The 240,701-nt window shown below is 40.3% G+C and overlaps 20 protein-coding genes, 1 long non-coding RNA gene and 3 pseudogenes across 38 annotated transcripts; 10 read left to right on the top strand and 14 right to left on the bottom strand.

The window, feature by feature from the left end:
* Nucleotides 1–424: 424 nt before the first annotated feature.
* On the bottom strand, nt 425–4,735 carry LOC115730850 (putative laccase-9). 2 transcript variants are annotated; one of them, XM_030661470.2, is made up of 7 exons: nt 4,622–4,735; nt 3,972–4,123; nt 2,400–2,644; nt 2,088–2,219; nt 1,347–1,947; nt 886–1,244; nt 425–804 (listed from the first exon to the last, which is right to left on the bottom strand). In XM_030661470.2, exons 1-7 carry the CDS (start codon nt 4,733–4,735, stop codon nt 611–613), a joined length of 1,797 nt encoding a protein of 598 aa, XP_030517330.2. In that variant the 3' UTR covers nt 425–610. The 2 variants fall into 2 exon arrangements, with proteins under 2 accessions (XP_030517330.2, XP_048131082.1); XM_048275125.1 differs by lacking the exon at nt 3,972–4,123 and having other exon boundaries at nt 4,622–4,721.
* A 12,498-nt stretch (nt 4,736–17,233) lies between these two features.
* LOC115726220 lies at nt 17,234–20,184 on the bottom strand (annotated as a pseudogene).
* A 2,636-nt stretch (nt 20,185–22,820) lies between these two features.
* Nucleotides 22,821–27,176, bottom strand: LOC115737190 (annotated as a pseudogene).
* Nucleotides 27,177–30,265: 3,089 nt separating this feature from the next.
* LOC115726137 (putative laccase-9) lies at nt 30,266–38,860 on the bottom strand. Its single transcript, XM_030655920.2, has 7 exons — nt 38,729–38,860; nt 38,200–38,351; nt 36,310–36,554; nt 31,818–31,946; nt 31,104–31,704; nt 30,554–30,912; nt 30,266–30,459 (listed from the first exon to the last, which is right to left on the bottom strand). Exons 1-7 carry the CDS (start codon nt 38,846–38,848, stop codon nt 30,266–30,268), a joined length of 1,800 nt encoding a protein of 599 aa, XP_030511780.1. The 5' UTR covers nt 38,849–38,860.
* Nucleotides 38,861–65,930: 27,070 nt separating this feature from the next.
* Nucleotides 65,931–69,722, bottom strand: LOC115726377 (laccase-14-like). 2 transcript variants are annotated; one of them, XM_030656255.2, is made up of 7 exons: nt 69,543–69,722; nt 69,277–69,428; nt 68,034–68,278; nt 67,760–67,885; nt 66,858–67,446; nt 66,366–66,718; nt 65,931–66,180 (listed from the first exon to the last, which is right to left on the bottom strand). In XM_030656255.2, exons 1-7 carry the CDS (start codon nt 69,645–69,647, stop codon nt 66,041–66,043), a joined length of 1,710 nt encoding a protein of 569 aa, XP_030512115.1. In that variant the 5' UTR covers nt 69,648–69,722; the 3' UTR covers nt 65,931–66,040. The 2 variants fall into 2 exon arrangements, with proteins under 2 accessions (XP_030512115.1, XP_048130854.1); XM_048274897.1 differs by having other exon boundaries at nt 69,277–69,488; nt 69,528–69,722.
* Nucleotides 69,723–92,787: 23,065 nt separating this feature from the next.
* Nucleotides 92,788–94,180, bottom strand: LOC115737423 (lysine-rich arabinogalactan protein 19-like). The gene is made up of 2 exons (XM_030669549.2): nt 93,789–94,180; nt 92,788–93,117 (listed from the first exon to the last, which is right to left on the bottom strand). The coding sequence occupies exons 1-2, from the start codon at nt 94,050–94,052 to the stop codon at nt 93,037–93,039; spliced, it is 345 nt and encodes a 114-aa protein (XP_030525409.1). The 5' UTR covers nt 94,053–94,180; the 3' UTR covers nt 92,788–93,036.
* A 7,000-nt stretch (nt 94,181–101,180) lies between these two features.
* Nucleotides 101,181–102,196, top strand: LOC125313874 (protein EPIDERMAL PATTERNING FACTOR 2-like). Its single transcript, XM_048274778.1, has 3 exons — nt 101,181–101,341; nt 101,537–101,598; nt 101,844–102,196. Exons 1-3 carry the CDS (start codon nt 101,236–101,238, stop codon nt 102,033–102,035), a joined length of 360 nt encoding a protein of 119 aa, XP_048130735.1. The 5' UTR covers nt 101,181–101,235; the 3' UTR covers nt 102,036–102,196.
* Nucleotides 102,197–112,679: 10,483 nt separating this feature from the next.
* On the top strand, nt 112,680–122,912 carry LOC115738246 (putative 1-phosphatidylinositol-3-phosphate 5-kinase FAB1D). Of its 4 annotated transcripts, XM_030670833.2 has the most exons (14): nt 112,680–112,943; nt 114,785–114,880; nt 114,971–115,079; nt 115,196–115,229; nt 115,306–116,028; nt 116,373–116,517; nt 116,612–116,950; nt 117,507–118,325; nt 118,561–118,895; nt 119,183–119,309; nt 119,519–119,674; nt 120,269–121,738; nt 121,814–122,080; nt 122,298–122,912. In XM_030670833.2, the coding sequence occupies exons 2-14, from the start codon at nt 114,839–114,841 to the stop codon at nt 122,622–122,624; spliced, it is 4,893 nt and encodes a 1,630-aa protein (XP_030526693.1). In that variant the 5' UTR covers nt 112,680–112,943; nt 114,785–114,838; the 3' UTR covers nt 122,625–122,912. The 4 variants fall into 4 exon arrangements, with proteins under 4 accessions (XP_030526693.1, XP_030526685.1, XP_048131207.1 ...); XM_030670825.2 differs by having other exon boundaries at nt 114,785–115,079; XM_048275250.1 differs by lacking the exon at nt 114,785–114,880.
* A 658-nt stretch (nt 122,913–123,570) lies between these two features.
* LOC115738289 (protein DMP2-like) lies at nt 123,571–124,302 on the top strand. The gene has a single exon (XM_030670880.2). It carries the CDS (start codon nt 123,664–123,666, stop codon nt 124,300–124,302), a length of 639 nt encoding a protein of 212 aa, XP_030526740.1. The 5' UTR covers nt 123,571–123,663.
* A 202-nt stretch (nt 124,303–124,504) lies between these two features.
* On the bottom strand, nt 124,505–127,067 carry LOC115738260 (probable arabinosyltransferase ARAD1). Its single transcript, XM_030670847.2, has 3 exons — nt 126,326–127,067; nt 125,656–125,909; nt 124,505–125,205 (listed from the first exon to the last, which is right to left on the bottom strand). The coding sequence occupies exons 1-3, from the start codon at nt 127,005–127,007 to the stop codon at nt 124,654–124,656; spliced, it is 1,488 nt and encodes a 495-aa protein (XP_030526707.1). The 5' UTR covers nt 127,008–127,067; the 3' UTR covers nt 124,505–124,653.
* Nucleotides 127,068–131,801: 4,734 nt separating this feature from the next.
* LOC115738278 (GDSL esterase/lipase At4g16230-like) lies at nt 131,802–134,246 on the top strand. Its single transcript, XM_030670869.2, has 4 exons — nt 131,802–132,283; nt 132,514–132,750; nt 133,260–133,512; nt 133,918–134,246. Exons 1-4 carry the CDS (start codon nt 131,819–131,821, stop codon nt 134,148–134,150), a joined length of 1,188 nt encoding a protein of 395 aa, XP_030526729.1. The 5' UTR covers nt 131,802–131,818; the 3' UTR covers nt 134,151–134,246.
* LOC115738268 (protein WHAT'S THIS FACTOR 9, mitochondrial) lies at nt 133,538–137,365 on the bottom strand. 3 transcript variants are annotated; one of them, XM_048274916.1, is made up of 3 exons: nt 135,694–137,365; nt 135,059–135,206; nt 133,538–133,556 (listed from the first exon to the last, which is right to left on the bottom strand). In XM_048274916.1, exon 1 carries the CDS (start codon nt 137,222–137,224, stop codon nt 135,779–135,781), a length of 1,446 nt encoding a protein of 481 aa, XP_048130873.1. In that variant the 5' UTR covers nt 137,225–137,365; the 3' UTR covers nt 133,538–133,556; nt 135,059–135,206; nt 135,694–135,778. The 3 variants fall into 3 exon arrangements, with proteins under 3 accessions (XP_048130873.1, XP_048130872.1, XP_030526717.1); XM_048274915.1 differs by lacking the exon at nt 133,538–133,556 and adding an exon at nt 134,481–134,857; XM_030670857.2 differs by lacking the exon at nt 133,538–133,556 and having other exon boundaries at nt 134,948–135,206.
* An 8,342-nt stretch (nt 137,366–145,707) lies between these two features.
* On the top strand, nt 145,708–148,932 carry LOC115740156 (protein DETOXIFICATION 54). Its single transcript, XM_030673590.2, has 5 exons — nt 145,708–146,098; nt 146,301–146,400; nt 146,524–146,650; nt 146,811–147,556; nt 148,040–148,932. Exons 2-5 carry the CDS (start codon nt 146,347–146,349, stop codon nt 148,595–148,597), a joined length of 1,485 nt encoding a protein of 494 aa, XP_030529450.1. The 5' UTR covers nt 145,708–146,098; nt 146,301–146,346; the 3' UTR covers nt 148,598–148,932.
* Nucleotides 148,933–152,660: 3,728 nt separating this feature from the next.
* Nucleotides 152,661–158,965, top strand: LOC115751467 (protein PSK SIMULATOR 1). Its single transcript, XM_030689423.2, has 13 exons — nt 152,661–152,856; nt 153,150–153,720; nt 153,935–154,248; nt 154,363–154,455; nt 154,539–154,629; nt 155,055–155,148; nt 155,645–155,742; nt 156,096–156,165; nt 156,281–156,384; nt 157,353–157,469; nt 157,623–157,699; nt 158,027–158,071; nt 158,151–158,965. The coding sequence occupies exons 2-13, from the start codon at nt 153,400–153,402 to the stop codon at nt 158,659–158,661; spliced, it is 1,935 nt and encodes a 644-aa protein (XP_030545283.1). The 5' UTR covers nt 152,661–152,856; nt 153,150–153,399; the 3' UTR covers nt 158,662–158,965.
* Nucleotides 158,966–159,111: 146 nt separating this feature from the next.
* LOC115751573 (embryogenesis-associated protein EMB8) lies at nt 159,112–168,579 on the top strand. The gene is made up of 14 exons (XM_030689529.2): nt 159,112–159,797; nt 160,055–160,144; nt 161,242–161,303; nt 161,596–161,696; nt 162,441–162,530; nt 163,898–164,020; nt 164,398–164,475; nt 165,391–165,476; nt 165,610–165,658; nt 166,796–166,852; nt 166,935–167,065; nt 167,142–167,225; nt 167,671–167,737; nt 167,914–168,579. The coding sequence occupies exons 1-14, from the start codon at nt 159,535–159,537 to the stop codon at nt 168,358–168,360; spliced, it is 1,728 nt and encodes a 575-aa protein (XP_030545389.1). The 5' UTR covers nt 159,112–159,534; the 3' UTR covers nt 168,361–168,579.
* Nucleotides 166,488–166,852, bottom strand: LOC115751654. The gene is made up of 2 exons (XR_004016666.2): nt 166,672–166,852; nt 166,488–166,625 (listed from the first exon to the last, which is right to left on the bottom strand). It is a non-coding gene; the product is annotated as an uncharacterized LOC115751654 (long non-coding RNA).
* A 5,799-nt stretch (nt 168,580–174,378) lies between the features above and the next one.
* Nucleotides 174,379–176,240, top strand: LOC115736205 (GRAS family protein RAM1-like). Its single transcript, XM_030667780.2, has one exon. The coding sequence runs from the start codon at nt 174,688–174,690 to the stop codon at nt 176,107–176,109; it is 1,422 nt and encodes a 473-aa protein (XP_030523640.1). The 5' UTR covers nt 174,379–174,687; the 3' UTR covers nt 176,110–176,240.
* Nucleotides 176,241–177,678: 1,438 nt separating this feature from the next.
* Nucleotides 177,679–182,642, top strand: LOC115737730 (FHA domain-containing protein PS1). 7 transcript variants are annotated; one of them, XM_030670034.2, is made up of 9 exons: nt 177,679–178,172; nt 178,353–178,594; nt 178,711–178,797; nt 178,949–179,152; nt 179,328–179,531; nt 179,744–181,279; nt 181,387–181,522; nt 181,620–181,987; nt 182,153–182,642. In XM_030670034.2, the coding sequence occupies exons 1-9, from the start codon at nt 177,845–177,847 to the stop codon at nt 182,396–182,398; spliced, it is 3,351 nt and encodes a 1,116-aa protein (XP_030525894.1). In that variant the 5' UTR covers nt 177,679–177,844; the 3' UTR covers nt 182,399–182,642. The 7 variants fall into 7 exon arrangements, with proteins under 7 accessions (XP_030525894.1, XP_030525903.1, XP_030525912.1 ...); XM_030670043.2 differs by having other exon boundaries at nt 179,744–181,252; nt 181,375–181,522; XM_030670052.2 differs by having other exon boundaries at nt 179,744–181,252.
* Nucleotides 182,643–183,267: 625 nt separating this feature from the next.
* Nucleotides 183,268–186,156, bottom strand: LOC115751714 (protein SENSITIVE TO PROTON RHIZOTOXICITY 1). Of its 4 annotated transcripts, none has more exons than XM_030689794.2 (2): nt 185,879–186,156; nt 183,268–185,083 (listed from the first exon to the last, which is right to left on the bottom strand). In XM_030689794.2, the coding sequence occupies exon 2, from the start codon at nt 185,051–185,053 to the stop codon at nt 183,461–183,463; it is 1,593 nt and encodes a 530-aa protein (XP_030545654.1). In that variant the 5' UTR covers nt 185,054–185,083; nt 185,879–186,156; the 3' UTR covers nt 183,268–183,460. The 4 variants fall into 4 exon arrangements, with proteins under 4 accessions (XP_030545654.1, XP_030545575.1, XP_048130495.1 ...); XM_030689715.2 differs by having other exon boundaries at nt 183,268–185,101; XM_048274538.1 differs by lacking the exon at nt 185,879–186,156 and adding an exon at nt 185,736–185,869.
* Nucleotides 186,157–187,764: 1,608 nt separating this feature from the next.
* On the bottom strand, nt 187,765–191,643 carry LOC115752023 (tetratricopeptide repeat domain-containing protein PYG7, chloroplastic). Its single transcript, XM_030690086.2, has 5 exons — nt 191,470–191,643; nt 191,027–191,082; nt 189,787–190,079; nt 189,049–189,195; nt 187,765–188,370 (listed from the first exon to the last, which is right to left on the bottom strand). Exons 1-5 carry the CDS (start codon nt 191,601–191,603, stop codon nt 188,089–188,091), a joined length of 912 nt encoding a protein of 303 aa, XP_030545946.2. The 5' UTR covers nt 191,604–191,643; the 3' UTR covers nt 187,765–188,088.
* A 615-nt stretch (nt 191,644–192,258) lies between these two features.
* On the bottom strand, nt 192,259–198,936 carry LOC115737196 (annotated as a pseudogene).
* A 9,822-nt stretch (nt 198,937–208,758) lies between these two features.
* Nucleotides 208,759–210,958, bottom strand: LOC115737208 (monooxygenase 1-like). The gene is made up of 6 exons (XM_048274573.1): nt 210,845–210,958; nt 210,554–210,700; nt 210,128–210,190; nt 209,830–209,998; nt 209,426–209,654; nt 208,759–209,343 (listed from the first exon to the last, which is right to left on the bottom strand). The coding sequence occupies exons 1-6, from the start codon at nt 210,922–210,924 to the stop codon at nt 208,820–208,822; spliced, it is 1,212 nt and encodes a 403-aa protein (XP_048130530.1). The 5' UTR covers nt 210,925–210,958; the 3' UTR covers nt 208,759–208,819.
* Nucleotides 210,959–216,731: 5,773 nt separating this feature from the next.
* On the bottom strand, nt 216,732–219,491 carry LOC115751927 (caffeic acid 3-O-methyltransferase-like). Of its 2 annotated transcripts, none has more exons than XM_048275255.1 (4): nt 219,049–219,491; nt 218,173–218,483; nt 217,321–217,385; nt 216,732–217,201 (listed from the first exon to the last, which is right to left on the bottom strand). In XM_048275255.1, exons 1-4 carry the CDS (start codon nt 219,477–219,479, stop codon nt 216,905–216,907), a joined length of 1,104 nt encoding a protein of 367 aa, XP_048131212.1. In that variant the 5' UTR covers nt 219,480–219,491; the 3' UTR covers nt 216,732–216,904. The 2 variants fall into 2 exon arrangements, with proteins under 2 accessions (XP_048131212.1, XP_048131211.1); XM_048275254.1 differs by having other exon boundaries at nt 218,978–219,491.
* Nucleotides 219,492–237,935: 18,444 nt separating this feature from the next.
* Nucleotides 237,936–239,673, top strand: LOC115744104 (caffeic acid 3-O-methyltransferase-like). Its single transcript, XM_030679240.2, has 4 exons — nt 237,936–238,465; nt 238,581–238,891; nt 239,039–239,103; nt 239,202–239,673. The coding sequence occupies exons 1-4, from the start codon at nt 238,050–238,052 to the stop codon at nt 239,496–239,498; spliced, it is 1,089 nt and encodes a 362-aa protein (XP_030535100.1). The 5' UTR covers nt 237,936–238,049; the 3' UTR covers nt 239,499–239,673.
* Nucleotides 239,674–240,701: the final 1,028 nt, after the last annotated feature.

A 240,701-nucleotide genomic window follows, 5' to 3' on the forward strand; every position in this document is an offset into this window, starting at 1 on the left:
GTCCTATAATCTAGCGGTCTCGCAAACAAAAATGAACACTTTCGACACCAAGATAAAATTTCAAGGCTGAGAAGGGCAACTTTATTCTTGCAGTCTTGCAAATAAGGTTGTGTCCTTCTTGACACCATACTAGAGAGGGACTAGATGATTTTTTCAGGTAATCATTAGCAACATTGTGGGACAAATAATTCCTTAAAGAGAATGTAATCATGCCTCATAATCTGATTCTATTTATATCCATTCGTTCACAATATTTACAAACAGTGTCTACTAAGAAGAAATTGTCTGCTTCCATGATTTAAAAAAAAATTATCATGCAAAACACCTGGAGAAAAGCATTAGAAATATATCTAAGATTAGTGTAATCTGAAAAAAAAAAAAACATGTGCTACAATGAATAAAAACATGGGTTTGATCTGTACGGTAATGTCTCGATTAATAAATTTATTAAATTGAATGTTCATAATTGGTACAAATTATAAGATCGACGAGCCACAAGAAAACTTAAGGGGGGAAAATCATTTTGACAGACGAGGCTACTCATTAAATGGCTACAAATAATTGCCACGCAACCCTCTCCTTCTCAGCTCTGAAATTGCTGCATGTGGTCTCATGTGCTAGAGATTTGACGGGGGAGACGTCGAGATTTCATCCTGGCAATATTGTAGGAATCCTCACAAGGAGGCATGTACGAAGGAGGTCCTCGCATGCTGGTTTCCTCGGTGCCTCCATCTTTTACTATGAAAACTGTGTTCATACCCCAACTCATGTGTCGATCTATGTGGCAATGCCAAAACCATACACCTGCAATAGATCACATCATCAATGTCATATTTAAAACTATGGGGCTTGAACAGGAAATTAGTGTGAATTGGAAGAGCATACCTGGATTGTTTGCCACGAATCTGATGGCGATCCATCCTTCCCTAGGAACTGCAAAAGTATTGACTAGGGGCGGGTCGACCAGGTTGTAGCTCAGGGGATCCGTCTCGTTGTCGTAGTTGCCGAGGCCGTGTCCCACAACATAGAAACTGTATCCGTGCATATGCATCGGATGACTCTCCGCGCCTCGCAAGATGTCGCTCCCTTGGAAGACCACCTCCATGGATTCGTTGTACTCCAACATCTTCACTTTGGTCACCTTGTCCGACACTCCCGATACTTCCGGCATATCGTCTCCCGTCCAGTTATAGAAAACCGGAGGATAATCCGGGAAATCTGCCGTATATACTCCACTGATGTTGCTGCATATACACACAAGACTCTATATAAAACTTGTCCAAGGATAGAGAATTCAAATGGCATAAGTATAAGAAAAAAATCTAAGTATAAGAAAAAAATCTTACTTGTAATATGCCTGGAGCACATCCGTTGATGGGTTCTCCCAACTTTGGTTATTGAGACTAGATCCGATCGTGGTCGGAGCAATGACGCACTTGTGATGCGGACACAATATCTCACTGATCGAAGCCACTATGAACATCCTCCTTGTTATGTTGAGAGGCACATCCGAAGGATGATCTTCACTTGCCAAACTTTTGAGCATGAAATCAAAGCTATCTGCCGCATCATAGTCGAAATAGCTCGGAAGAGAACCGTTTGGGAACATTGGCGATGAGTCCAGACTATAGTTTCCACTGTACTGGATTATGGCAGTGGCGACAGCGTGGTTGAAGTTTGTGACGGTCGTGGCCTCGCTCGAGAAGCGGCGGGCCGCCATGTAATACCTTCCCGGGGTCTTATTGGCAGTGAATAGTACGTCAATAGTTGTCCCGGGGCTCAACACTAAGTACGAGCTCACTAATGGTTTTGTGTATGACGCGTCCATTCCGACGACCGTCAGGTTGTGATCGGCTATGGCAAAGAAGAGCTCAGCGCTGACGGCTGCATTGATTATCCGGAGGTGGTAGGTCTTGCCATAATTGACATACATGTGATATGTCGAATCTGTCATATCAATACCATCATAGCAAATATGTCACATAGTTATCTGTCACCCTAATATGAAAGAAAAACCAAGTATAGAACAGACATGAATACATGAATTGAAACATTTGAAGACATATAAGTCTAGAGTAGAAATGTACCTTTTGAGCAGTTAATAAAATCTCCAAATTCTCCATTTATCATATAACCAACCGAACGAGGTACATCAGTTCCTTCATCTAGTGCCTCGTCCAAGTCGGCATTCGGATCATCTCCTTGCGAATACCAAGAACCTACACATTATGAAAGATAGAGTTCAAGGAATATCTTACGAGATTCAACACACTATAGTGCATGCAGTTTTATTTCTATGAAGGTTTTTCATGAGCTTTCCTAAAAGTTTTTATCTTTTCAATTGTCTCACATGGTTATCATCCTACCTAAAAATTTTAGACTATTATTAAAACACGTACCAAGCACAATGATTTCTTCACCATCTGGCTTAGGAAAAGGGTAAGTTGTTCCTTCTTCTGGTAAAATGACTATTGCGCCATGCACCGTGGCTCTTGTCCAATCGCTATGGGCATGCCATAAAAGGGTTCCTTCCTCCATAGTAAAATTTACCTCATACATGAAACTTGTGCCCGGGGGAATCGGACATTGAGTAATGTATTCCGGGCCATCCGACCACGGGTTGCGAGGTTGCTTTACGCCATGCCTGCAAGAACACAGCTTTTCTCGATCAGAAAACGCCCCTCTTTTTCGATGAAAACAATTGCTTATGTTAAACCAGTACTTTGAAAGTGGTTGCTATCCACAAGCACCATCAATTGTCACATTTGAGTTATTACAAATAATATCTAACAGTACATTAGCTGAAAGTAAGATAAATATTCCACCGGACTGATTGTTTCTACAATAAGGTAGGGATAGTTGGTGTCATCACATTTTGCGTCTTTACTAAGAATATCGCTCGACGAAAATATTGTTTACTATAGCAAACGCAAAACAAAATTAGTTAATCAGTTAATTAAGTGATGGAATGTGTGTTTGCCAATTCCATAAATGTCCAAATTCGACCCTGCTTGTGGGACAATTCTAGACAATCATACTACAAATTGTCCAAACTTGTGGACCGTCCCTACTCCATAATGGCATAATGTCCATGTTAAGGGGAAAGGTCTTTCCCTTTCTTGTACCCTCACGGAAATCTTCCCTGGCTTGTCAATTGCGACCATTTCGGGTGGTCCCACCTTCATCGTAATGGATCGAAATGAGAAGCCGAAGTTCTAGATGAGCGGGGCTATGGCAACGTGAGTAGATGCTACGGACATGTTACATAGATTGTCAGTTGTGGTGAAAAGGACAATGTCAGGACTTCGTATAAAGGTGGTTGAATTATTGCTAGATGATACTGTTTCTAGGGTTTCCTTGTCAGGACTGTTATTCTAACAGTAGATTAAAGATGTCACTTAGGCGTTTCTCTTACTTTTTTTTTTTTTTTTGGCCAAAGCATTTCTCTTGGTTAAATGAAACGGAATTGTAAAAGTCTTTGGGTGACTCTTATGTCAATAGTCTGTTTTGGGCAAAAATTAAATAAATAAAATTAATTAAAAATTATCGTAAAGCCCACTTTTTTTAAAAAAATTTGCGACCTATGATGTACCATAAAGTCCTAAATGAAAAGAGAAGGAGGAAAGAAAGAAAGGGACAGGACGGAGGAGGCCCCTTGAATGCTGTGTTTTGGATTTTAGTTGAGCATACGCCGGACAAAGCTACAGACAGGAAAGTGATAACGCAGCTTAATTTGATTGTTGATCGTACATTTTTGGCCGGCAGATGCTTGGTACACATTATATCTTAAACGACCTTATCTCATGAAAAATAGCAGTGTGTCGCCATTGTTGTTTTCTCTGGTTATTTTTCTTTTCTTCGCGCATATTTAACCTAATTTCGTTAGACCGCTAATAGTTTAGCGCATAGTAAAACGCTCATTAACGCTATAGCAAAGGGAGCAACAGAGACAAAGAGGGGTTGGTAAATACCAGTGAAGTGTGACTCCATAATCTCCTTGATTATGAACGTTCACGAACGCGAGATCGCCTTTGTGAACCTCTATCGTCGGCCCGGGAAAGCTTTCGTTCACTAATAATAGACTCCACGAAGTGCAATTCCTCGTGATATTCGTCTCCCTCAGCTGTAATAAGAGCGGAAAAAGACATTCTCACCGGTAAATATAGCCACATACTCAAGAGTGGACTGCACATGACATGTCTTTTTCCAAACAAGATAGACGTACGTTCATCGCTAACGAGATCTTGACTGTAAATATCACATTCTGTTCTGGCCATAGTTCTCCTCATTGCATTAGGGTTTTTACCTTAGTGGGGACCAAAAAGAGACGGTGCTGTGTGAATGCTTGGACTTTGGGGGGTTTATTTACCTTCTTCCCGAGGTCAGAGATGGAAGAAAGAAAAAGGTTTTTCTATTTGGTCTGTCATTCTGTCTGCCACTAGTAATCTTTCTTTTGTACTTACCGAAATATAAAATGATAACTCCTCGAGATATGCACTCAAAAGTTTCGTAAGCAACTTCTATTCCATTCGAGAAAAAAAAAAAAAAAGTAAATTCCAGTGGTGATTGAAGCTTGGTAAGCGATGAAGCGCCAAGGAGAGACGTGTCTAGTGTAACTTACCACGAAGTCATAGTAGTGGACGGTGGTGGATTGAGCGACGAGAAGAGCGTTCGCGAGAAGAAAGACGAACGCAGGAAGGAAAGAGATGGAGTCGGACGGCGATCGCGTCGCCATCTTTGCGTCTTCTTGACTCGAGGACCAAACATGGGCTGTGTCTCTGCCTTTCTCTCTTATAGTGAGAGAGGGCATTGCCGGATATTCACGGTCACGTGCGCGCACCATACATTCAAACCCCGGGCAATTTTACCTACAGCTGCGCCCAGCTACAGCGTACGAAGCCGAGAACGTCGGATGAGCATCCTCCTTTGAAATTTGAAACGACTTAATAAATACTTCTTCGAGAAACCAGCACCGGACCACATTAAACACATGCCGCTAGCTCCTCAAATCATCCGGTGTTCTCTCGTGAGCGTTTGGGAGACGCGTTGTTTCAAAGTGTTGAAGCGTTGTCTCATGTCGTTTGACAAAGAATTCTATACCTATATGTCAGTTTAAATTTTTGGATTTGATTTTTTAACGCACGTGCATCCTCGAAGATGCTTTAGGGTCTCTAAGTGTTTTGCTTTTTCTCTTTTTTATGGATAATGAAACGCTCACCCAAGCTTGGAATAGTTTCAATCTCGGCCGGACCAGCGCATTTGTCGTTCTCGTCATTGACCCAACGTTGGAGGGATACGTGCGGTGAGCCCTAACGCCACGTAGAAGCCATGAAATGGCCTTAGGACTTAACTTGACCGTCCCGAGAGATTTCCCACGTTGCATGAACATGAATTACAAGTTGAACTAGTAAACGGAAAACAAGAAGAAAGGTCAAAAAAGGTCAACGATTTCCATATTGGTCGGTTGCCGGCATCTAGTTTTGCCTCATGAACGGCGCAAAAATCTCCCCACTCCGAGACATATGGTGGGGGGCTCATGTCAAAAAGAGAACACAAAGGAAAAAGTCTCAAAAAATCGTACGGGACGGGGCCTTTAACACTCAAAAGTTTGATTTCCAGAAACAAAAAGAGGCCTTTCATGAAGCGAGAAAGTTAAAGTGGGGCCACAGTGAAAAGTCGGGACTAAATCGAGAACCCGCCTGCAAAAAGAAAAAAGGCCAAGAACGAGAGTGGCCGTGAAGCTGCCACACGAAGCAGTTCACGAAACCACCCCCACTTGGAGCGTTTAGTTACCTTTCCACCCACCTCCGGAACAGAAGGTGGGACAATAAAACAGTTGCTGACAGTAGAAGTGTGTATGGGTTGGGCCGATCCAGTCCCCGGTCCCGAAAATTTGGGGACCGAGACTAGGTCTCGGTCCCCAAATTTTCGGGACCGGGAACCGGACTGGGACTGGACCGGCCCAGGATCAGCAGTCTAATTCGGTCCCTGTGGGACCGCTAACACTTACTGCTTATAGAAATTTAATCATTTGATCTAAACTAACAACTTTCAATCTCAATCATCTAATCTAATAAAACACAAACATGACCATCATAAAGAAAAAAAGAAAAAGAAAAAGACATAAGTATTACTGACCAAGTTAAAGAGACAGAAAACAGCCTCCATGTTAGAGGTCTCAACTGAAATGTCATACTGATCAATATCTCAATCGGCTTTACAAGAATTAAAAAAAAAATGTAAATATAAGCAAGATTTTTACCCCCAAGATTGGTTGATTTGCCCAACTCAACAACCTTCCACAAGCCAAGAAATACCCATGCGCCCAAAGGCTCATATAACCAACAACTCCGGCCTCTTATTGCTAGAATAATTTTACCTCCTACCTGAGGAAGAACTATCATGGGGACTGACAACCTCTAGCTACGCTTTAATTAATCTAGTACTCTTGAACATGTGAACAAAACAATGGGTTTGCATAATACAATTAACACAAAACATGATTGGAGACTGCATATCAATAAACACGATCGGAGGCAGTATTGCAAAGACGAGACTCGAGCGTCAAGCCAATAGGGGAGGAGTGAGTGTCGAGCGGAAGATGGGAAAATTAGGTTAACTAGTTCTTCAAAAAATTTTAATTTTTTTTTCTATTTTTGTATTATATATATTTTGGGCTGTCCGATTCGAACAATCCGGTTCGCTCTCATCCACATGGAACCGAGGATCGGATTGCTCGATCACCGGTCCCATTTGTTGGGACCGGAGACCGGACCATCCCCCTCAAGGACCGGACCAACCCGGCCAGTATAGTCCAATTTGCTCACCCCTAGCTAATAGGGAGAGAACTTACATTGGACCCCAGCCACAATGCACATACTCATTCGATGTTTGTCCTAAGGATTCCTTATTTTGTGCAAGTGAAATAGGGACCTTGCTTAATGGGGGGAAAAAGTGAGCTGGGTAAACATGAAATTGAACTAAACGACAGGAAAGAATCGAAGGACGAGGAGCCCAATTTGCATTATTTAACTTTCTATAAAGATCAATCGAGAAGGTACCCAGGGCCAAATGAAAGATTATGGTATCCGAGTTGGTGGTGTAGATATCTTATTATAATAGAAAACCATTGGCATTTTTTTATCGCAAAAAGATATGGCTGGTTTCTTGTTTCCCCGTTTGGAAACAAACTTGGAAAACGAGAAACGATATGGTAAAATATAAATCGATGATGGATGCGAGACCCACACCCCAATAATCTTACTTGAGAATGTGAGAAAGAGACTTTATTGCGAGGACTTTCGCGGACAAAAGACGAGATCTTAGCAATGAGGTTCCTTTCGCGTGTGGGGGGGCGAGACCTACATGCCCACGTTTCGGGAATTGGGTGACTTGTTTATTTGTCGGAAATCGGATTTGATTCGATCGTGCAATTCCATTGTGACGTGCGCTTCTCCCCTTGGGCTGTAACGTGCTTAAATAGAGAAAAAGTTGGAGTCCCCTTGTTATGCAAAAAATAAATGACTTAGAAACATTTTCTTAAAAATAATCATTTATATCACTTATGAAAATGAATAAACGAAAAATATTTTCATCATCTAAGAAAATATCTACGAAAATGCTTAAACATAAATTGTTACGCATATGGAAAAAAAATTCATTTAGTGATTAATTCAAATGATATAAGCGATTCTCTTTAAGAAAATGCATTTCAAATTAATTATTTTTCACGAAACAAAATGAGCCTTAATTAAGAAAAGGGCGTGAATTTCTATGGGGGAAGTCTACTAAAGGTATCATCCACCGTGTATACATCTATATGAATTTCATCTATACTGACGGTTTGTATGATCTTTTTTTCCTGTTGTTTGTGTATCTAGACATAACATTCCATTGTCTCATTTATTATTCCTTCCCGAATTGCCCTATAATGACCCGAGTTTTTCACCAGCTTAAATTACGAGCCGACTAACACTCGTCGGGCTTGGCTTAATAGTAATTAAGCCTTTGAAATATTTTTACTATGGTGGATTTATTTTTCTAGGGACACCATATGTTTAATTTAGGTCCTATCGGGTCAAATAGGTATGAAATTAGGACAATCGGAGACAGAAAGCACGACGCGGCTTCTGAAGGGCCACGTGGCGATCACGTGGCAGCTAAAGGGCCACGTGTTCCGGCCACAAGGGACACGTGGCAGCACCAAGTAAGGCGGTGCCACATATCCCCTCTTGGTGACATGTGGCACACGCCGTTCGAGGTGATGGGACCCCCCAAGGGACGCATGGTGGTCCCCGATTGGTTTGTTTTCCACTCTACTTTGCCTATAAATAGTTTTTGATGTCAGTTCATTTCGCCATTCGTTCGTCAGAACAACTCTCTTTTCCTCTTTGAAACTTCTTCGACACGCTGTGCTTCACACTCGACTTTCTGTCTATCCAAGCCGTGCATACCGCTGGCCGTCCACTAGAGCTATCACGCCTAGCTTGTGGTTGCTCAAACTAGCCTGAAGAACGAGGTGTTGCTCGAGTGATTCACGCCCGCGCCAAGGGTGTTCAAAGCCATTCTTCATCGTATTTACTCCGTTTTCTATGAAGCCAAGTAGATCTCTAGTCCTTATTATTAGATTTGCTATGGTTCGTCATTGTGAATGTTAAGCTCTGATCAATCTTGATTGTGATTGATTGAAAATCTATTATGATTATGTTATCTTGATTGTGATTGACTAAGAATTTGTTATAATTATGTTATCTTGATTGGGGTTGATTGCAAATGTGGTAAGATTCTAATACTTTATGTCTTGATTGATTGAATTTGACAATATCGGACTTTTTCTCTAATCTTACAATTCTATAGGAGCTATAGTCGTTTGGCCTAGTGATCATACTTGTTGAGTTATACTCACTCCATTAGTTCGTATATTTTTAGAATGCCGGAAGCACCTACATCAATTCCTGTGGAACGTCATTTTGACGGCGAACCCTTATGGATCATCCAGTCTGTAGAAAGGTATATAATAGCTCGACCTAAGAGTCCCTTACGGGTTTGTTACAAAATAGCCCATTCTCGAGTTTACATAAATGAAGGAGTTCCCACTGGAAGAGTTGCTTTTGAGTTCAAGGCCATATACCATTGAGGATTATCGGGATGAATAGGCCCCATTGCACCTAATCACTTAAATTAAGAAATCGAGCCAATGAATGTGGACGATAGCAGGGAGTTTACACCCAGCACACATATGATATTTGCGTCTGGTACTCGGGAGTAGTTGTTTTTCCTTGTAATTTTCCCAATTTTGGTTTGTGTAAAATAAAGGAATAATGTAACTCATTTGTTTTAAATACGAGTTTGTTGAATGATCTTACTTATTGTTACATATGTTTTATGATTAGAGAAACTTATTAAGGTCGTACGCTTTTATTAGGCATGCTTGCCATCTATTTATTGAAATGCACTTGTAATCTGTATGGCCGTCCTGATAATTTATGATTAAATCTTCCACATGCGCCATAAATATAATCTGTATAAGTAAGAAAAGGTTAAAGAGATGAGAGAGGTTAAGCAAGCATTCCTAAACGGCATGTGGCAAGTCTGAGAAGCTACATGCCCTCAATATAGTAAGCAAAAGGATTAATAATTAAGAGATATTTTATATCAAAAATCCTAAAATTTATCTCGAAAATACAATTGAATTCTAAAACTTGTCATGTTAATGTAATTGAGTCCCCTAGTCGGCTATGTTTCTATTTGGCTCACAAAAAAAGCTGGCGTGATTTTTTTTATATTTTATCGAAGAGAAATGTGCTGATGTGATTGCCCCGTCATCTATTTTTTAAACAAAAACGAAAGTGCAATCCACTTGCTTCGCTCAAAGAATAACTTCCCCCTCTCATTTCCTCTACTCAATAAATATAACTACTCTTTTTCTTTTTTGGACAGCTTTCAATATATGTGTATTACATTTCCCAATATATAAAACTGCCCGCTACTAAGTTGAGCAAATAATCAAATAAATTAAAACTTAAATCCACTTTCCTGTTCATCCTAAATATCTTTCTTCTCTTGACAAATTGTCGTCTTCCTTCGTTTTTCTTTTTCTTTTGGTTTTTTCACCGAGTCAACAATAATCTGTGACTTATTTTTCATCTCTTAACATTTACCTCGTATTGATTCTAAAATTGGAAGGAATATTTCAAAGAAAAACGTTTTAAAAAAAATTCCAGACAATATGTCTTGTTTGTAGAATAACTTACAATAACGAAATCCATAATTATACTTAATTGAAAAATAAATTAAAACTTAAAATAAAATAAAATAAAATAAAATAAGAGATCTAATTCATAAGTAAGTTATCTGTAATTTTATGTTCTTGCAGGAGTATACCTTGCTTCCTAACATGAATAAGCTCCACATGTGTTTGACGGTAATCCTAAAATAATCTACAAACTAAGGCTCTATTTGTTTCACGAAAAATTTATTATTTGAAAAATATTTTCCTAAAATGATCGCTTATAACGCACAAAATAATTAATGAATTAAAAATATTCATTATCTACGAAAATATTTGGACATAAATTGTTATCTATAACGAAAATTATTTTGATATTTTAAGTGATACAAATGATCATTTATAGGGAAATCTTTTCCTGAAAAAATGGAGCTTAAATGCATCTAAATATATGGATGACGGGGACAACAATATGGAGGTGCGGACGTAGCGAATCACTTTTGTATATTCAAAGTAGGAAAAGACACGATATACGCATGTTTTCCCCAAGAACGTCACATATGCACGCTAATTGAACATATTGACATTGTCATTATTGATAGAATAATTAAATATAAGCCTCGTTTTCATCTAACACCTTAAGCTTTTAGAATAGTTGTAAACGGTTCTATAAAATCTCACATGGTATAAGAGTAAAAGATATTGAGTTCAAATTCTTTCATGCCCCTATTTACCTCCCCAATTACATATTTCGACCCTTAGTACTTAGCAAAAATAGTTTACTAAGCGTGAGGGGGAGTGATAGAGTAATCGAATATTAAATCGCGTCTTCATGTAACAGCTTAAACTTTTAAAACAGTTGATACTAGTCCCACAAAATTTCATAATTATAACCTTTTCCTTCTTTTATATTTATCTCGCACGCACAACACAAGTTATATATGTAAAAAGTAATTTCACATGTGGTGTACGATTGATAAATATATATGTGCGAATTCATGACATTTCAGAAAATACTTATATGTCTCGACCAACTACTGGTATTTTGGGATTATAGTAAGAGATATTTAGGTGAAATTACCAAAAATGTTTTAAACATATGCATTTGTGTCAATTCAGTCCTAAACCTTTCAATTTGGTTAATTTAGTCCTAAATATTGCCAATGTAGTCCTTCTAGTCAATTTTGGTTGAAAATTGCTAAAAATGAATGTTGGCGATCTTGACGTAGGATGTCCGGTCTTGACGATGGAAATTTTTCATAGTATTTTTTAAAACTTTATGATTTTTTTTTTTTTATTTTTTCTTTCTTTTTTTGAAAGCCTAGCGAGGGTCGTCGATCGACCCTCCCCGGTCACGAGCGAGTGTCGGCTGACCCTCGTTAGTCAAGGGTGAGGGTCGCGGCCCTCGCTCAGATATGGCGAGGGCTTTGTGGCCCTCATCTAGTAGCCGACAAGGGTCGACCGGGCACCCTTGCCTAAATTTATAGAAGAGAAATGAAAATCTGGCGGGACCGGTGCAATTGCGGTTCTGAACATTGACCCAACGTTGGTGCGGTGAACCCTAACGCCGGCCATGATGTAGCCTGAGACTCAAATTCAACTGTCGCGAGAGACTTCTAGGTTGCATTAATCTGATTAGAAAGAAGTCAATAATGTCTGTATGGTTGGAATGTTGTCATCTGGTTTACTGCAATAACCACGCGAAATTCTGTCCGAGTTATATTTGGTTGGTGTCATGTCATAGTCTTTCTAGCAATGGAAGCCGGCCTCGCCCGCTGGAGGAAGTAGAAATTAAAAAAATAAAATAAAATATTATTAAAAATTGATCACTTTTATAATAGATTTAAAAAAAATTTGGTAATTTTTTTCAACGTATTCCAATTTTTTTTCAACGTACTTGTATGCACATATAATCATCCTCTCGTTTTGATGAGACGGAAAAAATTGAAATCTTAAAAAGAAAACATCGCGCGGAGAGGCACCAACTAAACACTTCAATATTTTTAAGTCGATTCCAATAACAAAGGCCATGTAAGAAGAATACAAAAGATGATTGTTAAAAAAATTCTAAACCCTAAACATATTGTATAGATGTCATTCAGTCCTAAACCTTTTAATTTTTCATATTGAATTTTAAACCTTTTGATGATTTGTCAGTATAGTCATTCCGATCAATTTTAATCGAAAATCGCTGATATAAATATTGTTTCTTCTGTTTTTTTTTTTTAAATTATGGCCGAATAGGCCCTCGCCACGATCGGCAAGGACTTGCAGGCCTTGGCCAACCACAATGTAAAAAATAAAAGAATATAATAAATCTATGATTTAAACGAAAATTATAAAAATTGTCTAACGTGAGAGCGAGCTAGACCGTGGCGATTTTCGTCTACAACAAATTGAGCATTCAAGGATAAAGAAAGCAGTAAAAGTTTTACTTTGTCTGCGAAAAGAAAATGATAAGTGGGGCTACACGTGAAAAGGCTCAAATAAAATTCGGGACCGGCTCTGCAAAAAAGGGAAAGTGGCTGAGAAGCTGCTCACGAAGCTGGGGAAAATGGTGAGTGGCAGGGAGGGAGTAGTTCATGAAGCGAACCCCCACTTCGAATGATTATTTACTATTTTACCCACCCCAAGAACAGAAGGTTGGACACTGAACAGTAGTCGAAAGAGCTACAATTAGGGATCAGGCTACGAGGATATAGACATCGTCCTGAAGTTTCTAAAATCAGCTTAACGTCTTAAATTGATTAAATTAGTGATATTTATAAAATAAATATTAAAACATTTTTTTAGTAATTTTCCTCAAGAGAGGCCAAACTCAACTATAAATCATTACTAATCAAATGGAAGACCACACCGTAATAATCTACTTTGAGAATGTGTAAGAAGAGGTTTTCTTGCAGACAAGTGTCACGAGCTCAGGGATTCCTTGGCTGCGAAACAGCCCGTGGGGCCCCTAGCGAGCAGTTCAAGCCAGGTCAACCCTTTTTCTCTAGTTGTCCATGGAACATTTAGGCAAATGTTTTTCTCGTATTAGATCATACCATGCCCAACTTGGCTCGAACATCCTTTGTATCGAGCGATAGCAAACTACATTAGGCATCATAACCGGTTTCAGTTTGCCATGATCTCATCGGGATAGCGGCATCGCCTCCAAACCATTTTGTACATGGGAGACCAAATATGCCTTCAAAGCTCCTAAGGGATGTATTCTATCTAATCCTAAAATTCCTAACACAAACCGTCCTGACACCACTCCTAGGGACCCAGTTGACTCTCATCCTCTGCATTGCTCATCCATTATGTTTGACACTAACAAGCATCACTTCAAGGTTTACGAGTGTGGCAGGGCCAGACGACACCAGTTGTTCAATCCCCCGCATTGTTCAAGGGACATGAAACTCCTGGCCCATGTCATTCTCCCCCACTCATTTTCACAACGCCCACGTTGCGGGTTCTGTCGCTTCCTTGCGCCTTTTCCTACCATCAACTCTAATGGAGGCGCGCGCTCACCCAACAGAACTATTTTTGTTCAACGTCTATAGCTTCTTTTCTTTTCTTTTTGTTTTGATGGTGGTTCAGGTTTTGTGGGTCACTCCTGCGAATCAGTGTGGCACTTATGGCCGACTGACTTTTTTGTTCAACAGCACCATTTTGTAGTCACTATCGCTTTCATAGTATGGCGCCTTGGCCAATTGCCTTTTTTGTTTAGCAGCACCATTTTTCACCCTCATAGGCATTTTCTTTTCTCTCTTTTGTGTTAACTAACCAATGGAGGGTTTTTCCTTATTTAAACATGGTAGATGACCTATCTTGAGATTCGCCGAATTCAATCCAGGAACGTTTCCCATTTCAGTGAAGAGCCGGTTTCTTCCCGTGCCTCCATTGGCATCCTAGAAGCAAGTAGAGAGTCGCACATTGTCCGAGCCTTTTTTTTTTTTTTTTTTGTGTTGGCTTCGGCGATTCACTCTCCATACTCGTAGGACCGGGAAGACCACAAGTTTCATCCGATTCATAGACTTACTGGAGGGATTCCCGCTTTGATACCATTTGTCACGGGCTTAGGGATTCCTTGGCCGTGGAACAGCCCGTGGGGCACCCAGAGAGCCGCTCGGGCCAGCTAGCTCTTTTTCTCTAGTCGTCCATGGAACACTCATGCGAATATCTTTATCGTATCGGGTCATACCATGCCCAACTTGGCTCGGACATCCTTTGTATAGAGCGATAACATATTACATTAAGCATTATAACTGGTTTCGGCCTACCATGACCTCATTAAGAGAGCAGTATCAGCTCCCGACCGGTTTGTACACGAAAGGCCAAATCTACCTTCAGAGCTTTTAAGGGATGCATTCTATATAATCATAGAACTCCCAGCACCAATCGTCCTGACATCACTTTTAGGGACCAGGTTGACTCTTATCCTCTACATCGCTCATTCACTACGTTTGACACCAACAAGCATCATTTCAAAATTTACGAGTGTAAAAAAGCTCGACGACACCAATCGTTCGATCTCTCATATCGTTCGAGGGACACAAAACGCCCGCCCGCGTGACAAGCCCGCACGATCCGAGCATGCTTGTACACACAAAAGAATTTAGTACGAGATTCCTTTGCTTGTGATATGAGGGCAAGACCCAAATGCATGCCGACAAATTACCTGACATGCACGTTCGGAAACGTGTCGTTTTCTTTTGTCTTAAAAGGGGCGCGGCCCCGGGGGGGAAGGGGGAGGGCGAGGGCGAGGGGGAGGGGGGCGGGGTTGGGGGAAGCCATTCGACCATAAAAATAAAATAAAATAAACGCCAGAATCGGTTTGAGTTTAGTGGACCAGATCGATGCAATGATTCAGTGTGGGGGACGGTGTCTGTCACGTGACGACGTCAGGTCAGCATTAATTGATTTTATCGTGTAATTTGATGCATAACTTATTCGATTAAAAGAATAAGCTGCACTTAATAAGAACGTATTTCATGGAAATATTTAGTAACAATGAAAACTAAAACTACTAATATCACATATCTAAGTTCATTATTTAAACAAATAATGAACTTAGGCTGTCATAGTATCAATATTAATTGCAGCTTATTATTTATTTTTGACAGCTTTTGTTGAATTAAAATGAAAGTAGTTTTCTGAAAAAATAAAATGACCCGCTACATTGAGGAAAATTGCGTGCCCACCGTACATTCAACCTGAAAGTAGCCGAGGATATCATATAGACACCTTAGGAAAAAAAAAATAGTTGTAATGAATAACTAAATGTAATTTAAAAAATAATTAGTTATAATACGGGCTGGCTTAATGTAGGCCGAAAAGGCGTAACTTATGATGAGAGGGTCCGTGCCCCGAAACTCTATATAAAGGCTCAAGTCCCTTATCTAACCCTCTAACGCATAAATTATAATGTGCCTTTTCGTTCTGACGATGGTTTCTCATTTGGCTAGCGTTGCAAGAGGGAATAGAGGGGAAGAAATTGGGTTTCCGATTCATCGCCGTTCCGCGTTTAATTTCGACGGATTCTATTCAAGGTGCACGCATTCTTCTCCTTTATGTGTATAGCGTTTCTGATTCTGGTTAAACGATTATTGGGCGTATAACGTTTGTGGCCTTACACGGTGCTCATTTGAGTATCATTTTTTTTTTTCGAGTATTTAAGTGACATAAATTCTAAAAAAATGTTCACTTGTAGTGGAAGCAAATAAGACAAAAGAGGAGAACCCAAGCATTTTTCAGCCTTTACTTAACGTTTTCCACCCAGGTATCGCATTAATTTTTGTGCCCGGTGATCTTATCCCAACCAAGGCGACCAATAATCCTAAGGAGCGAACATCGCCAGATATGTGGGGAAAAATCAAACCGAGAGCCGATGATCCATTTCGAGCCTTAAAAGAGAATTACTGAAATTCTTTATAAGGTTGAATTGCCTGGTGATTATGGTGTTTCGACAACATTGAATGTCTCCTTCTATGATCAGAATGAGCCTGACTTGAGGACAAGTGTTTTTCAATTGGGAGAGGAATAATGAAGGACTATTTCAAGAGGACTAAGTCTTGTCCAGTACTTAATGTAGAATTGCTAGGGTGATGAATTTAACTCTCCCGGCAGAATTTTAAGATTCACTCTCGTCCCTACTTTGTTGAGGATTTCGAATTCCAATCTGGTCTCATAATATATGCTTAGAAAGTTATATGTGTTTAGCTTCTAATGCATCAAATTTCTTGCTATTTGGAGTCTTTGGGAGAAAGTTATGCTTAATTTATACGAGAACCGAGTCTTTGAGTCTTTGCATTATTGGTCGAGACAGTTTTCTTAAATTCTTCTTTCTTCTTGCTCCTACAAACATCGGATTTCGATTTTTTCTTTTCGTTTTCTGCGCACAGTTGTTGGTTCCGAAGGAAGAAAACAAAGTCTCTCGGTGGAGAGACCAACAGAGCCGTTCGAGTTAGCACAATTGTTTTATGTCAAAAAGATCATTAGGGTTATCTCTAGAATTATCTCCTATGTTAGAAATATTTCATAATTCTGTTGGTTCTCTTTATATCACTCAAAATTGCGCATATATCTAGATTGATTTGTTATCTCAGATAGCCATCTAATAAAGTCTATAGATAGGCCCATGTTTTATAGATATCAGAATATACAAAAATTCTCTAATTTTGTTTTCCGCTTTATTCTTACTTATGCACTTTTTTTAGGCCTTTCATCCTTATTTCTCCTTCAATTATTAAGCAATTCACTCTGACAAACTCATTAGACGCACTTAGCTGATTATGATCATCTAAAATCAATCGAGGAATTTCAGAACAATAGAGGAATTTCAGAACAATATCCAAATTCTAACTAATTTTGCACATGGAAGATCCACATTTATAACACAATAATTTATTCAATGCCATGGCGCTGATGAAAGCAAAAATTCATGTGAAGCACGAACATTTGACTAATTATCTTGTGCCTAATGACTTCCCATGGCTAAGTGATTCCATCTAATCTTAGTAATCAGATGTCGCTTTTTAAAGTCTGATCTATTTGACCATATGATTTGTCCTTGGAGGCAATGCAAGGAGGCATATAGGGAGGAGGTGGCCTCATACTCGTCTCTTCCGTATCCCCATTTGTCACGATAAAAGCGGTGTTCATTCCCCAACTCATATGTCGGTCTATATGACAATGCCAATACCACACCCCTGCCATATTCGAAGTTAAAAAGTTAGTCGTGGAATTCTTTTTCCGATACAATAAAAAAAAAATGGTATTTTGATCCAGATACATTAAATTGCACAAAAAAAAGAAAGAACATGGCATGAGAAATACCTGTATTATTTGCCCTGAATCTAATTGCAACCCATCCTCTTTTAGGAACTCCAAATGTATTGACTTTCGGCGGGTCGACCAAATTGTACACTCGAGGATCAGCCTCGTTGTTGAAATTTCCTAAGCCGACCCCAACGACGTAGAAGCTATAGCCATGCATGTGCATCGGATGATATTCCGATCCGGACAACAGATTAGTCCCTTGAAAAACTATCTCTACCGTCTCGTTGTAATTCAGAACTTTCACGGCTGTCCCTTCAGCAGCCTCCTCAAGACTGGTCGGCAAATCGTCTCCCGTGAAGTTGTACATAACTGGAGGAAAATCTGGAAAATCAGTGGTGTATCCTCCGCTGATGTTTCTGCATATTAATGGCAAAAGGATGTGCTTCTCATGATCGTCACGTAATCTCAACGTGAAAATATCGAATCAGTAAGGGAGAGAGCGATGAACCTGTAATAAGCTTGCAGCACATCCACAGATGGGTCCACCCAACTTATGTTGTTCAGGGTCGTGGCAATCTTGGAATCCCCGAAATAACACGAATCATCTGGGCATGGCACGTCGTTCATGGAAGCCGTGATGAACATCCTCGTCGTCACGTTGCGAGGGACGTCCACGGGATGTTCTTCAGATGCTAAACTTCTCAGTTGATGGGCGAAACTCGCTGCAGCACTATAGTCATGATAAAATGGGAGGGTTTCATTGGGGTAACTTGGTGGGGACGTCAGGCTGAAGTTCCCTTTATACTTGATGATAGCAGTGGCTACAACGTGGGGAAATTTGGTGAAAACCATGTCTTCACTCGAGAACCTTTGAGCGGCTATGTAATACCTTCCCGGAGATTGATTCGCCGTAACTAATACGTCCATTGTCTATCCAGGTTCTATCATTAGATATGAAACAACAATTGGTTTCGTGTATGCTCCGTCCATCCCGACTAGTGTCATGTTGTGATTGGCGATGTAGACAAACATTTCTGAACCGATCACTGCATTGACTATACGAAAGAGATAGGTCTTGCCATAATCAACATAAAAGTGAGGAGTGGTTTCTGTAAAATTGATAGCATGAAAAAACAATATATTAGACCTCGCATATGACAAATATGTGGAAAAGCCATAATCCATTAACCTAGACAATTCAATGCTTAATCATACACATCTATGTAATTCAAAGTACTCGAAGTGTAAACATTTCAAAGGATGTTACCTTCACCTCATGGTCTGCATTCCTATGCAATGTCCAAAGAGAAAGAAAAAGTAAAAAAAAAAAGAAGATTATGAGAGTATAAATGTACCGTTGGAGCATGGAACAAAATCTCCAAACTGTCCGTTGATCATGTAGCCACTTGCACGAGGTACATTAGGACTGCCTATAGACAATTCCATCTCCAAGGCTTTATTTAGAGAAGCTCCTTCGTTATACTAAGAACCTGCAAATGACGAAAGGGAGAATGGGAAAACAAAATTACTTTAATCATTCTAGTAATTTGGTCTTCACTATACTATAATAATGACTTGAAAGACATAACAGCACTGCATCCCTAGCCTCTGAAAGAGCCCTATGAAAGAAATCTTTAGAGTACGTACCGAGCGTGATTATATGCTCTCCATCTGGTGCCGGGAATGGGAATATTGATCCTTCACGTGGTCGAACAACAATAGCACCATGCACGGTAGATCTTGTCCACTCATTGTGGGCATGCCACCAGACAGTTCCTTCTTCGTCGGTTAAACTCACTTCATAAGTAAAATTTGTTCCCGGTGGAATAGCGCATTAAGTAATATACTCCGGGCCATCCGACCATGGATTTCGCGGTTGCTTCACCCCGTGCCTGCAAATCAGTTAAATTCATCACATATAAGTGAGCCCTGCAAGCTAGACAATTTTCGGTTGCACTTCAATCAATCTTTTTTTAAGGAAAACTTTAGAAAACCGAACTAAATTAAACCCACTAATGAGCACCACCACAGATGTCTAGAAGTACCTCAGCATATAACTTGCTGATAAGGTTACATTTTAGTATAAGTTGAGATAACAGTTTCACTTCGTTTTAGAAAGTTAGAAGAAGAAGAAGAAGATGGACGGATCAAAGTACCAGTGAAGAGTGACCCCGTATAGCCCTTGATTATGAACATTCACGTACATAAGATCGCCTCTTTGAGCGCGAATGGTCGGCCCGGGAAGGCTGTCATTCACCACTAAAATTGTCGTGGTTGTACAATTCCTCGTGACGTTGATTTCTCTCAGCTGCGGAGAAGAAAAATAAAAAAAGACGAACTTCACGCCATCACTATATAATGCACCACCCGTATAAAAAGGAAGCAGACATTGTGAGGCATAATATATTTGGGAGCTGTCCGCGGCCAGCTCCTCCATTTAGTCACCGGCGGATTGGCCAACACTGCGTCAAAGTTGATCACTGCTGCGCAACCTAAACGACAAGAAGTGCTCAACCTAGAACCACAGACATAAATTTTGAGGTACTACTTACCACGAAGTCGTAGTAGCGGACGCTGTTAGCTTGAGCTCCGAGGACCACACCTCCAAGAAAAAGTAAGATCGCAGCAGCGAGGTAAATGTTGGAGGGTGATTTGGCCATGCTCATCATCATCACTACTTTCTTTCCGTCTGTCTCTCTTTCCGTTCGCTCTCTTCTTATTAACGAAAGATCAATTGGAGTTAGCTAACAGTCAACAAGAAAATGCTACTGACAGATATTCAACAAGATCTGAAAGTCGGACGAGCATTAAAAATTGATTCCTCCATTCCTCGGATGGTTATGGTGTCAGTACAATACTTCAATAATTCTTTTCTGGAAGTGGAAGTGAAGCTATTCAGTAAATCGACAAACGTGCACGGCGATTTTATTTTCGCGTGAGACCCATCATTTTTGTTAAATATGTCTTGAATTTTATGTACTCGGTTTGGTTCATCACCTGACCCGACATATTTTTTTAGCGGCCCAAAAGTGGAGAAAAAATTGAGATATAGTTCGTGACGCAGAAAGTTGGGCTGATAGGCCTAACTCGGAGCAAGCAAACAAATCTCTATAGCGGTATGAATAGATCTTTATGGGAGTTCGGGGGCAATGCCCACGAGAATTTTTTTTTTTTGGCTCTATTTATACTGTGGCTAGGGTGTTTTTCGTTTAGATAGAGGGTTTTCCTTACATGAGAGACTTGTGAGTCGTGTGCTTTTGTTCGATCAATAAGACCGAACACTTCTGTAATCTGTACTCTCTTTGATTATATTGAAATCTTGTTTTGCCTCGTCCGTGAGCATAGATCACCTTGATAGAACCACGTAAATCCTTGTGTTCTGTGTTTGCTTTTCGCATTTGTGACAACAATTTTCATTCGTAAATACGTCTGGAATATTTCTCTCCTGGAAATATGCATTGTTTTCTTATCTCGCTTCAGCATTGTTGTAAATTTTATTGGGGTTTTATTATCTCTAAGCTCAGCCACCAAAGACCGCCCCTCGCCACCACGACCGCCTGAACGCTTGGCCCACCGCAACCGACAACTCATGGAGGAACACGACCACCGTCGCGAATGGCCGTGAAGATCCCACTAAGAAAGCTCGGCCCCTTTTCTATCACTCTCCTACCCTAATCTCTCTCTCAGTAGCACCGCCACCTAAATGGCCTCGCTCCGAGGTTGTCCTGGCATCAATTGTGACCACGGCTCAACGGTCCCCTTCCCCCAATCGCACCCCCTCCCCCCTTCCCCGGACGAGGTCTATGGTGGTCCTCACAGAGGCTGCCGAGGTCGCGACGGCCGCTGTCACGGAGAGCAAGAGAGAGAGAGAGAGTTTGCGGTTGGAAGCAGGGAGGACCGAGGGAGGGAGAGAGGGAGTGAGCACGACCTTCAGGGGGAGAGTGGACAGTGTTGCTGGAGCAATCCGAGGTGGCGAGAGTGGCTTGGGCGGAGCGATGAGAGGCTGACGGCAAGAATGGTTGGTGCCAGTCGTGTAAATTGAGGAGACGTACTTGGATGGATGGGTGAATAGGGTTTTTTTATGTGAGTTTTTAATATGGAGAGTATTTTGATCCATTTAGTGAGACTGAAAAATGAAACTTACAATTTCCTAAACAGAGGTATGTATTTGGAAGGGAACAGTATATAAAAAAAATCCTAAACCTATTGTATCGATGCCAATTAATTCGTAAATCTTTTAATTATTAAAAAAAACTAAAATATCAAAATATTATTAAAAAATTATCTAATTTAGCATTGGTCATGCCTCGTAGAAAGACCGGTGTCCACGTCGGTGATTTTCGGATAAAATTAATCGGATGGACTCAATTGGAACAAATGTAAAAGATTTAAAATTAAATTGGTACAATTGAAAGATTTAGCACTAACTTGGCACTATACATTTTTCGTATTTGGAATCAAGGTGAAAAGGGTATTAATTTTCCGAATACTTATCCTCTCACCCCTTGGCATTCAAGGTGAAAGCAAAAAATTCAATTATCATGCTTGATTCGGAAGGCTTCTTGTATCGGCGCTTGATGTGACTATCTTTTAAATTTTCTCTGTAACTTTAAACAAAGGAAAACAGAAGAAAAGAAAAAAAAGAAAAAGAATTAATAAAAATGTTATTAAAAATTATCCACGTCAATGCCGGTCATGCCACGTAGGATGGTCGACTTCCAAGCCGGTAATTTCCTGTCAAAATCGGCCGGACTTAATTGTTTAGGACACAGTTGTCAAAATTAAAATGTGTATAACCAAATTGGCAAAACTACAATAGATTTAGCACTTTTTGGACAATTTTTCCTACTACTTCAAGAATTTTCGGTCCACTAAATCTTGTTACTCTCAGAGTCATCCAAAAACTGTTATACTAGCAAAGCCCTTCAAAGATAAGCTCATTTTTCCATATCCTTTTAGTAATAATGATCATCGGTGTAAAAACCTTAACCAAGCCAATGCACGCAGAAGGGCGTTTTACATGCATCCATACATAAGCTAGAACATTTCCGTTCTAAACTACAATTTTCACTTTCGTTTCTACATTATGTATTTTAGTTTAATAAATTCATTGGGCACATTTTGCTATTTGTGATCGTCTTAATCAATCAAGGAATTCCTGAACAATATCCAATTTTGCTATTTGTGCGTGGGAGATCCACATGTTATAAGGCAGTAATTTAGTCAATTCGATGGCGCCGACCAAAGCGAAACGTCATGGGAACACTTACTTAGTACCCGGTGCCTAATGACTTCAAATGGGTAAGTGATTTGTACCTAATCTTAGTAATTATATGCCACTATTTAAATTCTGATGTATTTCACCAAATAGTTTGTCCTTTGGAGGCAATGCAACGTGGTGGCCTCATACTTGTCCCTTCCGTATCCCCGTTCTTCACTGCAAAAGCCGCGCTCATTCCCCAACTCATATGTCGGTCTATATCGCAATGCCAATACCACATGCCTGCCCCATTCGAAGTTAAAATGTTAATCGCGGAATTCTTTTTCTGATACAAAAGAGGTATTTTGGTCCGAGATAAGTTAAATTACACCAAAAAGAAAGAAAAGCGAAGGAGAAATACCTGGATTATTTGCCCTGAATCTAATTGCGACCCACCCTCTTTTAGGAACTCCAAATGTGTTGACTTGAGGCGGGTCGACCAGGTTGTACACTTGGGGATCGGTCTCGTTGTCGAAATTCCCCAAGCTGAGCCCGACGACGTAAAAGCTATATCCATGCAGATGCATCGGATGATATTCCGATCCGGCCAACAAATTTGTCCCTTGAAAAACTATCTCTGCCGTCTCATTGTAATTCACAACTTTCACGGCTGTCCCTTCGGTAGCCTCCGAGAGACTGCTCGGCAAATCATGTCCCGTGAAGATAAACATAAGCGGAGGAAAATCTGGAAAATCACTGGCGTATGCTCCATTGATGTTTCTGCATGTCAATGGGCAAAGATGCGTTACTCATAATCCTCATGTAGTCCTAACTTGAAAATAGTTGTTTGTGGCATGTTGTGATAAAAAGTCGGGGGAAGGCAAAAAAAAACCAAATTACTAGTAGGCCTGTCAAACGGATGGATCGGGTTGGGTTGAGTTTGGGTTATATCAAGAATTATCCGACCCATATTATCCATTTAACCCGTTTTGACCCATTTCCGTGCAATACTACTTATAATCGACCCAACCTTAGATAAAAATAATAATAATAAATAACTCATACCCCACCCGACCCAACCCATACCTAGCTCATACCCGACCCATATTACTAAAACACTTTAATATCAATGTCAATTTAGAAAAAAAAATATTTCTTAAAAAATTTAAAAGATATATATTGCTAAAACGCTGTGGATAATTTTTAAAAAAAAATTACAATTCTCTTCGACATTTTTATATATTCTCTTTTTTTTCCTTTTGTTTTTTTTTTCTTCTACATCCGGCGAGCGTCGCTGGAGATCAGCGGCGACTGGTGGCGATTCCTTTTTTTTTTTCTTCTACGTCCGGCGAGGGTCGCCGGAGATCGATGGCGACTGGCGGTGATCGGCGATGATTGTCGATAGGCGGCAAATTCACTCGGAAGAGAGATGAACCTGTAATAAGCTTGCAGCACATCCACAGATGAGTCCACCCAACTTATGTTATTTAGACTTGTGGCGATTTTGGAATCGCCCAAATAACACGAATCGTCCGGGCATGGCAATTCATTCATGGAAGCTGTGATGAACATCCTCGTCGTCACGTTGCGAGGGACGTCCACGGGATGTTCTGCAGATGCTAAACTTCTCAGTTGTCATGAGAAACTCCCTGCAGCATTATAGTCGTGATAAAATGGCAGTGTATGATTGGGGTAACTTGGCGGAGATGTCAGGTTGAAATTCCCTTTGTACGGGATGATAGCAGTAGCGACAACGTGGGCAAATTTGGAGAATTCCTTGTATTCACTTGCAAATCTTTGAGCAGCCATGTAGTACCTTCCCGGGGATTGATTTGCCCTAACCAATACGTCCATCGTTTGTCTGAGTTCTATCATTAGATACGAAATGACTATTGGTTTCGTGCATGCTCCATCTATGCCGACTACGGTTATGTTGTGATGGGCGATGGAGACGAATATTTCTGAACCGACCACTGCATTGACTATACAGAGGAGATATGTCTCGCCATAATCAACATAAAAGTGATGAGTGGTTTCTGTAAATTGAATAGCATGAATAAACAGCATTAGTCGTTGTATATGACAAATTTGTGGTAATACCATAATCCATTTAATCGAGACAATTCAGTGCTTAATCTCCAAATTGTACCATTGGAGCATGGAACAAAATCTCCAGATTGTCCATTGATCATGTAACCAGTTGCACGCGGTACATTATGACTGCCTATAGACAATTCCATCTTTAAGGTTTTATTTAGAGAAGTTCCTTCGTTATACCAGGAACCTGCAAATGATTGGAAAAAAATGGGAAAATCAAGTTACATTAATCATTCTAGTTAGGGAACTTGATCTTCACTATGATATAAGCAGGTGTATGACTTCGAAGACCTAACAGCACTCCCTAGCTTCTAGGTTTATGTCCAAATAAGTCCTATAAGAAATCCTCAGAGCACGTACCGATCACGATTAGATGTTCTCCGTCTGGTGGGAATGGGAAAATTGATCCTTCACGTGGTCGAAAAACAATAGCACCATGCACAATAGATCTTGTCCACTCACTGTGCGCATGCCACCATACTGTTCCTTCTTCATCAATTAAAGTCATTTCATAAGTAAAATTTGTTCCCGTTGAAATAGCGCATTGAGTGATATACTCTGAGCCATCTGGCCATGGATTTCCCGATTGCTTTACCCCGTGCTTGCAAATCAATTAAATTCATCATGTATAAGTGAACTTCACGAACTAGACAATTTTTGGTTGCATTAATAGACAAACTTTAATGTCTTTCTCGGACATTTTCAAGATGAAACATTGTTTCGTCATCAAGTACATAATTATTCGATTTTCAGCGTGTTTTGTCGGCCAAGTTGTGCAAATATATCAATCAATCTTTTTCCAAGCGAAACTCAAAAAACTGAGCTGAATTAAACCCACTAATGATCACCACCACAGATAGAGATGGCAAAATGGGTCAAGAACTCATATTCTAACCATATTTAAGAGTGTTGATCATAAATAGATTGCTTAACAAACTTAAATGGTCATAAACGGGTCACTAACAATTTAATGGGTCTTAAATGAGTTTTAAGTGGGTCATAAATTGGTTAACTAACTATCTTAAAAATTGATATTCTTATTTTTTTTATTTCAATTTTTTTAATAATAAAATTGTCCACAATGCTTTAGTAGTATTTTTTTTTTTTTACTAATTCACAATTTTTGTTAAATGAGATTAAACGTGGAATTATTTTAATAATACGGATCGGGTCGGGTATGGGTTGGGTTAGGTATGAATCATTAAATTTGTACTATATAAAAATGAGTCAAAACAGCTTAAATGAGTCAATATGGATCGACCCAAACCCGATCTAACCCACCTGTTTAACACCTTTAGCCACAGATAACTATAAGTACATTAGCATATAACTTGCTGATACGGTTATTGTTTTGCATAATTTGAAATACAGCATCACAAGCTAACAATGAGAGAGCAGAAAAGAGTTGGAAGGAGAAGATGGACAGATCAAAGTACCAGCAAAGAGTGACCCCCGTATAATCCTTGATTATACACATTCACATACACAAGGTCGCCTTTTTTTCGCATGAATGGTTGGCCAGGGAAGGCTGTCATTCACCACTAAAATTGTTGTGGTTGTACAATTCCTCGTGACATTGATTTCTCCTAGCTGCGGAGAAGAAGAAAAGGACGATTGACGTCATACCATTACTACAAAATGCACCACCCGTATAAAAGAAAATGACATCGTAAGGTACAGGACTGTCCAAAAAAAAAAAAAAAAAAACATAGTTACTGGCATGTGCTCAACATTGATGGTGATGCGAGATTTGATGATTGGTTGTTGTATAAGCTTTGATGCTACAACAGATCCATTTTTGGAAAATGGGCCAGTCTTTGCAAAAAGTATCAAGTTGATTTACATTTCAGATTTTCTTGTTTTATTTGCTCTGTCGGATTTGCATATTTATCTTGAAATTATGTGCTTATTTTGCCCTATGAAATGAAAATTTTCATACCGATAAAAAAAAAAAAAAGAAGGTATAGGGCTATCCAAATAGGTGCGATTTCAATCTCGATGATTGTGTACGCACATGTTACCAACCAATCAAATTTCTATATGGTCCCCAAATTTCAGATTGTTTTGGGTATACAACATTCATGATCGACCTAGTGATGGTCCACAACCAAACCTTGAAAAAGAAGGAAGAAAACAACTCGCTATCATAGAAATTGCATAAGCACTAGACTGGGTTCCACATGCTCTGGAAACAGACAGTCGTATTTGCATATCAAGCATTCTAGCACGAAAAAAAAAAACTCAACCTAAACAACAGGAACTGCACGACCATAGACATAAACTTTGAGTTACCACGAAGTCGTAATAGTGGACGCTGTTCGCTTGAGCTCCAAGGACGACATTTCCAAGGAAAAATAAGATCGCAGCGAGGTCGATGTTGGAGGATGATTAGCCATGCTAATGATCTGTACTTCTTCTCTCTCTGTCTCTCTTTCCTTTCGCTCTCTTCTTTTTAACGAACGATCATCAATTGGAGTTAGCTAACAGTCAACAACTAAATGCTACGTACAGGTATGCAACAGCATCAGAACGTCGGACGAGCATTTCAATTTGATTCCCACCATTCCACTTATGAAGGACCTCCCTCGGACGGTTATGGTGTCATTACTTTGTTTTGCCGGAATTTCTCTCACGATGAAATATCTTTCATTGAAAGTCGTTCTTCGACTTTTAATTAAAAAGGGGACAGGGTCTTGCGCCAACTCCGGTCAGGAAGTATCACAGGCAGATAAACAATAACCAATTCGACTAGAATAAGAGAATGTACAAACGCATATCATATCGTGCCATAATTTAATCGACAATAAGATTTGGTAGTACAGACTAGATAAGTTAACCGAATGTTAACAAAATATGTTGAAATTTAATCGACGATACGGCCCGAGAACACAAAGGCTTATGTCGGAATTTAATGAAAACGACACAGCATCATACACGTCGGAATTTAATCGACGATACAAATCTGAAAGCTGCAGTACGAAAGATAAAGTGCGATGTAGAAAAGTAAAGATAAATTTGTTTCATTGTTGTGGGGGGTTTCTCTAGTTGACGACTGATGGTATTTATAATGGTTTCGAGGAATTTCTTCAAACGGTTGCTATAGTTTGTCGTTGGAAGCAGGGAGGGCCGAGAGAGAGTGAGTGAGCACGACCCTTAGGAAGGAGAGAGGACAGTGTTGCTGGAGCAATCCCAGGCGGCGAGAGCGGCGCTGATGCAGCGATGGGAGGCGATGGGGGAATGGAGGCTGACGTCAAGAATGGTTGGTGTCAGTCGTGTGAATTGAGGAGATGGACTTGGATGGGTGGGTGAACAGGGTTTTTCTATGTGGGCTTTTGACATGGGAGAGTATTGTGGTCACTCTAGCGAGAACCGAAATATGAAAATTACAAAAGAGCTGCTACCATGATAGTAATAATTTCTAATCTTATGATTTTTCAATTAACGAGTATTTCATACAAAACACGCAGTGATGGTGTATGGATCTATGGTCGAAATAACCGACAGATCTTGTCAAACCGTCATGAAAGCGTTTCCCAAATTACAATTTTCAAAATTGAGGTATATATTCGGAATTAAGGTAGATTCAATTATATTAGATCCAATTTATTATTTTTTCGCCTTCTCGACTCCCATTAAGTGCCCTTCTCTTCATTTTAAAGCTAACTAACTTCAGCTTTCTGCGGCTCTCTTCATATCAATGCTTATGCGTTTCAAAGGTCTATCTTGATTGCGAACGGTGACGACGTGACCGGAAAGGGAAGGAACGTCTTTCCTATGACACATTAATTGTAGGCTGAATTCGGCTATTGGAAGGGAATTGTGAATAATTTTCCTTCTATTACATACCTAAAGGTCTAACAAGAGATTGGCTACAGTTAGGTGAGAGGCCTTGTGTTCTCTGAAGCTTCCCACTTGGTGTCCTTGTATTACTTGTTGTTGAAGGAGGCTTAGACCATAAGTTGTCTTCTCCCTCTTCGGATTCAACTCAAAGCCAACATTAGTCGTATAATCGCGCATTTGTAAAAGACGCACCCTTTTCGTACATTACTTTGGTAAAAAGGTATTATGAAATTATATTGCAAACGAAAAAAAAATCATGTTTCGACATTTGACTTTTAAGCATCTCTATTGTATTTATTGGTTAAGGTATTTAGTCTTTTGTAATGAATAAGATATAGAGCCCTCCGTCACCATCAAATATTGGTAATCGGAAAATTGTCCAAAAAAGTCTTAGACCTATTATACTTTTGTCAATTTAGTCCTAGACCTTTTAATTTTGTCAATTAAATCGTAAACTTTTTCACCTTTTGCCAATTGAGTTTATCTAGCCAATTTGGTAAAAAATCGCTGAAGGCACGATCGACGCCGACGTGTATAATTTTTAGTAATGTTTCAATATTTTCCTTTTTCCTTTTTTTTCTTTTTCGTTGTTTTTTTTTTAATCAACTGATGATGAGTGTCACCTGGCCCTCGCCGACCACCGGGCGAGGGTCGCCTAGCCATCGCCGGCCACTAGCAAGGGCCGCAATGCCTTGCCGGCCGCAGCGACGATTACTCAGATACGTGGATGTGATTACCCATTCACTCATAAACCATCAAATCAAGAATTATTAACATCGCTTGTGAAATAGGCTATAATTGCTCTAATTTTTAATTCTTTTTCTTTCTTAGGAAATGCACTGTTTTGCTAAGAGGATCAATCTGTTCTTAACATTGGTGTCTTCTAGCCCATTCAATTGATCAATAAAAGCAGCCCAAGAACACATACTTTGAGATGTCCCCAGAAGATTTTAGCTTGTACAGTGCTCCAAAATCGCTATTTCAAGAAAATTATACGATGCATAGGCCGTGAAAAAATTTATTTTGGCTTTTTGACCCCATATTGTAGGGTGGATCTCGAAAGTTACGAAAGAAAGATCTCCCTCCAAGCCATACATACGACTTTCATCAAATACGGCTTTCCACATAATTCAATATGTATCCATGAGATTGAGTATGGAATTATGCTTGCTCACTTGAAATCGATTCATTTGCTAATGGAGAATAAATCGACCCAAATTAAACAGAGGCTCTTGATCCTGGGAAGGACGTTTTTTATTTTGATTGAAAATATGACGTAGCAGAAAGAAACACGGTGCTAATGCACAGGGCTATATAAGAGCATAACCAATATAGCACCGAAGCAAACAAGAAAAAGAAAGCACAGCTCGAAGGAACAGTGGGAAGAACTCTGGTTTAAATCCCCTATTTACCTCCTTTGCATTTTCTGAAAATGCTGGCTTGTTCACCTAATTTGGAACGCAAAGCCATTACAAATTAACCAGGAGCTTATTAGCACATTTAACAATTTCACTCTTGTAAATGACTTTACCTGCTGATCAGCTCAAAAAGAAATCATGTTGGCTTTGATTACTGCACGCTAATGACTAACTTGACGGCTTTCTATTACCACGTACGTAATTTACTACGATCTGCTATCAAATTTGGTTTGTGTCACCGACGAAACCGGCGGTTTCTTTCAGGGCGATGTTTGATGTATCCGTGCAGGGAGGCAGGTAGGAAGGGGGCGGCCGCATACTTGTCTCCTCAGTATCGCCGTTTAGTACTATGAAAGTGGTGCTCATACCCCAACTCATATGTCGATCTATATGGCAATGCCAATACCATACGCCTGTGATCGATTAATCCCACGAATTACATTAGGTAAGGATATCAAATTGTTAGATAATGAGGTAGGGAACGAGCATGAGAAGGTGCGTTTATACCTGGGTTATTTGCTGTGAATCTGATCGTAATCCATCCCTTTTTGGGCACCGCAAACGTGTTGACTTTAGGCGGGTCGATCAGGTTGTACCCTTGAGGATCGGTCTCGTTGTCGAAGTTTCCAAAGCCAGATCCGACGACATAGAAACTGTACCCGTGCAAATGCATAGGATGGGTTTCCGAACCTTTCAGCAGATTTGTCCCTTGAAATATTATCTCCACGGTCTCGTTGAAATTCAAGACTTTCACCTTTGTCCCTTCAGCAGCCACCGCAAGACTGGTCGATAAATCGTCCCCCGTGAAGTTGTACAAACTCGGAGGCAAATTAGGAAAGTCTGGGGTGTATACACCACTGATGTTTCTGCATGTGTACGTCTGAGATGTTATTCATTACTTTTTATGTAGTTTATCTTCATTTCTAATGAAACAACTACCTGTAAATCAAGTGTCAGCAAAACAAAACATCTTAATCTAGGACATGGAAATTCTTGAGATGTATGAACTGAGAATGTAATTTCATATGTAGATGCAAATCTGAGAAATTTAGGGTACCTGTAGTAGGCAAGTAGCACATCAGTAGAAGGATTCACCCAACTTATGTTACTCAAACTCGTGGCGATTTTGCTGTCACCCGCTGCACACGAATCGTTTGCACATAATAGCTCGTTCAAGGAAGCTGTTATGAACATCCTTGTGCTTATGTTCTGAGGCACACTTATGGGATACTCTTCATTTGCTAAACTTTTGAGTTGGGCTATGAAATTTGCTGCCGCAAAATAGTCATAAAAACTTGGAAGGGTGTCGCTTGGGAATATCGGTGGTGATGTGAGACTGTAGTTTCCCCTGTATTGGAGAATGGCGGTGACATTGATGTGCGAAAATGCGGTGACTTCTGTGTCCTCGCTCGAATACCGTCGAGCGGCCATGTAATACCTTCTGAGGGACTGATCGGTCGTTAGCAAGACGTCCATCGTTTGTCCAGGACTAATTGTTATGTATGAAGTTACCACCGGCTTTGTGTATGCTCCGTCCATTCCGACAACAGTCATGTTGTGCTTGGCGATGGAGAAAAAGTGATCCGCGCTGACTGCCGCATTCACTATTCGAAGGAGATAGGTCTTGCCATAGTCGACGAACAAATGGTATGTTGATTCTATGAAACCGATACTATCTTAATCAAGTCGGTATATACCATTGGAGTCACCGGACAAAAGCGATATGAAAATTTTCTTACTAGAATCCATGAAGGAACCAGAAATAACATACCTTTGGAGCATGGAACGAAATCTCCAAACTGTCCATTAATCGTGTAGCCAGTTGCTCGTGGTACATCGCTACCCGCCGCTAAATCCTCGTTCAATACTTCGTTAAGCTTTTCTTCGTCGTACCAAGAACCTACGAACCATCACAAAGATCGATGGCTTAAGTAATACAACTTAATTGTAATTTAACCCTTTGTAATTAGCGCAATCTCACTTGAAAATGGTACATTGGTCCTCTTTTGAGTTACAACAAATGCGTTACGGTTAAGGTGGAAGCTTGAAGTAACGATCCCAATAAGAAATGAATGCATAAATTAGATCTGAATACGAAGGATTCACGTGATTAGTTTTGGTAACGACGCTTGTGCTTGGAAAGTTCCACGCAACAAGCGGGCCCACGCCTGATTGAAAGTTTAATACCACCTGTTGATCGTGAAGAATTCCACCAGTTTATATGTAGGATGATTTTGACCAAAAAAAATATGTATGATGATTCTACTATTTCAGGCCGAGAGAATCGGATTTTTGCCGATAGTGAAAGATTTTTGAAAGAGTTGGTATATATAAAAAAAAATTGTGGGTTGAAAATTAATAGTCACGCTCAATTTCTCGATAACTTGTTGACAACTAACCGACACTTTTAAAAGATTACTAACTCATTTGTCAATTTGCAAATTACCAACTTTTTTTATCTTTTACTAACTTTGAATCGTTTTTCTTGCCAATACCGTAGATTTATTAAGTCTTGTATGTATTTATCAATTTTTATTTGAGTGACTTATCAACTCTTTTTCCATTTAAATTATCAACCTTTTTTTTTGTTACCAACTCTCCTTTTAGTTACTTGCCAATGTTTTACTAGTTTTTTGTTTTTTTTGTATCAACTATTGTTATCGTTTACCACTTATGTTGGTCTTTGCAAATGACTTAAGTTTACTAACTCATAAATGAATTTACCAATGTTAATTTGTGTACCTTACCGGCTTTTTAATGATTAGGTTACCAATAATTTTTTTTTATTAACACTTATTTGAGTTACCAGCCAGCTATATATTTTTTTGTTTGCTTAAATTTACCAAATTCCATATTGAGTTACAAATCTTTATTTGCCGTACATACAATTCGTTAAATTTATTAACTCTTTTAATAATTTATCAACCTTAATTAAAGTGATAACAAATAGGAAAAGTATAAAAAAAGTCCTAAACCTATTGCATTTTAGTCCTAAACATTTTAATGGGACCAATTTTGTCCTAAACCTTCTTAGTATTGATACTAATTGAGTACATCTAGCAAATTTTGATCAAATATTGCTGACGTGGACGACAACCATTCTACATAGCATCGTCGGCGCTAACGTGAACACTTTGAATAATATTTTCATAATTTTTTGAATTTTTGTTTATAACTTTTTTGGTTTTTTCTATTTCTTTATTTTCTGTTCTTTAGATTTTTTTTTTTGGGCTGAGGGCCAATGAGGACTTCGCAGCCCTCACCCATAGCCGGCGACCCTTGTCAACCAAAAAAGAGAAATTAAAATTAAAATACTATGCCAATCGTATCTCGTATGACAGTCAACGTCCACATTAGCGATTTTCGGTCAAAATTAGCCGGATAGACTCAATTACTACCGATACAATAGGTTTAGGACTTTTTTGGTGCTTTTCCCCGACTACAAACCTTTTTTTTTCTTTTGGTTGGGTAAAAAAAACTGTTCTTATATTAACTAACAAGCTAGTTGTATAACTCTTCCTTTTGAGTAAGTGACTGGCAATTAATTCATTTTATTTTCAAATTACCAACTTCTCTTATCTCTGAGAAAATAAAAAAACTTATCTTATCTTTTACAACACAAATTTACCAATTATTATACCACCCCGTTTATTTGATTGACTTACCAATTTTTCTCCAAACAAGTTATCAACTCTCACTTGAGTTGTTTACTGGCGTTTATTTGTCTTCTTTATATTACCAATTAATTTTGGGTTACCAATGCTTATTTGAGTTAGTTAGCAATGCCTATTCATTTTTTTACCACTTCACTCCTGCCAAAAATATCAATGTTTTCTAGAACTTATCAGCTATTACCTACTTTTCTCAAGTAATTAAGGTATTAATTAATCTTGCATTACGAACTTTTATTGAACATAGTTACCAACATATACTTGTTCTATTTGATTATCAACTTCTTTTATCCAAAAAACTTCTTCTATCTTCTTTACCAACTTCCATTTGCTATTCTTACCAGCTAGTTTTAGGATTTAGTAACCTTAATTAGAGCGACTTAACAACTGCTTTCCATATATGTTAGTAATTATTTTTGGTTATTAAATATTACATGAGTTGCTTACATTTGTTTTTCTTTCTAAATTTTACGACTTTTCTATTGAGTCTCCACTTTTATTTACCATACTTACACACTGTTTTTACAATTAAGTTAGTAACTCGTTAGGCATTGCTAACTCTTAAGTCAGTTACTAACGTTTATTTCGTTCTTTTTAAATTATCAATTTCTCTTATCACTAATAAAAAAGCTTCTCTTATTATTTAGTTACATTTCTTACCAACGGCTTCAAATATTGACTATAATATGAAATAATCAACAGTTATCTGAGTTGATTTACCAAAATTTTCCTGATTAAGTAACCCATTCTATAAGCTAGTAAAAAGAACCAAATAGACGTTGATAACTAACTCAAATTGGACCTGATAATTCAGAATAGTTAATAAATTGAGATAAGTTCATAAATCATTAAAACTAAAGCTAGTAATTTCATATAAGAGCTAGTAAGATAATGGCATAGTTAAGAAAGGCAATAAAATGCGGTAAAAGATAAGACAATTTGGTAATTAAAAGAAGAATACACTTACTAAGTAACTTGAATAAAAGTTTTCAACTCACAATATGTTGCTAATTTAATTCAAGAAAGGTTAGCAATTTCGGAAAAGGCTTGGTAAGGAGAAATGGAAATAAAAATTTGCAAACGAGATAAAAAGTTGTTAAATTTTTTAAAAAAATGAAATATTAGTGAGTAGTTTAAATAATACATGGTATTCGAATACTAAGTGGTAACTCGATGGTGGAAAAATTGATCAGTCACTCCAATTTGAGTTAGCAATCTCTAAAAAGAGTAAGTTAACAAAGTAACACATTAGCAAACAGAAAAAAGAGCATTCCCCCCTCAGTGGATACCTTTCAACAAGATAGCGGAAAAACATAATTTTCAAAAAGCGTTTCGCGTGATCATGATTACCATAAAGAATAAAATAATTCTCCCTTCTACGTGAAGTGCAAGAATGCTGTGATTGCAGCAAGAATTAATTACAGGAAAGAACCTCTCATTCTATTCGGCAGAAGGACATCAAAAATGCCATAAGTTTGGGTATGGCGCTCACTTTGATTCCAAAATCTTTTTTGGATCACTTAAATATCAATTTTTTTTTAAAAAAATAATTATTTGATGCTGATATTTTTTTATTTAATAACCTAAATCTATGTTCTACCCAAAAAAAAAAAAAACTGATCCTACGTGCCCAGTTAGGCAAAAAAACAGCTAAACATTAAAAATATTTAAAAATTAAGAGATATATAAATACAAGCTAAAACAAAAATAAAAGAAAGTTGAAAAAAGGTTGGACTTGCAGCGGTGAGGGCTATCCTTTTTTTTTTTTAGTTTAATTTAATATTCAAAAATTAATTCACGTGGACTGAATTTTTCAAAGAATTTACCACGTGGAGTCCATGTGGACTGATTTTTTAAACAATTTGCTATGTGAACTCCACGTTGGACTGACTTTTTTAAAAAATTTGCCACGTAAAATTAAAAAAGTGTTAACAAATGACACGCAATCGGTTTGGCGGGAATCTCTCATCGTTGACACTTAAGTGATCGTCTTTCTTTGATTTGGCACTTGAGTAAGCTGGCGAAAAATTTGTATACTAAAATGAGCGCCGTACACAAACTTTGACACTTTGAATGTCCTTTATCCCATTCTATTCAGCACGCGGTCATTTCTTTGCTTTTTTATTTTACATACCTTAATGAGACTCCGAAGCCTAAAAAACTCTAAACCCTAGCCATCCTTTGGAAATTGACAAATTTCTCTCACTCTAAACCGCATTTGCTCTTTTAAAATTTGTACTATCATTTTCGAAAATAAAATTTGACTTATTCAATGTCTCTGACTTTCTTTTCGGTCAACACAGGAAACTTCGAAAAGGAATAAATAGATAAAGAAACCAACATCCCAAAAATTCCACATTTTAATAGCAGCCCAGTACCCGCTAACATTTTATATTGTTTTCTTTTTCTTCATATCTTAGTTTCTCAGCAACTGACTTTTCTATTGGAATTGAAAATCCCCATCTCTAGTCGACTGGTCTTGAAATTGGCGTGTAGGGTACAAATTGGTCGAAGAAGTTAGGCTGTTAAAGAATAATATGGGGAGCACAGTTAGTATCTTAATTAACAAAAATAAATTTCTGAAGCTCATACCAAGCACAATGATGTCTTCTTCATCTGGCTCGGGGAAAGGGAAGCTCGACCCTTCACTCGGTAGGATGACTATCGCACCATGAACTGTAGCTCTCGTCCAATCACTGTGAGCATGCCACCAAAGAGTCCCTTCCTCTTCCGTGAAATTCACTTCATACGTGAAATTTGTTTGTGGTTGGATCGGACATTGAGTAATGTATTCGGGTCCATCAGACCATGGATTTCTTGGTTGTTTCACCCCATGCCTGAAAAGTAAACTAGGTTTATTAATTAATCATGCCCCTCCTGAGTTAAACATGTTTTGCTTCAGAACTAGATATGTATTTGCAAATGGTTGCTTAGCAGCCCAAAGAAAGAACACCACTTGGAGAGAGAAGCAACGTACAAGTCGAGCTGACTAAATGGCTATTGACTAGGAAAAAAAAAACTGACCATTGACCCACCTCTTTGTCTTAATAGTCCATATATATATAGGAATCAACGGAAAAATGAAAAACCTAGAAACTTACTGACACAGACTTATTCAAAAATCACCAATGGTGGTGTAGTTTTTTCTTTACACAAGCAGTTTATAAATTAGACACATAACTATATTTTGTGCAAATAACTATCCTTACATAATCTGAAGACTGCTTTGTAAAATTGGAAAAGGAACTTTCACTTTCGTTAAAGGGAAAAATAGACTCTATTCCCTGTGTATGGTATGAATTCTCGAATTAGTTCATGTAATATCAACTAATTGATTTACTAGGGCGTCGTACAAAAGTAATAATGTTAGTTCCAGTTTATAAGTTAGTCTTGGGCATTGTACGTTAAAAACATGATAATATAATGTTTGTTTGACAGACTATCTTTCTGGGGTTTCGCATCTGTGGCGGTCTGCACTTCCCGCGTATCGCAGAGACAAATAGAATTGAACATTACATTAACAAAGGCTAAAAAACCATTGAAAGTTGATAATAAGAATGGTGGACAGAGGCGTCATACGTAGGAAGCAGTCCGAGGACATACAGGCCGGTAGTTAAATAACCTTGATGAACTAAGAAAGTTCATGCTTGCATTTTTACTGGTAGGTGAGACAAAAACGTCCGACGACTTTGAGAGAAGAAAAGGACTTCTGTCTGGACAAAGAATTCAGCTATTTGGAAGCTTGTGAAATATCCCACAAACCTTATGAATAGTTCAATTCAAGCCATTGACTTATACATGTATTTTTAACCTAGAACAGCTACGCAATTCATAAGCCGGAAATCCACCAACTCTCGGATGAATTGCCACAACTGTGAAGTTGACTATGATCATTAAATATTAATGCAACGTGATCACGTTATTCTGATAGTCTAAATATATCTATTTGTCATTTAGCTGTGTATTATAAATTTATGAACTAAAAAAAAAGGGATTAACTGATCATCCTAGAGATTAGTTGAAGCTCGTGTGGCCTCATCATCTTATTTTTACGTGGGGAATTTCATCCAGAGAAGTTCATCATTAAGATCTGCCTCAAGTGATGTATTTGTGATATCAATAGTTCAATTGAAATATTTCGTCTGTTGTACTTTTAAATGCGACTTGAATGGACCAACATCCAACAACCCAAACACCACGGTTGGATTTGTACTGTTCTTTGTTCTTGATTACTCTTGCCAGATTGATATGTGCAGCATAGTTTTTCATTCCACCCTTTCCCGGGAGTCGATGATTAGGGTACAACGATCTTGTTCCACTTGCCGTTTGTTGTTGTTTGCTCATTCTCGTCGCCATTTCAGTGGAATGACAAGAGAAGAAAATAATCGAGCTAAAACCACCAAGTACGAGTGAGACAAGCGCGCATGCCAGGGGAACACAGAGAGGAAAGAGATGGAAAGACGTTCGATGAAATGAAATTACCAGTGAAGCGTGACGCCGTAGTCTCCTTGATTATGAACATGGACGAAAACGAGGTCGCCTTTGCGAACACGAATCACCGGCCCTGGAAAACTGCCATTAACTGTCAAAAGGGACATGGTGGTGCAATTCCTCGTGATGTTTGTTTCCCTCAGCTGCAAGGAAAATAAAAATCATTCAAGATCAGAAATACTGAGACAAAAAAAAAAAGTAAAAGAAGAAACAAAAGAGCACGATCTAACTTCAGTCGAGAAACCGACCAAAACGATACATATATCCCGAAATAAAATAGACCCGGTGCATGCATGCGTAGTTGTCAAGAAGTCCATAGAATATTTTGAACAATTTATAATGAAAGATGACCTTTCAGGAACTACACAAGGTAGTCCCACAGATACTAATTCTTGTCTTTTTCCCTGAGACACAAGCAACTAGAAAACTCTCCTGCATGCGTTGGTTTTATGATCGTCGACGCAAAACTTCGCACAAAGAGCACGTTTCACCACGGGATTGATGAACGAAAAGTACTTACGACGAAGTCGTGGTGATGAACAGCGGCTCGAGCCAGGAGGAGGACATTGGCAAGAAGAAAGAGAATCGTGGGATGAAGAGAAATGGTGGGGGAGAAAGAGAATACGATCGCCATCTTCATGCGGGTTCGTCGACACACGCTCGTGGGCTCGCGCTTTATAAGGGAACGGTGGAAGGAGGAGAGACGACCGTTCGAGCCGCGGTCGGGTCACGTGCGCAGCGGACAGTCGAGCCCGAGGAACTACAGGTGACTCCGGAACTTCTGGTGGGCATTGGTCTTCGGTCGGCGCAGCCCTAAAAATGGAACGGTGTGGGTCTGGTTTTCAATTTTAGGCATTTGTGTGGGGGCCCAGTGACAGTGAACTTGAAGAATATGATTGGCGTTCATGTCCTTTTCTCTATAGTTAACCAATATGAAATCTCCATTTGCTAGGATCCGAACAATTACGTGATATGAAGAGCTTATACCATGAAAAAATTTCAATTTTAGGTCCAGTCATAATTAAACGTTTAAACATTTTTTTGTCTCATAAAGAAATCTTAACTTTCGATCTAATCCCAATTATACCTTAAACTTTTTTTATCTCATAAAAAAACCACCAGCTTTTACATGAGTCCTAAATATGCCCCCATTAATCCTCTGTCTAAAATTTCTCTTAACAACCAAGAGGTGGAAAACTCCCGAACGTGAGTTGTTTGAGTGTCTCGAGTGGGAGCTCTCCGATCGCAATGGATAAGAGACTACCGACCACAAGTGATTGAAGACCGAGTACAAAATCAAAAATCCTCAATCGAGACGGAAGGAAGACTCTTTTAAGAGTAAGTGCAATTAAAGAAAGCCAACCCCTTAATTGTCCTTATTTTTTCCAAATTTTTTAATTAATAAAATGTCATTTGGGCTGACTTGAAAATTCATCCCCAAAAGACGTCTTTTTCTACATGAAATTAAAAAAAAAAACTAAAGTAACGATGTGAAAATACAACATCAGCAAGGGTAATTTTGAACGGAAGGTTAACAAAAGCAGATATGAGACTCATGTAAAAGTTGGTTCTTTTTTATGAGATTAAAAAAGTTCGGGGTACAATTGAGTCTGAATCTAAGGTTTGTGATTTTTTATGTGACAAAAAAAGTTCAAAGTAAAATTGGAACTAGACCAAAAGTACAGTATTTTTTATGAGACGAAAATAATGAGTTTGTGAAGTTATCTTTACCATTGTTGACACCTAAATTTTGATTTCTATTTAATCATTTATCTTACATAAAAAATCTGGAGTTAAATTTTAATTCCTACAAAAAATAATAGCTCATCATTTTCATTTAATTCATACATTGCATTTTGCATTGGACCACCAATGGCAGAAGATTTGAGCTTAATTTATCAGGTGAATATGGACTTGAATTGAAAAAAAATCGGCAATTCAAGGAAGAATTTGGGGTTATCTTGAGCTTAATTGAGAAAAATGCCTTAATTAAAAATGTCAATTATTATGTGCCAAAAATTTCAGTCAAATTAATGCAATTGGACCCTTTGGGACTTAATTGATCACATATTTTGATCCCGGGTCTGTTTGGCAAGATTAACAAAACTTAAGCCCCAAGCTTGCAAGGCTTTTCTCTATAAATAGAGTTCTTTCTCTAGGGTTAAAGGAGAGCACTCACGCCCAGAATTTTGAGAGTAGAAAAAGAGAGGCTAAAGAGAATTGGGCGGGGACACCTCCATCGAGTACCTTCCTCCCTCACGATCTCGGCTTCGCAGTTCCACTATTTCGATCACTGCCAAAACAAGAAGGGGAAACCACATCAAGAGCTGCAGATCCACGGTTCCAACATAATCAAAAAGCCAAAAGCAAGTCAAAAGGGAAAGGAGGAATTTGTGGCAAGCCTCCACTGTGGCGGTCAACTCTTTTTGGATTTTCCTAGGAGAATTGCGTGCGGCTGCTTCCTCTTCGACACCAAACGGCCACGTCTATGATAAGAAGGCAAGTTTCCAGATTTTTCAAGCTCCACTAAGCAGCCACAATCAGTGCCTTTGTCTCGTTTTGCGACACAACTGGCGCTCGAATTCTTCTGCCGCATCTGTCCAATTACTCCTCATCGCGACTCAACTCGAATCTTGCCCGACGAATCAAGGTGACACTCGTATACTTTTAGGGTTAATTCAAACATGTTTTAGGGTGTTTTTATTTATTCTTTTTGAGCTGTTTAGTGCACTGTATCAACGCTGTTCCTGCACTATCGGCATGCTGTTTGCTCCGAAAAATACCTCGTTTTCGCATGTTCTGTGACGTTTGACCATGCAGATTTTTGCAGGAGCTAGACAGGTGAGTCTTTGACTTTTCTAGTTGCTATTTTGCATGTGTTTGATGCTGATTTAATGCTATCGTTGAGGCAAGAACGCAGTTTTTTTTTGGAAACTCAAGAAGCAATTATTTTTGTATGATTTAAATATCAAAACCTTAATTTTATCACAAATTTCGAAAATTGGGTTTTAATTGGACTCACTAGACATGTTTTCAGAATAAAAAAATCCTAAATCTAAATTAGAGAATTTTATTCCCTAATAGGCAACATCTATGTTAAGTTGGATAAACTTGTCCGTCGCCGTTCGGATACGACCCTCCAACTTAGTAAAAATGGGAATTTAGTTAATCTGATCTATCGCCGTTTAGATCCGATTTGCTATCTTCAAAACACCGAATTTAGATTTATGAATATCCTTTTTTGAAAAAATGCAAGAGGATGGGGTTTGATTCGTTTCGACTTATCTGGATTGCTATCTTGAATTATTTGATTGGATTGATATTCTGCAATTGATTGAGATCTTGTTTGATTTAAATTTCCTGATAAACTTAAAAAAGAATCCTAAAAAATTAGTGAGATATGGTTTCTTATAAATCATGTCTAATTAAATCTTTAGGAAGATAAGGTTCCTTAAAAACTTTATCTCTTTAAGTTTATCTTGAAAATTTAGGTAAAGAGAATCAAATCAGAATACTTTTAATCTGGCCAAAAATTCAAAAGAAAGGGGACAGAAATCAGAGAATTTTGTCATGCATATCTCGCATTATCTCATTGCATATTTAGCATATCCTGAATATCTCACGTCATTTTCGCGCATATTTCGAATTTTATGCATATCTTGCATATCCACTGCATATTTTCGAATATCCTAATTTTGCATTCCATATTTAAAGATATCATGCACCTCATTTATTTCATGCACCTCTCATATTGGGGAAAATTCATGTAAAAATACAAAAGATCGGTTCATGCCATTTTGCATCATTTTATGCATATTTTGAGTATCTCATCACGTTCCTGTCATATCTCATGTCGTCCTATGTGATTTCATGCATATCTTTCTCATATCATATTTTTAGAAAAATCATATCTCGCATATCGCGTGCTATACTTTTACATCCTATGTTGTTCATTGGCGTATTTTGAATATCACCAGCATCATATACCATATTTTTTTCGAAAATTGCATATTCATTCATTTTTTTGTTATGTTGCATGTTCATGTCATTGGCATATCATGTTTGTTTGAGTTCATTATCTTGCATGTTGTTTCATATTACGTAAATGTTGTGCCGTATTGCATGTTTTAATTAAGTAGTTAATTGTTGCATATAGGGAAACATTGACTTAACATTTTCCGTGTTACGGTCTCCATATGTTTATTTTTATTGCATAATTGTCTGCACATTGCCTTGCATTCCACTTTAATTTGATGTCGTTAGCCTTGCTTAATTTAGTCACACAAATTCGGCATGTATTTTAGCCTCCGCATGTTACGCATTGCATTCATTCTAAGAAAGTGAAAACATAAAAAAAAACCTCACTTGAACATGAAAAACTCCTTGTGAATTCAATCAAACTTGAGTTGCCAACCTAGGACATTTCATGAAATTAAGGTACCGAAAGGGCATTAGCTTTAATTAGTTAATGTAATCAAGTCCCCGAATCCACAATCTCCGGTTCGTAGAAATAAGAATAGTCCTCCCGCTATTTTTATTTAGGTTTCTAATCAACCTACCCAAAATTGTTAGTGGCGACTCCGAATCCTAAATCGTTCTAATTAACCAAAGTTGCGATTTGGTAGGGCTTGGGAGAGTCCGTATTAGGCTAGTCATCAAAACTAACCCGATAATCCATTAGCCTGAAAAATTAATTTTTTTAGGTCGCGATAACCATCCCTTTTTACAAGCAAAAAACGGAAGGAGAAAATGCACTCTAAGAACTTATAGGCACGATATTCAGATGATGCACGAGTCAAGTTAGTTTACTTGTAAAAGTAAATATCTTTAACATCCCTTTTTACTAGCAAAAAGGAAAGGAGAAAAGGCACTTGACGAACTCATACACGCCATATCCGTGTGACGCACCGGTTCGAGTTCAATTACTCAGTATTAATTTACTAGTTAAAGTTGTCAATTTGATATATTGCAAAACCTTGGTCCACCTTAAGGAATTTACATTTTGCATAGAACTTATGAATAGTGTATATAGTAGATAAAGGAATTAATGCGTATGAAAAGATTACTATAGATGACTAACGTTCTCCTAAAACTCCTCAAAAGTGAGGATTAGCATCTTGAAAGCTTGAGATGTTATCCTCAAATATCGTGAGTACACAAGGCAAAAATCTAGGAAGTCTCGTGGAAGTCTGTAATAATATATTTACATTAATATTATCATATTTCCCAATCTAATTAGTAACCTTACCGTTAGGAAACTAATTTTTGCCCCCAAAACTCTCCCCAGAGGAGCTATATTCGGCCCCTTCACAACTTGAATATATGAAAATTGGGATTAGGACACTAAAGGTCTCATTGCATCTGAAATTAACGGAAATACTTTGGTATGTGGTTGAAAGTTGACCGTCCCACCGTTAGTACGTAAGGAACGGTCAACTTAGCAGCTTCCTTTATTAGGGAAACTTCTGAGCAGACTGTCCGCCACAGACTGATGGTGAGATGGTCAGCTTTCAGCTACAAATGTGTTATGCAAAACAAGAACAAGTTTATGGCCGAAACAAAATTGTGGCCGAAAGTTGACCGTCCCATCGTCAATATGTGAGGGACGGTCAGCTTAACAACTTCCATTCATTAGCCAATTCCCCATAAGAGTAAAAATTATACCGACTATTTGATCTCGAAAGTTGTGAAATAGTAAGTTACATGCACCTAAGGCACCTAAGATTTCTAAAAACCGTGTTACCATAGATGACATTGTTGCCCCTGAAAAATTTTCCCAAATCATATTGTAATCCCAAAATCACGTTATGACCCTATCTTCACTCAAAATCACATTTTAATATTTCTAAAAATTCATAAACCTATTGCAATTTGGCTAATTCAGTCATAAACCTTTTAATTTTACCAATTGAGTATTAAATATTTTCACGTTTTGCTAATTGAGTTCATCCGATCAATTTTGACCGGAAATTGTTGATGTGAACGCCAACCGTCCTCCATGGCATGGCAGCGCTAGCGTGGATAAAATTTAATAAAATTGTAGTATTTGTGATTTTTATGTTTTATTTTTCTTCTTATGTTTTAACAACCGTTCGAAAAAATCTACTACGGAACTACCGAGCAGGGGCAAAAATACAACAATGAATGTACGAAAATTTGATAGCGAACCCGACAGACACATCATTTTCCTTTTGGGAGGGTACTCTGAGTAGTGGGTACCTCGTAGGACCTCGACCCGCCTACTCGGGTCTATGGCCGGCGAGGTTGCCGACATCACCAACCATAGGAGAGGGCCAGCAATCCTTGCTGGTCTAGGCGAGGGCGTCGCGACCTCGCTATCCATAGGATTGCTGGTCCGGGCGAGGGCGTTGCAATCCTCGCCGGTCCGGGCATTGCGGCCTCGCCGGCCCGGGTGAGGACCAGCAATCCTCCCCTATGGACAACAAGGCCGCGATACCCCCGCCCGCACCAGCAAGGATTGCTAACCCTCCTCTGTGGCTGGTGATGTCGACAACCCCGCCGGCCACGATTGTTAAAACATAAGAAGAAAAATAGAATGTAAAAATTACAAATACAATAATTTTATTAAACCTCGATTGTGATTGGGGAGGGCCGCGACATTTAAAGAAACTACTTCTTTATGTTTATGTCGAATCCGATATTTGAAATTGTTGTAGTCACTATTTATTTATTATCAAAAGTCGAGACCGGTCAATATTGTGAGTGAGCTGCAACATTTAAATTAAGATGAAAGTAAAAAGTAATCAGCACCGTTTGCTCTACACATTTTGAACTCGGGGATGGTGTGCAACTGTGTATGACTACATGATAGTCTAGCGTATGGTAAACCTTCAATTAACGCCGTCCAGAGTACACATATATAATAAAATTTTGCACATGTTAATGTAAAGGGACAATTCAAGATTAATTCATTACATTCTTACCTAAACGGTTGTTGGATGTTTCAATCAATGGTCAGGGGTAGGTACTATTATTGAAACGGCCGACCGCAAATTGTACGTCTGCGCTTCCGCATCTTCAAAGTCATATTGGCGAAAATGGTTCCCTATATTGTATATTCAGGTTTTCTTATTAGTTATCATGATATTGAAAGGAAAAGCACAAAAAAAAAAAAAATCATAAACATATAGTGTTTTTTTTTTTTTTTTTGGTAAGGTATAAACATATAGCGTTGGTATCAATTTAGTCCTAAAAAACCAATTTGATCCTAAACATTTTTGCATTTGTGTTACTTGAGTCCATTTAGCCAATTTTAGCCGAAAATTACTGATGTGGACGTCGGCTGCACCATGTAGGACGGTTAGTATTTGCGTGAAATTTTTAATTTTTATATGTTTTTGGTTTTTTTTCTTTTCTTCTCTTTATTATTTTTTTGTTTTTCGAGATGAGAGCCGACAAGAGTAGCCAACCAACTCCCTCCCGGTTATGATACCATGGCCTCGCTCAGGGATGACGAAGGCCGCGGCACCCTCGCCTAGCCAAGATTTGGCGAGGACGTTTTGGTTTTTATATTTTTTTTTTGGTTTTTTTTTTCTTTACATTTTTTTTGGGCCGAGGGCCCGCAAAAATACGAACTTTTTTCCCTAGACCTTATTATATGCGGCGAAATAGATACGGTCGAATGATACGTCAAACTTGTTTGAGCCTGTCGTCAAGTATCTTGTAAAGAGAATTACAAAGACTAATCGGCCGATAATCCGATCCGTTGTCAGGATTTTGGGATTTCAGAAATGAGCACAAGGAGAGAATTATCAAGAGTAGACGGGAAGTGCAGTGCACAGCTTGCAAACAAGTTTCTGACAGCTTGCTTGACGGAAGGGTCACTTGCATCCCAGGGATGTCACTGGGGCCGGAAGAATTCGGGGGACCAAGATGGAATGAAGCTGCTTTGACTTCATCATCAGAGATCTCTGCAATTGAAGTAGCATTCCTATCCACTCCAGGGAGATCAAGTTAGGAATCCGGTCGGCAATGTCACTCGATTCTCTATCCCATCCTGATTGAAACAACTCATCATAAAAACTTTTGAGAGCAGCAACAACGTTATTTTCTCGTTCAAGCCATCTGTCCTGATCTAGCTTAAGTCTTAGAATTTTATTGCTGGCTCTCCTCTGAAAGCGTATTGTTCTTATAGCCAAGAGATAATCAATTTGCTCTGGACCATAATAAGTCAATCTCCTTTGTGTTGCCAGGACCGCTGGGGTGTAATTCATACTCCCTATAGATAGGAAAGCACGGGAGTCGCAGTGAGCTATGCCTCCGAGCCACTAGAGAACTTTTATAGTTTAGGTCCGTAATTTCTTGGTATTTGGGCTCGGACTCATAATTAGGTATTATCTCGTCCACATATAATCTTTTTTTTTTTTTGTAATTGAGAGTTGTAACACAGAAGTGAGAGGTATTAATTATAGTAAAAATCCTAAGTTAGATGTAGCCTTAATTTAATGAAGAATAAATATAAACCTTATATCTCGATTTCCTTTCGTGCCTTAACCCTCTATTTAGTTGTGTTTATGCGACTAATCCTAACATACATGGGTCTCCTTGCACCACTTGACAAGTCCTTTACTGCAATCATCTGAGTTCACTCTGAAGCACATGCAGGGTACTTGCTTCTATATCAACACCCCAAGCCTTCAGTAATGACTTCCCGGCACTTCTCCAAATCAGCCCATGCATTTTTCAGACCAAAGAAGTATGATCCGAGCCAACAGCAGCTGGCTCATGGGACACTTGACTTCTAGGGATCCCACTCAGAAAAATTCTGCAAGTAGCTTAGGCGCAATGTTTTCTAGGGCATCAATTTTTACTTATGTCTCCGAGTCTTATGTTAAGATTAACAAATCTTATTTGAATTACGTACTAACTCCTTTTCCATGAAATCACCAGTTAATTTTATTTGAGCGACTAACCGACGTTTGGTTGGGTTGTTCCTGAAAATACCAAACTTATTTCTAGTAAACCTCTCCCAAAATTTGCCACACAAAAAAAAAAAAAAAAAAAAAAACAATTCTTCCTTATCATTACCCACCTTTTTGGGCTTCGACCTATCAAAGGCCCAAACCTGAAAAAACTAATTAGAACAAGAGACTAAAACAAACAGAGAGATGAGCCTTGGCCCAACCATTTCAAGCAAAAATAAGCCATTTTAATCTCCCCTGCAAGACCACATGTGCAAATAATTCTTGTATTTTCATATGTAAAATAACCTAAATAATAAAAACCCACAAATATGTGATTTTCCAGATTTCAAATATTTGGAAAAAAAGAAAGAAAAAGAAACCTCCTGTTCACGTCCCCACAGTTTTTTGAGCTTAAGCATTGATGTTATGCAAGGATTTAGCAGAAAATTACCCAAAAAAAATTAAATTTATTACAATTATGTCAATTATGTCCTGTTTTTTTTTTCACAATTCAATTATCAACTTTTTGCATTTGTGCTAATTCAATCCATCCGATCAATTTTGGCCGGCTAACACCGACTTAGATGCCAACACCGACGTAACAATATTTAATAATATATTTTACCAATATTTAATAATATATTTTAAATATTTCCAATCGAGGAAGAAGAAGAGAGGGCCAACGAGGGCCGAGACCTCATCGACGCTTGGTAAGGCTCACCTCCCCATTGGTAGGTGAGCTTGACCTCCCCTAGCACTGGGCGAGGCTCATCTCCCCGTTGCTAGGGGAGCTTGACCTCACCCGGCGACGTCGAGGCCAAGCCTCGCCGGATCTGGCGAGACACGGCCTCACCTAGTGCCAACGAGGGCGATGCAAGCTCTCACCCTCGCCAGCCCTCTCCTCCGGCTGGTTTTCGGATAAGAGACTAGCTAGAGGAGGGAAGAAGAAGAAAAAAACATAAGAAGGGAAAAAAAATTAAAAAAATATTAAAATATCATTAAAAATTAACATGCAGCACCATGTCGGCATCAGCGTACGTCTGTCACAATCCGCCCCACGCGATCCTGTCACGGGGAAAGGCGGGCCAATGGGTCGCCAAGGGAGCCTCGCGTGTGGGCCCTTAGCCCGGGCTCTCCCAAGCCCATATCAAGTCGCGACGTCGAGAATTCATATTCGACCTTAGTGTGATCGGGTGATATGTGCAACGTGTGCATGCAGAGGAGTCGCCATTGGCCTTTCGTGGAAGGTGGGCCAAAAACCCTATCAAGTGGTTGGGAGGAGCCACTCGATACCGTGCAACCAAAGATTTTGGGTTTGGGGATTAGTTTACCTAGCATTTCTACTAGAGCCCTTGCGGTTACCGTGAGGTTGATTATTACCTAAGGTGATCAAGCGAGGTTTAGTTGCTTTTAATCACTAATCATGTTTTTGCAACCGTGCTAGGCGTTCATGCAAAATGGTTTTGTAGGAGTTCATTTCATGACATTTTTCTAATTTTCGGGTTTTATTTAATAAATGAAAATCATCCAAAGCATTCAAAATGTATAAAGGAGGATGTACAAAGAGCTATTCTGGAGCAATAAAAAAAAAAAATCCACGGCCCTTGGGTATTTATATACAATGCCGCCAAATAAAAAATAACAAAGACAAGTATTTAAATGAAACGGGCCGGAATGGACATCGGCCAACCTCCAAGACATAATAGAGATTAAACATGCTAATTAGATCCGAAAAACGGGAAGAAAACTCCACTACGACTTTTTGCAAACAAGTTTTGGATTTTTATTTTATTTTTAGAAAATTTCTATTTTTATTATTTTATATTTTTATTTTAAAAAAAGGATATCCGGTCGGACCGGATTTGAGGGACGGCATACTGCGCAAAGGCATAACAGAAATCTCATTAAAAATCACGTACAAAAAAGGTTGGTTTGAAAACCAATCGGCGGGGCATTTTGTCAAACAAATAACCCGGTCCTCACTCGCAATTAAAGGAAACCAAACATACCATCCAACACTAGGTGGAATAAGGTTTCAAAAACAACCAAGAGCTCAAGAATTGGCCAACCGAATGAGTTGTAAAGAAGTCGGGAAAACTGCTACTCGCGAGCCAACACGGAAAATTTCTCCACCCCCAGCATGACAGCACATTGGGGTGGCCTTAGAAGTAATTATTTTAGTGCTCAAATCAAATCAAGGAAAAATGATTATACCATGTTAAAATAGGTATGATCTAGTTTTCAAAATGACCAACGACTCAGAAATTGACCAAATGAGCACATCGTAATGACATCGAGAAAATGGCTCGTCGCAAAGCAACACAGCCAAAATTCCAGACCTCACTTTGCAGTTCACTGAGGCAACTTTGAAGGAAAATAACTTAATCCACAGAGATAATCAAACCAAACCAAAGGCTTCAATGTGAAGTTCCCCAGACAGAGAGTATGATTGACCAAAGAATGATCTCAAAAGCTCAAGAAATCATCAAGAAAAGGGACCTCAAATTGGCGAATTCGCACTGCTCCAACACCTAAAATTTTCAATAGCCAGGTATGGTTCACACAGGCATGTTCATGACTGATTTTCTTGCACTCAGATCATAACCAATAAGAAACCCATATATCAATGCGAAAATCTACGTGTGAGAAATAAGAAAAAACAAAAACGACACTTAGAGCTTGTAAAACGAAGGAAAAAAACACCACGAAAAGCAGGGTCTTGTGCTGTTTTCACACCAAAATCAGACCAACAGGGGGTATTCACAACCACGTATCTCACTCCATAGTCACAACCAATGGCCCAGCTACATATCAATGCAAAGAGCTATGTATCGGAATATGAAGTAAGAATGACTCTTAAAGCATGCAAAACCAGAGAGAAAATTTCCCCGAAATTCGGGGGTTTGAACTAGCTTAAGGCCGGCCAAAATGCATGGCGCTGGCGAAGGTTGGTCGCGAAGGTATATTCGCATTACCTTTCTGAGCAGTTCCGGCTATTATAGGAGGTCGCTGATAGCTCTCTGGGAAGCTGAGGTGTAGGGGAACGTCAGTCAGGAGGTATTGATCGCTCACGTTCTCTTGTTTGCTCGATATTCGCCCTCAAATATCACTGCTCACCAGCTCGAGGACCTCTGAATACCAGCCGTGGAGGTTGCTTTCTCTCTCAAATTTGCGAAAACCCTCACTGTCCAGCCTCTCTCGTGTTTTATGGACGTCGTATACTACCTGTACGCACGTCCCCGCCCTCTGTACGAGCACGCCAGCTCAAATATTCCCTGCCCATTATCTTTTCTATCCTCTTTTGCTTGTACTCGAGCCAGGTGGCTCAAATTCGCACGTTTTTTGCACGAAATCTTCGTCCACAAAACGCCAAAGGATGATGGGAACATTCTGGAATGAGTTTGTGGGGAATACGTGGCATGGGTGTCGCGAATCGAGCGTGAATTTGGCCGTGATTTGCTCGGTTCTCTGGTTGGGGGTCCGGGCGGCGGCGGAAATGGGGCTGGATATCCCTGTTCCGGCTATGTCAAGCCCGAAAAAGGGTTCATTGGCACTGAGATTGAGTTTCCTTCAAAGCCCAAGCATTTTTGTCGTTGATTGTGCTCTATTGGGTGGTCAATTTGATTGATTTCTGCTCGGGGCTCATGCTGCACGTGTGGGAGGCTAGAGGTTGAAGATAATGAGCACTACCGAGTCGGTCGGGTCAGATCCGCCCGACCCGCTTGACCCGATTACTAGAAGTTCATCAAATTGGACCTCAAAACGACCATTTTCCCCAAAATTGAAGCTTGAATTAGGTTCTACAACATGTTGTCCATCTAATAGAGGTGTTTGTGGGATTAAAATGTTTGATTTAGTGCAAAAACCCCAATTAAAAAAAAATTGACCTGGAAATGATTTTTGTAAAAATCAAAGCCTAAATGGAAAAATCAAACTAAACCACCCCCACCAATGGATTTAGAATGATGAAAAATATAGGGTAGTGGTCTTATATTTTCATGGGCATCCCAAAATATTATTAATTGCACTTTAAGCGAAACCGGGGACTAAAATGAAAATGAAAAGTTCAATTAGGCCATTTTGATCAAAATTGAGCAATTTCATGAATATTTTGACCGAAATGCAATATGAGATATTAGAAGCAAATGTCATGACTCCAACAATGCGAAAATAAAAATTAAAAGGACTCGAAACGTAATTTTTAGGCTCAATTCGGGATTATGTTTATGAAGGATCATGTGAACCTAAACTGAATTTTAATTTTTTTTAAATAGCATATATGAAAAGGGAATTAAAATAAAAACATAGACTATTTTTTCATATTTTTTTACCACGAATATTGGTTATTTTTTAGTAAAAAGAAATTCAAAAAAATATAAAAAATTACGAAAAATATTTTTTATTCAAATTTGGTTCCTAAGTGTGGGCCAAGACTTTCAAAGTTGATTTTGTAATTATATGAACTTTTTGTATTTTTAATTAATTTTATAAAAATAAAATGACCAAAAACCAAGTATCAACAACTAGGGGTGTGCATGGTCCGAGCCGGTCCGGTCCCGGCATGGAACCGGGGACCGGACCGTAGTCCCGGTCCCCATATTTTTGGGACCAAGGATCGGACCGGGACCGCTTGTCCTGGTCCGGGCCGGTCCCGGTCCGGTCTCGGTCCCGGCTCGATGGGACCGCTAACTATTGAAAATCTAGTCAACTTAATAAATTATGCCATGGTAAAAACATAGCGACTCGCTATGACTTTTATGATCGACAAACTTGACCAAAATGTTCGAATTCAATACCAAATCCAGCCATTACATGATAAAAACATCACCAACCGCACTCAAAAAAGCCTGCGGGGAGAAAAGATGACCAAAAACAAAATGGAAAATAAGACTAAAAAGAGAGTCTTGAGGAAGAGAGTGTGACCGTGCAAGGTTGGGAAAAAAATGGGCAGTAGACTTTTATTATTCTGTTTTGTTTTCAATTTTTTTTTTTTTTGCAATTGTATATATTTATATATAAATAATTATATATTATTGGCGGTCCGGTCCGGGCCGGGCCGGTCCGGTCCCAATGCAAGAAACCCGAGGACCGGACCGCGCATTCATCTGTCCCATTTATTGGGATCGGGGACCGGACCATCCACCTCAAGGACCGGACCAACCCGGCCGGTCCGGGCCGGTCCCGGGTTGGTCCGGGCCTGTCCGGTCCGGTTTGCACACCCCTATCAACAACGTCGGCCGGCCAAAGTTGGTCGAATGGAATGAGTTGGCATAAATGCAAAAGATTTAGGACTGAATTGATGAAAAAAATTTAATACTGAATTGGTATAATTATAATAGATTTAAGGCTTTTTTTTTTATAGTTCTTCCAGTAATTCAGAAGCATGTTGGGTAGGGATTTCAAAGGGAACTGTACAATCTTAGTGGCCCAATCCACCAAACGATGTCCGACAATGATTAAGAGTTGCAGACCAATTCTCGGAATTTCAGCATGAAGTATACAACAAAATGACAAACCTTAGTTAGTCTCCTTTTTGTTAACACCATTAAAAATCTCAAATTGCATGAGACATTTACACTCATGTTAATTTTCATATCAATATAAATCTCAAATCAGTTCCTCTCACCCAATAAACCTTTCGTTAAATTACATAATGCACGTGGTACACAACTGCAAGACGAATCCGTTGTGTCGAATAACGAATCCGACGTAGAAAATTCATATGTGTTGACATGTATGCATTTCAAAGAGATATTGGACGAAATGCTAGCCGATGTCTGATTTGATTTAAGAGCATCGGTTTGGATTTTTTTGTGAGATAAAAATTAGTTTTGAAAAATATGTCACGAGGATAGGTATTCGATATGTTTTTGTACGGAGATTCTTTGTAAGACGAAATTTATAAGCATAACATGAGCATCAGTTCTGAGATTTTTAATGATAATAATCCCTTATTATTTTTTACCCAAACCGGCGAGGAAAATCATGTCGTTTTCTCAAAAGTTTTGTTTCGTAATAAGTAAATGCCAAATGGACTAACCAGAACGATCTAAGAGGACCCAGTCCTTACGCGTTAGAGGTCGCTTTTGACGAAAAATAACGTGGGAACGTTTGATTTTCTGTCTTCCCAACAAGAGGAAGACAATAGATGCTAAGATTCATGCTGCCTCCAAATCTTTCCTTATCCTGAATGGTGCACACGTGTATGAACGAAAGAACATTATTGAGAGTCTTTTCAATCGTATTTGGACACAAAAAAAAGTTTGCCGTGATTAAGATGTTTGCTTTTTGGAGTGGCATCCAGAATTAGGCATGCTTTTGTATCTTCTAAGCTAAAGCTAACAGCGGCTCTAAATCAAATTAATCAAACCGTTGATTTTGTCCACGAAATATTAATGACAATAAGGTTTCTTGCTCTAGTCTACTTCTAGCTTTTCCACGTAAACACGGCTTTTACTTGGTTTTTTTCTCTAGAACTCCCGCTAAAAATTAAGTTTATTATGGACCACGACAACCCTTGACATAAAATAGAAAAAATATTTGGTTGCATGTCATTTTATGAGTGTTTAGCGTGTTGCTTAAAATGCTTAGCCTAGGATGATTTGGACCGTTTCCAGTTTAGTTGGCAAAATGACATATGAAATGTCAATATTTATGTACGGTGCTCACTTTAGTACCAATATTTTTTTTAAATCACTTAAGTTTGAATAATATTTTGGAGCGTTAGGGTCGGCGAGGCTTGGCCTTTGCTAGGTGAGGTCGGCCTCGCCCGGCCACAGCGAGGCTAGATCTCGCAAAACCCGGGGATGTTGAGCCTCGCCCAAATCTGCGATGGTGAGGCCCCACCCTCCCTAGCACGCCTCACCTGTGGCCGGCAAGGGTCGCCAACCACCCGGCAACCCCCGGCAACCATCCCCCACCCATCGTTGGATTGCTAGCAATGGTGGGCAGAAACAGTGAGGGCTTTTGAGCCCTACCCACTACAACAAAGAATTTTTCTTTTCTTTTTTTCTTTTTTTAGCTTATTTTTTAGTTTTTTAAATTTTTTTAACTTTTGGCTTTGTTTTATTGCCGACTTGGAAACTCCGACAAGTCATGTCAGATTTCCAGCAAAACTCACAGGAATTGGCACTGAAATAACCGTTTTTTAAAAAAATTGGCACTTAAGTGATAAAAAAAAATATATTAGCACTAAAGTGAGCGTCGTACATAAATATTACCTCCTAGTGTCCTTCTGCCCATTTTAGTCTAAATAGCTGATGTTTTTTTCGTTTTGTTTGTGAGATTTGATGCACGAATTTTTTTTAGTGCAATCAGGTAGTTGAGAAGAATAATGCGTAAGAGAGGATTGAGTAATTTATGTATATTTTAATGTGTGTTGAAAAGAGTACATAGAGCTTATTTGTAGGCTTCACTAGATGACCATCTAAGGTAACATATCAATCAAGATATATGCACAATCTTAAGAGATTCGGAGAATTAGGGTTATCAAAATAACTCCATACATAGGAAATTAATTTGAAAGAATATTAAAATATTATTAAATATTATCCACGTCTCGCCCTCACCGACCTCTCCTCCGGTCGATCGCCGATTGGTGACCAGCTAGAGGAAGAAGAAGAGAAAAAAATTCAAAAGAATATTAAAATATTATTAAATATTGTCTACATCAGCGCCTGCCAAATAAAAATTTTACAATTAAATTAGCACAATTGCAATAGATTTAAGACTTTTTTGGTAATTTTCTCCACGTACATTCATATGTCAATTTTTCATGAGTTTTGCAATTTCACAATTTTATATGAGTTGCCTTTTACCTTTAAAGAAGCAAAGACAAAAACACTCTGAACTAAGACAGAGTGTATAACTCTTACGGAAATACAGAAATTACGACACTGATGTATTTAGCAATAGAGAACAAAGTCAAAATGTACTTTAATGGTTCTAAGCTTCGAAATAGTAAAGTCCACCGTCAAACCCCATAGCTGAACGCTGGAGAGGCATCGAAACTATCAAGTTGGAGTAAGGTAAGGGGCAAAGAAATTTCTAGTGAAGTGAAATGCATAGAGATCGAAGATCAATGACGAAAGCACTCTGCTGGCCGACGTTGACATCGAGAGCCGAATGCTAGATGACAAATGCGGATTAGGGACAAATCTCTTCATCCTTCGAGGGGAAAATTGCAAACGTTGTTAATGATGTCAAGGCAAATTTTTTCCCCCTAAAAAATTAAATTGTTAGGACATGCAGTGACCAATAATGCAAATAACGACCCACCGGCTGGTGGCCGCGCTGGTTTGCGCTCAACTCCTTTCACGAGAGGTCCCGGGTTCAAAACTTCGTGGTGCCAATGTCTTACCCGGGCACTGTGGTGGTGGGGTCCTGCAGTTGCCCCCGAGGACTAGTCGTGCTCCACCGCTGGTTTGACCGCAAGCTCGCCGGCCCCGCGGACACCTCGGTTATCAAAAAAAAAAAAATAATGCAAATAACACAAATTTCCTAAGACTTCTGGTATCATATAAGTCAGACCTAACACTTTGGAACGCACAATGTGACTATAAGGAACAGTTTGAATAATAGGAATACCAGACGTGAAAAAATTGGGACTGAAGTCAAATTGAAGACTTGTTTGATGTTGCACGTTGGGCGAATTGCTTTTTGTCAACAACAGAAAAAAAATTCTCAAAAAACAGGCTATACCTCCAAACCAGTACGTTATGGACAATTACATTGTTATGCTCTCAAAAAACGATTTTCTTTTTCCGTGTTCGTTAGATCAGTTGGTAAGTGTATAAATATTGTAGGTAAAATAAGTATCTGCCTCCTAATTTTCAAGCGACTTATTGGTAACTTACCGACATATTATTTGGCAATGGAAGTACGAGAGACCGCTGGGGCGAGGAGATTGAAATCCCCACTGGTTTTGAGCATGGGATTGTCATTTTGAAGGTGGCATTTTCCGTTAGTAAACAACTTAGTGAGAGCAAGGACAGGTTCGAGCCATGGATTTGGGAGCTGGTAGGTGATGGTGAATCAGGGATGGTGATGGCAATGACGGTGACAATCTGAACCAAGAAGACTAAGACAGAGAAGCGGATATTGCTCATGAGCTTGATGAGGATTTGGGTGAGGGCTTCAGCTCCTGGATTTGAATCTTTAATCGGGGTTTTCTAGTCTTCGTGGTCGATCAAAGAGTTTGATGCGAAATGGCACAACGAATAAGACATAGTGAAAATGATGAAATGGGGGTGAAGCGTGAAGAGAAATGAGATGGATTTTTTCCTTACAGTTGAGCTTTGAGTTGAAAAAATGGAGATGGAAGAGGACTAGTTGGATGAGGAGGAAGTTTCTGCAAATTTCTTTCTACTCCGTGAGTTGCTTGTGTCGGTGACGGATGTTTTGTTGTTTTCATTTTTGTGTGCCTGTGAAGGACGCAATTACAAGGAAATAATCGATCATCTCATGATTGAACTTGAACGAAGGGGGTAAATTACAAGGCTTACACATACATCCCAACTCATGGGTGAACCCAACAAAGCAGATCGCAATATCAAATAGAAGAGGTGTGCCAGCGGCGAGCAAAAGCAAGGTCATTAGATAAATAAGGAAAGCCCGGCCAGAACCAGTGGAACAAGGGATAGTCCATCCCTCTGCCCCTTCCCATATGGTGTTGGCGACAGATGTCATGGCTAAGTATGTAAGTCCTTGGTTATAGGCGCTTTTGGGGTATCACTTTTCGGTGCACTGGTAAGTCACTTCCCATGAGACCGAAGCACCTTTTCCTTAATGGATGAGGGCTCCTACTGCTAAGGTTTTTGAGGTTAGGGTAGAAAAAAAATTAGAAATATATTTATGGAGAAGAACAACAAAAAGCAATCCAATTACGTAACCAGTTAAAAATGCAGTAGAGAATTTCTTTCAGAAATTTGCTGAAGCTAAAGATCCCGTCATCGCCATGTCCAAACTTCAAGTTTAACGAACAAAGAAACCTTAGTGAAGAAAACAGAGGGATGAGATGCAAAGAAAATCTTAATGTTAGAGCCTCACTTTCTCTTAATAACGATTAAACTCAAACTACGATTTTAAATTTCCAGTCTGAATCAAAAAGAATGCAGGGAGAAAGAAGAAACTGGACTCAGTTCCGCTTGCATAGCTCACTGCATCAAAAACTTGTGTATTATTGTCATGAGAGAGGGTGTTTTAGAAAGAGAGAATAGAGAGAAATAAATGGGAAGAAGGAATGTGGCACAGCAAAAAAAGAGAAAGAAGAAAAGCAATTGAAGAATGCTCAAAAGAAAGTGAGACCCATAAAGGTTAATGCCATCAAAACATTGCGATAAGGAGTGTTTTAGCCAAAGTATGAGTGAAAAAAGCGTGACCTTCTTATAAATTACCAACTTTCCTCATCTTTTACTAACTTTTGCTTGCTTTTCTTATCAATAACTTACATTTATCAACTCTTATATGAATTTACCCATCTTTATTTGAGTGATTTATCAAATTTTTTCAATTAAGTATCAACTAATTTTAGATTAACAACTTTTAATTGATTAAATTATTAAAAAAATTCATTAATTGTTCGATTGTGGTTTTTTACAACTTTTATTTATTATTTTTACAAGCGCTTTAATTTTACTCAAACTTTATATACATTTATTGAGTTTTATTTATGTGACTTACCAGCTTTTCACCATTAGGTTACCCACTAGTTTAGGTTAACCAACTCTCATTCGAATTGCTTACCAACGTTTATCTGATTTTTTTTTATCACATTTTATCTTTTATTTACCTTACTTACCAACCCATTAAATTTTCATATTCTTCTTAAAAATTAACAACCTTAATTAGAGTTATTACCAACCAGCTTTGCATTATCTTCTCTTATTTGAATAAGTTACCAATGTTTATTCGATTCTTTGAATCCCCAAGAAATATTGGTGAGTAACTCAAATGACAGTTAGTAAACCCAAAATGCGACAAAAGCTCTAATTTGTGTTAATGTTTAGAGTTAGAGAGAAATAACGACTGAGTGTTTATAGTGGCTCAACTCAAACTAGGGTTGTATAATGTGTATTTATATGAGTGACTAATTACAATAAGGGTATAAATAAACACAATTACAGAAATACCTCAACATACATATAATTACACGCTAATACTCCCCCTCAATCCGAAGTAAGTGTAACAACCGAGAGATTGGATCTCAATAGCACATGACGCAGACTAGGTAATCCCTTTGTTAATATGTACGCCAGGTGATCCGCAATAGGCATGTAACGAACACGTAGATCACTAAAAGCAACCCGTTCTTAAACAAAGTGAAAATCCAACTCAATGTGTTTGGTGCGAGCGTGAAATACGAGATTGAGTGCAAGATATGTGGCAAAGATGTTGTCACAATAAACAGTGAGAAGAGTAGAAAGTGGTACTTCACGCTCACGAAGTAAATGCCGAATCCAAATGGTCTCCGCAACACAATGAGCAACAACACGATACTCAGCCTCCGTGCTAAAACGAGCCATTGTGGGTTGCTTCTTGGCACTCCATGAAACAAGATTGGTGCCTAGAAATACATAAAAACCTGATGTGGAACGTCGAGTATCGGAACACCCGGCCCATTACGCATCCGCATAAGCTATTAATGAAGTGATAGAGCACCGCTCAATGAGTAATCCGTGGGTAGATGTGCCAGCTAAATACCGGTATATAAGCTTGACGGTATGCAGATGAAGTAATCTGGGTTGATGCATGAATTGGCTAACCAAGTTCACAGCAAAACTAATATCGGGTCTAGTCATGGACACATACCGTAAAGCACCAACCATCCGTCGATATAATGTTGGAGAAGCGAGAAGCTCACCATCATCAATAGACAACAGAGTCTTCGATGCCAAGGGAGTAGATACGGGCTTTACCTTAACAAGGTCAAATTTGCGCAAAAGGCTATCAACATACTTAGCTTGAGATAGAAACGTACCGTTAGATCGGTGATGAGCCTCAATGCCAAGAAAATAGTGAAGTGGTCTAAGATCCTTCATAGCAAATTCTTGTGAGAGTCGAGTAATCAAAAACTGTAATAAATGAGGAGTATCACCAGTAACAAGGATATCATCAAGATACAGCAGAAGATATAGACGACCCCGAGAACAAGTATAGACAAATAACGAGGGATCGGCCTTACTCTCCATGAAACCCAATGATAATAAAAAAAACTGCTAAAGCAAAGAAACCATGCACGTGGAGCTTGCTTTAAACCATAAATGGCTTTCCGAAGACGGCACGGGAGATTTGGATATTCAGTATTAGAGAAATCAGGAGGTTGGCGCATGTGAACTTCCTTGCAAAGGATGTCGTGCAAGAAGGCATTCTTAACATCAAGTTATTGTACGGCCCATCCTGATGAAATAGCAATAGAGAAAACAACCCGAATTGTAGCTACTTTAATGACAGGGCTAAAAGTCTCGTCATAATCCAATGATGCATGTTGCTTAAATCCTTGTGCAACTAGACGAGCTTTGAGGCATTCGATAGTTTCATCGGATTTTTCCTTAATCTTAAAAACTCATTTACAACCGACTATGTTCTTAGAAGGGTTGAGTGGTAGAAGATCCCACGTATGATTAGTGACCAAGGCATTAAATTCATCTCCCATGGCCGCTTTCCAACGTGAGTCAAGAATGGCTTTAGAATAGCAAGTCGGCGTCTCTTCATGAAAAGAATTAGAGAGATTAAAAGTTTTTATGGGTTTAGATATTCTAGATTTAGCACAAGTTTGCATAAGATGAGTGGGAAGAGAAGATACAAAAGTAGAGGAGCTAGCTAGAGATGTAGAAAGGATTTGTGAATATGATGTAGGAGGAATCCGGTCAGAAGTAGAGTTAGTTTGGGACACAAGGAGTGGCTTAAAAAGAAGGGTTGGTGGAGGTGAAAAACAATTGGAACCAGATTGGGTAGGTTGAGAGGAGGAGAGAAATGTATTAAGACGTTGGGCTAGAGAAGTTGAGAGAGTCGGAGGAGGAGCTTGATGCTCAAAGGAGGTAGAAGGAAGAATAGATTGATTGGAGGAAAAAATAAGTGAAGGAATTGAATTGGAAGAATTATTTATGGAACCAAGAGTTGAAGAACTTTGTGAAAAGGAAAAATTCTCCTCATCAAACAGAACATGACGATTGATAAAGACACGACCACTTGACCGATCAAGGCAACAATAGCCTTTGTGATTCAACGTATAACCAAGAAATACACATGGCATAGAATGAGGTGCAAGTCTTTGGGAGACACAAGATGGAAGAAAAGGATAACAAGCACTACCAAAAATTCGAAAGAATGAATAATCAAACTGGAACCCAAATAAACAATGAAATGGGGAAATATCGGATAAGATAGGAGTGGGAAGCCGATTAATAGTGTAAACTGCAGTGAGAAGAGCATCGACCCAATATGAATGAGGCATATGAGCATGGATTAATAAGGTTCGAGACATTTCGACTAAATGTCTGATTTTGCATTTTGACAAACCATTTTGAGATGGGGTGTCCGAACAAGAAAAGTGTTAAATAGTATCATTTCCACGTAAATATTTTTGGAATGAATTACCGGTATATTCACCTCCCCCATCAGTTTGTAGGAATTTAATCTTGCCATTGCACAGATTTTCGATAAAAGAACGGAAGCTATGAAAGTGATTAGGCACTTTAGATCTATTTTTCATCTGAAAAATTCAAGTGAAGCGAGAGTAATCATCACTGAATAACACAAAATATTTAAAATCAGAATTGGATAAAATGGGACTTGTCCATACATTAGAATGAATTACAACTAAAAGAAAAGAAGCACAATGATTAACAGACTCAAAAGGCAATCGGTGAGATTTGCCTACAAGACAGGACTTACATGATACCGACCTAGAACTAGAATTGCAAATACGACTCAAAACTTGTTTATTTGGATGACCAAGACTAGCATGCCAGCGACTAAGTGAAGCAGAAGAAACCACTATAGGATGCAAGTGAGACGACACCAAGGAATTGGAAATCGGATAAAGACCATGAGAAGAATCAGCTAGGAAGAGAACTTTCCCGGTTCGTTGGTCCTTCAAAGAAAAAGATGAACCATTAAAATCAATAGAACAAGAATTTTTACGACAAAGTTAAGTGACCGAGATAAGATCACGAGCAAGATTAGAGACATAATAGACAGGTGATAACAGCAAAGATCGAGAATCAATATGTAAAAAGGCTTTACCGACTTGCTTAATAGGCAATAAACGACCATCACCAACTGAAACTTTTGTCGAATCATAAAAGGGTCTAGGATTTAGAATTTTACCAATGTCACTAGTCATGTGTGCAGACACTCCACTATCAAGATACCACATTGGATCAAAGGTCTCACCAACCGAGAGAGCTGAGAAAGAATTCGATAGATCGGTTGTAGTGAAGGCATGGTTAAACCTTTGCCGACATTGTAGCGCAGTGTGCTCGGCTCCATTACAGATCCGACAAGAAAGATTAGGCCCGGATCCAAGAATGCCTCCCTGGGTGAATGGGGGAACATAGGGCTTCGAACCGCCACGAGGCCCACTAGAGGAAGAGGAGGACCGATCAGCATAAGGGACAGAGAATGACTGTAAATCAAATCGATCATTGGATGCTTTCCAAATCGGTTGATCACGCGAGAACGGTCCACCTTGTCCTCGACCGGATCTTCGGCCCCTAAAAATTACGTCCACCATGATTCCTTTGAAACGGTGGATTTGATGAAGGGGCATGACCGAGATCAAAGCATGATGAATATCAGAGATGCATTCGATTTTCGGAGAAATCTTTCTTCTTGTATGAGAAGGCGTAACCGCAGATTGCTGAACGAAAGAATAGTAGGGCGATTGGTGATCATTGTGACAAAAGGATCATACTTTGATGGGAGCCCATTGAGGGCTTGAATCACCAAGTCCTTATCGGAGAATCCGCAATTGACTTGAGATGCTGAAGATAATCGGATATTGACTGACTAGTTTTCTTAATGGCATTCTGAATATCAAGATTTAATCCAATTTCCTTGGCCGCGCATCGATCAGTAAAGCGTCGCCTTAGAGCGAGCCAAATCTCTCGAGATGTCCAAAGATCATGAACTTTACGAAAAATCTCAACTATGAGGGCTAAGTTAATCAAACTACGAACGCATTGATCCGTCTTAACCCAAATGGAGTAGGAGAGATTGGACATCACAGTACCATTCTGATCATTGATAAGCCTCTGCGAACACGGAAAAGATCCATCTACATATCCCAGGAGATCATTACAAATCAAAATCGATTCAAACTGAGATTTCCACAAAAGATAATTGTATGCATCAAGCTTGATGGAGACGAGATTAGTGATGTTGGGAAGAACAAGAGATGGCAAGGCTGATTATACGACCGTAATTTGAGCAGCAAGAGAGATCGAAGCGATAGAGAAATGAGAAGAAAAGGTGAAAGTGGGCGGCATATTATTGAGAGGTGAAGGAAAATTGGGATTAATAGGAAGAGAAGATGATGGCACAAAAGATGGTAGAGAAGAAGAAAAATTCGCAAATGTATTTAACATTGTTGAGGTGGAAATTGGAGCAAAAGAAGTGTTGATTTGGGGTAAAGATGTTGAAGAACGTGATGCGTTTTCCCGCTCCGATACCATGTTAATGTTTATAGTCGGAGAGAAATAACGACAAAGTGTTGTAGTGGCTCAACCCAAATTAGGGTTGTATAATGTGTATTTATATGAGTGACTAATTATAATAAGGGTATAAATAAGCACAATTACAGAAATACCCCAATATACATATAATTACAAGCTAATAATTTGCATTAGTAACCTCATATAATAGTCAGTATATTCGAAGCATTAATAAGTTATGCAAATAAAAATGGGTAAATTGGTAGAATAGTTTATGATTTTTTTTTTTTTTGGTCGGAAACTAGTTTATGATTTACTAACTATAAGAAGTTGGTAACTTCCTAAAATGTCGGTAAGTTACCAACATGTAATTTTGGAAAAAATTCACCGTTCTTTTTTTATTAACAGTTTTTGTCATTTATCAATAGTTATTAAATTTCACCAACGCGGAAAAAAAAAGTCTTTATTTCTTACATAGAACAATAGCAATCAACGGACATGGCATTTCCTTTGTGGAAGGATTGATTAGCGTACACCGCAGAGTAATAATTACTCAAAAGCCTATGTAATGATGATTAGTGACTAGAAGAGATAATATTTACACACAAGACGTTATTAGACATTATTAATGGACAAGACATTAGACGCCCACGTGGAAATGAAGCAGTAAATCCCAGCACATATTGACCGGACCAGGGCTAGAAGATGACTAGGGACACAACAATTTTGTACTTTTACAAATTGGGGAGAATCCATTGCACATCAATAAGAGCATCCAACTTTGTGTTCCCTTCCTTTTATAAGTTAAATTCCATCCTAAAGGAAAGGGTGAATGTGCAATGTAGATTGGTGATTCATGGTCCAATGAGTACAGAAAGTTAGGTAAACCCGCAAAGGGCGGCTCATGTCTCGTTGGTAGGACCTTTGGAATGAACAAATCGTTAGGTTCTATGAAATGACTTCACTAAGGTTTTGAAGAAGCAAATTCCGTTTCAATCATCCAAGGAAGCAAACATCATCAACAATTTCATCACAAGACTATATATGTATGGAGCTTACACAGAAAGCTAACAAATGAAAAATAACAAGATAGATGCACTGAAAGTCCTATAACTTGTCACGAAAATACGATTGAGTCTTAAAGCTTGCAAAAAGTGCAATCAACCCCTAAACTTTATGAAATTGAAGCAATTGAGTCCTTCTATTAACTTCATCCAACTTAGCTAACGAAAAATACTGACGTGATTTTTTTTAAAGATTTCCTCTCTCCTAAGTGGCGATGATATGGCCAAAAACAACGCCATTTTGATCCAAATCTAATTTTAATATATTGTTCATTTCATTTTAATTAAAACAAAAAACAACCACAACTAGAATCAGGCAACAAGGGTTGCGCCTAGCTACCGCCGCCCGCCACTACTAGGAAGGGTCAACGGTGGTGGAGAAATGATCGGTGGGGGTTGTTAGACCGTAGGTGAGATCCTGCTGGCCCTATCCCAAATACGGACGAGGGTTGCCGGCCCCTAGCCGAAGCTTGGCAACCCCCACCGACTAGTTACCCACCACCCGGTGATGGTGGGCGACAACAAGGGCTGCAAAGCCCTCTTGCCGCTGCCGCGTTGCTGTTGCTTTTTGTTTAAAGCTTATTTTTTTAATTAAATTTAAATAGAAATATTTTAAAAATCAAATTTGGATCAAAATAGCATTTTAGCCAAGTAGAAGAGAGAAACTATTAAAAAAACTCACGTTAGCATTTTACGTTAACCAAGTTGGACGGAGTTAACTGAAGGACTCGATTACACCAATTTAATAATTTTGAGAACTCAATTGCACTTTCATTACAAGTTATAGGACTTTTAGTAAAAATATTCCAATAAATTAGATATCTATCATCCGGGTAACTAATTTTTTACAAACATAGGCCCTGTTTGGTTCAGCATTTGGCCAAGGGACTTTGAGAAAATGTAAATGCAAATACCTTTGGGCTAAAGGCCTTTTTCAAAATGCAAGTAGTATTTGGTAAAGTGTATTTTAAAAACACATTTGAAAAGCAACTTTGACGTAAATGTTGTTTGGTGAAAAATGAACTTTGTAAAATATTTTTCTTTTTTGAAAAAAAGATAGCGGTGGCGGCCGGCGACCAGTAGCGGCTACGACCCGCGGCCGACGGCCAATGGCGATGGCGGTGGGCGGCTGCGACAAGCGAAGGTGACAAAATTAAAATAATAAAAAAATTAGTTGTATTTTGCAAAAGTCCTTTAGCCCAAAGTACCTCTAGAGGTACTTTGGGCTAAAGGACTTTGGAAAACATTTGAAATGCAATTGCATCTTCCCAAAGTGAGCCAAAAAATGAATCAAAGACCATTTGTATTTGGCCAAGAGACTTTAGAACCCCAATGCTTGTTTGGAATGCTGAACCAAATAGGGTCATAATCATGAAATGTAATAGAAATTCGCGTCTACAGATGAAATGAATTCATTTATCAAAATCTCAAAGTGACTATGTGTGTACGCTTGTGCCCTGTTTGTACAATGGGTTTTTTTTATTTTTAAGGGCCGTTTATCGAATAGAAATTCGAATTCATAAGTTGATTTCTAAGCATTCCGGAGCCATCTTCCCAAAATCATCGTTAGGTGCCTTACGAAAAGTCAACATCCGGATCAGGCAGGGATTTTCCCTTCTTGATCAGTGGAGTTGGACTTCCAAGGCTATCGTTTAGAAGATGGTGTGGTCTGTATTTAATTGGGAAAAAACTAATGTATCTCGTCAGGGTCAGCATCAATCATATCACATCACCTGTTAGATATGATATTTCTTTTGCTTTTGTCTTTGAAGTATTGATTAGTGCGCGGACTATCAAGACGAGTTTTTTTTTTTGTCAGAGAATATCAAGATATATTTTTTTTTTAGTCGAACAATATCAAGATAAGTTTTTTTTTTTTTTTGGTCCAATATATCAAGATAAGTTAAGCTGTAGGAAATTTCGCAAGAATATCTTCGAAAGGACACGATTAGACATAAATAAGCTAAGACAGCATTGCTTTCTCCCTACTCAAAGTTCTTTTCCTGGTGCTTTCTTGAGAGAGAAAGAGAGAATGATCATTCGATATCCTGCATGTGCTGCAGTTTTGTACCCAGAAACAGTTCTCACACAAGCTCACAATCCTTTTGGTCATGTCGACTTTTTATTCATAATCAAAGATCAAGCACGCCTGGTCAAGCACAAAATTAAGTTGCACATTCCTTCTTTGTCCTTAGGAGTTGGCACAAGGAGGCATATAAGTCGGCGGCCCGAGCATTTTGTTCGTCTTGGCCGGACCGTCCATGACGATGAGAACCGTGTCCATGCCCCAGCTAGCATGTCGCTCCAAGTGACAGTGCATAAACCATACTCCTGAAGAGAAAAACGACAACCATGAACGTAGTGAAGCCAACATACACAGGCTTACTACTGAACTATGTCGGGACCGACGTCGATAGTTCTTGGGGAAAACGAGATGACAGACGAAGTTGCGATTCATGGAGTAAAGGGACTTTGAGAGACAAGATGCGTAACGATTCTTTGATTTGTGAGAGTACCTGGATTATCTGCGACGAATCTTATCGTCGTCCACCCATTCTTGGGGAGTCCGATTGTGTTCACCAAGGGTGGATTGACCAAATTGTACGTCTTCGGACTAGTATTGTTGTCGAAATTCCCGTTGCCCATCCCTACCACGTAGAAGCTGTAACCGTGCAGATGCATCGGATGATTCTCCGCAGCACCAACATTGGTCCCTTGGAATATTATCTCGACAGCCGACCCATATTTGATCATCTTCGCTTTCGTCCCTAGGCTAGGGTATATCGTATTGTTGCCCACATCGCCGGTGAAGTTGAAAAAATACGGCGGTTTGTTCGGAAAAGTACCGTTATACACTCCACTGATCTGGCTGTTGAGAATAAGAATCACCCAATTGACGTCAGTCCATCACGATTTGTCCTAAACTTTGAATCAACAATGACATATGATCCGTCATATAATGAGATTTATAACGAGAAATCTACATCACAATGTCTTTTGTGCATTACCTGTAATATGCTTGTAAAATGTCAATCGTAGGAGTCACGAAACTGATGTTGTTCAAGCTGGCTGACAGCCTATTTCCATCCGGACCGGCGCAAGACTCGTTCGCGCAATATATTTGATTCACGGAAACCGTAATGAAGATCCGCTCTGTGATTTTCAACGGGACACTAACGGGGTGCTGTACGCTTGCTAAACTCCTCAAACGGGCCGTGAAATTGCCTACGGCATCGTTGTCATCGTAAGCCGGGAGAGATGGAGAGTAAGGGGTCGACGGCGGAGTGTAGTTGCCACTGTACTGAAAGATCGCCGTCGTGCTGGTGTTGTCGAACGGAGCGGTTGTATCTGCGAAAGGGCTTCCCATAATGTAGTAGCGGCTTGGAGATTGGTCCGCCGTGACCAAAACGTCCATGGTTTGCCCAGGAGTTATCATTATGTAATCGGTTTTGATGGGTTTTAGGTACGCTCCGTCCATTCCAACCAATGTAAGGTTGTGTTTCGCGATGCCGAAGAATATTTCTTCGTTCATCACCGCACTGACGATGCGGAGAAGGTACGTCTTACCGTAATCGACCAATAGGCGGTATGTTGATGCTGCAACAAAAATTCTAAGCGTGGTTAGTGACCAAAGAGGGGCGAGTCCCATGTTCATCAGTCTTGTGCGATATTTATCTTTACACAGGAAAGAGAGTTTAATTAGATTTTTGCTTTTTCTTTTCTTTTTTCACTTTACCAAGCTTAAAACCTAAATGAATGTGTATCTGTGTATATTTATTTATGCAACCAACATCACTTCAAAGGCACGGGACTATTGAATATGGTACCTTTTCTACCAACATTTCAGTAAAATTAAAGCACTTAATTTTACAACAAATCAGAGGAAAGTCATGTAAAGTTGAATTAGTACCATTAGAGCAATCGTATAGATCTCCTGGTTGACCATTGATGGCGAATGCATCCGACACGTTCGGATCGCCACCGGTTTCGAGCGCCTCCTGAATATTGGCCATCACATCTCCGTTATACCATTCGCCTGGCAGAAAGAGAAGCATACAAGTTCTCCTCGTCATTCAATTGATGATTAAGAAACGCCGACATTTGTAGTCAAGACGGAAAAGAAGGAAAAGAAAAAGAAGCAGCTGCTCGTGTGACATTCTCAAGGGAATAGAGTGTGAACATACCAAGAACAATTAGCTCTTCCTTGTATGGGATAGGGAAAGGGTAGGTGGTTCCGGGTTTCGGGTATATGATAATGGCACCGTGGACCGTGGCACGTGACCAGTCGCTATGGGCATGCCACCAGAGCGTCCCTTCTTCATCGGAAAAGGAAACTTCCTGAGTGAAGCTCGTACCAGGCGGAATGGGGCACTGCGTGATGTTTTCAGGACCGTCCGGCCACGGGTTCCTAGGCTGCTTGACTCCGTGCCTGTAGATTAAAAGTACTTTCATCATTAAGCACCGCGCTTGCTCACTCAATCCCATGCTCACAACTTAATTAACACGTTCCCTAACTGTTAAGCATTTTTTTCACTATGGCATCTAAGTGGCTCGTTTGATGTGGTTACGCTAGTCATGGCCAAAATTTCACATGTATAGAACACAAGGTCAAGGAGTATTGACGATTCAAACTTTGGGGTTATCATAATCAAACGTATAATTAGTAGGGTGGACAAAAGAGTGCTACTATAGGTGTGAACTATAGGCCACTAGTTCAATACTGCTGGGAGAGATTGCCTGACGATTAGTCCCCTTTGAACTTGGGAATATATTCTTGACGCGGATCATAGCCATAGGAGGAACAAAAAGAACACAGCTGGTTCCGACTTTAGTGACCCAATAAGCCAGATGTTTACATTGTAGTGGGTAACAACATATGCAAATCACTTTTTCCCTGCTTTTGATGAAGTCATGTGATGGGTCCTATACACACAGAACCTAGTTCATGCTCTGAAGCTTGTGGGGAATCTTATGGATCTTTAGTGACCAGACATGCAGTACAATTATTTCCATATAAAAAGAGGAAAAAAAAAGGAAAGAGGAAAGCTTAGGAAATTATTTTTCTAATTCGTGGAGGAAAATGAGTCCTTTGCACTGCTGAAATGCCCTTTTTACAGTGCAGAAGAAAGAGAGCATCTAATTGAAAGAAGAGAGAGGGGAAGATGGAGGGGGTTGCTCTGCTTTGTCCTAGAGCATCAATGCACTGTGCTCTTACGATACATGTCCTCCTTTTGTGGATGAAGATTCGCGTGCTTTGTTAATCAAACATAAAGTCCAAAGAAATGACAAAAGTATACGTTATTGCCGGGGAGTGATGCATCATATTTTGTTTTGGTTCGATTTCCGCATAATAACGAGCCGCGTGTTTACGGTATAGGACGTTACATCCCCGCGAGAGCGCGCGAGAGAGAAAAGAGTTTCTTTTACCAGTGGATGGTGACGCCATAGGTGCCGTTGTTGTGGACGGTGACGAAGACGGTGTCGCCCTTGTGCACCCGGATCACCGGCCCGGGCCAGCTCCCGTTCACCACCAGCATGCTCTTGGTCGTACACAACCTTGTGAAGTTGGTTTCCTTCAGCTGCAACAACAACAAAAGAGAAACCCTCATCGTCTACTCATTTTCTTGCTGTGTAAACACAAAAGTGCCTCGAGGCAAAGACACCGCCCGTGTCAGCCTGAGCAACACTCTTACCACGAAATCGTAGCGATGGACATTGCCTCGAGCCATGCAAAGAAGAGAGCCGTGTTCCAAGAAGATGAAGAAGCCCAGAAACGCAGCGATCAAGGCCATCCTCATCTTCCTTCTCTGCTTTCCCAAGATCCGATGTCTTTTGCGTTTGGGGTGTTTTTGGCTCTCAGTGTGTTGTGTGATGGGCAGCTGGTTCTCTGGCCTTGTTATTTATAGTGCCATGTTTCACTCTTTCCCACGAAAGAGCAATCACGGGGTCCCCACCACGCCTAAAGCCCCCCACAGCACTTCGATCTTGGCGTCCCTCCACTGGGTCTTCTCATGTGTAACTAGCTTTCATTGTTCGCCAGTCCCCTCTTCTCAATCGTTTCGAATGAAAGGCATTGGAATCGGACCCGCGGTGGTATCGCGCCAATACTCATTTCATTGAACGCTACATCACATATATGTAATTCCCACTGGGGGCAAAGGCCGTCTCGTTGTGCTTTGCGATCCCGACTATAACAAGAGACAATACCATTATGACTTGAATTCAGCTTGCCGTGGCAATTGAAGTTCCTGAATGAATGGCTAACGTCTATTCATTCATAATCCAACGAGCATTGATTTCGGGCTCGGCTTTTCAGACGCCGGAATTGCGGGTAGTATCCCTTTTTCCCTTTGAGTCTCGCTACTTGTCTGACCTAAACTTATTAAGAAGCACGGCAAAGAAACACCAACCCATCCCCCCAAGAAAAAATTGGAAACAAAGCACCAAGGAAGGGCTTAAAAACGTGGGACAGATGTTTGATTTCCTTTTCCCTTTGCATTTGCTATTCGGCGATAGTCCATACCCCACAGCTCGTGTCATCAATGCTGCCAGTCGTTGTTTTAGTGCACAACCCCCAGTGAGATGATCACATGAATTTTGGAGTTGATTTTTTCATCTTTTGTAGCATACACATGGTCTACCTAAACTTTAATTTCGTAGAATCTCTTGAACACGTATCATATCCGAAAAACAATTTATAGTAGTGTTTTCTAAAGAAACTTCGACTAAAAATTGACAGAAATTTAGGTGATAGTCATCTTACGATGTCTCCAGACGTGGAGCCGGATATTTGAAGGCTACTTTTTGGAGCATTGACGCAAGCATAAATCCAACAAGCAAGCTAAAGACAAGTGCACTATCCCTTCCCCTATCCACTTTTTTTTTTCTGCTTGATTAGGACCGGACACCGATGCAAAACCTCATTCGATATGATACATTTGTTTCGCTGAAAACTTGATGATAATAGAAGATAATTTTCCATAAAAATCACTTCCAAGGAAAATACCTAGTTTTCAATTGTTTGATTGTTTATTGAAAGTCATTTCCTTTCTTGTTAGAATGGGAAGCCGTTCTCTCCCAATTTAAGCTTGTTTTACAGTCTAGTAAATGTTTTTCGTAGATTTATTAGTTTTCCATCATCCAAATACCAAAAATTCGAAATATAATTTTTCGAAAACAGTTTTGTTTCAAACAAAATGACTATTGGGTTAAAAAATATTTATAAAATTTGGTCGCTATAAAGGAAAAAAAAAAAAAAGGATGTCCCAGTTCTCTTTGGCAACCAAAACATTTGGTCGTCAAAGGCGCCGACCGACTTTTGTACTAATTTTCGGCGATCAATTTTCTGGTGGAAATATATTTTCACAACCAATTCCTATCGTTTTGCAACCGAAATATTTTGTTGCGACACAATGATTTTCCTGGTAAGGTTTCTTGGTAGGATCAGAATTAGATAATAAAAAAAAAAATCAACATTCCATCAGTCCTTGGTTTGCTTACGATGTTAATTTTTCCAATTATAAGACAAAGTGTTCCGTCAATTGCCACCAATCTATATGATAGTACAATCCCCCCTTTTTTTTAGGGTTAAAATCGTTGTCTAAGTTCAGGAAATTTCCTTAGGTTGAAATTTACAAATGAAATGACAATCATTAGCTCATCATTGTCAATCAATATGATGATATTGTTTTTCCTTCTCGCGCATTAAAATGACAAAACACGTTCCCTTTCTTTTGATTGGTCCAGTAGTTTTAAGCACCAACCCAATAGAATCGCCCAACGGCTTTGAGATATTACTGGCATGTGCTAAAAAGTCTAACAAAAAAATTTAAATTACTAGGTGAAGGAAAATTAAATGAATTTAAGGCACAATGAATCACACGCGGAATCGACAAACGAGATCACACAGACGAAATAAATTTAGGCAAAACCTGACTCCAATACAATTAGAATGTCAAACCCGCAAAAAAAAAAAAAAACTTAATTTAATAAGTGTAGGGATACGCCTTGTATATAAGGCCAATTAACATTATCAATGAATTTAGGCAAAACCTGACTCTGGTATATTAACATTATGAATAAATATCGTCTTTTAGTTATATCTTTTTTAGGGGAATTAAGCAAATGCCACAATCATGTTGTACGGATGCCAATTCAGTCATAAGTTTTTCAATTTGACCGATGTAGTCCTAATTCTTTTGTTGATTTTTCAATTTAGTTTATCCGACCAATTTGGATTGAAAATCTCTAACATGGTGTCTAGTCAACACCGATTGTCGCACGTGACATGGTCAAATGACCGGTAGTTGACTTGGAAGAAATGAATAAAAATGACATCATTTAGCAATTTTTCTAAATTTTCTGATTTTTTTCTTTTTTTTCCAAATTCTTTTCCTCTCCGCGTTCATCTTCTTCGTCTGCTACAGGCAAGGGCCGCGCGCAAACTGAGGATGAGTATTATGAATTGCAATTGGAGTTGAAGGATGAGAGGCTCTGCAAGTTGCAGGAGTTTAGGACTTCGCTACTCGGCGAGCTTCGGAGGTTGGCACCAGGGGTTGAAGCAACGGAGGTGAGAAACTCTCGATTGAAGACATTGAGTCGAGGTGCTAGTGAGTTTTGCTCTCAAATTCTCCATTTTTGTTGTTTTCCATTTCTGCGATGAATCTCCATTTAAGTCGGTGGTTTGTGTTGATTATATGGCAAGTTTGCATTCGAATTCTGCGTCAACACTGGAGCTAGAGGAAAATTCCCTCGGTGATCATCTCGCCTCTGGCCGGCGAAAAAGATGAATTGTAGTGTGGAAAAGAAAAGATATAAGAAGCAATACAAAAGAAAATGAAAAAAATTGACAGAATCGAAAAAAAAAATGCTTCATTTTGTATTGTGAGAACACTTTCTCTTTCGTAGCGCTCCGCTCCCCTCCCCCCATAGGATGGGGAACTCTGGTTGCGCGGCTTTCTCTTATAGGAGTCTATTTTCTCTTACTTAACTCAGTTTGACCTACTTGACTCAACGGTTACAGTATCGCTTTCATACGGCGATAGTTATTGGTTCAAATCCAATAGTAGGTAAACCGGCCAAAACCCCTACTTTTTGCAAGCATGCAGCAAGCACGAATTGGCAGCAAGGAGTCAACTAAATGACCAAAGCATTGGTTGCTTCCACTTGTGACCTTCTTCGACCGCCTTGACACCTTAATATCAAGGAACTACCCCCTCTCTTCTTCTCTTCATGTAGGTGGGCTCCGTTTTGGATCAACGGATTAAGATGCAACTTCCTTTTTGAATGCTTCTTCATATTCGGCACTAAATACTTTGGAAAAGTCACTTCAGGACACTAAAGTTATTTTGATTAATTTCTTCCATGTCAGCTGTGATGTCCCAAGATAATCCCCTTTCATAAATTATCTATTCATTCACCTAACCAATGTTTACGCGATGGGGTTTCTCATAAAGCTTTTGGCATGTGGAGAAGGAGCAACCAAAACATCAGACAATAGACATCACCACGTTTTCTAGGGAGCCCTGGGAACCCTTTTATTTATTATATCTTGTCGTAACTTTTCCCATCATCTAAAACACACCAATATTAAACTTCATACGGGACATCTTGGCCCTCAGGTCTCTATTACGATAACTATGGCCGCTACAATGTTAAGCCGGGCAAGAATCTCCACGGTGGCTCAATCGCGGGTAGGCGATCTCTCCTCTTGGAAGCAAGGGGGTGCATTAAAGCCTGGGAGAGATCCAATCAGGTGCCCTTCTACATTGAGATGCCACGCTATGAACGGAATAGGAACTAACTCGGACAGTCCAGCGTTAGGCCATACAGTAGACTTGATCCTAGTGTAAGTGGTCTCCGAACTAACACAAAAAATATCCCTTTCGCTATAGTCCATACGAGTGACTAGTCCGAAGAGCGGGCTCGGCGTTGCCATGCTAGTTTCTTGGGAAAATAAAGAGATGAGTGCATAGCCCAAAAGATAAAATTACTAGCCTTAAGATAGAGTAGTAATTCTAAACCTGAGGTCACGAACCACAAAGCTATGCTGTGATCCATTATTCAAGACTAATCGTGTATGACATCAATCATAATGTTAAGCATAAACTCAATAAATGCAATAGACATTCTTTCTTTTCACTTTTGGGCTTTCTTTTCCTGCGTCCTCATCGAATAAATATTAAAATATAATTAAAAATTGAACACGTTAACGTCGACATCCACGTCGGTGTTGGTTTGGCTTGGGTGAGGTCACGCCATGCCGGCGACGCGGCTGGAGGTAGAAGGAAGAAAGAAAGAAAAAGAAAAAAGGAAAAAGAAAAAATAATTTAAAAAAATATTAAAATATAATTAAAACTTGTACACGTTAGCATCGGTGTCCACGTCATCACCGGTCGTCATCCATGTCAATGTTAATCGGCCAAAGTTGGCTGAATGAACTAAATTGGCATAAATGTAAAAAATTTAGGATTGAATTGGTAAAATAAAAATCTTTAGGCCTGAATTGGGAAAAATGCTATAGATTTAGAAATTTTTTGATAATTTTTCGCTGAAAATACGTGCTAATATCTTTTTTTTTTCCTTTTTGTGTTTTTTCTCCTTGATACTTTGATCTTCCCCGAAAAGTCATAATAAATATTTGACATTTCAAGTGACACATCGATTAGAAGAGCCCCTATAAAGTAATTCATAAGTCCACACCCATCCCTAAATGATTACTATCTTATGTGGTTACTCAAGATACTTCTCTGTAACTTGGCCCTAATAGATCGGATTGAATCATCACAAATGGTCAGGAACACCCTTGAGTAGGTATGTGGTTCGTGGATGGATCTAGAACTACACTAGATTCGGTGAGGGCGGGGATTGGTTGCCGGATGAAGAAGGCACAAATAATATGTAACTCTTGGTAGGCTTCTAGGATGGTGAAATGGAACAAGAATGGATTGACTTGTACATTGAATCAGAGGATTATCGCCGGGCAATTTGAGGCATCACTGACGACGTTAATTCTTCACACGAGGGTTTGTAACATCCAAGCCCTACACGAGATGGCCTGGTCCACAGGGTTTCCTATCTCAAAAAGGGGTACGTAGAGGAACTACACAAAATCAAGACAAACAGAAACTCTACATTGAGTAATGAATTACTTAACATGATTTCTCATAACCGAGGATTGTAACAATATCCCCTAGGCCCTCCACCTTGGGAGGGAGAGATGCAAGTGTCGTGGCTATTCTTCCTATAAACGACAAGATATATATTGCCTAAAAGCAAGTCGGGGAGACCACATCCACTACAGTCGTCAGTGCATCTTGAGCCCGGAGTCTAATAGCTATTTCTCTATTAAGTTTCGTGGTCAGGGCATGTGGATATATTTATCTTCCAGGGCTATTAGTTAGAGAAATAGCTATAAGCTTACGTGTTCAAGGCATGTAGAAGTAATAATCTCCCACTGAACTCGGCTATTGGATTACGTACTCAAGGCATGTAGATGTAATAATCTTCCATTGACCTGGGCTTCAAACCACCCACATTCACTTTGGGAGCTCATCTACTATGATGCCCCTTTAGTGTCTTTTAACCAGAGTACGTTGCCGACAAGTCAATTAAAAGACATTGTGCGAAGCATAGGTCAGCAACACAGGAGCCGAAACTCCGATAACTCATCCAAAAGCGGGAGGCTACTATACCTACCTACCCGACAGTAGCTAACTGAAGTTAACGTGGAGTCTACATTCTCTACCGCCACTCTCTTGAATTGAGAAAAAATATTTTTTTCCCTTCAATTCAGGAAATATCCTCGAATTTATCGTTCCAAAGTTTAGAGGAAGTATTTTAAGGACATGCTTAGGTCTAAGAGCTCATCTACTATAATGCCCATTCTTTAGGAAAAATTACCAAAAAAAGTCATAAATCTATTGTAATTATGTCAATTCAATTCTGAATTTTTTTTTTCAATTCAGTCCTAAACCTTTTGCACCTGTACAAATTCAATCGATCCAGCCAACTTTGAAGGTCCGACGCTAACGTGCACAATTTGAATTATTTATTTATTTTATTTCTTTCTTTTTCCTTTTCTTTTCTTCTTCTACTTCTTTCTCTAGCCGATTGCCGGCTCGATGGTAGCCACCTGTCGACGCCCTTGCTTGTCGTCGTTGGGCAAGGCTTGACCTTGCTAGTGGTTGGTCGTCAATCTAGCGACCAGCTAGAGGAAGAAAGACAAGAACAAAAGAAAATAAGGAAAATAAATAAATAAGTAAAAGTTTGAATTAGCACAATTATAATAGATTTAGGACTTGTTTGGTAATTTCCCCCCTCCTTTGTGTGGCTATACCCAAACTTAATGAATGGAAATTTTATTTTATGACCAAATAAAAATCTGATGGCTATTTCTCTAACCAAATAATGTGCGGTCAAAGTTAGTGGATGACATGAGTGTTTCAAGTTTGGAACATTAATGTACGAAGATGGAAATGGTCCAGCATTTCCTGTTAGTATGCACGTGTGAGTTATGTTAGAGAAGTCCCACATTAGAGAATTAATGTGGTATGAAATGGTTAATATATCCTAGTTGGCCCATAACTTATAGGCTTAAGCTTTTAAGTGAAGGTGGGTCCAATTGGATGTATTGACGGGCTCGAACTTCGGCTCTCTCTTGGCAATCTTTCCGTGTGAAGGTATCAAACTTTTGCTACGCACTTCTAACAAATGGTATTAAAGCCGATGGTTGATTGGTGGGCCTCCAATCTGTTCCGGTGAATATCTCAAGGAAAGAATATGGTGACCAACGTGGTTTTCGGGCTAGTAGGCATTGTGGTGTAGCAACGCAAGCTTGTGTGTGGAAAGATATTTGTATTAAGGGGAGCAAACCTAGCACTGGAGCTCACACGTGAGGGGAAAATTATTAGGATGCATGTGTGAGTTGTGTTAAAGAAGTCCCACATTGGAGAATTAATGTAGTGTGGAGCAATTAATCTATCATAATTGGCCCATAACTCATTAGCTTAAGCTTTTGAGAGAAGGTGGGTCCAATTGGTTATGTTAACGGGCTCGGACTTGGGCTCCCTCTTGGTGATCTCCCCTAACGAAGGTATCGGACTTCTACTGCGCACTTCCAACAATTGGTATCAGAGCTTGGATCAAATATTCCGGATTGTAATTTGGGGCTTTTCTTGTCTGATTATTATCTGGATATCCTGTTATTGCAATTAAGTCTAGAGTGAAAGCTAAAATTGAAAAGTTTAACGGGAGGAACAACTTTGGATTATGGAGCCTCAAGATGGAAGCGTTATTAACAATTCAAGATTTAGCAGAAACATTAGAGGGCAAGGCTAAGTTGCCTGAAATGATGACAGATGCTAAAAAGAATGTGGTAAAAAAGAAAGCTAGAAGTTTAATCTTGTTGAATTTATCGGATGGAGCGTTAATAGAGGTAGGTGATGAGAAGGATACCGCAGTATTGTGGGCAAAACTTCGGGCGCTCTATGTAACGAAAGGTTTGAACAATCGCTTATATATGTTGAAGAGGATGTTTTAGTTCGGATATATCGAAGGTACATCTGTCAGAACCCACCTAAATGAATTTAATAAACTCATGATGGATTTGAAAAATGTTGGTAAGACACTTGGTGATGAAAAGTAGAGCATAATGTTGTTGGCTTCTTTGCTAGAGTTATGGGAGCACATTACGATTCACTATTGCGGGGAGCATACTACGATTACCTCGACGGAGGTAAAGTCCGTCTTATTTTCTAAGGAGTGGCAGAGAAAGTTGCCAAATGACAGCCTAGCGCAGGATTAGCACGGGGACTAATGATTCGGATAGAGAGCAACGGCGGGGGTCTAGTAGCAACGGAGGTAAAAGTAGGTCTAAATCACACTATAGAAAGTCCGAGGGACGCGTGAAATGCTTTGAGTGTCACAAGGAGAGCACATTAGGAGAGATTGTCCTAAGTTGAGAAACAGAGGTGATAAGCAGAAAGCCACAAGCAATGTGGCGAACATTCTTGAGGAGAACACTAGTGATGTAGAGGCTGTCTTATGTGTGACTACGGGTTTGATAGGAGACGAATAAGTGTTAAATTCTAGATATTCTTATCATATAACGCCTCATAGGAACTAATTTACTACTTACCATATTGTAAATGGTGGTAGAGTTCTGTTGGAGAATAACACAGACTGTAAGGTTATGGGGATAGGGATAGTTCAAATTTAGATGCATGATGGTGTAATGCGCACATTGATAGACGTGAAACATGTACTGGAGCTCAAGAAAAATCTTATTTCTCTAGGGATACTCGATGATATCCGATGTAAGTACACCGCTGAAGGTAGAGTGCTGAATATCTCTCGAGGTGCCATGACAATGATGAAAGGAAAGAAAGTAAGTTCGATTTATCATCTCTTGGGAGAGACCATGACAGGGGCCGCTGCGGCTCATCGGGTGAATTAGATTCCAATTTAACTCGTTTATAGCATATACGTTTGGGGCACATGAGTGAAACAGGTATGACGATGCTCGGTGAAGGGGGGTTGTTAAAGAGTCGGAAGACAAGTAAGTTAGATTTATATGAGCACTGCATCTTTAGAAAGCAGCGTAGGATTAAGTTTGCTACGGGTATTCATTCGATCAAGCAATCGGTAGAATATATTCATTCGGACGTCTAGGGCCCGTCTCCGGTTCCTTCGAAAGGAGGTGTTTATTATATGCTGACATTTATCAACGATTATTCTAGGAAGATATAGGTATACTTTCCGAAGCACAAATTTGATGTGTTTGATCGGTTCAAGAAATTTAAGGCATTGGTTAAGAAGCGATCGGATAAACAGATCAAGTCCCTAAGAACCAATAATGGCATGGAGTTACGTGGTAAAGATTTTACCAAGTTCCGTGAGAGAGAAGGGATTGTGAGACACCTCACAGTATTTGCGACACCACAACGGAATGGTGTGGCAGAACGAAAGAACAGAGGTTTACTTTAGCAGGCTCGAGCATGCTTTCGCATGCTGGAATAAACAAGGAATTTTGGGCCGAAGCAATGAACATGGCCTATTACATAATTAATCGATCTCCATCATATGCTATTAAGTGGAAAACTCTAGAGAAAGTAAGGTCGGGAAAACATGTTGATTACTCCGAATTACGAATCTTTGGATATCCTGCGTATGCTCATGCGAGTGATGGTAAGCTTGAGCCGATGTCAAAGAAGTGCATATTTCTGGGTTATGCGCATGGGGTGAAAGGCTACTGGTTGTAGTGCACCGATCCCAAATCACCCGATTTTCTGATCGGCAGAAACATAATCTTCAACGAGACTACAATGCTTCGACAGAGGAGTTTTGAGACACAACGAGTAGAGCAGATAGATCATGGTGTTAGTAGTGAGGTGGAGCTTCGGGTGGAGACTCCGGAGACCTCGGAGATAATAGATTTTGATACTGCAGATGAGGCCGCAGTTCTTGAAGTCGGTGATAGTGAACAACCAGTACAATTGCAGCATAGTACAATCGCAGATAGACAGAGAAGGCAAATTAAACCACTGGTACATTATGGTTATACAGATATTGCGCATGCTTTGACAATAGGTGATGAGGTAGAGACAAATGAGCCTTCGTCTTACTCTAAGGCGATGGTTAGATTTGAGTCGTCGCAATAACTAAGGATTATGAGTGAAGAGATGAAATCACTCCATCGAAATCAGATATGGGAGCTAGTTAAAGTACCTAAGAGCCAGAAAATTATCGGAAATAAATGGGTCTATAAACGAAAAGAATGCATTATTGATGTCGAGGCAGCAAGGTATAAAACGAGACTTGTTGCGAAAGGATATACCCAGCTAGAGGGCATTGACTACAACGAAATGTTCTCTCTTGTGGTAAGACATACTTCTATTTGTGTTTTACTTGCCTTAATTGCTGCACAGGATCTTGAGTTGGAGCAGCTTGATGTGAAAATGCTATTTCTTCACAGTGAGTTGGAGGAGCAAATTTACATGAGGCAATCGGAAGGATTTGCTATTCCGGGTACGGAAGACCATGTTTGTTTGTTAAAGAAATCATTATATGGGCTAAAACAATCTCCTAGGCAATGGTATAAACGTTTTGATGCTTTCATGACTAGTTAGGATTATTCAAAAAGTCATATGGATAGCTATGTTTATTTTAGGAAATTAGAGGACGGGTCTTTGATATATCTGTTATTATATGTTGATGATATGTTGATAGCAATGAAAAATTTCTCCGATATTGATGTGCTCAAGAGGCGGTTGAGTCTTGAGTTTGAGATCAAATATTTAGGTGCTACAAAGAAAATATTGGATATGGAGATTTTGCGTGACAAGACTGCAGGATTATTACGTCTGTCTCAAAAGAAAAATATTAATAAAATTGTTGCACGTTTTAATATGCATCAAGTGGAATCTATGAGTACATCATTAGGGAAGTACTTTAAACTTTCAGTTAAGTTAACCCCGCAGACTGAGGAGGAAGAAAGAACATATGTCCCGTGTTCCTTATTCTAGAGCCGTGGGTAATATTATATATGTTATAATATGCTGCATTAGGCCCGATATTTCACAAGCTATCAGTGTAGTTAGTCGTTATATGAAGCGTTCAAGTAAAACTCATTGAGAAGCTGCAAAATGGATCCTCGGATATTTGAAGGGGACACGAGACATTGGTATAGTATATCGAAGGAATAGTAATGGCGGTGAAACCACTGGTTTTGTAGATTGTAATCATGCGGGTGACTTGGATGAGTGCGGGTCTTTAACATGATACTTGTTTACGCTTGTAGGTGGTGCAGTTAGTTGGAAGGCGTCCTTATAGGACCACGTAGCCTTGTCGTTGAGCGAGGTGGAGTACATAGCACCGACCTTTATAGAGAAAGAGACGATATGGTTACAGGGTTTGCTTTTGGAATTTGGGTTAGAACCGAAAAGTGTTGATATATACTGTGACAACCAAAGTGCGATTTATCTAGCATAATCCAGTATATCACGAGCGGACTAAGCATATTAATATCGGATACCACTTTATCCGAGATGTCTTAACAAAGGGTAAGGTTGTTGTGAAAAAGATAGCGATAGCGGAGAACCCTTCAGATATGATGACTAAGCCCGTTCTTTCGGCAAAGCTTAAGATTTGTCAAAGCAATATTGGCGTTTGTAGAGAGTGAGCGCCCGTGGAGGTGTTGGGAGAGCAGCTTGGATGATGAGCATTACTAAGTTGGCTTCAAACATCGAGCCAATATGGAGAATTGTTAAATTTATGTCTCGAGTTTAAATCACTTACAAATATATATTGATTTGTTAAATTGATTTGGGAAAAGAAAATCTTTAACGGATCAAGAATTGGGACCTAGCCGAGGAAACTTCTGGAGATTTCCTTGGCACTACAAGATAAAAGAAGGGATTATCATTATTTAATATATACATTTGTTCTTGTGACGGGCCTAGGTCAAAAACAAGAAGAAAAGTTGTTGACCATATAAAACAGAAGGTACTAGGGCGTGGGTTTCCGAGAGGGTGCACTGTGGCCGCTAGTGGTTTCTTCGTGCTTCTCATCGCACAGAGAAGATAAAGAAAAAGAAAGACGAGCCGCTCAAAGAAGGACGTCACCCAGTGGCCTTCGTACAGGATAGAAAGAGAACCAGGAACTCTGCAGGTTCTTGTTTTTCAGGTCGTACGAAAAGTCCAAGGAACGTGACGGATTTGTGCGTGAGTTTTCATATATCCAATTAAGTTATTTATTTGTAAACATTTTAGATTTTGATATAATCTAGGTGTGAAAAACACAAGCGTATTGAGTGATTGTAATTGCAATTCTCCGATTATAGTGGATTGTTCTTGTTGGCTCTCCCTGTGAATGTAGGTATTAATATTTAGATCGAACCACGTAATCTCTGGTGTCCTTTATCGTTTTTCGTTATTTCTCTAGACTTTTCGCATTAACTTATTTACAAGATCCTGATTAGTTTTCGCGCGTTAATATTTTAACATTTCCCCACTACTTACTGTAAACGTATTTTTCCCCGAGGGATACATGAATGCACTAGTTCTTCCCAATTATGGTCCAAAATAGCATGCCTTGATTTCTCAGTTCCTTCTCTTTCAATTCAAGGAGTGGAGGGTGTCCAAATCCCACTTAAGTTGATGGGAAAGATCTTTTGACACGATGGAAGACACAAGTGTACATGGTTGTCCCTCTGCTCAGATGCTCTCTCCCTCGATGTTGGATCGATCCATTTGATCCCCCTAATTTCGCATCAGAATCGATTTTAATTCCAGGCTTAATGCCATACGGTGAGAGCATGGTATGTATTTATCTGGAAAATGACAAGCTTCGCCGTCAAATTCAAAGCCAGGTGAAGAATGGATAACATTATTGATTTTGTATGCAAATTTGACCGACTAAGAATGTGTGAACATTGGGTGTTCAAACACAATAAAATAGAGAGTAAATGCGAGAAAGAGAAATCGAGAAATAATATTTATCCCGATTCACCCTTAAATTAGGATTATATCTAACAGAGAATTTTTTTCATAATTAGCATATCACCACTCTCTATTACAATTCTCAATTACAAGAGAAATAGATTATATATAATTGTAGTTATTCATGGACCCAAATTCAAAATATCAATAAAATATGAGCTCAAACTGTTAAAACTTTCTGGCGTTCTGGGAGTGGTGCCCCTTGCGACTCCTACTAGGGCACCCCTAGATCCCTCCTGCTCATTGTGAAGTGGGATTAAGTGCCTTTCTATCGATAAAAATATAAACGATGTCCCAACAAAACGATGGTTGAACATTTGTGGGGTTGGACACGAAGAGATGGTAAATAGGCTCCTTTTCGAAGTGTCTTTCGCGTAAACTTGGTCTTATCTCCCAAATTAGGTCGTGGCCACTAAGGTTTTTTTTTTTTTTTTTTTTGTGCAAGTACTAGAGAGAATGGACAAACGTGGAGGCCATGCAACCATGTCGAGCAGCGATAGTGCTCAAGGAACAAGATGGTGCTGCACTAATCGCTAAGATTGGAGCACTATTTTGGCCTTGTTATTATCAGTAGGGGCAGGTAAAACTCCCGAACAGCGACGGGCGTAGTTGCAGCCAATGGGGCGATCTCCAATAGCTGAGTTCATCTTCATGTAATGGGGGCATCATCATCATCATTCAAATGGAGCACTTGCCCCAGTTCTAACTTTTTTTCTTCTTCTCCGCGCGTGCGACAATGGAAGTACGAACTCTTGCCCACTTCAACTTCGTCGCTACTGACTGCCAGCAAATCAGTCATAAAACTATTATACGGATTTCATTTCAGTTTTGAATTTTTCAGTTTTGAGTCATAAATCTTTGTGCGAAATTTCAATATAGTCTTAATATCATATATAAACCTTGCTTAGGTGTCCATCTTGACGATTCGAATATTGATAAAGACCTCTCTCTCTCTCCATATTAGCACCCCAAGGAGTTTGTCTGTGAAGATAAACTGATCATTTAGTGGCATATTTTTTTTGGTCTGTCATATAGTGGCATATTAACCTTTTAAAATTTTAAGGTGCAAAGCAGCCGGACCTAAAACTCAGGAGGTGACATGCCCCTTTTTGAAGTTTAGAAAGCCAATGTTTACTTCCCCTAACTTCAAATTGTATGAATCTCAGAGACACCACACCATAAATTTTTTCAGTGTGTGTTTATCTGTACTTTACTAAAAGGAGTTTCCCTTAAACAAAAGTTCATACCAAATGCGCTCTTAGCTGCCTTTCAAGATGCCAAACCGTTGCTCAACTTTCAATGGTTTGGCGGGGCTCTTCATCTATTAATCGAAGGTTAGAGTTTGCTTCATTGCTTGGAATGCTTCTTGCGTTTCTAAATTAAATAAAAATCAAATTATAAGAACCAAAAATTTGAAATAAATAAAATCTAAAAAATAACAAGTCACTTCAAACATATTTAAATACTCCATTATATGTTACTGTGAACTCTATCGTGATTACAAACCATGCACTATAATGGCAAATTACTTTGGGTCCGAGTCACTGCACAAGTCAACGGTCCGAAATTAATCGGTTCGCTGAACTTGCAGAATGCTTTTATGGGTCTTCAAATATCCACGCCACGTCCGGTCTCCTAAATTATTTAGAAAAACAGTAACATGCGTTTTCAGATAATATTGATTAGTGGGTAGTTATGTGATTCTTGGAATGTAATGACTCCATATTTAGGCCGCCAATCGAAAGGGAGGAGCCCTTAATCGCACTTGTTGGTATTGATGGATTAGGCGAAGGATGACCCCCTGATGGCGTGTAAAATCAAACACGAGGCCGTGTCTCTCTGGATCGGCATCGGTTCTGACTATATTCTTGTTTGCTGTGACATTTCCACCATCAAACATTCAAAAGTCACGGTGTTGACTCTAGGGGTGGAGTGGTCCTTCTCTTTCATTCTATCCCAATATATTTCGAATTTATTCTATTGCCATGATAATCTTAGAAGAAATTAAAAGTTGAGATTTATTAGATGATACCGTGTGAAATATGTGCCATATAAAAGTAAGAGAGTTGTTAGACACTTGCTTAGAGATATCAAATTTAATTAATGATATCTAATTTACTCTATGCATTTCATTATGTGACGTATACGACCGGAGGCGATAGCTAGCTAGCGAGGTCGGCCTCGCTAGGGGCTAGCGGCGAAACCCTCACCCAGCCATGGCGAGGCTCAACCTCACCAAATCTAGGCTGGCAAGGCGATGCCTCGTGCAACCATTGCGAGGCGGCCGTTGGAAGAAAAAAAAAAAGAAAGAAAAAAAGAAAATAAAAAATAAAAAATTTAAACATGAAGTGAGCATTCCTAATTGGATATCTTCAAGAATACTGCAATAAGCATCTTAAACAGATGTCCAACTGGAGCTATGCGGAATGGACATGATCGTGCATTATTTGTGGTAAATATAAAAATCTCATAGCCTCTGTTAAGATGGAGAACAGGAACTTTCCTATTCGATGGAAATATGTCAGAGAAATTGACATATTATGTTGCCTGACAGTCGACATCCATGTTAGCACCGGCCAGCCAAAATTGGTCGGATGAACTAAATTGGCAAAATTACAAAATGTTTAGGACTGAGCCGGCAAAAAAAAAAGTTTAGGTCTGAATTGGTGTAATTGTAATAAATTTAGGAATTTTTTATAATTTATTCCGGCAATCTAGTTCTAACGTTTGAAAAAATGTAATCAAATACTAAACATTATAAATCAGGTGCAATCGTTCAATCAATCCATTACCAACGCATGCCCGCATCAGACATGGTATTTTTTTTATTTTTTATTTTTTGAACATGTAGCTGAATGGGCACCAACATGGCACATCAAAGAATGTCAATATCTTTTTAAAAACAGAAAAGCAAGCCAAAGTTAACAAAATAAATCCATTGACGTCTATGCCAATCGTCCTACTTGGCACGGCCAACGCTGACGTGAAGAATTTTTAATATTTTTTAATATTTTTTTCAAATTATATTTTTAATTAATCTTTTCTTTTTCCTTTTTCCTTTTTCCTTTTCTTCTCTTTTCCTTCTTTCACTTTTTATTTATTGTGGCCGGCAAAGGTCACCGGGCCATGGTCATCCACCGGGCGAGGGTCGTTGGGTCCTTGCTCACCACGAGTGAGGTAGCCTTACCTAGATCTAGGCAAGGGTAGCGAAGCCCTCGCTAGCCACAGTAAAATAAAAAGAAAATAATGAAAAGGAAAAAAATAAATAAATAAATAATTTAAGAAAATATTAAAAAATTATTCACGTTAGTGCTGATCGTGTCATATATAATAGTTGACATTCACATCAACGATTTTCGGGTGAAATTTATCTAATGGACTCAATTGGCACAACGTGTAAAGGTTAGAACTTAATTGGCACAACTAAAAGGTTTAAACCGAATTAACAAAAGTGCAATAGATTTAGAACATTTTTTTCATAATTTTCTCCCAACTTTAGTGTAGGAACCCTATTACAATTCGAGATATGATTAAGTGGCAATCCTTATTCTATTACGGAAATAACAATCTATTTTGGGCCACAAAAAAGAAAATAATAAATTATTATAAATTGTTGTTTGGTCCATTCCTTTAAGAATTTATGACTCACAATTTACTGTTACTCTCATAGTGGCCCAAAGATTGATATGCTAGCAAAAATCTTACGATTCTCCGAAGAAAATGCACATGAGTCTCTCTTTAAGAATATTCCTGTTTGATACGAATATAAAATGTAGCTGCCACGTTAATTGGCTAAAAAAACATGCTTTTTTCCCCACTGTGGATCCTTTAAGTAACAAAATTCCAAGTAGCAATTCTCCATCTATCGTGACATGTTCGGATAAGGTTCGAGCAATCATTCTTATGGCAATCCTATCGGTAGGGTTAAGGACCTTTAGAGATTTTCGTTCTTGATGTTTGTAATGGATCGCGACACGCGTTGAAGGGACGAACGGTTCAGGAGGATCATCCGCGTCTGCCGTGACTTTGCAATCGGAGAAAGATGTTGTTTATAAGGAATTTAAATTGTTGACTCCATTGATCGTTCCCTGCATCAGCAATGACTTCGCGTCTTTCCCGTGGGAGGACAATTTGGGGCACCTGCTTTTCACACATTAGACGGGCCACGTTGGGATCGTGTGGTAGATAATCGGTGCCTTTGCTCGGCAATATCATCAAGAAAGAGCCCAAATCTAAACTAATTAACATATCTAGTTAAACTCGTTTTTTTATCTAAAGCTTAAGCAAATGTGTGTATAGGCATATTACGATTTTTAATTGTTTCACACCGCACTAATTTTTTGATGGAGGATTTTTTTTTTAACACAATTCACATGTGTATCTTAACAATCCTTCCTTCACACGTGAAATCGATATTAGGACGCTCTCCTTATTTTAGGTATCCTTCTGCGTCATGATTTTTCGACTTGAATCTCCACCTTGTCGTGTGTGAGGACCACAACAATAACAAAACTCACTTTCATCCCTTGTCTTGTCTCTTATGCTTTTTGAACAACGAAGGTTTTCATCGGGATTTATGTTAAATTAGAATCACCTCAATGAAAAGCGTTGAGCTAATTGAAATTTTAACAGCGCCTTGCTTGTGTCAATTCTCAAATCTGAGACTTTTTCTAGCACGGTTCATTTGTCCATCTCAAGATGCCAGTTATCAACAGGAGATACTAAATAAATCACGGAGTTAATACGCTTTGTGATCACTTAAAAGTTTATCTAACCCACGAAAAAGACTCCCTCGTTCTACATATCCCTGCTAAGCGCTCTATCCAAATTCAGATTTCGTGGTCCTAAAGTTGCAATTGGCAAGATATCAACTTTTCAATTTCGTGCCGTTGATTCAATACCCTCATATAGATTGTACTTAGCACTTGAACGCATGCATCAAATATATATTTAGAGGGTTAAAAGACCTTTTCTTTTCATTAACAAGCTAAAAAATAAAAAATATTTTTTAGCAGAACAAACGAAACCTAAGTCTCTCCTCTTAACTTTTGTTATTGGGAACGGTTGCACGACCCTTCCGCCGCTGACCAGTGACCCCCACTAGAGGTCTTAAAGTCGCTAGGCATTGCCTCACCTATCTTGTCATAGGCATGATAGAACCATAGACTAAATAACAATTGGATCACGTCTTAAGCACAGCGTTTACGAGTGGGATTATCTCATGCTAGGCGAGGACTTCTTAACTCTTTGCCCTAATCAATTGAATCGAGATAGAGATTCCGTGTTGCTCTTGTTCTTTCTCATCGCCTGTCGTTTTAAGTGGTTCGTACAATAATGAAATATTCAGGAAATTAAAGGTTGCCCTAGAAGACTAGTTCCGTCCATCTTCTTTGCATATAAATGGCAATTTAGTGCTCCACGTCATCCATAAAACATCACGTAATTAGTGGAGTAAGAGGGTATTAGGTGAATCAATTAGAGGCCCCCATCATTTTTTTTTCCTCGACGTTTCTTTTGTTTGATGATTAGGACAAGCCGAATTTGATGACATCCTAGAATCGTCGATCAAATAAAAGCAAATAGGATACCTGGGGCGTGCAGCATGTCCGTGGAAGTCCAATGCCGGAGATGCATGCGATTGCGCCAATTCAGGTCAAATTACAAATTAACACAAACAATAACATGATTACTATATAAAGCAAAAGGAGGAAATAATTGTTTTTTTTAAATTTATTTTGGTTATGTTAGTTGCCAAAACCACTTTGCCAAATTGTATGGTTAATAAAAAGTAGCATATGCATGCTATGCGTAGATCTTACACTTTACTACACACGCATGTAAAACAGTGTAGGCATTGCAAACTATGATGTTTTCTTGATTAGTCACTTACTTAATGCCTCGGACCAATCATATGTGTAATCTATATCCACACACAAACATATGTGCGTGTTTGTTCTTTGAATTTTTCATTTGTCATGGTAACAATTCCTCTCGAATTAATTTATAAAGATAATCGAGTAACAAAACAACCGAGATGCTGAGACTCGTATGCTAACATAATAACTTATCAAATGTTTGCCATAATCAAGCCACATCCAACCAAATCAAAACTCAGCGGGAGCTTGTCCTCAATTGAACCTCGATTTCAATGCTCCCATGCCTTTTCTGACGTTTCCAACGTGGGTTTTCCTTCCTCTGCCGCCAGTCAAGTCACAGGCGATCAATGCACAACTTATCAAAAGGGCGAAAAAAATAGTTCATTTTGCACGGAAAAAGAGGAAAAATAAAGACGCTTCGAAATTGTCGAGACACATAATAAGGCAACGCTCCTTTGATGGGACAAGAGCAGCTCTGAGCTGCAGCTGTTTGTCTACTTCTTGCAGGATCTATCATTGCAGTTCGTGCATGCATTTGCTTTAACCATGTGTCGGTCGATCCATTTCTCGGGAAAAAAAATAGACAAGTATGATGAACAATGAACCTGCGCCATGCCCTGTGTGCGTGGGGACAACCTCAATAATTTCCGGAACATACACGTGGTGACAAGGTGAAAACGAAATACTTTATATTTATCGTTTAGCTACTTCACCATTTAATTTGAAAAGCTAATTTGTGCATATGCTACTCCATTCTACTCATTTTAAATCATTGATAATTAATAATCGCAAAGATACCCACTTGGATGACAGGTGAATATCTCTCGAAATCATGAAAATTGAACTGTCTCACGGACTTCTTGCATTTGGTAAAGTAAGTCGCCACTGCAAATCATGTAGCATGCGTTAATATATGATTGTTTCGTAGAAAACTAATTATTTAAAAAGAAATTATGAAAATAATCGCTGATATCGTTTGAAATAATTAGTCGATTAAGAAATTTCCTCACTTGCTAAGTTATACTTTACGCACTCTAACTTTAAAACTTAGTTTTTCAAACCATCTAGTTTTAGAATCCTAAACTTTACATTCCTGTTTCAAAATATATACGTACTTTAGACCCAATAATTCCCATAGTTTCTTAGTTCCCATGATGCAAGGTGGATATTATCTGAAATTTGACGGTACAAAGTGTCGATTTTCGAAAATCAGAATGTGCAAACTGTATGATTAAAGAGAGTCGAGAACGGTTCTTGTTAATTTGTCGGAAAAAAAAAAAAAGGGAAGAGAAGAGAACCCCATTGGCGAGCAAGTAGAGAATGACAAAATTCAAAGCGAATTACCTGAACCCAATTCGAGTAGCCAAACAATTCCGGTGAATCCTTTCATAAACACTTGATGGGATTCGCGAGAAGGGTTTTGGGAAGAAAGGGAGCTTCAAGTTGAGAAGCTATCAAAGCAGGCGTATCTTATATCTTTCATGTATGTTATGTTCAAGAGAAATTAGTAGTACAAGAAACCTGCAAACTTTCGAAGTACATTGTGTACTTCACTAAGCTTGGATGACATGCACCAACATCATCCAAAATGTTTTCCGTGAAGTAATTAATCTTTTTTTTGGTTTGACCAAAAAAAGAAGTAATTAATCTTTTATCGTCTTAAACACGTCGAAAAGTGGAAAAATAAAGTCTCCTAAACAGTTTTTGTTCAAACAAACAACGGATCTTCAAATGTAAGTACGAGGAACCCGAGACGATAGGGCGGAGATGATGATTAAATATCCCCGTCAAAAGGTGGGCTAATTAGTGGTTCGGGAAATGTGAAAAGTGCATTAAAGCAGATTAATTAGCCATGGATCAGACGTTGCCAGCAATCATTCGATGGTTAGCCCCGAGGAGACACCACGAAAATGATTTTGCATCTTTATCCTTGGTAAAAGTTATGATGTTAGGGGCAAAGGACAAGGACATGGAACACATGGTGTTCGACAAGTGTACGTACAAGACACAAAAGATAATAAAGATGGATTTTGACAATCTTCCTATGTCCTCGAGGAACTATTGGCAGATTCTCCATGTGTTCCGAGCATTGTTTCGAAAGTTAAGACGAATTATTGCATCTATTTCGGGGCCAATGCCAAATCCAAACAAAGATAGCTTCGTACGTACCACTCTATCTCTTACTTTGATACAGCCCATGCAATGTCATGCGTCGAAATCAAATTTTCATGCATACGGAGAGATCGTCCTGTCAAAATGTAAATGACAGATGTGGAATTGGGACGACGAAGGATCAACCTCATCTGTCGTCGCCAACAGTAAATTTGTATACTCGTATGCTATTCACGACGTGGAAAGCGCTAGAGAATTTTTCGTTTTCGTGTACCCAATTTTTGTCTGTCGTTGCAGGAAGACAGTCCCATTTGACTGTAATGTGTCGATTAGAATCACTAATGCAACAAGAGCTGAGAAGAGGGTAGCAATTTAATTAGGGATGTGCACTCGCGAAGGAAGTCTTTTTTTTGTCTGGGAGAAACCCTGTTGAAAACGATAACGAGAGAGACGGCTTCTTCTTCCTTTCCGACCCAGGAATCTTATCCCAAACATCGTCCAAACAAAGAATCTATTCACGTGATCTGGGAGGTCGCTATTCGTTGCCTCCTTATCTCGTCGGCCGACATCTTGCAGATGTCAATTAGGTGTTCGAACGCGAGCCCCTTTTCAGATTATCCATCGCCAACCAGTTTGACACAGTCGCTTCAAGAACTAAGCTTTTGGTTTCTACACTTGCCTCGTCAAAAGTGGCGATATCAACTTTGTGAGCAGCGAATCTCAAATACATAGACAGATGCATCATTGAAGAGAGCTTCATGGACATCACACGTACTCGAGCTAATTTCCGACACACTGTAACATCGTCGTGGAATTTTTTATAATTATTTTAAAAAAGATTTATAAATTTATCATTTTTTTTATTTTCTCATTTTTCATTGTGTGACTGGCAAGGTCGCTGGCCGGCCATAGGCGAGGCACGACCTCGCCAATCTAGAGACATTGGGCATCGCCCATGGCCGGCGAGGCTCAACCCTTGCCAAGCCAACCACTAGCGAGGTCGAGGCTCGCTGTCCACAACAACAAAAAAAAAATAAAAAGGAAAAATTAGAGAAAAAAATCATTAGATTTTAAAAATCTATAAAAAAAAAATATATATTGTTAGCGTTAGCAATTTTCTATCAAAATTGGCTAAGTGGATTAAATTTGCAAAAGTTTAGGACTAAATTGATCAAATTAAAAATTTTATGACTAAATTAGCACAACTGAATAGATTTATGATTTTTTTGTGGTAATTTCCCCTGCACATCTCCTTGGCAAGTCGTGTAGATCCCCGGGCTTCCCTCCAATACGGCATTGCTGTCCTCCATTTATGAGATACTATATCTTGTTAAGGACCTTAAGAAGAAGAAAAGGAGTGCCGCCAAAAAGGGAGAAAAGAATAAAAGTTTTTGATGAATGAGGCAGCCCCATTACAAGGGGGGAATTAACATGATCGCCAAATTTGAATGCAATGTGCTTCAGTGATTCCTAATTTTTTACACTAAGTAGGATTAGGAAAACGTCATTCGATAGGGATCAAGAGTAAGCATAATTAGTACAAACTATTAGGATATGTTGTTCCCGAGCATTGCTTCCTAAATATAACAAAAGAAGACAACATCATCGTACTATGCCCGGCCCGTTGCGGCCGATTCACAAGATTACACACGTAGAAATATCCTATTGTTGTTTCCCGTCGTTAGGGTCACCTAGAATTTGTTCCAATGGATGGAACTTGAGGAACTAATAGAGGAAATTCCACATCCTAGGTTTGCCAATTTGAAAAAATACCAACATATGACATAGTTGTCCATTCAATTTCTAGGCCCATCGAACCATTAAGTGATTTCGGTGACGAATTAAATTGATCTTACGCCTATAATCACAGGTTTGATGGGAGATGGCACCTCTTGAGTCTTTAGTCCATATAAGTCATTGGTCGATGGGGCTAACAATCATAGTTTCAGGTCTAGAACTGATGTTATATGTTAACAATTGACACCCCCAAATTATCTGAAGTTGTCTATGGAGAAGTAGAGTCTATTCTTGAGATCAAATTTGAAATGGAATAAACGAGGGGAGAGAGAGAGAGTAATTGGGCCAGAAAATGAAGATCCACAAGCTGGCCCAATTGAAAGAAAATACGAACAGAGCGGACAAAAATTGGAATTGGGCCACGTAGGCCCAAATCATAAATGGGTGGGCCTAGAAAAACCAGCCTACATTCAAATGCCCAACCAGACTTAGCCCAAAAATCAATATGCAAATGTAAATTTAATTCATATATAAACGTGAACACATATTATTTCTTGGATATGGATGGATTAGGGCAATGAAGTTAGTTCCGACCTCGCGAAACTACGTAATTTGCGCTGGGAAATCCAAATGGTCTGCTCACAATCTCATCTCCATGGCCGAAAAATCAATGTCGCTACGCGGTCGGGTAAAGAAAAGAGGCGACAGCGTCAAATTCACATTAAGAAACTGAAGGAGATCAGTACTGATGTATGAATACGTTGAAGTTGCAACAAAGTGATGTTCCACACAACAAGCATGTCTACGACGTTGAAGACTATTTTGGTGATACACACATATAACACAAAGAGCAAAGCAACAAATTGATAAGTGGCACTTAGAATCAAATTAAACAAATGGAAAAACGGACGACTCGGGAAAAAAACAAAAGTAAAAGGAGCTTCTTCACCCACCATGGATGGAGTTCAATTAGTCTGGGGACCTGTTCCCGTGTTTATCGGTGGCTTGGTAACTGCAGATTCTACAAACGTGGCTGGATTGTCCTCCTGCGTACAAAACTGATCCTCGTGACAAGCGAATTTGTGTCGGGAAAATTGTCCAAAAAATCATAAACTCATTGCACTTTTGGCCAATTGAGTTCTAAACCTTTCGATTTCGCCAGTTGAGTAAGAAACATTTCGATGCTTTGCCAATTGAGTTCATTTGGCCAATTGATAAGGTCATCAGTTGTGTTCTCAATGAAGAAGTTACAGAACCAACTTCATCTAGCAGGGTCCCCATAATTTGGTTTTCGGCTCGACAAATGACACCAACTAATCTAGCAAGATGTCGGCGTTTCAATTTATACTGACTGTTCACAGTGGTAATACAATTCTTCTTCTTCGGTTGTAAAAAAAAAAAAAAAAGTTACCCAGGTAAATTTCTCTGCCAAATATAAAGTTGGTGTTTTCTGGGTGGTCAGTGTGACAAAGAAGCATGTATAGTGATACATAATAGCAAATGCTGAAAATGCTTAACTTTTATTTATTGAATTGAAACTCGTATAATTTAAGTGGAAATACGCATGCGATGTCGGGTTTTATGCTTTATCTACCGTATGCATCAGTCGAGATAGTTGACTGCAGTTAAACATGAAATGAATCCATTATCTTTGCATGACAATGCCGACAACATATTTATGATGTAAGATACTTGAGAGAGAGAGAGAGAGAGAGACCATTTCTCCAGTGGCCGGGGGATCATCAGCTTCAACGGGGCTTGTCGGATCCAGTCCGGGCGTGGCGGATGATGGAGGATCCGAAGCTTGTGCCGTCGAAGCAGGAGGAGGAGAATAATCTTGGGGCTTCAGTGGAGAAGAAGCAGGATGATCTGGTGCTGTTTCTACTAGACCTAAGCAGCTGAGCATGGCCTTCACAGCTTCTTGAACCAGAACACACGGATTCAACCAAGTGAACGGGGGTGTTCCTCCACTCTCCTCCATCTCTCTCTCTCTCTCTCTCTCTCTCTCTCTCTCTCTCAATGTTTGAGTAGGTGAGTTGAATTAAATTGGAGCCTTAGGGATGTGTCTCTCGTCTGTAATAAATGGACTGTGGTTCTTCTGATGTAATAAACGCACGTAGAGCGGTCTTCCCCTATTCTGCCAGGCGAGAGTTGACCTAAGTCCCATGATGTTCTTCTTCGTCGGTGTGACCATCATGCCCTCCTCTCTTCACGTCCCTAAACAGTACCAATAACACCCGGTTTCCCGAGCTTCGCATAATTAACACACTGCATATTTCGTCTTAAGTATGTTTAGCAATCGCTCCTGGACCGTCGTTAACAAAACCCTTCGTGTATAACTCATCTCCGAGTATTGAAACTAGATCCGTCAAACAGGTAAGTCGGGTCGGATCGAGTCGAAAACAATTCGTCCCGGATAGACTTGTTTACTCTGTTTTGACACATTTTTCATGTAATGAAAATAAGTCGGGTCGGAGTTAGTGAGTGTCGGAGAGAATGAAAAGAGAGTCACGGAAGTGCGTCGGGTAAATTACAAACTCATTTATGATCCATTTAAAACTTATATTATATTTAAACTCATTTATGATTCATTTACTAAATATAAGTAACTTAAATAACAGTTCAGCCCATCATGTATAGGTTGAGAAACGAGTTTAAGACTCGTTTTGACAAGTATAATTAAAAATTTGGTCATTGGGGTTAAGGTGTCGTTGTGATCCTTGCCATTACTCCAAGGGAATCTCCCGGGAACAGTTGACCAGTGGTTCAAACGGGGTCGGACAATGAGTCAGGCGACATCCTCGACCTGGTCTGCTTGTCCTGTGTCACCTAATCCCTTGTTATTTTATCGAGCGAAACACAACCCGGAAGTGAGATCGTTCGGGTCAGTTCTCGTCTCGTCCCCAACAGATCTAACTAATACCGAAATTAAAAAACTCCTGTTGATTGGAGATCCTCATCTTCTCATTGGACCACCACAGTTCAGTTCAGTCCACCTTCTTCATTTCATACTAACCTCTCCCCTTCCCAGCGGCGCACGCCTGACCTAACTATCTATTTTATTTTATTGTATTTTTTTGTTAACGTCGTCGATGCTTGAAAGAGGAATGCAAAGACCTGCCCTAGTTCATGGCCAAAGACAATCAAAACGTGATTTCAGTAATGAAGCCAGGATTTAGATTGAGAGGCCGGAAAGTCTTTGACGAAACAACGACGTATATATAAGAATTTACGGGCAGAAAAACACATGGAGTGCCAATATTTGTGTACGGCGCTCATTTTAGTGTCAATATTTTTTTTGGATCACTTAAGTGTCAATTTTTTTTTAAAAACGGTTATTTCGGTGCCAAGTCCGACGTGGCTTGTCGGAAATCATTCGTGGCGCACACATGGCTTATCGGGGATCCAAGCAATAATGAAAACCAAAAATTAATAAGAAATTCCACCTAACAAGCTAAAAATTGAAAAAATAGAAACAATTGAAAAAAAAAAGATGGAGCCCTATGTTGCAACGACGAGGGCTCACAACCCTTGCCGCCGCCGCACCACCATCGTCGGTAATGGCCGGTGAGGGGTGGGGCATGGCCGAGGGGGGTCGCCGGGGCCCGACGAGGCCCGGCGGCGGCCGACCTCGCCCGGCAACGACCAAGCCTCGCCGAGCTGTTGCTAGGCGAGGCCGGCCGGGCGTAGCCACGAGCCCTCGACGAGGGTAGTCGAGCCCCGGCGACCCCTCTCGGCTATCCCCCACCCCTCGCCGGCCATTGACGGCGATGGTGGGGGAGGTGGCGGTGAGGGCTCACCGCCTTCGCTACTACATATCACGCTTACCTTTTTTTTTTCATTTTTTTAGGTTATTTTTATGTTTAATTTGATTAAGCTTAACTATTTTTTAGAGAGGCCAGCAAAGACATAGCAAACTTTTCTAGCTAAATTTTTTTAGAAGTAAGAACCAGTTCATCTTTGTGTGATATTCAATATTAATTTTTTTTTAATTTTTTGAATTTTTAGGCTATTTTTCTGTTTATTTTTAATTTTTTTTAAAAAAATTAACTATTTTAATGTTGAAAAGTCCACATAGCATCCACGTGTGTCGATTTTTTAAAAAAAATGGACACATAATATTAAAAAATTAATAATAAAAAATGTCACGTGTCTTGTTTGGCCGAAATTGGCACTTAAATAATCATTTTTTGTCCCAATTGGCACTTCGGTGATCATTTTTTCTTCGATGTGGCACTTAAGTGATCCAAAAAAAATATTGGTACTAAAGAGAGCACTGTACATAAATATTGGCACTCTAGGTGTTTTTCTACCGAATTTACGTGAGAATTAAGACTAAACTCAAAGTATGTGAGCCATTGGCTTTCAGTGAGTCAGTCCCACCATGAGCGTTCAAGAAGTCCACAGGCTGAATCAGACCGAGAAATTGAACCCAGCGAGCGGTCCGAAGTGCATTGGTTTTGATGCATCAACTCATGTAAACTATCGCACCATACGAGATGCACGCAACCAAAACAACAACGGAGGAATCGGGAACAAACATGTTAGGCATGAGTTCAAGTCGGCTTCCCAAAAATGTTAAACCGACAGAAAGTTAATAAGCCGGTTCAATAAAACTATGCAGTCAAACGCATGAACATAAAGAGCATATAAAATCTGTTGTCAGGTCAATGTGAGGCAACAACTTCAACACTCCTCTTCGGCTTGTGAGGCAACAACTTCAACATCCCGTCTTTGGCTCGTACTTCACCACCCCCTCGTCGGCTCCTGGAATTTGACGCTGCGAATGTTAGAAAGTCCGATTCAAACTTAAGCTTCTCTTCGGCTCGTGAATTTGACAAACTTCAACACCCCCTCTCCGGCTCGTGGAATTTGAAGACACACATTCGCGGACAACACTGGCTCTGATACCATGTTAGAAAGTCCAACCTAAAAGTTTAAGCTGGTAGGTAGAGGAAAACCACATGAATATAGAAAGCATATAGGACATATTGTCAAGCAATGTGGGGCAACAACTTCAATAGATACAACAATTGCTCGAGGATTGCAAAGCTATAAACTCCATTTTGTCCGTAAATAAGCTTGACATTGTGATCGATAAACAAAGCACGTAAACTCATTAGAATAAAAATCGAAATTTGAGTTGGTGCAGAAAATCAGGAACACTGTCGCATCAAAGAAAGAACACAATCCCCAGAACAGAGAATCTACGAATAGTTCCCGATATATAACCGTCCCAAAAAAAGCTAAAGTGATGAAAGTTAAGAAGCCTAAGACGAAGTTGCGTTGTATATTGAGCTGGAAAAAGAAGAAGAAGAAGAAGAAGCAGCTAGAATAGATCGACAGGATCAATCGACATTGTTTATGGAGAAGATGCAAGCAACATGCATTCAAGGAATTAGCCACAAACATCCTAGTTTGATGCTACACTTCCTATGAAGTTTCGATGTTCTTCTCGGAGACTCCTCCATGCCATGGTTTCCGCAATTCTCTTTCAAACTCAGCTTCAAAAAAGTTTTAGACGTGTTGCATTGGTACTAATTCAATTATAAACATTTCAATTGGATTGATTTAGTCCTAAACCTTTTAACGATTTAGCAGTGCAGTTGATTTGACTAATTTTGGTTAAAAATCATTAACATAAACGTTAGTTGTCTTGTGTCGACGAGCCCATTCCTTTGTAGGATATGTTCGTTGCATGACTGGCACCGACGCATCAATTTTTTTTAGATTTTTTTGAATTTTTTATTAGTTCTTTCTATTTCTTCTTTCCTTTCCTTCCCATAGGTGAGGACCAGCGACCCTCGCTTGATTTGGGCAAGGGCGTCACGGCCCTTGCCACCCTCGCCAACCAAAGTTGTAAAAAAAAAAAAAAGAATATTTAAAAATTTTGAAAAAATATCTAAAATTTGTAATATTTATCCATGTTAACAATGATCATGCCACATAGGACTATCGGTATTCATATCAGCGATTTTCGTCCAAAATTGATCGGACAGATCACATTGGCAAAATGTAAAAAAGGTTTATGACTAAATTGGTCTATTAAAAAGTTTTATAACTGAATTGGTATCAATGCTATAAGTTAAAGACTTTTTTGTACTTTTTCCAAGGATTGTTGGAACATTTCATAAGCATGTAAGGAAAACATTATTTATTTACTATTTTTATTGTTGTTGTGATAAGTTAAGGACATATCTCTAGACCACTAATACGTCAGTTTTGTTTCTAAAGTAGATTATCATTATTATCGCCGGTTCTCTCTCGTTCGTTTATCATCTTTATTCATCGGCCATCAAATTAGCTCCAACTTGTTCATCTTCTCTCAGCTCACAAACTAAGAAAAGAAGTTGAATTACGAGTCTTAGGACCCATTCGAGAAATTTGAACGTCACCCGTTCGAATCCCACCAACGACGTACAAAACTCTCTGAGTTAGAGCTGTCTATTCAGGCAAAAGGTATGGACCTTAACTGGTTCATGGGGTCATACGGATCTCCACCGGTTTCTGGACCGGGTCACACACAGCTATATATCCCTCTTAAAAGGACTTGAACGCACGTGCATTGGCTGGGAAGAGTTTGAAGTTCATTTACGGGGGGGACTGATGTTCACGTTTGTGACAATGGCTTGGTTTTCTGTCTCTTCTTCAATTGCCAATTTGACAGATCACGTCTTGCGTCTCGCCGGTCATCCCCTTTTCAACTTTATCCACGTGAACCTCCTTATAGGCCTCCTCCCCGGCCTCCCCCTTATGTTGCAACTCAAGCAATTTTAGGGCACTTCTCACGACAGTTTAGGACATCCCCGTACTTGTCTTACAAACTTACGTCTCCTTAGCGAGACATTTAGCGTTACCCATGTCTAAAGACACTTTTCACTGGCTTGTTTGATCCATTGAAAACTTGTGTTCCCTAAACGAGTTTAAGAAAATCAGAACGCGTTTGGTAACTACATAAAATTTATGTTTTCGGAAATCATTTTTCTTCTCGATTATTTTTCATTTAAATCAAATAATTACGTTTTGTTGCTATGAAGTCAACCTATATAGCATGAATGATAAAATGAATACAGATCATGCATAATCCATAATTAGTCTATATGAAGACATATGCAAGATCCTTAGGGAAGAACATAAGCTCAATAGGCCATTTGCACTTAAATTGTTGCCACGAATTTACACTTAAACTAGTTTATGATAAAAGTTTGAATAACCCCTAGACTGCTCTATGATGATGCTAATCATATAGAGACGGATTGAACATAAGCTCAATGGTACTGCTCCACAAAGTTTGAACTTAAATTGCTTGCCAACATAAAGGTTGCAAAGTATTACAAAAGTCAGAAACACAAAGTCGTGAAATTAAATGACGAGTAGAGGTGTCAAACGGGTGGGTCGGGTCGAATATGTTTCTACCCATATTGACACATTTAATCAATTTTGACCTATTTTTATGCAATATAAGTTTAATGACCCAACTCATACATAACCCATATTCAACCCAACCTATATTACTTAACACTTCTATATTTAACCAAATCATGAAATATTTATTTATTATAATTTATTAAGAAAAATGATATTTCATGCAATACAAATCTAGTGCAAATTTTTTTTAAGATTACAAATGATATAGAGCCTTGCCTGAGCATACTCACTTTGTTGGTCTTATTTCTCTAAAGTGATTCCAGATCAAAGAAGCAACTACTTTTTTTATTTTTATTTCTGCTTCAAACCTATTTCCAAGATCAGAATAAGAGAATTTGAGAGTAAAAACCATTTATGTTACTAAACACATTTCTCATCTTTTTCTATTCCGGAAAACAAAATCGGAGAATCAGAATTATTGTCAAACAGACCTTTAGTCAAAATCTAGAAGTGATATTGAGATATCATGGTATGAAATTTTTTTCGCATGCTTCATAGCTTTCCAAAGTAAATTCCCTTCACCAAATAACATTCGTGATTATTCAACATAGTCTGTTGGATCAATGTAGGTCGGAAATAGTTAATAAGGCAGTCCGGTCATCACCGGTTGTTTTATGTGGCACGACCGGCGAATATGACATGTCCAACTTCACTCCAAACAATGTCATTCTAAAAGATTTTATATTTTCTTCTTTTCTTTTATTTTTTTTCCTTTCATTCGATGTTCATCTTCTTGGAAAGAGTCGGTGAAGGTCGCTGGCCATCGTCGAGGCCCTCACAACTAGCGAAGGGAAGAAGATGAGCACTAGAGACGAAAGAACAAAGAGATAATAAAGAAAAGGAAAGGAAAAAAATCTAATTTAAAAATAAAAATTGCAAAGACGACGTCATTTCATTTAAGATTGTCCACATCAGTCATTGGTTGTGTCATGTAGAATAGTCGGTGCGGTATGGACCATCACGTAAGCAATTTCTAACCAAAATTGACTAGATGAACCATACTTAAAAATCCTCAAAAGGTTTCTTACTACATTACCCAAGTTAGAAAATTTTAAAATTGAATTGGCGGTCGTGCAATAAGTTTAGAACTTTTTGGATAATTTTTCTCGATCGATGTGAGGATACGGTTCTCGTGAAGAATTCATTTCGTTTCCTTTGGGATAAATTCATCCTCTAAGGTACAAATTATGTACGTATCACCAAAATAAAAGATAGACCGAGCAATATAAGGACATCGCCCAACTCGACCATCCGGAATTGTCTGCATCTCCCGTTAACGCATATACACTAATTACAACCGATACAAAAGGTAAATGACTTTGCTGCCATAACAGTTTTTGGGTGATCATGAGAATAATATCATGTTATGGGCCATCAATTCTTGAAGGAATGAAAGCTCGAAACAAGTTAATAAATCTCCGAATTAAGGACAATCACCCAATCATTTCTTAAAGAAAAATCACACTTCCTTGGAGTCATTATTACCGAACTTTATGTGAACTCTTATATTAAATGGGTAAGCCAATTTTCGGGTGACTCACTCACGGACCGACTCGAGATCTTCAAAAGATGGCCGTGGATCACGTGAGTTCCATCAGGTGTACTCGTCTCCCTCCTTCCTCATTTATAACCCCGCCTTCCCTCCCTGCCCACGTATATAACGTTGTTACCACCTCCTCGTCCTTAACCCCACAACACGCATCCCTCTCTTTGCTTAAGAACAAGAGGCGGTTCAGATGTCGAAGATCTTTCCATTTGGAGCCCACATTGCCTTCACCATTCTTCTCCTATCGTCGGCGGCGATGTCGGGTTGCGACGGACTTCAAACGGATCCTTTTCCTTGTAAGTGCATTCATCATACTCTCCTGTAGTTTAGAAAACTCGACGAGGACCGTGTCTCGCCCAAGTTTTGATATGTTCAAATGCGCCTTTCCTAGATTGAAATCGCCATACGTTCCGTTTTAGCGACGACGCTCGATCGCCCCATGTTTTTATGAAGCGATCTCACCCTTTCCTTCTCGATTCGATTCATTGTAGCGAGCTCTCACTCACGCGAACAGGCGGGTGTCAATGGAGACCACATCGACAACGTCGCGAAGGTGCAGTCCTACTTTGGAATTTTCATTAGATTCGTGAGTTCATGTACTAAAGTTTTAAGGCAACCACCATCCATCATTGGAGTGCATGGATTCTTACCAAAGTTATTATGAATGGCACCGAATCACTGATCCAACGGAGGCTGCGTGATCCTTTTTCATCTTTTGATTCAACCTAAAACGGCATCCCCAAAGGAGTGATTACGCACTTATCTTTTCCCATGTCTCCGACGCTTTGTCTTGTGTAGGAAAAGATGAAGGAAGAAGTCGGGGCGGAGTTGTTCCCGATGGGGTCGAGCCTGCCGGACTGCTCGCACGCGTGCGGGCCGTGCGTGCCGTGCAAGAGGGTGATAGTGAGCTACAGGTGCTCGGCCGAGTCGTGCCCGGTGGTCTACCGGTGCATGTGCAAGGGCAAGTATTACCACGTCCCTTCCCATTGATCAAGGCTGAGGGCATCGAGGGATAATCATGGTTCCGGGTTTCCCCGTTTAATTCGCTTAGAATTGCTTTCGTAATCGACTAATGAAAATGTTTTTTGCATGCAAATATTTCGGGTGAGCTTTTTTCTATCTGTTTTCCGAATGGGAAATCCATTTCAGACAAAGCATTGTCGTTGGGAGAATGTAGTGGAATTGACGAGGATGGGCCTCCCTCCTACAATCTCCATTTCCATTGTGGCTGGGCCTTTTGGCTTGATGGTTTAGTGAACTCTTCTGTTCTTCGATTTTGCCTCTCTCTTTTCTTTTCTTTTTTTCTCTCGACACTCATCGAGAGAAGAAGGGCGGCATGTGATTGGACAACAACAGAATCGTGCTTTACTTTGTCGGTACGCATTCTCAATTGATTAGGTTGGTTGTTCGACTTTTCGAACTATAATCCCTCGATCAACAAATGATGGACGTCGGTCGCACTACTGTAGACAAACTGTGCACGATACGAAACATTTATTCGTCGGCTAGCTGAATTATCGTGCGAACCACTACGTTATTTGTACGACGCAGCATGGCTCAAAAGTTCGGAACTTCATCATGACTAGCACCTTGAGATCTTACAGGTAAGTGGTGCCCCTCATGCACTCGCGACCTCATGTGCCATGTTTCATACCTACCGCCGCAACACTTGCCAACTAACTTAATAAAAGGTTTATTGTGTGTATTCAAAATTGATCACACATGTCAAGATCAAAATGGCTGCAATAGGGAACGGTAGAATCTTTTTTCTTACGGTTACTTGCTAAACGCCCATGAAACACTCGTCAACAAAAATCCTTATCTAAATGCAGGACATCAGCTTGCCCTATTTGCACATTTTACTTGCACTTTTACGCGGATACGCAACCTTCTTTTTTCTCGAAAGACCATATCGATTTAGGCACGTTGAACATTGGATCGAAACTGGAAATCTTCGCCGGCCCCATTGATGAAAAACGACGCCACACGAACTATTTACTGAAATTGATGATTCATTGTGTCTTCTACGTGTATCAAACTTAGCGAGGCTGAGGCCCCGAAGCGGGATGACTTGTCCCGGAAACCAAACCACCTTTTTCCGAACCTACGGATTTGCTTCTTCACCTTATTGAGGATTTCATTCAAAGCGGGGTATTTGTCTTGTCGGAACCAGGCATGCTTTTTATGAACAGCAAAACCACAGCGAAGTCAAAAGCATCTTTTGTTTCGTTGGCCGCCAAACCTTATCAGAGGATTTTTCGAAACTTGAATGCGCAACACTCCAATTTTGAGTTTGAAAAGGACCAAAACTTTTCAAAATTTATCGATACGGGACGGAAACACGAATGCCCAGAATCCGATTGAAAATGACATTTGTCCAGCAATTTTTCTTGAAATTTCGATGACATGATTTCATTATTTTTGAATTATCCTCCCAATCAAGAGCTCAATCATTTGCTTTCCGTTCGATTCACGATCCCCTTCCCAAGTCCCTTCCCTTGGCCCAATCGCCGCTCGCCATGTCGACACTGGAGCGTGTCTCATCCAGCTCGCGGCATGACGCGACGGCATTCCTGGCCGTCCGATCTCCCACGTGGCGCGCATGCAGGGCGACGGCCTGGGCCCCGATTCGTGCATATCATTGAGTGTCGGATCAGAGAGCTCCTCCGTCCCTCCCTCCTCTATCATGGGCATAAGCGCGGCTAGGATTCGTCCACGTGTCGATCGCCCCCATGCCTGGGGACACGCGTCGGTATCGTGCGGCTGATCCAAATGCCGTCGATAGCTGGCGCAGGATGATGACCCGGGGGTTGATCTCCGAACCTCCAATTGGAAAGAGGAGAAAATAATGACAAATGGAGAGAGTGAAAGAGAAAATTACGAACGCATACGTGATTGTCATTAAGGAGATTAGTCCTGGAAGTGCGTCCAAAAAGAATATGAAATTCTATGTGAATTATTCTAGTCTTAACATAGCTGGTCAAATTAGATAGGTCTAAATTGAACTTTACTTTTAACATTTTGCCCCTTGCGAGTCGCGCAATTCGACTTTTTTTTTTTATCTGAAATATCTTATGTTTCACAATATAAATATCAACACGTAAGTTCACTTTTTTTTTTTTTAAAGCTTAAAGACTAATATAACAAAAAAGTGAAAACATAACAAGCGGGCCGTCAGCACAATAAAGAATGGATTCGATAATTATCTTCTACATGCTAAGCCAAACCGCTCAATTGACTCGATTTTTATTCCTTTTGAAATTAACATTTATGAAATAATAAGAAAAACTAATAATTTAATTTTATAGCACAACCCAAGGACCCACTTTTCTACCTAAAGAATAACTCACCTCACTCATTTTGCAAAAATTGGCTATCCTTTTATTGAGATAACTCGAAATTAGGGGTGTAAAATCGAACAAGGTAGAATAGGTAACGGGATCAGATCGCTCGAAAAACTAGTCCAATTCTCAATTCCAAATGAAGTCCCGCGCGGAAACCGAACCGATTCTTAGCTATGGCAAAAATAACATAATTTCTCTAAGTTGAGCCTAATTCTGCCTCACCTCATTTGTTTATTCTCCATTCTTTGGAGCAAAATTTTTATGGATGAATGGACAATGGAGTTAAAATTTTATTTTGATGAATGGGGAACATAGTTTTATAATATATGTTTTGCGTTACGTGTTTAAACTTTTCATCATTTATAGATGTATGTGACCACATGTTTGGGGATAGGGATTTATGTTGATTATCGTTTACTTTAAGCCGTTTTGTTACTCGTGTTATTTTGCTGTAAAAATAAAATCAAAAAAAGGAAAAAAAATAGGTTCTTAGATAGACCTTGAAATCAGGTCGGAAATTGAGGATAGGTTCTAGAGCCGGTTCTAGAAAAATAGGATAGGGTCCAAATTTTAAAAATTGAGAATCGATTATAGCAAGGTAGGTTTCAAGTTTCAAGTTTGGAACCAACCACCCTTATTCGAAATCAATCCCTTCTCTTTTTTTACATATTAAATGACTATGCAACGCATGCTTTACTATGAGAAACATAAAATATTTTAAGGATGTTAACGCATGATACTATAGTAGAAAGAATATTCTCATTGTCTAGTTAAAAAAAAATATATCTTGGTATGCATGCCGTACAAAAGACAAAAGCCGTCTACGGAGATTGGACGATGTTCTCGAAACAAAGTAAATACAGCTGCAATTTCTTCTCAATTAAAAAGCTACCCCTCTACTTTGACGTATTTGACAGTTGTACATCTTTTGTTTGCTCAAAAGACTCACCATATCGAATTCGAGTAAAGTCCTCAAACTACTTCGTCCGAATTCTGAGTAGTAAAATTTGGGAGGTATTCTTTAAGATGAAGAGAAGAAAAATATTTTCTCTTAATTTAAAGGGAACATAATTGGAAATGTAGATTTCACTTCATTTTCGAAATGGCTATCGCCGAGTAGAATCATACAGTAGTGTCCCGCACCTGGAATGAATCATCGGAGTTTCGGCTCTTACATCGTCGATCTGTACTCCTCACATTATCTTTGAATGAACTTATCAACGACGTTGAAAAGTTGAACATCTTTTGTTTGCTCAAAAAAACTCACCACATTATATAACGGGACTAAAACAATTCTCAATTTGACCCCGGACCAACTGGAAATCGGCTTCCTAGCGGGCCCAATTGTCAGAAGTCTTCGCATCGATTTCAGTGCGGTGCCAACTTTTCTAATTTTCCACTCGCCGTGTCTGCCAAGGAAGGCTCTCATCCAATCGAATGCCTGCGTCGTTCTATGTTTTGCTTCTCCTCCTTTTTCTCCTTTTTGAGATATTTCTTAGTGATATTCTAGGCACACACAAAATTAAGTCATTCGCACCAAAGATCAAAAGGCTTCCAAATCATTATTTTGTGGTCCTTATAGGTCTATCCAATTTGAGGATTAAAATTAAACTATGGATAGATTTTTCCAAGATCATCATCCATCGTATGTCAAAAGCATCTAGGCCGCTCCTTTATTTTTTCAGGTAATGTCTTTTAGAGAGTCCGAACACTCTTTATCCTTATAACCTTACCCAAAAAAATTACATCCATGTCATCGCTCAATATTAAACCGACTAAGGACCTTTAATCAAGGGTGGACAGAGCCGCTAGGGTTGGAGACGTGGCATAGGTTTTTTTTTTTTTTTTTGTTGGGTAAATTCATTGTGTGTGCTTCGACCAAAAAATAAAAATAAATTCATTCTGTGTGCACGTAGTTCACTAAATTTAATGAATCATATGATCATGCGAGGGACTAACAATATAATCTATTGGCGAATTGGATGCACGCGAACCAAATTTCTCCGATAATAATTCTACGCTTGAAGAGAGGGGCAACGTTAGGAAGGTGGGGAAATTTTCTCGATCCCCCGTATCCTAAAGTTCCTTATAGCTTCCTCCGACCAATCCCAGTGAAAAAAATTGTATTTCTAATTATTATTATTGAGGGTCAATCTGATCGAATGACAATTGTTTTCGGAATTTACTTTTATACTTCTAGTATTTGGCCGACGAAAAACTAATTGATCTATGCAAAACGTTTTCCATGGACCGAAAATAATAGCTTATATTGGAGGAAAACGACTTCCTCTTCTATCATAAAGGAAATCACTTCCTTTAAACTACCAAATTAAATGAAAAAAATAATCATTTTCCTTCAAAATGATTTCATAAAGATATTTTCCTTTATCGTGAAGTTTTTAATAAAAGAAAAGTGACCTAAGGCCATTTTGTTTCGAAAGAAATGAATGATTCGAAAGATATTTTCCTAAAGAATCGCTCGTATCGCTTGATTCTAGGATAGCGAGCTTGCTAGGATTAGGTGAGCCTCGAGCTCACGGCCCTTGACGCAGTCGTTGCCATGACCGACGCCAGGCCGTGGAAAAAGAAAAAAAGAAAAGAAAAGAAACTAATTAAAAAGAAAAGGAAAAAATAAATTTTTAATAAAATAAAAAAGTTAATTTTTTTTTAAAATATTTAAAAAAAAATGAATATGAAGAAATGGACGGAGGAAAGATAATGGAAAATGATTTCTTCTCTTTAAAAAGAGGAAGCCATTTTCTCCATTTTTGAAGGTGTTTTTTTTCATAGGTGGAAAGTGTTTTCCTTTACTCATCTATTTTTCTTAAAACAAGTTGGAAAATTCGAAAAATATTTTTTCGAAAGTTGTTTTTGGCATAACGAACGGAGCATTAATATAAAGTATGTAATTTGAGATTTAGTCTCCACCATTTTACAAACTTAACTACCGCTACTTTTGTCGGGGCATGCTGATGTTGTTCCTAGATTAATTTCTCATGTAGTTCTAGGGCTCGCATGGTAACCATTCTCATTCTCTGATTCTCATTCCGGAACAGTAAAAAATGAGAATGTTGTTTGGTAACGTAAATAATTCTGTTCTCGGAATCGGTTTTTGAGAATCGGAATCGGTTTTAGAGTAAAATCCAGAAGCAAAAAAAAGTTGCTTCTGGAAAAAGAATGACTTTTGAAAATAGCAAACAGAATGAAATCTCACATCTCTAACTTTTTCCTTGTAATTTTCTCGTCATTTTTTCCCCTCTACCTAATAAAAATAAAATAAAATAGAAATAAAAATGAAAAATATTTTTTTAAAAAAATAAAAAAATATAGAAAATTCTAAAAAATAGAAAAAGCTTAGATTATGCTAGTTTGACCTTATTTTCATAAAGTTGGGCCTAAATTTCATAAATTTCATAGATTTCACTCTCCTACAAAGAATATTGTAGAGGATGAGGGCATCCAACATGCATACCGATAGCCGTGCGTCACAAGATGTTTCTATGTACTTAGAAAACGCAACATTTAAAGAACTTTAAACATCATGTATTAAAATTTGTATTCCATTCATGACATGCTAAAAAATAATGTATTTTAAATTATTTGAGTGTGCGTTGAAAATTAGTCTTTAATTTAGGATGAAATTTTATAAATTAACCGCATAGTTATTTGACTTAAATGAAAAAAATAGGGAAAGAATCATTTTTTTGAAACATAAATTTTGTGCGGTTATCAAACACGTTCTGATTCTCTAAAACTCATTCGATAACGGAATCAAAAAATTCATTTGAACGAGAATCGGTTTTTCCGGATCGGAATGAGAATCGGAGAATGAGAATGGTTACCATGCGAGCCCCTAGTGAATCCTTAAATGGAAAATTAAATCTCGTTCATGTAATTTGGATGATGGTCGTGTCGTGATAAAGGCCATTTCGTCACCACCAGCCGTTTCACTCTTGTACCAGGAGAATATTCTCTTTCTTTGCTTTCAAAAACACTACATGCCCACATTTTTCCATTGGAAAACTAATGGATGTTACTTTATTGCGAGTCAATTCTCCATCCTGTCACGTACATTTCCCAAATGATCACTCCGTGGACTGCCATAGGCCAATAGAACGCGAGAGCACTGGCCTCTTTTGTAAGTGACGGCGGATCTGTAAAAGAGAAAAATAACTCCTCAGGATTGTCGATGATCAGGCTATGATTGAATCGCCACGTTAGCCATTTCCCACGAAAATCAGCGAAAGGGTTACGTTGGAATCTCGCGAAAAAGATTTCAAGACAAAATTGATAAATTAAAAATTTTATGATTGAATTGACATCCGTACAATATGTTTATGATTGATTAGGTAATTTTTCCTTAATTTTGAGTTCTTTTTTCTGCTTAAATCCATCGATACCCGGTTTCACTGTGCTTAGGCCTGGACTTGGAGTAGGATTGTGACTACCTTAATGGTCTTTCGATAGATGATGTTGCTCTTAATTTTTCTTCCCTCCATCACTAGCTTTTGATTTTTTGGACGATCTATACGTTGTAACTATTTTCTTAAGAATCTCTTATAAGTTGATCGCGTGAGTCTTTAATAGATATTGATGTTGCCCAAAATGAGATAGAGCCAGGGGTCAAATTCAACCATTTCACCTCTGCCAAAGCAAATTATTTCTCAAATTGAAAATAATTAATCGTCGCTCCTCATATTTCACCGTTACTGCAAGATATGTGAAGAAATTTCAAAATTTTAGTGGGGCCAACATCTATGGACAAACATGTAGAACTTTAAAAAATGACGGGATCTAAGCATGATTTTTAAAAGTTGTTTTGGGCACGGTCCAGTCCGGTCTGGTCCCACCCAAGATCCAAGAACCGGGCCGAATAGTCCTAGACCGGACAAACCGGTCCAGTTCCTATAACGATCCAAGGGAATCGATGGATTATTAGTAAGGGTGAGCAACACAGACTTTAATTTGAACATATTGATTAAAATTAGATTTACATTTAAGAAATAAAAAAATAACCTGTTGATTATTAGGTTTACATTTAAGAAATAAAATAAATAAATAAAAAATAACCAATATGAATCCACGTGTTCTAATTCCAAAGGACCGAAAATCATCGGTTTCACTTTTATGGAATCGAGAATCGGACCGAATAAGCTCTATTCGATCCGGGCGATTTCCGATTTGATTGACCCGTCTTGTTCATCCCTAGTGAGAAGCGGGGACGGAGCCCTCCCAACCACCTCCAAATCCGTCCACAAATGCGATGAAAGTACCAACCGTGAGCAACTTGATGAGTACATGTTCCTGTCATTTGTGGGATTTCGTATCCTCTTCACTATTTGCTTATCATTTCTTGATTGCAATTTTCATGATCCTCCACTACCTCAAATTCCAATTTTGCGGCCCCTCCTTTTTACTTTTATGGTCCATTGTCGCACGCTAGACGTGCCCCACTTATTACCAAAAAGCCATGTCCCACTTTTTCTTGCCCCCCACAAGGTCGAGTTTCGAGTTTCTACATGCATTTCTTTCAAGCTTTGCCCATTTATCATTTGAGCTTTTGACTGTTCGCTCAAGCCAATGGCTAAGTATACTTTAAATGTCACGGCATTTGAACACGTCTCTTAGCTTTGGCATTGCATATTCACACGCACACTTCGAGAATAACACGAAAACAATTGGCATCCATGTGAGAACTAATTCTCTTTCCGATAACAATGCCTAAGCTTGCTAAGAATCTATGCTAACAAGGCTAACTCGTTTACAAAAGCATACTCATCCATAGCCAGACTATCCATAGATGGTCCTAATCGGGCTTAACTGGGTCGGGAATAGGAAACAATCTTCGAAGTATGGCCTGGCCGGGTCTACTAGAAATACTTTATCCGACGCTCCCCTCAAGTAAAAAGTCATTTCACTTCATTCGAAATCTTAAGAAGGAAAGTGCTCGTTGAGGCAATCCCCGCCTAAAAAACTAGGCACGACACGAGCTTAATTGTCGAGCCGAAATGCACTATCCAAACTAGGGAGGAGCAATTACAGGATTTGCCCAAACTTATCCATCGGAACAGGTTTTCCAATTTTTAGAGCTTGGAACCTACCTGCATATATTGGAACCTGGAACTTACCCAGTCATAGGTTTCGGGGTCGATTTTTGGATCACTCGAGTTCCTCATATATTCTCAATTGAATGACCGTGATAAATCATTACCTCTAATGACCATTATTTATTGCTATAATCTATCGATAGCAACTTTTATTTAGATACACCAATAACATGAAGCATCAATAAAGTAAAAGTCTCTGTCATGGATATTGCCGGAAATTGAAACTCGGACTAGTAGTCCCAAATTACACGCTCATTATCGGACGTCATGGAATATTGCGGAATCCCGAGAAACATACAATAAGAAAAACATGAAAAATTGTTTCACGTTCTTCCTAGAACCTATAATCTGCCCGTCAAAATCGATTTTTCCAATTTTTGTAACCTGAAATCTACCATACATACCTCGAAACTTGAAATCGGACCAGTAGGAACCAGCCTAATTTCCGATTTTATCCTAAAAATATGCTCACTCGTAATCCAAACGGAGAACGAGAGCCAAACGATGGTCACTATTAATTTATATCTATGTTATGTATCCCCTGCATCTAATGACCGGAGAAGCACTCGTTAATTAATAATAATAAACCCAATTTAATAAGATCCGGATTATATTTATTCGGTATACCATTGCCACATCTTGTTTTAAATTCGAGGGACCGAGTCCTTGGGTACACACTGCATATGTTCAAGTGCTAATGGCGGCCCTTCGTGCGTAAGCTCGACGTAGCATATGAACAAAGCGGCCCTATAAATTTAATTAATGTCACCTTAGAGTGACGTGACCCTTAATAAACCTAATTGATTGACTTCACGGCTTCGTTAAACCAAATATATATATATAGAGAGATATGAATGGATGAGTTTTTTTGCAGTAAACTTTCCCAAAAGCCATAAATTTATTATACTTTCGTCAATTTAGTTATAAACCTTATTTTCTTAGTAAAGTCATGCCACGTAGGACAACGGGCGTCCTCGTCGACGATTTCTGATCAAAATTGAATGGATAAACTTAATGAGCAAAACACGAAAAGGTTTAGGACTGAATTGATATAATTAAAAAGGTTCGCGAATGAATTGGCAAAAGTGTAATACGTTTATGACTTTTTAAGCGAATTTTCCTTGCATTCATTGGCCAATTTTAATGCACGATACCATTGATGATGATTTGTTTAAGCCAATCCAAAGCTTTCATCCATAATTAATGCATGATACCGTATGTACACTTTAATGTCAAGTGATGCGATGTTACAACAATAAAATCTCCTGTTCCGTTTTCCTCTTTTAGTAAGAAAAGTGTCGCCTTCCGAGCGAGATTTCTCCCAATTCACTCGTCCATTTCGATCGGCGGTAGTCGCTGATAATAAAATCCAATGCATGAATCCGCGGGCTTCTATCGGGAACACCGTTAGTAGATGAAATTTTTAGAATTTCACGGGCAATGTTGGATCATTGGAGCGGAGTTAATAGGTTCGGCCTCTTTTTTAATTCCGTAGCTAGCTAAAACGGTCGCTTGAACTAAATTTCATATCTCGATTAGCCTCCGATTAATCCCGATTTTGTACTAGAGGTATGTGGATCCGCTAGTCAACAACAAAAGTTTCCAACTCCGGACAACAAGAAAGTCAACAATTTTAAACGGCGGACATTGAATACTCTAGAACACCCGAAGAATAAAAGTCGGAAAAGGAAGAAGAAAAATTCATTTTGTATTTGCAAATTTTCCATTCTTCGCAAAATGAGGACTATTTATTACATTCTAGTAAAAAAAAATTGACAGCACTGCTGTCCGGCTTTAGTGGAAATAATTGAAGTTGGCCGAGGGAAAAGGTGGAAAGAATCGAAGGCCTGCAAAAAGCGGGGACGTAAATGAAACAAATTAACATTTTCGTGGGGCCAAAACGTAAAATCCGAGTAATTCAACACCTCCTCAACGCAAACCGGAAGCGGACAGAATCTACTGAAATCTAGCCGCGTGGTAATGTCCGCGTCGCACCAAAAATTATCCACCGCTAGAGTAAAAATTAAAAAAAAAAAAGAGAGAGTAAATGAATAAACCTAAAATACAAATATAAATAAGAAATATGAATAAAATAATTTTTTTTTTACGGTCAATGCAAGTGGTCGCTCGCTTTCAAATACCTTCCTTCTTCTCCTTTGTTCTCTCCATCGTCTCTCTCTCTCTCTCGCTCTCTCTACTTCTTCCATTTTCCTCTCTCAAGACTCTCTCTCTCTCTCTCTCCCTCTCCCTCTCAGCCGAATCCGAATCCGGCTTCCAGTGTTGATCTGCTTTTGGCGCACAGCAGCTTCCGTTTTGTACGGAGATAAAAGAGCGCGTGCTGCGGAATTTCTCTACTGAGGGAGAGATCCTTCGCCACTCTTCGTCATGCTCGGCGCGGATTCGGAGGAGGTCGGGACCGAATCTTTGTTTCGTCAATTGCTTCAACAGTAAGTCATACCTTACCTTCCATTTCCTGTTTTTTTTTTTCTTTTTCTTGTTTTTGAATCCTCCATTTCTTGTGAACTCGGTTAGCTTAGTGCTTCCAAGGTTGTCCTTCTGGTTTGATCTTGGTTTTGTCAATGGAAATTGGGTATCTCGACTTACTGAATGGTGGTTGATTCAAGATATCGGTTGATTCAGTTGATCAGCCGATCGCAAAAGCCTTGGAAGGCCACAGTTTCTCTGGTTCTTTGGGGGTATATTTTTGGATGTGAATAGAATATTCTGTTCTAGTTTCATCCATTTCTTTTGCTTTCCTGATGAGCCTTCTCGAAACAGGTGAAATAATCAGTACTTTTGTAGTTTGTTCCTCGAGTCTTTAATCATTACGGCGTCAATTCATCGTCTGCGAATTACTTTCGGCAACTTCTGTTTTTCTTTTTTCTGGAAGAATTGATTGTTTTGCGAGCGGTTTGTGCCGGATCAAGTTTGATGCTGATTGCAAATTTCATATGTTTGAATTGAAGTTTAGGTTACAATTTCTGCCTGGTGGATCCGAATATTTACCTGATCAGGATATCAACTTCGAGTTTTAGGCGTTAATCCAAACATATGTACTGGAAATAGGAACTCTTGTTTTTGAAGCACTTGTAAAGTTATTTCAGCGTGCTTTTGTTGCACTATATGCCCTATTAGAGTAGTGCACTTATTGGCTTATTGTTGCGAATTTTGTCATGTCGAATTCTATATGTTACAGCTTCAGCATGTTTGTGGCTTTTCTTCCTCCCTAATGGATCTTTTAGTAGGATTTCATGGGATGTGCTCATAGACACCAAGGGTATTCTTTATTTTCTTCTTATTGACATATTACTGTAGTTATTTTAGAGATCTGTTGTGGTTTTCTTTCTTCCGGTTATGGTGCTCACTTTTCTTCTAGCTTTCTGCTTCCCTCTTGCCACTGGAGTTCATGCATGATCCCATACTAGAAGCCCTAAACTGATACATGGTGTAAATGTGTCAATTTGCGTTTGGGAATGGGTGTTGATTTCTCAACTAATATACTTGTTTGGAGTTGCTTATACCCTTTTTAGATACTGTACTCTTTACTTCTGATACTTGGAATTTAATGTCAAACACCTGAACTGTTAGAAACTATGAGCTTGAGTTATTTCAAATTATGTTGAATTCTGTTATTTCAATGACTTCGACTATTTATTTGTGACAATTTTAAGTAAGTGACGTGACTAAGCCATTCCAAACAGACAATAAGACTTGTTTTAGTAGGTAGGACCCACTTTTGTCCTAACTCCATATCCGCTTGAGTTTCGTAGTATGCCTCGCCCAACTTTTAGGAGGTATCTGGTTTTAGCAGTAAGAAAACACTTGTTCCGGCTGGTATATGCACCCATACCATTTCCTTAGATGGACAGGTATACTTTTATTTTTCCGTTGATATTAGTCCTTATGGGATAGGTATGAGACAGCGTGAATAGCCTTCCCGCTTAAGATTCATTTAGTAGGTCTTATATGTGATATGTAAAATTGGTATATGTTCCCAAATTAGTAGGATGAACTGTTAGGCATGTAGTAATTATGGACTTTGGGAATTGACCACGTTAGTCAATTATGATACGGATTCTATTGACGCTTCAATTTGGTTATTCGTTGATGGATTGGCTTTTACCAGTTTATTTGGTTATTACTCATAAAATTGATGTTTATTTGGTTATTACTCATATAATTGATGTTGTATTCCACTAGGGATTATGGATGCACTATTATTTTCTTCACATGGAAGGAAATTGACAATCTTTATAAACTGTCGGATTTTGTTTCTTGAAACTAGTAGGTGACTGGAGTTGAAGAGGCAAAATAAGTGGTTGCGGAGACATACAAGGATCAGATGTGCAGTATGTGTCATGTCTGTGGTTCGGAATTATCAAAGGTATCTAATGGGAACAAGAATCAGCAAAATGGAATTATCTCGAAATTGAATGATGGAGCCATCTTTTTGCATTGTAAATTCTGTGATAAGATGAAGGAGCGAGATTCTACAAAGAGGGATGTCGTGAGCCCTTACGAAACGCCGACCATTAGTCCAACAACTTCATTGTCAAGCTGTGACAGCTCTGTCTCAAGCTGCAGTAAGTTTTCTGTGGTCTCTGTCAAGTTTGCTCTGTACATATTCACTTGTTTGAGAAAATCATTAGTTTAGTCTTTGGCTCATACATATGTACTAACTTCAATCTTTTCATTTTAGGTGAATTTTCAGTGGACCTGAATGCCAATTATAGGTATGCATCCGTCCTTTCTCTTGCATGTAAAAGCATGCTACCAAGGTAATTAATCATTAAGGACTTCAAATTTCAGAAGCAATCAAGAAGAAGGTGCTATGCCCAGTAGTCGAGAAGATACTTCTTATAGAATGGCGGAACATAAAGACTCTATTTCGGAAGCAACTAGCTGTGGAGTTGGAGGATCCAATATGGCAATGGAGAACAATTCTAAAGAGTTTAATAGGAGTCATAAACATAATAGTACAGACGTTGAAATTAGGCAGGCTAACCATCTTCAGGAAGTAAATAATACCGGTGTTAAAAATGAAAGTAGAATTGTTAATGGAGTAACAAACGACGGAGATTCTAGTGGTTTTCTTGATGAGATAGAGAGCAAAGTTTGGGATCCTCCAGAAGCAGAAGACCCGGAGGATGACATGCAGGGTAGTATGGCTTATAACGATGACGATGACGATGACGATGACGATGAATGTGGTGATGGCACAAAATGGGGCAGTTCAAGTTCTCTGAGTAACTTCAGAGATGAAGGTAGTGGGAGCTACAGATTTAAAGAGGAAAAGCAGAAAGCTCTGGATGAGGTGATTAATGGAAAATTTAAGGCCCTGATCACCCAACTCCTTGGGTCTTTTGGTGTTGCCCCTACCATGGAGGGTGGTGAAAGTTGGGCTGACATAATAACTTCATTATCATGGGAAGCTGCTTCCATTTTGAAGCCTGATGCTGTTGACGGAAAAGGAATCAGTCCAGATGACTATGTAAAAATCAAATGCATAGCAACTGGTACGCGCAGCCAAAGGTGGGTATACTCTTCCATTGGGATTAATAGGGCCTGCATTTTCTATTTGCTTGTTTATGCAAAGGATGTGGTTTGAGTGTGCTGTTGCTTTCTACTTTACGTTAGATAGCGTGTTTATTTTTATGATCATTATATAGTGTTTTCAGTTCAATGTGCTGTTAACATGTTGGAGAAACTACAGTTTTGCTGCATGTTTCTTCTGCTTTATCACACATTTCCAAGAAAAGAATCGATTCATGCTCAAATATGTTTTCCTCTTGCAATTATTTGGCCATACATTGATATATGTATGCATGCATACTTGCGAATATCAGATGTTTATAATGCCGCTGTTGGTTTTGCAGTCAAGTAATTAGAGGTCTTGTTTTCAAAAAGCGTGCCGCTCACAAGCACATGCCCACATACTATAAGAATCCAAAGTTGCTCTTGATTCGGGGTATGCTTGGGCAATCATCAAGTGGTTTGTCATCATTTAATGCAATGAAGCAGGTAAAATGTCAAGATGTCTGTTTCAACCAACAATTTATCGGTATGTTAGATTTGATTGATATTTGCTATCTTCATTGACATTCAAAGTTTACAGGAGGATTATCTCAAACCTGTTGTTGAGATAATTGAAATGTGCCACCCGAGTGTAATTCTAGTAGAAAAATCAGTCTCTCGTGATATTCAAGAATCTATCCTCGCAAAAGGAATGACGTTAGTCTTCGATATGAAGCTCCATCGCTTGGAAAGAATAGCTCGTTGCACTGGCTCATCCATTGTCTCGACTGATACTTTGGCAATTCAGAAGCTAAAACAATGTGAATCCTTTCGTATTGAAAAGTTTGTGGAGGAGCATGCTGGTTTTGTTGAAGGAGAGAAGAAACCGAGCAAAACTTTGATGTTTCTTGAGGGATGTCCAACACAACTTGGTTGTACGGTGAGTGTTGTTTTCATTAGTTTTTTTTTTTTTTTTAATTTCATGCATTCTTTCTTTCTCCTCATATCTTTGAATTTAGTTGGATTGGTATCAGTAATTAAAACTTCTCTTATGGTGGGAAAAAACCTATCTGAACTTCCTTTTGGCTGAAGAGGTGATCAATTCTCTGGACATGTGTACATTTGGAGGTCCATATACTTTTCTTCTGATGAGGGAGACATAGAAGTTTCATTTGCAACTTGAAATGTGCCCACACTTTACTCATTTTGTTACATGAGAGATCATACATTCTCAACATGGGTAAGCTAGGTATGCCTTTGAGTGCTGCTTACAGCGAGGCAGTGTGCCTTTCTACTCTTGTAACATTGTACTTCCTTTATGCCTTTGGATGTGCTTATGTATGCACGCTTCCATTGAGTCTGGTCAGAATTTGGTTTGCAATAGTCCTCGTATCAGATTTTAGCAATCTTCCAGGCAGTTTCCTTTTTGCCAACCTCTTCTATCATGTCGTGGAAGATAAATTCCTGCTTGACCTTGTACCAATTCTTTGTTGCAGATTTTGCTGAAAGGAAGTCATAGTGACGAGCTGAAAAAGATCAAGTCTATAGTGCAGTGTTCAGTTGGTGTGGCCTATCATCTGATCCTTGAGACTGCATTCCTTGTTGATCAAAAAGCAATGTTCTCAACCATTCCTTTTGCTGGAATAGCAGATTCATCACAAAATGATCAATCATCCCCTACCACAGTATCCAACAGTATTCATGATCCCAGTTTTGGGGAGGCTACTCCTGATCATAGCTCATGTGCAATTGATGTTCCCATTTCAAATGGATTCCATGATGGGGATTCCTGTCATGTCAAGTCAGAATTAGCGGGAAGCTCACCATTTTCTTATGAGCCATATAATCCAGTTGTATTTTCTGGATTCTCAAGCCTCTCAGCATCACTGAAGAAAATAGGGGACAATTTTTCTCTTGCTTCTTCTTATCCTTCTTTGTCTTCATATTTTGGATTTACTAGAAAGGAACCAAATGGGCATGTTGAAAGTCCTACTTCCTTGTTAGCATGCTCAGATGCAGTGGCCATAACAGATTGTCTTGATGATGCAAAGTCACCCGATGGAGGAGAAAACCAGTCTTTGTTAGCTTCCTCTGAGGTCCTCCCGGAATCGGTAGAAGATGCTCATGGAAATGACCCAATAGAAAAAAAGAGTGACATGGCGACAGTGATTGATACAAACAGTATTTTAGTTCTGATGTCTCGTCGTAATGCCCTGGGAAATGTGTGTGAGCAAAGCCATTTTTCTCGTATCACGTTCTACAAGAATTTTGATGTTCCCCTAGGGAAGTTTCTTCGAGATAAGATACTCAATCAGGTATTTTATTATATTCTGTCTACCAGGTAACCAGGGTAGTTTGTTAAATGCTACTTGAATTTCATCATGATCTTCTACTTCTGAGAAATTAATTAGTTTTGCTTAAACAAAATATCTATAGCTTTGAATATGAAGAGGCCATTGCCTGTCTACTTGCAGGAAAATTGCAATGTTAACATGAGTCATAAGAAGTCTTCTTTTAGAATTGCACTTACAGAGGCTTCTGGTTGTGCAGAGAAGCCAGTGCACTGCATGTGGTAGACTGCCAGAAGCTCATTTCTATTACTATGCACATCATAATGAGCAGTTAACAATCCAAGTGAAGCAGCTTCCAAATGATAAGCAATTACCGGGAGAAGGAGAAGGAAAGCTTTGGATGTGGAGTCGATGTGGTAAATGTAAACCTTTCAATGGATCTACAAGATCAACAAAAAGAGTTTTAATCTCTACTGCTGCCCGGTGCCTGTCATTTGGAAAGTTCCTTGAGCTCAGTTTTTCTCACCACTCATCATTTGCTAGATTGGCAAACTGTGGGCATTCTCTTCAAAGAGACTTCCTCTACTTCTTTGGGTATGCAAAATCGCCTCAGTAGTGATCTTATTTCTTATTTGGTTGGAAAAGCATTATTTTTACACATTCTAGGATTAGATAGGTGAACAAGCGACGCCCTGGAGATAGTTAAGAAGTTGATAGTTTGATTTTCCTTCCATGTGCTATGATGTAACAAGTATGCTGCACGTCCTAGATATGCTTTACCAAGCAGTTGGCGACTACACTGCAGTCTTTAGCACATTCATATTATGTTGGTTTGTCCTTCCAAAGTGAGAAACTGACGGGCTTTGTTCATGCTGATGCAGATTAGGCCCTGTTGTTGCGATGTTCAGATACTCCCCGGTCACAACATACACCATATCAATGCCACCCCGGAAACTGGAGTTTAATAGTTCAATCAGATCAGAGTGGTTTGCGAAAGAAATTGAGAAAGTACGGGATCTTACTCTACCTGTTATCATGAGTTGCTATGATTAAGAAGGTGCACACACATGCGCGTACATAGAGGGTTTCAAAAGCAAGTGCATGTTCACCCCAACACTGGACACATCACTTCACTTTGGTGGTGCTTGGCCACTCTTTTCCTCCTTATTTCATATACCTGACTTGAAAGTAATTGTTCCATTTTCTTTTGCATTAAGGTATACACAAATGGGATGCTGCTATTTGCAGAAGTTGAACGCACCTTAAAGAAGATAGGACCCCATTTTGCAGGATCTGTTTTGCATCAAATAGATTTACCAAAGGCATTCTCTGACATCGAAGAGATGTTGAAGCAGGAAAGCCATGATTTTGAGGTTAGTCTCCTTGCAATTTCTGCCATATATGCATGAGGAGCTAAACTCAAAGGTTCTCTATGGCTTTTTCCTGTTGTGTAAATGCTCCATGGGAAGTGTTCTTGGCTTCTCTCTTTAATGTCATAAAAAAAATTTGAGCATTTTAGACATGCACATTTTCAGTTTTCCTATTCTTACTGCTCAGCATGTATGGCTTGATAGATCATTACTTCTTGGTGTTGTACTTGTTTTGTTCTTGTGGCATGTTCTAGTTTAGATATGTTCTCAGTATAACAACAAATTAGCTTCTCTTAAGCTACAAATATATGCGTGTGCCAAGTAGGTGCATTACTTCGCCTAGTCCGTCATGGTGTTATCTTGGATGTATATTAGTATTTTTAGCAGTTTGTTCAAGTACGGTGGTCCTGCATTGGTGTTGCACAGGTTACTTCTGTAGGATCATTAGAAAGAGGATGCTGATCCCTCTAGTTTGTAGTTTGTCTCTGCTTTCTGAGTCGTATTAGACACAGTTGACTTTCCTTTTTAATCTTGTCCTTCTCTATACTATAAGAGCTGTTATCTGAGACCGACTCTCTCTTTTCTGGGTGGGATCAGTTGGGCATTCAGAATGCTGTCAAGAATGAGAATCCAGGCCATAGCCCTTACAAGTTGCTTGCTCTGAACCGGTTGTTATGGGAGCTTTTACTTGAATCATTCATTTGGGATAGACGTCTCCATTATCTCCTCTCTGCTGATCCTCCAAAGGCGGCTGCTGTTTCTTCTGGAAAAGCGGCTCAACAACTGGAATCAAATATGGATGGTGCTGCAGGTAGAGGAAATGAATGGACAGATTTGGGGGCAAACGACTTTTCTGTCAGAGAGGTTCCAATAAAAGAACCTCTTGATGTAGAAAGAGAATTTTCAGTCAAGGATATCCCTATTGAAAGTCCCATCAGGGAACATGAGCATGATGATCCGTCCAAAGTAATCACAGCTTCTGAGGATCTTCACAGAGCAACAGCTGACAATTTAAGTTATCATCAGATGTCATCTGACCAGAATCTCCTTTCAAGATCGGATGTCTTATCTTATGATCACTCTAGCAAAGCAGAGAATCAATCATTTCCTGTTCATTCCAATATAGATAGAATCATTCAGAACTCCATGGGTCTCCTGAAACATGGTTCCTTTGTCAGCGTTAGAGAAAGTCAAGGTCTTACTTCGCAGAGTTCACTCTTCTCCACATGCCAAAGCGTGGATGGATGGTTCTGGAAACCGTTTGCAGAGATTAAGGAGCTCTACATGAATGAACTTCTAAGAGGCTACTCGCCACGATTTGAGTCTGTTAGTAGCCAAACTTCTGAGTACTTGGTCACAACTCATCAGTTAATTTCCGAGGAAGGCTCAAGGCTGCACATTCCTCTTGCAAATGATAATTATGTCTTGTCGGACTATGAAGGTGAACTCTCGAGTATCATTGCTTGTGCTTTGGCCTTGTTGAATGATCAACCTGCAATGACAGATCTTATAACTGATGATAGTCATTTCGATGGTTGGGTTGCTAGTAAAGCAGGTGAGAATATGCAGAATCTGATTCGGGTACCTTCAGGCACTTGGTCTTCAAATGGTTCGTTGAACTCGGATAGTGTTCATTCAACAAGAAGCACTTTCTCAGAAGAGTCACGGTTATCCAGCTTTGATGGGTTGGTCTTGTTGGATTCTTTGCTTCCATCAGAAAGTTTTAAAGTAGAAGTATCTTTGGGAGTGACAAAGTCGCTGGTGAAGGGTAAATATTCAGTAGTTTGTTTGTATGCTAATCAGTTCCGCGATCTCAGGAGCTCGTGTTGGCCATCCGAGGTTGATTTTATTGCTTCATTAAGCCGGTGTAGGAACTGGGATGCAAAAGGTGGAAAGAGCAAATCTTTCTTTGCTAAGACTCTGGACAATAGGCTCATTATCAAGGAAATTAAGAAGACTGAATTTGATTCCTTTGAGAAGTTTGCCCCCCACTATTTCAAGTACATGAAACAGTCATTTGAGTCTGGGAACCAGACTTGTCTTGCAAAAGTTTTAGGAATCTACCAGGTTTGTCTCTTGAACCGTACTGTTTCCTCTACATCATTTACATTCCATGCTCTTAGCATTCCGCTTCTTATGTAGGTGACCTTGAGGCAAAATAAGAGCGGAAAAGAAGCTAGGCATGATCTGATGGTGATGGAGAACCTCACTTTTGGTCGGAATATTACTCGACAGTATGATCTGAAAGGGGCTCTACATGCCCGATTCAATTCAGCTACTGATGGAGCGGGAGATGTTCTCTTGGATCAGAATTTTGTCAATGACATGAACTCATCTCCGTTGTACGTCAGTAACAAAGCAAAGAATATCCTGCAACGGGCTGTATGGAATGATACAAGTTTTCTCAATGTAAGTTGGCAATTGAATTGATTTTGTGGTCACTTTATTATATATCTCGCCTACTAAGATATCAGTTTACATACCATATTTTGGTGATAACACTTGCCATGGGTTTGCTGTTGAACATGCACTATTCTTTGATCTGGAGTCATAACTTTTAGCGCCTCTGCATGGAAATGCGATGTTAATGGCGGTTATCTTACTTCACTTTCTTTCTGTTGTACAGTCGATTAATGTGATGGACTATTCGTTGCTTGTGGTAGTTGATCAGCAGAAGCAAGAGCTTGTTTGTGGGATAATTGATTATCTTCGGCAGTATACCTGGGACAAGCAGTTCGAGACATGGGTTAAGTCCTCACTCTATGTTCCTAAAAATCATTTGCCAACTGTCATCTCTCCAAAGGAGTACAAGAAGAGATTCAGAAAGTTCATGTCTGCATATTTCTTGTGCGTCCCCGACAATTGGTGCTCACAAGGTTCTACTGATAGTTGCGAGATTTGCACCATTAACGATGACTCTTCCAAGTCGGAATCGCAACACGAGGGGACATGAATAGATTTTCTGCATAGGTCATGTCCATTTTGGCTCTCGTTTTCTTTTTATTTGCAGCCAAAGTCGCCCTGTCTACTGTCCGTGTAAATATGCCGTCTGCAGTGCATACGCTTCACCCCGTCATTGTGCAATTTTTAGCAAATTTCCGGGGATAGTTTCATTTCTATAGGTTCCAGTATCCAGCATGGGATATTATCTTTTTTGGTCAGTGTTGAGGAAGTGTAAAGAGTCCAGTCCGTTGAGGCATGCTATTGGTTGGAATCAATGAAAAGTCAAAGGTTGTTACAAAGCAATTTTGTGTTGGTCTGGTGCATTCTGCTTCTAAACATCTTGCCCTCATTTTAGGGAAGTAGGTGTTTTTTTTATCTAACAGAGAAGTAAAAGTTTACTTGGTTCATTTTCTGTTACCACTTATCGGGTAATCGTATATGTAGTGCCGGCAAGTTGGTTGTCGTGGCTAAGGATGCAATCAACCATCAGTACAGGCTTTGGTAGCTCGTCATTCAATCGATTTCGGTGAATTTGCCCCTTAGCTACATAGCAAATTGCTTTCGTCATCTTGAGAACTCATCACATCGCTCCCACCCCGGGATCTAAGGAAGTCTAGGTGTTACTATAGAATTCTCTAAAGCACAAAGAACCTCACAACTTGTTGAAGGATGGAAAAACAAATTTACCGATCATTGTAAATACAAACTAGCCTCTGAATTCTGAGATTGTTTACCAGAGTCAAACCAAATTTCAGTAGCTTGAGTGGTAGGCACGCTAGTTCATGTTGGCGCAATTTCTTGATACCTGAGATCTCAGGAGCCCTTCACGGGAAGAATCAGAAAAAGGCATATACCAATAGTCATTATGGGGGATAGTTTGCTACAGAAAAGCCTAGAGGATCAGAGTTTGCCTTAAATCTCCCAAATTCAGCAAAGAATCTCTCCTCTCTTGTGCCATTCTGCTGCTATAATTCAATGGTTTGGGATGACAGCTCCACACTGCCTTCCCTTCCTCCAACAAGAATTTGATGGTTGAGAGCCGATAATAGATGGACAACTCGCTCGACCAACCGCTCGTAGAGATTTATAAGCACGAGAGCGATCAATCCTACCTCAGAGACGATGATACTGATGAGTCCCATTGCATATACCTGATGAATTCGATCTTAAGCGGCACTGCTCGGCTCAATGTTCTCTTGCCATCTGCCACCATCCTTGCCTTCACTATTTTCACTCCAATCTTGACAAATGATGGCAAGTGCACGCCTTTGAATCGCTGGCTGATGGGCTCCTTCTTGGTCCTCTCTGCAGCTTCATGTCTCTTCTTTACATTCACCGACAGCTTTCGAACGGCCACCGGCAGGCTATATTACGGGATCGCGACCTTTAGAGGCATATGGACCTTCAACGGCGGCAGGAAAAGGCCATGCATGCCTTCGGATTACAGGCTAAGGTGGATGGATCTGTTCCATGCGTCACTTTCCCTGTTTGCATATCTTACCTTCGCAGCATTGCATGGCGACGTCGTGGCATGCTATTACCCAGGATTGCCTAAGAAGGTGACCAACGTTGTTCCTCTTGTGGTAGGGTTCATCGTGAGTGTTCTGTTTGTCTTGTTTCCATCGAGAAGAAGAGGAATAGGGTATCCTTTCCTTCTACAGAGAGACGCCTTCTACTCCAGACGCTGATGGACATCTCGTTCTCACCTCTTAAGCTGTTCTTTTACAATAATAGCAGTTTCTCACTCGATCATTGTAACCACTGCCACACTGTACCCTCAACAATTCTTTGCTCTCTGGCAAAGAAGAAAAGATCTATGGTCCTGGCCATATAATTGCAAGTGTCTTCAATATCTCCAGATGCAATCAACAAGTGACAAAGTGAAGGAACTCCAAAAAAATTTACTTGCTTGATTTTCAATAGCCACCGGTAATACAGACCCATCATCCCCAAACTATCTAACTTATCAAAATCATGTTAAACCCGTTTCTCTGATGGAACTAATAACATGGCAAGAATGAGTAAATCGGAAATACTCTTTAGGTACAATGGCACCGCAGGGGGACTGAAACCCCATGTGGTTTTCTTCGCTCCCGAACGATGGCTTCTTTGATCATAGGCAATTTTTGGTGCACCTTTTTCCAGATGTAGTTCACCGCACCATCTGGAGGGATAGGCCCAATACCACCCGGATGGCCACTATTGTACTCAAAGTTTGACTGGACTTTCGCCATGTTTCGACGAAATCTATCCTTTTGCTCTTCAGAAAAGCTTCTGAGATGGTTTGTGAGCCAGTTTGGCCTCAAGGCATCTGCGGTAGCGACGAAAACAGAGAAGTCGGAATAATCCAATATCCCTTCGAATGGGAGTTCAATGTCGTCGCTGACGATGACAGGAATACAAAGACTCTCTATGGCATCAAAAAGTCGGCAGGAAGTTGGTGTATCCCCAGCAGGATGCAAGCAGAATTCAGAAGATCTCATTCCTTTAATGGACTGCTCTCTCCCAGTGGCATTAGGGAAGCCTTCCTCCATGATCACACCAGGCAACTCGACCAGCAAGTCCCACAGCTTCTCTCGTACTACGCCGCCCTGTTACACAACTTTTAGCAATAAAGCATCAAAAAGAAGATCCGAGTTATGGAAGGAACTTGTAGGTTTGATCGCTATCATGAATTAGCTGGCAATTTTTCCTCAATGACTTCTTATAAAAAGTAAAGCTAGCCCTTATATTGCATGCTAATCCATCTGCTTGCGTGACACCATCCTCAGTAAACGCACATGGAAGTTGATAATTGCCCAAGTATAGATACCATCACAGAGAGAGAGAGACAGAGACAGAGACCATCGCTGACAACTATTACATCTTAATTTAATGAAATGCAAACACAAATACATCAAAATTACAAAAATTAAGTGCTCCAAACTACAGCCAAATTTGTGAATCATCCAAGGATGGCACTAGCTTTGTAGGAAGCCATAAAAGGAAGTAGATATCAACTTGGTTATCATTTCTCCTGCAATCAATAAAGCATAACTCACCCGATGCCTATGCTTAGCCCCTTTAAAGTAAAGAAGGGTTTGACGTTTCTGACTCTCCGGTAGATGTAATCTAGGAAGCAGGTGGGTGTACGGCACAATAACATCCTTGAGCAAAGAAACTTGTGTGTGGTGCACCAAATCAGACGAGCTACCATTTGAAGACTTGGAGTCAAGCCTGTACCATCCACCAAAATCCACCACAAGGAGAATAGCTGGAGCGATCTCATCTCTCACATGCCACATTGCAACCGGGTCTGCGAAACAATGCTTCAACGTTTAACATAACCTGACAATCAGAGACACAGCATAAGTTCCTAAGACGCACAGTACCCCTTTGGATTAGCATTGCTCTATCTGCTGGACCAGTATGCAAAATGTGTACTTGTCAAATTTAAGATTACTCCATTGACTATCTTGGGTAGAGTTCACACGTAATCCCATTACCAAGGCACGCATCCATGGGGATACTCAGAAAAAGCAGAATTCTATCTACAACATGAATCGATTCTGTTCCAAGCGATGCAAGAACAAAGAAACTGGGAACAGGAAACAAATCTAACCAAGAGGGTAACATTATTTAGCATAAAGTGCCAAGAATCACCAAAACCAACATCAACTTCAGTTTAACACGAATCCTAAGGCAACAAACGATCAGAGAGCGAACCAATACCAGTGAGAACGAACACGTGGTCCCGCCCGCCCGACCGCCTCCACGCCTCGGAACTCTTCACGAGATCCACCACTTCCCTCTGCCTCTCGTAGTCCTCGTTCCCCTCCTTCTTCCTGAACTTCCCCTTGTCCCACCCGAGCTGCATTTCGGTGCTCAGGGTCGCGAAGAACGGCACGAAAACCACATCCGCCTCCTCCCAGCTCCCAACCCTCTCCGCCAAAGACCCGCCCCTCAATTCTGGCGGCGTCTCGAGATCGCCCAAGATCCAGTACTCGGCGCTGTACTGCTTGATCAGCGGGTTCTCGGGATACGGCGGGTGACGACTGCCGGCGGGGAATTTGCGCAGATGGGTCGGCCCGGATTGGTGGTCCGGGTCGGTGGAGATCCTCGAGTCGGCGTGGGGCGAGGACCAGTAGCTCTCGAGGAGGCCATAGTTGAGAGATCTGGGGAGCTGTGCGACGTAGACTTTGATGCGGTCGCTGAAGGGCGATCGAGAAGAAGAAGAAGAAGAAGAAGAGGCGGCGGAGTAGGAGGAGGAGTGAAGGCGAGGGGTGGAGCGGAGGAAGAAGAGAGAGGACAGGAGGATGGTGACAAGAGCGATGGAGAGGAAGAGCGAAGGGATTGAGCAGAGAGCTTTGAGGGTTGAAGAATGGAGGGTGGTGCCGGTGTTCTTGAGCGGCATCTGGTGATTTTCCTTCGCAACTCTGTCTGCGTCTCTCTCTCTCGCTCGCTCTCGCTGCAGCTGCAGTACATTTAGGAAATCTTGACTAAATTTCAAATCTTGATCAAAACTTAAATTAACCCAAACACTTCAGTTATGTCGGACTGTCTCGAATGATTAAGAAATTTAATCACATCTTTTTTTTTTAGTATTTTCACTCTCTTATTGTATAGTTCCGACCCCACAAATCACTAATGCGAAGTTTTAAAAAAAAAAACGAAGAAATACATTTATAACTTGAAGTTATGAGCCTCGCTTGTTTCAATATACCCATAAAAAAGAGTTTTTTTTTTTTGTCAAATTAACATTTTATTCACTTTCTCGATCGAAATACAAGAAAGAAATATCTCAGTTCAAAGAACACAACTTCAAATTCAGACAAATCCCAAATAACTTCAAAACAGAACAAATTCCGGATAACAAGAGAACTCATCGTAACAACGTTATAGGTCCGATCGTCGAATCCGTCTTCGGAAATTAGCCCGCATCAAGAACTCCATCTGATGCTATGACTTTGAATTTTGACGGTGCGCGCTTATGCTTGGCATCCCCAACACTATCGTTGAGAAGAGTAAAAAAGCTGAATGAGTATAGATCTGATACCGTAGCTTCGAAAAAAAAAAAGAGTAAAATTTTTCAGGAAAAGAGTTCCAAAGAAAAATCTCGTTTCGTCTTGCAGTGCTCATTCAACGTGTCATGGAGAGCAAGCTTGTTACATCGATCAGCAACTTTCTCCACCACACAATTAAAGATTTTATAGGGTTTATACGTGGTTAGAGTTGAGAAATCCAATGCGAAAGAGAGAAGTATAGAATTTGTGTATGTCGATATATTTTGAATAAGAATACACGAGCTTATTTATAGTCTTTATTAGAAAACTATGTAAGATAACATATCAATCAAGATATATGCATAATACAAACAATTGCTATGATTATCAAAATATCTCTAACATAAGCAATTATCCTACAAAATCCTTAATTATCGCTAACACTGAACATTTTTCTAAGGTTGTAAATCACTCTCAAGCTATTGGAAGATAGCGATTTCAGTAAATTTACCATATACGAGAAGTGATTATGCTCCGTAATAGTAAACTACTATACCGTAGCTTCGAAAAACAAAGTAAATTTTTTATGATTAATTACTAATTAGTCACGAAAATCACTTGGGAATCGGGGAAATAGGCTGCCCATCTCTCTAGCCCAGATTACAAGATTGATTTTTTGCAAGGGTCGCGCGACTCTGAGGAGGCTTCATCCAAGGTTTGGCCTGGTTGGACACCTACAATTTGTGGGGCAGCGGCGCTGGGCCTAAGGTTGGTCGCTCATCCCAAACGAGACGACTAGCCCGGCGAGGGTTAGTCAGTCCTTGCCAGCAGAGGGTGACCCTCGCCCGCCAAAGCCTAATTTTAAGTAAAAAAAATACTTAAAAAATATTATTAAAGAATGTTCACGTCAGTGTCGACCGTCATACGTGACACCGTCAACGTTAACGTCAGCGATTTCGGCCAAAATTAGCAGGATAGATTGAATTGGTATCAATGCAAAAAAAAATATTTATGACTAAAATTAGTACAATTAAAATATTTATGACTGAATTGATATCAATGTAATAGGTTTATGATTTATTTTTTTTTTAGGTTATTTTCCCTGCAGGCACATGGCCCGAGCTAGAGGATTCGAGATGAAGAGGTGGGGTGGGCCAAGTTACGCCACATTAACATGGCCGGAAAAGGTTGGTGGTATGACTGGCCATACCGGAGAAGAAGTGCGTGCATGGTATGGCTGCATGATCATTAATAACCCCCAAAACACCCGCCGATGTTTAGCTCCCATTCATTACAAGCAACTTCCATGTGGGAGACTTGAATGCGCATCGGTCATCAATGTTCCGGTCGCCACCTAACCGGAAGCAAACATTTGATGGTGTCGGGCCACTTGCTCGCACGTTTCGGTGTCCTTCCGTGAATTGATTGCGCGGTTAGTTTCCGGACCAACCCCATTTCACCTAAAATTGCGTATCCCACGTAGTCAGGTAAACAATAGCCAATTTCAATTCTTGGCAAGAATCTAGCTAACGAGCTAGCGGCTTGGGCCTTGAAAACGGATGAGTCGGGTAAAAAATGTTCTGATCCAAAATTGATTCATTTATATCAAAGTTAAACGTTGCGACTCATACCCCGATTTTAGTAAGTTTTCTCAAATCATTGCTTTTGAAGAATGGACGGTTCTATGGACCGACTTGTCAAGTCAGTGAGAGAGCTCGGGCGTCGGGTTATGGACAGGAGCATGAAGGTGGCCCAATCTATGAATCATTTCGCCTAATATTACAAGAAGAAAACCGTCCATTCTTGCCTAACTCACCTCCAAGCGTCCCTCCTTGTAGACGAGGCAACGTCGGGGCTCCGTGGATGGAAAATGCGACCCGGTCGTCGAGTTCGACTTTGGAGAGAGATGTTAGGGGGATTCAAGTCCGAGGGTAATTTTGTAATTATAGAGCTAATGATGTCTTTTGGGTTTGAGTAATAGAGCCTCGATATTTTCCTTTTCATAGCACGTCCCAATCGCCAAGCTAGCTGAGGAGCACGTGGATCCTCTGCTCCCTTGGCACCTTCCTAAGTGTTTTATTAAGTCACTTCAGAATTCTTTGATTTTATTTTTCAGTTCTCAAAAAAAAAAAATTCTATTTGATAATATTAATTAATATTTCTGTTCTCGAGGATAAAAATTATTTCCGAGAACAAATTTGGAACATAAACAACAAGCAAACAAGCTCATTCTTAGAAAAACAAGTTCTGTGTAACTTAATGTTCATCTTTATAATTATGAATCCTTCGCCGGTCCCCAACCGTCATTTGTTGTAGCTGTTCACCGCTGCCTCTACTGACATTTTTATGATTAGATAAAACAAAATTGAGAATAGAACCTTTTTTTAGGATCGTACCAAATGCATTTTTGCTCTTTTTCTATTTGTGGTGTAGAGATTTTGTGCGCTTATTAAACGCGTTTTCCTGCCCGTAAATTGTTCCTAAGAACATAATCAGAAAAGAAAAAAAAATCATTTCCGATCATAAATGATCTTCGGGAACGTAAACGTCGCCAAACGCGCCTTAAATCTCGATCATGATTTATAGAAATTTCGCTGCGAATGAGGTTTGAGATTGCCACCACTAGGGGAGCATTGTGCGAAGGAAAGGCTGGGTTCGGTTTTTGCATCTTTATTTGTTATCTCGGAGATAAAGATCAAAACACAACCCACCACGGGCATGGCGCGTTTGGTGAGCTTTGAGCTCTTTGGCCTTAAGGCGTAAGCTGGTCGAAGGTTCAAAACCCTCCCAACGCGTTTCTCGGACTTAAGTGGGGGGCCCTTGTTGGTGGGCTGTGGGGCTAGCCTCCCTCCGGGTATAGTCGCCGTCGGAAAGGATCTTCGCCGCCCTTCGGGTGGTGGTGAGTTGACCCAATTACGATTGGCGGATCCTGGATTACCAACAAAAAAAAAAAAAAAAAGATCAAAACACGGTGTCGGGCAATGCTTATCATGACACGTGGAGTGCATTCGACCGTGCATGTGATTGGAAAACTGGAAGATCAAATTCAGGACAGGGCCCAATTCTGAGCCTTTCAGAAGTGAGATTGACGAGCTTTGCATTGCATAGTCTTATCCGTTTCATGAAGAGGATCTTCTTACATCACAAAAGCACGACACAATTAATGCCATATCCCTAATCGGAATTGGCTACAATAACAGTTTTTAATAACCGTGTGAATGACAGCATTGGACCCCATAATAATTTTTAATTATTTTTTGTGGCTCACGGCATGCCGTATAAAAAACTGTTACACAAACATATTCCTAATTATAACCTATTTAAAGATGGGTTGAAAGGGAATTTTATGAGAGACCCATCAAAATCCATATGTTCTAGACTTATAACTTTAAAACCCAGTACGGCCCATTCTTTAGTTTTGAGACGGCCCATTTGAGTAAATATGGGTGCTTAGTTATGACCCCATTTTGACAGCCCTAATATTATTTGGGAAAAAACCATCAAAAATCCTAAACTATGCCCACTGTGACACATTTACCCCAAACTTTTATTCGTGACACAAAAAATCCTAAACTTGTACGCATGTGACACATTTGCCCCAAACTTATACTCGTGTGACACATTTACCCCAAAATTTTTTTTTGTGACATCAAAAATCCAAACTTATATTCGTGCGACACATTTACTTATTGAAGTAAATGTGTCGCACTAATATAAGTTTGGATTTTTTATGTCACAAAAAAATATTTTGGGGTAAATGTGTTACACGAGTATAAGTGTAAGGTATTCAATGTCACGAGAAAAAGTTTGGGGTAAATATATCACATGAATAAAAGTTTGGGATTTTTGGGGTTACAAAAAAAAGTTTAGGGTAAATGTGTCACAATTGGCACAGTTAAGGATTTTTGGTGATTTTTTCCTTTATTATTTCGAGAAAACGAGCATGACTTCTGCGTATTAAGTATTCTAGAACTTCATCTAACTCTCCTTTAACCAAAATTGCATGGGAGATTTTTGTGGAATCGCCCCAACTTATCCATGAAACAGCGAAAACTGATGTCGGTTTTCTAACGACCATTTCCATGGTTTATGTTCATATCGAACATTTTTAGTTTCATGAAACCAAAACACGTTTCCAAGAAGAGAGGAAACCGAAAACACCCAAAGGGGCTCTTTCGACTCGTGACCCCGCTCGAGCGCATATATAGACATCACCATCCCCATGCCATTTTCATCCTCCTCTTCATCGTCATCACTAAACATGGCCAAGCCACTCTCTCCCCCACCGTCCCTGCTCGTTCTCCTCCTCGTCCTCCTCGTCCTCGTAACTTGTCCCTACGCTCCCCATGTCCGCGCGCACTGCAACTTCGGCGACAACCAGGGACGCCACTCCAAAGTGAAAGGCATGTTCGTGTTCGGGAGCTCGCTGATGGACAACGGCAACAACAACTTGCTCGGAAAGACGGCTAAGGCCAACTACAAGCCCTACGGCATCGACTTCCCCCTCGGCCTGTTGGGCCGGTTCACCAACGGCAGGAACGTGGTCGACCTCCTCGGGGAGTACCTCGAGCTCCCCTCGCTGATCCCGCCCTTCGCCGACCCCGAGACCAAGGGGCCCAAGGCCATCAACGGCGTTGACTTTGCGTCCGGCGGCTCCGGCATACTGGACGACACCGGCTCTATCGTGGTGAGAGACACTATTCGATCACGTCGTTTAAATATAAAGAGCTAAGTAAGGGGCTTGATCACAATCTTCACCAATTGCATTTCCTTCCCACGGCAAGTCATCATCATTAATAGGAGATGTAGACACGCCCGTCTCATTTCACTTATTAAATAAAGTGGTGTTATTAGGACGGCGCTAGCTTTAGCTTTTTCAATCATCGAGCTCATGATCTGGTGAAACCGATCGATCAGGGACAAGTGACGAGCCTGAGCCAACAGATCAGGAACTTCGAGGGAGTGACGTTGCCGGATCTGGAAGCCCAGGTGGGTTGCCCGAGCGGCGAGTCGCTGCTGGGCAACCACGTGTTCGTGGTGGGGACAGGAAGCAATGACTACACCTTCAACTACTTCTTGAGCGCCAACCGCAAGCACCCTCTCCTCCGGTCCTTCACTGCCAATCTTATCTCCTCTCTGTCTCTGGAGCTCCAGGTGCATTCAATTCCACACTCCACTGCAGTCCATTATCATGGTCACCCACTTCTCCTCATGGTGTTTTGCATGGGGCGATTGTTGACGTTGAGGGCGGATGGGAGTTTTTATGGATCGATATCGACATCACCCACATACAAACTTGACCAAAACTAAACGCCACTTTATAGCGTATGTCAGGGTTGCATCTAGACATAGATCAACGTAGGTCAATGGAAAATGATTGTTGCGGTAATTTTTTTTTTCCAGTTTGTTCACGAAAATAAGAAGAATTAGCATCATGGTTAGGAATCTAGGAGAATTTAAACAACATTATGCACGAAAGATGTAGATTTTTGTTATGAAAGATCATGTACTAGTCATTGACAGAATCAACATGCTCCACATACTTAGTTACGTAAATATTAATGTAATTTCGGGGAAAAGAATTCGAGATCGCCACATATTTCGTCCTCTGCATGGCCGATCTAAATCTTTCTTCTTCTTCTTCTTTTCCTGTGGGAGAGCAGAAGCTGTACAAATTAGGAGGGAGGAAGTTCGTGCTGATGGCAATAAACCCGATAGGGTGTAGTCCCATGGCGAAGGCAAGGTTGCCGATGCGTGTCGGTTGCTTGCAAGTCTTGAACCAGGCAGCTCATCTCTTCAATGCCGAGTTGAAGTCGCTTGTTGATGACCTGAATGCGAAGCTCCCCGGTTCTCATTTCGTCTTTGTCAACTCTTACAAGATCGTTCAGGACATTATCAAGGACCCTACCTCACACGGTACGTTGAAATCTCCTTTCATTATCCTCGCCGCTTCCGTAAGTCTTATTTTGCAGAAAAAGAAGAAGGGAAAATTGCTCATATGGTGCATGAAAGAAGCATTCGAGAGATTAGTAAAATTGAACTGTCTTGGTTCCTATTAGGAAAAAAAAAAACTACAGTATGAGTGCATTACCACTTGCATGAGATGTGGGACTAAACTCACATCTACTGCACATAATAAACATATTGAGCATTCGACCTCAGAGTCCTGCCAGATCCTTTGTGGTAACTCCACAAATTTTTCTCGTAGATGGTTTTCAAGTTCCAAAATTTAGGTGATTTATAAGGTTTATTGCTAGTTGATTATCCAAAACTTGCATAATATTTGGAATAATAGTAACAATGGGTCTCTTCCATCTTCAGGATTCAACGACACTACTTCGCCGTGCTGTGAAGTAGCATCGTTTAAAGACGGAGGGAATGGAGTGTCGTGCAAAAGAGGAGGACGAGTGTGCACGGACAGGAGCTCCTATGTCTTCTTCGATGGGCTGCATCCGACAGAGGCTGTGAATGTCCAGATAGCAACCAAGGCTTTCACATCTAATCTCACTACTGAAGTTTATCCCATCAATGTCAAAAATCTTGGCGAAGCGTAGTTATGTCAGCTTCCTTTTGTCTGCCTCTTGTATGAAGGTTGTAACCCCCAAATTAGCTAATTCGGGTTAAGAGAGGACGTCTTGCTGTTTCCTTGGCTTCGAGTTAGGTTTCTTCTCCTCGTTTTCTTGGTCAGTTGGCTTTAAGTTGGTTGACGGGGTTTGATGGGGAGAGAACAGTTTTATCCACAACTCCCAGATCTGTTTGTCCTAATTTTACAAGAAAATCTATGCGACCATCTCAACTCTGCAAATGCAAAAGGTTTATCAACTTAAGCAATCTTTTTAAGATGATATATCTGCGAGACTAGGATATGTCGACATGGTATATCCACCGATACAGATTCATATGACAACAGCAAAATTTCTTTCAAACGATGGAGAAACTATGAAAAGAAGCAGACATATATATGCCCAGTAAAAGCTTCTGAAGTGCAATTGGCTGAGTTAAACCTTGGCTGAAACTAATTCATATGTACAGACCAACAAGGAGGGCAAACTTGAGAACAGTTCTCAAGGACATTTCCGAAGAATAGACTGTTCTTTCCATAATTTTTCCTATTTGACACACAAAAGTACCCTGCTGACCGGAGCAGCCAACTACAGATGGGTCGAGCATCAATGAAACTCTGAACAATCTGGAGCTTCTTAAGACCATATTGTTGCCATTTTAGGATCATGAAGAGATGCAGACCGCTAAACACAGATACCTAAAACGGGCCAATCACACAAAAACTCAAGTGGACATACCACAGTGACGCAAGAATGGCCATGATCACACATGGAGCAAAACACAAACATCCAAAACAAAAACACAATAAATTACCCTCGAAAACCAGAACAGACAAGAATCACAATCCAAACTATCACAAATCCAGACAATAGAATTTAATCAAGAAACCAACATGCACCTGATCAGGAGGACTCGGAGAAGGATTGGCCAAAAAGTGAGAGAGCTCAAACACGCCACCACCACCGCCTCTGCTGCCATCCTTGTCCTTCCGGAGGCAGCATAATCCGAGGGGCTTATCACCAACACTGCCATTGTGGTGGTGCATTCTGAAAGAGGCCAGGTAGTGAGTGCACTCCCAAAGAGCAATTGTGAGCTTTCTTGCGGAGATACAATGAGAAGAAGAGAGAGAGGAAGAAGGCTTTGAGCCAGAGGAGGCAATGATAGCTCCACATGCAAAGAACTTGAGTCTCACTACGTTGCATGGAACCTCAAAGGACAAAGACGATCCACATCTTCAGTTTCCAGATGCATGAAGCTAGAATGGGAGAATGACTTATCTGCCTCCAATGAAAATCCATGATGTTTACATGAGCACTCTGTTTCTCGTCTAACTATTTCTGATCTTTTACTCTATTTATCAATGTTGAAGCACAACCAATGCCTAAACCACAACATGGCTACGCCTAGATGAAGTATGAGCAAGCATAATCATCCACGGGTGGAAAAAACCGAACATCAAAAAAATTTGTCTAATAGCTGGGAATTCCTAGTCATATGCTAACTTGAGAAAGCAGACTCAAGTGAGAAGGGAACCTGAATGTCTTCCTTGAAGAAAGTTTAACTGGTTACTGCCATCAGAAACATTTGAGTATTCCGTCAATCTCCAGTGGAATCATCTTTAGACTTTCCTTGTAGAAAGCTTGGCCAAAGCTCTTTTAGTTTTCTTACTATGTGATTCTCCAGCTGACTTGTCCCCAACACGACTTCTAGAATTGTACCTGGGAAACGAATTTGACTTCCTAGTCCCATTTCCTCTAGGTGAGGCATTTTTATGAGCTCTAGCCCGAGTCCGTTTAACATTGTCGTTTTCCTCATCATCTTCAAACTCGTCATCTTCATCATCATCCTCAACCTCAGAATCTGACATACCATGAGCATCATCCTCGTCTTCATTTTCATCCTCGACTTCTCTTTGATGTTCAGAACCATCAGAGACCTTCTTCATTTGCTTTGAACCAGACGTAGTAATCACTTTCTTCTCTTCCTTCGCCGTGTTCATCAGGTGAATGTACCTATTCCTCATATCCATCAAAGGATGCTGCTCAATTAAGGAACCCCTTTTAAATACCTCTTTCAAAACCACAGTATGGGTTCTATTCTTACTTGAAACATAAAAAATGCCCGGATGATCAAGCAGTGCTCTTTTAAACCTCGACCGAACCCCCAAATACTCCCCCACACAAAGCATATTATCCCTATCTGTCTTCTTGGAAACGAAAAGATTTAGAAGCTCATGTAAGACGGCAACGGCCCATTTATCAGCTTCGTCACTACTTTGCGATAAATGCAACCCATTTTCATAAGGGGAAACGTAAGGGAGCTTCTGCCAATCGTCAATCCACTTCTTTAACTTCTTATCCATCTCAAAACCTTTAGAAAAATGCGTAGTGAACTCGATCGGCATACCTTTCGTACAATTAGCCGCTCTCCTTTCCATGATGGATTTCGCCAAGTCGCTGCTCCAACAAACTAATTCAAGAACTCGAATTCCCTCGCCATCCACTACTCGAAAATAATCCGGGAACTCTGGAACTATGCTCTGAGCAAAATCTTGGGGCAAACCCATGTCCCATTTCAGCCGATCAATTATGTCCAACGGCATTTTGAGGACCTTCGACATCATCAACAGCTTCAGAACCCTATCCGCGGCCTCCTGTCTGTAGCTCTCCCTCTGATAAACCAGCTGCTCTTCCGCATCCAACTCCAAAACTTCATCCGTGAGCTTGAAATGGGGGTGGACCCCGACGTTCCCGGGCAAGAACTCCGCGAAGATCGAAGGGTATCGGCGAACGAAGTCGATGGGGCGAATGGGGATGCGGAGGTCATCTCTGCTCTGGGCGATTACGGAAATGGGGAGCGATTTCGAGGGCTCCGATTTGAGGAGGTTCTTGAGGTTGACGACGGGTATCAGGAACTTCTCTCTCTCGACGGCGTGGTCAAGGCCGCGGTCGCGGACGCATATGGGGGGCGCGGCGTCGCTGGGAGAGGTTCGACTTGGGGTCTGCGAAAGGGGATGGCTTTCGAGAGAGGATCGGCCGATGCGTTTCGGAAGAATCGATCTCATGGCTTAGATCAGACGTGGGTGTATGTGCCGCAGAAGAAGATCGTGTTGCTCCGCAGCAGAAGAAGATGGCGTTCTTGAGGAAGAGGCTGAGATTCGAGAAACAGGGTTTTGGAGGGTATCCAGGGTTTAAGAAGAGGCCGTTGATTCTTTCTCTGCATCTCTCTTTTTTTACTTTCCCCCCCGATAATCACAATTTTTAATACCACGAAAAACCCTAAATTAATACACCTATAATAAATTTACCCAAAATTACTTTTTTAACCACTAAAAATTCCAAACTCATACACCTGTGATAAATTTATCCTAAACTGATACACCTGTAACAAATTTATCATCCGTTAGTTTTCATTAAATCTAACCGTTAAATTGCTTAGTTTGATGACATGTGACGGTTTGCGAGTCTACTAGCTTGGGATTTTTACTCTTTATTTGTCACGGGTATATTAATTTGAGGCTTTTCGTAATATTAATCCAATTTAATGGAGGATAAATTTGTTATAGGTGTACCAACTTGAGATTTTTCTTGATCAAAAAAATTAGTTTATGGCAAATTTGTCACAAAAGTACTAGTTTAGGATTTTTGGTGGTAAAAAAAAAATAATTTGGAGTAAATTTGTCACGAATGTACCAGTTTGGAGTTTTTCATGGTATTAACCCTTTTTATTAATATCTCAACTAATTATATGCTTGGATAAAAAAAACTAATTATATGCTAATCTTTTTTAATAAAAAAATAATATATATATATATGTCAATTTAATTGTACTCATCAAAAGAAATCTTGTAGTGATTGATTTTTCATATCATAATTCGTAATAATTATTACTAAAAGACTTTTTAGGAACACTACCATGAAGTATTTTGTGGGATCATTGGCTCATTTTATGATATCTTAAAAAATTTCATGACACAATGATCAGATGTTATTGTAAAAAATCATGAAGACATATTTTAATAATCTGATATTTTTGATTTACAATTTGTTTGTTTTGTTCTTTTGTCATTATCTCGGCGATTATGATATTTTGTTCGCGAGTTCTCTAAGATTATATTTGAATATTGTCTATTGAACGCGATGAAATAGCCTTCAAGAATCTCTTTCCTCTTGTCTTCAACCAATCTACTTATAAAAAATAATCACACAACGACAAACTTTATATAGACAAATTTCGTATCTTGAACTTTGAAAGGAGTGATATTTCGCGGTCTAGCTACAAATGTCACTTTTTTTGGAGGGAGGGAGGGGAATGAATGAATCGGAAGTCTTAAAACTTATCAAGCGATTAAATTCTGAAACTTATTACAAGGCAATCAATCTACTTATAAAAAATAATCACAAGACGACAAACTTCACATAGACAAATTTCGTATCTTGAACTTTGAAAGGAGTGACATTTCACGGTCTAGCTACAAATGTCACTTTTTTTGGAGGGGGGGAGGGGAAATAAATGAATCGGAAGTCCTAAAACTTATCAAGCGATTAAATTTTGAAATTTATTACAAGGCAATCATTTCTTAAAATTTATCACTGGTACAATTAAGTCCTTCCTTTAACTTCAATTGATTTGGCTAATGGAAATGTCGGTGTGGCTCTTTGTACTATATTCTTTGTTCAATGTGGGATTGACCTTACTAAAACTTGAAACACAAAACTAGAATGATGTTTTTTTTTTTTTTTTTCCAAATCCTAATATTTTAACCAAAACCTTAATGGAATTAGATAAAATATAGAAGGCTAATTTTCCTTTTTTTTTCCTTTTGAGAAAAGAACACGAAAAAGAAACCAAAGGTGGTAGGCCTCATCGTTGCCACCCTACCATCATCAAAAAGGGCGACGGGGGTCACTAGAGCCATGAGGGCATGCCCATTTTGGTATTTTAAAACTTTCAGGGCACTTATTAGGGTTATAAAATATACCATCTTAAAAAGGATCTTATTAACAAGTATCTTTTAAGAAAAGTTTGTCATTTTTAATGCACGAGCTATTTCATTTTATACGTAATTAATGTATTGAAAATCAAAACGTCCCTTTACCGGATATCGTTAACGACTATCCGGCCCAGAAGTTTAAGAGATCAAACGTCAATTTTGGGTTCATATCACCAATGATCTCTGTACTTTCAACCAAAATTGAAACATTTTCCGTACTTTTTTTTTCATTTAAATCGAATCCCTCTATTTTATTTGATTTTTGTAATTCACTATTACTCCTTCCATTTTACTTTCACTATCGTCTATTTATATTTACTGACTTGAATCAGCAGTACGAAAGTTAAATAATAAATAGTGCCCTAATAAAACCCTTCCCACCACCGATCACCGCCCTCCCCCACCGTTGGCCACTAGCTGTGCTCGACCATGTCGTTCAATGGCATCTCGCTCCGAATTGATAGCCTTGGTTGCTAGTTTGAGCTCGAACAACACTCGCGAATGTTGTGAAGCTCAGGAGCCGAAACTCTTCGTGGGAATTTAGGGTGCACAGGAGTCAACATAAAGTTTAGGAACGAGTAAAGTCAACAAAGATTACACTTGGATCTTAGCCAAAGGGCCGAGAGAGGTGTGCTTTTGGGCATGCGTAACTTGGTTTTTATTGACAATCCCTCTTACATTCTCTTCGTCCCCATTCGATATGAGACTCCCGAAGTGGCAAGGATGCGGCGTGCATGGCTTAGCTTGGGAAAATCTTGCATAGTTCCGAGTTCTTTTTGCTCACCCTTAGTTCCTAGTTGAGCCAAAACAAGTTAAACGAGTTAATTTGGATCAAATAATTTCCAATCCAATTACTCCGACGAATCTACTTCCTATTCATATCAGCAGGGATTTGTATTGCATGAAATGGATCAAAGCGAATTAGATGAATTAATTTAAATCAAATCGTTTTCGATATGATCCCCCATTGTCTGACGGATCTAATTATGAACAGTAAGATATTGCAGTCGAAAAAACAAGATCTTGCCTTTTAGTCCGGACATGGCCATGAGAGCTCCCCTGCCTTGATTTTTAGCCAGGAGAGGACTATCATGGCACCAGTTAAAAAGACTCTGGTCGTCCGGATTCACGGTGAATCGAAAGCTTGGCGGAAACACTAATGCCAGTCACAATTTTCATCGACCGCACAATTTGCCAACGTTAAAGTGGGAGCATTTTGTTTTGCCTCCCCGACACACGACTGCGGCGCACGAAATACCTCACTATCTCCATTGATCCGACGCGTGCCGAAACACGAAACGTAAAAATTGTTTGTCCTTGATCACGTGAGAGACTCGAGCTCGTATCGTGCATCTAAGCCACGCGCAGACGGACTCGTTTGCTAATTACACATTTGATGTAAAACTGTGATTTGATAGGCCGTATCTGCCTGCAATGGATACCATTTTTTTGGGGATTAAAGATGGGTTTATGGGCTCGAGGCCTTATTATACGCTTGATTGAGAATTAAGAGGTATCTTTTCTTGCTTGCAAACAAGTCCTTAAGTGCACTCCCCAATGAGCTTTCCATTTTCTTTTAAGTCCATTATGGAGAAACGATTATTCTATTTAGACCCTTGATTAAGAATTAAGAGGTACACTTTTTTTTATTTTTACTTTTGAGTTAATTAAATTGGGTCGCACTACGTGAAATTTTTATGATTCACATTGAAGGACTCGCTTCAGTTAACTTTTTAAGAAAAATTTATCCCGGAAGCCCCTATACTTTGAGTGAGATCAAAGGAATCGGCTTCGTGCGCAAATCATGAGCTATAGCGATCAAGAACTTTATGACTATTTTCTAGTTTATCCCCGTCGATTTTATTAGCTTTACTGTCGGCGTAAGAATTGGTTTGTACATCTACCACCGGACGATTGGCGTGTTGGATATATTTCGGCTGCAGAATTTTCTTCGAATACACAGGCGAGTCGTCCAACGGTGCACGCTCGCGAGAGCTTCGTCACACCGGCGTTGGACCGGGATAAGAGCTCGAATGCCGCCCGCGAATGATTCGAGAATCTCCTGAGAGGTCAACAGGTAAAAAAAGGATTAGCAATTGTCCTAACTCCATAGCTAACTTTTGTGTGGATCATTACACCTTTTGAAGGTGCGGGACCCCGCATCCATATTCCTAATCGAATCGAACTTGTCATGGGGAAATAGAAGAAGTTGTCTCCATTCAGATAAAGATGTTACTACACATTGTGGTGGTAAGTGCCTAACTTCCCACTTTGTCGACGTCGAAGTAATCAATTTCTAAATATTCTAGACGTAGACGTTTTTTTTTTGTTGGGGTCAACAAAACGAATATTTTTCTATGCTTTTTTATTAGGGCCGTCAAAAAAACCCAACCAAAACCGAACTGGAATTTTCGGGCATCTTTTGTTGGGATCGAGTAGTCCCTTAGATTTCGGGCATTATAAAAGGTTCCGGTTCGATTTGGATCCAGTATTCGACCCGACCTGACCCGACAACTTGAGATATAAGATGTTCGGGTTGAATCGGGTCGAGTATGTTATCCGTTTTGAATATTATGAAAATCTAAATCGAATCGAATCAAATCATTAGACGACCCTCTTTTTGACACGGGCTAGTGCGATGGGGCTCATTGATTTGTAGTGATGGTGAAAGGATCTCGACAAAGAGGATAAAGTCAATCGGGGTTGGTTCTCCCTCGCGCTTTAATCTTTACATTAAACTTCCCTAGGGTTTGTTCGACAAATGTCGCAAGACTCTACCTAACTGATCATCACCTTCGATGCTGATGATTGCAGCCTTTCTCCCTTTCCTAGTGCACTGCATGGAATTTGTTCTGTGGGACACGTCAACCTCTACGCAAGTGCTTCGCACACTAGCCGTCACGTTGTTTCCGTACATCAACTTCGTTTTTGGTACCTATTATTTAATGTTTAACTTTCTCTTAACTTTCACATATTTACGCGATGACAAGGTCCTAATGACATTTAGAAGAGAAGATCCATTTTGAGAAAAACGGATCCCCAATTGGGTCGTAAAAAACTTTTGAGCTTAATAGTCAAATTCTCACTGGCAGGCATCCAGAAAATGGCTCCCGTCCTTTGATTTTCATATAAAGGACGAATAAGAATACATATCATATTTAATTTCGGTTCGGATGGATCGGATATCTTTCATACGAAATTATGGGAAGATGCAATGTTTTTTTTTTTTTTTTTTTTACGAAAAATATTCTGTAACAAACTAAAGATAATAAGGTTAATTTACCGCGGTTAGTTTGTATATTATATTTAACGGAGAAGCATCCTATCCTTACTACTTTTTCGTTTCAAACGTTGATTGGGTGCTTCAAAGATCGCCACACTCTCGACCTTACTGTGCAGATTTTTTTGTTGGAAGGCTTCTTCATGGCAGGAAAAGAAAGGGACAAAATCCCAACTGTCGGATTCCAATTAAAAGTGAGAAAACAGGCCCCAAATGCTTGATTTACAAGCCAATCCCCTTCCCCATAAATTAACTTTGTTCTTTGGTTCTTGGTGTATCTTTTTAATGTTTTAACCACGTTACATCATACTATGATTTTGCGGTTGTGGTTTGGCAGGGAATCATTGCATAGGAAATTGTATGTTCATACTTCAGAAAGTATTACCGATTACTATAGTCACTTTTGGAAATATAAGTGCTTCTATAGTTAAATACCGGGAAGTGTCCCTTCTGAGGTTTAAGATTAAGTTAGCTAAATTGAAAAGTTTATGATTAAATGGGTATCCGTACAATAGGTTTAAAACTTTTTGGTAATTATCTTTATTATAGGGAGTCCCACTCTAATATCATATTGTGACATCCCTAGATTTAATTATTTTGCGATAATATCTGCTTTGGCTGTTCCCAAACCGAGCGTTATGATTTTGTCATTCGACGGTATGTGAGCGCTTTTCGAGGAAGTTATCCATCTTAGTGGTGCTTTCACTTGAGAACCATTAGCATGGGATTTTCAATGCTAAATGATGCGAGGCGTCTCTTGCGATTTAATTCTAATTTTACCTGCATAATCCGGAAGCATTTTCCCCTTGTTCGGTGTACAATTTGGTTCCTCTTTGCCATCCTCAAAGCCAACCAAAAGCCTTTTTTTGTCCGGATCCTCTTGCCGTGGCGACCTTCCCGCCCTTATTAGACAGGGTTACTACAGGCCCATCAGTTTCTGCATGTTTCATCCCCAAATCCATACACCTACTAGAGAGGGCCCCACTTTGATATCGTATTGTGACATCATTGGAATAGTTCACTCGCCGAGTTATCCACTTTGACTCGTCCTATATCGAGCCTCACAATTTAATCTTTTGGAGTTTAGATAAGCACTTTTTTAAGGAGATGAGCCTTAGTAATGCTCTCACCTAAGCATGCTTAATATGATAGTTATAATGCTAACTGATACTGTTATGTCAAAATGAGTCCCTTTTGAATCAATTCCAATGTTGCATATAGAGTTGACGAATGTTTCTTCATGTTTGATGTGCAATTCAAGTCATTCTTACTCTCTTCGCCATGTTAGAAACAACTAAAAACCGCTCATCGTCTGGACCTTCTAGTCTTGACGATCTCGTTTCTTATCAGATCAGGTCGTTTCAGATGGTAGGGCACGAGGAGATCAAAAGCTCATCGTTTCTCACCAAAGCCCTTCGCAGCTACATGTCGCTTCTCTATTCTTCATCCTCCTCTGCTCCACAGCCTATATCATCTTGCTCGACACCTTCCTCCATCGAGGCTCCCTGACGTCGTCCCCTCACAGCGCCGCGCTCTGCTGTTCTAGGCCGCCCTCTTCCTCCTTGATCAGTTCAACAAGAGATTAGAAGAATTTGTGTGTCCCTTGATGATGAAATGTTTAAAAGAGGCATTTTTCATGGTATAAAAATTTCCCTTTATCAGCGAAATGGTCATTCGTACACCAAGGGAGTATATTGAAGATTCGTTGGTAAAGCAAAACAGCTCAACCAAAGCGGAGAGGAGATGTTAGGCAAGAAAGGGGACCCTTTCTCTACACACGTACCAGTACTACGTGACTAGTCCGGAAGCTCTGGATTCTCACTTGGCATCCACCATCGAGCCACTCTGATCCAATGGGTAGATTTGGTGGCTTAGTTTAAGTCATTCTTTCTACCATCTATTGATATGCACGTGTGAGTTGTGCTGAAAAAGTCTCACATCGAAGAATTGACATGAAGTAATAAATATATACTAGTTAGCTCGTAATTAATTGACTTAGACTTTTGAGTAAATGTGGTTCCAATTGAGTATGTTGACGGGCTCGGACTTGAACTTTATAGTCATATGCTCTCGAGGTATCGAAAATGAGCTCGATGCATGTATCTATAGTTGGTAGCTAAATTTATATCCTTTTGTACTTGTATATTCATGTGATTCCTAAAGATTTTTATTTTCTCAAACTAAAAGGCAATGATATGTTTGTCAAGTGCACTATCGGATAAAAACATTTAAATATGTTTTGGCATAATTTATGTTGCTTGTTGTTTATTTTATGCTTGGTGGGATTTAAGTGAAGCAAACAAAGCATGCTCTCTCTTGACAAAGAACTGCATTTTACTCGTTTTCTGAGGGGAGTCAGAGCATAGCGCTCCTCCCAAATGCTCTCGTGTCTTGCCTTCAATCAACTTCAAGGAAGACCCTGTGTTTTCAGACAGGCCATGTCAGCCTAATGTGAAACTCCTGAAATTCCCGTCTCTCACGTGGTATATATCGGATATACAATACTGACACGTACCGGGTTATTCAAGAATGTCTCATGACGTTGTTGGATTGAATTTCTTTAGTTCAAACATCCGGAATATTTGTTGGTAGTTCATATTGTCAATTAGAACCGTAGAAATGATATTTAACATCGTTGTAAATGCGAGTACTCGTTACGAATTGATGGAGTAGTCGAACCCTTGATTCATATGTGACAGATCTCGTCTCCAATTTCCGACGTTCCTCGCTCGTAATAACGGTGAACTCGAGCGTGCCCCATTATGGATAAGAGCTTTGAAGTTCGATTCGGTGGATATGAAAATTTGGTGCAACCATGAACATCACTTACTTTGCTTTTATATAGCACTTACTTTGCTTTCAAGACCTCTCATCACCGTCCTATTTCTGAAAAAGCCATCGACATCCGATTCCAACTGAGCACGTACTAAGCCAATACAGCGGGCGGCGGGGGCGCTACTGCAACAGATTAAAACTTTCTTGCGGATTTTCGTTAATGAGGAAAAGTTGATGGGGGACGAATTGCAAAAACCTTCCTGTTGATGGGGCAAACTGCTAAAAGTCTTCAAGTTTGTGAGAACAATCTGCACTTTCGTCCCTAATGATTATGCTTGTTGCTCAACCTGGAGGAGAAATCTGAATTATGAATTTTAAGTGCAGAATTACCTCTCTGTCTCTCTGTCTCTCTAGTCTCTGGCCTAACCATATTTATGGCTCCATTAAGAAGATGAGCGGATGTCCCTCCATTTCTCTCGCACTAAAACCATTTCTCTCGCCCCCTGACCTTTCCCCTTCTTTGTTTGGAAGAGGAGAAGAAAAGGAAAACGAAGAGAAAAATTTGCACTTCCTTTTCTCTGCTTCGCCGCCGTCAGGAAGTTCTGTTCTTTTCTCTCTCCTCTCTCTCTCTCTTTCTCTGTCTCTGTCTCTGCCATAAACGTCCTCTCGCTGATATATCAGCAACTGGGCTGACCCTGTGAAAACAGAGCCTAATCGAAACCCAAATCTTTATCCTGCGGTTTCTGTCTTTGCTCTCTCTTTAGCCAAAGGTTGTCAAAACCAAAAAGTAAAGCACCTTGTTTTGCTTTCTGCTTGTCTGATGCCTCTTCTCGGTCTCTGTTTGCGCAAGCTATTTCCCTCTTCCGTGAAATAGTCGAAATTAGTACTTGGTGAGTCTTTTCTCTACTTCTTCAGCAGTCTCTCTGTATTACCTGGTTTCCAATTTCTTGCTTGTTGGTTCGTAGTTTTGTGGATTCTTTACGTTACCATTGCAAAGGACCTGCCTTTACGAATCGACGTTCTCTGATTTTGGTCTTCTTTGCACTGTTAGATTGACTCAGCTTCCTTCTTGTTTTTTCTCCGCTTGCACAGATTACATTCTGCTTTACTCGCGGGGGCTTTGATTTAATCCGAATCGATGGCGGCAAAAGACGCAGATTTCTCTCCTCACAAACTCCCCTCTCCTTCTCAGGTATAAAACCTCACGAAAGGCACCAACATTCCAGCAATAGCGAAGTTGATTCCTTTCATCCTCTTTCCTCTTTCTTCTTTCATAACAATGAACATGGAAAAAGTTGCTTCCTTTATTTATCAGGTCGTTGAAGAGCTAAAAGAACTACTAGGGATGGTGTTCCCCATCACGGCCATGAACTTACTGGCCTTCGTCCGACAAGTTGTGTCGGTCTTGTTCTTGGGTCGTCTCGGAAGCTTAGAGCTCGCAGGTAACTTTCCTCGGTTTCGTGCTCTGCCTTCAAATAATCCCATCGTGAAATGCTGTAATTTTTCATTAACGTGCTAAACTCGTGTCAATCTCGATCTGTTTTCATTTACGCTTCGATTCGTGCGAAAAGGGAAATGGACTTTCTTGCTTGCTGTGAACAGGAGGAGCACTGGCCATCGGCTTCACCAACATCACGGGCTACTCTGTTCTGGTTGGCCTCGCTTCAGGGCTCGAGCCGGTCTGCGCTCAGGCCTACGGGAGCAAGAACTGGGACCTCCTCGCCCTCTCCCTCCAACGGATGGTCCTGATCCTCCTGATCGCGATCTTACCCATCGGCCTCTTCTGGGTCAACCTCGAGCCCATCATGATCTTCATGGGCCAGGACATGCACATCACTTCCATGGCCGCTACGTACTGCATGTACTCCCTCCCCGACCTTCTCACCAACACCCTCTTGCAGCCCCTGAGGGTGTTCCTCCGGTCCCAGTGCGTCGCCAAGCCCATGATGTACTGCTCCCTCGCTGCCGTCGCCCTCCACGTGCCGCTCAACTACGCGCTTGTGGTCGGTGCGGGGATGGGCGTGCCGGGGGTGGCAGTGGCCTCCGTGCTGACGAATGTGAACATGGTGGGGCTGATGGCTGCGTATGTGTACGTGTCGGGGCGGCGCGAGATGCGGTGGACGGCCGGGATGAGGCGGGTCTGTGAGGGGCTGGGACCGCTGATGAAGCTCGCGGTGCCAAGCTGCCTGGGTATCTGCCTGGAATGGTGGTGGTACGAGATTGTGACGGTCCTGGCGGGGTACTTGCCAAACCCCACGGCGGCGGTGGCTGCCACCGGGGTTCTGATCCAAACTACCAGCATGATGTACACTGTGCCCATGGCCCTTGCTGGTTGTGTTTCTGCCAGGGTAACTTCTTCTGTTTCTCTTATGGACATATTACCATTTCAGAGTTGCTAAAGTTGGCGAAGTGCTTCTTTTGTCCACATTTCACTATTCCCTCTCATGCTTTTCAAAACTCCTATAATGGTTCATCTTGTTTTCGCATTTCATGCGTTATGACATCTATTCTGGAAATAGTGTCGTATGGAGTGTGCCTTGTCGGAGTCAAGCACAACATCAAAAACATAAGTTGAATCAGTGTCCGTCCCATGTTCCTCTGACGTCTCAACTTCAATGAATAAGAATCTCAGGCGCTCCTGTACTAATCATGATTATCAATGTCTTTGTAATGGATGATTAAGATCAGTCCTAGAGCGCCTAAATTACTTAGGACGATCGGTTGTCCTGTTCTTAATTGCATTCGGCAAAGGGGGGGAGGGGTGGGGCGGGGGGGGGGCATCACACATCTCAGATCAATGTTTTTATCAAAAATGATGCCAAATCCTGCAGGTAGGAAACGAGCTCGGAGCTGGCAAGCCATACAAGGCCAAATCAGCAGCCCTGGTTGCGTTGGGATGTGCATTCATTATGGCCATCATCAACATCACATGGACGACCCTCCTGAGAGAGAAATGGGCGAGCTTCTTCACCAAAGACGAGCTGGTCACGGCGCTGGTTGCTTCCGTCATGCCCATCATGGGCCTCTGCGAGCTCGGCAACTGCCCCCAGACGACCGGGTGCGGCATCCTGCGCGGCACGGCGAGGCCCGCTGTTGGCGCCCGCATCAACCTGGGGTCGTTCTACTTCGTGGGCACCCCTGTGGCTGTGGGGCTGGCCTTCTGGCTCAAGGTGGGGTTCAGGGGGCTGTGGTTCGGGCTGCTCTCGGCTCAGGCGGCATGCGCCGTGTCCATCCTCTACGCGGTGCTGGGTTGCACCGACTGGGAAGGCGAGGCCTCGAAGGCGAAGAAGCTAACAACCGTCGAGATGGGATCCACCAACGGAGCGGCAGTCGAGAGCGCTGAGTGTGAAGAGGCTAGAGGGTTGTTGGTGAAGGGAGATCAAGTGTAAGGAGTCGCACGAGCTCTTTTTGGAGGAGTGCAGCTGGAAACAGGAGAAAAAAAAACAACGTTTTTATGGGGATGGTAAGCTTCTCCGAGGTTGTTTCTTTCCAGTTCCTAAGTAATTTCTTGCCTGGGCTGAGACTTGAATCTGTAATTGCGTGGGTTATATTTGATCACCCCTGAGCTTAGCGAGTCCCTTAGACGTGGGAGCACACAAGCCTAGCAGACTTGATGTGAAATACTTGTATGAACCTAAGTAGAAACGGCGGCATCATTGCATGGATTGAAGGCAATTTCATGTCTAGATATCGTCCATAATGGATATGAGTCAATCGCGGTCTGCGGGGGATATCCCGTCATCTAAAGACGACGATTGCGTGATCCATGAACTCCAAGCTCGGTAAGAAGTTCTCTAAATTGAGATCAAGCATTGTCGTAGTCGGTCGTTGGGACTCGTCATCGCGGTAGTCTAAGTAAATTACTCGAGTTTCCTTGGAGCGCTCTCTCTTCTTCCTACTAAGCTACAAATGATTGTTCTTTGTAAATGAAAGAGAGACATGTTTGATTTTTCTCGGCCTCCTTCGAATGGAGCATTTTTTAATGTTTGTTCTATATCAAGAACATACTTATTGTGAGCCTCCTCCGAATTGAGCAATTTTTAATTATTTTTTTCTGTATCAAGAACATACTTATGGTGCGGCATATAACCATTGAGGCTGCATTAACTGGATTTTGTTAGAGAATAAAGAGGTAAAATCCCCACTATGGAAAAACTGCGATTTTGAGCAAAGATGATTAGATATGATTTACTAGTTAGAAGTAGGGGTGAGCAAGTCGGACCGAATCGGGAACCGCCTAGACCGGGTCCCGATTCCAAAGGGCAGCTATCTGGTTTCGGATCCTTAAAATTGAAACTGACGTATGGGTGGTCCGGTTCTCGGTTCTAAGGGGTGTAGGACCCGACCGGACCCCCCAAACCGGACCGAAAGATTTTAATTTTTTGTTAACTTCTTAGACGTAACCCTCGTGTATTTATTCTTTCCCAGCCGTCTTCTTCCCCCGCTCTCAGACTCTCATGCCTAGCCTTCTTTCCCTCTCTCATGTCTCATTGCCTCGGGGGATGAACTTGATATGCTTCCTCTCTCTAGTGCTCTGCTTCTGTGAAAAAATTACCATACTCCAGTCTCCTATATCCATAGAGCGCTCATGGACGATCATGTCCTAATTGGGTGTTGCTACATTAGCACACAGCATAAGCATAAGCTAGAGCGACCGTAGCCATCTTGTCTTTTAGTTTTCACCTTGTCTGAATGAGGGAAGACTATCCACGCTGTGGCGGTTTATCGATTCTGTTGGATCGCTCGAGAACCGGACTGGACCGATTGGTCCGATCCGGAATTCCAAAAATTGGGAATCGGGACCACCGGTCCTATGCTCAATTCTTGAGGGAAACAGGATCGGATCGGATCGAGAACCAATCATTCATGGCTAGAAGAAAAAGGAGGGAATTGGTGTGCTTGCAAATCACGATCTGTCCTTTTCTTTTGCCGGTCATTTCGCGTTGGTTATTATCTTTCCTTTTGCGAGGAATGGAATAGGAACATATTCGTATTGGCCAAATTCGTTTTGTCCCATACTAAAGTGGGCGTGGGTGCTCCTGTAGAAAGAGGCGCTTTTCAGAATGAGTGGATGGGGAAGATCACTAGTGGCTTTTGGGACTGCGACATGTCCCATTTGGGGCCCTACTTCTATTGGTTGGTCGGATTTGGCCACAGGTGGCTTCAGCACCTCCGCCAAACACACATTTCACCATACCAATTCCTTAACTTGTTGTCCGAGAGACCCTGAATTTTTTTTTTTCCAAATAGCCACCGCGATTGACTCGGTGATCAATCGCTCGGTCTTTCTTTAACGAAATTAGGATTGATCCTAAAGGGATGAGTAGTGCCGAGATGTCTTCAAATGTACGATGGATCGAGGATGAATTGAGCGACTTATATCATGATACCGCAGCTTCTAAGGTTAACACTTATGGCAAGAAACTCTTGGCTCGTTATGTGTTTTCGTGCGAATAAACTTTACTTATATCCTCTCCCGTGTCACTTTATTTATGAAAAGAAGAAAAGTGACCCGATCAACAGAAGATGACGAAGAGCTTTGAGCTTGGTTGCAAGTGGACAAACACAAGAGCCAAAGTCCTATTCTTGGAGCCTCCCACTTTGTTCTTTTTTTTTTGTCTGGGTGCTGAGTTGCACGCGTTCCACTGTTGGCGTCTGATTGTGAAGATCAAGATTCAAAGAAAGCTTATTGGGTACCCGCAAGCCAGAGCAGTAAATTCATAAGCTCTTCAAAAGCTGAGGACTGGGAAAAGCGATACAGCAACGAAACGCAAATCAAAGGGCGGGCCGATCAAAGGCCGCGGATACCCTGCTCGGATCGATTCTACCCCGAGTCGTTTTGTCTTCGAGTCCTCGATGTTTAGAGGTAGATGAATATGGCGACGGCACGATTCTACCCTCTTCAGTGGAACGATCGAGGTGACAGTACAGCTAGCGGTATCGATGAGGAAACTCGATATCTAGCTGAAAAGCGCGGCAAATTGAGGTCTACACGATCGGCTTAAAAGAGTCCTTGCATGTGGATGTTAGCACATACAAAGTCACAGTTTCAATCAATTGGAACAGATTGGTTCTAGACAATACTCGGACACCATACGATTCCGGCTACTTTCGGTGTAGTTGCTCCGGACCAACTGTGTGATGGCAACAAAACTTCATGTAACGTTTTCCGGGGAAAAGTACACTAAAAGTGCCATAACTTTTAAAAATCATTCACTTGAGTGTCGGCGCTTATGTGGATGCCGGAAAAGCCGACATGGATGCCGGAAAAGTTGACGTGGCACCGACGAACCTATTTTTTGAATATATTAATGTACATGTGGAAATTTTCATTAGTTTTTATTTTTCTGGATTTTTTTAATTATTGAATATTTAAAAAAAAAAAAAAGGGCAAAACCCTTGCTTTCTCGATGGTGGCAGGTGAGGGTTGTCGCCGGCCACCACCGGCCGGCCTAGGGGCCAGGATCGGCTCGCGAGGCCGCGATGGCCGTCGCGGCCTCGGTTGTTGCGAGCGAGGGCCTCACGCCCCCGTCGGCCAAAGGCCCCCCGAGGCGCCCGAGGCCGCGATGACCGTCGCGGCCCGTGGCGAGTTGACCCTGGCCCCGAGCGACGACCATCACGGCCTAGGGCGAGTTGACCCCGGCCTTGAGCGACGGCCATCGCGGCCTCGGGCGCCTTGAGGGGCCTTTTGGCCGGTGGGGCGCGAGGCCCTCTCTCATATTTGACGAGGGCTTTGCGCCCTAGCCTGCGGTAGCCGAGGCCCCAACAGCAATTGCCCATGGCCATCGTGGACTCGCCGGCCCAAGGCGAGCCGACCCCGGCCCCCGGGCCGGCCACCACCAAGAAACTTAAGAGTTTTTTTTTTTTGAAATATTAAATAACTAAAATTAAAATAAAAACATTAAAATGAATAAAAAATTAAAGAAAGTTTCAAAAAATATTAAAAAATGTAAAGAAAATCCACGTGGACTGCTACTTTAATAAAATAATAGTGAAAAGTCCACGTCGGCTTTTTCGACAAAAATAGCACTCGGGTGAACGTTTTTGCTTCGATATGGCACTCAAGTGAATGTTTTGAAAGTTAAGGCACTTCTAGTATACTTTTCTCCATTTTTCTTGGCTAGCTATATCTTCAATGAATTGACGCAAGGATGTGATGTGTGAACTGTTTGATTCTGAGTTCAAACGGTGAGATTGCTGACTTGGTATGATGATGAGGTTTTGAATCTTAGTGAGTCGGGCCGTCGCTCGGACGACGAGTGAGGGAATCAGCCCGACCAGGCCCGAAGGACAAATGGGCGGGCTTGGGCAAGGGTTCATAATTGTCCCACGCTCGGCCCGAAACGGTGTCGTCTTCTGTTTAGGTAGTGGGCTCGGGTAGCGAAGTTAGGCCCGACCCAGCCCGTCCAAGCATCGTCTGAACGGGTAAAGATGACTCACCGGGGACGCTGGACTGAAAACTGAGTACGACTTTGACCCAGAGAGAGAGAGAGGGTCCGAGGGTGTGGCAGCTCAGTGCTGGTCTTCTTCCTCTGCTTCGTCCGTCTGTCTCCGTCCTCGGCAGTAGGCTCGTGGACACCGACTTGCCCCCATAACTTCTGCAATTCTCCGAATACCCTTCTCGACGCTCTCTGTTTTGGTCGTCAAGGTAAATCGTCGTTTGCTCGTTTCGCTCTTGTCGTCCTTTCGTTTCGATTCTTTATCTTCTCTTTCTCTTCTGATTGTTCGCGTTTTCTGCGTTCATTGGTCTCCAACGGCGTTTCGCTGAGGCGCCCTTTGCCTCATTGTCGCGAGTTCTCAATGTCTATTACTCTTGGCTTTTGCTACTCGAGAGTGTTCTCGCTCGATTTTGTCTGGATTCTTGCTGGCTGAACTCTCATCCCGCTTTCTTTGCTTGTTTCTGCACATGGGTTCGTGGCATGGCGATTTGTTTGTTAACAGCTTGGCGATTCGATTCCAATGGGCTGATGCTTCGGTGGGGATCCGCAATCGGTACTGTCCCAATAAGATCATCTGGATGTAAATGCAGAAGCACGTTGAACTCGATTTCTATCTCCTTGATGGTTCGGGAAAGGTCTTGACTGTGGCCTCTTTGATCCTTTGAATACTTCAATTAATCCGAGTTCTAGCTTCTGTATGAAGAACTGCGGTGAAAAAGATTTAAGTTGGAATTAGTGTTTGCTTTCTCCAAATGGGTGGCTTTTGCTCGCGGAGATCCAGTGTGGATAATGCTCCCAGTGGAAGCCTTACAAATGTAGACGGTAGTTCTAGTAATGATTCCAATGTCCATCAGTCTGGTGGAATGCACAAGAAAGGAAACGACATTTCGATTCCGTCCTCTGGTGGAGAGAATGGGGATGAGGAATTGCGGGAGCCCCTCTCATCTTCTGTGGAGAATGAGGGTTCACGTAGTTTGAGTTTGGAAGATCTTTCCGATGGTATTCCACGCTTGTCGAGAGCATTGTCACAGAAATCTAGTTCGACTAGGTCCAAGCAAGTGACGGTTGCTAAGGTGATTCAATTTTATGTTTTCCGATTGCTGTTATTCTTTATCCCTCCCCTTTTCTGTGGCATACTAATGGGTTAGCATTTACAAGTTACAGCTTTCCCCTTTTTCGATAGGCCAGTTATTGTTTTATTTCCTGCTTGTATGTGTATATATATTGGATCAGGGGCATTCAATGTAATAGGATGTCCTTTTATGAATTGTATTGTTTGGACGGTAGGTATCAGAAGTCGGCACACTTTTAGGAAAAGCTGGAGGGAAGGCAGTAGAAGTTTTAGACACACTTGGAAGTAGCATGACAAACCTGAATCTTAGCAGTGGTTTTACCTCTGGAGTGACTACAAAAGGAATCAAAATAGCGATTTTGGCTTTTGAGGTTGCGAATACAATTGTAAAGGGTGCTAATCTAATGCAATCCCTCTCGAAGGATAGCATCAAGCATTTGAAAGAAGTGGTGCTTCCCTCTGAAGGTGTGCAAAATCTAATATCAAAAGATATTGATGAACTTCTAAGGATTGCTGCATCTGACAAAAGGTAGGAACTGCATTGGCAGCGCTTGCTTTCACAATATCCTGCTGTAGATCATGTTTAAGTTCTTTATATGCTAGCAGATGTCATACTTTTGATTCTTTTCGGTGTTATCAACAGAGAGGAGCTGAAAGTTTTCTCCAGAGAGGTGGTTCGATTTGGCAATCGTTGTAAAGATCCTCAGTGGCACAATTTAGATCGATATTTTGAGAAGTAATCCCCATGCATCAAGCTGTTTTAGCTTGTATAATATCTTTGCAAATGTGGGACAATGCCTCTTTCTTTGTTGTACTTAGGTTGGATTCAGAGTTTACATCGGAAAAGTTAATGAAGGACGAGGCAGAGAGGACGATGCAGCAACTGATGGAACTAGTTCAGTACACAGCTGTGAGTGTTCCAATATCGAATTTACCCGTCAATGTGCTATTTCAATGGTGAAAAGAAATATGAACAATGCATATTTAGCCGTAAGAATTTTCTCTCTCATCATGATTTTTACATCACAAATGACATACTGGGATCAAGGAATGCAAATGGTAGTGTGAGAGAATTTTAATGTTTCCGGCCTAAAAGGCTTAGAATGAGTGATGTATTCTCCTTTAAATCATGGAAGTGATCGGCAACTCCTCTGAACTAAAACATTTGGCTATGCATGATGTCCCTGCCCGTTGCTGTTTGGTTTTTTCCACAGATCCTGATGCAATTTTGTATATAGCAAACTCTTCTGTATGATTCAGTTTCTGGTCTTTTTTATTCGTGTTTTATTGAGAGGGAAGCAATGACAATGACTGGTCATTCACATTTGGTGGCAGGAGTTGTATCATGAGTTGCATGCCTTAGACAGATTTGAGCAAGATTATCAGCGCAAGCTCCAGGAAGAGGATAACCCGAATGCTACTCATAAAGGTAAGTCATACTTCAAAATATGATTACCATAAAACTGCCTGACTGATGATCAGGAAAACAGAAAATCGCCTTACTGGAATCACACAATTGTTGGTTTTCACTTATATGAGAATTTGTTGGCATTACTTTAATAAGTTTTACACATCATAGTTGGCTTTTTATGTTGGCAATTTGTAGGGTGCTGCTTTGTAATCTCATGTATCGTTTTGTCTAAATTGGCTGTTGGATGTTCTTTCTGAGGTTGCGTCTATAATCAACGTGATGTCATTTTGAGTCTACCTTATTGTTCAGTTGTGGTTTTCGATCTTCCTATGGATGGGGCAATTGGATGAGGTCACATCACTTTGAGTTTCTCGTCATACATGCATGTTGCTTTCCCAGAAATGCTTCGGTTTGTGTCAATTTGGCGTGTTGGCTCTTGAAGACTTGAGCTGCTGGAATACAAGAAGTCTGATGTAACATTACTTTTGACTTACTTTTTGTGGCTGACATATAGGAGACAGCCTGACGATGTTGAGGGCAGAGTTGAAGAGCCAGAGGAAGCATGTAAGAAGTTTGAAGAAAAAATCGCTTTGGTCGAGGATTTTGGAAGAGGTGTGAGTTGGTACTGCTTTAGCTTTTTCCATTTTATGCTGGAGATTTTCTCATCTACCTCATGATATCAATCATCAAGTATGCAAATGGAACCTCAACTTTCTGAAGTACGAACTGAGTTCTTGTTACTAATGTAATGGCTAATTCACTTTGCTCTTTGTACCTTTGGGGACATCTGGATTGTGATTGTTGTCATAACTGAAAATGATTATCCTATAGTTCAATATTTGAAGCTAAGATCATAAATTCACTTTTCATTTCATGAAGAATTGAAGTATTGTGTTTGCATCCAGCAGGAATTATCTATGCATCATATACGCATTTGAGAAGACAAAGTTGTTTTCCTTTTGTAGGTAATGGAGAAGCTTGTTGATATAGTTCATTTCCTACATTCGGAGATTCATGAAGCCTTTGGTACTGCTGGTACGCTTCTAAATGTTTATTCATTTCTTATGCTCTAAGCAAGGTCATCTTATAGTCAATTTCTGTTGTTCTGTGGGAGGGATTGGTCACTTATGAAATCTCTTCTGTGACGCAGATTCTGATAAATACTTAACAGGTTCTGCGAGCAGCTCTAAAACGTTGGGTTCTGCTGGTCTTGCTTTACATTATGCGAATATTATTGGTCAAATCGATACTCTTGTGAGTCTACAATTTAATCTGATACTGAATACTCTGATTTTTCATGTTTCTGGTAAAGTTGCATAGGTAATTACTGTAGCTGATTATTGTGTTTGTGCTCCTTAGCAAGAACCATGAAAGCACATAGGAAATAGAAAACTAGGTCCATGCTGAGTCTTGCTTTTCATTTGCCAAAACAATTGCATTCTCAATGGAGGTTGCCATCTTCAGCTGTTCGATAAGCCACTCCAACAGAAACTTCTCTTGGTTTTTTCCACATGGCTAGTGTGGGTTGTCAACGTGCATATATGACCTCCAGATAATCAGTAAAACTTGTTCAGCCAATGTTGTACGGAAGATTTATATAGGCGAACTCGTGTAACAAGGTAACCTAGGACAACCCTTCATGATGTCGCCGGTTGGTTAAATTCAATAGCAATGGACTATAAATGAAGATTTAAAAACAGTTGATATCGATGAGCCACCATATCATGATTAAAAGAATTAGTTTTAGAAAGAACCATTCTTCCAATAAAGAAGCATATTTCTAGGAAACTTTATTCTGTTAAACTTCTTTTTTCGAATTTTTTTGCTAGTCAGTCACACTGCTTTTGGGACAAAAGCCTTTTCCCCCGCTCTTTTCCTGGTCGGGTTTTACAATTTCCCGTCCACTTAGATTAAGGACTTTGACCTCGGGTCTTTCGACTGATTATTTTACCAACTAAAGAAGATGCATTTAACTCAAAGCACTAAGCTTGTTTATTGGCATAACAAGTTCTCTAGAACTTTGTGCGTCGAGTCAGAAGCCTGATTGAACATTGAAAACTTTCAGTAAATTAGCACATGTTTTATTAGCTCATACGCAGTTTTCCCATGTTTTTCTGTTGAAAGTGTATGATTGAACCTTGAATACTGTCTCACATTTTTCAGTAAATAGGAAGGGAAAAGGTGTACTTTTATGTTACTAACTGGAACTGCGACTGAATCAGGTATCCCGCTCGGGTTCTGTACCTCCTAATTCAAGAGAGGCTTTATACCAAGGGCTACCTGCTCATGTGAAGACAGCATTGCGCTCAAAGTTACTGTCATTTCAACTTGTAGAAGAGGTATCGACTTTCTACATTGTGGTGGGAATGTCCCTTATTCCTGAGGACACTGATGAGACTCTCTCAATGTTCATGAACTTCTTATTTTGTTGCTTTCCTGTTCCTTTCTCGTAGTTTATAAGCTACATTGATCATTCACAATGGTGATTGCAGCTTTCTATTCCACAAATTAAAGGTGAAATGGAAAAGACGTTGCAGTGGCTTGCTCCTCTTGCTGCTAATACTACAAAGTAAGACTTCTATAGACCAGTGATCATTTTGTTATCGCTCATATTCTCCTGAATCTGTCTTATACCTTGGAGGCATGCTTACTATTTTATAAATCGGTAGCTTAGGGGCCCCCTCAAATGTCGAATGTCTACATGCCTTCTTAGTTGTGCTGTGACTGCTGTTTTTGTAGTACTATCAAACAATATATCTGATAGTATATGCCTGTCGTTTTCTGGTTGTCCTGTTTTAATGGTGTTGCCATACATTATCTTGGTTCTCCGCAACTCACTTCTGTTTGGCAAAGCAATTATTCTCATTTGACTCTCTCTCTCAAACATTGTCGGCAGAGCCCATCATGGCTTTGGTTGGGTCGGGGAATGGGCAAACACGGGGTAAGTTTTGACAATTTAAAGCTCTGCCCTTTTCTCTTCCACCATGATTTCATAGTCAATATTTTAATGTGTTTTTCAGGTCCGACCTGAACCGGAAACCTACTGGCCAGAATGACTTGCTCCGCATCGAGACTCTACACCACGCGGATAAGGAAAAGACTGATGTCTACATTCTTGAGCTTGTGGTGTGGCTTCACTATCTTGTAAGCCAGGCTAGGGCTTCTAATGGTGGATTTAGATCTCCTATTCGGTCTCCCAACCAAAGTACAGTCCAGTTACCTATGAACAGTAAGCCCAAGTCTCCATCTTCTGCTTTGACAATGGAAGACCAAGAGATGCTTCGCGATGTGAACAAGCGGAAACTGTTGACTCCGGGAATAAGTAAGAGCCAAGAATTCGAGATTGCAAAAGTAAGGTTATGCAAGCATCATAGACTGAGTAAAAGCAGCAGCCACTCCCCGACCAGGGAAAGCAATAAAGATCCGTTTCCCCTTCGGAGGCCGTCTTCTGTTCCTATCATCGATTTTGATATCGACCGGATCAAAGCGCTGGATGTGATCGATCGGGTGGACACTATTCGAGGCGGTTGACTCTGCCAATTGGAGAAGTAGGCCGAGTCTGAGGTTTTTGCCTCGTGGGTGGTAAGTTCGCCGCCTCTCTGTTTTGGGTGCTTTGTCTACAGCGAAGTCTCGCTACTCTGCAGATGAATATGGAGCCCAAGAAGTTGCTTGTAGTGGTGCAACGAGCATGGGGCTTTTCTGTGTAACCTCGGGTCAACTTCATCTCACTAGTCATTTGGAGGAGGTAGCATTATAGTTTTGTTCAATCCCCCGTATGTACAGAGAGCACTTGGTCATTCCGCAATGTTTGCTCAGCTCATGGTTCTGTTTCTATTTATTTTTTGGTCTGCCTTGTTACATTCTCTTGGCAAATCCAGATCGCTGTTGATGTCGGATGGCCGTCGATAATGTGATCGATACAGCATTCGATCTAAGTGGAAGCAAGCGAAACCAGGCGTGACTTGATGGGTGTACCGATGTTCATACTTGAACCTGGCCAGAAAAGAGAGCAGAGGTTGCTCGAGCTTCACCTGAATTCTGTCGAAATGTCGTGTTTGAACCTGAGCCACGGTGGGGATCTCGCCGGAATCTGCTTGTCGGCCCAACGTAGCCCATTGGCCCAAAATACTAGAAACAGCTTTTGGCTTTTGCAATGATTCCAATCGACTGCCCTCGATCGTATACCTCGATACTGCTGACGTGGCGAGCCCCCATCGACGCTGCTTCGGCGAGCCTAACCAACCGCCCAACCATCGAACGCCTCCGATTCAAGCCTAACCAAAACAAAACACGCACAAATCCAAATCCAAAAGTCTCGGAAAAAGTGAGAGAGGGACGGAGACTCACCTCCTTCTTCGTCTTCTCCGTCGTCGTCGTCGTCGTCGTCGTCGTCGTTCTACACTGATGGATTGCGCAAGCTCAGCGGAAAGCTGCGATGGCGCGTGCGCTTACGGTCTCCTGCTCAGCGCGCTCTTCCTCATTCCGATCTGGCATTACGTTTTGGGCGCTTGCGTCGGGTTCAGCGTCTTCCTCTACAACTTCCTCGAGTGCCATCTCTTCGAGGACCTCGTTTCTCGTTGCCGATCGTCTCCTCCTAAGTTCACGTTCAACGCCTCTTCCGACATTTACACCGCTGTCGTCTCCAAGTGCCGGATTCTGCATGGAATGTAATCCACCTCGCTTCTCTTGCTCTCTCTTTCTGAGTCGATGGCGATGTGTTGTATTTAGTGATGGAATGCGTGCGTGAAGACTTTTGGATTTTCCGATTAGTTTTTTCATCTATGGCGGACAAATCGACGGACGAAAGAAGTAGAAGTGAACTTGCTCGACTGATCTTGCTATGGATTATGAACGTGAACGTTGAGAAATGGAACTCTGCCGAGAAGATTTATTGAGCTGTCTGACTAATTTGAAAAGCATGCAGGTACCTGGCGACTCCGTGGCTCGCGAGTCCTCATGTTCAGACGGTGTTTCTTAATTTCTTTGGAAGGCCTCCATCGTTCAGCTACAGAAGGTGATGCATCTGTAAAATCATATTACATGTTATCCAGAATGAAGATGTAAACTAAGCATCTTACAAGGTGAAGCCTCCTTCGTGGAGCAGTAACTTTCAAATACTTGTGGCTTGCACTTGTAGTGTTGTTCTTTGCCACCAAATCAAGTATCGGAGGATGATTCAAAACTAGTTTATGTCTGGAGTCAAGTGATAGAATCTACTAGCTCTGGCTGACAGGGTTGCTTTTTGTTGGTGTTCTGGAAAATGCAGCAGCCCTGGTATAATTTGCTTATTTACTGAGAATGACTGAGGCAAATGTATGAACTTTCAATAACTTGCCTCTCATTTTATGGGCTTTTCCGCGCCAATATTTATTACATTTCAAGTTCTTAAGACAATTTTCAATCTCATAAATCAGTATAAATGTAAACAGAGTTGGCTTGGTCTTTTTGAGGACAAATAAAGCTTTAGCTGATTTATTATGAAGAATGATTTTGTGAAAGATGTTCAATTAGGAAGGAGTTTGGTGAAGTCCAGGAAAAAAAGTACAAGAGAATAATAATAAAGCTTTAGATAATCAATTGAGAAGAATGATTTTGTGAAAGATGTTCAATTAGGAAGGAGTTCGGTGAAGTCCAGGAAAAACAGAACAAGAGCATAATGATAAAGACCTCTTGAAGATCCTATGCAGGACATGGTGTTTGATGGAGCGCAATGGCAAGAACTATTCTTGTGGCTGAACTTGCAGAGCGGGAGATTTAGTAGTTCTGCTGATATGCGACAACAGTCGTTCAATTGTTGTTAGTTTTCAATAATTTTTCATTTATGCTCTTGCTCAAACTCATCTTGGTGATATTGATTAGAGATTTTGACTGCAATTTCTACAATGCTTTTGGTTTTCCATTGCCGATAAATTTACTCTTGTTCACCATTGTAACTGGGGGAGCTTTGCTGATTGTTTACCATGATGGTATCTTAAATCATATCTCTGCTTTTTTTCCTTTCATAGTTCCCTTTGCAATGAATTGATAAACAGTAACTCCAGTGACAAGTAAACTGGGCAAGCATGTGTGTGTTGGTCTGATTTAACAATCTACACCTGATTTTCCTTGCAGGCAAGTATTTCGTACTTCTGATGGGGGGACAATTGCTTTAGATTGGGTATTGAGTTCAGATGGTGAGTCTGAGTTGCTTGTTGTTGAACATCATAAGTTCCTTACACTTCTGGAATAATTTTTTTTTTTTCATTTTCTTTTGTCATCTCTGCTATATTGTTTCAGTTAGATTGGTCAATTGTCTAGCATTTTTTAACTCCTTGGTCGTTGCTCTAAAATATAGGGAAAATACTTAATTTAAGTCTAGTGCAGCCATGTAATTCTTGCTCATTTACTAAATAACCAACTCAACACTGTGCCAGCAGGGGCTCGTATTGATTACCTTCAATGAATGATGCTGATGTATCTTTGCAGTGTCTGGAGGTGCCTTTCACAGGGAAAGTTCCATTTCGAAAGATGATACAACTCCCATTGTGGTGGTAGTTCCTGGCTTAACAAGTGATTCTTGTTCTCCTGTAAGTACCTTCCCTTGACAAAACCCAAAATTCTTGACGGTTTATCGTAATATCAATCTATAATCAGTTAGAAGTCTATCTAAGGACTTAAAAGTTTTGAGCCTCATCAACTTTTCTAAATGGCACAAGGCTCTCAAAGAATTAAGTTGAGCAAGAATGTGAATTCTTTTGGTGTTGCTGATATGTAGAACAATTGTTCCCTTTAATTATCAATTGACAATATCCTTGTTCCTTTATCAGTCTAGTGTTTAGATAGGATAGGTGATTTCTCTATGAAGTGCATGGCTTTCATTTTTTTCCTTTGATTGATGGATAATACCTTGAGTGCCATTATAGTTATAGGTCTGTCAATCAGTAGCAGCTCTATTCAGGTAGTGATCACCAGTAGTTCTTGCTCGTCTGTTGGCAAATTTTTTACGGAAGTCTGGAATCTGAACCCACTTATGCAGAGCCATCCTGATTCTTTTCAATTGAGTGAATGAAGTTTGCCTGATTTGTAATTGCAGAATGGTAACCCAACATATTCATGTAATTTCACAGTTAACCATGTATCAGAAGAAAAAAGTTTACGTGACTGCACATGCATAATGTTTGCAACTGGCTCTTCTTTCACGCCCTTGGACCATTAAGATTGTCTAACAATTGGGAAGGAACTTTTTTCACACAGATCTTTTGCTCGTAAAGCTTTTGTTTATTGACATTAAATGGACTAGTATCTATTATGTCTTTTGATTTCTATTGCAGTATTTAAAGCATCTTGCTTTTAACACTGCCAAAAGTGGATGGAATGTTGTTGTGAGCAACCATCGGGGACTAGGTGGAGTGTCAGTTACGGTAAGATTTATTGAAGCTAGAAGGTTAAGGATTCATAGTAGAGGGAAGATTGTACAATTGATGACGTGGCATCATGATGCCTGATGTGTATTAGTTTGACAACAGTTGTATGCCTGTCTCATTTGCTTGTTTCTGTTTTCTCCTTTTTTTTCCTCTCTCAAATGAAATTCTGCATGCTGCTGCACTAGCATAGTCTCTTTCAAGAGCTTCCTATTGTTCCAAAGGTTGGACAGGTAATTATATGCTTGGCCTAATCCCTAAAAAACCCTCAACTTTAGGTACAGTCCCAATTCTACCATAAACCTTTTTTCGTCTCATAAGAAACCCTCAACTTTATTCCAAATTTTTTGTCTCATAAAAAACCACCCACATTCATTTGAGTCCCATATCTGCCCCGTTTATACTCCATCAAAATTTGCCTTTAGTGATGTGGTTTATCCACGTCATTGCTCTAGTTTTTGTCCAAAATTTCAGATCCAAGAAGACGTCTTTTTGAGATGAATTTCCATGTCAAACCCAAACGACATCTTCTTGGATCTAAAATTTGGGTTAAAACTAGAGCAATTAGGATTGGTCCTCTTCAATTGCTCTTACTTTTAAGAGTGTTCCTTCCATCTTGCTCGAAGATCTTTGACTTTGCGCTCCAGTAATCAATTCTCGTGCTCGGGAGTCTTCCATCTTTTTCGCTTGGAGAGCTCGTGCTCGGGACGCTCAAAAAGCCTGCGCTCGGGAGCTTTCTATCTCTCGGTTGTTAGCAGAAATATAGGATGGAAGGTTAACACTCACATATTTGGGATTGAAGTAAAAATTTGATTTTTTTATGAGAAAAAAGTTTACAATAAAATTGTGACTGCACCAAAAGTTGAAAGTTTTTTATGAGACGAAAAAATGTTTAGGGTAGAATTGGGATTGGACCTAAAGTTAGAGGTTTTTGATGGGACAAAACAAAATTTTAGGGTAGAATTGGAATGGGACCTAAATTCGGTTCTTTTATTATGGTATTAGGGCCTATATGCTATTAAAGAAGTGAAGTCAAGGAATTTCATGTGGTTCAATACTTATATCCTTTTTGTAATGAAACATTCTGTTTTCAATATATTTCATACTTAAACCATTTATGCAGTAGTTCTCTGATATATTATGGAAAAATTGTTGAAGTTTTGATGGTTTGCCTAGACCTGTCAGATTTTACGGTGATAGATGCTAGCTCGTGAAGTATTATGCCAGCTCTTGTTTCTCTCCCCAAGTGATTCTACTCTCCTATTCTGTTTAGATTTCCATTTCTCATTTCCTGATACATTACAGAATATTCCCTGTTAACAACTTTTCATGAACTGCTGATTATAAAATGATTCTAATATCTGCAGTCTGATTGCTTTTACAATGCTGGTTGGACTGAGGATGTCCGCGCTGTCATTGACTATCTGCATAATGAGTACCCGAAAGCTACTTTATTTGCTGTGGGAACTAGCATTGGAGCCAACATTTTGGTAACTTATATTTCTCATTGAATTTCAACTTTTGCATGCTACTCTAAGAGTGCTCAACAATTTCCATCACCAAAAGGTCCATGTTGAGAGTGTCTTATCATAAATGATCCCCTTGTATGAAGAAGTTGCAGTCTTCATTGCTTTTTGTTTATGTTTTCCATTAAAGCTTGCACAATTCTTATGATGAGTATTTTCTATTCCCCCCTTGGATTTCTTTCCTTTATAGATGTTCCACAGTGGTTTTAAGTCGAGTATCTCTAGCCCTTATCCTTGGGAAAATGAATATTGCTTATTTTTAGGGTCTCTATGAGGAATAATGTTTGTATTACGTACTACGGCGATTTTCAGCAGTATCTTGACACAAATAACTGTTTTAGGTAAAATATCTTGGGGAGGATGGAGAGAATGTTCCTGTTGCTGGTGCTGTTGCAATTTGCTCGCCATGGGATCTTTTGGTTAGTTTGCAACTTGACTTAATTTGACTGGAACTTGAGCAATTCCGGTATAAAATACGGCATAAGTACTAGTCTCTTTGGAATGGAAAGAATTTTCCTGTTGCTGGCGCTTTTGCAATTTGCTCGCCATGGGATTTTTTGGTTCTTGACTTAATTTTACTCCAACTTGAGCAATTACATATCTTCCAGTATCAAAATAGGGCATAAGTACTCTCTTTTTGGCACGAAGACCTTATATTTTGCTATTAAAATTGAAAATTGAAAACACGAAGGAACACACGGAATTTTATTGGGCACCAGTTGACAACATATCATGGTGCAATTTTTGAGAAAAATGTACAGCCCTTTACGTATTACGGCTGTACTACTGCAGGAATGTAGAGTGTCCTGTCATAGGGTCTCCGTAGACATATGGGATGGTGGGAGAGTTTACCTCTATAGTACTTGTGATGTTCCTGAGAACGTCGATTGAAAATTTCGGAAGATCCAATCTTTCTGCTTTGAGATGTAACAGATAGTATAAGTGGTTCTTACAAGCTGTTATCTTTTTATTGACCTCAAATTGTTGAATGCTGCTGGGACGTAGATTCAAAAGGTTAATTGACAATTATGTTTCAACCACAGGAGCATATTTTTCTATAACCGTTCAATAATTGTGCCCTTTTTTTTAATCAAGAAATATAGGTATTGCTGGTATTTGAACTTGTGTGTTTTGAGTGCATTTTTAGGGCTAAAGTTATCTTGTTCCTTTATGAGACGAATGGTCTGAGTTGTCTTCTTGTGTCTCACTCTCTTTTAACTCTTCGCTATATCTTTCTCTTCCACTGCCTTATTATTTTATATCGAATTATCACTAGATAACAGTGTTTCTAATCTTGTTGGAAGGAACTGTATGTTCTTCTTTTTTTGATGCAGATTGGTGATAGATTTATTAGTCGAGGACTGCGGCAGAAGATCTACGATAGAGCACTTACCATTGGCCTTCAAGGCTATGCAGAGTTGTATGTCATATTCATAGAGTGACTCTTTCTGCGTTAGACTTCTCTTCTATTACTATATGATTGAGCATTATTAATGTCAATTCAATTGATCTTCGCACATTCTTAGGTTGACATATTGTAAATGGTTTTGCAGACATCAACCCCGCTATTCTCGCCTTGCTGATTGGGAGGGCATCAGAAAGGTTCCCTTTTCTTATGCTCTCTGTATTTGTTCTAAATATAAGAGCAAGAACTTTTGGATGCTGCTTGATTGGAAAAAGCTCAATTTAATCTCTCTCCCAATCAGTATGACATCGATTACAAATTGAGCTCAATCAGATCTCCTTTATTTATTGAAAAAAAAAATCTTTTTTTGGCTACCAAACATGATTAAAGACTAGTTTATAACATTGTTTTAGTATGGCAGACTCTAATAGGTTAAGAATAATTTCCAATTCAATCTGATATCATTTGTTGCACGTGTGAGAACACGAGAAAGGGGAGTGCTGTCTGCATACTTGGGTACGCATGCTTTATCTATAGGGGTGATCAATTGATAGATGAAAGTACAGTGTAATTCAGCACCCAGAAGCATAAAGAAGGTCAGGACATGTGAGGGATGACTTCTGTATTGCTTGTCTGCGTCCTGGGTACTGTTTCTTCGTGATTCACTGTGCATAATGGTCATGGTGGTTTTGTCAGGCTTCATTTTCTGGAATTGTATCTAGGGTTTCATCTTGATCAAATAATGCTATTTCATTGAGAAAGGGCTTCTTTTTCCTGTGCTAGAAGCTGGGGTAATGCCTTTAATTAGATCAGCATATCTTGTAGAGGTTGTGGGTGTACTACATTGACCACATTTTTTGTACTAAGGGCGTCAGAAACATTTGATGGCACATAGTTCCAATTCTAATTCACAAATTCTAATAGGAGATCAACTTGTGCTTAGACAGCGACAACTAATCTCAATGTCAGCTCACTCTAATATACAACTCATGCAGTAGGCATGGGCAATATTATACCTAATTTTTGAGATATTTGGCTGTAGAATTTTAAACTTGTTCACATTATTAAGAAGGCAACCTTCACTGAGCATTGTGCTGCCAGACTTAATAGGACATGGATTTTAATGGTATCTTTTTATGCTTTTTATGGATGTCAAATTCAGCACTAACTTCCTTACCAAAAAAAATAAATAAATAAATAAATTCGGCACTAACTGGACTTTTCAAGTTCACAATTTGTCACCGTGCATATTAAATAAGAGAACGTCTTGCTTCTTTGTGGTTAATCTGATTTCATCTGGCTAATAGTGCTCGATATTTTTCATGTCCCAATAGTCACGCTCTATTCGAGATTTCGACAATTATGCTACCTGCCTTGTTGGGAAATTTGAGGTACTAATATCGTGCTCTTCATATCCTTGCCATTTTGGTTGTTCTTCTGTGAGTTCATTAATATTGCATCATTTCTACTCAGACAGCAGATACATACTATCGACGTTGTAGCAGTGCTAATTATGTAGGAAGTGTTGCAGTTCCACTGCTGTGTATCAGTGCTTTAGATGATCCTGTTTGTACTAGAGAAGCCATTCCATGGGATGAATGCAGGTTGAACTTATGTGGTTCACACTATATTTTAGACTTGCTATTTGAGCACCCGTCCTAAAAACTTCATGTATGGCAGGGCTAACAAAAATATAGTTCTAGTTACTCCAAGACATGGAGGGCACTTGGCATTTTTCGAAGGGATGACCGCAACATGCCTATGGTACTTCACGGTTCAATTTCAATGCTATATTGATGTTTTAGACTCTCGTCATTGAATGCCAGCCTTCCTCCAAATGCATCAATCACTTATTAGCTTCCAGGAAATCTCAAGGAGTTCTGTGGTAGAATATTCAGTTTGTTGTCATACCAGAACTGAATTTTCTTTTGGTGCTCGCTAGTTTACTCTCAACATTTATTGTTTTGGGACATTTTGTATTTAAGATGTCTCTATAGTTCTTTGGATCTATACAGTCTACGCCCATCATTTTCTTCTGTTTGGAAAACTTTAATTGTAGGTTATATTAGATGCAGGAAAAAGATAGAGAACCTTGATACTGAATATCCGTTCCTTTTTGATTAATCATCTGTTTATCCTTTCCGTGTCGCATTAAAATCTTCATGTTGGTTTGACGGACTTCTTTCTTATTTGTTTCACCTTTTACCAGGTGGGTAAGGGCTGTCAACGAGTTTCTTCACACACTACATTCTAGTCCATACATGCATGTAAAGAAGGTACAAAGTCTGTGGTGCTTACCTTTCCCTTAGGAAAAAATTGGGTTTATTTATTTATTTTTTGTTGGGGGGGGAGGGGGGGTGTGGTGTGGTGGTGGGGGAAGAGAGAGATCTGATAGCTTCGGAATCATCAATAGTTAAGCACGCACTGAACTACTGTCTTTATGTCACTGTAGAGTCAAACGTCTGCTCTGCACTCGGCTCTGGAGTCTTCAATCGATCAGGGTCCTTACGTGAATGTGGCTGATGGAATGGTGGCTGCAATGGGAAATGAGCACACAAAAGATGCTGTGGTCGAAGAAGAAACGGTAATACAGAAGCGTCCAAAGGCGAAAATGGAGGAAACATCTTTAGATGCAGAGAAGAACGCCCGTGTAACAGGAATGAATGGTAGTTCCAAAATCTCTGAGAATCATGCAGGCATTCAGAACGTCAAGCCAATGGATGTAAATTCCTCGGTCTTGAGGAGTCTAAATCAGATCACGCGAGTGACTAGAAGATCCATTTGGCTGCTTGCGTATATTGCTATAGTTACAAGTTGGCCGATCGTTGGCTCAGCTCTTGGCATCGTTTTCAAAGGGAAGCTTAAAAATATGTTACCTGCAGTGCTGCGTAGCAGATAGTTGGCTGCAGTGCTCCTGTGTGAAGTATGTTGTGTCATGAGTATCTATTGCCTTCTCACTGATTGTGAAGGTTTACCATTGTCAACGCTGAAACTATCTATCGAATAGGAAAATACAGATTCACGAAACAAGGGAACTATCAGACCTGAAGATCATTGGGTTTCTTTCTTGATTCCCCTGCCGTTTGGAACAACGCCAAGGCGTTCATGCAGTTCTCTAGAAGTCTCTTCCTCGGTCGTGAACGCAGCAGGAGACGAAGAGGAACATAATTTGGAAAAACCCCGACTTTTTCTCTTACTCGGGGAAAAGGTAGAAACAATCTAGAGGTAGAATAAATGCTGTGTGCCTTTTCGCTGACAGCGAGCGTCGCAGGCCGGGGCTCGTCTCACCCGACCACGGGCTTTTGGGACCTTTACAACGTATGTGAGATTTAGCCTTGTAAATAAATCCCTCATTTCTCATCACGTGGTTGGACTTCCTACTCTTTTTCCTTTTCATGACCATGGCCCTCCAGTTCAGTGACGGTCCATATACGGCCAAAGGGGCTTGTCGTAGAAGTGGTTGTGAGCTCCAGTCCCCACTGATTCAATGCTCGGTTGAACTTGAATTCGTCCATTGAAATAATAGAGTCAACTTGTCGATTCATTTGAGCTGCCGTCTGCTTTGACAAATTGGCTCGACCTGTCCCTACTAAGCCGTAGCTGTAGATACTTGCTTCTGAATCTCCCCCTACCTAAATCTTCCATTTTCTCTCATGGGTTATGGTCCTTCCTTTAACCGAATCATTTTTGATCTCATGAGATCGTGACTCACCATACATTAATACCCGGTTCTTATTTTGTCGGAACTTTTTTGCCCGTTTCGTCATCTCTAATATGAGTACGCAAACCAATCACGATCTTTTCCGATGCGGTAAAAATTCAGCTGATTTACTTTCAGACCGGCCGAGTATTTTCTTCCTCCAAAAAGTTACATACCAAATTGTATCCTTAAAATTTCTAAGTAAGAGTCTACGATGACCAATTGCAGACGCTAGAATGACGCGACCGGAATGGTATCTTACAAAGGGGTGGTGCATCTGCCGTCGCTCTTGATTAGGACAACATTCACACATCACGGATCGAGCCATGGACCAAAGAAAACAGAATCGACCCACTTGCGCTTTTTAGCATTATTTGCCCCCGCAATTCAAGGGTGTGTGTGGGAATCGAACCTTCCTGGATTTTGCATCAAAGAACTGTGCACCTCCTTCCTGGAAATTAATACTCAAAACCCCACCGTGTCCAAACAAAACAAAAGAAAGGGATAGAAAAAAAAAAAAAAGAGAGCGAGGCAGGACAAGGACATTGACATGGCAAACATCCAAATCGGCATCGCCTTGCGATCTCAGCCTTTCTACACGTAAGCCTTTGGACTATTGTCGTGAGAAAGCATCTTTCATGCAACCCTTTTCAAAGCTGTCGTCCAAGACTCGTCCTGTGCACTTTTGATACGATGACAAGTTCCTTTGTCCCTTAGCGTTTGAATCGGTCTCTAAAACTTATCTTTCCAGTCACGGCAATACCTTGCGAATCTGCTCAATTGAGAATAGCGTCAAACTTCTTCGAGATAATTAAAAAGGAAAAAGGATTAAAAAAATAGAGGGAGAGGAGGAAAATGGGGATGCAAAAGGACGAGGTAGCAGATCCGAGGATCCAGCAGTTGGGACGGTGCTTGACTTGGAGATTTCTTTCCATTAAATTAACTCGGAGTTGTGTATTATGTATCCGTTTTGTTGAAATACTCGTGTCGGTTATGTTAGAAAAATTCCACGTCGACAAATTGGTGTGGTGTTGAGTAGTTAATATTTATCATAGTTGGCTAATTGCTCATTTGAGAAAAAACTACTAAAAAAGTCCAAAACCTATTCGTCGGCATCAATTCGGTTTTAAACATTTTAATTTGACAAATTTAGCCCTAAATTTTTTTGTATTTATACTAATTGAGTTCATTTGGCTAATTTTGACCGAAAATCGCTGATGTAGACGCCGACCATGTCACGTTGAACGGCCGACACCGGCGTGAATAATTTTATAAAAATATTTAAATGATACTTTGATTTTTTTTTTATGATTTTTGGGGCTTCTATTTCTTTTTTCCTTTCTTTATGTTTTTTTTTTCCGTGAAGCCAGGCAAGAGCCGATGAGGATTCACGGCCCTCGTCGCCCAATAGGGTGAGGGCTCACGTGGCCCCTTGCATAGACTCGGTGAGGGGAGCGATGCCCTCACTAGATCTAGGCTAGGTGAGGGCACTATGGTCCTCGTCAGGTCTAGGCGAGGCCACAACGCCCAATTGCGCAACCGAGAGGGAAAAAAAAAAGAACAGAAAAGAAATAAAAAAATAACAATATAAAAAATGTTATTAAAAATGTCCATGTCAGCTCTTGTCGTGCCACGTTGGTAGGCCGGTGTCAATGTTAGTGATTTCTAGTCAAAATTGGTTGGATGGACTCAATTGGTGCAAATGCAAAATGGTTTAGAACTGAGTTGGTTCAACTAAAAAGTTTATTAGATTAAATTGGTACCAATGCAATAGTATTATAATTTTTTCATGGTACTTTTGCCCTCATTTGTGTAAGCTTTGGACTGAAGTACAATCCAACTAGATATGCTGATGGGCTGAGACGTAGGCTCCTTATATCGAACTTATGCTGTGTGTTCCCAACACGTTTAATCTATTATTATATTTGTACAAAGAGGACTCAACACTTTTTATGCCCGAATTTCAGAAAGGAAAAATATGTTTTGAAAGTTTATAATTCTATCTAATGAATCATAACGTTATGTCAAAATATACACGTACATCAGAAATTGTTTTCATCTGTACAAGGGATCGTTAAATGCGGTTTCGCTCGATTGGAATCTTATTTCATTTCATGCGGGTTTATTTAGCATTCGCAATTCGATAATGTACGTTTATTTAGTACTCGCAAAGGCACATACATCTTCTAGCGGACTTTCCAAACATTAACCTCGCCGAACGGAGAAAGCTAAATTGCTAATGAGGGCTAATCATCCTCGCGCGAGAAAATTTCCTCCAACCATACGTCAAATCGACCGATTTACACACAAATTAACGGACATTACACACATGCGAATATGTAACTCAACGGAAATATGGTTCGTACATAATTTTTCAATGGCCCCATTTTAGGATGTGTGAATCTCTTTAGCCAAAAGGAAAAGGACGAGATGCATTGTGTTAGGGCAACATGCTGAATGGTTAGTAGGGGAAATGGAGGGAAGTAGGTTTCAATTTCCACGTTGATGTAACAATCAAAGAATATTACCAATTTCGCAATGTCATTTGGCGGATTAGACCAGCGGAAGGGCCAAGACCTATTCAACGCTCTTATCATTCACCACAATTGTATTAGCAACAAAATAACAATACCTCGAATAATTAGCACGATATGACCGTATTGCACTTATTTTTTCCTCGTGAGCATGGGGCCGCCTTTGTCTATCTTCGACCAGGCCGGGGAAGCGAATTTAATCCGGTAGAGGAACACTTTTTAAGCATGTCGTCTATTGAAATAGCAAGAAATGCAACTCTTGTGACATGACGGGAACATTGTCAAAAAAAGTCTTGAACATATTGCACTTTTGTCAATTCGGTCCTAAATTTTTGGCATTCGTGCCAATTCGGTTCATCCAACTAATTTTGGCAGGCCAGCGTTGATGTGGACCCGATCGGCGTTAGGGGTGTGCATGGTACGGTTCCCTCAAGAACCGTGGACTAGACCGGTGGTACCGGTTCTCAATTCCAAAAATTGTGGACTAGACCACGGGCAGTCCAATGAAACCGGTAATATGAAAAAAAAATGAAAACAAAAATAAGAAATCCGAGTTTGATTATGAAGTTATGGAACATATTCTTCCATTTGGCTTCACCATCTTTTGGAATATTAGGTTTTCTTCTTTCTTTCTTTTTTTTTTTCTTTCGTAAATTCAGAATTAAGTAATATATTTAAATAATAAAAATAAAGATAAAAATTTATTGGTCCTAATGGGCGGTCCATCAATCCGATTCCCCCTAGAACTAGAATTGGATTGCCTAGACACCATTTCCACCTTGAGGAGCCGAGGATAGAACCGGTCACCTCAAGAACCGGACCAAACATATTAGTTTGGTTTGGTCCGGGTGGTTCTCGGTTCGGCAGTCTATCTTGCTCATGCCTAACCAGCGTTGACGGAGCAATTTTTAATAATATTTCAATTATTTTTTCAAATTTTTTATTTTTATTTTTGTTTTTTATTCATTCCCTTTTTCCATTCGGTTGCCAGATTGGTGACCGCCTCGCTGTCATCGTTGGACGAGGTCGGACCACCCCATAGCCGGGCAAGGCTGAGCTCGCTTAGCCATGGCATTACGATCATCGTCAACGCCGGTCGGGTCCATGTCGGTATTAGCAGGCCATAATTGGTCGAATGGACTGAATTGACAAAACTAAAAGATTTAGGACTGAATTGACAAGAGTGCAGTAAATTTAGGACTTTTTTTTGACAATTTTCCAGTAATATGATTATCTCAATCATGTTCGATGTACATGCTCTTTCGAAAATTTAATATATATAACTAGTTATGGTAGTGGTGGTTGCATAGGGGAACCTAGACACGCCATATGTCAAACTTACTTCGAAGCTCGTATCGACCCGTTCCCCCTGCCAAATTATTAGCAATGTGCGTTCAACATGATCGAAACGTTTTTTCTTAGGCAAACGACCAACGTTAACATTGTAATTAGTGACGTCATAAAAAGTACAGGCACGTCCTCCACCAAGAAACCTTCAAAAGTCAAATCTCCCGACGCTTGTTCCGTCCATTTGTGCGACTTTTTAAGGGTTGAGGAAAAGGAAGGAAAACGATGGGGGTGCAGCCCTTCCAACCCCCTTTTGGTTTTTGGAATCGTTCAAACGGCCTTTTCAATGCGAGGAAGTTTCCTCCTCGTCCCCTCCTAATCCAGACAACTTTCCAATTTCTTAATCTTGGGGTTAGGACATGATCATCATCAGAGGACATGGCCCCGAAACAAGAAGCGGCATCAACGCCGCATGGATTCTTAATTTTTTTCTCGTTTAGTTTATGTTACAGTTGTTAGTGAAGTGTAAGTGAATATAAAGGAAACGGTCTTTGATCATCGTTTCTTTCACCCATTTGATAATAAGTCACCGATCATGCTTTCGCTTCTTTTAAGTATATCTTGCACGCAATTTTTTGCACGCAATTTTGGAACATTTGCATAAGTTCGGATATTCTTCTTCGTAATCGGACTCCCCCAACCATGATTTGCCCACAAAGTTATCGATCGAAACCGGTATATAACATTCGTTATGAAGTTTATTCTCAGCTAGGTTTACATAAAAATTTGACCCCATTTAACCTAATTTGCAGTGGAATCACATTCTAAGTTTGTTTTCTCAAAGAATTTCTTTCTTTCTGTCCCTTTTTTTTTTTGGGCATGGAGCTTCAAGTTTGCTTTTCTAAACATTTATAAATCTGAATATTCACGTCATCTTCTCTACTGTTTCCTACACGGGCAATTTCGCCTCGGAAAATCGCCGACGTGGCTACATTGGGATTTGTTATGATCGGAACCGGCGAAGCCGAAGAATTTTATGACAGCTGGATCAGCATCCGTGGTACAATATGTTTACGGCCGATCGGGATAACGATACCGAAATTTGTAGTAACAAGGAAAGGGGGGAGGGGAGGGATTTGGAAAGCTCCAAACCAAGTTTCAAAGCAGCTACAGCTAGAGGGATTATGTTGAAGCATCTAGAAGGAAAGGAAAGGAGGGGGAGTGGGGACGAAAGTCATCGGAGTGGACGGTAGGGTTCGGGGATATTTTCCCGCTGGTCTTTGTCGACTGCATAGGGCATCTTCTTCATCTTCCTTAACTACCGATGGACCGCCATCCTTGTCCCTCACCATTGATTTATGCCCTGATTTATTCCCTAAGTATCATAGCTTAGCTATCAAATTGTCCCTCCACCTGAAGACAATATTTTCTTCTCCTTCCATTATTTTAAGAAGGCTCACAAGGAAGAAGAAAGATGCCATTCCATCTCTCAATGTCGCTGGACTTGGAATAAACAAAAGGAAAGATCATCACAACTCTCTCTCTCTCTCTCTCTCTCTCTCTCTCTCTCTCTCTCTCTCTCTTGAATTTGGCTTAATTTCAAAGTCATATGCCCCTTCCACACTTCCATAAAAAGGTCTAAGTCTCTCTTCTTGTTCCTCCAACCTACTGCATTGATTCTCTCTCTTTGGAACCTTTCGACCCGATGGAAGAAGCAGAAGATCAGGAAGAGCTCCTGAACCTGAGCCTCGCTATTGTTTCGTCGGGTTATGGCGATGAGGCCCGGTTGAGGAAGAGGAAGAGATCGAGGTCTAGGGCGGAGGATGACGATAATGTCGTCTTCGGCTCCTCCGATGCGTTTGAAGGATGCGAGGGCAAAGTCTTCAAGCTCCTCCAGATGAGAGAAGAAATGCTCGGCACCGCCGAACACAGGAGGTCGAAGCAGACGAGCCCTCTCCATGAAGACGGCAAGGGGCTCCACCTGATCCACCTCCTGCTCATCACCGCCACTGCGGTCGACGAGAGCAACACCAGCCTGGCCCTCGACAACCTCGCTGAGCTGTACCGCACCGTGTCGCCTACCGGCAACTCGGTGCAGCGGGTTGTGGCCTACTTCGCCGACGGGCTCGCCGCCAGGCTCCTCACCCGGAAGTCCCCCTTCCACGACGTGATCATGAAGAGGCCGACCTGCGAGGAGGAGTTCGTCGCGTTCACCTACCTCTACCGGGTCTCGCCGTACTACCAGTTCGCCCATTTCACGGCCAACCAAGCCATTCTCGAGGCCTTCGAGAGGGAGGAACAAGTTAACCACCGTGCTCTGCACGTGGTGGATTTCGACGTGTCGTACGGCTTCCAGTGGCCTTCTCTCATCCAATCTCTATCCGAAAAGGCGACGAGCGGGAATAAGATCTCCTTACGGATCACCGGCTTTGGGAGGAGCCCCGAAGAGCTCCAAGAAACCGAGGGCAGGCTAGTTAGCTTCTCAAAGTGTTTCAAGAACGTAGTCTTCGAGTTCCAAGGCATGTTACGAGGATCAAAGCTCGTCAACCTGAGGAAAAAGAAACAAGAGACTGTCGCGGTAAACCTAGTTTTCCACTTGAACACGCTGAACAATTCTGCAAAGATCTCGGAGACTCTCAAGTCGGTGCATTCGCTCAAGCCGTCGGTCGTGATGCTTGTGGAGCAAGAGGGCAACCAAAGCCCGCGGAGCTTCCTCTCGAGGTTCATGGAGTCCTTGCACTACTTCGCGGCGATGTTCGACTCGCTAGATGACTGCCTCCCCCTGGAGAGCTCGGAGAGGCTGAGCATTGAGAAGAACCATCTCGGCAAGGAGATCAAGACCCGGCTGAACCGCGAGAAGGACGACGGGAGCTGCGCACGGCACGAGAGGATGGAGACGTGGAAGGGGAGGATGGAGACGCACGGGTTCGCGGGGGTGAAGCTGAGCTCCAAGTGCATGATACAGGCGAGGCTCCTGCTGAGAATTAGGGCGCACCATCGCCCTCTCCAGTTCGAGGGCGAGAACAGCGGGTTCAGAGTGATCGAGAGAGACGAGGGAAGAGCCATCTCTTTAGGGTGGCAAGGTAGGTCTTTGATTACAGCCTCTGCATGGCATTGTGTATGGTAGAGAGAGAGAGAGAGAGAGAGAGAGAGAGATTGATTTACATACCATACAGTACGTCTAACACATTCATCGATTATTATCATTGTTATCGTTTTTTTTTCCCTGTAACTCCGACATCGACTAATGAACAAAGTTCCGCAAGATTTTTGATTTCCAAGGTTGCTTGGTTGGATCTGTGTATCTATCCATGATTTACGTACGTTAGGTTCTTCAATTTTGACGTCCCGTATGTGCACCTCCATGTATCGATACGTATATGTACGTTTTGCATTCACCTTACACTTTTATGCTCGCAATAGAGAAGGTTTGAGGTGGACTGAGTCACAGGGGATATCACGACTTTGATACGTTTCTGACATTTGTAATTGGCGCAATAATCGGGGTCTTCTCCGCTCAATCATTTTATTTCGTTTGCTCGGGAAATCCAATGATTTAAACAAATATTCTTTCCTAATTTTATAATCTTTTGTCCTAAATGAAACTGTATATACCTTCGAGGTGGTCTGTATGCTAATCTAAGCTTTACATAACTCGAAAATAACCTCAACGGAGACATTAAAAACCGACCCGATCCAACCATTGTTTTCAACCACCTCATAGGCTTTGTTACCCCCTTATGGCGGGGGCGTGTTGGGGGTGAGAGCATGGTTCATTTGATTTGATTTCAATACCCAATACCCTCGCCAGCCTAGGTTCCCCCGTTGGGCTTTGTCGATGGCCGGTGAAGGGCAGGAGGAAAGAAAAAAAAAAGTAAAGGAAAAGAAAAGAAAAGAAAAAAATTATTTGAAAAAAATTAAACTATTATTAACTCGCTGTTAACGTCGCACCATTCATGCAACATAGGACATTCGACATTTATGGCCAAAATTGGCCAAATGGACTCAAATGGCATAATTAAAGGATTTAAGATTTATGACTAAATTGGCAAAACCGCAATAAATTTTGGACTTTTTAGGCAACTTTTCCAAAGCATATTAATCATAAAGTAGCTCTACCAGTTAAAGTTACCCCAAAGATATACACAATTTCAATTCATCTCGGCCCTTTTGTGAACCGTACATAATATTGCGGTTCAAATTGTGCTCAACCTTCCTATAATTTGCCTCTATCATATAGGCCCGATTCTTTCAAAAACCCTAAACTTTAAGTCCAATTCAATTCCGCCACGAAAAAAAGTTTTTCTATTTTTTTTTTCACTCTAATCCCGAATCTGCCCACACGTAAAAAAATTCGCCATTAGTTTCTTCGAAATTATGAACCTCATGGCTAGTTAGAGATCCATTGTCAGAACATGCGTCTTCATCAATCCTCACGTTCGTACGGAATAACATCAACCTCATGACATTAATAATCACAAAGAAACAAATGGCGATTTTAGACGTGTGGATAGATTTGAGATTATAGCGAAAATTGAGGTGTTTTAAGGAAAAAAAGGGTAGTACTGAGATTGAGTTCAAAGTTGGAGGTTTTTAGGGAATTAGCCCTAATGATGATGGACAACAAAATTAGGGAAAAAAATCAGGAGCCGTTAGAATCGAGTAAAATTCCAAACGGTCGCCTTTCCAAAGCATTAGGATTCAAAAATCAAACCTTTGCCCCCTCCCTCCCTCCCTCCCTCCCTCCCTCTCTCTAAAACTCTCTGCAACGGTATTTCACAAACCAGAGCACCATCCATTTCCGTTCTCGCGATTCCTCTCTTCCTTCCCTCAGAGTCGGTCGAGCCTAAGCCTCGGCGAAGATGGCGATTCACAGAGAACAAACGAGGATTGATGAAGACGACGAGCCCCGCATCCCCGTGTTCACCGTCGTCAAGAACGGCGCGGTTCTCAAGAACATCTTCGTCGTCAACAATCCTCCCCCGTCGCCGGGCCTCGCCGGCCCAGAATCGGCCGAGCACGACGCGGATGCGGGGATCGCAGGCCGAGAGGGCCGAGACGAAATGCTGATCGTCGGTCGACACCCGGACTGCCACATCATGTTGACTCACCCCAGCATCAGCAGATTTCACCTCCAGATTCACTCGGATCCGTCGCGGCGGAAGCTCTCTGTCGTGGACTTGTCTTCAGGTATTATCGATTGCTTTCTCTTTCATTTTGGCTCCAGAAGTAGGTGCTGTATGTAGGGTTTTGTTTGGCGGAGGATAGTGGCGAATTCCGGCTGTCAGGGCTAACCGTTCGTTAAGCGCACGAGCGCAAATGTGAATGCGGATATGAAATTGTTCATTCTTACGGTCTTGTTGGATTTAGTGCATGGGACTTGGGTTTCCGGGAAGAAGATTGAGCCTCGAATTGTTGTGGAGCTGAGCGAGCGCGATACATTGCGTGTTGGAGGGTCGAGCAGAGAGTATAGACTGCACTGGGTACCTCTGAGCCGTGCATATGATTTTGAGAACCCTTTTGTTTTGGCATCGGATGCATCGGGTGCTGATGAAGAGAAAGTAGATGAAGATTCAATGATTGACAAAGGAAAAGAAGAAGAGGGACGTGAGGTGTGAATTTCTGTTTTGTTCTCTCGACATTCAGAAAAATGCACGCCAGTTGTTTGTGATTATTTCTATGTGTAGTCCACCCTTTCTTATTCTCTTCCTCTCTTGATTTCTGATAGGATGATGATTCTTTGGAGATTGGATGCGAAGATGATGACAACTTGAAAAGTTCATTTGTCCTGGAAGATGAGGAGCACTTATATCAGGTGATAATCTGTGCTTGAAATGATAGTTGCTTTGGATAAGGGCATAAAATATTTGAGTATCCATTTTTTTCTTTCCCTCGAAGTCGACTATTCTTCTCTTTTATGTTTTGGGTCAAATGACTTTCTTCTTACTTGTTCTGTTTATGAACAGGACTCCTTCGATGATGAGAATAAGGGGATTTACTCACCCGAATCATTATCGAAAGGCATTGAAGCTCTAGCTCTTGATGATTGTGAAGAATTGCCTGTGATTTTTCAGAGTCCATCGCAACTACCAATTCCTGAGATTGGATGCGAATATGATGACAACTTGAAAAGTTCATTTGTCCTGGAAGATGAGGAGCACTTATATCAGGTAATCATCTATGCTTGAAATCATAGTTGCTTTAGAGAAGGGCATAAAATACATGAGAATCCATTGAAGAAGTTGTCTGTTTTTCTTTCCCTCGAAGTCGACTATTCTTTTTTTTTTTTTTTTTCTTGGATCGAATTTATTCTTCTTACTTGTTCTGTTTATGATTTATGAACAGGATTCCGACAATGATGAGAATAAGGGGATACACTCGGCCGAATCATTATCGAAAGGCGTTGAAGCTCTAGCTCTTGATGATTGTGAAGAATTGCTTGTGAATAATAGGAGTCCATCACAACTACCAATTCCTGAGATTGGATGCGAAGATGATGACAACTTGAAAAGTTCATTCGTCCTGGAAGATGAGGAGCACTTATATCAGGTGATCATCTATGCTTGAAATCATAGTTGCTTTAGAGAAGGGCATAATATATTTGAAAATCCATCGAAGAAGTCGCCTGTTTTTCTTTCCCTCTGAGTCAACTATTCTTTGGTTTTTTGTTTTGTTTTGTTTTTTGGGTGGGGTGGGGTGGGGTGGGGCGGGGGTGTGGGGGTCAAATGACTATTCTTCTTACTTGTTCTGTTTATGAACAGTACTCCTTCGATGATGAGAAGAAGGGGATACACTTGGCCGAATCATTATCGAAAGGTGTTGAAGCTCTAGCTCTTGATGGTTGTGAAGAATTGCCTGTGAATAATCAGAGTCCGTCACAATTACCAATTCCTGAGAATCGAAATGCTTCAACTTATGGTGAAAAAGAAACTGATACAGGAATAGGCTCAAAAGCGGTGGACGATTTTTTCATAGATGCTGAGTTACTCCAAACTGAACCTATGCATACTTCTTCGCCTTTTAGAATTTTATTTGACGTAGACAACAAGAAGTTCAATGAAGAAAAATGGAGTACGGAAGTTGGCATTGCCACTGAATTAGTGTCATCAGACAAAGGAAGCATAAGATCAGCCCACGATGATCTGGAGAACTGTTTAGTAGCTGAAGCTTTTGAAGAAAGCAAGTGCTCCCTATCAATTGACAGGGAAGTAGGAGACTGCTTAAGCCATCCTTCTGCTCCTTATCCCCATTCATCCTGTCCAGAGATTTTTTCGGAGATGGAAAATCAACAGTTAGGGCAAGAGGATCATGCAGAGCAACCTTTTAATACATCGGGATCACTTTCTGCTGAAGGAAAGACTAGACGCCTCAGGAAAGAGCGGAAACTCTCTACAACCATGATAGATGATTTACGACGTAGAAAAGGCTGCAGTTCTGCAGGTGAAATTCCTGAAGAAAGCCAAAAGCAAATTATACATATAGATAACCAAGAAGATGGGGATATTTTGAGCCATCACTTTGCGAAGTCTTTAGTGGATGCAATAACGTCATCTGAGTTTGGAAGGGAAATTCTATTAAAGACCACCGATCAGCATCTTAATAACGAGAACCAGATGCCACAATACGGATCTGTTAGTGGGAGGCTGTCTGAAAGTAGTAAAGAAAGCAGCCCTTTAAGACAGTCTTGCACAAAATCGAAAAGCTCGAGCATCTGGTCAAGAAGAGGGAAGCCTAGTACTGTTCTGCAGCTTCAGACAAACAGAAGAAAAGGAATGACCAAAAGTGCTGCTACTGCTTCTAGAAACAAGGAACACAACCAGAATAATCACAAAAGCCAATTGAGTGGAGTTCCATTTTTAGGTTTAGATGGGGAGGAGGAAGAGATATTTACTCCAGACAAGGAGAACTTAACGCCAAATACCCGGCTACTTAAATCCTTGAAGAAGATGAGCAAGATGGAAGTAGCAGAGGCTAGACCCTTGGAACCATTTAAAAGGTCGTCTTCAAAGCTTTATTTTATCGCCAATATCTGCAATGAGGAGGATGTTTTCTGCTCGGATAAAGATAATCAGACCCCTGAGGTTCTCAGAGAGCAGAAAGTGGCTGGACGTGCCTCTGAAAGTTCTTCCAGACTAAAAAGAGAGTTGGGCTTGAAGCGGGGAGCAGAAAGGTCAGCATTTAAATCCTTGAATGTCAGGCCCAGAGGTCAATCAACAGCATCTGGAGGTGCAACGAAAAGTGGTTATTCTGTTGATGGAGTTCGAGCAACGGTAAATCAAGTCTCTGGTTTGACTGCTGTGAGTTGACACAAAAGTTTCTTTAACTTTCAACTCTGTATTTTCTTTCATCTTATTGACCAAAGTTTTCCGTGAATACACACAAATAATAAAAGGGTAATTTGCAGAATAAATCTTATGGCGAGCCAAACAAGAGTTGGATCGTGGTTGTTGATACTACCTCTATTCTCAACAAGGAGTCGAGGAAGTCATTGCAGCTTCTGCAGGGTCTGAAAGGGACTCAGTTAGTCATTCCACGAATTGGTAAAGATTGTGTCCATGCTTAGTTTATTTTCCTGAAACTATGTGACCAGAAGTTCATATCTTCACTAACAAACACTCACGATTTCCCCTTTATCAGTCATAAGAGAGCTGGACTGTCTGAAGCGACACACAAGCGTGTTCAGAAGAACGACTGAAGTCTCTTCAGCTTTAGAGTGGATAGAAGATACTATGATTAATTTGAAATGGTGGATTCACGTGCAGAGGTCCATAGAGGAAGGAATGTCAATTGCGCTGACGCCTCCTGCTACTCCTCATTGTATATTTGGCGATGCAAGAGAGACTTTTTCCGCTGCTACACCCGGGGGTAGTGTAATGGGTATCGTTTCGCCAACCACAGAAGACCACATCCTTGAATCTGCACTCTTCTATAGGAAAACCAACCCCAATGGACAGCTCGTCCTCCTTAGCAACGATATCTCGCTTAAAATTAAAGCCATGGCAGAGGTATTGCTCTTGCATATGCCCGCATCCCTACCCCTCAAACACATAAGCACGTGTGCACACATTCAAACTCACTCGCTCACTTATACTCCAAAAACATGCACGCATGCAGCTATCGGAACATTAGTAAATAGTCCGACTTTAACCAAACTTTGCGGCTTGTTTCAGGGTTTACTATGTGAGACTGCTCAAGAATTCCGTGAGAGTTTGGTGAATCCCTTCTCTGATAGGTTCATGTGGGCAGATAGCTCTCCGAGAGGACAGACTTGGTCGTGCTTGGACGACATTGTTCTGAGAGAGAAGTACTATTCACGCCCGTCAAAGAAATCCGCACGAGGAGAAGGTCTGAGTGGACTGAAGCTCATTCTTCTGCACAATTCTCAGTACGGGCAGCAAATCCGCTCGGTTGGCTGAGCGCATCACTATTGTTTCTCGAAATCTCAACACCTTGCTTTGCCGTGGATGCACTGAAAGTTGAATCTAGATTTTCTTTTCAAAACTTTCAAGCTAAAAAAGAATTCATCATGATCTTTTTGGCGCATTGTCATCATAGACCATTTATCTACTATGTCTCTGATGATGGTGATATGATGTCGGGAACTGTTAGGCACTCGTTGATATGAGATGAATACTAGTCTTAAGATGACTTTTCTGCTGTGAAAAAACTGTGAAGCCATTTGCCGCAGCACAAATGCCTTGGCTGGCCATATAGCGTCCCGATCGACCTCAAGTACTCTCTATTTGGCAACTAGAAGGAGAAAATGAGCAAACTTTGGAGCTAGTCGTAATTTAGTGCTTCTAGCAATTATTATTTCAAACTGTGAAGCCATTGATGAGAACCTTGATGGGTGGCGACTAGCTCAATGCTAATATCCACAATACAATTATTTCACATAACCGTGCAAACGAAAATGCCCATACACCCTGTGGATTATGCTATTTTCGGGAAAAAAAGGCCAGCATTCTGCAAATCTATCACCCGAAAATGGTCTAGTCCAAAAATGTCAATGCAGCAGGAAGTAGATAGAGAGTCCGTATGCCAAAAATTATTTGATCAAATCATTCTCGTCTTGGCTAGATCGAATATGTGGTGCAACCTGTCACACCACGCTACTATAGATTTAGACAAACGTCTAGATATGATCCAGCTTATGGTTACACTACTAGTCGAAATTACTATTGAGGTTGGATTTTACAAAACATTAACCAAACTACTAGGACGAGATTAGAGATTTCCAATGAAATTATCATAGCTTCTACGATAGTATTGAGGTGCAATTGGATTCACAAGAAATGAAGCACATCTCTGACCCTTACAACATCTGAAATAAATCCAACAAATCATAGAGTACAGATGAAAGCTACCAGTAAACGAGAATTTATTAAAGCTCAGTCAATAAAATCAGGCCACCTCATTCTACAATTGCGAAAGAGAGCTGAAACTCACAAACCCTGGTGCATGCTCTGCCAACGCCATTACTCTAGATTATTAGAACTCGACTGACCTCCATTTTTCTGAGAGTAATTACAAGATGCTTGAAGGAGAAATGAGAGTGCACCTTCCGAATCATCAAAAGCAGATCGTGCGAACTCATTAAACCCGCCAAAGTTACTGGCATCGAAGTTCAAAGGGGAAAAGAAACTCGATGGATCATCAACGTTCCCTTTGACATCCTCCATGATGTTCTGAACTCCACCCGAACTGGGAGTGCCGGAGCCGAAACTGAAACTCACATCACCAACTTTGCTTGTGTCTTCATTATGCTCTTCTAGCAAAGATGGCCCAGTTGCTCCCTTATTCTCGTCAAGGGGAATCGCTGGGGTGTGGCCTTGGAAGAGAGTGATGTGTCCAAAAAGTTTGTCTTTCCTAGAGAATGTAGTGCCACAGGAACAAAGCCATTTGTCCTTGCCACAGTGCTTCTCATGCGTTTTAAGATCTGCGATGACCGAAAACTTCTTGGTATTGCAACGGCTGCACGTATAGCTTTTGTCGCAGTGGGTTCTCTTGTAATGATTTTTGACACACAATATCGTCTTCAGAGGTTGAAACCTTCTATGATCCTTGTTCCGCTTACAACCTGCATATGGACAGGAATACCTCTTAATAAGCATCATTTCGGAACCAGCTTCTTTTTGGGGTTTTGCAAGTGCTGCCGCCGTTTTGTATTCATCCCCATGACCTCTCATGTGCATACGTAAATTAGCATCCCTCTTAAATCCCTTCCCACATATGGTACAAAAGTGAGTATGTGGTGCAAGGATTTCTTCTTTCTCTAGTTGTAAGATCTCAAAGGAACCCGGAGGAAGATTTTCCCCCTCATCCCCATCTTCATCATCTTTTGATTCATGATCCTCCATATTATCGGTACCAGAGTGACCCATTGGATCCACCTGGTTAGACTGGTCAGGGACTTTGCTGCCGCCTTGACTTGGGAGCATAAGATTGCTGTTAAGACTAATTCCAGATCCTTGATTATTTAAAATCCCACCAAGCTGACCGAGCTGCCTGACGGGTGGCGTGGATGCTGAATTAAGGGAGTTCTTCACTGATGGTAGAAGACTACCAGCAGTAGAGATCAGTTGGATGATTATTGAAGTGAGATCGGCAGTTATGAGTTGCTGTTGCTGTGCCACAAGCTCATCCGGTCGTCCTAAAACTGGCCCTTTCCTTCCAACAATAACATGCACTAAATCCTGAAGCTGATGAATCTTCTGTTCCAGGAAGGAGAGATTATTTAGCGTCGCTTTTGGGTCCCACTCTTGGGTCTTACCGAGTTGGAGCATATCATTCATCTGGACACCTCGATATTGACTGGTAGAGTTTCCATGAAGGGATGGCTGGCATTCAGAAGGACGATTAAATTCAGAGAATGGAGGTTCGATCCTCATGCCATAATTTGAGATCGAAGGATCTTGATCTTCCCACTTGTGCTGATTCTTTTGAGAGGCAAAATTCGGGAATGGTGTTTGCCGGTCTGGGGGAACATTTCTGGGTAAATCATTCGCCGAGGAAGGCTTTACCCAGGTTTCAGCACGTAACCTCTCTTCAAGATCCATCTTTAAGTCCATCAGGAATTGAAGATCACCGCCAAATAAAAGCTAATGACCAGAGAATTTCTGTTAAAATTGCAGACACAATTATTGTCTTTGAAAAAAGTATCAATACAAACAAAAGAACTAAATCATGTTTTTGACCTAGTAGCAATCTTGTTAAACAGGAGACCCAGGGTTCACACAAAGAATAACATCCTGTTAAAGGCAATGCCAGCAAGAATTTGACCGACAATTCATTTCACAAATTTGACCACACAGTCTCTCCAGGCACATTTTCACAAATCAACTAATCATAGCGGAAAACCAGCATCTCTCCATCAAACAAATCGTTTGTTGTCTCAAACTTACACAACCCTCTATAGCATATGAAGCACCCTCCACTTCAGTGTAGCTTGAACTCGAATCACCCCACATCATGCATCCCAGGTTTCTTTCTTGTTTGCACTCATAATCCCAAATAACAGACTTAATTAAACTCAAACTTATAAGAAAGATTAGCAATTCCTTTTAATGTCCATGAAGCACTTGGGACATCCAATATTTCATTTCGACACAAAACGATTCTAACAAAATCTGTAAGGTGCTGATGGTGATGACCAAATCCAGAGACAACCAACTCATAATCAAGATCGATTGATGAAACAGCTAAACACTTGACAGAGCTCAAACCCCACATAAATCCTATGTTTCACACAACCTCCAAAGGCATACAAAACAAAGTGTTCCAGCTCCCAGCAAAGAGGAAGGAACAATCTCCACAATTCCAAGCAGCTCATCACATCAGGAACCCAGAAAGAACCCTAATAAGAGATGCGAGTGATGAATGAGAAAAGGACTTACAGAGATTGTAATATTTCCCAGGTCCCTCTCAGTGTCTACTCCGATTCGGGTCGCTGTAGTTCTAGAGAGAGAGAGAGAAGGGTTGTCAAAGCCAAATTCAATAACTGCTCATAGTCGACGATAAAAAAGCAGAGCAAAGCACAGGCCTCTTGGGCAAAAGCAAGGATGCAATACACACGAACTAACAGATTGTGGGTCAGACCCCATCAATCCTGGCCGTCCGTGAAGATGTGTGCCCCACCAAAAAACATCGATCTTGATTAGCAGAAAACATGAACTCAACCCACCACCGCAAGAGGGTCAAATCTTTGGACGGACTGATTCTGGAGGCGAAGTTCAAGAAATGACGTGTGATTGGAGATGAAGTGGGTCCAACCACTTTGCTACACGACAATTCGTTCGTTCACATCCCCATCTATTCCTTTATCGGATGCATGAAATTTTGACCAGTTTCCCTTCATTTTTCCCCCCTTTTCTCTCAAGTCATGAGCGTGTTCAATAGAAAACTGCTAATAATTGGGGGGGCCATTGGAGTGCTGGAGCTTAATTTAATGGAGGTGCGTGAAGTGGAGGACTACCAGGAAGCTACGCCTCTGCGATTTTCAACGACTCTCTCTCTCTCTCTCTCTCTCTCTCTCTTTCTCTAGAGTTGGCAGCTGCTTCCATGAAGGCGGGTCGTGTTGCCTGGAAGTGAAACCAGGAACATGGGTGCGAGATCCAATTTTGCAGCGTGGACGGTGATAAAGATATCAACTTGGGTCAACTGCTGACTTAACTCTGGCTGCAGTTGAAGCTTCATAACGCGTTTCACGGCGATTTTCGTGTTTGCAAGCGATTCTAGCGCTCCGACGACCTATCGTAGCTTCTGGCGTAAGACTTTTTAGGACACCATGGAAAATTTGTGCGTGACTTCAGATAGTGTTCGTAAGTATCTCCAAGTCCTGAAGCATTCGATGTAGAAATAACTTGTAATCAATCAGTGGCCGATGATCACCAATTGCACGACATTTTAAACGTCAAAAGCGCTATACTTCACGCCAGTTAAAATTTGAACCTCGTCGTGATGACAATATAATAGTACAATGGCTAGAACCCACGTGCAAATTAGAGTTTGTCCCGCTCCCAACTTCCCCAAGTTAACCTTGGCCAGGTCCTTCAACCAACGAAGTCAAAAGTAGTGCCGAAGTAGCAAGATACTCGGCAAAGTCTGACGTGCAGAGCTTGATGGTGTCTTGACTTCTTCACAACCCTTTGTCCTTTCGGTTTCAAGTTTCCAGTGTGTGCTGTGGTTATGTCAAGATGTACAATTCCTGAAAAACTGATTGGAAGGTGTCTCTCTAACACATCAGATTCTATCTTCGTGTACAGGGAAACAAAGTAGATTTCATCAAATTGTCCTTAAAAAATCTCAAGAGCGCCCACAAGATTCTGCCCAAAAGTAGAGTTTTGGAATAGTATGCCTTTGGTGGTGGCCAAACACTTCGTCGCCAGATGAAATGAACTTTGAACTTCACAAGACAAGATCTTATGAATGGATGTAGAAACACTAAAAGCCCAGAAACCGAGCAACCGATACAAGAATTTGTGGGTGTCTGAGTTCCACAGCATGACAATGAGGCCATACTTCAGCCCTTGACACAAACAGGTTTATTTCTTACCCTCGAGGTCATATTACCGACTTCAATGGCCTTCACTGATTAAGAAAGATGGCATTTTCACAAGCCTGTTTTGATGGCCGCAGCCGCTCCAAAACAAAACAAGTATTTCAAAGAGGTGACACATGCAGTGATGGTATGTGAGAGACTACAACCTTTTACAATCACATATGTTGAACTGGAGACTTTCAGCCCAAAAGAAGAAAGGGAATTTTGTTAAGACTTCCATTCTTACGAACAAAATCATTCAGGATGCAACCCAAACTTCTGACTTTGAAATCGTAAAACAAAGAGACTAAGTCACCAGAAGCTGCCACCCATCACATTCTGATGTGCCGAGATAATTGGGTAATTTCTGCCCTTCCGATGATTCAAGCGTGGAGGATTTTAGGAGGCAAAACCACTGGATTTAATACCCATGATAAGCTCACAAATTTAGGGTGGCGGCACTTTCCGTGTCAAGAAATACTCTGTCCCAAAATTAGATGACATCAGATAAACTGAAGAGAAAGATCATACCAAGGAAAAGGCCGACTTTGGTCCCATCAATCACAATCATCTCTCTTTTGATTTCACAGGAACTCCTTTGTACATGGTTACGCGTTCTTTTAACGCATCCCGCCGTGGTCTAGCTATCTTATTGTTAGGGTCAAAAAGCAGCACCTCTTCAAATGCCTTAAGAGCAGACTTCAAGTCTTTCTTCTTTTCATATGCATCACCAAGGTTATTCCAAGCTGTCACATATCCCGGTTGAAGCTTCACCGCAGTTTCAAATTGCGTAATTCCTTTCTCAAGCTTGCCATCTCGAACATAACTAACACCAAGGGCATTGTATACCTGACACGTGGACACCAAATTACATACCCAAAAGATGGACGAGAGGAGCCGCACTTTATATAGATGCCCAAAGAGTTATGATTAATGTCGAGAACCTCTGATTTATTTTCTCATTAGTTTGAAATTCAAGATTCTACTCGTCTATGTGATGGATATCAGCATAACTTGCACAGAGCTCAAATGATATCTAAATAATCAGGAAGAAATGGAGTACACATACATCTAGTTATGGAATGTCTATTTCATGGTACAGTACAAAACTTCGGAGTGCTGCTATGAAGGAAGCAAGAAAAATCTATCATAGAAAAGGCCTTTCTTCCCTTTTATGCATCTTTAAAGTTAATCTTTCTCCATGAACCTACCTCTGCTACGCGAGCTTCTATTCCATTCTACCTTTCAAGGGCTTTCATATGATGGCAACTATTCAAAGGAACGTTATACATCATAGAAAATTTCCAAAATGTAAAGAAAAACCAGAAGCTCAAATAGATGACATTGTATCTATAGCCTCTTCTACATGCCATGTAACCAAGACCTTGGTAAGATTCCAATGTCTCAAAGAACCAACGGGAAAACACACACACACAAACACATAGAAGGATGGAAAAAGGAAAATAATTGTACTTGATAAAGGACCAAGATTCATACTTCCATTTAAGTATTACAACGACCTAGTACCTGTGCAAGATCTTGATCGTCTCCATCCCATTTTTCAATTGCCTGAAGCAAATACTTAGTTGCAGCGGGGTAAACTTTCCTTCTTAGCATCACTGCACCCAGTTCAAAGAACTCAGTTGCACTAGCATCACCACTTCTTACTTGTTCCTGTTGTATACAAAGAGAAGATAATAGGATAATCCTCCGCAAATAGCTAAAAAGAAATGAAAGAAGAAAACACAGGATGACATCTGTAACTATATGCTCAAAGACAATTGAGTCCCAAGAGTAATATGGCATGCCACAAAAGTTCTAACAAATTGCTACTACGCAAAACCAATGAGAGTCAGACTAGAATAAGAGGGGTGCAGCGGCCTGATAGTGTGCCTGCGTCTCATTTGTCTGGATGTGACAAGTGTGGACTGGGCATAACATTATACAAGACTAGAATACTATGCTGCAGAAGTAACAAACCTTAACTTAAGTGTTCTCAAAAGAAATGCGCTGTATGCACAATATTTTAATTTTCTTATGAATATATGAGGGTTTCGCATTGTTGCATATTTATACTAATGCGAAATTAGCGTGTTTGATGTGAAATCAAGTGTCACCATACCCATCCTACCACAATTTCATGTCCTATGGACGCAGTTACCCAACCTCAATAAAGGAGTCATGCAACAGAGGCCTCTATTATGGGTATAAATGTCATGAAACCATCCAGGACTGAACTATGAAAAAAAAAAAAAAACAATTCACCTGCAGCTCTTTAGCGGAAAGGTCAAGTTCTCTGCGGACTAGGACCTGACGGATGACAAAGAAAGAACCCACACCAAGCAAGGCCAAGAGCAAAAGCAAATAGGATAGTTGGATTCCCAATTCAAACAACTCTCCAATCTCATAAACAGCATTTATTTGAATAGTTTCACTTGCGTCTGCACCTTGTGCACAAGCCAACCAAGAGGGAAGTCCAACTGATAGTGCATATACCCAGACTGATGGCTCCTTCACCTTTAAAATCTTTTCGATAATAAAAGGGTTTTCCAAGGACTCTGAAACAACGATAAAAGTAAATAAAAAATGAGATCATCTCTATAGCTAACAGGAGAGAAACAATGAAACAAAACATAGTTGAAGAGAGAAACAAGGTATGAGAAAGGTAATGACGGAATGAGACAGCTCATTAAAATTGATCTTCTCAAAGAGATTTACACAAGAACTTCCATTGTGTTAGCACTCAACTACCCTAAAGGAACTTATAAGAGACAAATACCAGGGAAAGCATGATAAATAGTGGTACAAAATATCACAAGCCCTTAAGTCATCCCTAAAGGATTAGGAGAATCCAGGGAAGATAAGGAAAAAAGCTTAAACAGTTACATCAGTGCGCAGACTAACCAGATGAAAACTTCAAAATGTGGAAAGACTTTTCTGAATTACAAGTAAATATTGTTGTTTGTCTCGTGATGAATCCACAGTAGCGTTGCTGGTGACTAGGTCATGGATTCCGTTTTGTCATCCTAAGAGATTACTGCTCCAAAATCCAAAAACAGGGTAGAAGTTCTTTGTGCAAAAAGAGGAAATAACAACAATTGTCAAAATTTATCGCCATCAAGTATAACACACAGCATTTGATCCACTAGGGCCATTTAAAAGATATTTCAAATTGAATAACCTTGTACGTAAAAGCTAATGAAAGTATTCTACTCTTTAAGTTCCTAAACTCTGAAATCATCCCAACTATTTCTGAATCAGCAGAAGACCTTTCACATAAAGAATGCCCTGTATTCAAACAGAAAGTGAGACCTACAAGCCCCAACTTGTCCCAACCTCAGTGATAAGCAAGAGCCACATATCCTAGGATGCATCATGACACTAAAAGTGGTATTTAGACTGATATTCAGGCAGACAGAGTTCTGAAAATATAGCAGAGGACAGTTCTAACGTCACAAGTTCTTGATTCTTGGCATGAAATTTGGAAGATAGGCAGAAGCATTACTCTTCAGCCGCGGCAATGACCGTGATTCTGCCGTCAATTCCCTTTGGCATATCTGCCTTCATCCACAACAGATGGAAAGATGAAATTAACAGCTTTTTTGCAAAGTGAAATAACTCATAGTTTACTATGGGTAGTGAACGAGGGCATCTAAGATATAGCGATACTTGGATCAAGAATTGTACTTATGCTGTTTAAAATGAAAAATAACACTGTTAATCAAAGGTATAACAACGATGACTTCACCATTACAAGTGTTTTCTCTAGTCCAATCCAAAACAAGAAACGCAAAGTCGACGAACTGCTGAAGCAGCCAGGAAATCACAGCCACGAAGTGAAATGAGTTGCAGAGGCCTTAATTCGAGAGTCCTTGTGATGCCAAGCTCGTAATTTGACAGTAGAAACGGTACCGAAATTTCCGAAATTTGCGCGCTAAACTATATTACCTGATTGTTCTTCTGAGTCTGGTCTTCAAGAAGGTCGAGCGTGAGAGGATTGAAGAATGGAAAGATGGTATTCGGTCGGAGATGGAGGAGAAGGAAGGAGGTGGGGAGAGGGATAAGAGAGCGCGGTCCGCCATGGGAGCTTCAGCAACCGTAGGTTGAAGCAGTAAGGATACGAGCCAGCAAGCCATTCAATTATCAAGTTCTCTGTAATTTTTATATTGAAATTCCAATTCTACCCCTGTTCTTTTTATTTTTACTTTTTCTTTTTCAAGTTTCTATACGTTCTTTTCCCTTGGATTTTATCATATCGCTTACATTCGATATTTAGAAGATTTTTCTATTATTGTTCCTTTTAATGTATATTTTAAATGACCTTGAATTTTTAATATAACTAAAATATAATTGTAACTACCTGATGTAGCGGGATCGAAGCAAAAAACTTTAAAGTGAAGGATTTCAAATTTCTTTCGTGTTTCGGATAGAATCGGGAATATACCTATCGAAAATGGTTCCATTGTAATTATATTCGTGCCACAATTGTGTTTGCTAATCTTATGTTACTATGCCGTGTATCAATTCAACTATGTATTCCCATACTTATCACGCGAGAAGGCTGTGATTTTTTTTTTCCATAAAAAAAAAATAGTTTATTACCAACATCCATTATGTAAAATTGTGAATTTTAATCAAGAGATGTCTAGAAATCTTTCGAAAATGTCTTACGCATAAGAATATTTTCGTTCGCAAGATTAAAAGATAGCGTGCCGAATTTTAACAATATATAGACTGTTGCCAAAAACCAAATGTCTTCAGACAAGAACAATTTTACTTGCAAAAATATTAAAAGGTTACACATGACACAACTTTATTAATATTATGAATGATTTATCTACAGCACACTGAATGTTGCCCGAATCTCTCTCTTCAGAGGTGCCCGCAGTCGTATGCTGTGTGAGCAATTCGGTCCTTGAAGAAGACGATCAGAATAAGAACGCAGACCATCTTCACCACCATGCACGAACCTTCGTTGAGCTTATTGAACACGTAAGACAAGACGGACAGCCCGAGGAGCCTCATCCTCCTCTCCTCCACGTAATTCGCCAGCGCCTCTTCGCATTTCCTCCTGCAACTCCCCTCTCCATCTCCTTCAGTGATCTCCGAGAGCTTCCTCGACAAGCATCTCGCGAGCACGATCGCGTCCTCCAAGCTCGCACCACCGCCTTGCCCAATGAAGGGGCTCATGGCATGCAGCACGTCTCCCGCCACCGTCACAGTCCCCTTCCAGAACCTTCCGTAGAGTAAGTCACTACAAAAAAATAAGGCTTTAGCCACGAAATTTGCCACGAAAATTTTGGCAAAATTCGTCGCTAATGGATTTTGCGACGAATTTTGCCACGAAAAAAAATTCGTGGCTAATACGGCAACGCAAAAATTAGCGACGAAAAAATGAAATTTCGTCGCTAATTTGCGACGAAATTTGTGACGAATATAGTTCGTCGCCAATTTGCGATGAAATCCTATCGTCACCGATTTGCGACGACATTTGTGACGAATTTAGTTCGTCGCAAATTAGCGACGAATTTTGCGACGAAAAAATTTCATCGCTGATTTGCGACGAACAAATTTCGTCACTAAACGTTGCCACGAAACTTAGCAACGGAAAATAATTCGTCGCCAAGTAAATTTAGCCACGAAAAGTAAGAGTTCGTGGCTAATTTGTGACGAGATTTGCAAGGAAAATATTCGTAGCAAATTAGCAATGAAAGCATTTCGTCACTAATTTGCTTGCGCCTAATTCAGCTTTACGAAATTTAGCGGCGGATTTTTCTTTTTTATTTTTACCATGAATGTTGTTTAGGGATAAATTTGGCGACGAACTTTGCGACCAAATTTGTTCAACCATGAATTTTGTGACGATCGGGCATGGGACGAATTTTGCGACGAACTTTTATAATTTGTGATCGTATAATAAAATAATTTATTTTAAATCTAATTAAAAACAAAATTAATTTCTAGAATTTGTATTTAACATTAATAAAGCAAGATCTAAATATTATAATAATATGCAAACAAAATACATTTCATCTACCATTCTTTTTTCCCACAGATTTAGCCAAAAATAAGAGAATGTCGTGAACTAGACCCATTTGAAAATCTTTGTAAAAGCTGCAGCATGTATTGCGTTTGCCAGGTGAGGGACCTTGTTAGTGCTCAGTCCTGCCATGTTGATCATCCTCCTGCATAATAAGACTTGACATGAGATAAGGGATATCGATAATATAGCTAAAGTGAAACTTTTTATTTTGACCAATGTATTTCTCGATTGTTTCTTGTGAGCTAAACCTTCATACGTTATAAGGAAAAGACAGGAGCTTGCTGAACATCCCCGAAAAGAAAAGAACTTTACGGTATAGCAGTTTGCTGAACATCCCTGAATCAAGATACAGTAGAGCCGTTTACTGCATATTCCTGATTCAAGCTTTTAAACATCCAGAACATAACACATTCGTGAAAATGGAAACCTCCAAGTCAATGGTTATAGACCCTGCCTGAAGTATTTTCTTGTTTAAAGCCAAAGATCATGTACATAACGAACTCCATTTTCTACACTTTCTACATTCTACAATAAAAGGACAATAAACTAGTTCTGTTGTTATTTCCCTCTCATCTAGTTAACGATATTAGCTACAACAAGTAAGAGATGTACTCAACACGCATCTTACATCACATATTCAGGATGAGTAAGACATCAACAGCATCATTTTGAATTGCCTCTTGCTTTAACTTCCCTTCATTACATACATCCCTCTATTCACACAAAAACCAAACACTAGCTGAGCAAACGTTTCTGTCTTCTCTGCTAAGTACAATATTCAACAAGATCCTGCAATTACATAGTAGCAGAATCCTAAATGCTAAGGTGACAATAAATGGCTTTTCCAAACTACCTATAGACATAAATCACAGGAAGGCCCAACCTTTTTCCATATTGTAAAGCAAGCCAACCAGTAAAAGATACATATGCCACAAACAAACAAGCATGCTTCAATCGGTTTGCACTAACTGTGCAAGGAAGCATCCTGGTTGGACACAACCAATGCCGAGATTTCATCTGTTGAAAGAGTCTGATAAAACTCATTGATATTAAGGAGGTTGAAAAATCAGTAACCACCCCAGCAATTGTTTCCCATTTCCAATATCTAGCTCTGATCTTGCCGGTAACCAAGGATTTGAAAATCTCTAAGAATCTGACGATGCACAGGCCACATTAAATACCTTAGAAACCATGATGCAAGAGAAACAAAAGAATGTGTACAGGCTAAATGTAATTCAAGAGTAACTTCAAAAAGAAATGCAAATGCAGCATTTGGAAGGTTACATAATGGCGAATACGATCTTTCATGCCAGAAAAAAATCAGACATTGTGGTCTACAAGTTCAATAACAACTGATGTGTGAGCAGATAAGACAGTAATCAAGTATTTGTCCAATAACACTAGCCATCTTGCTTCCACTTTTGTGTATTCAGCTACAGTCGTCATTATCGTGGGGGTGGTGCCATCAAACCGTTGCCATAAACCCTTAAAGGAAACAAAACACTAGACCTAATAGGACATTGAATTATAGCACAACAAACATTACATTGAACGACCACTTACTTGAGATTCAATCCAGGCTTATTAAGGAGACTCCTTGGAACTTGACCAGTCAAATTATTGTTTTGCGAGAAACTGAAAGACAACAAGCACAAGACATAAGATTCATACCCTGCAAGTTACATCAAAATCTTAGCAGAAGATGACATGCAGGCAACGCAGGTAAGCGTGAAGCAGGAGCAACCCATCACTACACACTATACATCCATATCTGAACAGAAAGCAGTGAAAATGCCTATATGAGCAAGATGAACAAAAGTTGATGACGACTGTGCTCCCCAGACCAATTCCACTAACAGTGCTCGGCTTCTACAACTGAAAATCCGGAAAGACAAACGATTAGACAAACCAAACAAACCCCTCTTTCGAAGCAATTGCGCAATGAGCTCAATCACCTAAGGAGGGGTGTTGGGTCAAGAAAATAGATGGGGTCGAAGAGAGGGTCGCGGTGCGGTATGGACAGAGGGCGAGGCAGGGTTCTTGGCCGGGGCTGGGGTTGGAGGCCAGCGACAGGACGTGGCGGAGCGACGAGAGGGTGAGGCGATGCGCGGTTGAGTGCTCGAGGCCAAGAGGGTCTGGACGCGGCTTTGGTGGGTGTCGAGGTCCGGCGAGATGGGATCTTGCAAGTCGAGCGAGGGGGCCGCGATGGAAGCGAGAGAGAGGCGAGAGAAGACGATGAAAGGAGAGAGGGTCTCAGACACGCCTCTCTTTTTCTCTGTGGGGTGACCTTTCCGACGAATTTTTATTCGTCGTAGATTAGCGACGAATATGAAATTCGTTGCTAATTTGCGACGAGAACAAGGTACTCGTCGCTAATTTTGCGACGAAAAATACTTATTCGTCGCTAATTTTGCGACGAAAAGATAATTCGTCGCAAATTAGCCACCGTCACATTTCGTAGCTAATTATTCATCACAAAATTAGCATTTTAAATTTAGCGACGAAATTGTTATTCGTTGCTAATTAGCGACGAAAACAGCCATTCGTCGCAAATTAGCGACAAATGACAATTTTTGTCGCTAATTTTTAAGAAGAGAATTTCCGAGCTAATTATTCATCCCAAAATTAGCATTTTAAATTTAGCGACGAAATAGATTTTTGTCGCTAAATGCTTAGCAACAAATTTGCGACGAAATTTGGTTTTCGTCGGTAAATGCTCAATAGGAGTTTAGCGACGAAAAACACTATTCGTCGCTAATTATTTTTTTATTTTTTTTATTTATATCGTATTAGTGACGAAAATAGTGATTCATCGCTAAATTTAACATTTTCTTTGTTATTTTTATTCATAGTTCTAATTTTGCGACGAAAAGAAGAGTTTGTCGCTACATATTGCTAATTTTGCGACGAAATCAACGTTCGTCGCTAAATGCTTAGCAACAAATTTGCGACGAAATTTAGTTTTCGTCGCTAATTGCTCAATAGGAGGTTAGCGACAAAAAACACTATTCGTTTCTAATTATTTTTTCATTTTTATTTTTATTTTTATTTATATCGTATTAGCGACTAAAATATTTATTTGTCGCTAATTTTAATTTTTTCTTTGTTATTTTTATTCATATTGCTAATTTTGCGATGAAAATAATAGTTCGTCGCTAACTTTTAAGAAAGAATTTGCGACGAAAAAAGACGTTCGTCGCTAATTAGCGACGAAACGTTGCCTTTCGTCGCAAAAGATATAGCGACGAATAATATTTTCGTGGCCATTTTCGTCGCAAATTAGTGACGAAAAATTATTCGTGGCCATTTTCGTCGCAAATTAGCAACGAAAAATATTTCATGGCCATTTTCATTGGAAATTAGCGACGAAAAATATTTCGTGGCTATTTTCGTCACAAATTAGTGACGAAATTTGTTTCCGTCGCTTTATTCTTCGCTAATTAGCGACTAATTGTTTCGTCGCCAATTTCGTCGCGAATAGCGATGAATCTTGCTTTTGTCGCTATTTTTGTCGGAAATTAGCGACGAATTTTTTTCGTCGCAAATTTTTCGTGGCAAAATCCGTGTTTTTTTGTAGTGAGTCCCACGGGGCGCGGTACCGGAACCGCATGCTCGACAAGGAGCTCTTGTCGCTTCCCTTTATCATCCCTGTCATCTCTGCGGGGAAATTCTGGATCGACTGGAGGCTTAGCATCCTTATTAGCTCTTGATCCCTCGAGATAGTCCAATCTGTCAAATCAATTTGTGATAGATAAGCAGGAGAATAATACGCCAAGTTAGCCGATAACGTGGAATGTCACACTAGGAGTACCTTGGGAGGTCCAAAGACGAGTTATAAACCAGTAGACCAAGTTATCATTGACCGGGACCGATCCTAATATAATGCCGTTCGTCTTGGTGATGGCGAACACGTTGTCGAACTTGTGGCCGGCAGGATAACTGGTGAATCCTGTCACCGCAGAGGTATAGGAAACCTTTGTAGGGTTCATCTCCAGATCATCCAGCACAACCGAGTTTACCCCGTCACATCCGATTAAAACCTGCCGAAGATGCACGACGCTTCTCCATGAGAGATTACTTATTAGGAAACTTTGCTGAATCTAGCTAATGTAGATGATCAAAAGGAATGATATGGCCGCTTTTCGATAGCAATTGGAGAGGTTTCTGATGAACCCAAGTTATCATGTATTACAGTCGAAGTGGAGATAGACATACCTTTGCTTTTAATGTGGATCCGTTACTAAGTGAAGCACCGGAAAGAAAGTAACCGGATCCATTTCTATATACAACACGTGACATTCGAAACGAACTGTTCCGTCAGGCAGATCGCCGGCCAAAGCTTCGATCAGCTCACTTCTTTTAACACATCGAACTTCTCCCTTACTACAGAATTTCAAACACTTGCAAAGTCAGTCATTCATGAAGTTAGTAATTGTTCATCGCGTTGTTATCGATCACAGTTTGCATTATTCACTGCATCGGCTGCATAGGGTAGTATGACTGCATTACCCGAGAGGGGCTTCAGTCTTGATAAGCATGCTTGATCTGCTGTCAAGCCTTGCTTCCCGAAATCTGTTCATATTGACCATTAGTGTTTAGAAAAACCCAAGTATTATATAGTTAGCTAGAAGTGTATTAAACGCATTTCGCCATGGGAAACTTTTCCTCCTTATTTATTCTGCCACAGGAAAACAACAGTAAGACTCCTCCAGTTGATGAAAATTTAGTTTATTGACAAGAAAACATCGGCATTGATTTGTTTGTGACCATAATCTTTTCACTAACCTGATTGTCCTTAGAATTTTGACAGAATCGAGCACGCGAAATATGAAGACTAAAGTAGTATTGAACTGTTAAATGGATTTTCTTTTACATGGATGAAGAAGCATGCTATGTATGAAATAGGGCAGCCGATAAAGAGAGAGCCATACGCTTCAAGAGGCACGGCATTCTTCCTGATCTTGTCGCCAACGCCGAGACAGTCAAGTGCAAGCCACCCGTTGGTTCGAATGGTAATGGCAGCTCCAGCGGAACGGAGAGACTCTGAACTCTCCAGCACCAAGATCTCGATGCCCTTCCTGCATGTTCTTCTCTCTCAGAAAGTATCAAGGGAGCGAAAAGGCAAAACAAACATATTGTCGAACAACAACAAGGATCATAGTAATTCAGGCTTATTTTATCTAGCACATAACTGAATGTATCAGATAAGTATAAAGATACCTGTGAAGAGCGAGGGCAGTTGCTAGGCCGCAGATGCCACCGCCAACAATGACGACGTCTCTCTCTTCGACTGCCTGCATTCTCTCAAATACGCGAGTGCCGAGTGCTTCAGCCACAACTTTTACAAGCTTCTTTTGATTTTGAACAATGATTAATTGATGAATATGAGTATTAGTTTCTCGAGAATCGAGAATAAATATACCTTTCAAAATCGCACACCATAATGGAATTTTTAAGAGATCACAGTTGACCGCACTTACGATTCTCACCTCCAAGTCTTGTCGGGGCGGTTGCCTGCATGACTATCCAACTTGCCATTTTAGGCCGTAGTTTTGACTTTAAAGGTGGTCTCTACCCAGTGCTTGCATAGGAGTAATCTTAGGATGGAGATCCTTGAACAGACCACTTTGTCTCAAGTTGTATCCCTATGTTTAGAATGACACTTACTAAAGAAGTGTCGAAATACTGTGCATTTCTGATTAAATCGCAGGTTCGAGAGGTTTTGAAACTAGTGCTTCGAAGAGTCGACTCACAACTTCTCCCATCAATAACACATATAATGAAACTTCTGACTGGACAACTCGGCCCGCAGGCCTTACAACACGCTGGCTACTACTTTATTAGGGCTGGAACTCCATGATAGCTCACTCCCATGCAGGCGACTGACCTTCTTAGAACCTGGGGGTCTGCCAAAGTCTTGGATAAGTCCGACTAGTCTACCGTTGTTATTCAGAAACCAAACTACAAATTCCACTGGAACTACCTCTATTCTACCCAAATTAAGCCATACAATAGATTTATTCTAGTTAACACCACACTAGAACCAACGCACTCTAGGTTCTTTTTTTAAATGTCCACTCCTGTAACCGTGCCGATGCGCTGGACCGACCGAGCCATGTTAGTTCCTTGAAAAATGAAGGGATGAGCACACAGCCCAGAGGGAAAAAGCAGTGGTTCCGAGATAGTGTAGAAGTTATAATACCCGATGTTGTGAACCCAAAACTAACCGGTGATTCATCACTCAAATTCTTCAAACACGACATTGGTTATAATGCCAAATATAAAATTATAAATGTAACATGCTTTCCTTTCCGCTTTCGGGTTATTACTTCCCGAACCTTTCATCATCCATAACAACTTTTTATGACACTTGTCACAATGTCAAGCATAAACGAAATAAATGCAACATGCATTCTTTTCTTTTCACTTTTGGGCATCCTCTTCCAAACCTCTGATCAGAACTTTCGGTACTGGGTAATGTCATCACTGCACGTGAACAACGACACGTCGAATCATATCATCCTTAAGTAACGACGTCTACACCATCGCCTCAAGTAAAAATTTTAGCGAATAACGGCAGATCCATCCATTGTCATGAACAATGATCATTAAAGGTTTTCACAAATACATCGTTACCCCCGAGCCCCTACACCATTGCTTTTCTCGCTAATGGTGGCGCATCGATGTCTTTTAATGGCAAATACATACTTGCACACGCATGATCTTTTTATTATCTTTGTTTAGGATTATCATATCATCTACACATTCTAATAAAATTCCTATACCACATGCAATAAGGGAAAAGTACATTCGAACCGCCATAACTTTTGTACGGCGTTCACTTAAGTGCCATAACTTTTAAAGCGTTCACTTAAGTGCCATAACTTTAAAAGATCATTCACTTGAGTGCCATATTGACGTGAACGCCAGAAAAGCCGACATGGCAGTACAAAAGCCGACGTGGCAGCCGGAAAAGTTACTGTAGCACGCCGAAAAAGTTACTGTAGCACTAAGTGAACAATTTTGCTTCGAAGTAGCACTTAAGTGAACAATTTTTGAAAGTTATGGCACTTAAGTGAACGTTTTGAAAGTTATGGCACTCAAGTGAACGCCGTACACAAGTTATGACAATTCTAGTGTACTTTTTCCCATGCAATAAATACTTATACACACAAAAATGGAGTTATTTCATAACCTATCTTTATGTTCCGGCTTGCATTTCATCTCATTTATAACGAATAACCAAGCAATCCACTTCAACAAGCATTAAACTAACATCCCTATATCAAAACTAGTAATCATCCAACATTTTTTTTTATGTAGAATTACCCAAGAACACACGAGGGACGAACGAAATTGTAGCTGTACAAGTAAAGACCAGTGAAGGAGGCATGAGGGAGAGATGACGCATGGGCGCGCACGTGCGTGCGTGCGTGCGTGTGTGTGTGTGTGTGTGTGTGAGAGAGAGAGAGAGAGGTGTCGTGACCCTTCTCATTGAGGCCTCTCCTCGATGGATGGGCTAATGGATTACCGATAGGCCCACCTTATGGAAGGCGACGGGCTTACTCGGCGTGGGCCCTCCTAGACCCATACCAAATCACAACGGGAGTATCTTTTCGAGTTTTTTTACGATAACGATCGATCATATTCAACCTTAGTGTGGTTGGGTGGCATGTACATCGTGTGCATGCAATTGGAGTCGCCACTGGTCTTTCTTGGAAGGTCGATCGGAAACCTCACCGAACGACTGGGAGAGTCACTCAATTCTGCGGAACTAGAGGTTTTGGGTTCGAGGACTTGGTTACGTCGGTGTCATTACCAACACCCTTTCGATATCTAATGATGAGTGATTATCTTAACTAAGATTTCATGCGGGCATGATTTTCGGGTGAGGTGAGTTCAAAATGGGTTTTCATACAAGTCGGAAGACTAATCCTATCAATCACAACCAATGAATGATTGCGCAATCAAGTACACAAATAAAGCACATCAATGCACATCAAGGGTTCTCTAGTATAACCCTAATGGCTTAGAGAGGGTGTGATTTAAGGCCAGGGGTAATTTGGGAAGATTTGGAGACCATTATCGGAAGGGAAAAATCATCATTTTTGAAAAGATCAAGGGTTAAAACACCTAAAATAGGCCTTGACCGGTTGATTGTGGTCATTTCCTATTTTTCAGAATTTTTTTGAAATTTTTTGGGAGACGATTTGCCAAAAAGGAGAAATCGTTATTTTTGGAAGTTTGGGAATCAAAACACCAAAAATAGGTGATGGCCAATTGATTGTAGCTATTTCCTATTTTTGGGATTTTTTAGAATTTTTCTGAATTTTCCAAATTTTTTGAATTTTTAATGAAATTTCCGAATTTTTATGATTTTTCATTATTTTTATTTTTATTTTTTAAAATTCCGGACAGGGTTAACAGGGTCCGCGCCTCTCGGGCGCCGGCCTCAGACTGTATGGGTCCCGAGCTAGCCTAAAAAGACACCATTTTAAGGAAAAAAATTTGACATTTTTTTTGGAATTTTGCTCAACCAATGGAGCATCTTGTCGGGCAAATATCTCGACCCTTAAAAGTAAGTAATGGAAACTGAATGCATCATGGGAAACTAAGAAGAAAGGGATTATCAAAATGATTGATGGTTTTGGAAAAACTTGACTGAGCGCTTCGCAACAACATCGTGAATACGCTCACTTGGTAGCCAACACCTAAAAAATAACCAGCCCCTAACTTTGCAGCTCATCGGGATATTTTTGGAAGCAAATAACTTAATCCACATAGACAATTATACCGAACCCAAGGTACCAATGTGAAGTGCTACATATAGAGAGAAAAATGGATCAAAGAACCATCTCAAAAGCCCGAGAAATCACCAAGAAAAATAACTCTAAAGTGGCGGGCACGCACTACTTTCAACACTTCGAAAAATTTTCAATGCCCGGGGATGGTTCACAGAGGCATGTTCGTGACTGATTTTCTTGCACTCTGATCATAACTTGCACGAGAACCATATATCAATACAAATATCTACATATGAAGAATAACGTTAAATAAAAATGACACTTAAAGCTTGCAAGACGAATGAGAAAAACACCCCGAAGCTCAAGGGTTTGAGCTATTTTCACCTTAGAATCAAACTAGCAGGGAGGTATTCACAACCTCATATTTCACTCCATAGTCGTAACCAACTGTCGAACCACATACCAATGCGAAGAGCTATGTACTAAGAACAATATGAAACAAGAACGACTCTCAATGCATTCACCACCAGAGAGAAAATCTCCATAAAAATCAAGTGTTTGGATTGACTAAAACCTCGACATTTGGAATTTTCAAGTCTGGAAAAACTGCAGTTCATGAAGGCGAATTTAGAGGGATATCACTCATGCATCACTCACAACCAACGAGCAAACAACATATCAACATGAAGAGCTACACATGAAGAAGAGACTCGGCCAAGAATGACTCGAAACACATGTAAGAAGAGAGAGAAAAACGACTCCAAAGTAAGGAAGGCGGACTGTTTTAGGAGCAAAACAGAGTAAAAACCAGATTGACAAGGCAAGTTCAAGCTTCCATATCTCAACATCCACACATCATCAATGGAAAAAATAAACATAATTATGAAGAATTACATACATAGAATGCAACGAGCTAAATAACACCCAAAAACAAGCACGGGAAAGCAATGAAACATGAGCTCGAAGTTGGGGATTTGAATAAGATATGGCATTTTATCGAACATATGGCGCGCAACATAAAAAGCATGAATCGGGGACATTTCAAGTTAAACCAAAGCACATAATCACTCACATGGAAAGTAATAAGTACAGAGACATGTATAGGTGAGGTCGGTTTGGCCCCGTTCAACCCGAAAGTTGAATGGGACAAAAGCAGGCAAAATACTCAAAACCGGACAATGGTTGGTTGCGAAGGGGTATTTACATTACCTTTTCGGGTAGCTTCGGTGACGAGAGGCGGTGTGTGATAGCTCGTTGGAAAGTAGGGGTGTTGCTAAAGATGAAATGGGGTGGTTTTCACTCAAAAACCTCTTGGCCTTCTCGGTATACTCCTCTAAAAACGCTTCGTCGCCAGCTCCGGATCCCTCAAACATGAGCCATGGCCGCCTTTTTTTCTCTTAAATTTTCTCAAATTCGCCAAACGTCGCGCTCTCTGACGTCCCTTACCACTTACAAACAACGTCCCACAGCCTTGTGCACGCGCTCGGCCTTCGTACGAGCATGCCAGCTCACAAAATTCCCTCTAATGGCCCTTTTTTTCCTTTTCTCTCATACCTAAGGGCCATCTGCCCAACTTCGTACCATTTTCATGCGACACCTGTGTCCACAAGACTCCAAAAGGCGGGGGGGAATGTTCTGGAATGAGGTCGGGGTGAGGACGTGGCACGGGGTTTTGCGAAACAGCCTCTGATTTGGCCGGGATTTGACGGGTTCGGCGTTGGACGTGGGGGTACGGGCAACGGCGTAAATGGGAGTGGATCTCCCGGCTTCGGCGACGAAACGCTGTCAAATTAGGTTCTTTAGAACCGGTGACGAGTTAGCTTCAAAGTCCAATCAATTTTGTCCGATTGGGTGCTCAATTTGGTCAATTTCCGAAGGGATGCAGGTCTACGCATGTAAATGGGTGAAGGTTGAAGATAATGAATGGTATTGGGTCATTGGGTTAGACTCGCCCGACCCGGCCGACCCGATTTCACTATCTTTAACAAAGTGACCTTTTTTAATCACATTGAAGCTGGAATTGGGTTCTACAACATGTTTTCCATTTGAGAGATGTGTTTTGGGGATTAAATGGTTTGATTTAGCGTAAAAACACCAAATCCAAAGTTTGACCGGGTAATGATTTTGAATTGTTCAAAGCCTAAATGATCAAATTAATTCAAACTAAGACACCAATGGATTCGGAATGACGAAAAATATAGGGTAGGAGGTCTAAACTTTCATGGGTGTTCCCGGGAAACATTTAATTTCTTTTTTAGTGAAACCGGGGACTAAATTGAAAATAAAATATGTAATTAAGCCATTTATGCCAAAATTGAACAAAATGTTGGCAAAGGGACCCAATTCCAATTGAAGGCTCTAGATACCAATGTCATAGCTTATAAAAAGAGAAAATTAAAATTAAAAGACTCAAAATGGAATTTTTGGACTCGATTCGGATTTATGTTTGCGAAGGAACATAGTGACCCAAATTGAATTTTTGAAGTTTAAAGTGACCAATGTGAAGAGAGAATTAAAACAAAAATATTGACTATTTTTGGGTATTTTTCTGACCTCAAATGCTATTTTTTTTTTGGCTATTTTATAATAAAATAAATCCGCAAAATAATAAAAATTGAAAAAATATTTTTTCTTCAAAATTGGTTCCTAAGGCTAGGCCAAGGCTTCCAAAGTTGATTTTACGATTTTTATGATTTTTTTTTTAACTATTTTAAAATAATTTTAAAAAAAATAAAATGATAAAAAATCAAGTGTCAATAAGGGGGCATGAGAGCTAGAGGGGAGGAGTAAAAGAAAGAGGGAATGGGTTATGAAAAATGGAAGAGACCCCTTCCCTATTTAAAGTAATTTTTCAACTTATTCCCCAAGTTGTATTACTATTCATGCATTTATGAACCTTCATTTTTCTAAACTTTTTTTTTTCAAGTTTCATTTCTGAACCTTGACTTTTGCCCAACTTCTTACCCAAGTTTCTCAAATGATCTTGCACGTTAGGTTTTTCTACCCATGTGCATGTATTTATCAATCTTGACTTTTCCAAACTTTTTCTCCAAATTTCATTAATTACTTGAAAATGACACTAACCTTGTCCTTATTCACTTGACTTACTAATTGACTTGTACATTGACTTGCTAATTGACTTATGTATTGACTTACTTTTCTACTGATGACTTTGATTACGGAGCATTGGGATGGAAACGAGAGCTTTGGCGATACGATTGAGAGGTTGGCGCCGACTAACCAGGAGGACGACTATGGCGGTTCAGCCTGGCCGCCTCCCAAAGATTACGCCCTTGGACATAACCAAGAACGGTTGGGCGTGCACCCGGCCTCGCTGCGCTTGGTCGAACTAGTCCGACCTTAACCGGACGGGGTCAACGGCCCTCGCACCGGCTCATCTAGTTCTCACTCGTTGTTCGGACCATCCTATAACGTTTTCTTAATTTTAATAATTAGTCAATAATCTATTCTATATACGATTTATAATCCGCTAAAATCGTGGATGTCACAGTAATATTATCTTAATATTTTTTATTTTATTTTATTTTATTCATTTTCTCTTCTTTTCTTTCTTCATCCGGCCGGTCACGGATCATGTTGGAGTACTAATCCCATGTATATGTAATACGTTTTCTTATTTCAAAACCATCTTGTCATCATTTGGCCTAATGACAAGGCTTTGACAGGACCAAAACTTTCAGCATCTTAGATCAAAAACTAGGGTTTCCTCGTAAAGAAAGCTCTACGCCCGTTAATCGGGAAAATTATCAAAAAAGTTCTAAATCTATTATAGTTTTGCCAATTTAGTCCTAAACTTTTTAATTTTGTCAATTCAATCTTAAACCTTTCTTTTGTGCCGATTCAATCCTAAACATTTTGCATTTGTGCCAATTCAGTCCCTCCGACCAACTTTTGCTGGCCGACGTTGATGTAGATATTAATTGGCTCTGACGTGGATGCCTACGCAGGCGTGAATAATATTTAATATTTTTTTAATATTTTTTTCAAATTATTTTATGTTTTCCTTTTATCCTTTTCTTTTTCTTTCCTTTTTCTCTGTGCCTTTTTTCTTCCCTATTCGTTTCCTCTTCCTCCGTTGACAGTAAACTCGTTTGCTGCAGAGCTCAAGAACATAGAGGAAGACGACGCCATAGCCATCGCCGCCGCTGCCACCGCACTCCACGACCAACCCAGCCCCTTCAATAGCCTCACCGATTGGCAAGGACATCCTTCCTCTCTATGGATGAACGCAATGGATCTGACGGATGCGGCCGCCACGGTAATCGCCCATATCTGGATTGTAAATCTATCCTCTCCGCGGAATCCTGCAACCGCAGGTCCCTCAGGCTCCTATACTCCGACCTCCTCCCTTCGATCCCTCACTGTTACCCCTTCATTTCGCGGCTCGCTCTCTCTCTCTCGCCCCTGCCGGCACTAGGCGAGGCCCGACCTCACCCCATCCAAATCTAAGCGATCACTATGGCGGCGGCGTCCGTCAGCTCTGTCCCGTTCAACCATGGAGAGGAAGGATTTACAGACAAGGGAGGCCTTGCGGGCAATTGTATCTTCTTCGATCGGTGAGGCTATTGAAGTGGTCGGATTGGTCGTGGGGTACAGCGGAGGCGGTGGCGATGGCGGTGGCGATGGCGTTAGGGACAGCGTCTTCTTCCTCCACGTTCTTGAGCTCTGCAGCAAACGAGTTTATTGTCAGTGGAGGAAGAGGATAGGAATAGGGAAGAAGAAAGGAACAGAGAAAAAGGAAAGAAAATAAAAAATAATTTGAAAAAATATTTAATATTTTCCACATCAGTGTCGGCGCCCACTTCAGTGCCGATCGGTATTCACGTCAGTGTCGACAGACCAAAATTGGCATGAGGGATTAAATTGGCACAAATACAAAAAATCTAGGACTGAATTGGCATAAAAAAAATTTAGGACTGAATTGACATAATACAAAAGGTTTGGGACTGAATTGTCAAAATTAAAAGATTTATGATGAAATTGGCAAAATTACAATAGGTTTAGAATTTTTTTGACAATTTTCTCCCTCTTAATCTTGGTCGATAAAGAAGGGTAAGCCTATGGACCACGCTCGAGAAACAACGAAATTGGCCGATGTTTGTACTTGAAGTCAGAGAAGCGAGCGAGCTTATACGGTAGCTAAAATTGTCAGGTTTTTCCCCGTTTCAATTAATGGTGTTCGATGACCAAAAAATAAAAATTAATGGTGTTCACTGACCAAAAAAAAAAAAAAAATTTAATGATGTTCCTTCGCACCAGTGTCGAAAAAGTTCTCTGGAAGAAGTCCTCTGATCTGCCTTCAATTTTCTGTCCTTCCAAACTTCCTAAGTTACCGTTGTTCTTTTGGTTCCAACACATCTATCATATAAAGCAAGCTGTTCTCTTTCGATTAGGCTTTCTTTCAGTTTTCTCGGCACCTTAAGAGTCGGAACTTCTTAGCGCACCCATTAAATCTCATTCCCATCGAGAACTCGGTGGATGATCCTGAACGAAATCGCTTTCGTAAATAGGAATCATCATACGACTATTTTTGTTTAGACGCAACTAGATGTCGAGTTTTTATTTTTTATTTTTCTTTTTCATATTTGTATATGTTCTTTCCCTTGGATTTTATCATATCACTCATCTTTGATATTTAGAAGATTTTTCTATTATCATTCTTTTCAAAGTATATTTTTAGTAACCTTGAATTTTTAATGGGGAAATGCTTCTCCGACATTGTCAAGAATAGTATAATCTCAACCGTAGATTCACACACCATCATCGCATATTTTACATAAAACATTTTTTGATTGGAATATCATATGGTCGGAAATAACCGACAATACTATCATATTGTCGGGGTAGTAGCTCTTTTTTTAATATGACTAAAACAATAGGTTTCTCTCAAATTAAATACTTTTGTTATGAAGCAGCTCTTTTTTACTTCCAAATGTGAAGTGTTTAGTTAACTTTCATAAGCAAAGAGCCACTAAAAGTTTATATTAAGGAGGTTACATTAGTAATCTTAGTGATAGTGATTCTCATAAAAATTCCTCAAAATTAGAGTAACTGCTAAAGTTGGATTGTTTAAGGATTTTCTTTCCACAGGTGAAAGTTTTGTTGTCTCTATATCAGAATAGAAACCAACGTATTTTCCTCCCTTAAATTTTAACTAAAATATAATTGGAAATACTTGAGTTAGAGGGTTGAGAGTAATCGCCGAGGCAAAAAATTTAAGGGCGAGCGATTCAAGGTTCCTTTCATGTTTCAGGGCGAATTCGAAACTTACCCATCAAAAAATGGTTTCACTATAATTGTACTCGTGCCAAAATTTGTGTAACAATAGACTGTTGCAAATAACCAAATATCTTCAGACAAGAACATTTATACTTGTAAAAATATTTTCTGCTTTATAGATATTCATTAAGAGATTATTCACGACACAACTTTATTAATATTATGAAGCATTTATCTACAGCACACTTAATGTTGCCCAAATCTAATCTCTTCAGAGTTGCCCGCAGTCGAATGCTGTGTGCGCGATTCGGTCCCTGAAGAAGACGATCAAAATAAGAACACAGACGATCTTCACCACCGTGCACGGACCTTCGTTGAGCTTATTCAACACGTAAGACAAAACGGACAGCCCGAGGAGCCTCATCCTCCTCTCCTCCACGTAATTCGCGAGCGCCTCTTCGTATTTCCTCCTGCAACTCCCCTCTCCTTCTTCCGTGACCTCCGAGAGCTTCTTCGACAAGCATCTCGCGAGCACGATCGAGTCCTCCAAGCTCGCGCTGCCGCCTTGCCCGATGAACGGGCTCATGGCATGCAGGGCGTCGCCCGCCACCGTCACGGTCCCCTTCCGAAACCTTCCGTAGAGTAAGTCCCACGGGGCGCGGTACCGGAACCGCATGCTCGACAAGGAGCTCTTGTCGCTTCTCTTTATCATCTCTGTCATCTCAGCGGGGAAATTCTGGATCGACTGGAGGCTTAGCATCCTTATCAGCTCTTGATCCCTCGAGATAGTCGAATCTGTCGCATCCATTAGCGATAGATAAGCAGGAGAATAATACACCAAGTTAGTCGATAACGTGGAATATCGCACTAGGAGTACCTTGGGAGGTCCAAAGACGAGTTATAAACCAGTAGACCAAGTTATCATTGACTGGGACCCATCCTAATATAACGCCGTTCGCCTTGGTGATGGCAAACACGTTGTCGAACTTGTGGCCGGCGGGATAACTGGTGAATCCTCTCACCGCAGAGGTATAGGAAACCATTGTAGGGTTCATCTCCAGATAATCCAGCACAACCGAGTTTACCCCGTCACATCCGATTAAAACCTGCCGAAGATGCACGACGATTCTCCATGAGATTATTTATTAGGAAACTTTGCTGAATCTAGCTAATGTAGATGATCAAAAGGAATGATATTGCCGCTTTTCGATAGCAATTGGAGATGTTTCTCATGAACCTAAGTTATCATATATATTACAGTCGAAGTGGAGATAGACATACCTTTGCTTTTAATGTGGATCCATTACTAAGTTGAAGCACCGGAAAGGAAGTAACAGGATCCGTTTCTACATACAACACGCGACATCCCAAACGAATCGTTCCGTCAGGCAGATCGCCGGCCAAAGCTTCGATCAGCTCACTTCTTTTAACACATCGAACTTCTCCCTTACTGCAGAATTTCAAAAACTTGCAAAGTCAGTCATTCATGGCATTAGTAATTGTTCATCGCGGTGTTATTGGTCACAGTTTGCATTATTCACTGCATTGACTGCATCCGAGGATAGTATGACTGCATTACCTGAGAGGGGCTTCAGTCTTGATAAGCATGCCTGATCTGCTGTCAAGCCCTACTTCCCGATATCTGTTCATATTGACTATTAGTGTTTAGAAAAAGCTAAGTATTATTTAGTTAGCTAGAAGTCCATGTCTTAAACGCATTTCGCCATGGGAAACTTTTCCTCCTTATTTATTCTGCCACAGGAAAACAATAGTAAGACTCCTCCAGTTGATGAAAATTTAGTTTATTGACAAGAAAACATCGGCATTGATTTGTTTGTGGCCATAATCTTTTCACTAACATGATTGTCCTTAGAATTTTGACAGAATCGAGCACGCGAAATATGAAGACTAAAGTAGTATTGAACTGTTAAATGGATTTTCTTTTACATGGATGGAGAAGCATGCTATGTATGAAATAGGGCAGCCGATAAAGAGAGAGCCATACGCTTGAAGAGGCGTGGCATTCTTCCTGATCTTGTCCCCGACGCCGAGATGGTCAAGTGCTAGCCATCCGTTGGTTCGAATGGTAATGGCGGCTCCACTGGAACGGAGAGACTCTGAACTCTCCAGCACCAAGCTCTCGATGCCCTTCCTGCATATTCTCCTTCTCTTAGAAAGTATCAAGGGAACAAAAAAGGCAAAACAAACATATTGTCGAACAACAACAAGGATCATAGTAATTCAGGCTTATTTTATCTAGCACATAACTGAATGTATCAGATAAGTATAGAGAGACCTGTGAAGAGCGAGGGCAGTTGCTAGGCCGCAGATGCCACCACCAACAATGACGACGTCTCTCTCTTCGACTGCCTGCATTCTCTCAAGTGCGCGAGTGCCGAGTGCTTCAGCCACCACTACGGGTATTGGTTTCTCGAGATTCGAGCGTATATATAATAGCTGACTTTTCAAAAATCGCACACCATAATTGAATTCTTAGTAGATCATAATAGCCCGCGCTTACAATTCTCACCTGCAAGTCTTGTCGGGGCGGTTGCCTGCATGGCCATCCAACTTGCGACTTTAGGCCTTTGTTTTGACTTCAAAATTTGTATCTATCCTGTGCTTGCATAGGTGTAATCTTAGGATGCAGACCCTAGAACTGACCACTTTGTCTCACGCTACATCCCATGCTTAGAATGACACTTACGTAATAAGTGTGGAAATACTTTGCATTGCATTTTTGACTAACTCGTAGCTTCGAGAGGTTTTGAAACTAGTGCTTTGAAAAGTCTTGTTCTAAGTAGTATCAATATTGATGCGCGACTCATGATACACGACATAACATGACACATCATTCTAAAAAATTGGAGAATTTCGACATGTCGGTACACGTTATATATTAAATGTATATTTTCATATGTACATGATAAATTATATTAACAAGACGATTAGTTTTTTTTTTGTTGGTTGAGTATATTAATTTTAAAGTGACTAGCTATATACATATATTTTTGATAAATTTATATTTTGATTCCTATGGACCACGTTCGAGAAACAAGGAATTTGGCGGACGTTTGTACTTGAAGTTGGAGAAGCGAACGAGCTTATACGGTCGCTAAGGGCGCGCATGATAACACTTCAAAAGCTGAAATCCGTTTGGTAAAGACACTTCAAAAGTGCTTCTGAAACCGAAATCCGTTTGGTAAAAATATTGACTTATGGTAGGAATTTCTACTTCTAAAAGAGATTTCTACTTCTGGTTGGATTTTTGGCCAACTTTGAGAAGTAAAAAATTTTTACTTCTCAACTTCAGAAATCACTTCTTCGACTCCGTCGACCAACGCCCGCCCACCGGTCACCGACCAACGCCCGCCCGCCGGTCACCGACCAACGCCCGCCCGCCAGCCCACCGCTCCCGGCCGCCTCCACCGCTCGACGGCCGCCGGTTGCCGCCGCCGGTCGCGATCGGCGGTGGCCGGCTATGGCGGCAGCTAGCCGCGCCCGCCTCCGTCACTTGACGGCCGCCGGTTGCCGCCGCCGCCGCTCGCCACCGCCGATATTTGATTAAAAGTAGAAATTTCAGAAGTAGAAATTTTATCAAACGTCTTTTTTTTATCAGAAATCAACTTCTAAAACAGAAATAGAAAAATCAACTTCTGCTTTTGATGGAGAAGTTGAAAAATCAACTTCTGCTTTTGATGTTGTTTCAGAAGTAGTAGTGTTGCCATGCGCGCCCTAAAATTGTTACTATAAATTTACATTGGAATGGCCCATACATCTGTCACTTCTCTATATATTCATTGTTTTTTTTTTTTGCTATAGAAACTTTTTACGCTTGGGCTTGGCGGGATTATTTTTGGTAAATGAGTATTTTTCTTGTCGTGTTCCTATTCTTTGCGGGCGGGTAGTCACATGCAGGCAAGGAAGGAAAGAAACTTAGCAACTAGCGAGGCAAAGTAGGAAGGTCAATGGAGTGCAACAATCAAGCCGATCACCGTGGCCGAAAGTAAAGCTTTATCGACCTCAAACATATCTTAACTACCGTAGTTCAATCTCCATTAGTTAGTTGGAGGAATCATGCCATAATCTTGATATTCTTTTCCGGTTTCCATTATGTAAATCTAGTGAACTTCGTGCCACCTAGTGTTTCTCTCTTCTATACTTTTTATCTGTTTGTGATTGATTGAGGTTTTTGTTTTCCATGTTCATAATGACTTGTGAAAAATGGCTTTCTTTTTGCATTTCCTATATCGGACTAACTATATAGTACTACCTATATTTACTCCAATCTTTTCATCTTCTTTTATTGTGCCAAAACTACATGTAGTAACGCAGTTACATTGTTTTCAAGATCCTTCGTATTTTTCTATTTAGAAGCCTTACTTCTAGAGCATTAACGTGATGTCATTTTCCATAGCAAGATGATGATATTCCAACTTGTTTTTTTTTATTCAACCGAGGGTATAGATTGTAAATTAACATGCAATTGAAGCATATTGTATTCAAAGAGTTAGATTTTTCTAAGTAGCTAATATTAGCGGTTCCACTGGACCGAGACCGGGACCGGACCGGACCGCCTGTCCCGGTCCAGTCCGTGGTCCTGAAAATTTGGGGACCGGGACTACCGGTCCAATCCTCGGTTCCATACCGGGACCGGACCGGCCCGGACCATGCACACCCCTAATTGTTAGGTTTTTCCCCGCTTCAATTAATGATATTCCTTGGCATCACTGTGGAAAAAGTTAACTGGAAGACGTCATCCTTCAATCTAGAGTACCTTCATCCTATTAAAGTATTCATCAAATTGATTCTTGTGTTGACAATCCCTCCGCAAAAAAAAAATCAGCAGGCGCGATTCCTGGTGGGCTGCATGAATTCAAAGGATAAAACCTCTGAGAGCTACAAAAGCATGAGGATAAAAAATGCCAACAAAGTCGTTGAAGATTTTTCCATGGATTGAACGTTGAGGACTTTCTTGTCGAGTTTGCTTCATTTGATGCCGTCGGAAGGAGTGCTCGAAGACTATTGGCTCCTGTAACGTGTGTTTCTTTTCGTTGACCCGTTGTCCGAAGGATATTAAGTGTATGGGATGTTTGTCTTCGTTGTTAAATGTATTAGGGGTTCTGCTATTTTATAAGGACTAGAAAGCGAGTGTTGTATACCTCTCGAAGCGAAGAGCAAACATTCTAATAACAATTTCTCCCTCCAATTTTCTGCCCTTGTTCCAAACTTTCAAAGTTACACTTATTCTTTTGGTTTGAACACCTCCACCACATTCAAGCACGCTGTCCTCTTATATATATATATGCTCATTTTCTCGACACCTTAACAGTCAAAACTTCTTAGCGTACCCGTTGAATCTCATTCCCATCAAGAACTCAGTAGATGATCCCGAACGCTTTCGTAGATATGAATCATCATACGACTTTATTTTTGTTTAGATGCGATTAGATGTCGAGTTTTAATCAATTTGACAACTGCTCAAAATATTGAAGTCTTCCACTCTATTTGGCAAAAGCATAGACAGCGTTGCCCCTACGGGCTACAAGTCCAGTATGCTGAATTCAAATCTGGCGATAATTCAGAATCGTCATGTAGCTCTCGAAGTCACCGGCTTGGGGTTCCATCAGACACACGACACTAGAGTTCAAGTCTAACATTGTGAAGTGCTGACCAAGTTCGAGAACATCCCTAAGCAGATCGGTCCACAAAATATGCACGCTTAACCTTCATTTGTTTTGCAAATATTTCATTAAAACTAATCGTTTATATCACTCGAAGTAATTATTAATTCACTGAACAATGTTTTTCATCATCGATAACAATTTATGTCTAGTAAGTGATACAAGAGATCATTTTCAGAAAAAAAAAAAAATTACCTAAATTTTCATTATACACGAAACAGACATACCTTAGATGCACTTGTACTACGTTTGTCACCAGAACTGTCCTTATACTTGCTCTATGTCATCCGGAAAGAGAGAGAGAAGACGAGGATCATTTAAGGTCGAGGGTTGACGTGCTTCATTGTCTTTCTCCCGTCGTCCAAAACGTCTCGCGCGGTTGCGCAATGGTGCATGGCATTCTTCTTCCGCCGGTCCAATTTGACGTTTGGAGATGGTCTAGTCGGGCGTGCTAGTCGGTGTACTCGTGCTGCTTTCCTTCTGCTTACTGCGCGTTAATTTTCAAGGTAGGAAAAGTACAAAAAGAAACCACTTTGTTTTCAACCAATTGACCATTTATATATGGGTTCAGGCTTTTTCCACCCCACTTTTGCCTTCTGACACGCCCTATCCCCTAGGAAAAATTACCGAAAAAGTACAAAACCTATGGTAATCTTACTAATTCAGTCCTAATTTCTTTTTTTTTTTTACCAATTGAGTTCTAAATCTTTTGTATTTGTGTCAATTCATTCTATCCGGTCAATTTTGACCGAAAATCACCGACATTGCACTACCGGTGCCGACATAGACATTTTTTAGTAATTTTTAAATATTTTTTAAATTATGTATTTATCTATTTTCTCTTTCTTATTTTTTTTCAATCCCTTCCTTCTTCCTCCAGCCGATTGCCGAGGTCTAGTAACCGAGCAAAGGCGAAGGCCGATGAGGTCGATATCACCGCCTCTTGCGAAGGTCATCCTCGTTGGCCACTAGCGAGAGCAAGCCACCCATGAAGAGGCTAGACCTCGCCCAACGACAGCAAGGTCGAACCTCACCAGTGGCCGGAGGGGGGCGAGCTTCACCAACTTGCCGGTCTTCACCTCTGGTTGGTTGTTGAGGTCCAATAACAAGCTGGAAGAAGAAGGAAGTGAAGGAAAAAAAAAAAGAGAAAGAAAAAAAATAAAAAAAATCAAAAATTGAAAAAATATTAAAAATTATTATAAGTTGTGCACGTTAACGCCGACCGTGCCACGATAGCAATTTTAGGCCAAAATTGGCCGGATGAATTGAATTTGTGCAAATGCAAAAAGTTTAAGACTCAATTGGCCCAAAAAAAAATTAGGACTGAATTGACGTAATTGCAATAAATTTTGGACTTCTTTTATAAGTCTCCCATCACCTTGATTTTAGTATATTTTCCTCACGCGATGCTTAACTTCTTTCCCAAAATCGACCACACCAATGCCGAGCGCCATGGTTCCACACCTTTTGCATCACAGTTCGAGGAATTCTTCTGTCCATATGTTTGAAGAATTGCGTAGATTGAGCTTTCGCATATGATTCTCAGTTCTCTTGGTCTCGGACGTCAAATCCTTGTTGCTTTCAGAAACCGCAAAATTCTAGGGTTCGACGAATTGACCACCCCAATCAATTTAGAGCATCATGATCAACCGAAGCAAGTGGTCGGATTAGAGTTATAATTTTTTTCTTTGTCAAGAGCATCATTCATCTCTGCGAGTGAAAATCGCGAGCCCAATTCAACATATGCACACCCCAAGAGAATTCGAAGAAGATTGCACACATTAGCTAACATAATATGTAACTTCTTTTTCGTGACACAAATATTTGATATCAGAATTCATTCTCAATCTTGGAGAGAGAGTCATAAATAGAAGCGAAAACATAGAGTGTAAGCAAACGGGCTATATTGATTAATGATTATCGAGTTATTATATTCGAAAAGTAAGTATGAACATCTCGAAATAAGGAAAGCTTCTAGGGATTTGATAACTTATCGAAAGCAACAATGATCGGTAAGGCGGTCGTTAGTTTATCTTTTTGAGTCACCAATTAGTTAAGGCAATTTTGTGAAAACCCGACAACTGAGTCGCTTGGTCCTTCGACATGGTCCCATCCAGATCAATCCACGGAAATCATATCATTCTCATTTCTAACGGGCTTAAATCCCTACCATCTAACAGGTATTACATGCTAGAGTAGTGGCTGGGCTTATCACACAAACAAATGGATGTGATCAAAAGGTTTCAGTCAATCTAAGAAAACCGTTTGATTGCACACATGCTTGTTGGGTTCAAGGAATGGGCCTTTGAACTAATTGGGCTTTTCAATTTTTCATTTTTTTTAACTTTTTCAATCTTAAGCTGCTCGACCACAAGACAAGAGTTTGACATGCTACTAAAACAACATGGAAATGAGAAGAATTCCTGGTCGGAATTAGTGGTAAAGCCAGTTGGTAATCCACTAATATATAACTACAGAAAATAGGGTTTAGTAGTTACTAAAAAGATTCGGGACAACTTCATTTAATACACCAATTATTATACGTCACATTATTTAATCAACAAGAATTCTCAGTATGAATACATCCTCACATAATTAAATCCATGGATAGATAGTACTGCGTTTTTTCCGAAAGTCAAATTCCAACATACTGGGTACACAAAGAGAGTCTATCACTTGTACAACTCCATGACCACCCAAAGTTCACTCGCAACACAAGCGACTTTGAACTCGGAGAAACCGGCGGCCTTGGCCAAGGCTCGGAATTCTCTCTCCGTTCTCTCTTGGCCTCCCAGGTGCATCAACATGGTGTTATCGAGTCTGGAGGTGTACATCGACGTCGCACTTGTTTCCGGCGCCTCTGGTAGCACCAGATCCATCACTACCACTTTACCTTTACTCAGCAATGCCTCGTAGCAGTTCCTCAGTATTTTAATGCAGTTCTCGTCATTCCAATTATGCAAGGTATTCTGTATAATCATCATATAACCATATCGACATCATTGAGGATCATGAATTAATATTGTCTGGTATAAGCATAAAGCAGAAATTTAAGCTATCTCTTCGTTAGGTGTTACTCTATATTCACCTTGATCATGATTGCATCTGCCCTTGGAATGGTAGAGAACATACTCCCACCGACATGCTGGATTCCTACACATCATGGAAAATAATTTGTCACCAGCATTCAGTATAACTATATATATCTCTATAAACTAATAGGTGAACTTAATGAGTTCTTAAAGCACACTAGTAGGAAAAAGGATCAAATAACGACATGAAAATAGTCCGACTTTAGTCAGTGTTTGTCTGAATTATCTATTCATATTTCCCACACGCCCGATGTTGTGTCAGAACCGCTACCAAAAAAGAAACATTATAATTAGGGGAAAAGTACACTAGAAGTGCCATAACTTGTGTACGGCGTTCACTTGAGTGCCATAATTTTCAAAACGTTCACTTAAGTGCCATAACTTTCAAAAATCGTTTACTTGAATGCTACGTCGGAGTAAAATTGTTCACTTGAGTGCTATAGTAACTTTTCCGGCGTGCCACGTCATTTTTCCGGCATTTACAAGAACTTTTCCGGCGTCTATAGTAACTTTTTCGACTGCCACGTTAACTTTTCCGGTTGCCACGTCAACATGGCACTCAAGTGAATGATTTTTAAAAGTTATGGCACTTAAGTGAACATTTTGAAAGTTATGGCATTCAAATGAACGCCGTACAAAAGTTATGACACTTCTAGTGTACTTTTCCCTACCAAAAAATGACTCGGGGTAATGTCCCTGTTTGCAACCCATTAATCAAATAATTAGTTGGAGGAAAATTTTCCAATCAGGATTGCAGAAAAACAGGATCACTTATAAGGAACCACCGACCGTTCGAAATATATTGCTAAAGCTTGTATAAGGACGGAGAGAGAGTGAGATAGAGTTACCGGAATAAGCAGGTGCACTTTCTATTACATGAGGCAAATCAAAGTTGATGCCAACGATAGAAGGGTACTTGGAGATGATCATATTGAGGCACTTGCCGGTACCTCCGGCCACATCAACTAATGTTGTTAGACCCTCAAAACCTTGATAAAACTCGAGAATTTTGTTCATTACTATTGTCGTCAGACCGTCCATCGCCTTGTTAAACGTATTGTTATATGCCGAATCTATATTCATGTACTCGAATATCGACACTCCATGAACTTTCTTGAATTGGTTGCCCCCTTCAAGTATGGCCTCGTTCAGTTGCAACCTGCACACACAGTGTTGGGCCACAACATAACACAAAAGAAGCATTAAGAATGGAAAACATCGAATGTATTACATATAGGAGGTTCTTGATATTTCCATTTAATAAACCCTAATCATTTACCTGAACATGGAGGACTTGTAACGTTAGAATTTCTAGTACTTGGTAATGGTATGATGTGCCCAAAAAAGTAATCATATCAAAGTTTTGCCATGAATTATTGCATAAGAGTCTAAAACTCAACTGAGCCCAGGCAATCGCAAGATCATCAGAGAAGTAGATACATGTTGCGTTTGAGCTCATAAGTATGAACCTCGGCACTTATTTGTGATTGCACGCGTCCATTAATTAATTGATCGTGTCACGTGCATAAGAACACGAATCATGGAACAAGCAAGCAGGTTTTTTGCTAGCAAAATACTCCTTTCCTGAGTATGGTTTTGAACAAAATTCTACATAGAAAAGTGAAAAACAATCGTACTCTATGGAATTTTTACATATGGATTGGTTTTATGGCGACAGAAAAAATGAGCCTACGTTTGATGTTTTTCACTCGTATACGGCTTACCAAACTTGCTGTGGAGCCGGATGGAAGCAAAGCTCCAACAAAGAAGCCAACGAGCCCTCTCCCTCTTCCTTGGTAAAGAAGCGAGCTGCCGGCGTGAGGCCGTACAGCCTCTCGATAGTCCGGCCATCGTCCCGCTCGCGCACCTCGCAGCTCAGAAGCGAGTGGCTCGCAAGGAGGCACAGCATCCGGTCGAGCTTTGGAGCAGCTTCCAAGCTCTGTGTGGTGAGCTGAGAGACAACCTCGGAAGCAGACACCCGAGCCCCCGGGCCGGCTCGGGCCAGGATGTCGAACACGCCGAGCCGGGCAGCGGCGTTCAGGACCATTGGGAAGACGTGGGAGGTTGCGAAGAGCATCGCGTGGACCCATGCGTTATCGGCCGCCTCTCGATCGTCCGCGATGGAGGGTGTCATAGTGTTTTGGACAGGAGCCATTTTTAACCTTTGTTTGTGGAGGTGAAGCTCAGTGTCTGTGTGCTCTTCTCGCTGGCATCATTGGATGTGCTCCGAGCTTTTCTCGACTTTCCCAACAGTTCACACCAGTTGACTTGCTCTCGAAGGACCAATATTGAACAAGAGGTGTTGCAGATCTCCCACGCAGAGCCAGCATCGGGAACTTACCTTGCGGATCTTGTCTTTGAGCAATTATTTCCGCACATGCAATGTTGGGGAAGCGGACCCAGCTCGGCACACTCAGTGCCGACAAGGAAAAGCCCGCGGCCAAGCAGTCTGTGGGGGCCTCACCCGCTCGGCAGTTATTACCAGCGCCTTTAATCAAGCACTGGTACTGGCACCGTGAACGATGCTGCAACACCTGTAGCACCTTTCATGAGCACTTCAGAGCCTTCGGCTCTGTTTAAAGCAAAGCCGAAAGCTTTCCGCTTAAAAAGTCTCATTTTCGCGAATCCTCTCCTCTCCGCAAAAGCTCTTCCCTCCGTAAAAGCTCTTCCTCTTCTCGCACTCTCAGAGCCCTCTCTCCTCTTGCACTCTCCCTCACATAGCTCACAAAGTTTTTCTCAGATCCCCCTCCCCTCAGGTGCCTTTATTGATGTTATTATAGATTGTTAGTGCTTTTATTTTATTGCTAATATTTTCGTCATGTTTAAATTAAATTGGGACTTTTTTTATTTTGCAGAAGTTGAGACAAAAGCAAAGCCGGCCTCCTTACTCGGTGCTTTCTCTTGATAGTTTGAGCTCTTCATTCGGCGCGTGCTTACCTTCAATAGTTTGAGGTAAATCTCGTTATAGTTATTTTTTACAGTTTCATAAGTATTGTTCTATTTATTTGATTATTATTTGTATCCTCACTAGTTATAATGTTCACGAATTTAAGTAAAAAAACAATCACCTTAATCTTGTAAAAACAAATTTTTGGGACTCATTTTTGTAACTATGTCCATATCCATTTTGACGATTTTCAAAATATGAAAAAGAAATTTAAGAGTGTAAAATGAATTTTTGGAAAAAAAAAAGGTGATCAGATGACCCGAGAAGTGGGGGTGGGGTTTGACCCGGTCCGAAAAATATGTTTTTAATAATTTCAAAATTTGAATATTAGAAAATTAGAAAATAAAAAATTGATTAAAAATATAGAAAAATCATAGAAACTTTAAAAAAAATGAAGAAAAAATATTAAAAAATTCAAAAAAAAAAGGAAATAGCCACAATCAACTGGCCATTGACTATTTTGGTCAGTAACTTAAAAAAATGACGATTTTGCCCTTCTGAAAAATTGTCTCTAAAAAAAATTGTAAAAATTCCAAAAATTAGGAAATAGCTACAATCAATTGGCTATGGACGATTTTGGGTATTTTGCCCGACGACTTTAAAAAAATGACGATTTTACCATTCTGTCTCCCAAGAAAATTGTAAAAAATCCCAAAAAATAGGAAATTGCCACAATCAACTGGCTATAGACGACTCACGGTATTTTGGCCAACGACTTTAAAAAAATGACGATTTTGCCCTTCTGTCTCCCAAAAAGATTTAAAAAATCTCAAAAAATAGGAAATGACCACAATCAACTAGCCATGGACGATTTAGGGTATTTTGATCACACATTCTCTAACCCCTTAGGGCTATACTACGATATTTATTTCATTTTATATATTGATAGCGGTAATGTTAATTTGTTAACGCATACGAGACAATATTTACCAAATTGTAGGTGCGAAATAATTTCTAATTTATTTATTTAGTAGAATGTCGTCTACATCTTTTGCGATTGTGCATTGGGGAGATACAATAGTACGAACTGAATATGGAATTGATTACGAATGCAAACAATCTACCATGTTCGAGATTGCAAATATATCGATATTTGATGAGTTACGTGTTTCGATTGAGAGCGCGTTGAATATAACAGGAAATCAATATATTCAAACAAGAGTGTACAGATACTCGGTTGTAACACGCAATTGTGTTACATATGACATTACGGAGGTGCATGATGATGCTACGCTTAGGATGATCTAGCAATTTGCACTTCAGGCCGATGCTACGAGATTTTTATAGTTTTATGCAACTATAGCTGAATGCCAAATGAGAGATGATTCAATTGAGGCGTGTTTGAATGTTGGTGAAGATGACGATGGTCTCGCATAATCGCACGTGCAGTCCAATGATAATGATGATGATGATGGTGATGAAGAAGATGATCATTAGATGGACACCGATGACAGTGATGAAAAAGATGTCGGATGTGACAATATAGAGGCTTACTACAATACCCAGTGCAATAATCTCATTTTGCCGTTGGTACATCCACCGCCTTATTCGTAGATCGACTTTGACATGATGTAAGACGATACAAGAGCCAAGTCGGGTCATATGTTATTTGATCCATCAAAAGAATTTGATATTGGTATGTTATTTTCATCACGGGACGTGGTGCATTTGGTCGCGAAAGAATACTCCCTTAGGAGAAATCAAAATTTTCGTAGTTATTTGACAAAGAAAACAGAATATGTGATAAAGTGTGGCAATCCAAATGGATCGTGTGGTTGGAGGCTCTGCACAATTGCTAAATGGGGTGACATGTTTTGGAAAATAAGTAAGTACAATGGGCCACATACATGCAGTTCTCCGCAAATGTCACGGGATCATCGGCACCTTGACCAAAAGTACCTCTACACCCAGATAGAAGCAATGGTTGCCGCCCAACCGGATATCAAAATTAAGTCACCGATGGCGGAGATTCAAGACAACCTACACTTCGAACCTACTTACCGTAAAACCTAGAAGGCCAAACAAATGGCGATTGCCGGACAATTTGGAGATTGAGATGAGTCATAGGTAGGTTGAAGACGTAGATGATCGAAATGGAGAGCCGGAATCCAGGGTCGTATTTTGTGATCGATGATCACATCAACCTAGATCGGGGCTGCACGGTTTTCAATCGGATGTTTTGGACTTTCAAGCGGACGATTGAAGGCTTTGCAAGTTGTCGACTTGTGATATTTGTTAATGGTACATTTTTGTATGGAAAATACCAAAGAACGCTCCTTTGTGCGGCCTCACTTGATGGCAACAATCATAGTTTTTCGTTGGCATTTGCTATAGTCTATCGAGAAAATGTTGACAATTGGACTTGATTTATGAATTTGTTGTGGGGATATGTCACTGGGAGAGATGATATTTGTGTAATATCAGACAGACATATCGGGCTTCAACCAACAATGGAGACAGCACGGTGGCATCCTCCACATGGCCACCATAGATATTGCATTCGGCATGTTGTCAGCAACTACAATAAACAATTCAAAAATGCCGAAGGTAAAAGACTTGTGGAGATGACAAGTAAATTCTCGAATTTATAAATTTCAGAAAAATACGTGTTCAAAAATTTGACTGCAAAGTAGTAATTATTGTTGTAATGTACAACTTACGTGAACCAACGGCGGAAGTTTGACCAAATCATGAGCCAAATTAGGGGGTTCGATCTAGCTACAACTGCATGGTACGATCAGATTCCTAGAGAAAAATGAACAAAGGCTTATGATGAAGGGATAAGATATGAATCGATGACGACAAATTTAGTTGAATCCGTCAACGGGATGCTGAAGGGTTTTCGTGGTCCACCAATAGCAGCCATGGTGGACAAGATATTCTACCAGTTTGTGCACTATTTTGATACGAGAAAAATGATGTACATGGTGCAAAAAGACAATGAGTGGAAATATACGCAATTTGCGGGTGCCATGCTCGAGCACAATAGTCAAAAAGCAAATAGGCATGTAGTAACATGTTTCGACTTTGATAGCAGGATTTTTGAAGTGAAAACTGGACATGGCGGATCTAGGGGTTCGGGGGACCACAAATACATAGTGCGCCTAGACTTACGAACGTGCACATGTAGAAAATTTCAAGGGCCGAAAATCCCATTTTCACACATAATTGCAGCATGTCAAACGTATGGTATTGATTACGGATCGTACATAGATGAATGATATACATTAGATAAAACGCTTCGGTGCTATCGGTACATGTTTCATCCGTTGGGGCATCTTGATTACTAGCTTGAACCCGACGAGCTGCCATTAGTGTCAGAACCGAGTCGTATTCAGAAGAAAGGAAGGCCACGTGCATCACCGATACGTAATGAGATGGACCGGAGAAGACCGAGAGTAGCACTTCGCGAAATCATTGTACACGCCTGGGAAAATCAAGGCATAACAGGAAAACTTGTACACACGGATCAGCCCGAGAGTAAATCACGGTTGTGTTAATTATGTAAATTAGTTTCATGAAGTTTTTGTAATGTTATAATATAATTATTGGATTGATATTTATGAAGTTCATTTTTTCCGGGTTTTTACATTACATTTATGATTTTTTTGTAATGTTATAATATCACAATTGCACGATATTTATTCAGTTCATTTGTTCCATGTTATCCATACATATGGGAATTTGTTATAATGTTATAATATGACACATAGTACTTATATTCATTTGGGTCTAGAGGATGATTTACTACTTATTGGGCAAACCCGACATGGATCTCATACTATATGTGACGCTAAGATAACTCAAGAATTTAGCAATCGATCCGTCCTTTGTAAAAACATTATCAAAATTGCAACTAACTATTTATGTTACATTTCACGGGTACATCCGACAGAAGCCCTTAGATGTTAGCAAGCAATGCTACATATAGGTGAACTTGATCCGCGCATAGTCCCGTATCTGCAAGTTTCGGGATTTTATAGCGTTTATATGATGGGATTTGTGCAGCTTGATTGACATTTAATTACTGCATTGATCCAGCGGTGGAGGCCCGAAACCCACATCTTCCATATGCCAGAAGGTGAATGCACTATCACGCTACGGGATATTGCAGTGCTTACGTGGCTTTCCATATATTGACATGTAGTTACGAGCCCCACTAATGTAAATTGGGCCACCGTCTGTGATGATCTACTTGGTGCTTACCCATCCGGGTTGCGTGGCACACAGATAAGTTTAAGCTGGTTGAGACAACACTTTGAAGATCTTTCGGCAGAAACCAATGATGTCACTATAGTGCGGCATGCTATGGCTTTTATTCTTCGTATGCTAAGAGGATCTATTTTCGAGGACAAATCGGGTGCCCGAGTTAGTTTGTTGTTTCTTCCACTACCGGCGAACCTCAATGTCTCTACGCAATGCAGTTAGGGTTCAACGTAACTTGCATGTTTGTATCAAGAGCTATGCCGTAAACCTAACCCATAAGAGAAGCAAATGGGCGGTGCCCTACATGTATTGCGGATTTGGGCGTGGGAGCCATTCAGATGTGTCTCCACATCCTTGACGATTGATGTCCTTTAGTACATGTACCTTTCGGTAGTCGGTATGTGATCTATTGTATTTTCAGTTCGTGCGTCATTAATTCTTTCTAGTGCGTATAATATATGAAAATTAAATATTTTTTATTTATGCAGTTGAAGTCAAAGTCGAAACACAACGGAGGCCCCCATGCATACGTTGGTACATCTGCGCTACCAATTTGATAGATTGGCATCCGAAAATATAAGTAATGATAGCAACAAATAAGTTTAATATAATGTTAGTTTTTAAATTAATTCTTCATTTAATTTGGTATGTTTTATTACGATAACAGATTACTTGGGAGCCTTACGCCGACGACATTCCGGAGACTCTACCGTATGACTGCCTATAGGGACAAGATATTTGGAGGGCTCGTGTCTCACTCATCCGTTTCTGAATAGTTGAGTGGCATTTTCGCCCGTTTGGTATGCAATAGTCAATACCTACTCCTCTTGGCAATCACAAAGCTTTGCATGACATTAACAATAGGCCACTTGGGAAGGATTGGACAGCTAAGCATGGACGATGGATCACTATGTGGGACAGACGTATCGAATATATAGTCCATATTGATCCCGCAATGGAGGAACTTCACTTTTATTCAGAATATATGGAATGGTTTCGTAGACATACATGGAAGTGGATTTCTATTACGAGAGCTGCAATGGGTTTAACAATTCGTGCAAATACTTTCAATTTAATTTATTAATTATATTTTAGTAACATAAGTTATTGGCATTTGATAATATTTGTTACTTGTGATGTCATTACCGGGGTGATGGCGTCGAACAAATCTTATATATAACAAATTCACGTCCAACTCGTCAGGCTTGGGCGGATGTGAGGAGGATAGCTAGGGCAATACTATGCGACCAGAATGAGGAGAGGTAGCTAACAATAATGTCACCACCTCAACCAGCAACTACAGCAAGACTCGTTGACCCTCACGATGACGACCCACCCGAGCCTGTTCGGCCGACCTAGAGGACTCCTTCGGCTCATGTAGTTGGCGATGTCGTCCCCTACACCTTGGAGTATCATACGACAGATTTTGCTCCGGATTTCACTCTAGGGTTAGGCCGGATAGATTTTGATACGGGATTTGCCCAATTTGCCACCCCATTTCCCCAGGGATCTACTTTTGCATTTCCTGACAATCCATTGCCGCAGACTCCAGCTCCTTCTTCTGCTTCTTATGGATCCAATTTCTCTCCTTTTTATCCAGGCTTTTCTACAGTATGATATGTACCATCCGGGCATGGCATATTTTCACAAGATATGCCTTCATCATCTACATATCCTTCTCGCCCGGATCCTCGTCCTCATCGGTATAATACTAGACATGCCAAGCACCGAAGAGAACCCGATTGCGGAATAGGAGGTCATGTAGGAAGACGACATCATCAGTAGATGTAATTACGATTAACGATTGTTATCTATTATGAAAATTACATGTTTTTCATATATCTCAAGACTTTTATTTTATAAATATTCTTAATTAATTACATTAATACAAAATTATTTATTAATTATTGATAATTACTTTATAAAAATAAGCTTTGAAAGAAAAAAAATATAAATAAAATAATAATTATCAAAAATGTAAAAAAAAATTACAATTTTTTTTCGAAAAAGGCCGAGCGAAACAAAAGGCCGGGCTTCGACTCGAGGCGGGTCTGTTGGATCCGCTCGGCATCCGGGCTGTCGAGTGGCGGTCCGGTTGGCAGCCCAACCGCCGAGCGGATCCCAAATTGGTAAATATATATTTTTTAAACCTATTTTGGTATAAAAAAAAAATTCCGCGTAATTTGGAAAAAAGCCCTCTAATGTTGCGCTGCAGAGCAAGCTCGAGCAATTATTTAGGGTTTCATGCTATTGTTTTTCAGCTTACGCTCCGTTTGTTTAACAATACCGTTAATGATTGCAAGTGCGTACAAGTTGTTATAAAAAAATTCATTATAATCAATTCGTAGATTGACTACACCCATTTACAAGCAATGGAGATAGAAGCCTCTTATGATCACGTGGCTCAATTTTGTTCAACACCCATTTACAAGTATTCTCCGAAGGAAAGTTGAACAAAATTGAGCCACGTGATCAAAAGAGGCTTCTTACTATGATTGTCGACTCTCAAAATTTTTAGTTACCGCAATTTTGTGAAAGCCCGACAACCAGGTTGCTTGGTCCTTCGACATGGTCCGATCCAGATCGATCCATGGAAATCATATCATTCTCGGACGTGGTCAATAATAGGCCTGTTAAAATGAGTCCAAAATCCATTTAATAGGGATAAGCGGTTCCGGATTCCTTACAAGTTTCACTTAAAATTCGAAACCTACCCCGTCAGAATAGGTTCCTCATTTTTTGGAACTTGAAACCTACTCGTCATACCCTGAAACCTAGAACCCACCCTATCACGGGTTCTAGGGTCGGTTCTAGGGTACTCGAGAATCTATCAATTTCTTTTCTTTTATTTTATTTTTTCATTTTTAGTTAAGCAAAATGAGAGTGAACGCTACAATATCTAAGAGAAAGTAGAGGTGAATGGTTTTAGGTTCCGTACATGTTACATTTAGAACTTGAAACCAATCCATTGGAACACATTTATCATTTTTTGGAATCTGAAATCTAAAAATTTGTTTGGCTCCAGATTATACACTCATCATTGGACTCTATAGAATATTGTAGGATCGTGCAAAAATATATACCGATAAAAATTTATTTCAGGATCTAGGGTCTAGGTTCCAAGTTCTAAGTTCTAGGTAGTGGAACCCGGAACCTACCCATTGACGCAGGTTCCTCAATTTTTGGAATCTGGAACCTAACTTACATACCTTGGAACCTGGAATCGGACCGGATCCTATAGATTCCGATTCCGGGTTCTTAGCTCTACCTTGGAACCATGTTCACCCCTACCATTTAATAATCCACAAGCATTTAAATGGGTCATAACAACAATAGTAGGCCATCATACAAAACAACCCATATAAGAGGCCAAAATAAATGGGTTATAAATAGATCTATTATGAACCCATTTACAATCCACTTAAGACAACCCATTAAAAGGCCTCTATCCTTTTAGTATCACTTAACCCTTTTAAGAGACCCAACAATTAATAGGTTTTTTTATTATTCATTATTTTTTAAATTTTCTGAATTTCTTTTCTTTTGTTCTTCTTTCTTTTTCTCTTTATTTTCGACGAAGTCCTCGTCTATGTGTGTGTGTGTGTGTGTGTGTGTCTCTCTCTCTCTCTCTCTCTCTCTCATCTTCCTCAACTTTCTCCTCTTTCCCCGCAACCTCCCGTATGAACAACCATGGTGCCACTCACTGCGCTCTTGTTGTCCCTTGTCTTCCTGTCTTCCCTCGCAAATATCCTCTTCCGGGTGCCCCCCAAGAAGCTCCCCGTGCTACTCGGGACCCTCTTTGCCGAGCCCCTAATCCCGCCTTCCGCTTCATCTATATCTAGCAAATTAGATGAATGCTCAGGACCCTCTTTGTCAATGCCTCGAGAGCCAGAGCCGCCGCCTGCGTAGTAGAAGTAGGAGCACCTAGCTTTAAGCATGGAGAAAAGGGTGGAGCTCAAGCGGGTGTTCGAAACGTTCGACCGGAACAGGGATGGGCTCCGACGCTAACGGGGATGCCCGCATCGACCTATACAAGCTCCGCGGCCTCCCGAGTCCATGTACGTTGTCCGAAAGGCTGTCAACAGCGGCGGCGGTGGCAGCAAGGGCAGCGGGAGCGCGGTTGAGAGGCGGAGTTGAAGGAGGCGTTCGACTGTTCGACAATGAGGGAGACGGGGTGATCACGGTGGAGGAGCTGGGGGGGGTGCTGAAGGGAAGAGGGCGGAAGGAGAAGATGATAAAAATAGAAATAAACATAAAAATAAAAAAAATTCGTTTAAAAAATTTATGAAAGTTATCCACTAAATTTTTATTGGATATGGTAAAAAAAATTATGAGAAAAAAATATTCTTAGATTGAGATAAATATAAAAGTGTATTAGCAATATATGTTGGGTCGGGTATGGATTGGGTATGGGTCGAGGTCAGGTATGCGCCAATAAATTTATACTAAGTATAAATGGGTCATAAACGAGTTAATGGGTCAATTTGGGTCCGACCATTTATAACCCATCCCAAACCCGATCCAACCTACCCATTTGACAGGTCTAATCAATAAATTTCAATCAATCTAAGAAATGGGCCAATAAAAACCGTTTAATTGCGCACATGCTTGTTGCGTTCAAGGAATAGGGCTTTGAATTTATTAGGCTTTTTAATTTTTAGTTTATTACTTTTTCAATCTTAAGCTGCAGATCAACCCAAAAAAAAAAAAATTAAGCTGCAGAACTCATTGTGCATATTTTTCTTTTTTGTCCCCGATTAACCTTCGGATATAGCTTATACCTCTTTAGTTTAAGATTTACTATCATTTAATGCCAATCACCTTAAATTTGTTTGTTGAAATATCTCCCATACTTGATAATGGCATTTTTATGAGGGGTCAATACCACCCAAACTTCCAAACTGTTACATTCATGCCATATTTATTTAAAACTAATGTTTGTATCACAAAACAACCCAAACTAGTACACTCGTGTCATATTTATAAAAACCGATGCGCTTATGCCCCATTTACTCGGAATTAATTATTGTGTCACAAAAAATCCCAAATTAATATTTCGATGCTACATTTACCCCAAACTGATGCACATGTGCCACATTAACCTCTAAATATCCCAGATTTACCATAAATGTGAAACGATTATATCGGTTTGGAGTACCGGTTTGGGATTCTTTGTGACACAAAAATTTGTTTAGAGTTAATGTGGCATGACTATACCAATTTAGGAGTTTTTGTGAAACAAATATTGATTTAGAATAAATGTAGCATGAGTGTACCAATAATACCATACTTATAATTTGTATAGTTTAGTGTATTTCTTGTTTTTTCCCTTTAGGATAGCCTCATGTTTGGAGGCGGTCGACACTAGTTGAAAAATGTCATTGAAATTCTGACCAACCATCCTATCTAGCAAGTTAAACTTAAGACCACTCGGGGCTAGATCTGTAAATGTTTTGTCAGGTAGCGACACTAGACACTTTTTCCTTATTTGTTTGAATTGAGCAACGAAGTAATCTACCGACTCATTACTATACTATCTTATAGCAACTAGATCTGCCACTGTAGCTTTAGGTAAAACCCTTTGGAATTGACCACATCATTTCCATTTGCAACCATATGGGTATTGAGTTGGGTGCTAATGTGGTATACCACGTGAAGGTCGTTCTCGATAACGATAATGGAAATAACCATAACTTCCAACGGTTAGCATGACCAGCATCTGCGCATAAAGAAACAAACCTATTCACATGTTCTTATGTCGATTGGTCATCTTTTCCCGTGAACAAAGTAAACTCGGGGATCTTAAATCCTCTTGGATAAGCAATTCCATCTATCCATAATGGATATGGCTTACGATATTCCCCGATTCCGTTCACTTCAACTCCATATTGCTTTGGGGCCCGAGCGTACATTGCCCGATCTTGTCGGGGACTTGCACAACAGGTGCGGCACTCGGTTGGACTCCACAAACTTGCTGAGGCACAGCGGGTTGCATATACAATCCTAGGGGTTGTGGTTGCTGCATGAAATTCTGCTGCAAATTTTGTAGATATGGTTGGGAAAATTGCTGAAATGCATTTTGAGGAAGGTTTTGTGGAATGTTTTGTGGGATAGGCTAGTCAATCAGCAGTATCATGTTTCGGTAAATGTTTTGATCCGCTTGACTGTTCTCACCATCACCAATCACTCCAACTTGGATTCCACCATTTGGTATCATTCTTTTTGCGGGCATTGCGCCAATGATTTCACCTCTTTGAAGAATTCTCATTGGAGGAATCTGAGGTACCACCCGAATAGGATTCCCGGAAGTGGCTACAGCATTAGCAAACCGAGGAACATACCTAGAGATAATCGGTACGCTAGTGTGTTGACCATATGTTGGGCCATGATTACTTATGACTCTCGCCTTTGATCACACTCCATTATCGTATTGATTATCAAGGATTTTATCGTTTTTGCCACCGGTTTGTCACATGATTGGCCAACTCGTTCTGACTCTCTTTGAATATCCTATGTATCAAAGCGGAAGTAGCTAGACTTATCTCCATTATAATATTGATTATCAAGGATTTTATCGTTTCGCCACTTTGTTTGGTCACATGATTGGCCAACTCGTTCTATCTCTCTTTGAATATCCTCCATATCAAAGTAGAAGTAGCTAGATTTATCTCCATTTATACCCTCTGATCATTCGTAAAGATCGGTTTCGGCCACTCGCACTTGGTCTACGACCGGCTGGACATTTGATGCCTCTAATACACTTACTCGATCACCAGGGGTGGTAGAGAGTTATCATGACCAAGGTTGTCTAGATTGCGTTGATTTCTGGTTCTTATTGATATACTCCTTAGATTAAACACAAGTGTCCCACCGGGCGTGCCAAAAAGATGCTTCGCTGGAATTTGTCCGTGATAAAATATCTTTCACCGAAATTCATTCTTCGGCTTTTAAATGTTATAAAGGGTCCTGTGATGATTTTAGATAGGAGAGTTTCAAATAATCAGAAAATCAATGTGGGAAGTTTGCAAAGATTCCAATAGAATTTCACAAATATTATTTCAACCAGAATTTGAATCAATGGAGAGACTCTGTAAGTACAACTCAATGAGAATTGATACAGATGAAATTGAAAGAAAATGCACAAATTAAGACCAAACCAGAGTTTGACTCGATGATGGAATAGCTAAGCTAGCATACTCTCTTTCAAAGGTTAACGAACCGACGCACCCAAATTAATGCCAGAGTTTGACTCGGCGACGAAGCCTTGAATACGCTTCAATAATATACGAGAGTTTGCCTCGATGGTGTAGTAACCGAGATACGAGATAAGTGTCGAGTTTGGCTCAACGACGATAATCTAAAAGTTACAGCTAAGAAAAGTAAAGTACAATACGAAAAGTAAAGATGAGATAAATTTATTGATTTATTCGGGGAGGCTTCTAAGGTTGTTTGATGGTATTTATAATGGTTGAGGGAATAACTGTTTTTTAGCGGTTGTGATTTTAGCGCCAATGTTTTCCATGTTTGACATCTTCGACAATCCCGACTAAGTCTTCAAGCGGTTCTTTAGCTTCAAATAACTGTTAACACCTTAGCTCTAGCTTAACCTTTTACTCGGACCAGGTTGTGTCGGCGTTCTCCACTTTTAGGACTTTTGAGTTAAAATCCCAAGAATCGTACGCTCTAGATTAGTTATATCAATTAACCTCTTTCATTCGTGCGGCTTGTGGCTACTTCCTCCGCACTTTACGGACTTGAACCGAATTTTCAAGGAGCTATTCCATCCTTCCATGCTGATAACTGTTCTCCCGCTAAGTAATTTGAGTAAAAATTTTCATCTCCTTTGGTGCTCCTTGAAAAGTTCTTGAATCTTTGGTGGGATGACTTTTCATTGGCGCCCATGTCTATAGCTTGCTTTATCAAGTGCTTGCCTTTCACATGGTCGATCTTCCACATGTTTTGCACATGTATCGATTCCTCACATGCGCGGCACGTGTTTTGGCGGGAGGATTATTTTGAGTACCAACAAAAGCAAAGTTGATAATGAACTCCATATCCAAGCTTTTTACAGAGTTTCCCCATGTAGAATGCTTGTGACCAATTTTGTCTGCAACAGGCAGCCAAAGCATCATTATAATGTTAATGATGGAATCTAAGGCTAAAGTAGAATGCTCATAAAAAATATGAGGGAGGCAAGTAGCTCCTAAAAGATGATCATATATATTATAAGAAGCTATGCAAATCTATTTTGTTCATATTGAGGATGGATATTGAATACTAGGAATACTAGCACCGATAAACTAGTGCAAACACAAGCTCACACAATATTTTCAAGTTTTGCAATGATCAATCAAATATTAGAAAGGTATCACAATGTCTATAATGTTAGGGCGCGAATGGCAACACTTTTGCTCTACAAATCAACTTATGCTTCTAAGCAAAAGTTGATTTTTCTACTTCTGGAGAGAAGCAAAATTTTTTTACTTCTTAAGTAGCACCAAAACTACTTCTGGAGCAAAAAAATATTCCAGAAATAGAAAAATGAAGTCGAGGAATCAAATGAATTTCTGTTTTAAAAGTTGTGTTGCCGAACTAATTTTTCAGAAATTCTACTTTAGAAATGTTGTCATGCATGCCCATCAAAGGAGATAAAGAAATAATTTAGCCAAGCTAATAAGACATCAAGTCAAATCTAGAGTGCCACTAGTAATAAAGAAATAATTTATCTACATGAAGAAGCAAATAAGACGTCAAGTCAAATCTAGAGCGCCACTAGTGATCGCGATCTTATCATGGGTGAGTTCACCTCCCTTGCCAGCATTCAGAAAACATAATCGTGAATCGCGAAAATGAAAAAGAAACCATAAGAAATCAAGATGCGACTCCTTTCTCGAGCCCATTTGCATGCAAGAATCTTTTGGAAAAGTGTAACTTTTCGTGTACGTTACTATGAGGCCCACGCCCAGTCTAGAACCTGAAAAGAAAAGTATTGACTCTCATTATAAGTCATTGCACCACCATACCAAGAATACGTCCTTATGAAGACAAGTGCCTTAATTAAATCATGTGAGCAAAACCAAAATAATGAGATGAAAAAAAAAAACAACAACTAATGCAAATAGTCTTGAAAGTCGACATGAGAGGCTCCTCATGCAAATCTTCCTCGGCCGGAACTCCAAATAACCAATTTCTAGTGCACAGCTCAGCCTCTGCGCTTTCATGTGAAAGAGAACTAAGATATTTATTTAAAAAATGTGTCTTCCTATGCTAAAGGTCGACTCTGAACACAACTTAGTCAAATTATATAGGAATCATCAACATTGACCTCTCGATTGGGACAAGTGTCTAAAAACAAGTTTTTTCTTCCCATGGCTAGCCATGTAAATTACTTGGCATCACTTACATTTAGCAAGCGAGAGCACATGAGCACAAGCTTGATGTATGGATACAGAAAAACAGAGGAATCAGACGATAGTAAAATTGAAAAGCAACATAACTAAATGCGTGCTTCCCCAAAACACAGAAGAGCAGATAATAAACCTGCCTATGTGAATCCAAATTCAACAATCCAACCAACTAAAAGCACCAACTCACACCTCGAATACAAAAATTCTAGGCAAACTCAATAAAAAAAGTTAGCAAACAGAGAATATCCAATACCCCGAAAACACAAAAACGTTGATCCCTTCAAACCCTGCCTAGTACAAGAAACTTGGCTCGTACGCGTTGATCGGCCTCCCTTCTAGCTACAAGATTTGGTTCGTCAAGCCAAACGAGACGAAGACAAAGTACTCAATCATCATTGGGGGAGCCAACGTCGTGAGCACACGCCGGTGGCACTCAGGACGGCGAGAGTTGAGGCGGTGGTAGCAGAGGCACACACTCGGATAGTCCGCAGGAATTCGGTAGTAACTGGAGAGATTTACCTGCTAGAAATGGAGGTAAGGGTTTGCGTAGAGTGCATGTCAGGCGATACTGTGCAGGACAGGCAATACCGTGATGATTGAGTTGTCTGAGAACCTCGGCCACCAGAGATGGGCAGCGCAAAGCCGGCAATAGGCGGTAGAGGTGGCAGCGAATTAGATTCGGGGAAGTGAAGAGGGAGAGAGAAGATCGTGGAGTGAGATCACGAGTTGCCTCGCGAGGAAGAGAAATAAGAGAGAACTGAGAAATGAGCCGGGCTTTTCTTTGAAAATGGGCCAAATGGATTGTAAATGGGGTCAGGTTATACCCATTTAAAACCCATATATAATTTAGGCCTCCTTGTTAGTAAAACCCATTAGGACTGATCTGGAAAACAGGAAGTGACCCATTAACGACCCCATTGAAACATGTATATGGGTTCATAGATGGGTTTTGGATCCATTTTGGCATATCTAAAATAGGTTTACGATCAAATCAAATGACGAAGTACACTCTTAACCTAATCGAGACTTTTGGATACTCGCATTGCAAGATGAAAGCTAAAGCATCTTCGGTGCAAGATTATAATGTGACATGAGTAATTTAATTCCCTCATAATAAGCCACTGTGTTACTGTGTAATGAAAAACAAATGAATAAACGGCACCTCTTGTTAAGTTAAACCAATTGCTAAAGGCACCTTAACCACAAGACGCTTGACATACCACCGAACAAATTGAAGATGTCAAGATTTCCGGGTTGGTACTTGTGGTAAAGCCAGTTGGGAACCCACTAATTAGTAGCTATCCAAACACGGGCTCAAGTAGTTAGTTGAAGATTCGAATATCAAGAATGTGTAACTAGTATTGGTTTGATTTATACATTGGACTGGCGGGTTGAACCCAACCCTCGACTCAAGAATAGAATCGAAGGATGTCATCCTCTTATATTACTCGTGAGGCCACCAAGTTGTTCTTGGAACCGACCTTAGACTAGCCGGCCAGGCCAATTACAGTAAATTTTATCGGACTTGGATCGTTGACCGCCCTTACATAAATCAGAAAACCTTTGGAATTTTTTCAATCAAAGTCATCCAAGTTTGCAATCACTTCGTTTTTCGCCCTCAGCCCCGGGCACCTAGATTTAATATTAGCCCTTGGCCGATCGATCAAGAATCCTGTCTCTTCATCTCGTGAACACAATGCGTTAAAACATTTTCTTTCGAAAGCGACTTTGTCATAAGCCTCAATCCAATGTTTGATAGAAGAGCATGCGTGGCTTGAATTATTGATGGGTACTCCCCTATTTCCACATCAATCATCTTCTGTCCTTGCAGACTTTTCCCAGAAAACTTGTGTGGTCTCTAGCTCAGGTCCACCCGCCGGCCAAGATGTGTGGAACTGTGGATTTGTCCTTAGCTTCATCTCCAGACCAGCGACTACTGACTCACTCAGTCATCTGTCCGTAGTAACAAGTCCAAACCTACCATTCTTCACCTATAGGCTATAATTAGTGGACCCTGGAACACAATTAGTGCAGGCCACGCGCGGCCCCCTGGTGTACTCTTCACTTTGATGGATGAACATTTGAGTCGAACTTTTTTTTGGTCAATTAAAAAAAAAAAAAATTCAACAGCTCTGTTTCAAGATTCATCTGACGCTTGTCGCGTCCGGAGAAGGTTTGTTACAAGCTGCTCTTCCCAATGTGTGCAAAGTTGCTTGCGTATAGATACGACGTAAATAAGGAACAGGATACCTCGCAACCGCTGTTACTTGGTTTTCTTTAATAGATAGTCATGTCCGATTGAGATCGACGCCGCGAAGTTGACGAAGTCAGTGGGGTTGAGAAAGGGCCTGTTCGGTTCAGCTTTAGTGAAAGGTCTGAGGACCGATCGCAAGAGGTAGTCAACGGGCGGCGGTGGTGAGCGAAGGTGTTGGGCGGCGGATGGCGGTTGACGGGGGACGACGGGCGGCAGTCGACAGGCGGCAATGGGCAATGACAGGTGAAGGTGACAAAGTTAAAAGAAAAAAAATAGTTACATTTTAGAAATGTAATTTTTTAAAGTACCTCCAAAGTTACTTTGGATTAAAGGCATTTAAGGGCCTTTGAACATGTAATTGTATTTTTTTAAAGTTATGCAAAAAACGAACTAAGCGCTATTTTTATTTGGTCAATAGACTTTAAACCTCAAAATTCTTTGGAAATGTTGAATCAAACGAGCCCTAATGATGGCACATGCTGCCAACCAGACCAGGAAAATGACAAGTTGTGAGGGTTAATGAAAATTAAGGTACTTTGCGGATGAATTTTATCCCTGTAGCAAATCTGTTCCGTCAAAAAAAAAAAAATTGTATGAACTTTAGCCTGCTTTTTAAGTATAACCCACGCAGCATAAGTATGAAATTTGACAAGATCTTATATGCACAATGATCTCCCTTAATTTGATATGTTTAGTTGGATATTCTAACTCTTTTTTTTCTTAAAAAGGAGCTCTTTGGTTATCTAACATCGCACGAAAATTCAACCTAAGAGCCTAAATTATTTGATGAAGAAAAACAATATGCATGTAATGAGGTGCAATTAGATCTAATTATCAAAACATGTGTCGCAATAGATTCTACTTTTGTTGGGGTACGGTTCATATTCCCCAACGATTGGAAAGCACGAGGTCCAGGGGAGTTGCCTTAGCGAGAGTCTTAAGTGTTGGAGTTGGCGAATACTTCGGGAATTCTTGTTTCTCACACCGGGCACGCCCACGTGAGTTTAGGGAAACCGAAGTATGATTCAACGACATATGACCCATGCACACAGGGATACGGAGGTTCGGGGGCGCGCTCCCGACACGGGTGTCCCGCCGCTCGGTCGGCGGGCGGGGGTTCCGCTCACCGGTGAGCGGGCGGGGGTTCGGGGGCAGCGCCCCCAAAACCTCAACTGGTTTGGGCTTTTGCTTAAGTTAGCCCATTTGTTGAGGGATTAAAGATATTTCGAATATATTAGGTTTTGGGTCCGTTTATGGCATATATATATTTGCTCGTTTTTGCTTATCGTTGTAACGAGTTGTGCGGTTGTAAACCTAAAATTATAGTGAAATCTCTTTGCGGGACGTAGCTCTATTCCGGGGTGAATCTAGGTAAACCGTGCATCGTCTAATTTTCTTCTATTATCTCGTACGATCATTCGAATCGGTTTGCGATACATCCCTTCATTAAGAGGGTAGCGCCCATTATTTAAACACATGTTTTTTCATTAGTAGTTTGGGCTTGGTATCATGAATAGCTACTACTATATATACTTTTGTTCGCTTGTAATTGAATGATGTAATGAGAGGTGCGATGTGTTAATTATAGTAGAATATTTTGCTAGATGTGTTCCTAATTTGAAGGACAACAGAATAAAATCTTGTACTTCAATTTCTTTTTCTCGCTTTGTATTTTACTTTGATTTGATTATTTGCGCTGAATTCTAACAACTTTAACCAATGTAATAGTTCCCGTTAATTTAGTGAGACCTCCACGTTGACCTTGGATTATAAGTAAGTTCCTGGTGCCCATTGCCATATGCGAACCCACCCAGTTTGTGAACCACATCCTTCGTCGATTCTTATATCCTCAAGGAAGCAACCGAGCACCCATCCGAACGTCGTCCACCACAAAAGCATCGAAAACGAAAAATGGGTTCCACTCAAAACCAGGTAACACCCTGCCCCGAAGAAGAAGACCCATGGCTCAAAGCCCTCTTGTGCTCTAGCTATCACGTCTTCCCAGCGATCCTGCACGCCGCCGTCGAGCTCGACCTCTTCGGGATCATAGCCCGGGCCGGCCCCGGAGCCTACGTGTCGCCGGCCGAGGTGGTCGCCCACATCCCGGCCCGGACCCCCAAGTCGGCCGAGATCATTGACCGGGTCCTCCGTTGCCTCGCGAGCCACTCGCTCCTCACGTACAAGTCCGAGACGTTCGATGAGGGGAGGACCGTGGAGAGGCGGTACGCGATATCGCCGGCAGGGAAGTACTACGTCAACGACGAGGATGGCGGCTCCATCGGCTCGCTCTCTCTCTTCGCACTCCACCGAGCAACCATTGACGTCTGGTGTGTGGAAATTTCCGTCCACGACTTTTGGCTTGATATCGGAATATTATTTTAGTTTCTCTAGTCGTGTAATTAAAGAGTGAACTGAGTCTTAATTCCTGCATGGCAATTGTAGGCTCCAAGTCAAGGAAGCAATCCTCGGAGGGGGCAACTTGTTCCAGAAGGTGCACGGCAAGACCATTTTCCAGTACATGAAGGAGGACTCATCCCTGAACAAGTACTTCAACGACGCCATGGCCGATATCTCCGCGATGCAGATGAGGAAGATCCTCGAGGTCTACAACGGGTTCGACGGGATCTCGACCTTGGTCGATGTTGGCGGTGGAAAAGGCGCTACCCTTAACATGATCGTCTCGAAGTACCCCTCGATCAAGGGCATCAACTTCGATCTGCCCCAAGTCATCGAACACGCTCCTTCTTATCCCGGTACAGTTATTACTACACGCTTCCCCGGCTTAGTCGCATTTATTTTGGTTCGTACTATTTAGCACGAAATCACGTTTGCGAAATAAATTGGAGGCGTTGTTGTCCTCGAATTAAGCCTCTAATGAATTTGTTAACAATGGCGTGCAGGCGTGGAGCACGTCGGAGGGGATATGTTCGCGAGCGTCCCGGAGGGCGACGTGATCATGATTAAGGTAAGCTAATCAAAACCTTCCCTTTAATTACACTAATAGGACCGAAGCTGGTTCCGTGAGCTGTGTCCTAACTTCACGCAACTCCGCTAATCGAGCAGTGCACGTGCCACAATTGGAGCGACGAGTCGTGCGTAAAGTTCTTGAATAACTGTTACAAGGCTTTACCGACGAACGGGAAGGTGATCGTGATGGACTTCATCATGCCGGACGATCCGGAGGAGACGATGGCATCTCGGTACGTGTCGATGCTCGACAACGCCATGTTGATTCAGCCGGGCGGGAAGGAGAGGACCGAAAAGCAGTTCGAGTACTTGTGCGAAGGAGCTGGATTCACGGGCTTTAAGGTCGCTGCCCGAGCTGGGTCCGCCTTGGGAGTGATCGAGTTCACCAAGTGATTGAACGAACTCAATCTGTCTTATGTCTTCTTTGTCCGGGTGGTCTATCCCATGAACGAGAAGCAATTAGAGATTGTGGAATTCATTGAATAAAAATGCCCTTTTTCTTAATAAGCAATGTAACAACGTTAGTGGATTGAACGCAAAAAAGTGTCAACATAACTATATTACTCGCGAACAATTTTTATGCACCCATTGAATGGTATATGAATTATAAAACTTATGCATATAAGAACAAATAAAAATTCGATTGCTTGATTAGGACGGCGACCTACTCGAGTAAAATTTTGCATATTGGAGCTCGACTCGGTTATGTGGTTGAGCTACCTAGTCCAATTTCACTATAGAATCAAGCAAAATTTGAGCAATTCACATTTAGGACTGGACTAACCACTAGCCATACAACCAGTTTAGGACTTTTTGGACGATTATCCCCCTCTCGGTCTCAATTTTGATCAGAAATCACTAATGTGGCAGTCTAATAAGCGCTAATCATCTTACATGGTGCGGCCTGTACCGATGTTGATAATTTTTAATTTTTTTTAAGTTTTTTAGAATTTTTTATTTTTTATTTTATTTTTATTTTCACTCACATATCCGACCATCCTATGTGGTGCGACCATTATTGACATGGATGTTTTTTTTTTTAATTCTTTTGAAATTTTCAATTTTTATTTTTATTTTTATTTTTATTTACTTTCTTTTTTTCATTCACGAGGCCAGTGAAGCAGACGGTCATCATATGTGGCGTGACCGGCACTAACCTGGATAATTTTTTAATTTTAAATTTTTATTGACATTTTGTTCTTTTTCCTTTTCTTCGTTGGGCTTGTGAATAATAAATTTTATATATATACTGGCCCCGTGAACAAAAAAAAGAAAAAAAAGAAAAGAAAAGATACAAAAAGAAGAGAAAATCAAGAAAAAATCAAGAAAAATTTTCAGAAATTTTTAAAAGTAAATTAAAAGATTGTTCACCGTTAGCGTTGGCTAGGCTACATAATATGGCCATTACTAAATGAACCTCCATGTCAATAATTTTTTGTCGGGATTATTCGGAAGGACAACGGTGACACTTTGTTAAAACTTTTAGAATTAAATTGGCACAATTAAAAGGCTTATGACTGAATTAGTCGCCGTATAACATGTTTATGATTTTTTTAAATAATTTTTCCGACCAAGAAGCTTACTAGCAATCTCCAC

Source organism: Rhodamnia argentea, chromosome 2 (genome assembly GCF_020921035.1).
Source record: "Rhodamnia argentea isolate NSW1041297 chromosome 2, ASM2092103v1, whole genome shotgun sequence".
Taxonomy (NCBI): Eukaryota; Viridiplantae; Streptophyta; class Magnoliopsida; order Myrtales; family Myrtaceae; genus Rhodamnia; species Rhodamnia argentea.

What these genes read in the sequence shown, in the direction of transcription:
- LOC115751927 (XM_048275254.1), bottom strand. Translation starts at nt 219,414, where the DNA reads ATGGGTCCACGCGATGCTCTTCGCAACCTCCCACGTCTTCCCAATGGT. An exon ending in GCCATAAAACCAATCCATAT is followed by an intron (nt 218,484 to 218,977) that starts GTAAAAATTCCA and finishes CTGTGTGTGCAG; the next exon opens with GTTGCAACTGAACGAGGCCA. An exon ending in CAGATGCAATCATGATCAAG is followed by an intron (nt 217,202 to 217,320) that starts GTGAATATAGAG and finishes ATGATTATACAG; the next exon opens with AATACCTTGCATAATTGGAA.
- LOC115751573 (XM_030689529.2), top strand. Translation starts at nt 159,535, where the DNA reads ATGGATTGCGCAAGCTCAGCGGAAAGCTGCGATGGCGCGTGCGCTTAC. An exon ending in CCATCGTTCAGCTACAGAAG is followed by an intron (nt 160,145 to 161,241) that starts GTGATGCATCTG and finishes TTTTCCTTGCAG; the next exon opens with GCAAGTATTTCGTACTTCTG. An exon ending in CAAGTGATTCTTGTTCTCCT is followed by an intron (nt 161,697 to 162,440) that starts GTAAGTACCTTC and finishes TTTCTATTGCAG; the next exon opens with TATTTAAAGCATCTTGCTTT.
- LOC115737423 (XM_030669549.2), bottom strand. Translation starts at nt 94,052, where the DNA reads ATGGAGGAGAGTGGAGGAACACCCCCGTTCACTTGGTTGAATCCGTGT. An exon ending in CCCCGGCCACTGGAGAAATG is followed by an intron (nt 93,118 to 93,788) that starts GTCTCTCTCTCT and finishes TTTTGTACGCAG; the next exon opens with GAGGACAATCCAGCCACGTT.
- LOC125313874 (XM_048274778.1), top strand. Translation starts at nt 101,236, where the DNA reads ATGTCGAAGATCTTTCCATTTGGAGCCCACATTGCCTTCACCATTCTT. An exon ending in TCAAACGGATCCTTTTCCTT is followed by an intron (nt 101,342 to 101,536) that starts GTAAGTGCATTC and finishes GATTCATTGTAG; the next exon opens with CGAGCTCTCACTCACGCGAA. An exon ending in ACATCGACAACGTCGCGAAG is followed by an intron (nt 101,599 to 101,843) that starts GTGCAGTCCTAC and finishes TGTCTTGTGTAG; the next exon opens with GAAAAGATGAAGGAAGAAGT.
- LOC115740156 (XM_030673590.2), top strand. Translation starts at nt 146,347, where the DNA reads ATGGCGGCAAAAGACGCAGATTTCTCTCCTCACAAACTCCCCTCTCCT. An exon ending in AACTCCCCTCTCCTTCTCAG is followed by an intron (nt 146,401 to 146,523) that starts GTATAAAACCTC and finishes TTTATTTATCAG; the next exon opens with GTCGTTGAAGAGCTAAAAGA. An exon ending in CTGGTTGTGTTTCTGCCAGG is followed by an intron (nt 147,557 to 148,039) that starts GTAACTTCTTCT and finishes CAAATCCTGCAG; the next exon opens with GTAGGAAACGAGCTCGGAGC.
- LOC115726377 (XM_030656255.2), bottom strand. Translation starts at nt 69,647, where the DNA reads ATGAGGATGGCCTTGATCGCTGCGTTTCTGGGCTTCTTCATCTTCTTG. An exon ending in TCCATCGCTACGATTTCGTG is followed by an intron (nt 69,429 to 69,542) that starts GTAAGAGTGTTG and finishes TTGTTGTTGCAG; the next exon opens with CTGAAGGAAACCAACTTCAC. An exon ending in GGAAGAGCTAATTGTTCTTG is followed by an intron (nt 67,886 to 68,033) that starts GTATGTTCACAC and finishes TCTTTCTGCCAG; the next exon opens with GCGAATGGTATAACGGAGAT.
- LOC115737208 (XM_048274573.1), bottom strand. Translation starts at nt 210,924, where the DNA reads ATGCAGGCAGTCGAAGAGAGAGACGTCGTCATTGTTGGTGGTGGCATC. An exon ending in AAGACTGAAGCCCCTCTCAG is followed by an intron (nt 209,999 to 210,127) that starts GTAATGCAGTCA and finishes GAAATTCTGCAG; the next exon opens with TAAGGGAGAAGTTCGATGTG. An exon ending in TCGTCTTTGGACCTCCCAAG is followed by an intron (nt 209,344 to 209,425) that starts GTACTCCTAGTG and finishes TGGATGCGACAG; the next exon opens with ATTCGACTATCTCGAGGGAT.
- LOC115737730 (XM_030670034.2), top strand. Translation starts at nt 177,845, where the DNA reads ATGGCGATTCACAGAGAACAAACGAGGATTGATGAAGACGACGAGCCC. An exon ending in ATGAGGAGCACTTATATCAG is followed by an intron (nt 179,532 to 179,743) that starts GTGATCATCTAT and finishes GTTTATGAACAG; the next exon opens with TACTCCTTCGATGATGAGAA. An exon ending in AAGTCTCTGGTTTGACTGCT is followed by an intron (nt 181,280 to 181,386) that starts GTGAGTTGACAC and finishes GGTAATTTGCAG; the next exon opens with AATAAATCTTATGGCGAGCC.
- LOC115738289 (XM_030670880.2), top strand. Translation starts at nt 123,664, where the DNA reads ATGGACAACTCGCTCGACCAACCGCTCGTAGAGATTTATAAGCACGAG.
- LOC115752023 (XM_030690086.2), bottom strand. Translation starts at nt 191,603, where the DNA reads ATGGCGGACCGCGCTCTCTTATCCCTCTCCCCACCTCCTTCCTTCTCC. An exon ending in AGACTCAGAAGAACAATCAG is followed by an intron (nt 191,083 to 191,469) that starts GTAATATAGTTT and finishes TTGTGGATGAAG; the next exon opens with GCAGATATGCCAAAGGGAAT. An exon ending in TTTCCGCTAAAGAGCTGCAG is followed by an intron (nt 189,196 to 189,786) that starts GTGAATTGTTTT and finishes TGTATACAACAG; the next exon opens with GAACAAGTAAGAAGTGGTGA.
- LOC115736205 (XM_030667780.2), top strand. Translation starts at nt 174,688, where the DNA reads ATGGAAGAAGCAGAAGATCAGGAAGAGCTCCTGAACCTGAGCCTCGCT.
- LOC115726137 (XM_030655920.2), bottom strand. Translation starts at nt 38,848, where the DNA reads ATGAAGATGGCGATCGTATTCTCTTTCTCCCCCACCATTTCTCTTCAT. An exon ending in TTCATCACCACGACTTCGTC is followed by an intron (nt 38,352 to 38,728) that starts GTAAGTACTTTT and finishes TTTTCCTTGCAG; the next exon opens with CTGAGGGAAACAAACATCAC. An exon ending in ATTCACAGCAAATAACCCAG is followed by an intron (nt 30,460 to 30,553) that starts GTATAAACGCAC and finishes AATCGATCACAG; the next exon opens with GCGTATGGTATTGGCATTGC.
- LOC115738268 (XM_048274916.1), bottom strand. Translation starts at nt 137,224, where the DNA reads ATGAGATCGATTCTTCCGAAACGCATCGGCCGATCCTCTCTCGAAAGC.
- LOC115738246 (XM_030670825.2), top strand. Translation starts at nt 114,839, where the DNA reads ATGTGCAGTATGTGTCATGTCTGTGGTTCGGAATTATCAAAGGTATCT. An exon ending in ACTGGTACGCGCAGCCAAAG is followed by an intron (nt 116,029 to 116,372) that starts GTGGGTATACTC and finishes TTGGTTTTGCAG; the next exon opens with TCAAGTAATTAGAGGTCTTG. An exon ending in TTGCGAAAGAAATTGAGAAA is followed by an intron (nt 119,310 to 119,518) that starts GTACGGGATCTT and finishes TTTTGCATTAAG; the next exon opens with GTATACACAAATGGGATGCT.
- LOC115738260 (XM_030670847.2), bottom strand. Translation starts at nt 127,007, where the DNA reads ATGCCGCTCAAGAACACCGGCACCACCCTCCATTCTTCAACCCTCAAA. An exon ending in CCACGTGTTCGTTCTCACTG is followed by an intron (nt 125,910 to 126,325) that starts GTATTGGTTCGC and finishes ATTGTTTCGCAG; the next exon opens with ACCCGGTTGCAATGTGGCAT. An exon ending in GGGCTAAGCATAGGCATCGG is followed by an intron (nt 125,206 to 125,655) that starts GTGAGTTATGCT and finishes GTTGTGTAACAG; the next exon opens with GGCGGCGTAGTACGAGAGAA.
- LOC115744104 (XM_030679240.2), top strand. Translation starts at nt 238,050, where the DNA reads ATGGGTTCCACTCAAAACCAGGTAACACCCTGCCCCGAAGAAGAAGAC. An exon ending in ACACGCTCCTTCTTATCCCG is followed by an intron (nt 238,892 to 239,038) that starts GTACAGTTATTA and finishes AATGGCGTGCAG; the next exon opens with GCGTGGAGCACGTCGGAGGG. An exon ending in GCGACGTGATCATGATTAAG is followed by an intron (nt 239,104 to 239,201) that starts GTAAGCTAATCA and finishes CTAATCGAGCAG; the next exon opens with TGCACGTGCCACAATTGGAG.
- LOC115730850 (XM_030661470.2), bottom strand. Translation starts at nt 4,735, where the DNA reads ATGGCGACGCGATCGCCGTCCGACTCCATCTCTTTCCTTCCTGCGTTC. An exon ending in TGAAGAAATCATTGTGCTTG is followed by an intron (nt 2,220 to 2,399) that starts GTACGTGTTTTA and finishes CATAATGTGTAG; the next exon opens with GTTCTTGGTATTCGCAAGGA. An exon ending in TTTTATTAACTGCTCAAAAG is followed by an intron (nt 1,948 to 2,087) that starts GTACATTTCTAC and finishes TTGATATGACAG; the next exon opens with ATTCGACATATCACATGTAT.
- LOC115738278 (XM_030670869.2), top strand. Translation starts at nt 131,819, where the DNA reads ATGCCATTTTCATCCTCCTCTTCATCGTCATCACTAAACATGGCCAAG. An exon ending in CTCTGTCTCTGGAGCTCCAG is followed by an intron (nt 132,751 to 133,259) that starts GTGCATTCAATT and finishes GTGGGAGAGCAG; the next exon opens with AAGCTGTACAAATTAGGAGG. An exon ending in CAAGGACCCTACCTCACACG is followed by an intron (nt 133,513 to 133,917) that starts GTACGTTGAAAT and finishes TTCCATCTTCAG; the next exon opens with GATTCAACGACACTACTTCG.
- LOC115751467 (XM_030689423.2), top strand. Translation starts at nt 153,400, where the DNA reads ATGGGTGGCTTTTGCTCGCGGAGATCCAGTGTGGATAATGCTCCCAGT. An exon ending in ATTGCTGCATCTGACAAAAG is followed by an intron (nt 154,249 to 154,362) that starts GTAGGAACTGCA and finishes TGTTATCAACAG; the next exon opens with AGAGGAGCTGAAAGTTTTCT. An exon ending in CATTTCAACTTGTAGAAGAG is followed by an intron (nt 157,470 to 157,622) that starts GTATCGACTTTC and finishes TGGTGATTGCAG; the next exon opens with CTTTCTATTCCACAAATTAA.